This window comes from Saccopteryx leptura, chromosome 5 (genome assembly GCF_036850995.1).
Source record: "Saccopteryx leptura isolate mSacLep1 chromosome 5, mSacLep1_pri_phased_curated, whole genome shotgun sequence".
Classification (NCBI taxonomy): domain Eukaryota; kingdom Metazoa; phylum Chordata; class Mammalia; order Chiroptera; family Emballonuridae; genus Saccopteryx; species Saccopteryx leptura.
Genome location: NC_089507.1, coordinates 143526366 through 143814723, shown reverse-complemented (window position 1 = coordinate 143814723; position 288358 = coordinate 143526366). Strand labels below are relative to the sequence as shown.

At 44.3% G+C, this 288358-nt stretch overlaps 3 protein-coding genes and 1 non-coding gene across 13 annotated transcripts; 3 read left to right on the top strand and 1 right to left on the bottom strand.

The window, feature by feature from the left end:
• Nucleotides 1–63182: 63182 nt before the first annotated feature.
• Nucleotides 63183–63346, top strand: LOC136407180 (U1 spliceosomal RNA). Its single transcript, XR_010751789.1, has one exon. It is a non-coding gene; the product is annotated as a U1 spliceosomal RNA (small nuclear RNA).
• A 4131-nt stretch (nt 63347–67477) lies between these two features.
• Nucleotides 67478–127548, bottom strand: DYNC2I1 (dynein 2 intermediate chain 1). Of its 4 annotated transcripts, none has more exons than XM_066385765.1 (22): nt 127187–127548; nt 123943–123996; nt 122487–122916; nt 117731–117822; nt 116923–117231; nt 112165–112242; nt 105319–105535; nt 94419–94521; nt 90739–90868; nt 89530–89641; nt 88437–88525; nt 86862–86991; nt 85121–85293; nt 84208–84370; nt 81264–81374; nt 81103–81164; nt 80611–80662; nt 79074–79134; nt 75153–75252; nt 74834–74965; nt 70848–70930; nt 67478–67797 (listed from the first exon to the last, which is right to left on the bottom strand). In XM_066385765.1, exons 1-22 carry the CDS (start codon nt 127199–127201, stop codon nt 67623–67625), a joined length of 2871 nt encoding a protein of 956 aa, XP_066241862.1. In that variant the 5' UTR covers nt 127202–127548; the 3' UTR covers nt 67478–67622. The 4 variants fall into 4 exon arrangements, with proteins under 4 accessions (XP_066241862.1, XP_066241861.1, XP_066241863.1 ...); XM_066385764.1 differs by having other exon boundaries at nt 70848–71071; nt 127187–127547; XM_066385766.1 differs by lacking the exons at nt 86862–86991; nt 88437–88525 and having other exon boundaries at nt 70848–71071.
• An 18654-nt stretch (nt 127549–146202) lies between these two features.
• On the top strand, nt 146203–222353 carry ESYT2 (extended synaptotagmin 2). Of its 4 annotated transcripts, none has more exons than XM_066385719.1 (23): nt 146203–146929; nt 165974–166015; nt 166852–166986; nt 171171–171247; nt 175351–175423; nt 175640–175729; nt 185161–185216; nt 186807–186927; nt 188276–188452; nt 189405–189487; nt 191343–191391; nt 192908–192997; nt 193409–193504; nt 195813–195914; nt 203372–203446; nt 204910–204996; nt 209067–209216; nt 213404–213789; nt 214947–215045; nt 216817–216948; nt 218246–218351; nt 219492–219541; nt 219646–222353. In XM_066385719.1, exons 1-23 carry the CDS (start codon nt 146618–146620, stop codon nt 219689–219691), a joined length of 2634 nt encoding a protein of 877 aa, XP_066241816.1. In that variant the 5' UTR covers nt 146203–146617; the 3' UTR covers nt 219692–222353. The 4 variants fall into 4 exon arrangements, with proteins under 4 accessions (XP_066241816.1, XP_066241817.1, XP_066241819.1 ...); XM_066385720.1 differs by lacking the exon at nt 195813–195914 and adding an exon at nt 199960–200022 and having other exon boundaries at nt 146206–146929; XM_066385721.1 differs by lacking the exon at nt 195813–195914 and having other exon boundaries at nt 146213–146929.
• A 3486-nt stretch (nt 222354–225839) lies between these two features.
• On the top strand, nt 225840–286295 carry NCAPG2 (non-SMC condensin II complex subunit G2). 4 transcript variants are annotated; one of them, XM_066385688.1, is made up of 29 exons: nt 225840–226099; nt 227043–227292; nt 229134–229253; nt 233179–233367; nt 234114–234228; nt 236978–237132; nt 238570–238704; nt 241827–241921; nt 243495–243564; nt 247393–247479; nt 248694–248789; nt 249807–249932; nt 251902–252081; nt 255545–255697; nt 261285–261507; nt 261728–261831; nt 264325–264498; nt 265826–265896; nt 266885–267038; nt 267137–267310; nt 267998–268114; nt 268200–268340; nt 269443–269542; nt 273557–273744; nt 275036–275176; nt 279831–279934; nt 280887–280987; nt 282060–282159; nt 285951–286295. In XM_066385688.1, the coding sequence occupies exons 3-29, from the start codon at nt 229176–229178 to the stop codon at nt 286000–286002; spliced, it is 3423 nt and encodes a 1140-aa protein (XP_066241785.1). In that variant the 5' UTR covers nt 225840–226099; nt 227043–227292; nt 229134–229175; the 3' UTR covers nt 286003–286295. The 4 variants fall into 4 exon arrangements, with proteins under 4 accessions (XP_066241785.1, XP_066241787.1, XP_066241784.1 ...); XM_066385690.1 differs by having other exon boundaries at nt 227043–227296; nt 261728–261825; XM_066385687.1 differs by having other exon boundaries at nt 227043–227296.
• The last annotated feature ends 2063 nt before the right edge of the window (nt 286296–288358 follow it).

Genomic DNA, 288358 nt, shown 5'->3' with positions numbered 1-288358 from the left:
GTATAAAAAAGAATCAGTCGGAGATGACAAATACAATATCAGAAATAAAGACCACAATGGAAGGAATTAAAAACAGGATAGATAGAGCTGAGGATCGAATCAGCGAGTTAGAGTACAACTGGAATGAAGGCATGAAAGCAGAGAAGAAAAGAGAAAAGAGACTCAAAAAGTCAGAGGAAACTATTAGAGAGCTCTGTGACAACATGAAGAGAAATAACAACCGCATCATAGGGGTTCCTGAAGAAGAAGAAAAAGAACAAGGGATAGAGACTTTGTTCAATCATATCATAGCTGAAAACGTCCCTAAATTAATGCAAGAGAAACTCTCACAAATCCAAGAAGCACAGAGGACTCCATTAAAGAGAAACCCAAAGAAACCTACACCAAGACACATCATAATTAAAATACCAAAGCTAAGCAATAAAGAGAAAATATTAAAAGCTGCAAGAGAAAAAAAAGCTATCACCTACAAAGGAGCCCCCATAAGGATGACATCTGACTTCTCAACAGAAACACATGAGGCCAGAAGGGAATGGCAAGAAATATTCAAAGTAATGCAGAACAAGAACCTACAACCAAGACTACTTTATCCAGCAAGGCTATCGTTTAAAATCGAAGGAGAAATAAAAAGCTTCCCAGACAAAAAACAACTCAAGGAATTCTGCCGGGGTCCAGCCCCGGGGGGAAACCAGGGGTCCCACAGGAAGAGACGGTGTCGGCGCAAATCAAGTGAGAGAGCCGAATTCTTTTCTTTCTCTTTATTCTCTAGTTAGCATTTACTGCCAGGCATCTCTGCCAAATGCTAGTATAGCTCCTTTTTTATACACACACACTGAGTTACAATTACATGGTATTAATCATTGCTTCTGTTTCACTATGTGTACATGTTTCCGGATAGCAGTTAATTTATCTCTATAAATTACAAACCAGGTAGCAAATCATTCAAAGTACAAAATAACTTGAATAGCGATAACAATATCGGTAAAAGCTTTTAAAGTATTAGTACTAATAGTTAACTAACTTTACTGCTGTTGTGAGTCAAGGGGCAGAGAGAGATTAGCAGACGAAATCATTAAGGACTAACAATGGACCACCGCTTGCTCAGGTAAATGGCCTTGTGTTTATGCAGTGTCCTACTTTTTCTCACAAGATTCTACAAGGCTTGCCTATAAAGAAATTGACATAACATTAAGAATAGCTTTCACCCAAAAATACACAGAGTGCACTTGCAAGATAGCCTAGTAGCAACATAATTTTAGAAGACATTAACTGTTATTACTTCTATGGATTCCCCTACATTCCTCTCATTATCAAAAAATCTTGGAAAGTATATAAATCTCATGAGAACATCTCATTGAGAAAGCCTAGCAATTGCCTTTAGTCAAAAGACAATTCTCTTAGTAAAACATTCTTTTCTTGCCGACTGCGCTCTCATCCTAGGTCACACAATGGGCCATTCTACTATACCTTACCTAAGATACTATTGTCTAGTCAAATATTACTTTTTATTATATTTAAACACTAGTTAAGTTCTAACTCTATTCTTCTCAGAATATACCACTATTTGCAGATCAAATAAGCAAGAAGAAAGGAATGTTTCTCTACTCTATCACATGAAAAGGCTAGGGAGGAAAAATGTTGAATTAAGTGAAGGCCGAAAGGTGCTCTGTGCACAGCCACTGCCTCCTACCCATTCACAAGTCACAATCTATTCTTTCTAACATGATTAAGAAGAAATTCGCCCTGGCCGGTTGGCTCAGCGGTAGAGCGTCGGCCTAGCGTGCGGAGGACCCAGGTTCGATTCCCGGCCAGGGCACACAGGAGAAGCGCCCATTTGCTTCTCCACCCCTCTGCCACGCTTTCCTCTCTGTCTCTCTCTTCCCCTCCCACAGCCAAGGCTCCATTGGAGCAAAGATAGCCCGGGCGCTGGGGATGGCTCTGTGGCCTCTGCCTCAGGCGCTAGAGTGGCTCTGGTCGCAACATGGCGACGCCCAGGATGGGCAGAGCATCGCCCCCTGGTGGGCAGAGCGTCGCCCCTGGTGGGCGTGCCGGGTGGATCCCGGTTGGGCGCATGTGGGAGTCTATCTGACTATCTCTCCCTGTTTCCAGCTTCAGAAAAATGAAGAAAAAAAAAAGTAGAAGAAGAAATTCTCCTACAGACTTAACCCTTTACGAGGGATATGATAGCCAGCCTCTTATGTCTATGAGCCCAGCTCAAGGGGCTTACAGGCTTTTCTGTGGAACTCACACCCTCTGTCTCATTTCCAAAGAAATCACTACGAATCTACAGGGAAAGCACGGTACTATTATCTCTGTGCCATAAATAATAGCACACACCCAGAAAAGGGGGGATATAAGGCCAGATTAATTCAAAAAGTCAAAGGGTAAGTATCGTTGTGTCTCTCCTTTGGGTGACTTTGTCAACCCGCAGCCATTGGTCTTCTCTGCTGTGACTTTGTCAATCAGCAGTTTTTGATCTTCTTCTGCTGTGACCTTGTCAGCCAGCAGTTGTGGGTCTTCTTCTGCTGTGACCTTGTCAGCCAGCAGTTGTTGATTGGCTCACGACAGTATTCATTACAACCAAACCAATGCTGCAGGAAATGTTAAGGGGCCTGTTGTAAACAGATCAGAGTGGGAAAAGAATATAGCAAAATAAGGAATACACCTTTAAAGAAGAAAATGGCAATAAACAACTACATATCAATAATAACCTTAAATGTAAATGGATTAAATGATCCAATCAAAAGACATAGGGTAGATGCGTGGATAAGAAAATAGGACCCATACATATGTTGTCTACAAGAGACACACCTTAGAACAAAAGACACACATAGATTGAAGGTAAAAGGATGGAAAAAAACATTTCATGCAAATGGAAATGAAAAAAAAGCTGGGGTAGCAATACTTATGTCAGACAAATTGGACTTTAAAACAAAGGATATAGTAAGAGATAAAGAAGGCCACTACATAATGATAAAGGGAGTAATCCAACAGGAAGATATAACTATTATAAATATCTATGCACCTAATATAGGAGCACCCAAATATATAAAGCAGACTTTGATGGATTTAAAGGGCGAGATCAACAGCAATACTATAATAGTAGGGGATTTCAATGCCCCACTAACATCACTAGATAGATCCTCAAGAAAGAAAATTAACAAAGAAACAGAAGACTTATTGGAAACACTAGATCAACTCGATTTAATAGATATCTTCAGAACCTTTCACCCTAAAGCAGCAGAATATACATTCTTTTCAAGTGCTCATGGTACATTCTCTAGGATAGACCACATGTTAGGGCACAAAAGTGCTCTCAACAAATTTAAGAAGACTGAAATCATATCAAGCACTTTCTCCGATCACAACGGCATGAAACTAGAAATGAATCACAACAGAAAAGCTCAAAAATTCTCAAACACATGGAAACTAAATAGCAGGTTGTTAAATAATGAATGGATTAAGAATGAGATCACAGAAGAAATAAAAAAATTCCTAGAAACGAATGACAATGAGCATACAACAACTCAAAATTTATGGGACACAGCGAAAGCAGTGCTGAGAGGGAAGTTCATAGCACTACAGGCACACTTTCAGAAGCTAGAAAAAGCTCAAATAAACAACTTAACCCTGCATCTAAAAGAATTAGAAAAAGAACAGCAAGTAAAGCCCAAATGTAGTAGAAGGAAGGAAATAATAAAGATCAGAGCAGAAATAAATTACATAGAGGCTAAAGAAACAATACAGAGGATCAATGAAACTAGGAGCTGGTTCTTTGAAAAGGTAAACAAGATTGATGAACCTTTATCTAGACTCACCAAGAAAAAGAGAGAGAGGACTCAAATAAATAAAATTAGAAATGAGAGAGGAGAAATAACAACTGACACAACAGAAATACAAAATATTGTAAGAAAATACTATGAAGAATTGTATGCCAAAAAACTAGACAAACCTAGATGAAATGGACAAATTCCTTGAAACATACAATCTTCCAAAAATCAATCTGGAAGAATCAGAAAACCTAAACAGACCGATTACAACAAAGGAGATCGAAACAGTTATCAAAAAACTCCCAACAAAGAAAAGTCCGGTGCCTGACCAGGTGTTGGCACAGTGGATAGAGCGTCGGACTGGGATGCGGAAGGACCCAGGTTCGAGACCCCGAGATCACCAACTTGAGCGCGGGCTCATCTGGCTTGAGCAAAGAGCTCACCGGCTTGGACCCAAGGTCGCTGGCTCCAGCAGGGGGTTACTCGGTCTGCTGAAGGCCCATGGTCAAGGCACATGTGAGAAAGCAATCAATGAACAACTAAGAAGTCGCAAGGCACAACGAGAAACTGATGATTGATGCTTCTCATCTCTCTCCGTTCTTGTCTGTCTGTCCCTGTCTATCTCTGCCTCTGTAAAAAAAATAAATAAAAGAAAAGTCCGGGGCCCGATGGCTTCACAACTGAATTCTACCAAATATTCAAAGAAGAACTAACTCCTATCCTTCTCAAACTATTTCAAAAAATTCAAGAGGAAGGAAGACTTCCAAGCTCCTTTTATGAGGTGAGCATAATTCTGATTCCAAAACCAGGCAAAGACAACACAAAGAAAGAAAATTATAGGCCAATATCTCTGATGAATATAGATGCTAAAATCCTCAACAAAATATTAGCAAACTGGATCCAACAATATATGGAAAAAATCATACACCATTGATCAAGTGGGATTTATTCTGGGGAGGCAAGGATGGTACAATATTTGTAAATCAATCAATGTGATTCATCACATAAACAAAAAGAAGGAGAAAAACCATATGATAATTTCAATAGATGCAGAAAAAGCATTTGATAAAATCCAGCACCCATTCATGATCAAAACTCTCAACAAAGTGGGAATACAGGGAACATACTTCAACATGATAAAAGCCATCTATGAGAAACCCACAGCCAACATCATACTCAATGGGCAAAAATTAAAAGCAATCCCTTTAAGATCAGGAACAAGGCAGGGGTGCCCCCTTTCACCACTCTTATTTAACATGGTCCTGGAAGTCCTAGCCACAGCAATCAGACAAGAAGAAGAAATAAAAGGCATTCAAGTTGGAAAAGAAGAAGTAAAACTATCATTATTTGCAGATGATATGATATTGTATATAGAAAACCCTAAAGTCTCAGTCAAAAAACTACTGGACCTGATAAATGAATTCAGCAAAGTGGCAGGATATAAAATCAATACTCAGAAATCAGAGGCATTTTTATACACCAACAATGAACAGTCAGAAAGAGAAATTAAGGAAACAATCCCCTTCACAATTACAACCAAAAACATAAAGTACCTAGGAGTAAACTTAACCAAGGAGACTAAAGACTTGTACTCGGAAAATTACAAAGCATTGATAAAAGAAATCAAGGAAGATACAAACAAGTGGAAGCATATAACATGCTCATGGTTAGGAAGAATAAACATCATTAAAATGTCTATATTAACCAAAGCAATCTATAAATTCAATGCAATACCAATTAAAATACCAATGACATACTTCAAAGATATAGAACACATATTCCAAAAATTTATATGGAACCAAAAGAGAACATGAATAGCCTCAGCAATCTTAAAAAAGAAGAATAAAGCGGGAGGTATCACACTTCCTGATATCAAGTTATACTACAAGGCCATTGTACTCAAAACAGCCTGGTACTGGCATAAGAACAGGCATATAGATCAATGGAACAGAACAGAGAACCCAGAAATAAACCCACAGTTCTATGAACAACTGATATTTGACAAAGGAGGCAAGGAAATACAATGGAGTAAAGACAGCCTTTTTAACAAATGGTGTTGGGAAAATTGGACAGCTACCTGCAAAAAAATGAAACTAGACCACCAGCTTACACCACTCACAAAAATAAACTCAAAATGGATAAAAGACTTAAATGTAGGCCGTGAAACCATAAGCATCTTAGAAGAAAACATAGGCAATAACCTCTCCGACATCTCTTGGAGCAATATATTTGCTGATTTATCTCCACGGGGAAGTGAAATAAAAGACAGGATAAACAAATGGGACTATATCAAACTAAAAAGCTTTTGCACAGCTAAAGACAACAAGAACAGAATAAAAAGACAAACTACACAATGGGAGAACATATTTGACAATACGTCTGATAAGGGGTTAATAACCAAAATTTATAAAGAACTTGTAAAACTCAACACCAGGAAGACAAACAACCCAATCCAAAAATGGGCAAAAGAGATGAATAGACACTTCTCCAAAGAGGACATACAGATGACCAACAGGCATATGAAAAAATGCTCAACATCACTAATCATTAGAGAAATGCAAATTAAAACCACAATGAAATATCACCTCACACCAGCCAGAATGGCGCTCATCAACAAAACAACACAGAATAAGTGCTGGCAAGGATGTGGAGAAAAGGGAACCCTCCTGCACTGCTGGTGGGAATGCAGACTGGTGCAGCCTCTGTGGAAAACAGTATGGAGATTCCTCAAAAAACTGAAAATCGAACTGCCTTTTGACCCAGCTATCCCACTTTTAGGAATATACCCCAAGGACACCATAGAACGGCTCCAAAAGGAGAAATGCACACCATGTTTGTGGCAGCATTGTTCACAATAGCGAAGATCTGGAAACAGCCCAAGTGTCCGTCAGAGGACGAGTGGATTAAAAAGCTTTGGTACATATATACTATGGAATACTACTCAGCCATAAGAAATGATGACATCAGATCATTTACAATAACATGGATGGACCTTGATAACATTATATGGAGTGAAATAAGTAAATCAGAAAAAAAACTAAGAACTATATGAATCCATACATAGAAGGGACATAAAAATGAGACTCAGAGACATGAACAAGAATGTGATGGCAACAGGGGTGGGGGTGGGGCGAGGGGGGGATGGGGTGAAGAAGGAGAGAGGGGTTGGGGGAGGGGAGGGGCAAAAAGAAAACCAGACAGAAGGTGACAGAAGACAATTTAACTTTGGGGGAGGGGTATACAGCACAATCAAATGTCAAAATAATCTAGAGATGTTTTCTCTCAACATATGTACCCTGATTTATCAATGTCACTGCATTAAATTTAATAAATAAATTAAAAAAAAAAAAGACTAAGCGTTTGCCTGATCAGGCAGTGGCACAGTGGATAGAGTGTCGGACTGGGAAGTGGAAAACCCAGGTTCGAGACCCCAAGGTCTCCACCTTGAGCGTGGGCTCATCTGACTTGAGCAGAAAGCTCACCAGCTTGAACCCAAGGTCGCTGGCTCGAGCAAGGGGTTACTTGGTCTGCTGAAGGCCTGTAGTCAAGGCACATATGAGAAAGCAATCAATGAACAACTAAGGTGTCTCAACAAAAAACTGATGATTGATGCTTCTCATCTCTCTTCGTTCCTGTCTGTCTGTCCCTGTCTATCCCTCTCTCTGACTCTCTCTCTGTCCCTGTACAAAAAAAAAAAAAAAGACTAAGCCTTTCCCATGCTTTTTTTTTTTTAATTTTTATTTTATTTTTTTACAGAGACAGAGAGTCAGAGTGAGAGATAGACAGGGACAGACAGACAGGAACGGAGAGATGAGAAGCATCAATCATTAGTTTTTCATTGCGCGTTGCGACACCTTGGTTGTTCATTGATTGCTTTCTCATATGTGCATTGACCGTGGGCCTTCAGCAGACTGAGTAATCCCTTGCTTGAGCCAGCGACCTTGGGTCCAAGCTGGTGAATTTTTGATCAAACCAGATGAGCCCACGCTCAAGCTGGTGACCTCAAGGTCTTGAACCTGGGTCTTCCACATCCCAGTCCAATGCTCTATCCACTGCGCCACTGCCTGGTCAGGCTTTGCCATGCTTTTTGATGTGGGGTGGTGCACTGTCATGAGGAATCCCATTATGTCTCAGATAAATGACTTTGTATCAGAGACTTCCTTGTTTGTATATTGAATTAAAGGTTTTGATTTCTATACTATAAAGTGGGGCAGACCGGGAGCTTGCTCTCTATTTGTTCCTGAGATTAGCATTAGAGAGGAGAGCAGAGAAAGTCCACATGGAGGAGGCCAGGAGAAGCAGCCAAGCTGGCGGAGTGCTGTAGAAGAAGCCAGTTTGTGCAGAGAGAAGGCGATGGGGAACAGAGAGGAATAAGGCTAGTGAGCTAGAAGCCTTTGATTCTAGGAAACTCGGATAAGTCAGTAACTTTGTGAGCACTGAATGAGTGGGTTTTGGAGCTCAGTGTGTGTTTTTACTTGCCCGCCAGGTGCAAGCTAGGATTAAAGATGATGGCCCACCAGTTTTTGGCTGTTGTTTCATTACCGTCTGTCTGAATCTAATGCAAACCTGCACTGGCCAGGTAGCTGTGATGGTGGCTGTAAAGCCAGAAGCCACAGCCACTATCACAGCAGCCTGGCCCATGCAGGTTCGCATTGGATTTGGACAGTCGGTAAGGAAACAGCGGAGTCAAAAACTGGTGGGCCATAGTCTTTAATTCTATCTTGCACCCGGCGGGCAAGTAAAAATACACACTAGGCTCCAAAACCCACTCACATTCAGTGCTCACAAAGCTACTGACTTATCCGAGTTTCCTAGAATCAAAGGTTTCTAGCTCACCAGCCTTTTTCTCCTCAGTTTCCCATCTCCTTCCTTATCCCAGATACAAACACTACACAAATTGGCTTCTCACTCAGCACTCCGCCATCTTGGCTGCTTCTCCTGGCCACATGGCCTCTTTCTGCTCTCTGCTCTGCTCCCTCTGCTCTCTCATGCTAATCATCCCAGGAACCAAGAGAGCAAGCTCCCATTCTGCCCCCATTTTATAGTGTAGATTCAAAACCTTTAATCCAATATACAAAATAGGGAAGTCTCTAATACAAAGTCACTTCTCTGTGGCATGATTGGATCATGCCGCCCCACATCAAAAAGGGTGGGAAAGGCTTAATCCCAGGCTACAAGGATCCTGCCTGCCCCCAACACACATTAATATCACCTGGGCAACGGCCTCCAGGTGGGCAGCGTTATCTTTTACAAAGTGAGCATAATACATTTTATCTGCCCAACAGTGGCCACGGCTACTGGCCATACAATTGGCTTTACCAGTTTAGGTCTGTGCTGCTGCGCACAGTGACTCACCCTTTACCTCTGCTCCTGGACAAGTGTCCATCAGGACCTGGGTGCTTGCTGGGTTCCACTGCCCTTGGGCCAATCCTCCCCTCCTTGACTGTGGCCCATGGGGTTCCTCTTTGGCTGGAAGGGAGCTGCACAGCAGGCAGTGGATGGAAAGAGGGATAACTCCTGGTTAACTGCAGTAATAAATAATTTACTTCCTTTAGCTCCTTATCTACATTAAATTCATGTTGTGATAGGGCCCTAGTGTTGTGTATGAAACCTCAGTATTATGTATAGAGAATTGGATATAAAGAGGAACTTTAAATTGTTGTAAGGTACCAAAAATCTGCAAATTAATATTGATTAACTTCTAGGAGGAAAAGGTCAGGCATTCCTGTCCTTTCTTTGGAAAATGGAGGAAAAAGAATGTAAGAGTCTCCTGACTTACAAGGATGACTAAGGTCATTGGTTTAAAATGCTCTGAAAGGATTAAGGTTAACTGAGAAACTTCTCTTTCAATAGGAGGCAGAATTTACATACCACCTTGCATTGATTGTAGTTCCTCCCTTTCCTGGAATCTCGAGAGTAAAGTACCTCTAGGCTAGTGAGGGAAGAGGAAACCTGAAAGATTTGTAAACGTCTTTGATTGTGTTACCTTGAGAGTCTTAATGTTTCTGTATATCCCCTAGACAAATGTTATAATCTTGTTAATACTTGGGCCACAATGTCATGCTCTCCCCCGCCCGCTTGTGATCAAGGGTATATAAGCAGCCCTGAACTATTTTGGGGGCTGCATGATTTGGGCCTGATGCTCTGTGTCAGCTATAAGCGGCTGGCATATTAATAAATCTCCTCCTTTAGTTAAACTCTTCAAAATTTATCTGGACTGGGTGTCTCTAAGGCAGTGGTTCCCAAACTTTTTTGGGCCACGGACCTGTATTTTCAGAGATCGGCCTTTAGGGTGGGACGGATAAATGTATCATGTGACTGAGACAAGCGTCAAGAGTGAGTGTTAGACGGATGTAACAGAGGGAATCTGGTCATATATATATATATATTTTAAGATTTTATTTATTTATTTTAGAGAAGGGGGAGAGAGAGAAGGTGGGGAGGAGCAGGAAGCATCAACTCCTATATGTGCCTTGATCAAGCAAGCTCAGGGCTTGAATCAGCAACCTCAGCATGCCAGGTTGACGCCATATTCACTGCGCTACCACAGGTCAGGCTGATCATTTTTTAAAAAATAAAACATCATTCAGACTTAAATATAAATAAAACAGAAATAATATAAGTTATTTATTCTTTCTCTGCGGACCGGTACCAAATGGCCCACCGACCAGTACTGGTCCACAGCCCAGAGGTTGGGGACCACTGCTCTAAGGGACTTGATGAAGTGAGGTACACTGCCTTTCAGAATCAGGGGTGCAGCCTGACCAGGCTGTGGAGCAGTGGATAGAGCATCAGACTGGGATGCCGAGGACCCAGGTTGGAGACCTGGAGGTAACCAGCTTGAGCACAAGCTCATCTGGTTTGAGCAAAAGCTCACCAGCTTGGACCCAAGGTCGCTGGCTTGAGCAAGGGGTTACTCCATCTGCTGAAGGCCCACGGTCAAGGCACATATGAGAAAGCAATCAATGAACAACTAAGGTGTCGTAACAAAAAACTAATGATTGATGCTTCTCATCTCTTCGTTCCTGTCTGTCTGTCCCTGTCTATCCCTCTCTCTGATTCTGTAAAGGAAAAAAAAAAAAAAGAATCTGGGGTGCAGTACTTTATAACATTAGAGGGCTTGTCTGGGATCCGGTGTTTCATGTTACTGGATAGAGACACCCCGAATTGGACGGACTCTCCACTGAGCTGCCTGGCCCTGCTTGAATCTCAAGAAGAGGCACCCCTTGAGATGTTTTCAGGGCTCCCGGTTTTCCTATGGAGTCCAGACAGTTCTCCAGTAGGCACTCCCAGTTCCTAAATTCAACTATTTTGACAATTCGGCAGAAAAATCAAGGAAGTAGGTAAAGCAACTCTTTTTGCTTTACTGAATTCTTGGCTTTCCTCTAAACTCTTCTTTTCACTTTTCTGTTTCAGAGTAGAAGTGAGTAGGGTGTGGATTTGGGGGTTTTGCTGATTTGTAACTCCGGGGATGTGGAACCCCAGTGAGTAGGTAGGGTTTTCAAAACTACTTTACTGATTGTAACTAGTCTATAGTTTTGCTTTTGCTTTTCTGTTTAGAACTGGTATTGGTCTGAGACTAGCTGTCGGTAAAGTAAGCTTGTGATTTACTAATCTGTAATCCAGTGGTGATGTAAGGCAGATCTCCTGTTTTGCTGATTTGGAACACTGGTAGCCTGTAGGTAAGGTCAAGATGTATGGCCAATCTAGATCTGTGGTTTTACTAATGTTGGGCAGATAAAATATATTATGCTCACTTTGTTAAAGATGACATTGCCCATGTGAGGCCATCGCCCAGGTGATATTAATGTGTGTTGAGAATCCTTGTAGCCTGGGGCTTGGTTTTGGGATTAAGCCTTTCCTACCCTTTTTGATGTAGGGCGGTACAATCCAATCATGCCTCAGAGAAGTGACTTTGTATTAGAGACTTCCCTACTTTGTATATTGGATTAGAGGTTGTGAAGCTACAGTATAAAGTGGGGGCAAAACGGGAGTTTGGGCTCTTGGTTCCTGGGAGATTATCATTAGAAGAGACAGCTGAGGAGAGCAGAGAAAGGCCATGTGGAGGAGGCCAGGAGAAGCAGCCAAGATGGTGGAGTGCTGAGTGAGATGCCAGTTTGTGTAGAGTTTGTATCTGGGATAAGGAAGGAGATGGGGAACTGAGGAGAATAAGGCTGGTGAGCTAGAAACTTTTGATTCTAGGAAACTCGGATAAGTCAGTGGCTTTGTGAGCACTGAATGTGACTGGGTTTTGGAGCCCAGTGTGTATTTTTACTTGCCCGTCGGGTGCAAGCTAGAATTAAAGACTATGGCCCACCAGTTTGTGGCTCCGTTGTTTCTTTACCGACTGTCCAAATCCAATGCGAACCTGCATAGGCCGGGCTGCTGTGATAGTGGCTCTGGCCGTGGCTCCTGGCTTTACAACTAATCTGTAATTCCAGTCTGTAGGTAAAGTAAGTCTTTTGTTTTGCTGATCTATAACTCTGGTAGCCTGTAGGTAAAGCTAACCCTTTGCTTTACTAATGTGAAGCTCCAGAGCATGTAAGTGAAACAGAATTTCGGTTTTGCTGATTTGAAACTCTGGTGTAGGTAGAACAAGCTGCTTTGTTGATTCAAAACTAGTCTCCATGTTTGGCAGTGTTCTCAGAAGGAAACCTGAGTAGGGACTGAGCTGATACTGAGCTGATCAGTCCCATCTTGGAACTTTCAGAGACATCTCTGTGTTTGTTGAGATCTCATTCTTTGTTTTTATTGTTTCTGTTGAAAACCCCTGAGTAATTGGTGTGTGAATAGGGATCTCTGGTGCCTAAGCTGAGGTTCTGGGAATGTGGTTAGGAGAACACCTGATGTTGTAAAGTACTGTACCCCAGATTCTGAAAAGTACTATACCTCACTTAAATGGGTTCTTGTAGAGACACCAAGTCCAAAAATGAATTTTGAGGAGTTTTATTGATTAGGCCGGCAGCATACATGGGGGGATTCTTCAGACCCAAATCATGCAGCCTCAAGTATATTTCAGAGGTTGGTTATATAACTTTTGCTTACATATAGATAGCATGACATAATAATTTACAAGAATAACATTTGACAAGATTTACATCACATTAACAAGATTAACATTTGTCTAGGGGATTTACAGAAAACATTAAAACTTTCAAGGTAATACAATCAAAGACATCCACAAATCCTTTCAGTATCTATCTCTCCTCCTATGCCTAGAGGCACACGTTAATCTCAGGATTCCAGGAAGGAAGGGAGAGAGAGCTAAAATCAGTGTAGCGTGGTATGTAAATCTTGTCTCTTATTGAAAATGAAAGGGAGTTCTTCAGATAACCTTAATCCTTTCAGAGAACTTAAAATCAAATGACCAGTTGTCCTTGTAAGTCAGGAGATTTCCATATCCTTCTCCGTCCATTTTCCAAAGAAAGGACAGGAAAGAAAACCTGACTTTTCCTCTTTAAAATGGGGTTGCCAATACTAAATTTCACAGTTCTCTGGCACCTTACCACATTCCCCACTGGTTTTATATCCTAAGTCAAATCTTTGACTTAATTTACCAAAAAGCATGAGGCTGTTGTGTAGGGATATTAACTTATAACATGTAACAAATATTTAACAAATGGCATTATTAACAATACAGTGCACTAAAGAAACAAGTGTTACTGATGAATTTCTTATAAACTGTACAAACCTTTTGCAACTTACATAGAACTAATTGGCTTTTATAACAATTTACTTTTAGTCAGAACTCTTAATTTTAAAATCTTTAACTTTTAATGAAAATTAAGCTGGCTTTCATTTTACCCTAGTGTTGGGCAGATAAAATGTATTATGCTCACTTTGTTAAAAAATAGCGCTGCCCACGTGAGGCCATCTCCCAGGTGATATTAATGTGTGTTGAGAATCCTTGTAGCCTGGGGCTTGGTTTTGGGATTAAGCCTTTTCCACCCTTTTTGATGTGGGGTGGTACAATCCAATCATGCCTCAGAGAGGTGACTTTGTATTAGAGACTTCCCTATTTTGTATATTGGATTAAAGGTTGTGAAGCTACACTATAAAAATGGGGGCAGAACGGGACCTTGCGCTCTTGGTTCCTGGGATGACTAGCATGAGAGAGCAGAGGGAGCAGAGCAGAGAGCAGAAAGAGGCCATGTGGCCAGGAGAAGCAGCCAAGATGGCGGAGTGCTGAGTGAGATGCCAGTTTGTGCAGTTTGACGCTGGAGAAGGAAGGAGATGGGGAACTGAGGAGAATAAGGCTGGTGAGCTAGAAACCTTTGATTCTAGGAAACTTGGATAAGTCAGTGGCTTTATGAGCACTGAATGTGAGTGGGTTTTGGAGCCCAGTGTGTGTTTTTACTTGCCCGCCGGGTGCAAGCTAGAATTAAAGAAAATGGCCTATCAGCTTTTGGCTCCGTTGTTTCTTTACCGACTGTCCGAATCCAATGCGAACCTGCATGGGCTGGGCTGCTGTGTAGCCCTGGCCGTGGCTGCTGGCTTTACACCTAGTTTTTCTTCTCCCCAAAGTCTGGTTAAAAAGAAGTCCTTGTCTGACCAGGTGGTGGCGCAGTGGATAGAGCGTCGGACTGGGATGCTGAGGATCCAGGTTCAAAACCCCAAGGTCACCAGCTGGAGTGTGGGCTCATCTGGTTTAAGCAAAAGCTCACCAGCTTGGATCCACGGTCACTGGCTTGAGCGAAGGGTTACTTGGTCTGCTGAAGGCCCGCGGTCAAGGTAGATATGAGAAAGCAATCAATGAACAACTAAGGTGTTGCAATGCGCAATGAAAAACTAATGATTGATGCTTCTCATCTCTCTCCGTTCCTGTCTGTCTGTCCCTGTCTATCCTTCTCTCTGACTCACTCTCTGTCTCTGTAAAAAATAAATAAAAATTAAAAAAAAAAAAAGAAAGTAAGAGTCAGGTTGTAGAGGAATGGTAAAGAAGGCATTCTTGAGATCTAGAACCCTGAATTGAGTGGTGTTTGAGAAAATGTGTGACAGTAACTTATAGAGATTAGGGACTGCTGGATGGAGGGGAATTACCGCCTCATTGATTAGGTGTAAGGCTTGTACGAGGCAATAAGCCCCTGAAGGTTTTCAAACAGGAAGGGTGGAGGTATTGCAGGGAGAGTCCATGGGGATCAGTAAACCTGGTTTAAGAGGTGGGTAATTATTGGTTTAAGGCCTTAGAAACAGACACAGTTACACATTAAACAAAGACTTCAGATAGATACACATTATGAATTAAGGAATTTAAATGAGAGCACTTTACTTGTTCCAATTCAAATTATACTAGAGATATTTTCTGACAAAGAGACAAGACAGATTACTTACTCACATAGCTTAATATAATTCTGCTTTTTAAGTTTTTTGAGATGGCAGGGAGTTGCCAGCATAGAGGGGAAGAAGAGAGAAAGCAGCTGGATGGAAAGGAGGGTCTGAATCTGCAGGAGGAGGAGGAGGAGATTAAAGTATTGGTGTGGTGCCACGTAGTCAGAGGAGTCAAAAGGATTTAGAGTTCTGAGGAGAGGGGAGAGGACGAGGGGTATTGGAAGGCACAGTCAGTCTCTGAGGAGGGGTAAGGATGCGTTGAAGAAGAAAAAAAGACAGCCAAAGCCGGTGGGATGGGGGGATGGGTCAAAGAAGAAAAAGGGACAGAGCTGTCCAACTGCAAGGAGGGAGGAGGGGTTTAAGAACACTGTGGAGAAGGGAGGGGCCCCTAACCAGCAGGAGAGGAGAAAGAGAGTGTGGTATTGCAGTTGAATGAGGTGAGGTTTCTTTGGCCAAAAACAGCCTGCGTGTAGACCAGAAGGCACAGAAATTAAGGACAGGAGAGAAGGGAGAAGAAAGTCTGCATGTAAGGAATTTCTGATGCCCTCCCCGTCTGGTGGCAGAAATTGTCATGATCTCTTAGGATATTGTAATCAAATGTCCCATTTTCAGGCCAATGAGAGTCATTGTCTAGTCTGTACTGAGACCGTGCTGTGTTACAGAAGAAAATGAGGGGTTTTTTGGCTTAAGGGCAGAGAGGCCTAACTTAGTGAGGTTTTTTTTATGAGACATCCTAGAGGGGTCTGGTTGTAAGGCTTAGACCCTGAAGAGCCCATAGCAGAGACAGGTGAGCAAGAGGGGGCGTCCCTGCCTTTTGTCACTGTCCCAAGAGGAGAGAATCTCCGTGTGGGGGAGTCATCCCTGATAGAGGTCGTCACCACCTGTCAGGGAGCTCCAAGGACAAGAAGTCCAAGAGAGTGGAGAGGTGTGGCTAGGTGCCTAGTCTTCCGTGCAGTCCACTGAGACTCAAAGTCAAACCCCTCAAAATGTGAGGCGTGTCAGAGAAAACCATCTGACCAGAATGGGGTGTTTTTAGAGAGAAATTTGGAGGCCAACCAGGGAAGGAGAAGGGAGAAACTCCTTACCTTTCTGGTCCAGCAGGGGTTCAGGACAGGGTTAGACACTGCTGGCCAATCAACCTATAATTACACATCCAAACAGAATCAGGGAGTAACCCCAGAAGAGCTGCCACTGCCCATTGCTTCCCTGGTTATAAGTTTGGATGGCAAAGAGGGATCGTCCAGGCAGTTAGTCCCCTGTCCTGGGTTTCGGCACCAAATGTTGGAATCCATGGGAGTCCAAAAAGACCAGAGTAACAGGCTTTATTGAAAAGAAGGAAGAAAGGATCCCTGCCGGGCACTTCTCCTGGGGAGAAGAGCGCCGGTTACAGACTAGGGACGAGTTATATAGTGTTTGGGAGAGCCTGAGGGAATACTGAGGCAAAAGTCCTGGTATGTCTGGAATGCTCCTCCTTGGGGGCTTGAAGCATGTGGGTGTTGAATTAAAAGTCCTGGCTTGTCTGGAGCCCCTCCTTGGGGTGGCTTGTCAGCTTTTTGGAATTCCTCTGTCTCAGGGGCGATAGTCCAGTAAGAGTGAGGTCTGAAAGATAAGCGGAACATGAAGAGGGCAGTTTGGAATTTACATATCTATCAATTAATATGGTGTTCCCTTCCTACCAGCTTTGAGACTGTGGACATAAATGCAACTCCAACATTAGAATGGGCAAGCTAAATCTGGAAAGAATTCTATATAGCAATTTCCTAACAACTGTCACTGTGGCTCCACTTCTAGTAAAGAAAGCTTCTACCTATTTGTCAACTATTTTATTAAAGTCTATTTAAAATGTTTATCTGGGGAAACTCCTTTTCCCCTGTTTTTTTTCCTATAATTCCCTTATTTTGCATAGTATTCACTTGGACATAAACAAAACATTCAGATATTATGCCTTCTGTATAGATTCTAAGTCTGGCTTTTCTAATTATTTCTTTCCTGTTGGCAGAATCCTTTTATAATTGGTTTTGAATAAACCTTTTACAATAGGAGTTCCAAGATCCCACTGGATTTGGCTGGCATTTACTCATTTGATTTACTATGTTCCAATTTTGAGGCAAATTAGGAATATATATAATAAACAATAAAATTCAAACAGCTAATGTTAACAATATTATAATAGCCTGACCAGGCAGTGCCGCAGTGGATAGAGCATCGGACTGGGATGCAGAGGACCCAGGTTCGAGACCCTGTGGTTACCAGCTTGAGCGTGGGCTCATCTGGTTTGAGCAAAAGCCCACCAGCTTGAACCCAAGGTCGCTGGCTCCAGCAAGGGGTTACTCAGTCTGCTGAAGGCCCGCGGTCAAGGCACATATGAGAAAGCAATCAATGAACAACTAAGGTGTTGCAACACGCAATGAAAAACTAATGATTGATGCTTCTCATCTCTCTCCATCCCTGTCTATCCCTCTCTCTGACTCATTCTCTGTCTCTGAAAAAAAAAAAAATTATAATAAGTGTCCCAATACAATAAAGTGACCAAAGCCTACTAGATTATTAAACAAAGTTCTAACTGATACAACAGGATTCAAAACAAAATTCTTACAGTCTCAAATGTTCTTAACATGTCAACGCAATTTCACCAAGTCTATGTTGACACTGCTTTTTATTATTTACAAATACAACCCTATCTTACTTCAGTCTGAGAAATGTCTCAATGAGCAGGAGTCACACATATTTAGGAAAGACCCACAGTGCACTGGAGTTGTGGTCACATTCTACATTCTACAGCTAGAGTCCAAGTTCTAATGAGCACTGCTTCTAGCTGGCATTAGGAGCACTTTCCAGGCTAAAATAGGCATAAGAGCATTGAGACAAAAGGAATAAAGGCAACACTATACATTAAATAAAGCAACAGAAATAAGACTGTCAATACCCACAGTAGAGATCTTCGAGGGATAAATAAAACTCAAATATTCAGGCAAGGCACAGTAAATGGCCCTTGTGTTCACAAGAAATGAGATCAGTTTACCTGCTACTTGGAAGAAGTGCTCTAGGCTTGCTCATGGTGACATGAGATGGGGCCAACAGCCCTGGGCACCTTTTTAGCCCAGTGGCAAGTCCCAGCAGGCTGGGAAAGGTCAGGTCACAGGTAGCTGGATTAGGGCAGGAAGAGACTGAACTCTCCCTCTGTGGAGCAAGGGGAAAGCTTACCTTCTCATGTTCCATTTTCCCACAGCAAAGGCATGTCCCTGGTGGGGGTCAAGAAGCCTGCTAGGCTTTAGTTCAAGGACCTTTTTTCCCACTCTTGAAGCAGGGTCCTGATGGAATCCTATGAAGCCCTTTTGGGGTGCTGGAGCCTTTAAGGGCATGTGCCAAGAGCTGGTATTTTCCTGATCTCTTTTGGACTCTATTTTCCTTTTCTGTTCCTTTCTTGGTCATTATAGACCTTAAAAGCCATGCTCAGATCTCACTGAGGGGCTTGTGGGCCCTATTCTGTCTATATAAACTTTTGGAAAAAGACAAAAACAGCATTATTAGCTGGATCAAATAAAAGAGGGTAGAGGTTTGCAAGAGAAACAGGTTTGGTGTCTCCTTTAGGATTTCAGAGTCTCTTCACTGTTTAATAACTCAGTACATTAACATTCAAAAGAAATTTTTAACAATACTGTTTCAAAATGATAATAAACTAAACATTATCTAAAAATACATTATTAACAATTATTACATATTTTCCAAATATTCTGTTGGGCGGATAAAATGTATTATGCTCACTTTGTTAAAGATGTCATCGCCCAGGTGATATTAATGTGTGTTGGAGGCAGACAGGATCATTGTAGCCTGGGGCTTGGTTTTGGGATTAAGCCTCTCCCACCCGTCTTGATGTGGGGTGGTACAATCCAATCATGCCTCAGAGAAGTGACTTTGTATTAGAGACTTCCCTGTTATGTATATTGGATTAAGGGTTTGGATTTCTACACTATAAAATGGGGACAGAACGAGAGTTTGGGCTCTTGGTTCCTGAGATTAGCATGAGAGAGCAGAGAAAGTAGAGCCAGCAGCGGAAGGCAGCCACGTGGAGGAGGCCAGGAAAAGCAGCCAAGATGGTGGAGTGCTGAGTGAGATGCCAGTTTGTACAGAGTTTGTATCTGGGATAAGGCAGGAGATGGGGAACTGAGGAGAAGAAGGCTGGTGAGCTAGAAACCTTTGATTCTAGGAAACTCGGATAAGTCAGTGGCTTTGTGAGCACTGAGTGTGACTGGGTTTTGGAGCCCAGTGTATGTTTTTACTTGCCCGCCGGGTGCAAGGTAGGATTAAAGGCTATGGCCCACCAGTTTTTGGCTCCATGGTTTCTTTACCGACTGTCCGAATCAAATGCGAACCTGCATGGGCCGGGCTGCTGTGTTAGTGGCCCTGGCCACGGCTGCTGGCTTTACATATTCAAACCAAGATTTAACATCACAGAGCTATGAAATAGCAAATAAAAAGAAGAACTAAAAAGAGGCCTTTGAAATAACATACATTTCTGACATGGAATATACTTTTTACACAATAAGGGATCCTTTGTACAAACTACCCAGCTGGAAAAGAGATATTAACCTTCTTTTGACCCACAGTAATTTATACTATTAAGGCAATATGAGGGTTGTGTTGCCTAGGATTTTTGGTGACCAAGGGGGTACTATTATGGCTAAAGCAGTGGGTCTTACCCATGAATCCCATGCTTTCCACATCAGAAAACAACTATGCCATACGAAGAAACTGGGGAAGGGTAGGGGGAACTTGGTGGGGACCCAACACCTCCTTAATTCCCACGGGAGAGAGTCGAAATCCTTTTTTCTGTGCTAGTTTTGTTTGTTTTACACTTACTTATTTTCCCTTCTATAACTTCTTATACATCAGTAGAGGGCAATAAGCCATTAATCCCAACCCATGGAGGGCCCACACAACCCCTATGTCCTAGGGAGGGGACAGGGAGAGGCAGCTGGAGGGTCTGTTTCTGATAATCCCATTCCCTATAATCCTGTTACTCATGATCCCAGTACTCCTTCTGGAATGTCCTAACAATTCTATCTCCCATAATCTTATTACTCATGATCCTATCACTTATTCTGGAATTGCAGTTCATTTCAAAGAACTGATAACCAGCAAGTTCTACAACCGTGGTTTTTTAATTTCCAATTCCTTTTAACCAGGTCTTGTTTCCTTTTCTTTTTCTAAAATTCTTCTAAAGCAAGGTTCTAATCTTTAATGCTATTCCTACCCTGTATTTTTCTAATGAGTAAAACTTCTTTTGGTCTGTAGGTGGATATCTGAAACTAGTTTTTATTCTATATTTCCTTTAGTTACCTCACCCTTATTCTAGCACCTTTCCTCTTTCCCCCGTCGCTATGCACACAGCAGGCTGAATCCTAGCCTGACCATGCACCTGGAGGCGGTGAGGTGGTGGGGGGGGGGGGGGCTCAGCCTTCCGCTCAGGTGTGGTGTGATGGCTGAGACTGAAGAATGATGGTGTTGGTCAAATAAGTTTGTAAATATGATATATATATTTGCTCGCTTGTGACTTATATTGGGTGTGGGGGACAGGCTATAAGCAGGCCAGGTCATTGTAGCCTAAGGTTTGGTTTTAGGACTAAGCTTTTCCCCACACCCTTGACTGATTGTATGATCTGGGTGGTGCACTCTCATGAGGAATCCAATTATGCCTTGGATAAGTGACTTTGTATCAGAGACTTCCTTGTTTGTATATTGGATTAAGGGATTTTGGTTTTCTACACTATAAAGTGGGACAGACCAGGAGCTGGGGCACACAGTTCCTGCTATCACAATTGCAGGGGCTTCCCTGATCCCTTGCTCTTCATGGGAAAAGCTGGTTTTCTGCTTTTCCCTTGTCTTCTTTTGTGGTTTGCCTGTCTTGGTGAGACACCAATAAATAGGATGGCCCACCATCCTCCGACTCCGCCATTTCTTTTTTTTTTTTTTTTTTTTTATTATTATTTTTTTTATTTTATTTATTCATTTTAGAGAGGGAGAGAGAGAGAGAGAGAGAGAGAGAGAGAGAGACAGGGGGGAGGAGCTGGAAGCATCAACTCCCATATGTGCCTTGACCAGGCAAGCCCAGGGTTTTGAACTGGCGACCTCAGCATTTCCAGGTCGACGCTTTATCCACTGCGCCACCACAGGTCAGGCTCCGCCATTTCTTTATCGTCTGCCTGAATCCAATGGGAACCTGCATGTGAATGGCCACGATGGCGGTTCCTGGCCTTACAGATGGGGAGGGAAGGGAGCATGCGTAGGCTCACCTCTCCTCAGCCACAGTCCCTCCCCCTCACTCCTCACACCGTGTGTCCCTGCTTGGCCTTTTACTCTTTTATTTAAATCAATTGCTTGCTAGCCCCCTTTCCTAGATGTCAGAGAAACCCTTTCCTGGGTGCATTCCCTATTGCAATACGCACATTGATCTTTTCCTAACAGAGTTTTAGTTCTTTCTCTAGAATCCCTTTTCTGTCTTAGATATAAGTCTGGTGGACTAGGAAGACGTAGCACCCTTTCTGTATTGAACAAGATTTTAGCCATTGTGGTGGATCCATTGTTAAATTTAGCCATTGATCAATGTATAAAAACTGATCAGGGTGTCCTGGATCCTCAATTACAATATTCCAGACTTCCCTTACTAACCTGAGATTAAAAGTTTCTGTCGCTGGCCATCTTATTTCAAAAGTAGGCCATTCTGATTCACACAGAGAGAGCATAGCCTTTTCTTAGACCATTTAATTCCATATTCTTGGCTATTTCCATAAGCTTTTTAAACGTGCTTTAAAGGACACCCTAAAGAGGTCTTCTGTGAACTGGCCCCTCCTCCCATGTTTAATGGTTAAAGCTACTAATTACAAAATTAAAACTGCCTGACCAGGTGGTGGCACAGTGGAAAGAGCGTCAGACTGGGATCCGGAGGACCCAGGTTCAAGACCCCGAGGTCGCCAGCTTGAGCACGGGCTCATCTGGCTTGAGCAAAAAGCTCACCAGCTTGGACCGAAGATCACTGGCTCAAGCAAGGAGTTACTCGGTCTGCTGTAGCCACACGGTCAAGGCATATATGAGAATGCAATTAATAAACAACTAAGGTGTCACAACAAAAAACTAATGATTGATGCTTCTTATCTCTCTCCATTCCTGTCTGTCTGTCCCTATCTATCCCTCTCTCTGTAAAAAAAAAAAAAAAAAAATTAAAACTACTTCAGGAAAATTCAGATATTAGTGCACTAATAAAAAGAAAGCTAAGACAGACAATACCTAGCACCCGGAATGAAAGATAAGATAGACAATAGCCCTGGCTGGTTGGCTCAGTGGTAGAGTGTTGGCCTGGCGTGCAGGAGTCCTGGGTTCGATTCCCAGCCAGGGCACACAGGAGAAGAGCCCATCTGCTTCTCCACCCCTCCCCCTTTCCTTCCTCTCTGTCTCTCTCTTCCCCTCCCGCAGCCAAGGCTCCATTGGAGCAAAGTTGCCCAGGCGCTGAGGATGGCTCTATGGCCTCTGCCTCAGGCACTAGAATGGCTCTGGATGCAACAGAACAATGCCCCAGGTGGGCAGAGCATTACCCCTTGGTAGACGTGCCAGGTGGATCCTGTTGGGCACATCCGGGAGTCTGTCTGACTGCCTCCCCGTTTCCAACTTCAGAAAAATACAAAAAAAAAAAAAAAAAAAAAAAAAAAGATAAACAATAACTAGCACCCAGAATAAAGGGTGTTCGACTATAGAGGACACAAGACAAGAAGTAGGTTCCAACAGAAAAGAATAATTTCTTCAGGGGAGAAATTAGACAGAGTGCCCTGAAACTAAAGAAAGGTCTTAGATCCAAGAAAAGAGATTTTATATTTTGGGGGCTTGTTTGACCAATTCCCTTTTACTTTTGCCCAGAAATTTCTAATTTTGCATGCAAAAATTCAATTCAGGCCTTAGAATCAGACACAGTTACACATTAAACAAAAGACTTCACATACATAAATTATAAATCAAGAAATCTAAATGAGTGTGTTTTACTTGTTCCAATTAAAATTTCACTAGAGATATTTTCTGACAAAGAGACAAAACAGATTACTTACTCACACAGCTTAATAGACAAAGAAAGGAATTCCACTTTTAGGGGCTTCTCAGGTGTTCTCCTAGCCACATTCCCAGAACTTAGGCTTAGGCACCAGAGATCCCCACTCACACACCAATCACTCAGGGGTTTTAGTCAGAAACAATAAAAACAAAGAATGAGATCTCGACAAACACCAAGGTGTCTTTGGAAGTCTTGAGACAGGACTGATCAGCTCAGTATTAACTCAGTCTCAGCTCAGGTCTCTTCTTGAGAGCACCCCCAATGTGGCACCACCAAATGTCCCCACTTAGGTCTCTCTGAGAGCACAACTAGATGCCTCCAGAATTTCAAGGTCTCAACTCAGTCCCCACTAATTGTCTTCCTAGACAAATATACAAATGTGCAAACACAAATAGACACCTTGGAAGCCCGCTTTCCAGAGTACAACCAGATGTATCCCAGATAACCCCAAGGCAGGACCCAAAACTCTCCACCGATGTCTTGGTCTCGGATAGCCCAATGTGAGAGTATGACTGTGTCCAGTCCTCTACACACCAGTCCAAACTGACTAGTCACAAAACCAAACAGCAAAGAAAAATTTCCACTTCACCTATAAATCTTTGGAGTCCCAAATCAGCAATGCAAAGGATATGCCTTACCTGCAAATCTCCGAAGTCACAATTCAGTGGAACAAAATTTCACCCTGCCCAAAAACCCTGAATCCCAATTCAGCAAGGTAAAAGATTTTGCCTACCTACAAATCCTGGAGTCCCAAATCAAAAGATCTGCCTTACCTACTAATTTCTGAAGTCACAAATCAGTGAAGCAAAGGCTCCACTTCACCTACAAATCTTTGGAGTCCCAAATCAGCAAAGCAAACCTACATAACTCCAAGGTCACAAATCAGCAAATCAAAAATCGACCCTAGCCTGACCAGGTGGTTGCGCAGTGGATAGAGCATCGGACTGGGATGCAGAGGACCCAGGTTCAAGACCCCAAGGTCGCCAGCTTGAGCATGGGCTCATCTGGTTTGAGGAAAAGCCCACCAGCTTGAAGCCAAGGTCACTGGCTCCGGCAAGGGGTTTCTCGGTCTGCTGAAGGCCCACGGTCAAGGCACATATGAGAAAGCAATCAATGAACAACTAAGGTGTTGCAACCCGCAATGAAAAACTAATGATTGATGCTTCTCATCTCTCTCTGTTCCTGTCTGTCTGTCCCTGTCTATCCCTCTCTCTGACTCACTCTCTGTCTCTGTAAAAAAATAAATAAATAAAAATTAAAAAAAAAAATCGACCCTACCTACAAATCTCCAAGGTCCTGAAAGTCCTTGATCTCTTTGCCAAATTGTCGAATTTAAGAACCGGAGGTGTCTGCTGAGAGACTGTCTGAACCCACCGGAGAACCGGAGCCCTGAAATGTTTCAGGGTGCGCCCCGCCTAGTAAACCAGTGAGTTTACTAGGCAGTACCCCAGAGAGACCAGCGATTCAAGGTGTCTCTACCCGGTGACACAAAACACCGGATACCAGATGAACCCCCAAATGTTATAAAGTACCATACCCAGATTCTGAAAAGTACTGTGCCTCACTTAAGTGGGTTCTTGTAAAGACATGAAGTCCAAAAATGAATTTTGAGGAGTTTTATTGATTAAGCCAGCAGCATACACGGGGGATTCTTCAGACCCAAATCATGCAGCCTCAAGTATATTTCAGAGGCTGGTTATATACCTTTTGATTACATACAGGTTGGGGGGGGAGGGATGACAGCATGACATAATCATTTACAAGACTAATATCTAACAAGATTGACATTTGATAAGATTTACATTACATTAACAAGATTAACATTTGTCTAGGGGATTTACAGAAAATGTTAAAACTTTGAAGGTAATACAATTAAAGACATTCACAAATCCTTTCAGTATCTATCTCTCCTCCTATGCCTAGAGGTACACGTTAATCTCAGGATTACAGGAAGGAAGGGAGAGCTAAGATCAGTGTAGGGTGGTAAGTAAATTTTGTCTCTTATTGAAAGCGAAAGGGAGTTCTTCAGATATAAGTGAAGTCTTTTGTTTAGTGTGTAACTGTGTCTGTTTCTAAGGCCTGAATTGAATTTTTGCATGCAAAATTAGAAATTTCTGGGCAAACGCTAAAAGGAAATTCATAAAACAAGCTTGAAAAATATAAAATCTCTTTTCTTCGATCCAAAGACCTCCAGCTTCAGGGCACTGTGTCTGATTTCCCCTGAAGAAATTATTCTCTTCTGTTGGCTTCTTCCTCTTGTCTTGTGTGATTATTGACACCTCTAGAGTCAAACATTCTTTATTCTAAGTCAGGGGTCAAGAACCTATGGCTCATGAGCCAGATGTGGCTCTTTTGATGTTTGCATCTGTCTCACAGACAAATCTTTAATAAAAAAAATAATAACATTAAAAATATAAAACAGTCACATGTATTACATCCATTCATTTCTTACCGCTCATGTTCAATGTTGTGGGTGGCTGGAGCCTATAACAGCTGTCCTCCGGGACAACACCAAATTTTTATTGGATAATGCATAACGTACACAGGTCGTTGTGAGGTCAGGAAGTAAACTTCCCTCCTTTTAATCAAGTAGTCAGCTAGCTAATTGCAGGAACCCTTTTTTTTTTTATACTATTATTATTATTATTATTATTTTGCTTTTTTTTTCTTTTATTTTTTTTTATTGTATTTATTTTTAATGGGGTGACATCAGTAAATCAAGATACATATATTCAAATATAACATGTCCAGGTTATCTTAAAGTTCAATTATGTTGCATACCCATCACCCAAAGTCAGATTGTCCTGTCACCCTCTATCTAGTTCTCTTTGTGCCCCTCCCCCTCCCCCTTCCCTCTTCCTCTCCCCCCTCCTCCCGTAACCACCACAATCTTATCAATGTCTCTTGGTCTCACTTTTATGTCCCATCTACGTATGGAAAAATGCAGTTCCTGGTTTTTTCTGATTTACTTATTTCACTCCGTATAATGTCGTCAAGATCCCACCATTTTGCTATAAATGATCCAATGTCATCATTTCTTATGGCTGAGTAGTATTCCATAGTGTATATGTGCCACATCTTCTTTATCCAGTCATCTATTGATGGGCTTTTTGGTTGTTTCCATGTCCTGGCCACTGTGAACAATGCTGCAATGAACATGGGGCTGCATGTGTCTTTACAAGTCAATGTTTCTGAGTTTTTGGGGTATATACCCAGTAGAGGGATTGCTGGGTCATAAGGTAGTTCTATTTTCAGTTTTTTGAGGAACCACCATACTTTCTTCCATAATGGTTGTACTACTTTACATTCCCACCAACAGTGGATGAGGGTTCCTTTTTCTCCACAACCTCTCCAACATTTGCTATTACCTGTCTTGTTAATAATAGCTAATCTAACAGGTGTGAGGTGGTATCTCATTGCAGTTTTGATTTGCATTTCTCTAATAACTAAAGAAGATGAGCATCTTTTCATATATCTGTTGGCCATTTGTATTTCTTCCTGGGAGAAGTGTCTGTTCATATCCTCTTCCCATTTTTTTATTGGATTGTTTGTTTGTTTGTTGTTGAGTTTTATGAGTTCTTTGTATATTTTGGATATTAGGCCCTTATCTGAGCAGGTGTTTAAAAATATCATTTCCCAATTAGTTGGCTGTCTGTTTATCTTGTTATCAATTTCTCTTGCTGAAAAAAAACTTCTTAGTCTGATGTAGTCCCATTCATTAATTTTTGCTTTCACTTCTCTTGCCTGTGGAGTCAAATTCATAAAATGCTCTTTAAAGCCCAGGTCCATGAGTTTGGTACCTATGTCTTCTTCTATGTACTTTATTGTTTCAGGTCTTATGTTTAGATCTTTGATCCATTTTGAGTTAATTTTAGTACAGGGGGACAAACTGTAGTCCAGCTTCATTCTTTTGCATGTGGCTTTCCAGTTTTCCCAGCACCATTTGTTGAAGAGGCTTTCTTTTCTCCATTGTGTGTTGTTGGCCCCTTTATCAAAAATTATTTGACTATATATATGTGGGTTTTTTTCTGGGCTTTCTATTCTGTTCCATTGGTCTGAATGTCTATTTTTCTGCCAATACCATGTTGTTTTGATTGTCGTGGCCCTATAATAGAGTTTGAAGTCAGGTATTGTAATGCCCCCAGCTTCATTCCTTTTCTTTAGGATTGCTTTGGCTATTCGGGGCTTTTTATAGTTCCATATAAATCTGATTATTTTTTGCTCCATTTCTTTAAAAAATGTCATTGGAATTTTGATGGGAATTGCATTAAATTTGTATATAGTTTTGGGTAATATGGCCATCTTGATTATATTTATTCTACCTAACCAAGAACAAGGAATATTCTTCCATCTCATAATGTCTTTTTCGATTTCCCTTAACAATGGTTTATAGTTTTCATTGTATAAGTCCTTTACATTCTTTGTTATGTTTATTCCTAGGTATTTTATTTTTTTTGTTGCAATCGTGAAGGGGATTATTCTTTTGAGTTCATTCTCAAATGTTTCATTGTGGGCATATAGAAAGGCTATTGACTTCTGTATGTTAATTTTGTATCCTGTGACCTTACTGTATTGGCTTATTTTTTCTAGAAGTCTTTTTGTGGATTCTTTGGGGTTTTCGATGTATAGGATCATATCATCTGCAAAAAGTGATACCTTTACTTCTTCTTTTCCGATATGGATGCCTTTTATTTCTTTGTCTTGTCTGATTGCTGTGGCAAGAACCTCTAGTACCACATTAAATAAGAGTGGAGAGAGTGGACAACCCTGTCTTGTTTCTGATTTAAGGGGGAAAGCCTTCAGTTTTGTGCCATTTAGTATGATGTTAGCTGATGGTTTATCATATATGGCCTTTATCATGTTGAGATATTTTCCTTCTATACCCATTTTTTTGAGAGTCTTAAACATAAAATTGTGTTGTATTTTATCAAAAGCCTTTTCTGCATCTATTGATAATATCATGTGGTTCTTGTTCTTTGTTTTGTTGATATGGTGTATTATGTTGACCGTTTTACGTATGTTGAACCATCCTTGAGATTCTGGGATGAATCCCACTTGATCATGATGTATTATTTTTTTAATATGTTGTTGTATTCGATTTGCTAGTATTTTGTTTAGTATTTTAGCATCTGTATTCATTAGAGATATTGGTCTGTAGTTTTCTTTTTTTGTGCCATCCTTGCCTGGTTTTGGTATAAGGGTTATGTTTGCCTCATAAAATGTGTTTGGAAGTATTGCTTCTTCTTCAATTTTTTGGAAGACTTTCTGTAGAATAGGAACCAAGTCTTCTTTGAAGGTTTGATAAAATTCACTGGTATAGCCGTCTGGGCCTGGACTTTTATTTTTGGGGAGGTTTTTAATGGTTTTTTCTATTTCTTCTCTACTAATAGGTCTGTTTAGGCTTTCTGCTTCTTATTGACTCAGTCTAGGAAGGTTGTATTGTTCTAGGAATTTATCCATTTCTTCTAGGTTGTTGAATTTAGTGGCATAAAGTTTTTCATAGTATTCTACAATAATTCTTTGTATATCTATGATGTCCGTGGTGATTTCTCCTCTTTCATTTTGGATTTTGTTTATATGAGTTCTTTCTCTTTTTTCCTTGGTAAGTCTTGCCAAGGGTTTGTCAATTTTTTTTTATTTTTTCAAAGAACCAGCTCCTTGTTCTATTAATTTTTTCTATAGTTTTTCTGTTCTCTATTTCATTTATTTCTGCTCTGATTTTTATTATCTCCTTTCTTCAGCTGGTTTTGGGTTGTCTTTGTTCTTCATTTTCTAGTTCCTTAAGGTGTGAAGTTAAGTGGTTCACTTGGGCTCTCTCTTGTTTGTTCATATAGGCCTGAAGTGATATGAACTTCCCTCTTATCACTGCTTTTGCTGCATCCTATAGATTCTGATATGTCGTATTATCATTTTCATTTGTCTGTATATATCTTTTGATCTCTGCACTTATTTCTTCTTTGACCCATTCATTCTTTAAAAGTATGTTGTTTGGTTTCCACATTTTTGTGGGATTTTTTCCCTCTTTTTTGCTGTTGAATTCTATTTTCAAGGCTTTATGATCAGAAAATATGCTTGGTACAACTTCAATTTTTCTGAATTTGCTGATGTTGTTTTTGTGGCCCAACATATGGTCAATTCTTGAGAATGATCCATGTACACTGGAGAAAAATGTATACTCTGTCACTTTGGGATGAAATGTCCTGTAGATGTCTATCATATCCAGGTGCTCTAGTGTTTTGTTTAAGGCCACTATGTCTTTGTTGATTCTCTGTTTGGATGACCGATCTAGAGCCGTCAGCGGTGTATTGAGGTCTCCAAGTATGATTGTATTTTTGTCAGTTTTTGTTTTAAGGTCAATAAGTAGCTGTCTTATATATTTTGGTGCTCCTTGGTTTGGTGCATATATATTAAGAATTGTTATGTCTTCTTGATTCAGTGTCCCCTTAGCCATTATGAAATGGCCATTTTTGTCTCTGAGTACTCTTGTTGTCTTGTAGTCAGCATCATCAGATATGAGTATTGCTACGCCTGCTTTTTTGTGGATGTTATTTGCTTGGAGCATTGTTTTCCAGCCTTTCACTTTGAATTCGTTTTTATCCTTGTTACTTAGATGAGTTTCTTGTAGGCAGCATACAGTTGGATTTTCTTTTTTGATCCATTCGGCTACTCTGTGCCTTTTTATTGGTGAGTTTAATCCGTTAACATTTAGTGTAATTATTGACACTTGTGAGTTCCTCATTGCCATTTTATAGATTGCTTTCTGTTAGTTTTGTGCCTTGTTTGATTCTTCTCTTTTGTTTTTCTATCTTTTGTTTTTATTTGGTTGTGTTCCATACATCTTTCCTCTGTTGCTATCTTTTTTAAATCATGTGCTTCTGTAGTGGTTTTTTCAATGATGGTTACCATTAAGTAATGAAAAGGGTTCCTACCCTGTTCATTGTAGTGCACTATTTTGTGAGTACTTTTGCCCTCCATCGCCCTTTGCTACTGTTAATCTTCATCCTCTCCCCCCCTTTCTTATTGTTGTCACAGTTTAAAGTTGGTTTTGTTATGTTCTTCTTGGAGCTTTTACTTGTGGCTTTGTTGTTGTTGTTGTTTTATTCTTTGTATCTGATTGGAGAACCCCCTTTAGTATTTCCTGGAGTGGGGGTTTTCTGGTGATAAATTCTCTCATCTTTTCTGTATCTGTGAATGTTTTTATTTCTCCTTCATATTTGAAGGATAGCTTTGATGGGTATAGTATTCGTGGCTGAAAGTTCCTCTCTTTCAAGACTTTAAATATTGGGGTCCACTCTCTTCTAGCTTGTAGAGTTTCTGTTGAGAAATCTGATGATAATCTAATGGGCCTTCCTTTATATGTTGTATTCTTCTTTTCCCTGGCTGCCTTGAGAATTTTTTCTTTGCAGTTGGTTTGTGCCAATTTTATTATGATGTGCCTTGAAGTAGGTTTGTTGGGGTTAAGAAAACTTGGAGTTCTGTTTGCTTCTAGAATTTGAGGTTTTAGTTCTTTCCACAGGCTTGGGAAGTTCTCATCTATTATTTGTTTGAGTATGTTCTCCATTCCATTTTCTCTCTCTTTTCCCTCTGATATACCTATTATTCTTATGTTATTCTTTTTGATGGAGTCAGATAATTCCTGTAGGGCTATCTCATTTTTTTTAATTTTTGAATCTCTTTCTTCTTCTCTTTGTTGAGCCTCAAGTTGCTTGTCTTCTATTTCGCTAATCCTCTCTTCTATCTTCTATTAGCTAAGCTTGTTACCTCATTTTTCAGCTCATGAATTGAGTTTTTCATCTCTGATTGATTTGTTTTTATAGTTTCAATTTCCTTGGAGATATACTCTTTGTGTTCATCGAGTTGTTTTCTGAGCTCCCTAAATTGCCTTTCTGTGTTTTCTTGTATATCTCTGAGTATTTTTAGGATTTCTATTTTAAATTCTCTGTCGTTTAACTCCAAGGTTTCCAATATCTTAAATTTTTTCTTCATAGATTTTTCCTCATTTCTCTGTGTTACCTCTCTTTCTTTTGTATCCATGATATTCGATTTTCTCTTCTTTAATGGTATCTGAGGGTGGTTTTCTTGATAGTATTAATGAGATTTTATAAGGAATAAAAGGATAAAAAAATAAAAATAAAAAATTGCGTTTTTTTTTAAATTAATCATTAAATAAAGAAAAATAAAATAAGATAAAAATTTGAGGAAAAAAAAGGAATAATTCCTTCCCCTCCTTTTTTTCCTCTCCTCTCCTCTCCCCTCTTTTTTGAGAAAATCTTGTGATGAACTGTGAATTATAGTGTACTAAATAGAACAAACAATACCTGTAGCGGAGGGCCTGAATTGGGGAGAAGTGATATAGGGGTAAAGGAAAAAGAAAAAAAAGAAAAAAAAGAAAAGAAAAAATATTTATATATAAAAAAGGGCGGGGGGGAGCAGTATAGACCCACAAAAAGCAAATTAGGAAAAAATTTGGGTCAAGAATAAAATGATTTGCTTTTAGGTGTTGGCTGACTCAGAGTTATGATGAGAGGAATAAGAGGGAAACAGGAAAAAGGGGTGGAAAATTAAAAAATTACTATTGTATTTAGTGGAACAAGAACTAGATAAAATGGAGAGCCAGGGATGGGAGCACTGCTAATGTGTTAAAAAGGTGAAGTAAAAACCCTCCAAAATGCCACAAACTTAAGTTTGAGTCCCAGATAAGATAATTTGTTCGTTATTGAGGTTTGAATGAGAGAAGACGTAAAGGAGAGAGGAAGAGACTAATATAGAGGGAGAAAAGAGAGAGAGAGAGAGAGAGAGAGAGAGAAAAGATGGAACCACTTAAAGAAGAAAAAAGAAAAAGGAGGAGAGAGAAAGAGAGAGTTAGGGGTTTTGGATTGCAACCCTCATAGAGAGAAAGGAGGAGGAAAGAAAAGATAATGGGAGATGTAACACTTATGGGTAGTATAGTTCAAAGAGAGGAGAGAGTAAGCCTGAGAGAGAATTAAATGACCAAATTGGAGTAGAAAAAAAAAAATCAAGAATGAAGAAAAGAGACACAGACGAACAAATATAATAAAATGGGATAGGTTATAAAGTCTGCAGATTATTCTTGATTTTGAGAGGTTGTCGTCTTGCTTTTTCTTTTCTGTCTTTCTGGTCGGTGACTTTGTACCCCGGGTTCTGCCCCTGTGGCACGCTCTGGAAGAGGTTTGCAGTTGATAATTCTCTATGGCGATGTCATGTATTGGGCTTCAGTCTCGTTGGCAGTCGAGGCTCATTAGTGTTTATAGGCTCCAACAGTGAGAGGATCTCTCACTGTGAGAGTGTTCCTGGAGCCTCTCTCCTAGTCTTTCCTTCCACAATTAGAAGCCTGATAATCCAGCTATGGGGTTTCTGCTGCCTCTGCCTGGATAGTAAGAGTCTCAAAGAGCTGGCAACTCCCCACTCTATTCCCACTCAGCACAGGGCTCTGAGTAAGGCTCAGTCAGTCAGAGCTGCTAGCATAATCAGGCATGGCTTCCTCCCACTCAAAGACCTCTGGCTCTGCCCCTCTGTGGGATAACTCGAGTGCCCACTCCTGAGGCATTCGGAGGAATCTCTTGCCCACTCTCCGTGTGCACCCACCAGGATGTCAGACCAGACAGGTCACACTTCGAGTGAAATCCCTACCCACACGGAGAAAATCGAGCTTTGGAATTGGCTTTCGCTCTATCCCCGTGCGGCTTTCCCAAGGGGCTAGGGCTGCCTGAGATTCCGTTCCTGGCCTGCTCACAGACCTCTGACTCTGCTCCTCTGTGGGAAAACATGGGTGCCCACCCCTGAGGAGTTCGGAGGAATCTCCTGCACACTCTCCGTGCGTGCATGCTGACCAGATTATGAGGCTCAGGCGGGACGCCTCTCACTCCGAGAAAGCCCTCTGCCCACACGGAAAAGTTACTGGGTTGGAATTGGCTTTCGCTCTGTCCCCGTGCAGCTTTCCCAGGGCACTGGGGCTTCCGCTCCTGGCCCGCTCACAGGCCTCTGACTCTGCTCCTCTGAGGGAAAACACGGGCGCCCACCCCTGAGGAGTTCGGAGGAATCTCCTGCCCACTCTGCGTGCGTGGGCGCTGACCAGATTATGAGGCTCAGGCGGGACGCCTCTCACTCCGAGAAAGCCCTCCTCCCGCACAGAAAAGTTCCACCGTTGGAGTTGGCTCCAGCTCCCTCCCCGTGCCCGGTCCCCTCAGGGCGCTGGGGCTCCTAGGAGATGCTGCTTTTTGCCCACACAGAGACCTCTGACTCTGCTTCTCTGTGGGTTAGCACGGGCTGCGCCCACCCCTGAAGTGTTCGTAGGAATCTCTTGCCCACTAACCACGCGCGCGCCAACCAGGAGATGTGGAAAATGGCTGCCCCACTTGTCTTTCTTTGTCTGGGTTTGGCGCGCGTGTTAGCTTGAATTGCCCAGGTTTTTCCACGGCTTGGATCTCCGTGCCACAGCCTGGTTTGGCTGTTTGTACCGCGGCCTGGATCTATTCACTCCCTATGCCTGCCTTAGTTTCTATATTCTCAGTTCTCAGTGAAAGCCATCCTGTTTGGATTAGAGAGGAAGGCGGAGCATTTCTTACTCCTTATTTCCCCCGGGGTTTGACCATATATTTAGCCAATCTTTCGCTCGATCCTACCTTCGGGTGTGTTGTGAAGCATCTGAAGACTCCAAGGATAGGTTTTTCTGTTTCTGGTTGAAGAACTTGTTGAGTTTATGGGGAGATTTTCGGTATCGCTTCCTACCGCGCCATCACTGTGACGTCATCTCTGCAGGAACCCTTTTGACAAAGAAGACACCTAAAAGAAAAAAAAAGATGAAGAGCATTGTACTTTTCAGCCGGAACAGACAGAGGAATTTGCCTTTTAGGAGAGAGCAGGTTCTGCAGTGTGTCTAATATGCAATGATAAAATTGCATCGATGAAATGGTCAAATATAAAGCAGCACTTCGACACATGCCATACTACATTTGCATCAAAATATCCAGCGGGGGACAGTAGAAAGAAAGCATGTCAAGAGCTACTGTGCAGAGTGCAAGCTAGTCAGCAGCAACTCCATGCTTGGACCCAACAAGGTGACTGGAACTCGACTAGCTTTGCTGTTGCTTTAGCAATTGTGAGAAATGGAAAGCCATTCACAGATGGGGATTATGCCAGAACATTCATGATTGGTGTTACCAAAGAACTTTTTGATGACTTTTCGGATAAAGACAAGATAATCAAATGAATAAAAGACATGCCTCTGTAAGCAAGAACTGTTCACAATTGTACCATCATGATGGCAAATCAAATTGAGGCAACACAAGTGAAGGACATAAATGCAGCACCATTCCTTTCTCTCGCTTTGGATGAGTCAACAGATGTAAGCCATTTATCCCAGTTCAGCGTGATTGCAAGGTATGCTGTGGCCTGACCTGTGGTGGCGCAGTGGGATAAAGCGTCGACCTGGAACACTGAGGTCGCCGGTTCCAAACCTTGGGCTTGCCTGGTCAAGGCACATATGGGAGTTGATGCTTCCTGCTCCTCCCCCTTCTCTCTCTCTCTCTCTCTGTCTCTCTCTCTCTCTCACTCCTCTCTCTCTAAAAAAGCAAGGTATGCTGTTGGTGACACACTACGTGAGAAAAGTCTTGCTGTTTTGCCTATGAAAGAGACAACAAGAGGGGAATTTTTTCAAGTCTTTCACTGAGTTCGCTAAAGAAAAAAAATCTACTGATTGATAAGCTTATTTCGGTGTGTACTAATGGTGCTCTGTGCATGATGGGGAAAAACAGAGGATTCATAGCGCTTCTTCGTGAACATGAAAAGAGACCCATCCTAAGTTTTCACTGCATCCTACATCAGGAGGCGCTTTGTGCTCAGATGTGTGGCGAGCAGCTTGGTGAGGTGATGTCACCGGTCATTCAAGTGGTCAACTTTCTTGTTGCCCAAGCTTTAAATGATTGCCAGTTTAAAACACTGCTGGATGAAGTTGGGAATAATTATCCTGGTCTGCTTCTGCACAGTAATGTACATTGGTTGTCAAGAGGAAAGGTGCTCAGCTGTTTCACGGCTTGTCTGAGCGAAATCAGACTTTTCTTGAAACGAAAAACGTCGAGCATCCTGAGATAGCTAACACTGAATGGCTCCTGAAGTTCTACTATCTCATGGACGTGACTGATCATCTGAACCAGCTCAATGTGAAAATGCAAGGCATTGGAAATACGGTCTTATCCCTTCAACAAGCAGTGTTTGCATTTGAAAACAAGCTGGAACTCTTCATCACGGACATTGAAACAGGTCGTTTACTACACTTTGAAAAACTGGGAGAGTTTAAAGATGCATGCACAGCAAGTGACCCTGCTCAACATTTGATCTCCAGCAGCTAGCGGGCCTCACATCTAATCTCCTGCAGTCATTCAAAGTGCGCTTTCGAGAATTTCGTGAGCACACTCGTCTTTTTTTTTTTTTTTTTTTTTACAGAGACAGAGAGTAAGTCAGAGAGAGGGATAGACAGGGACAGACAGACAGGAATGGAGAGAGATGAGAAGCATCAATCATTAGTTTTTCATTGCATGTTGCAACACCTTAGTTGTTCATTGATTGCTTTCTCATATGTGCCTTGACTGTGGGCCTTCAGCAGACTGAGTAACCCCTTGCTTGAGCCAGCGACCTGGGGTCCAAGCTGGTGAGCTTTGCTCAAACCAGATGAGTCTGCACTCAAGCTGGCGACCTCAGGGTTTCGAACCTGGGTCCTTCCACATCCCAGTCCGACGCTCTATCCACTGCGCCACCTCCTGGTCAGGCGAGCACACTCGTCTTTTTAAGTCATCACCTATCCATACCAGTGTGCAGTGGACAGCGCCAACCTGAGTTACATCCCCTGTGTCTCCATCAGAGATTTTGAGCTACAAGCTGCTGACCTGAAGGCCTCAGACATGTGAATGAATAAGTTCAAGTCACTGAATGAATGAAGATTTGGAAAGATTTGCACGACAGCAAGCAGAGTTGGTGAGCAAACACAAGTGGGGAGAAATAAAAACACTTCAACCCGCGGACCAGCTGATTGTCAAAACTTGGAATGCGCTTCCCGTCACATACCACACACCACAGCGTGTGAGTATTGCTGTACTGACAGTGTTTGGCTCTACATATGCATGTGCGCAGTCTTTCTCACATTTAAAGAACGTTAAGACCAACCTACGATCACATTTAACGGATGGAAGTTTCAACACCTGCATGAAGCTTAACCTCACCACATATCCACCAGACTACAAAGCCATCAGCAAAACCATGCAGCACCAGAAGTTGCATTAATAGTAAGAAATACTTTGCTCATCATTGGTTAGCAACAGCATAAAGATGTTATTAAAAAGAATTCAGAGACTTATTGTACTTTAAAAGTGTTGATCTTACATAAAACGCATACATTTACTTGTATTTAGTGTTAAACATATTGTATGGCTCTCATGGAATTACATTTTAAAATATGTGGCGTTCATAGCTCTCTCAGCCAAAAAGATTCCTGACTCCTATTCTAAGTGCAAGTTATTGTCTGTCTTATCTTTCTTACTTTTTGTGTACTAATTCCTGCCTTCTCTCTGGACAGTTTGGAGTGTTTTCTCAGCCTCTGGGGCAAAGAGCTGACAAGTGAGTGGTTTGGGTGAGAGAAAAGCAGGACCAGGATGTGTTGTGGGTGAAGCAGTGGGGGAAGGGTGCTAGGGTAAATTGGCAGGGACAACTAAGGGTGAAGTGACTAGAGAAAGAATAGAATAGAAATTAGTCTTAGATATCTACCTACTGACCAAAAGAAGTTTTATCCATTTGGAAAATATAGGAATAGTATTAAAATTGGAACTTTGCTTTAGCAAAATCTTAGAAAAAGAAAAAAAACAGGGCCAGGTAAAAGGATTTAGAAATTAACAAACCATGGGTGTGGACCTTGCTAGTTATCAGTTCTTTGAAATGAATTGCAATTCCAGAATAAGTGATGGGATCATGAGTAATAGGATTATAGGAGATTGAGTTTCAGGACATTCCAGAAGGAGTACTGGTGTCAGGAGTAACAGGATTATAGAGAATGGGATTATCAGAGACAGGCCCTCCAGCTGCCTCCTCCTTTCCCCTCCCTAGGACATACTGGTCACATAGACCCTCCATGGGTTGGGATTAATGGCTTATTGCTCTCCACTGGTGTATAGGAAATTATAGAAGGGAAAATAAGTGTAAAATGTATAAAACTAGCACTGAGAGAAGGGTTCTGACTCTCTCTCTTACGGGATCAAAGCAGATATAGGGTCCCCACCAAGTTTCCCCTACCCTTCTCCAGTTCCTTTGTGTGGCATGGTTACTATCTGATGTGGGAGGCATGGAATTCATGGAGAGGACCCACTATTTTAGCTATAATAGTAAAAATTGTAAATAAATAAATAAATAAAGACTTTTCAGGGAATTGTGGGAAAAATTGGAAACCTCATATAGGCTAAAGCAACCCACTATTGGGAAAGTAATTTTGTGAAAATTGTATTTAGCTGCTCAATGCAAAGCAATTAGTTTGCAGGTGGCAGATTGATTCAAGTCCTGTTTGGGAACAGCCCCATTATCTTGCTAAGGAGCCTGGCTATAGGACAAACTGCAGGAAAAAAAAGAGTAAAAGCGGCAGACTCTGCTTTTAGTTCTTGGAGTCTGCTTCCCCTTCAGGCATCCATCTCACCCCTCACGATTGAGTTAATAGTGTAAATTACTGTAGGTCAAAAGCAAGTTAATATCTCTTTGCCAGCTGGGTAGTTTGTACCAAGAATCCCCTATTGTGTAGAAGTATTTTCAGTGTTAAAATGTATATGTTATGTCAAAGTCTTACATTAATTCTTCTTATTTACTGTTTCATGGCCCTATAATATTGAAAATCTGGGTTTAAATATTAGGAAATATGTAATAATTGTTAATAATGTCTTTTTATGTTATGTTTAGTTTATTATCATTTTGAAACAGTATTGTTAAAATTTCTCTTAAATGCTAATGTACTGAGTTATTCAGCAGCAAAAAGACTCAGGAATTCTAAAGGAGGGACCAAAAACCTGTTTTTCTTAATTTAATCCAGCTAATAACATTGCTTTTGTCTTTTTCCAAGAGTTTATATAGACAGAAAAGGGCTCTCAGACCCCTCAGCAAGATTCTCTGAGCATGTGTAGAGCCAGCAGCCAGGGCCACCATCACAGCCACCCGGTCCATGCAGGTTCGCATTGGATTCGGACAGTCGGTAAAGAAACAACAGAGCCACAAACTGGTGGGCCATAGTCTTTAATTCTAGCTTGCACCCGGCGGGCAAGTAAAAACACACACTGGGCTCCAAAACCCACTCACATTCAGTGCTCACAAAGCTACTGACTTATCGAGTTTCCTAGAATCAAAGGTTTCTAGCTCACCAGCCTTATTCTCCTCAGTTCCCCATCTCCTTCCTCATCCCAGATACAAACTCTACACAAACTGGCATCTCACTCAGCACTCTGCCATCTTGGCTGCTTTTCCTGGCCTACTCCACGTGGCCTCCTTCTGCTCTCTGCTCTGCTCTCTCCTCTAATGATAATCTCAGGAACCAAGAGCGCAAGCTCTCATTCTGCCCCCATTTTATAGTGTAGCTTCACAACCTCTAATCCAATATACAAAGTAGGGAAGTCCCTAATACAAAGTCACTTCTCTGAGGCATGATTGGATTGTACCACCCCACATCAAAAAGGGTGGGAAAGGCTTAATCCCAAAACCAAGTCCCAGGCTACAAGGATTCTCAACACACATTAATATCACCTGGGTGACGGCCTCACGTGGGCAGCGACATTTTTAACAAAGTCAGCATAATACATTTTATCTGCCCAACATCATGGCTTTTAAGGTCTATAATGACCAAAATAGAAACAGAAAAGGCAAATAAGGCCCAAAAGAGATCAGGAAAATACCAGCTTTTGGCATATACCCTTAAAAGGCTCCAGCGGCCTGACCGGGCGATGGTGCAGTGGATAGAGCATCAGACCAGGATGTGGAGGACCCAGGTTCGAGACCCCGAGGTTGCCAGTTTGAGCGTGGGTTCATCTGGTTTGAGCAAAGCTCACCAGTTTGGACCCAAGGTCACTGGCTTGAACAAGGGATCGCTCAGTCTGCTGTAGCCCCATGGTCAGGGCACATGCGAGAAAGCAATCAATGAACAACTAAGGTGTCACAACGAAAAACTGATGATTGATGCTTAAAAAAAAAAAAAAGGCTCCAGCGCCCCAAAGGAGCTTCATAGGATCCCATCAGGGCCCTGCTTCAAGATGGAAAGAAAGATCATTGAACTGAGGCCTGCCAGGCCTTTTGGCCCCACTTGGAAACATGTCTTTGCTGTGGAAAAAAGGGATATGAGAAAGTAATCTGCCCCCTTACTCCATAGAGGGAGGGTTCAGTCTCTTCCAGCCCTTTCTAGCTACCTGTGACCTGACTTTGCCCAGCTTGCTGGGCCTTGCCACTGAAGGTTAAAAGGTGCCTAAGGTCATTGTTCTCATCTCATGACACCGTTTATGAGCATAAGGTATTAATTCCAAGTAGCAGGTAAACTGATCTCATGTCTTGTAAACACGGGGGTCATTTACTATGCCTTGCCTAAATATTTGAGTTTTATTTATCCCTCGAAGATCTTTACTAGGGATAATGACAATCTGATTTTTGTTGCTTTATTTAATGTATAGTGTCTCCTTTATTCCTCTTGTCTCAATGCCCCATGCCTATTTTAGGCTGAGACATGCTCCTAATTCCAGCTTTGGTCATTAGGACTTGGACTTTAGCTGTAAAGTGTAGAATGTGACCACAACTCCAATGCCCCAATGCCTTGTGGACTTTTCCTGAATGTGTGTAACTCCTGCTCTTTAGGACATTTCTCAGACTAAAATAAAAATTAGGTTACATTTTGTAAATAATATAAAGCAGCAATAGTGTCAACATAGACTTAGTAAAATTACATTAACATGTTAAGGACATTTGTGACTGTAAGAATTTTATCCTGGATCCTGTTATAATAGTTAGAATTTTGTTTCATTTAATAATCTAATAGGCTTTAGTCATTTTATTGTATTAGGACACTTGTTATAATATTTGTTAACATTAGTTGTTTAAATTTTATTGTTTATTTTATATTTTTCCAGTCCACCTTAAAATTAGAACATATAATTCAAATGAATAGATGCCACCCAAAGCCAGTGGGGTTTTGGAGACCCTTATTGCCAAAGGTTTGTTCGAAGCCAATTAGAGAAAGATTTTGCAAACGGGAAAGAGATAATTAGAAAAGCCAAACTTAGAATCTATTGCAGACGGCATAATATCTGAGTGTTCAGTGTGTGTCCAAATGAATGCTGGGCAAAGTAAGGAAATTACTGTATGGAATTTGTTGGGCAGATAAAATGTATTATGCTCACTTTGTTAAAGAGACCGTTGCCCAGGTGATATTAATGTGTGTTGGGGTGGGCTAAAGGCAGGCAGAATCCTTGTAGCCTGGGGCTTGGTTTTGGGATTAAGCCTTTCCTACCCTTTTTGGTGTAAGGTGGTACAATCCTATCATGCCTCAGAGAAGTGACTTTGTATTAGAGACTTCTCTATTATGTATATTGGATTAAGGGTTTGGATTTCTACACTATAAAATGGGAACGGAGCGGGAGTTTGGCTCTTGGTTCCTGAGGTTAGCATGAGAGAGCGGAGAGAGTAGAGCCAGCAGCTAAAGGAGGCCACGTGGAGGAGGCCAGGAGAAGCAGCCAAGATGGCGGAGTGCTGAGTGAGATGCCAGTTTGTACAGAGTTTGTATCTGGGATAAGGAAGGAGATGGGGAACTGAGGGAAATAAGGCTGGTGAGCTAGAAACCTTTGATTCTAGGAAACTCGGATAAATCAGTAGCTTTGTGAGCACTGAATGTGACTGGGTTTTGGAGCCCAGTGTGTATTTTTACTTGCCCGCCGGGTGCAAGCTAGATTAAAGACTATGGCCCACCAGTTTTTGGCTCCGCTGTTTCTTTACCAACTGTCCGAATCCAATGCGAACCTGCATGTGAATGGCCACGATGGCGGCTCCTGCGTAGTCTGTGGCAGGATTCGATACAGATCGGCAAGGAGCCTTTGAGTGGTGGAGTAGAGGACTGGCTAGTGTTAGGGTTCCCCATGGCTGTCCTTTTGGGGATTGTAGGCTGGCTGACTTTTACAGCCATGTGTGAGGAAACTGAGAGCTCTGTGGAAGAGGCTGCCCAGGACCTGCAAACTGAGCAGCAGAAGGAGATGGAGCAAACGCAGGAGAAACCGATGCTGACCCTGGAGCTGGAGGAAATGCTGGAGGAGGAGGCCAACCAGGTGTTCGAGATTCGCCTGGAAATGGAGCAAACGCTGGAGGAGGATTCAGAGGTTCGTGAGTTGCAGATTGCCCTGGATGTTGCGGAGAGCCAGCAGCGGCAGGAGGCCAGGGCTGAGGCTGAGGCCGGGGCTGAGGCTGAAGCTGAGGCCGGGCCCGGAGCTGCAAGGTCTGCGGAGCAGAAGGCTGCGGCAGCCCGGGGCTCGAGACTGGCAGCGGGAGCTGGTGTTTTCAGTTCCTCTTTGGAGGATGAGGAGAATCGGACTGGAGTTGTGATCTGCAGTCTCCAGAAGATGGAAGCCCAGCTGGAAGGAGCACCTACTGCGGCCCTGGTAGGTCTGCGATTTTGGGACATAGGGCTGGACATGCTTTCCGGAGCATAGATGGAAATGCTGACTGCCATTGCCATGTGGCCCTCTTTGGGACAGTGTAAGACCTGCCAGGATGGCAGGGATGAGGGGGGTGGCTGACGCCCCATGTGCACGGACTGATTTCCTGGACTATGACCGGAGTGGGCATTGGCTCCTTTGTTGGATGGACTTTGGGATTACGGATTTTGGACAATGTAAAATACCCTGATGGGGGTGGGGGATGGCTTTGCTGGAAGCACTCCCCTACCCCGGGAAGCTTTTCCCGTGGTTAGAAAGAAGCCAAGGACATTTTGCGCTTTGGGCTAAGTGCTCAGAGACTGGTGAAGTGTACCTTTGTAATTGTTGAAACTGTATGATTTTTGCTGTTGTGATTTGTGTAATGTTCTAATTTCCTTGCACAGGGATGCAGGTGGTATAAATTGTGGGTAGTAAAGTGAGCATAGGGGTGGATTGTTGGGCAGATAAAATGTATTATGCTCACTTTGTTAAAGAGGCCGTTGCCCAGGTGATATTAATGTGTGTTGGGGTGGGCTAAAGGCAGGCAGAATCCTTGTAGCCTGGGGCTTGGTTTTGGGATTAAGCCTTTCCTACCCTTTTTGGTGTAAGGTGGTACAATCCTATCATGCCTCAGAGAAGTGACTTTGTATTAAGAGACTTCCCTATTATGTATATTGGATTAAGGGTTTGGATTTCTACACTATAAAATGGGAACGGAGCGGGAGTTTGGCTCTTGGTTCCTGAGGTTAGCATGAGAGAGCGGAGAGAGTAGAGCCAGCAGCTAAAGGAGGCCACGTGGAGGAGGCCAGGAGAAGCAGCCAAGATGGCGGAGTGCTGAGTGAGATGCCAGTTTGTACAGAGTTTGTATCTGGGATAAGGAAGGAGATGGGGAACTGAGGGAAATAAGGCTGGTGAGCTAGAAACCTTTGATTCTAGGAAACTCGGATAAATCAGTAGCTTTGTGAGCACTGAATGTGACTGGGTTTTGGAGCCCAGTGTGTATTTTTACTTGCCCGCCGGGTGCAAGCTAGATTAAAGACTATGGCCCACCAGTTTTTGGCTCCACTGTTTCTTTACCGACTGTCCGAATCCAATGCGAACCTGCATGGGCTGGGCTGCTGTGATAGTAGCCTTGGCCGTGGCTTCTGGCCTTACAGAATTCTTTCCAGGTTTAGCTTGCCCATTCTAAGTATTGGACCTGCATTTGTGTCACAGTCTCAATGCTAGTAGGGAAGGAACTCAATATTTATTAGAAACTAATTTGAAGTTACAGTGTGCCTACAGGCAACCCAAAAGGTCCAGGAAAGTAAAATGCATGAATCAAATAGTAAAAATAAATGTAACCAGCCCTTTCCTAAGTACTTGCAGTATTTACAGGTTACTTAGCAAACTGTTCAAAAGACTGTCCAAAAGGTGCTTCCAACATTACCAGGAGATCCAGTACATCACCCAAGGACTGACTCTCATGTGGATGGGTCCACACACCGTGATCCTGAAAACTCCCACTGCTGCTAAGATAGAAAATTGGCGTGCCTTACTCCAACCACAAACCGGAAGCTGGTTGGTTTACGTACAGCGAATGCATGAGGAAACTTACTAAGGACTCCCTTTTAATCTGACTTTGGAGAAAGGGAAAATTAGGGTAAAAAGAAAGCCAACTTAATTGTCACTAAAGGTTAAAAGTTTTAAAATTAAAAGATCTGACTAAAAGTTGTTATAAAGGCCAATTAGCTTTATATAAAGTGTAAAGGTTTGTATAGTTTACAGGAAATCAATCAGTAATATTTGTTTCTTTAGTGAACTGTATTGATATTAATGCTGTCTGTTAAATATCTATTACATGTTATAAGTTAATATCCCTACACCACAGCCTCATGCATTTTAGTAAATTAAGTCAAAGATTTGACTTGGGACATAAAGCCAGTGGGGAATGTTATAAGGTACCAAAAAGCTGCAAATTAATATTGCTATTCTAGGAGGAAAAGGTCAGGCATTCCTGTCCTTTCCTTGGAAAATGGAGGAAAAGAAATGTAAGAGTCTCCTGACTTACAAGGACACTAGGGTCATTGGTTTTAAATGCTCTGAAAGAATTAAGGTTAACTGAGAAACTTCTCTTTCAATAGGAGACAGAATTTATATACTACCTTGCATTGATTATAGTTCCTCCCTTTCCTGGAATCTTGAGAGTAAAGTACCTCTAGGCTAGTGAGGGAAGAGGAAACCTGAAAGATTTGTAAATGTCTTTGATTGTGTTACCTTGAGAGTCTTTTTTTTTTTATTCATTTTAGAAAGGAGGGGGGGAGAGAGAGGAGAGAGAGAAGGGGGGAGGAGCAGGAAGCATCAACTCCCATATGTGCCTTGACCAGGCAAGCTCAGGGTTTCAAACTGGTGACCTCAGCATTTCCAGGTCGACGCTTTATCCACTGCGCCACCACAGGTCAGGCCACCTTGAGAGTCTTAATGTTTCTGTATATCCCCTAGACAAATGTTATAATCTTGTTAATACTTGTGCCATAATGTCATGCTCTCCCCTGCCCGTGTGTGATCAAGAATATATAAGCAGTCCCTGAACTATTTTGGGGGCTGCATGATTTGGGCCTGATGCCCTGTGTCAGCCATATGCGGCTGGCATATTAATAAATCCCCTCCTTTAATAAAACTCTTCAAAATTTATCTGGACTGGGTTTTGTTAGATCCAGAAAGGGGTGCTGAGACTGCCAGAAGTAATTATTGAAGGAGCCAGAACAGGGAGGTGCTGATAGAGCCCCTCTGAGGCTGAGAACAAAGAAGATCAGCACAAAGGAGGAAAAACATTTGCATTCCGTTGGTCAGAGACCCTTATCAGAAGTTTATGTTTGAAATTCACCACTAAGCTAAACCCAGCCCCTGTTGCTATGCTGCGTGCAGACCCCTTAGCGAATAGTTAACTGCCACATCTGCTTCTGTATAATGCTTGCTTACTTAGGATATATAAGGACCTGGCTGTAAGCACCAGGGGCGACTTCCATTTGCATCTCCCTGTGAGTATGGTGTCTCAGGACACTGGGGAGTTCGCCCCTGCGCAGGTTAAACTTGGCCAATAAAGTACAATCTAAGCTCCTGAAAGTCTCCAACATTTGTTCTCGTACCCGGTGGATCTAATAGGTGTCTCTATGTGGACTTGATGAACTGAAGTACCGTGCCTTTCAGAATCTGGGGTGCAGTATTTTATAACAAAACTTGCTTTTTGTAGCTGCTTAGAGTAGAAAATCCCCAATAGTCTGTACAAGGAAGTTAAACATTATATGGAGCTTGCCTGTGGCAGTAACTTAGAGAGCAGTGGTCCCCAATCCCTGGGCCACAGACCGGTACCAGTCCGTGGGCCATTTGGTACCGGTCTGCAGAGAAAGAATAAATAGCTTACATTATTTCCATTTTATTTATATTTAAGTCTGAATGATGTTTTATTTTTAAAAAATGACCAGATTTCCTCTGTTATATCCGTCTAAGACTCACTCTTGATGCTTGTCTCGGTCACGTGATACATTTATCTGTCCCACCCTAAAGGCCGGTCCATGAAAATATTTTCTGACATTAAACCGGTCCGTGGCCCAAAAAAGGTTGGGGACCACTGGCTTAGAGTAAAAAATTTTTATTATTATTATTTTTTTTAGAGTGAATAATTTTTACAAGCCCAACTATTGATAGTTAGATATCTTGACTTAAATCGTGCCTACAGAAGCAGAATATAGTTTTATGCCTTAACCTTGCAGCAATTACAGGAAGAACTGTAATCAGCTTTAGAACAAAAATGCTTTCTACCAAAATGTCAAGAATGTTGTGCATAGCTGTAAAGCCAGTAGTCAAGGCCAGGGCCACCATCAGAGCAGCCCAGCCCATGCAGGTTCGCATTGGATTCGGACAGTTGGTAAAGAAAAGAAACAGCAGAGCCAAAAACTGATGGGCCATAGCCTTTAATCCTACCTTGCACCCGGCGGGCAAGTAAAAATACACACTGGGCTCCAAAACCCACTCATTCAGCGCTCACAAAGCCACTAACTTATCCGAGTTTCCTAGAATCAAAGGTTTCTAGCTCACCAGCCTTCTTCTCCTCAGTTCCCCATCTCCTTCCTTATCCCAGATACAAACTCTACACAAACTGGCATCTCACTCAGCACTCCGCCATCTTGGCTGCTTCTCCTGGCCTCCTCCACGTGGCCTCCTTTAGCTGCTGGCTCTACTCTCTCTGCTCTCTCATGCTAACCTCAAGAACCAAGAGCCCAAACTCTTGTTCCGTCCCCATTTTATAGTGTAGAAATCCAAACCCTTAATCCAATATACATAACAGGGAAGTCTCTAATACAAAGTCACTTCTCTGAGGCATGATAGGATTGTACCACCTCACACCAAAAAGGGTGGGACAGGCTTAATCCCAAAACCAAGGCTACAAGGATTCTGCTTGCCCCTAGCCCACCCCAACACACATTAATATCACCTGGGCGACTGCCTCCTCGTGTTATCTTTAACAAAGTGAGCATAATACATTTTATCCGTCCAACAATAGCTGTTGTAATAGCAATGACTTTGTGGTTTGTCCCCTTAAATACTGCTCTCTCCCTAGGCTCAGGGCTGTTAGCTGTTTCTCAGTTAGCAGTCGTAGGCTGGCTAATCAAGGCTCTTTAAATTTATAATCAATTTGGGTTCTGATCAATAATTATTCGCGTTCGGTCCATACATTTGGAGATCCCACCGAGATAAGCCAGGCCTTCCTGGCATTTGGGTCAGAGCCCAGAGGGACCCCCGCTACCCCACTCCTAGGGGCAGATCTCTGAGAAGACATTCCTCAGCCCCAGAAGACAAAGTAGCAGAAAGTTTCCAACTCAAAGTTCCTGCAATTTGACTTGGAGCCATTTGAATCTGTACTTACGGGTAAGATTTGTTTGGTTACTGGGGTGCCCTGTTGGGAGTCTTTGGAAGGCTGGATGCAGCATTACTTCCAAGACTCGATCCCGGACCATGACGGACGGTAGCCAGTGATTTCTGGTTTAGTTTGTAGTTGTTTTGTGTTCCAGAGTTGTCTTTTGTATGTTTGTCATTTCATGTTTAATCATTCAGAAACGTGTCAGTCATCGTGTTCGTCTTGTGCCCTATTAGAGTATTTTAAATTTTAGGTACTGTGTTGAAACACCAGACTGGGTGGTCTCTCTGGAGAGTTGCCTGACCCCATTGAATCTCTAGGATAGGTACCCCCTGAGACATTACAGGGCCCAGTTTTCCTGTGGGTCTTGGACAACTTCTCGGCAGACACCACCAAGCCCTAAAAGTCTGACAATTCGGCAGAGAATTCGGGGAATTCAAATTCTGACTTCCAGAGGTAAGTTGGGCCAATCTTTTGTTTTGCTGAATTATAGCTTTCTGTCTGTTCTGAAGTCTCTCTGTGTTCATCAGAGTAATGTCTCATGACATTTTCTGGTTTGAGCCACCTTTCTCAGACATGTTAGGTCTAATTTTTTGGATCCAAGACCTCTAGTTTCAGGGCTCTCAGTCCGACTTTTCCCCAGAGGAAATTGCTTTTTCTGTTAGCTCCTATCTCTCCTCTGTGTGAGGCACTTAGCCTTAAAGAGGAGATTTCAATTGGAAATTTCTGGCTTAAAACTAGAGGGCAAAGGTGAAGGGAAATTTATAAAAAAGCCCACAAATTATAAAAACTAACTAAAGACCTAAGAGAGTGCTGGAGGAAGTATAGTGTTGAAACTAGTTTCAGATATCCAGCTACTGACACAAAGAAGTTTTACCCATTTGGAAGATACAGGGTAGGAATAGTATTAAGAAGGAAAATATAAAAGCTTAGAAATTTTCTTTAGAAGAATCTTAGAGCAAGAAAAGAGAACAGGGCCAAATGGAAATGTTTGGAAAATAAACCATGGGTGTGGACACTGCTGGTTATCAGTTCCTTGAAATGAATTGCAGCTCCAGGAAGGAGAATGCGTGATGGGATCATGAGTGATAGGATTATGTGGGTGGGATTATCAGGGACAGACCCTCCGGCTATTTCTCCTCTTCCACTCCCTAAGACAGGAAATTCACATAGGCTTTCCATAGGTTAGGAGTAGTGACTTGTCACCCTCCACTGGTGTGTGAGAAGTTGTGGGAAAGAGAATGAGTGCAGAATGAACAAGACTGACACTAGGAGAGGGTTCTGACTCTCTCCCACAGGGCCAATTCCTTTGTGTGGCATAATTGTCATCTGATTGGGAGGCATGAGGTTCACAGGGGAAAGCCACTGCTTTAGCCATGATGGTCAAGAAAGGGCCTGACCAGGCAGTGGTGCAGTAGATAGAGCATCGGACTGGGACATAGAGGACCCAGGTTTGAGACCCCAAGGTCGCCAGCTTGAGCGTGGACTCACTTGGTTTGAACAAGGCTGTAAGGCCAGGAGCCATGGCTGTCACTATCAAAGCAGCCGCCTGACCCATGCAGGTCCCCATTGGATTTGGGCAGATGGTAAAGAAACGGCGGAGTTGGAGGATGGTGGGCCATCCTATTTATTGGTGTCTCACCAAGACAGGCAGACCACAAAAGAAGACAAGGGAAAAGCAGAAAACCAGCTCTTCCCATGAAGGGCAAGGGATCAGGGAAGCCCCTGCAATCGTGATAGCAGGAACTGTGTGCCCCAGCTCCTGGTCTGTCCCACTTTATAGTGTAGAAAACCAAAATCCCTTAATCCAATATACAAACAAGGAAGTCTCTGATACAAAGTCACTTATCCAAGGCATAATTGGATTCCTCATGAGAGTGCACCACCCAGATCATACAATCAGTCAAGGGTGTGGGGAAAAGCTTAGTCCTAAAACCAAACCTTAGGCTACAACGACCTGGCCTGCTTATAGCCTGTCCCCCACACCCAATATAAGTCACAAGCGAGCAAACATATATATCATATTTACAAACTTATTTGACGAACAAAGGCTCACCAGCTTGGACCCAAGGTCACTGGCTCAAGCAAATGGTCACTCGGTCTGCTATATCCCCCTGGTCAAGGCACATATGAGAAAACAATCAATGAACAACTAAGGTGCCACAATGAAGAACTGATGCTTCTCATCCCTCTCCCTTTCTGTCTGTCTGTCCCTCTCTCTGTCACAAAAAAAATAAAATTTCTAAAAAAAAAAAAAAAGAATTGTGGGCCTGACCTGTGGTGGTGCAGTGGATAAAGCGTCAACCTGAAACGCTGAGGTCGCTGGTTCAAAACCCTGGGCTTGCCTGAAGGCACATATGGGAGTTGATGCTTCCTGCTCCTCCCTCCCCCTTCTCTCTCTCTCTCTCTCTCTCACTCTCCCCTCTCTAAAAATTAATAAAAGAAAAATTAAAAAAAAAATAAGAGGGCGGGAGGAAACTTAAAAAAAAATTGTAAGAAAGGGCAGGATTACAGGGTTACTATGCCCCCCGGGAAATTGAGGGCCTTGTCTGAACTAGAATAACCCACTGTTGGGAAAATGAGTTTGTAAAATTTGTGTTTTTTAGTCTGCTACTTTTATTATTAGAAATAGCGCTGGGGCCTGACCTGTGGTGGCGCAGTGGATAAAGCGTCAACCTGGAAACGTTTAGGTTGCCAGTTCAAAACCTTGGGCTTGCCTGGTCAAGGCACATATGGGAGTTGATGCTTCTTGCTCCTCCCCCTTCTCTCTCTCTCTCTCTCCCCTCTCTATAATGAATAAATAAAATCTAAAATAAAAAGAAAAAAATTTAAAAAAAGAAATAGGGCTGGGCAGCCACTCAGAACAAGGCAGTTGATTGCAAGTGGCAGACTGTATTACATTACTGCTTGGAAGGGGCTATTGTTTTGCTAATGTCTGCTAGAGAAGAGGCAGAGAAGGAAGCCATATTTTCAAAAAGAAAAAAAAAAAGGGGTGGGGGATAGCTGCAACAGGGATAGTGCTGCCTCCATAGTGGTCAGGTCCCCGCTGCGCTCACTTATTCTCCAAGGAGCAGTGCCAAGTGGCGACTCCTTTTGTAGCTCCCAGCACAGCACCTGCTCCTCCTTAGACAACAGGAATCCCAGGCACCCTGACCCTTATATTGACTTAATAGTGTAAAGCACTGTGGGTCAAAAAGATGGTTAGCATCTCTTTGCCAGCTGGCTAATTACAAAATAGTGAGTGCATTTTTACCATTCCTTATTTTTTTGAGTAAATCAGTGGTTCATTGGGGGTAGTAGTTTACAATCCTCTTATTGTAAGTTGTACTAAATTTGTACTAATGATGAGGCATATAAAATTGTATAGTCTGCCAAATACAAAGACTTCCTTCTTGTACCAAGGATCCATTGTTGTGGAAAAAAATATTTTCTGTGTTAGAAATGTGTATGTTGTTTCAAGAATCTTTTGTTAATTCTTTTTATTTGCTATTTCATAGCCCTGTGATGTTGAAATCTTGGTTTAAATATTAGGGGATATGTAATGATTATTAATGTAATGATTCAATATTGTTCAATGTTAGGTCACCAAACCCAGAGTGACAAATATTACTATTGATTGGCTTAACAGTAGAATTCTCAACATAATAGGTGGAAAGGAGAAAATAGAAAATAGATAACTAATTGTAGTAACAGAAAACTGTAGGTAGAGCGCAGAGCGCATTCCTAGCAGCTATGGCTGACGCAATGCTGTGAGAACACTCCAGCACCTGAAACCCTCCTAGGCACACCCAGGAAGGAGCTCGCCCGCTGTAAGGAAGTGACTCAGCACCAACCAGGCAGCTCTCTGACCTTTTTAGCCATTGGCTTTGAAGAACACACTGTAAAACCCTATAGGCTGACCCTGTGTATATAAGCTAGCTTGCTTCCCGAATAAAGCAGATCTGTGTCACTGAACCTGGTCTCCGGAGTCAGGTCTCTGCATCTCTGTCATCCTCACCCCTGGTGGGCCTTGTCCACAACTGGTGCCCAGACAGGGACCCAACCAGCATCCAAGGGACAGGTGAGTGACACTCTGCAATGGGAAACCTTCTCCATGCCCTATCGCAGAGTAGGCGAGTTAAAGTTAGTAAAAAGAATTTTGTACCTATTAGGAAATCCTCTCAGTTTTCAACCCTTGGCTTCAGGATGCACCTCTTTGGGACCCTGAAACTTGGGCCCGAGCTCTCCGGCACACCTGTTCAGCGGAAGTACACAAAGGGCAAACCTTCCAACTTGGTCTCACTCCTGCCCTACTAGCCATCTCCCACCGAGGACACTCCCCCTGTTCCAAAAATATTACAGGCTACTCCTCTCCCTGAGGAGCCCCTACCTCCCTATTCACCCCCCTCCACTGAGGACGAAAATGGCTTAGCCTCTGAGTTTAACACACTCACGGCTGAGTGCACAAAAACAAAACCAACCAAATTGCGAACTGCGCCATCGGCTCCGCCAGCCGAAGAAGTGGAAGGTGCCACTCCCAAATCCCTTTAACGTTGGTACACTGGATGGACCCAACCACAAACAGTGGTGGGGTCCACACCCCCTTCTAACACAAGGGAGAGGTTATGCTTGTGTCTTTCCAGAAAACAGCCCTCAGCCAATTTGGATCCCAGGATGAAACATAAGGCTAGTCCTGGTGTTCCAAGATGACCCCTCCGACGAACCCCCTAACCCAAGAAATGGTGAGGCTCCAGAAGAAGGCCTTGTGGCCAACGTGTGCACCCCATCACCTGGGGGAATATGAAAGCTTTATCGGAGCAAGACCAGAGAATGGCCCCTGATGGGCCCCCAAGCCCTGGTACTCTAACCACTAACTCCCAGACGTGGGTGGATACCCACATCTGGGCTGCTTTTCCCCACCCTGGCATTATCCTGCCTGTAGAGACAATGAGAGCAAGCTGTCATTCATCAAGTCCAACTGGCCCTAATTAAAAGAGAAGAGGGAAATGTAGGTAGAGCACAGAGCACATTTCTAGCAGCTGTGGCTGATGCAATGCTGTGAGAACACTCCAGCACCTGAAACCCTCCTAGGCACACCCAGGAGGGAGCTCACCCGCTGTAAGGAAGTGACTCAGCACCAACCAGGCAGCTCTCTGACCTTTTTAGCCATTGGCTTTGAAGAACACACTGTAAAACCCTATAGGCTGAACCTGTGTATATAAACTAGCTTACTTCCTGAATAAAGCAGATCTGTGTCACTGAACCTGGTCTCCGGAGTTGGGTCTCTGTGTCTCCATCGTCCTCACCCCTGGTGGGCCTTGTCCACAGAAAACATTTAAGTTTTGTGCCCAGATTAAAAGGGCTAAAAGATGTGAACAGAAATCTGCTACTCTTGAGCTTTTAGACATTATCTGTTAGGGTGCATAAAATTACAGCATAAATAAGGTATGTTTTCTTATAATGTAAAATGGATTTATAATTAAGTAGAATATAAGATTTATTTTATGAAATATTGGTCATTTCAGTTGGTGCTTTTAACTAAATCTTTAGAATTTGAGGCATAGATGTAATAGGAAATAGTTTAAATCCTTTTTCCCAAGTGACCTATAGAATTAGAAGGCTCAGAATCTCCTTTCTCAGGGAAGTCTCAAGCCCTAACAGGACTGTTAGAATCTATACTGTACATACGCTGCCCCACTTAGGACAACCGAGACCACCTCAAGAAAATGTTTCTGGTTGCCTGGCCTAAGCAGGACCCTAGCACTCAAGCAAGTGAGGAAAGTTTGGACACTTCCCACCAGTTTCTGTTAGCCAGGATCAGGGAAGATACTAAGAAAAAGAACCATAAAGTTGTCTAAGGTGTCAGAAGTTATTCAGGATCCTCAGAAGACCCCTGCAACTTTCTTAGACTATAGAAAGCTTACAGAGTCTATGCACCTAGGAGCCAGAAGATACTAAGGCAGTCAATTAGCTTTTACATAGTATTCAGCTCTAGAAATTAGAAAGAAAATGTATTATAAGTTTTTTTAAAAAGGGTAGAAACATAAACTCCTAAAAAAAATAAGCATTTCGGAAGGGACATTGCTCCTCCCTCACTCACATAACTCTGTTTGGCCCCTAAGATGGCTGGTTAGCCAAAGATGGGTAAGATTCCTGAATGCAGGAACAATCTAAGACAGGCACAGTCAAAGAGGGGCCATCAGGAGAAGGCTTAGGAACTAACAAAGGTGAGGCTCAAACCCTCACCCCAACAATGCAGGAGACTGCTCCCCTGAAATAGTGGCCATCATCCACTGTCCAGAGCACCAAAAGAGGGGGACTCCCTAAAAACTCAAGAAAAACCAAGCAGCAGATGATACTACCAATAAGGTAGTCCTAACACCAGTGAGGTTTTTAAGAAATTTTAGTAACTTTACTAGAACCCTTTTTGCCAAAGGATTTTTGCGACCAATTAGAAAAAGATTTTGCCAGCAGGAAAGGGAGACTGAGAATAAGAAGAAATAATTAGAAAAGCCAGACTTAGAATCTACTACAGAAGGCATAATGTCTGCGTGTTTAGTCTGTGCCCAGATAAATACTAAGCAAAGTAAAGAAATTATGAAGAGCCTGACCAGGCAGTGGCACAGTGGATAGAGCATCAAACTGGGATGCAGAGGACCCAGGTTCGAGACCCTGAGGTCGCCAGCTTGAATGCGGGCTTGTCTGTTTTGAGCAATAGCTCCAGCAAGGGGTTACTCGGTTTGCTGAAGGCCTGTGGTCAAGACACATATGAGAAAGTGATCAATGAACAACTAAGGTGTCGCAATGCGCAACAAAAAACTAACGATTGATGCTTCTCATCTCTCCGTTCCTGTCTGTCTGTGTCTGTCTATCCCTCTTTCTGACTCTCTCTCTATCTCTATAAAAAAAAAAAAAGAAAGAAAAAGAAATTATAAAGAGAAACAGAAAGAGAGAAAGTTTCCCAGGTGAACATTTAGAAATAGATTTTACTAAAGTAATTGACACCTTTCTAGGATAGGTAGAAGCTTTTCCTACTAGAAATGTACCACAATAACAGTTGTTAAGAAATTGTTGTATGAAATTATTCCCAGATTTAGCTTGCCCATTAATATTGGGTCTAATGATAGACCTGCATTTGTATCCAAGATCTCACAGCTAGTAGGAAAGGAACTCAATATTAATTGGAAATTACATTGTGCCTATAGGCCCCTAAGTTCAGGGCAGGTAGAAGGCATGAATCGGATATTAAAGGAAACTTTAACCAAATTTGTTTTGAAACTGGTGAAAAGTGGCCCACCTTACTCCCCTTAGCCCTCCTTAGGGCAAGGTGCACCCCCTACAGGGAAGGATTCACTCCTTTTGAAATAATGTTGGGAGACCCCCTCCCTTACTACCAAAATTCAGAGAAGAAATAAAAGCTGACTTAAGTTACCACTCCTTCCTTAAGTACTTACAGGGTCTACAGATTACTCAGCAGGCTGTCCAAAAGACTGTCCGAGAGGTGATTCCAACACTGCCAGGAGATCTGGTACATCCCTTCCAGCCTGGGGACTCAGTCTGGGTAAAGAAGTACGCCATCCAAGGACTAACTCCCACATGGATAGGTCCACACATCGTGATCCTGACCACTCCCACTGCTGCCAAGGTAGAAGGCATACCTGCCTGGATCCACTACAGCTGGTTGAAGCCTGCAGTCCCAGTGGGGACACCCTCATGGACAGTGGAGACTGATCCCACCAACCCTTGTAAGTTGACCCTGAGAAGGATAGCATGCCCTGCTCCAGCCAGAAGCTGGAAGCTGGCTGGTCTATGCACAGCTAATGCCTGAGGAAACTCACTGAGGACCTCCTTTTAATTGGATTTTGGGGAGGGAGGGAAATTGAGGTAAAAGGAAAGTCAGAACAAGTTGTCTTAAGGGTTGGTGCATGTACTGCTTTGAGTCATACAGAAGGGAGATGTAAGTCCCTTTGCTAGAAGGAAAGCTACAAGATAAATGAAAAACATATATGTGCTAATACTTAACCTATGAATGCTAGCTACTTAGAGGGAGGACATTTCCAAAAGGAAGTACTCTTTAAAGAAAAATTACTTATTGCCAGCTTGGTTGTCACTAAAGGTTAAGATTTTTAAAATTAAGAGTTCTGACTAGAAAGGAATTGTATAGTTTTGATAATAAAAGGTAAAAGGTATGGAAATACTTTTGAAAGAAAAAGGAAAAAAGTAAGTTGTTATGAAAGCCAGTTATTTTTGAATAGATAAGAAAGTTCATAAAAATTAAGGGCTTATGTGCTTGACCAGGTGGTGGATAGAGTGTTGACTGGGATGACGAGGACCCAGGTTCGAGACCCCGAGGTCACCAGCTTGAGAGCGGGTTCATCTTATTTGAGCAAAAGCTCACCAGCTTGGGCCCAAGGTCGCTGGCAAAGGGTTACTTGGTCTGCTGAAGGCCCACGGTCAAGGCACATATGAGAAAGCAGTCAATGAACAACTAAGGTGTCACAATGCGCAAAGAAAAACTAATGATTGATGCTTCTCATCTCTTTCTGTTCCTGTCTGTCCCTGTCTATCCCTCTCTCTGACTCTCTCTGTCTCTGTAAAAAATAAATAAATAAAATAAAATAAAAATTAAGGGTTTATGTAAGTTGCAGGTTTGTACAGGTTGTAAGAAATTAATCAGTAACATTTGTTTCTTCAGTAGACTGTATTACTGTTAATGAAAATATCAAGTCTACCTGTTAAATATGAACAAAAGGCATCACCCTTTCTGTTGCATGTTTTAGAATGATGTTACTATTTACAGGATCTGCAGATCACTAATACTAGCCTTAACTTTAGGCCCCTTCCTACTCAACAGCCTCATGCACCTCGTTAAAATGAGTCAAGGATTTGACTCAGGATATAAAACCAGTGGGGAATGTGATAGGGGCCTAGTGTTGTATATGGGACCTCAGTATTGTGTATAGAGAGTTGGACATAAAGAGGAACTTTAAACTTACTTTTGGTAGCTGCTTAGAGTAGAAGATCCCCAATAGTCTGTACAAGGAAGTTAAACATTAAATGGAGCTTGCCTGTGGCAGTAGCATAGAGTGAAAAATTTTTACAAGCCCAACTAGTTATATATCTTGACTTAAATTGTGCCTACAGAAGCAGGATATAGTTTTATGCTTTAGCCTTGCAGCAATTACAGGAAGAACTGTAATCAGCTTTAGAACAAAGAATGCTTTCTACCAAAATGTCAAGAATGTTGTGCATAGTAGCAATGACTTTGTGGTTTATCCCCTTAAATACTGCTCTCTCCCTAGGCTCAGGGTTTTTAGCTGTTTCTCAGTTAGCAGTCATAGGCTGGCTAATCAAGGCTCTTTAAATTTATAATCAATTTGGGTTCTGATCAATAATTACTCACATTTAGTCCATAACAATGTAATGGTTTTTTTTGTTTTATTTTGTTTTGTTTTAATTTTATTTATTCATTTTAGAGAGGAGAGAGAAGGGAGAGAGAGAGGAGAGAGAGACAGAGAGAGAAGGTGGGGAGGAGCTGGAAGCATCAACTCCCTTATGTGCCTTATGTGCCTTGACCAGGCAAGCCCAGGGTTTCGAACCGGCGACCTCAGCATTTCCAGGTCGATGCTTTATCCACTGTGCCACCACAAGTCAGGCAACAATGTAATGTTTTACCCACATAGCTTTCTTGTTCTAAGGGAGCAGGGGTGTAAGTATATTAATTTTGTATACTTTCTTACAGTTAAATCTCCTTAGCCTAATTCGAACTGCCATCAATTGACTTTTCTGACACTCAGATAAAAAATACATGGGAAGTATACCTGGCAATGGTAAGTAAACTTCAATCACTCCTTTAAATTATATCTTGACTCTTTTTGTAATTAAAATAACTTGGAAAGCATTAAAACAATTTACAAAAAAGGCTAAAAAATCAAGCTGTTTTCAAGTTTCTCTCAAAAATATATCCGGACTTAAACCAGCCAAATTCTTCTTCCTGTGTGAAGGCAAGAAGAGATAGAAATATTCAGAAAACATAAAACTCGCCTGACAAGGCAGTGGCGCTGTGGATAGAGCTTCGGACTGGGATGCAGAGGACCCGGGTTCGGGACCCCGAGGTTGCCAGCTTGAGTGCGGGCTCATCTGGTTTGAGGAAAAAGCCCACCAGCTTAAACCCAAGGTCGCTGGCTCCAGCAAGGGGTTTCTCAGTCTGCTGAAGGCCCGTGGTCAAGGCACATATAAGAAAGCAATCAATGAACAACTAAGGTGCATTCAACACGCAATGAAAAACTAATGATTGATGCTTCTCATCTCTCTCCGTTCCTGTCTGTCTGTCCCTGTCTATCCCTCTCTCTGACTCACTCTCTGTCTCTAAAAAATAAAAAAAATAAAAAAAATAAAAACCCATAAAACTCTGATGTTGTTACCTAGGGACTCTAATTAATTTTTTTCAAGTGAAAATACAAGCCAACCACAAATGCAGAAAATGGAAAGTTTCAATAACATAAAGTTATTTTTTAAAACCCTGCCAGCAGCAAGTCTGAACTTCAGAGATCATCTAAAAAATAAATTTTTCTTTTAAAAATTAAATGCCAATGTAAAAAAATGATCTGGTTTGAGCAAAAGCTCACCAGCTTGGACCCAAGGTCGCTGGCTCAAGCAAGGGGTTACTTGGTCTGCTGAAGGCCTGCAGTCAAGGCACATATGAGAAAGCAGTCAATAAACAACTAAGGTATCGCAATGCGCAACGAAAAACTAATGATTGATGCTTCTCATCTCTCTTTGTTCCTGTCTGTCTGTCCCTGTCTATCCCTCTCTCTGTCTCTGTAAAAAAAAATAAAATAAAATAAAAATTAAGGGTTTATGTAAGTTGCAGGTTTGTACAGGTTGTAAGATATTAATCAGTAGCATTTGTTTCTTCAGTAGACTGTATTACTGTTAATGAAAATATCAAGTCTATTGATTTATGGAAGACTATATAAAATAATAATGATCATTTAAAATAGCAGCTATTCCTACAGACACTGAACAGGGATGTAAGGATGGGAATCTGACCACCTGGTACTCACCCAGGTGTCCCTTCCCTACCACATTGGTCCCAGTGAATTCTCTTGTTCTAGAACATGGAGGCCTTTCATAGATCTAGAGACAGGTAGACATGATCCATTCTGAGCCCCAAACCCTCGTGAAACACAAGCCTTGAGAAGCCCATAGTGGCAGTCTGGGAGCATGAAGAGCCTCCTGGATGTGGGTGGCCCATAGGGGGCTGTGTGGACACCAGGGACCCTCTCAGGGCCCACCAGTTCCTCTCATGGGAGGAATGTGCTTCCTTTGACTAGCATCTGGCTGTGGGCAGCCCTTAAATATTGGCTTGGCTATAAAAAAGAGGATTTATCACCCTGTGCTTCCATTTTACATCTTCTGCAAGAGGCTGTAAGAACTCACAAACATGTAAACTCTTGGAAATCCAGATTAGCAGTCCCCCAGTCAAGCCATGAGAGGATTTGGGGCACAGAGAAAACAGCATGGCAATCACATTACACACTTGGGTGACACATGCATTGGAACAGCTAACTTCCTTCCCAACAAAGGGCATCTTCCATGCATATTGTAAGCTTATTCAACCAACTCTTGTCCATTGCTGTAGCTTTGTAACATCCTTTTAAAAAAAATTTGACTGTTGCCTGACCAGGCAGTGGCGCAGTGGATACAACGTCGGACTGGGATGCAAGAGGACCCAGGTTCAAGACCCTGAGGTCACCAGCTTGATCGTGGGCTCATCTGGTTTGAGCAATAGCTCACGAGCTTGGACCCAAGGTCGCTGGCTCAAGCAAGGGGTTACTCAGTCTGCTGAAGGCCCACAGTCAAGGCACATGTGAGAAAGCAGTCAATGAACAAGTAAGGTGTTGCAATGCTCAATGAAAAACTAATGATTGATGCTTCTCATTTCTTCGTTCCTGTCTGTCTGTCCCTGTCTATCCCTCACTCTGACTCTCTCTCTCTGTCTCTGTAAAAAAAATAATAATAAGGCCCTGGCCGGTTGGCTCAGTGGTAGAGCGTCAGCCTGGCGTGCAGGAGTCCCGGGTTTGATTCCCGGCCAGGGCACACAGGAGAGGCACCCATCTGTTTCTCCACCCCTCCCCCTCTCCTTCCTCTCTCTCTCTCTTCCCCTCCCGCAGCCAAGGCTCCATTGGAGCAAAGTTTTCCCGGGCAATGAGGATGGCTCTGTGGCCTCTGCCTCAGGGGCTACAATGGCTCTGGATGTAACAGAGCGATGCCCCAGAGGGGCAGAGCATCGCCCCCTGGTGGGCATGCCGGGTGAATCCCGGTCGGGCGCATGCAGGAGTCTGTCTGACTGCCTCCCCGTTTCCAGCTTCGGAAAAATGAAAAAAAAAATAATAATAATAATAAATAAAATTAAATAAAATTAAAAAAAGAAAATTTTGATGCTTTTAGAGAGAGAAAAACATCTATTTGTAGTTCCTCTTTTTATGAATTCATTGGTTGATTCTTGTATGTGCCCTGACTGGGGATCAAACCCTCAATCTTGATGTAGAGGAACAACACTCTAATCACCTGAGCTACCCAGCAGGGCTGTAATAAAATCAAGACATGGAATGCCTCTAGCTTTGTCGTTTTTCTCCAGATCACTTAAGTCAGTTGGGGTCTTTTGTGGTTCCCATATGGCTTTTAGAATTGCTTCTCCTAATTTTATAAAAGTGCCATTGGGATTTTGATAGGGTTGCATGACTCTGTTGATGACTTTGGGCAGTGTGGACATTTTAATAAGTTTTTCAATCCATGAACATGGGATGTTGTTCTAGTTACTTGGATCTTTTTTTTTTTTTTTTTTTTTAGTTATTTATCCATTTTTTTTTTTTAATGTAGGGATAAATTTTCTTTTTTTTTAATTTTATCTATTTATTTTTAGAAAGGAGAGAGAGAGAGAGAGGAGAGAGAGAGAGGGAGAGAGGGAGAGAAGGGGGGAGGAGCAGGAAGCATCAACTCCCATATGTGCTTTGACCAGGCAAGCCCAGGGTTTTGAAACGGTGACCTCAATGTTCCAGGTCGACACTTTTATCCACTGTGCCACCACAGGTCAGGCACTTGATCTCTTTTAATTCATTAATGTTTTGTACTTTTCAGTGTACAGGTCTTTTACCTCTTTGTTTAAATTAATTCTTAAACATTTTATTGTTTTTGATGCTATTGTAAATGAGATTTTCTTAATTTCCTCTTCAAATGATTCATTGTTAGTATATGGAAGTGCAGCTGATTCTTGTTTTTTTAATCCTGCAACCTTACAGAATTTATTAGTTCTAACAATTTTTTTGTGGAGTCTTTGGTTTTTCTACATATAGGATCATGCCATCTGCAAACACAGATTACTTTTCTTTCTCTCCAATTAGGGAGCATTCTTTTGACAAACATCCCTGAAATTCTAACATCAATTCTTTTCCTGAATGTCTTTCCAATGTTTTTGCTGATTTTAGAGTAGCTTGTTCATTTTCTTACAGACCTGAAAGTACTCTTTATATTAAAAAAAAACCAAAACCTTTTATCTATTTTTAAATTTTTTTAGGTGAGAGGAGGGGAGATAGTGAGGAAGACTCCCACATGCACCCTGATTCACCCAGCAACCCCATCTAGGGCCAATGCTTGGGTACCAAGCTATTTTTAGTACCTGAGGCTGACTGAACTATCCTCAGTGCTGAGGGCTATGCTCACACCAACTGATCCACTGGCTGCAGAAGGGGTAGAGGGAGAGAAAGGGAGGAGGGAAAAGCAGATGATTGCTTCTCATGTGTGCCCTCACCGGGAATTGAACCCAGGACGTCCATACATCAGGCCAACACTCTATCCAGTGAGCCAACTTGCCAGGGCCACGTTTATCTTACATATAGCAAATATCTTCCATCTAATGCTTTGTATTTTTATTTTATTTGTGGCATTTTTGTTGTGTAGAGTTCTGTATTTTCATCAGTCAGTTTATTCAACTTCTATGAGCTTCAGAGTGTCTGCCATTCTTAAAAATGATTTTACCATATACAAAAAAATGCTTTCTTCTACTAATTATTTCTCTTTATACTTAGACATTTGGTCAACACTGAATTTATTTTGATGTAGTAGGGATGTAGGTCCAAGTTTAAATTCAAATCCCAAAACTCTTCAGGAGTACATGGGAAATTTCCTGTCTACATTGTGTCTATGCCAGCTGCATTTGGAACCGTTATCAAAGGCTCGGAGACAGCGAAACGCAAGCTTTCCGCTCCGGGTGCAGAATCGGGGATGATTGTGTACATGTGGGAGGGTGTGCAGGGACTGAATATGTGCCCCCAAACTGCATGTGCTGACACTGTAATCTCCAAAGTAATAAGTTTCTGAGGTGGGGCCTTTGGGAGGTGATAAGGTCAGGAGGGTGGTGGCCCCACAAATGGGATCAGTGCTCTGTGAAAGGAAACCCAGGGCCAACTGGCTCTTTCCACCATGTGGGGACACAGTAAGAAGTCTGCAGCCAGACCCTGACCAGGTGGCACCCTCATCTCCAGCCTCCAGAACTGTGAGCAGTAAATTACTAGTGGTTATAAGCCCACAGTCTATATTTTGTTAAAGCAGCCCAAGCAGACTGAGATGGGGGGAGCTCAGTGTTTAATTCCACGGTGGTTTCCACAGTGCAGAAACAATGCCCCCCAACATGTCAACAAGCACCTACATGGTGCATGGCCTTGATCCAGAGATGGAGTTAAAATTTTTACCTGGAAATGGATCACAAACTCCTGAAGGCAGACTTTGTACCTCACGATGCAATGCACACAGCACCATGCACAGACATATCAGGAGACCCAGGGTACTTCCACATAAGTGGTCAGATGCAGAGGGCAGCCTCCAAACCTGATCAGCTAGCCACCAGTCAGCTAACCTACTTGCTCTGGGGGCCAGGTCAAAGAATTTTTTTCTCATGTTTATATTGGGAAACAATCTCGGACTAGCAGGCAATAAGCACTTTTCTGACTGCGCTTTGAAATATCTGGGGAATTTGTCCTGTTATTAGCAGAAAGCAGAGTTTTAGGGCTTAAATTTTTCATCAGAACCAAGCAAAATGCAGGGAAAGAGTTTTTTTTTTGGTCACAAAGCCCCTGAGAACAGGGCCCCAGCGAGAGCTCATCAGGGTCACTGCTGATGGCAAGGCCAGGGACTGCACACCTCTTACAGACAACCTGCAAATGTGAGACATTATAAATGAGAGGTGAGGGGAAATGCTGGTCATCTGGATGAGTCTAAGAAAAACCTGCAGCCTCTGACACACTGTTCTCCCCGGGGCATCTTCCTGAGCACAGGGCCAGCCCTGTGGGGGGGGGAGGCATGACGGAAGGGGAGGAGTGGCAGCTCTCAGACTTGAGGTTTCCATTTGAATTCGGAGTCAAAGTTCTCATTCTTTGCTCTTACCAGGCTCACGAAGTGACCAAATCAGATTCATAGTCAGTTGTGTACCTTCTGAGTCACTTTTTATTCCCAAGGTGAGGTCTCCTTCCCAATCACGATGCAAACAATCCGTCAGAATATATCCAGCCGTCAGTTCTGACTGCCATCCAGAGTGTAAGCCTCATCACACCATGTCACAAAGACCATTGCTCAAGTATAATTCTATTTCTTTTTTTTTAAATTTATTTATTCATTTTAGAGAGGAGAGAGAGAAGAGGGGAGGAGCAGGAAGCATCAACTCCCATATATGCCTTGACCAGGCAGGTCCAGGGCCTCGAACTGGCGACCTCAGTGTTTCCAGGTCAACGCTTTTATCCACTGCGCCACCACAGGTCAGGCAAATTCTATTTCTTCTTGAGAAAACTCAACACATACTTGTTGAATATATAGGAAGGTGCCCTTTCTGAGGCACGGGAGCAGTGGGCTGGCAAATGAAAAAGCATCAGACGTGGCCCTGAACTCTGAGCAACCCACTTCCCGTCTCCCAGAGGGAAAGGCAGAGTGCACTGGGCCCCCAATCACCGCAAGAGCATTTCTAATGGCATGTTCATTATGAACCCTTAATTAAACCTGTAACATTAACTTTTAATTAGAGGAGCACACTGAGGTTCCAGCTGCCTGGGCATCCGTGTGAATACATTTTCTGAGTAATTAAAATCCAGGCTTCCTTTTCAAGGACATATGAATCTGAGTGCTGCCTAATGAACAGATGGGCCAGTACAGTCCTGACTGCATGCCAGCTTCCAGGGGACCAGGAACCTCCTGTGTCTTCAAGAGCTGCTTTGTGCCTTGGAGCCAGGAGCTGTTCTCAGTGGGGCTGGTCATTTGCAGTTTTCTAAACAAACTCACCTTCTGTCCGGGGCTGACTGTACTTGTGCCCCTCCCTGCAACATTTGCATCCTGAAGAAACTGTTAAAATTACCACCAAGATACTTACCTGGCAGGGGAGATACCATGATCACGAAGGTGGTTTTCCCAGGGCGAGGCTTATCCATTGCACTCCGGATGTGCTGACCCCTGCGATTTCCCTAAATGTGGGAAACTCGACTGCATAATTTGTGGTAGTGGGGGACTGCATTCGTGCTCAAATTAAAAAAAAAAAAAATTACCACCAAGGAGGGAAATACATCACAGAGGATGCCTGGGTGTCCAGGATAGGTGTGGATGAGAAATGCCATGGTGCTTACCAGTGAGCCCGTGTCTTCCTTGGCTGGGGGGGGGGGGGGGGGAATGCAGAGACGACAGCTGAAGGCACAGTGTATGTCTCTGTGCCCCTGCCAGGCCTGAACCTGACCCTGACTCACAGATGCCAGAGTGCTCTGGCCCGTTAGCTCACACTCACACGTGCTCCTTCTTTGCGCCCCTTTATGTCTTTGCTTTGTCTTTTCTCAGGTCTATGCTTTCTCTTAGAACTGGGATGAGGAGTGTACCAGTGCCAGAATGAAGCTCTTGGTGAAAAACTTACCATGCTTTGCATCTGCATGAACTTCTGCAGCATCAGCTGGGGACTAGTGAGTGAGAAGGCGACAGACAGTTGAACCAATTATAACTGCTCTTTCTGTTGTTTGGCACCCAGCTGCCCTTTTTAGAAAAACGAATGCAACGTTTGGTCTGAAAGCCACAGGGCTGCTCACAGGGACTGAGGTGGGCCCCCCAAGTGTCACCAGGGGAACCGGTGCTGGCTTCTGTTGGGTCTCTTCTGACAGAGGCAGGAAGGCAGCAGAGACGTGTGAGGCCCGGGTCACCCAGGGCAGCCACACAAAACTCATCCCAGAACCCCATCATCTGTGAACTTCCAGTTCTCTAGAACCAAACGAGGCCAATGGGCTGGTTCTGAGGCCCCCAGGTTCCTCTCCTCCCGGCGGTTGGGAGCCTGAGCAGGATGTGGATGCACATCTGCACCCGGACGGAGGAGAGGCAGAGGCAGTGGGGAGAATGGGTTCCCTGCTGCCCCTCTGGAGACTGACCATGTCTCGGGTAACCCCAAAGAACATAGTCCATGAGGCCAGTGTGACAGCAGAAGGGGCCAAGATATGATGGTGAAGGGGACCTTTACAGACACTCACCCCTCGCAATGTGGGAGACCCAGCGCAGGCGGCTTGCGGCCTTGGGGTTTCACGGACAGCTTGCCTGCTGCTTTCCTTGCCAGCCACTGTCCTGAGAGCAAGTCCAAACATTGCCCCTTTGCTGCGGACCTCCTGAGTAAATGGCTGCCACTGTGATGAACATCAGGCATCCTCATTGCTGTGGGGTTTTCCTGGCTTCCAGCAAATATTTACAGGACTGAATTAGATAACACAATGTTGCCATTTACGACACCATTATTCTGCCCTCACACAGGGACCAGCCTTCCAAAGCGGACCTCGGTACATCCAGGGTTTTCTCGGGGTTTTCACAGTTTACTCCAGAATAATGCTTGGCCCTGGAAACACAAAAGCCAGAGATTTCACTGAAGTTTTTTTATCCTTCTGTTATAAAAAGCAAAATAAATTTTCTGTCATTTTAAAAGATGAATTCAAGTTAATGAACTGAGAAATGTGGCTAAGCCATGAAATGGGGTATCTACCCTTGCTAGGGACTAGGACCAGCTCTTCAGTGCCGAGTGCTGTAAAGAATTATGGGACCATAAACATAAGCCTCAGTATTATATAAGGAACCCTCCACAACCCAGCAACAAAACCCAACAATCCAATTCAAAATGGATTTCCTAAGCTTCATGTTTTTTAGGTGCAAACACCTGTGTGCAGCCCTCGGGACTCCTGGGTGGGGACGTCCTGCAGGGTTCACAGACCCAACATACCTGTGCGACTCACAGGAAACTCACAGGGAAAGCCACAGAGTGGACACAGATGTGCCTTTGCAAGGAACCTCCCTGTGCTGGGTTTGGTGTCCTAATCTGTGAGAAATGTTGCACTTTTCCGTTTCCTATCTCACTAATTTCTGAAGACAGCCTGTCACCAACACTGCGGAGGAACAGGGCTCATGGCTGAAGGCCCTGTGGGTGGGGCCGAGCAGGGAGAGTGGGCTAACTATACAGGAACAATGCTCCTGGCTCAGGTCTACTTGGCAGTGTGTCACGAAATGCACTTGAAATTTTAGCACAAAGAAAGCTGTCACCTCAAAGGCAAGATTTGGGGAGCCATGTGGGCCGCTGGCCCTCCACAGGACTCCTCACTCACCACACCTTCCTGCTGCACACCTACCTGGCACCTCGGAAGAGAATGGTTGTAGCCCACCTGCATGTCACATGGGCCCCCATCTGTAACCAGAACCGAGGACACACTGGTGTCAGATGAGTCGCTGCAGGCAGTCTTGCTGTCACTGTGGCCTGGGCGTCGCTCAGGTGGCTTGCTAAGACTGAACACCTACATGTCTGAGCAGTTTCAGGGGCTGACGCCCAAGCAAATTCCCTCCCAGTAACAAATGAGCCTAATTGGAGGACACGCAGTGGACCCGTGGTGAACAATGCCTGAGACTTCACAGGCGTCACCCAGAGACATGCAAAGAAAAAGAGGGACAAATATAACCCCAACTTAACTATAGTGGAATCAGAAGTGAAACACCTACAACTAATGTCTACTTGAAAACATTCTAGATCTAGATCAATTATTGAGCTGGTGACAAGTGAGAGAAAAGAGCAAGGCTGACCCACAGGCTCACGGAGACAAGTGCACTCACTTCTCTCTCTCCCTTTTTTTTTTTTTTTTTTAGAGAGGAAAGAGAAGAAAGAGAAGGGGGGAGGAGCAGGAAGCATCAACTCATAATTGCTTCTTTTTTTTTTTTTCTTTTTGTATTTTTCCGAAGCTGGAAACGGGGAGAGACAGCCAGACTCCCGCACGCGCCCGACCGGGACCCACCCAGCACGCCCACCAGGGGGCAACGCCCTGCCCCTCCGGGGTGTCGCTCCGCCGCAACCAGAGCCACTCCAGCGCCTGGGGCAGAGGCCAAGGAGCCATCCCCAGCGCCCGGGCCATCCCTGCTCCCATGGAGCCTCGGCTACGGGAGGAGAAGAGAGAGACAGAGAGGAGGGGGGGGGGTGGAGAAGCAAATGGGCGCCTCTCCTGTGTGCCCTGGCCGGGAATCAAACCCAGGTCCCCCGCACACCAGGCCGATGCTCCACCGCTGAGCCAACCGGCCAGGGCCCTCACTTCTCTTTTGTGATGCGATCATGAACATTAATAAAGGTGCAGGATTAACATGAGCCAATTCAAGTCACTGTTTAACAAATACCAGTTGAGCATCTACTGTGTACCAGGCACTGCAGCAGGTGCTTGCGTTCAATGACCAACAGGCAGGTAAAAGCCTCTGTTCTAAATGAGTCGTGTCTGTATGTGATTTCAGGCATGACTAAGAGAGCGGTTCACTAAAATACATTTTCATGGTGTTTTTTTTTTTTTTTTACAGAGAAAGAGAGAGGGATAGATAGGGACAGACAGACAGGAACAGAGAGAGATGAGAAGCATCAATCATCAGTTTTTTGTTGCGACACCTTAGTTGTTCATTGATTGCTTTCTCATATGTACCTTGACCGTGGGCCTTCAGCAGACGGAGTAACCCCTTGCTCAAGCTAGCAACCCTGGGTCCAAGCTGGTGAGCTTTGCTCAAACCAGATGAACCTGTGCTCAAGCTGGCAACCTTGAGGTCTCGAACCTGGGTCCTCTGCATCCCAGTCCGACTCTCTATCCACTGCACCACCGCCTGGTCAGGCTTTAAAATCTAGTAATAAATAAATGGATAATATTTTAAAGCTGTTCTAAAAATAAGAAATATTCTCAGAAAAGAGTGCAGTGGATGTGATTGTATTTCCTTTGCAGTTCAGGATACACTAAAAATGTTATTTTGCCTGACCAGGCGGTGGCGCAGTGGATAGAGCATCAGACTGTGATGCAGAGGACCCAGGTTCGAGACCCCAAGGTCGCCAGCTTGAGCGCAGGCTCATCTGGTTTGAGCAAAGCTCACCAGCTTGGACCCAGGGTTGCTGGCTTGAGCAAGGGGTTACTCCGTCTGCTGAAGGCCCACGGTCAAGGCACATAGGAGAAATCAATCAATGAACAACTAAGGTGTCACAATGAAAAACTAATGATTGATGCTTCTCATCTCTCCGTTCCTGTCTGTCTGTCCCTATCTCTCTCTCTGACTCTCTGTCTCTGTTAAAAAATAAACAAACAAACAAATAAATAAAAATGTTGTTTTCATTCAAAAACAGTGATTTATTTACTGGGAATATTGACATGACACTGTAAAATAGAGTATGTACAGAATATATGTATCCTATCTACACAATACACATGCAAACGGTGTGCCAGCCCCATTCTGTGATGACATCCCTCACAGTGTGTCTTCCCCTCGACGCCCAGCTGTTTGTCCCCCTAAAGTGCTTCCTGCAGAAGCAGCTGCAGCCTCCTCTGCTCGTCTTCCACTGGGGTTGCCCACTCCTTCTTCAAGTACTGGATGTCCACACAGCCAGAGGCTCTGGCCAGTACCAGGACCAGGAAGCTGCCGCTGGTCTTCTCTGGTTCACCCACGACCATCATGGTCACCAGCCTGAAAGCGAGAAGGACATGCTGGCTGATGGTGAGACTCTCAAATGACCCACCTTCCATGGAACAAGTACTAAGTATATACATTATTCTACAATAATATTCATTTCAGGAAGTCAAGATGGAAGTCAGAATAGAAATAAATGCATAAAAATCTGTACAAACTGTTTTGAAACTCATTTCTGAATTAGAGGTCTGCTGGACTGACCGCTTGTGACTGTCTCTGATAAGGATGAAGGATGGGCTTCCCAGACAGGCCACTCACAGATTTGGATCTGCAGGCCAGCCCAGTGCCCTGAGTGCCACACCTGCCCCATGAGAAACCTGGAGCGCCACCTTACAGCCTGACTGTGCTGTGTCCCCTCACCGTTCCCATTTCCCTGTCCAGGCCCTGCTGAGGCAGTCTGGTCCTACAGCCTGGGCCCTGGCTGGGGGAACTCACAGCATTGTGGGGGAGGGGCAGGTGAGACTTCAGCCCTCCTGAGACCACAAATGAGCAAATCTTGAAAAGTTACAAGTTGTGAGAATTTTCACCAGGACCCAGGTACTTAACACTGCCATTCAGATACAGTGTAAATGCAGGTAGAGTCTGACTGCCACACTTCAGAAAGGGGAGGCAAGGGGATCGGGACTCACGCTTGGAGCACAAGGAGAACACATCCTGTCACTAAACTCTGTAGATGTAAAAAACCATCAAAACTGGTGCAGAAACACCAGTCAGTATTACCATGGCCAATTTAAAAGGTGCTTTGGATTTGTGAACTGAACAGGATCCAAGCAAAGCGTGTAGAAAACAGACAACATGGGGCTGGACACTGGTTTCCACCCTCTGCTCTGCTGCTGACCATCCAGGCCACAGCAAGTAGGCTTGTTATTATAATTTTAACTTAGCTCTGAAAGTGACAAATTCTTCCTCCTATCCAAACTCCTGCCTTTTGCACTCTATTAGTTTCTTGTTTCTCTTTACAGCTAAAGAAAAATAATTGAATACTTTTTGCTGACATTACTTCTTTAACTTAAGTGCTGCTGCTTACTGCTGAGGTTGGTGGTGTCTAGGAGAATGTTCTAGATCACTCTGCCTTTTCTCCCCCTCTGTGGAGCTGCTTCCTGCCATGGGGCTTCAGCCCAGCTGCCTCTGCTGGGATCCTGACAACATGAGCTTGACAACCCCCTAGCACAGTGACAGCACTGGAGGGCCTGCCTGTCCCTAAGACCCCATCTCCTAAGACCCTGCCCAAGCACCCCCTTCTCAACCAAACCTTCCTTCCTGGCCCAGGAAAGGTCCAGACTCCATCTGGGCCACACTTGGGACTTGGGATGCTGCCCCCTCCTTACTCCCCATCACACTGTGGACCCTGCCGATTTATTATATTTTGTAAACACCCATCTTACCCCATGAGGACGTGAGCCCCACTGACTGGTCCACTATGCACCCTGGTGCCTGGAGCCATGCCAAGCACAGCGTGGGTGGGTGCTCAATATTAGTTTTAGGAAATAACTGACAAACGTTTTAGAATAATCTGCATGTATATTATGTGTTCACAATCACAATATGGATTTTGAGGATATATATTTTTTAATTATTAGACTAATGTATATACCTAGTACTTATACTAAATAAATGTAATTCTCATTTTTTTCAGATCTTATCAGTATGTCCCTAACATTGTGTCAAATGATTTTGGTTTAATCACTTTCAGACACAATGGGTCAGGACAGAACCCTTCACAGAGAAAACTTTTATAAATCCTTCAAGTTTCAATTCCTAAAACAAGACAGGACTTGTTGACAGTGTGCTAGTGGCCACCCCCATGTCCTATCTTCACCCAAATCCACACAGACGCCACACAGATGGTGTGGCTGGGACCTCCTTCTGGGGCAGAGGAACACATGGATGTGAAATTATGTGAATTACAATTCCCAGGTAATGGCCTGTTTTAGAAATTAGAGAGAGTACTTTGTACTCCACCCAGGTGCACATTGAGGCTATGAGACCAGCCAGTGAACATAACTAAAAAGGTCACAAGTTTCTTCTTCTCTCTCTTTTTTTTTTACAGGGACAGAGAGAGAGTCAAAGAGAGGGAGAGCTAGGGACAGACAGACGGAACGGAGAGAGATGAGAAGCATCAATCATCAGTTTTTCGTGGCGACACCTTAGTTGTTCATTGATTGCTTTCTCATATGTGCCTTGACCGTGGGCCTTCAGCAGACCGAGTATCCCCTTGCTCGAGCCAGCGACCTTGGGTCCAAGCTGGTGAGCTTTTTGCTTAAGCCAAATGAGCACGTGCTCAAGGGTCTCGAACCTGGGTTTTTCCGCATCCCAGTCCGACACTATCCACTGCGCCACTGCCTGGTCAGGCTTCTTCTTTTCTTTTCTTTTTTTTTTTTTTTTTTTTTTTTCATTTTTCTGAAGCTGGAAACAGGGAGAGACAGTCAGACAGACTCCCGCATGCGCCCGACCGGGATCCACCCGGCACACCCACCAGGGGCAACGCTCTGCCCACCAGGGGGCGATGCTCTGCCCATCCTGGGCGTCGCCATGTTGCGACCAGAGCCACTCTAGCGCCTGAGGCAGAGGCCACAGAGCCATCCCCAGCGCCCGGGCCATCTTTGCTCCAATGGAGACTTGGCTGCGGGAGGGGAAGAGAGAAACAGAGAGGAAAGCGCGGCGGAGGGGTGGAGAAGCAAATGGGCACTTCTCCTGTGTGCCCTGGCCGGGAATCGAACCCGGGTCCTCCGCACGCTAGGTCGACGCTCTACCGCTGAGCCAACCGGCCAGGGCCTTCTTCTTTTCTTTATTGGAGGACAATGATGGGGAAATAGCACTGTGTGAATTCTTTAAATCGTAGACTATTCTGGACTATACTGAAATAGGCATACTTTAAAGTGGTTTTTAAAGTATTACTTAAATGTATAAATATAAAAATAATACTTAAATTGAAATGTAAGTAACCACATTTAAAGTAACAACCCTGTGCATAAATTAAAAGCCCAACAGCGGTGCTTCTGTGAGAACGACCTGTGACGGGTCATCACGGGTTTCACCAGACTTACTTGTCTGGAGAGATGAGTTGCTTGGCAACGGGACCAAGATCACTTTCCAGAAGGTCCCAGATGTAAATGCAGGAAGTGTCATCCTGGACAAAAAACACAGCAGGCCTTGTTGGGGACCACTGCAGGCCAGTGACAGTGTGGCCCTTGGTGCTATGTCCCCACTGCCGGAGAGGCCACTCGGATGTCAGCTGGTGAAGCCTGATGCTCCCGTCACAACAGCCAGCCTGGGGGGGGAGGGGGGAGATGGGACTGTGGATCATGGTTCTTTTTTACCCAATCTCAGCAGCCAGGAAAAATTTTCAGAGCATTAGCTTTTTTTAGTTTATACAGCAAAAAAATTTAATCTATTTTCTCTTTTCCAAGCATAAAATTCTAACATTAACTCCATCCTGACAAACTACAAAGGTGAGCATTCACCCTGGGCATACAGGTACTTCTGCACCCCTTCACCTTCCCAACACGGCTAAGTCAACGGATTCAGGGAATGCATGGATAGGTGTTTATTTTTAGCAAAGACAATCCTTGCTGATTCAAGCACAGGGCATTAACATTGGCTTCCTGAAAATAAATAAGCTACCTTTCCCCCCAAAATTACATATGTTTGCACCAATAATATAGTTATATATCTATCCTGCTGAGTTGAAATTTTCATAAAACAAAATTTAGCTGGTTTATTAAAAGACAAGATTTTTAGCTAAAAAGAGAAGCATTCACCTGCTTTTTACTTAAAATATTTAGTCTATCACATAAAGCAGGGGCACAAGCCCACAATCGCAAAAGGCTCTGTGTCTTGGAGAATGGACTAATGAACAAACATGTCAGGGGCGACAGAACAGGCTTCCTTGCTGGCCCTGAACCAAATGTGGGCCGAGTGCCAGCTGTGGTTGCTGTGTGTCCTGCATATCCGAGCCCTTCTCACTGCCCAGATCTTGGTCTCCACATGATTTTCCCTAACAGTGGCCAGGATTCTTTGGAGAAATGGTTGGTCCTGGGGTTTATTATACCAAAAGCAAAGAAGAGCTTACAGAATGATGTCAGAAGGAAACAAGAACCAGTTCCAAGGATGCCCCAGGACAATCTAAGCAGCAGAACAGAGGCAGGAAATGACTGTAAGCCACTGAGGACAGTAAGAAACCATGTGTCCACACTTACATAATACATACATGCCTCCAAATATGCCTAATACATACCTAATATATACACCTACATCCATTCCTACACAGGATAGCAGACAGTTAACTACTAAACATGGAATTAGCAATGGGATAGAAAGCCACCACCAACAATCACCCTGACAACAGATGCTGGCAAGGATCATGAATGAATGCAGGTGGGGATGAATACAAGCGAGGATGTGAAGATGCAGGTGAGGATGTGAAGATGCAGGTGAGGATGTGAGGATGCAGCTGAGGATGGAGGCACGTCAGGATGAATGCAGGTGAGAATGAATGCAAGCGAGGATGTGAGGATGCAGGTGAGGATGGAGGCAGGTAAGGATGTGAGGATGCAGATGAGGATGGAGGCAGGAGAGGATGTGAAGATGCAGGTGAGGATGGAGATAGGTGAGGATGTGAGGATGCAGGTGAGGATGTGAGGATGCAGATGAGGATGGAGGCAGGTGAGGATGGAGGCAGGAGAGGATGTGAAGATGCAGGTGAGGAAGTGAAGATGCAGGTGAGGATGTGAGGATGCAGGTGAGGATGGAGGCAGGTGAGGATGGAGGCAGGAGAGGATGTGAAGATGCAGGTGAGGACATGAGGATGTGAAGATGTAGGTGAGGATGTGAAGATGCAGGTGAGGATGGAGGCAGGTAAGGATGTGAGGATGCAGGTGAGGATGGAGGTAGGTGAGGATGGAGGCAGGTGAGGATGTGAGGATGCAGGTGAGGATAGAGGCAGGTGTGGATGGAGGCAGGTGAGGATGTGAGGATGCAGGTGAGGATGTGAGGATGCAGGTGAGGATGGAGGTAGGTGAGGATGGAGGTGGGTGAGGATGGAGGCAGGAGAGGATGTGAGGATGCAGGTAAGGTGGAGGTAAGTGAGGATGGAGGCAGGTGAGGATGTGAGGATGCAGGTCAGGATAGAGTCAGGTGAGGATGTGAGGATGCAGGTGAGGATGTGAGGATGCAGGTGAGGATGGAGGTAGGTGAGCATGGAGGCAGGTGAGGATGTGAGGATGCAGGTGAGGATGGAGGTAGGTGAGGATGGAGGCAGGTGAGGATGTGAGGATGCAGGTGAGGATAGAGGCGGGTGAGGATGTGAGGATGCAGGTGAGGATGTGAGGATGCAGGTGAGGATATGAGGATGTGAGGATGCAGGTGAGGATGGATGCAGGTGAGGATGGAGGCAGGTGAGGATGTGAAGATGCAGGTGAGGATGTGAAGATGCAGGTGAGGACAGAGGCAGGTGAGGATGGAGGCAGGTGAGGATGTGAAGATGCAGGTGAGAACAGAGGCAGGTGAGGATGGAGGCAGGTGAGAATGGAGGCAGGTGAGGATGTGAGGATGCAGGTAAGGATGGAGGCAGGTGAGGATGTGAGGATGCAGGTGAGGATGGAGGCAGGTGAAGACATGAGGATGCAGGTGAGGATGTGGGGTGGCAAGACCCTCACAAAGTGTCCACTTGTCTTCCTCCCCACAGGATGCTCATGAATCAGAAAGACGGTGGCCTCTCAGCACTGGTTTTCTACCTTATCCAGGGAACTGGCAGAAGGGTGAGGATACAACACCAGAACCTAACCATGAAGAAACATCACACAAACTCAGAGTGAGGAGCCCTCTATGCCCTTCAAATATGTCAAGGTCATGAGAGGAGATGCATGACCTGGGAGGTAATTTTGTTTATAAAGGACATTACTGGGATGACTGTGACATTTCACTCACATCTATAGCTCGGGTGATGGGATGCACCGGCACGAACTGCCTGACTACAGAGGGACTGTGGCTACAGGAGAAACCAGCACTGAACTACATAGGGATAGGAATTACATCTGCAATTTCTTTTTTTTTTTTTTTTTTTTTTTGTATTTTTCTGAAGCTGGAAACGGGGAGAGACAGTCAGACTCCCGCATGCGCCCAACCGGGATCCACCCGGCATGCCCACCAGGGGGCGACGCTCTGCCCACCAGGGGGCAATGCTCTGCCCATCCGGGGCATCGCTCTGCCGCGACCAGAGCCACTCTAGCGCCTGGGGCAGAGGCCAAGGAGCCATCCCCAGCGCCCGGGCCATCTTTGCTCCAATGGAGCCTTGGCTGCGGGAGGGGAAGAGAGAGACAGAGAGGAAGGAGGGGGGGGTGGAGAAGCAGATGGGCGCTTCTCCTATGTGCCCTGGTCGGGAATCGAACCCGGGTCCCCCGCACGCCAGGCCGATGTTCTACCGCTGAGCCAACCGGCCAGGGCCTACATCTGCAATTTCTGAGATGGCTGCAGGACATCAGTCCATACACAGAGGGAGAGGACAGAGCTGTGGTGGCAAGTGTATGACATGCAGGGCACCGATATGAAGGTTAGTCAGAGATCCTCTCTGCTGTTCTTGTAACTTCTCTATAAGACTGAAAAATACCAAAATAAAGCTTTAAGATCTACACTAGCCACATAATGACCCGCACAGATAGGACCTGCCGACAACCATATGGCAAGACGTGCACAGACCCCAAGGGACCGAGGCACTAGTAAATGATCAACTCTAAAGTCCAATCCATCACTGCAAGTGTTTTGCTGCCCAAATAAAACTGGTGCTTTAGGCCCTGACAGGGTGGCTCTGTAGATAAAGCATAGCCCCGGCGCGCTTGGTAGCAGGTTTGAGCCCCAGTTGGGGCACATACGAGAAGCAACCAATGAGAGCACAACTAAATGGAACAACTAAGTGGAATAACAAGTTGATACTTCTCTTGCTCTCTCAATCAATGGAAAAATTAAACAACAAAAAACACAACCCCACCCCACCCCCCAAAAAAAACCTGGTGTTTTAAAAAACAGATTTTCTTACCAAAAATATTGGTTCTCCAAATGGTGAAAAGTCAACCACATTCACCTTTACTGGTCTCATGCCATGCTGTGGAGGTCTGAAGAATTGGGGAGATGCTCTCAAATCCTGTCTGGTGCCATGACTTACAAGACCCTGGTAATAAAAAGACCACAGTGACTAAAGCAAAGAATTAGGTACAAGGTTGGACAAAGCTAGTATTCTTGAAACAATTTAAACAACATTGTAAAAGCAAACAGTAAATTCATCTTTAATGACGATGTTCATGCAGCAACTCCAGGAAAGAAGAATGAGCTCCAGAATGAATCAGAACACTCCTCACCACGTTGGTGCCAATAATAAAGTGATTAGGATCTGAAGGCAGAAATTTCACATTCAGTGTTTGCGTGGTCCCCCAAAGGTCATCACCTCTACAGGCAAGGCTGGAAAAAAGCAAAGATGAGGAGATGGAGCATTCTGAAACCAAAAGGGTGATGAGGACACAGCACACTCATCAAGTGTCATTAGGTATGTAACTGGCCATTTCACATTCCCTGTGATTCTTGACCACTGTTCTCTGTATCCACTTTTGTGCTTTGAATAATTCCTTCAGCTACATCTAATCTGATATTTAACATAGACTAACTTGAAATTTCATAAATAACAGCTTCACTTCTAGGACTATCTGTCCGTCAGATTGTCCCTCTTCTCATGTTATCAGCACACAACTCCCACACCCTGTGCTACGTGATGTCACCTCACACAAGCGGTTTCAGTTTCTGTCATTTCTCTTTGTCATTTCCCACTGCTTCGTGTGGGAGCCCTGGGAGCCCAGCATGGGGTGGGGGCACCGGTCTGGGACTGCAATGCCAACTTCTCAGCTTGCTGATCCTGAGATTGGGATTTTGTCTTCCCCTCTCCCCCATCTCCTGGGCTGGGAGTGGGGCTTTCTGGGTTTCTCTCTCACTGAAGGGACTACAAAACCCAGGCCCTGCATCAGGCAAGCCCCGTGCCTCACTGTCCTGTGTGGGCTGTAGCCTGCACTCACAAAAGCTGCCGCTGGCTTCAACCCCGCCCTTGACCTGATGCTAAGTTTCCCATCACCCATAACCCCTACTTTGCTTGCTGTTTTCACCTGACCCAGTGCACATATGTGCAAAGGAGAGGCCATGGGCTGAGTAGAACCAGGAACCGAGCCACTCCCAATTCTCACACCTACGCTCAGGACTGCAAATGTCACTTGTTAGCTCAGGACATCCTGCTGTCACCTCCAAAAGCACAGCTGAGCCTACTCCAGACTGTCTACATCCTTCCCTCCCACCCCTCATCTGTCTGTTGCACCTAGAAACTGAGATCGATGGCTGGGAGAGGGCAGGTCCTCCCTCTCGCAGTTCCTAGAACCACTTGGTCTACTCTACCCTTTAATTGAAAGGCACCCTCACACCCACAACAGCTACCCTGGTTCAAACCTGACCTTCCACATTACCCCTACAACAGTCTCTGCATGGTCTCCTGACTCCAGTGCCCTTCCTCTGCTTCTACTCTAAGTCCTGAATGGCTCCCTAATGCCATCAAGAGAACTGTCGAAACCCTCAGCACAGCAAACACTCCTAGGGTCTGGCTACTCACTCATCCCCTCTCTCGACTACAAACCTCCGGGCACTGTCCTAAATGTGCTGTTTCTTCATGCCTCTGGGTCTCCACGCACTGCACTCTCTGACCAGAGCCCTCTCCTGGTCTAACTCCCATTACAGGGGTCACTTCATCCCCTACCTGTCGTCCTTGAGCTCACACAAGCCGCGTGCACACCCCACAGAGTGATTCATGCGTGAGCCATACCCACAGTGGACGCGGAGACGTGCTACCACCCAGGGTCACACTCCCTGTTCAGACTCCCAGGGTCAGTGACTGATGGGCGAGGGCACTGGACCACAGGGATGTGGCCTGTGAGACAGTTACCTCCTCCTCACGGCCACATTTGTGCCTCTCCTCCTTTTAGGCACAGGTCCCAAGGGACCACTGTGAAGATTCCTCCCACTGAGCTCCACCCTCTGACACATGGGGAGCCCACCTGCAGTAGCTACTGTGACCACTGGTCTGTGTCCTTACAGGAGCCCTGGGGTTGCCAACTGCACGAAGGACAAGAGACTGTGACAAGCCCAGGGATCACCTGTGGTTGGATCTTAACACATGAGATAACTTTCTTCAACATAAGTAATGCCCTGTGTTAGTTGCACTTAAATCAGTCAAAGGTGATTTATTGACTGGATGCCTGTTCACTAACAGGGCCAGAGGCAGATTTAACAGCGGGGGCACTGGGCGCATGCTCTGGGCTCCGACTTCTGAAGGGCCCCACAAAACCCCAACTTTACATTTTTTTCTAATGACACTAAGTTTGGTTCCATATGTGTAATTTTAACACTAATAGTACATAATATTTTTTATTTATTTAAAAATACGGTTAATATGTATTTTTATTTTCCCTGTCTCTCTCTTTTATTTTTAAGGGCCCAGTATTTTCTTCTGTGCCCAGGGCCTCAACCGATCGTAATCCACCTCTGCACAGGGCCCACAGGTATTCTGTCTGATGACAAGGATTCAGGCTAATGTTGACATTTTTCAAGGGTGAATCGCATGCTGATAAGTGGTCCCTGACTGCAGTAAATGACAATAAAAGGTTTCTTCCAGAAATAAATTAACATGAACATAAACACCACAAACAGTATTTGTATGTTTGGTAAGGACTTTTACATCATATTAACTTAATGAGTAAAAGCAGAAATCTAAACTTCTGTATTAAACTTTCATGTCAATGTTTCTACTTTAGCTTCACAGTTGTATTAATACTAGATGAAAAACAGTCAAATAGTACCAATTTATAAGATAGAAATGATTTTAATAAAAGGAAAGCAGTTAGCTGTATATGTGGCAACTGCATTTTCACACTGACTCATTAATTATCAAGTATGCAGCCACCACCGGATGTCACCTCCATCTGTAGGACAGGCCTCTGTGATCTAGGGCAGTGTTTTTCAACCAGTGTGCCATGGCACACTAGTGTGCCGTGAGACATGGTCAGGTGTGCCGTGGGGAAATTAAACATGGGTCCCCAAACTGTGGCCCCCGTGCCGGATATGGCCCACGGAGGCTATTTATCCGGCCTGCCGCCAGCTGCCTGCATCCAAACATAAACATTCCCCTCACAATCCCTCCAGCTATCAGCGACAGGAAGAGTGGAGGCACAGGGAACGCTCACTGACCAATCACCTTCTAGGATTCATCCCGACCACTAGCGATGAACCAATAGCAGGCCGCCTCTCATCCACACCCAGGAAGGTCCCCACTCGGGCTGCCTCGCACTTGTCATTGTGTGGCCGCGGCGAGTAATTGAAGCTGCTACTCCTCCCCATGGTCCCAATTTCTAATCCTGGTCAGGACTGGAGGTAAATGTTGCCACCACTAGATGAAGCCTCAGCCTCAGCTGGTTATGTCTATCCTGATGATGTATATAGATATTTGACCTTTTTCTTTTTAAAAGAGGCCCCCGCAGAGGGTGATATACAATGCATCACAATGTTATCTATATTGTATATGGCCTCCTGAAGGGTCATCTTCTTAAAGAGCTCAAATCTCTATATACACCATCAAAACAGACAGAACCAAGGCCCCTGCACCCAGCTGACCATGGGATTTGAATCCACAACCTCAGGGAGAATTCTAGTATTTATCAGAATCCTTATCTAGAAAGCAAACTTTTCAATCTGACAGTAGAGATGCTCTGAGGACTTATGATGTTACACAAGTACCCAACATTTTCTAAAATTGATTTTGTCCAGTCTCTATATAGAGAGAGTATTTTCCAAATTGATTTGAACCCACAACCTTGATGAAAGCTCCAGTATCTATTAGCGGGACTGTATATATGAGGGGATACATGGGACTGTATATATGAGGGAATACATGAGACTGTATATATGAGGTTACATGGGACTATATATGAGGGGATGTTACGTGGGACTGTATTTATAAGGGGATGTTACATGGGACTATATATATGAGGGGGTTATCCTTTTTTATTTAACTTTTTTTTAATAAATGTAATTTATTTAAACTTTAAATAAACTCTAACAGAGTGTCATTTTGTGTCATTTTGGTAGGTGGTGTGCCCCAGGATTTTGTAAATGTAAAAAATGTGCCGCAGCACAATAAAGGTTGAAAATCACTGATCTAGGGGGATGCTTCCACTCGGGTGGCCCAGTCTTACCTGTTACTCAGCTGAATCACAGCACTGTGCACCAATTTTATCCTCCCTCCAGGTATTAACCCTAAAAAGAGAAATGAGGAATAAAAGCATCCCTAATACAAGCCGAGCCCAGTCCCACTACAGTCACCTGCAGTCACATCTCATGGCTCCAACACCTGTGTTAGGGAACAAATCAGAAGCAGATGTATGAGACCTCAGCACTGCTGCTGTCACAGGTGAGCAGCGGCCCCCCACTTCCTCAGCACGCTGCTCACCTGGAGGCCCAGACGTCCCCTCCCCTGAGATGCCACTCCTGACCCGGGCCCGTGCCCTTGACAAGCACCCCTTCTGACCTCGCAGTGACATGTGCCCTCAGACCACCCTCCCTGTCCACTCTCACTTGTTTCCTGACACCTGGGACAGGACCAGGTTGCTCAGAGAACATTCGTCAGTCAGCCTAGTTCTAACCACATTGAGTTCTCTGACCAGCTACTCGTCTAACGCACCCACCACGACAGTGCCTGGAACCCCCAGATGTCCCCAACATATAACTAAGGGGACACAGACACAGACAGGACTGACTAAACCCCTGAACACACTCAGCTGGAACATGACTTCACCACGGTGACGGAGGTGCTCGTTCAGTGGCCGTAAGGTTACAAAATACATTATTTATTTATTTTTTTTTTTCTGAAGCTGGAAACGGGGAGAGACAGTCAGACAGACTCCCGCATGTGCCCAACCGGGATCCACCCGGCACGCCCACCAGGGGGCGATGCTCTGCCCCTCCAGGGCATCGCTCTGTTGCGACCAGAGCCACTCTAGCGCCTGGGGCAGAGGCCAAGGAGCCATCCCAAGCACCCAGGCCTTCTTTGCTCCAATGGAGCCTCAGCTGCAGGAGGGGAAGAGAGAGACAAAGAGGAAGGAGAGGGGGGGAGGGTTGGAGAAGCACAGGAGCGCTTCTCCTGTGTGCCCTGGCCGGGAATCGAACCCGGGACTTCTGCATGCCAGGCCGATGCTCTACCACTGAGCCAACCGGCCAGGGCTCAAAATACATTATTTTAATGCTCACTTTTCAGGTAGCTATTTTTTTTTTTTTTCCTGAAGCTGGAAACGAGGAGAGACTGTCAGACAGACTCCCGCATGCACCCAACCGGGATCCACCAGGCACGCCCACCAGGGGGCGATGCTCTGCCCCTCTGGGGCGTCGTTCTGTTGCGACTAGAGCCACTCTAGCACCTGGGGCAGAGGCCAAGGAGCCATCCCCAGTGCCCGGGCCATCTTTGCCCCAATGGAGCCTCAGCTGCGGGAGGGGAAGAGCGAGACAGAGAGGAAGGAGAGGGGGAGGGGTGGAGAAGCAGATGGGTGCTTCTCCTGTGTGCCCTGGCCGGGAATCGAACCTGGGACTTCTGCACGCCAGGCCGACGCTCTACCACTGAGCCAACCGGCCAGGGCCAGGTAGCTATTTTTCAAAGCAGTTAATGGTATCTCTATGTCTATCTAGTCCATTCATTTCAGCAAACATTTACTGAAACTAGTTTTTTAACTTAATAGTTACCTAAATCACTTATTGAACCTGCAACATCTGCCTTTGGTAATTCAACAACCACCTAAAAACAGAATATTGAGAATGAATATTAATACATTTTATAATTATGAAACAATCTAAACACTCTAAGCAAAGCACAGGGCTAATCAAGGCCGCAATCTGTTAGGTGCCAACTGCTCCAGAAAACAGCGTGACCACGAACTCAGAACTAAGGTCTCAGCACTGAAAACCCCTCCTCTTTGCCCGCTGTCCCTCCCTGATTGTTGGTAGCCAGCACCTTGGGGCATCTGTGCGCCCTTGAGCCTCGCTCTCTGTCCAGCCCTATCACTGGTCCACCTTCACCCCCCCATCCTCAAGGACCCTGCTGGCTCCTTAGACACCCACCCTGCCTTAACATCCCTGTCACAACCCCTGCAAGCAGAGCAGTCTCCACTGGAAGGCCGCGCGCCCACCCCCAGAGCCCGTGAATGCAGAGGCGCTGTGCCTGCACATCCCACTCACCCATAAGTTCAAAACCCCACTCTCATCCAAGGACGCCATGTGGAAGGATAAACCCGGCATTTCTAACAACAGAAATGGGGAAGAAATGGCTGGTGAGTGAGGAACACATGGCTCACAACCTGAGTGAGCTACAGGGTTTACTGTGGAGCAGGGTCACCCACCTTCTTGAGTAGAAAAGGGGGAAAGGACAAAACTTTTTCTGTAGCTGGAAGCTGAGACAGGTTCAACAGCTTGCACAGGACTGCGGTGGTTCACAGCAGTGAGGACACCATCTGGGGAGAGGCACAGTCCCACCATGAGCAGCGTGTTACAGAAACACATCGATGCTACGCAGGGACAGCCACAGTGCTTCTAAGACACATGCTCCCCAGCATGGACCCAGTGAGAGCTGCTCGTGACCATCACTTCCCGCATCACCATGAATCAGAGACCACAGACCCAAACTGCCTAGGAGAAGGGAGAGAGGCCTCATGTCTGTGGGCTGGATGATGGGGGACACTGGGCCTCCCTGGAAAGGGGCGTCGTGAAGACAACTAGAAACCAGAAACATTCTAATTGCCAGGGAAGGACCTGGGAGGGCCCTCAGCAGTCACGATGGACGGGACTGGACAGAGACTCGGGACAGAAGAACAACCTGGAGCAGCGTTGCTTCTGCGGGGAAGGGGCTTGCAGAGGCAGGGGAGCGGCTTACAGGGCGGGGGACGGGCTTGCAGGGACAGGGGAGAGGATTGCAGGGACAGGGGAGGGGCTTGCAGAGGTGGAAGAGGGACTTGCAGGGGAGGGGCAGGGGCTGGCAGGGTGGGAGTCAGATACCCAACACCTGCACAGCAGACAACACGGCTCTGCTGACCTACAACCCTCTATGCAATGTCCAGGAGAGATAGCCAGACAGTCTAACAAGACTCCTGTATGGAGAAAACAGAAAATGCGAATCAAAGCATTTCAGCTGATGAAAACTCTTCCCTAAAAACAGGCATGAAACAGAAAACCAAACTTCCACTCTCCATCCTTCATCTCACCTCCTCAGAAAGCATGTGCAGGTGTATGTAATGCAAACACACACAGAGAAAGGCCTAGTATCAGAAACAAAGGCCAAAAAGAAAAAAGAAAAAACCCAGCAAGAAATAAAATGAGAGCTGGAGTCAAACTCAGGAAAGAAACTAAGAACAGGACTGTCTCAGGAGTCAGGCGTGACAGGCTTGGGAACTGTGGGGAGTGGGGGGTGGGGGGGCGGGAGGGGCAGAGACTGTGCTCAGGCTGTGACTTGTGCTTGTACCTACTAAAGTCCTGTGGCTCCCTCACTCCTGCGAGCTGACAAAACTCTGCAGGTTTCAGGGACATAACAGGGTAAAATGGGCAGCACATTTGTAAAAGGTGTCTTTTCCAACAGCATTAAGCCCATGAGATTCCTACAAACTCACATTGTCAATCGTGGCAATGTTGCTCCCAAAGAGGCAAAGTTGGTTGTTGGGAGACCAAAAAAATAAAAACAAAAACAAAACCCACTTGCTCTTTTTATGTGTAAAACACAGATACGCAGATAGTACATAAATTAGAGGACTGGTATTTAAATCACAAAAAAACCCTTTAAAACTTAACGATAAGAAAGCAAAGAATCAATTAAAAATGTGAAAAAGGCCTGAACAGACAAATCACCAAAGAAGACACTGAAGGTGCCCCACACCCATGTCTTCAGGGAACCATGGTGAGATGCCGCCACCCACCTGGCAGAACAGCTAAAACACTGGCGGGACCGTGTGCCACCCGGGGTGCAGACACCCAGAGCTCACGTCTTACAGGGAATGCAAAATAGTGTGAGCATGTGGACACAGACTCACAATTCAACCATTAACTAGATGTCCGTCATCTGGCAGATGAACAAACCACAGGGTGTTTTGGGATGGAAAGACCACTCAGCAGAGGGCATGAACTGCGACCACAGGTGAACCACAAATGTGCTACCTGATGAAAGAAGCCAGACTCAAAGGTCTACATTCCACTTGATTCCATGTACTGACTTCTGGAAAAAGTAAAACACAGACACTGAAAGCCAACCAGTCTGACTAGGCAGTGGCGCAGTGGATAGAGCATCAGACTGGGATGTGGATGACCCAGGTTCGAGACCCCGAGGTCACCAGCTTGAGCGTGGGCTCATCTGGTTTGAGCAAAGCTCATCAGCTTGAGCCCAAGGTCACTGGCTGGAGCAAGGGGTCACTCGGTCTGCTGAAGGCCCTTGGTCAAGGCACATATGAGAAATCAATCAATGAACAACTAAGGAGCCGCAACGAAGAATTGATGTTTCTCATCTCTCTCCCTTCCTGTCTGTCCCAATCTGTCCCTCTCCCTGACTCTGTCTCTTCCACCGGGGGGGGGGGGGGGGGGGGGGGGGGGGGAGCCAACCAGCGACGGTGGGAAAGGGGAGATGCAAAACCAAATGTAGGAGGGGGTTGGGGTCAGGGCTCCTGGGTGGGGACAGAGGGAGACAAAGTGAAGATCATTGGGAGAGGTCAGTGTGACTGGACAAGCTCCTCACACCCCTGAGCAGCTGGGATGCAGGGGGAGAAGGGCAGTACACAAAGGTCTTGGAAGCTGAGCCAAGCCCTAGAACATGAGCACCTATCAAGTGGAGGGGAGTGTGGCTACTGGAGTGACTGGCTGTCTGTGGTTGTGTGGTTGGCTGGTTGTTGGTGGTTGTGCCTGGCTGGTTGTGGTTGCAGCTATAGTCACCTGTCATGAAGTATTCATGCGGTTTACCCAACAATTCAGCAGGTCCACTTGTTTTGGTTCCTCTTGCCCTCCTTGGTGGAGTTAACTAAGCCATGAGCACACATACCAACATGCCTTAAGCTGATTTAAAACTAAACCATTATACTGAGGATTTGGAATCCACAAATTTAACAAGAAAGGACATTGTAATCTGCTGGCCACTGGCTGCCCATCACCTGGACACGTTTGTTTTTCTATTTGTCAAACACCTCTCTTTCTCAAAGGTCAGATCCCATTCCCTGAGGTAACCTTAGAAATAAATGCTAAGAAATGGAGGCATTTCTCGAATCTGTCACGGCTTGTCTTAAGATGCCTGAAGGACAGGCAGGTCTCACTGACCGGTGGAAAATGTGGCCGTTCTGAATGTCCAAAAGCAGTCGCTTAGTGTCACATAATGATGTATCCGAGAGTCTTCTCTGAGGTCCCACACGACGACCGAGCCATGAGCAGTGCCCGCAAACAGCAGGAAAGCCTTCACGGGGCTCAAGCAGCAACACGTGACCTAAGAAGACAGAAAGCTCTCTGTTCCCACGCTGTTCCTGTGACCCTCCCTGCCAGTAGCTGGGGACATGCTAAGCGGGTCAAGTGTTAGCTTCTTCAGTGGAAAGCAGTGATGAGCTGATGCTGTCACGCGCTGCCTTGGACGGCTGTTCATGGTGAACACCACAACCCTCACTCAGCCCATCAGCAAAGCCACCCTGTCTATTTACATCTCAAGTTACCAAAAGTTATTTTTAAGTCCCCAAAGGTGACACCCATAAAAGTTATTGTTCTCTATAGTTTTGGTGGAAACTGACTCTGAGGTCATTGAGGATCTAAATAGGGTGACCTGCATGGTCACCAGACTGTAGCCTATTAACCAGGCACCAGGAAACACATGAGACTATGGATTGAAATCTCAAGCAATTAAGAAACCTCTAGAACATCCAGGGCCCATGCAGTGAAAGCAAGAAGCAGCCTTCTGAACCCAGGGCCACATCTGGGGCCAGTGTTTTCACTGAGCCTGGAGCCATGTTGATACCCGAGAGGCTGTGCTAACTAACCAGGCTGTACAGTGTGAGTAGGTCCTTAGAATTAAGAATTTCTAGAGCCAAGACAGACAGGCTCGTGTGTCCTGTGACAGCTGCAGAGAGCCAAGGGAGGCCCAGAAAGAGAAAAAGGACCTTGTAAGCTCCCATCCTCTGAGCCCTGACATGTGCCCCATGCCACCTGCCCTTCCTTTAGGTAACCCCACAACTCTCCTGAGTCGTACCTGTGATTTACAGACCAGGACCTTCTGAGGTCCCGAGGGCTGCCAGATGTCCCACACGCACAGCACATATCTGCTGTCCAGCGAGGGGGCGAAGGCCTTTCCAGGCAGGCCATGAACAGAGACCACTATCTGCCTCTGAACCTGAGAGGCGTGCAAGCAAAAGACTTTTCGATCTGGGAAAAAAATAAGGAAAATATTTCTGCATTTTAGTGATCTGCCAGAACCCATGTTAAATTAACACACTTAAGAATATGTAAGTAAATTCGAGTGTAATAAAGAAACAGACACGGTCCTTGCAGAGCTCCACATGCCTAAAATCCGGGTTAACAAATGGCCACGGCTCTCCCAGAAAACTGTCCAAGCCACCTCGTGGTTTCCCTAAAAAGCGATCCTTCACCCTTGGTGCATGGTACATGGACACCTGGAGCCCGGCCACCTGAGCAGGCCCTTCCATTCCCTGAGGTTGTATGCCATGAAGCTTCTCCATCGGGATGGTGACCACCTGCCAGACTCTTCTCCCGGCCCCACTGTGCTTTTCTCCTGAGAACCTGCCCTGTTCATCCATTTAGCCAGTATGTTTGTCGCAGTGCCTGGGACACTGTGGACACGCACTGAATTCTGTCACGTGTGGGAACGAATGAGTGAACGTGGGATGAAGCAGGCTGCGCTTGTATGTCAGTATCTGTCCTTCCAAGGCCCTAGTTCACAGGAGGGACGAACGGCTCTGTCAGACACCTGCCATCCGCTCACTTCCTCCTGTCCTGTCAGAACTCGTTCACTAACCACAGATGCAAACAAACAAGGGACACCTCCCGTTCCTGGGTGGCTCCCACAGCTCCAACAGAGGCCAGTCTGGTCCCTCACGGGGCGGAGGATGTCTGTGCTGCCTGAGCCACCTGTGCAAGTGCCCCCAGGCTGCCCGGTGCTGTCACTGGGCCTCCCCGACAGAAGGGGGTGTGTGGCACAAGCACACCTGTGTTTGAATGCTACAGATACAGTGATTTCCTGTTTTCCTAACAGGAAAACTCTTTGTCTTCTAAAAATAAAACTGCTTCCAAAAAACATGGTGGTTTTTGTTTCTTCTAACAATGCCATTTTTGTTCACGCTAAATGCTGAGGGGTATGTGTGAAACTAAATCTCCAAACAGCGCTGGATAGACACCTCCAGGACAGGGGCTCACTGCGTCCTCCCTCACAGACCAGGACGAGGCTGCCACCCACCCCCTCACAGCTCCCGTGGGTGAAGCAGAGCACTGACCAGCCTGAGGAACAGGAACTGGGTCGTGCAAATGCAGTTTGTTTGAACTAATTTAAATGGTTACTTGTGACTACACACATCTGATGACACGGCACTGTGCTTGTGACTGCAGGCTGTGACCTAAGCAGAAGACCTTCGTGCTGTGCTGAGTGGCTGCTCAGGCCTGAGCTCAGTCCACAGCACGGGCTTCTCTCAACACCCTCATGCTGACCTCACTGTTTCTCAGAAGGAATCAAGTAACTGGACTGAGAAGGACACAGGGTTGGAGCAAACACACAATGCCTCCATCTCTATCACGGCAAGTCCCTCCCCCTCTGTCTCAGGCATGCACTGCCACGCCCGGCATGCACACTTGGGACAGCTGAGCTGCAGCATGAGCTTCACACAGGCGGAGCAGGGGGACAACCCATCTGGTGGACACTAGATCACGACTGCAGCGCCACGTTTGGGGTCACATTTAAGTACAATCAGGGCGGCTCTTACGCTGAAGGAAGGGCAGGCCGGTGTTCAGCTGAGAGGAGCTGTCACTGAGGGGCAGGGTGCTGCCCTGAGCCCTGGGGTCCCAGCTCCTTGCGGCTGCCACACGATCCTCTTCCAGCAACACTGCAACCACCTTTCAAAGACAGTGAGCAGCCCTTAATCAACACCCCAGAGTTCATTTCACAAGAAAAAACAGACACAAATCATTAGCTATTCACTTGATCTACATCTTAAAACAGCTGCTTAACTCCAAGACACCAGAGAAACCAGCAGAATGAAATTATATTGTCCTGTCTGCATAACAGGAGAAACCAGCACATGAACTTCCATTAAAACAAACTCCCCCAGCCTGACCAGGCGGTGGCACAGTGGATAGACTGAGCATCGGACTGGGACCCAGAGGACCCAGGTTTGAAACCCCAAGGTTGCCATCTTGAGTGCAGGCTCATCCAGCTTGAGTGCGGGCTCACCAGCTTGAGTGTGGGGTTGCTAGCTTGAGCATGGGATCATAGACATAACCCCAAGGTCGCTGGCTTGAAGCCTAAAGTCGCTGGCTTGAGCAAGGGGTCACTTGCTCTACTGGAGCCCCTGGTCAAGGCACATATGAGAAAGCAATCAATGAACAACTAAGGTGCCACAAGGAAGAATTAATGCTCTCATCTCTCTCCCTTCCTGTCTGTCTGTCCCTCTCTGTCTCTATTACAAAAAACAAAATTTTCCCACACATTATTTTTTATGGTAAAGACTTTACTAAAATTACAGGATGAGGAAATCAGCTGACTGCCAACTTTTGACAAAACTTCTCTTATAGCAGGTGTAAAGAAATGTCAAGCACAGGCCACCACTGTGGTTCTCATGGCTCTAACACGGCCCATGAGGAGGACGGGGATGAGAACACTGCAGACTCAAGGGTACAGGAGGTCAGGTCCTGCCCCTCACTTCCTCCCGCCCAGCATCTCCCTGCTCTACCCCTTACCCCCCAAGAACTGATACTAGGAAGTCACTCACTGAAATATGTGAAAGCAGATCAAACAGCGGCAAGAGAGGAAGGGACCCAGCGGCCAGAACAGAGACCGAGAAAGGTTTGTTCCAAACCCACAAGCCAGCCGCTTGACACCAAATCCTGAGCTTTTGCCCAGCAGGAGTCAACGGTGGGGGGGGTACAAGCACCTACTATATTACAAGTGTGAATCCTTTTCTCTAGAGATTCATGTGGAAGTGTCCATGGGGAACGATGGGGACTGTCACTTGTTTCACAGTAACTGAAGGGTAGGTGGAGGGTCAGTGGGGCTCAGAAGAGACAGCCGGCCACAAACTATAACTCTGGAAGCACAGGAAAGTCTCCAGAGTGTTTTTTTTTTATCTTGGTGTACAGTCTGATAATTTCCACGATTGGTTTTAAAAGTCCTAAGTTTATTAGGTTCAAATACCTAGATGCTGTTTGCCTTGTAAATTAATATGTGTTTTTCAGCCTATGTTCATTTTATAACATAAGCAATTAATATCAAGGTACAGAATTCAAAGTCACAGCAACACGGCTGGTGACATACGTGATGGGTCGCATCACAGTGTGCCTACCTGGCAGGCTGCCCGGAGGAAGCTGGACAGTCTCAGCGTGTCAACCTTTGGTGCAACCACAGCATCCCAGGGGTCTCTGCTCTCACTCCCTAAGAAAGGTCACAGAAAACCAACCTGGTGGCTCCAAAACAGCCACACAGTCCAGGGGCGTTACAATAAACACAAGGCACCTGGAAGGAGAACTCAGAAAATCCCACATTTATCTCTGGATCTAGCAGTGATTTTTTCATAAACAAGTGCATCCTGGCGTAAGGAAACAGACGTGGGGTGGTGAGTGCAGTGTTGTGTCACAACACTGCGAACCTGAAACTCACGTTCTCTTGTTGACCTGTGACCCCAATAAACGTAAAAACCAAATCGCATCCAGTGTTACGTAAAGTCTGCGAATGGAATCCTACTTAAAGACATTAAGGAAAACACAAGGGTGGGCTAAAGTAGGTTTATAAAGTTGGGTTATAGCTGTAACAGAAATAGTACAGTAACTAATAAGTAATACAAGAAGAAACTATCTTGCATACTAACAACTGTCCCCTTCCTCTGCCCACCCCTGCAGTTGACGGCTTCACTACTGTGAGAGTGCTGTGTTTCAGAGCATGAGCTCTTAGTGGGAGGCTTCCCTGTGGGCAGGGAGTAACAGAAGTAATTCCTCAGAATAAACGACAAACTAGGACGGTGATGTTCGGCAGGTAAATAACCCCAAGCATGCAGAACACTGTCCTGGGGACCTGCTGTCTACACTGATGCAACGCACGTGTCAACTGTACCTAACATAGGAAAATCCCTATCAATGAGATCAGACTATCCCCAAATTAAAAGCAGAGCGTGTTTCAGCAGCCCGTGTTAAAGCTGCTTGTTTAGAATGCGGACTCTTTCCTCATGTTGAGGAATAAGTATGATAACCCTCGTCCAGGCCCAGACCAGCCCCTAGCTTGGCGCTCAGGCCAGTGGTTTGCAAAGCTAGTTTGCTTGTTATTTCCACAGTGGGTACAAACAACCACCCCTGAAAGACAGAGCAATAAGTCTAATGAACACAACACCAAAAATAACATTAACAAAGTCAACTTGCAAAGGACAACAACAAAGAGCCATTTACCCCCAGACACTGCAGTGCTCTCCCCAGGGTGCTGGGTCCACACGTCCTTGGTCTCTGTGTCCTCCGTCTGAGCGTCCCGTTCAACACTGTCCTCATTACACTGAACATATGCCTTAAAAACAAAGGTGCTACAGTTAGCAGTGGGTCTCAACTTCTGAGCAATGTTTCATTACTGAAAAGAAAAATGAAAAATTTAAAGTTATTAACAGCAGTCTTCTTGCATCTGTCAAAAATAAGCATCATGGCACAAATGACCATCACACAGACTGTGTCTTAAACATTTGCTATATATGGCCTGATTTTCTAAAGTGTTTTTTAAAAAGTCACATTAAACAATTCAGCTTTGGTTTAAAAAACCACCACGTAGCCCACTGACATCTATTTTTTTTAGAACATACAACTTTGCAAACCAAAGGCAATACTTCATTTTATAAAGGCAGATAGATGCTTCAGTAAGAACCGTTTGGTTCCTCCCAGCTTCGAGATGAGGGAACCGAGCAGAGACGTTAGGTGACCTACTCGAGGTTAGAGTGGTCAGCAGGGTTAACTTCTTCAGTTCCATCCTGCAACCTCTCTTCTACTGAAAGAATATCACTGACCGGATGGACTCAGGAGCACGTCGCCTGATGGCGCTAACAGGGGCATAAGAAAAATGCAGGAGATGATCCCTGGTTTCAAACTCTGAGGAGGTGAACTACCACAAAATCAATGACTAGATGCACTGCAGGGGGGTCCAGAGCTGTGTGGGATGGACTGGGGAACCCTGGGATAAGAAAGTCCAGTGTCAGTCATCAAGGAAGGGCTCACCTCAAGCCTCAAAAACAGGCCCTGGACATTGAGAAATACACAGGTGATAGGAGGGCTGGGCACGATGACAGAGAACACACAGGCAAGAGACAGGTGGGCCTGGCACACAGGGTGAGGTGCCATGGAACAGAAACAACAGATAAGCTGACTGACATGAGGAAAGGTCAGGAATCACTGAGAGTACTGCACTCACAGACCCTGCATTGGGACAGTCACACCCTCACTGGGAACCCAAGACATCCTTTCCCCCATGCCGCTGCCCTGGGAGTGGCCCATGGCCTGTGGGCTGACTCAGCGGACACCTGCACACCCTGTCCAGGCTGCCGAGTGCCACGTGACAAGGGTCCCTTCTCCCTCACGCCACATCCTCCAGTTTGTCACGGTCAATACTCTTGTCCTAACCTGCTTGGTATTCTTCTTCCCAAAGTTTCTGATGTACATGTCATATTCATTTACTGGTGGCAGGTCCAGGAGGGAGAAGGTAAATGAAAAATCCAGGTCAATAAGCTGAAGAAGCTTTGTGCTGCGCATCCTTTGAAATAAAGTGGAAAGAAGACAAAGTTAAATTAAATAACGCACAGGGGAGCACAGGGGAGGGTAGGAACCTTGGGTCTGATGGAGGTTGCTGCCCAGGACCTCACTAGCTTGGTGTTTGTCTGAAGTATTTAGCAGTCGCATGCAGACCAACAATGGAGAGCGTCGTGGACCTCATTTCCAACTGTTCTACCTCAGCACTCCAGAGTTCACGCACAAAAAAGTCAGGATACATGTTCCTAGAACTTTCATGAAAAATAATTCACTTCACTTCAGGACTGCGCCTGGACCAGCATTACCTCTCTGTGACATTACCTGTGTTGTGGCTGCGTGTGTGTCAGGTGCGTGCTGTCACCATCCTGAAGGCGCAGAACTGTGTCCAATAGGACGTGACTGTGGCATCTGACAAGCAAACTGCCCTCCTCCCCACGAGGCTCCCAACACCCGCACACCCTTGGCTTTCCTCTGCTCACACACGTCCTATGCCACTGTGGGGCTGGTCTCCTTTCTTCAGACGTCCATCAGCTGGCATGCCGAGGCTCACTGTCACCTCCACTGCAATATAAGCTCTGCTTTCCACAGATGGTGCTCAGTCAACAGGTGTCCTTCCCACTCGCTCAGGGTCTTCACTGGAACTGCCACCTCCCATGACCTCACTCTGGCCACCACCCTGTCCTCCTGACCCACAGCTCCTCCAGTCTGCCACCTGCAGACGAACCCACCACTTAATTCATTCAAGTTTTCACGGACATGAGTTGGGCACAGCACCTTCTTCTACCTTTTCAGTGTTTGCAGGTCTGTGGTAACGTCCCCTTTTCATTCTTGCTATTATTTCTGTCTGGCTTTCCCTTTTTTTCCTTTGGCCAGACTTCAGGAGGTTATATATAAACTTCATGAATGTTTTCAAAGAATTCATTTTGGCTTTGTTGAACTTGACTGCTTTTGCTTTTATGGATTTCTGCCTTCTCTTCTATTATTTGGTTCCTTCTCATTTCTTACGATCCTTTCTCTGGCCTCTTGAAGCAGACATGTGGACCACTGGTTTGTAGCCTTTTCCTTTCCCAGTACATCACAGAAAGGTTGTAGCTGCATCACACAGATTTTAAAGGCTGGTTTTCTTTGCCACTGTAGAAAATAGTTTATAATTCCCAATTGGCTTCTTCTTTGACCCACAGTTTATTTTAAAAGTATACTACTTAGTTTTCAAACTTTTGGGTATTTCCTAATCACCTTTTTATTACAGCTTTGTAGCTTACTTCCACTGTGGTAGAAAACATCCTCTGTATCTTTTTTTTTTTTTTTACAGGGACAGAGAGTCAGAGAGAGGGATAGACAGGGACAGACAGACAGGAACAGAGAGATGAGAAGCATCAATCATCAGTTTTCGTTGTGAGACCTTAGTTGTTCATTGATTGCTTTCTCATATGTGCCTTGACCGTGAGCCTTCAGCAGACTGAGTAACCCCTTGCTTGAGCCAGCGACCTTGGGGGTCCAAGCTGATGAGCTTTTGCTCAAACCAGGTGAACCCGCGCTCAAGCTGGCGATCTCAGGGTCTCGAACCTGGGTCTTCCACATCCCAGTTCGACGCTCTATCCACTGCGCCACTGCCTGGTCAGGTACATCCTCTGTATCTTTTCAATCTGATGTCCAGAGCATACAATCTTTTTGAGAAATGTTCTCTGTATTCTTCAAAAGACTATAGATACTGCATTTGGGACAATTTTCAATGTACGTTAGGTGTAATTAACCACATTTTTCAAATTGTATACATTTCTACCAACTGTCAGCTACGGAAGAGACATGGTACAAACCCCACCTGTACCACACACTGAGGCCCGTCCCTCGCCCTTATTTCCTGGTGGAAAACATATTACAAGCAAGCTCTTCCTCTGCATTCCCATCAACACTTCCATATTATCAGTTTTTAAAACCTCACCTATTCCTAGAGAAAAACTCATCTTGCTATTGTTTGCATGTCCACTGCTCTGACTATGCAAAAGAAGCAACATATTTCCACACATTTACTGATAGCCTAACATTTTCTACTGTGTCCTCACCATCTTGGTGCCCTCTGACGGAGGCTGGGGAAAGGGGGTGAGGGAACGAGCACACTGTTTCCCCACCTGCTCTGGCATGGGCGGTTGCCCCGCCCTGCTCTGGTCCTGTCCTGTCCAGCGGTCCCACTCTCCCCTGCTTTAGTGACTCAGTTTTCCAGCACCTGTGCGGTCACCCCTGCATCATGCCCTTATTTTAATTCTCCTATATTTCTGTTTTTCTGCTTTGATCTCCAGCTTATATTGACCTCTACCCATTTTTTTTTTTAATTTTTCCCCCCAGGGACAGAGAGAGAGTCAGAGAGAAGGATAGATAAGGACAGACAGACAGAACGAAGAGAGATGAGAAGCATCAATCATCAGTTTTTCGTTGCAACACCTTAGTTGTTCATTGATTGCTTTCTCATATGTGTCTTGACCGCGGGCCTTCAGCAGACTGAGTAACCCCTTGCTCAAGCCAGCGACCTTGGGTCCAAGCTGGTGAGCTTTTGCTCAAGCCAGATGAGCCCACGCTCAAGCTGGCGACCTCGGGGTCTCGAACCTGGGTCCTTCCGCATCCCAGTCCGACGCTCTATCCACTGTGCCACCGCCTGGTCAGGCGACCTCTACCCATTTTTAACCACTGATATTTAGCTTTGCTTACTAAATTATAAAGCAGTTTATATATCAGAGATAGTAAACCTCTATCACTTTGCAAATGAATTTTCCCACTTGGTCAATCACCTTTATATTCTGTCCAGTTTAGGGATAATGTGCCACATCTGAGATGGATGATATGATGGATGTTAAATCCACTTTAAAAATATATTTAATTTTTACATTTACTCCTAAATCATATTGGTTTTAATGCTATAGAATCTTGATACTACCTACTCTGACTTTTGTAAATATCTACATTTCACAACCTTCTAGGTTGTCATTAAGAGCTTGGACTTTGACATCTGGGAGCCCTAAGCTCAAAACAAAGCTCCACCAGATGTGACCTTGAGCCTCTTCTGTCCATAGGACGAGGTGTGAGGACTGAATGAAATAACTCACCCGCAGGCACACAGCACTGGGGCTCTGAGCCCTGCAGCCTCCTGGTCTGCACACAGTGCACACAGGCACAGCCACCCCTGGCACCGGCACCACAGGGCCTTCCTCCCCTGTGCCGCAGGCGGGGGCAGCACTGCGAGGCAGGAGGCCCACTTCACTTGCTGCTGACGTGGTTCCTCGCCGCCAGCTCCGTGAGGGTGTGAGCAGGGTTCTGCTCAGCCAGACCAGGGAACCTCCTGGGGTAAGTCAGGCCAGCATCTAGCAGCCTTAGACGCTGGGCGTTGGGACTGCGCACACATCTACCCTAGCAACCGACAGCCGAATGCAGAGAAACAGAGCATAGATGGAAGGGTGTACAATCAGCACTGAAAACAACGTAAAGCTCCATTTGTAACAGCACGTTGAAGATAAATACTTTAAACTCCATAACACCATGTACAAACTTCCCAGGACACCTACTTCTGCTTAAGGGCCTGAGTCCGACTCTTCTGACGGTGTGAAGCACTTAAAAAATCTACAAAAATTCCGCAAACAGAGGGTCTGGAAGGGGAATTGTTTGCATCTGTACAGAAAACAAAAATAAAAACCTATTATTGTGAGGAATAAAATATTTCTTTTAAGCAAAAGAAAAAGTTAAGAGTAAAACAATCAGAAGCACATTTAACAATTATAACCCACAACTAATGATAAACTTATCCGTGTGCATTTACGAGGCTACCTCTGCTATTTTCATCTAAAACTTTTAGTCGCCTGACCAGGTGCTGGCGCAGTGGATAGAGCGTCAGACTGGGACGTAGAGGACCCAGATTTGAGACCCCAAGGTCGCCAGCTTGAGCGCGGGCTTACTTGGTTTGAACAAGGCTTACCAGCTTGAGCCCAAGGTCATTGGCTCCAGCAAGAGGTCACTCGGTCTGCTGTAGCCCCCTGGTCAAGGCACAGATGAGAAAGCAACTAATGAACAACTAAGGTGCCACAATGAAGAATTAATGCTTCTCATCCCTCTCCCTTCCTGTCTGTCTGTCCCTCTCTCTGTCACAAAAAAATAAATTTCTTTAAAACTTTTAGTCAACAGCCTGACCTGTGGTGGCGCAGTGGATAAAGCGTCGACCTGGAAATGCTGAGGTCACCGGTTCAAAATCCTGGGCTTGCCTGGTCAAGGCACATATGGGAGTTGATGCTTCCAGCTCCTCCCCCCTTCTCTCTCTCTGTCTCTCTCTCTCCTCTCTCTCCCTCTCTGTCTCTCTCTCCTCTCTAAAAATGAATAAATAAATAAATTAATTAAAAAAAAAAAAGATGCCTGAAACCCCAAACACCTAGGACATAAAAAAACACAAAAAACTTTTAGTCAACAAAGCAAATTTACTATGTATGTGCCAATCACACTATGGAGCGTTTTAGAGATATTTAAAAATTCAGACATGATGTAGTCACTCCCACCCCACTCGCACCAGCTAGTAAGAGAGCTGGGACATGAATACACAAATGGCTAAACACAGAAACAGATTCAGTTAATGCTGGTCCTTTACAGCCATGGGTTTTGTCAGTGCTCAGACTGAGGACCAGTGACTGGATGGGTTTAAGGGCTCCTGTCATGGTGAACAGCTCTGCCCACTGCTCTCTTATGCACAGGACAGTCCTCAGTTCGCCCCTGCCCTCCCAGGATTTCTGTGGTTTCCTGTGATTTGTTTGTTTGTATGTTTCTTTCAATTGTATCTCATGCCCTCTTGCCATTTTATCAAATCTGTGAGGCCATGGACAGAGAAATGTGCTGGACCCAGGCTCTGTGACTGAGCAAGTTGCTTGCCTCTGTTTTCTCATGGGTCAGTAACTCTCCCACACGGCAGCGTTGCATGCAGACGAGAGTAGTTGTGACAGCGGAGGTCTGCCAGCTGCGTGCACCACACAGACACTGACAGATATATAGTAATTGCTATTACTATTCCAGTCTTAACAGTGAGGAAACTGGGCCATGTTAAAAGTCATAGTGGTAAGACTCAAATGCAGACACCTCTATAGCATGGCTTGCAAATGCCAGGTACCATCACTCAGAAAATACTCACTGACCAAGTAAACAGTTTACCTTCTGGAGGTATATGAACCCTTTCAAAACCTGGGCATAGGTCGAGACCTGAAGATGGCAGTGGAGTAGGCGGACGCACAGACGCCCAGTTCTCACCACCAAACTGGAATACAAATCAATTTAGGAAAAATCAGCGTGAAAAACCAACTCTGGACTACAAGAACAGCTCTCAAAAACCAAGGAGCAAAGAAAAAGCCACAAAAAACCTGGTAGGGAGCGCCTGAATCTCCCCTGCTTACAGGAACGGGGTGGGGGGTGAGGCTGAGAGCCCAGAGCGGATCTCACTCCAGGGAAAAGAGCAGAAAATACTGCTCACAGCCACTTGCCTGGCGACCAGGGAGTGAGGTGTGTTGAAAAGACCAGCTTATCTCCCAAGTGGAAAGGAGAGAGAGAGAGGGACAGACTGTGAGGGGCTAAGAAATGCAGGAGACGACCTAAAAAAGCTGATTCATCCGTGCTGGAGGTGGTCATAGCTGGGGGAAGGACTGACCCTTCCACAAAACAGTACTGAATTGCTTCCGGATCAGAGATCTCCAGACATCTCTCCAGCTCCAATCAGCGCAACAAGACACAGCTGAAAACAAGAAGTGGGGAGGAGGGCAGTAACTCAGGTCTCAATGGAGATCTGAGATACACCTCCCCCTACTGAAGCTGAGAAAGCAACCCACCCCCAGAGAGATCAACTGGCAGAAGAGGACTTCAGAGCCTCAGGTTACACCCATCATATTCCTGGATACAGTTTCAAGGAAGCCCCCTGCTGAGATCAGTAAACAAGACTATCACCTGTTAAGAAAACAAACAAATCAAGACTTCAAAGCTGCCCAAATCTGAAAGTGGATTACAGATAATAGCTGATACCAACCCAAGAAGACCTAGAAATAACACAACTGAAAACTGGAGGCAGACAACACCAAGCCTAGACTCAACCAACTCTACAAACAAAACGCCAACAATGAGAAGACAAAAAAGTGCAATCCAAATGAAACCACAAGAGAATCCTTCAGGAGATGAACTGAGTGATATGGAAATAATCAAACTTCCAGATGCGGAGTTCAAAATAATCATTGTAAGGATGCTTAGGGATCTTAGAACAACAATGGATGGTCATTATGAACACCTAAATGAAGAAATAGCAAGTATAAAAAAGAATCAGTCGGAGATGAGAAATACAATATCAGAAATAAAGACCACAATGGAAGGAATTAAAAACAGGATAGAGCTGAGGATCGAATCAGTGAGTTGGAGGACAACTGGAATGAAGGCATGAAAGCAGAGAAGAAAAAAGAAAGGAGACTCAAAAAGTCAGAGGAAACTCTTAGAGAGAGCTCTGTGACAACATGAAGAGAAATAACATCCGCATCATAGGGGTTCCTGAAGAAGAAGAAAAAGAACAAGGGATAGAGACTTTGTTCAATCATATCATAGCTGAAAACTTCCCTAAATTAATGCAGGAGAAACTCTCACAAGTTCAAGAAGCACAGAGGACTCCATTAAAGAGAAACCCAAAGAAACCTACACCAAGACACATCATAATTAAAATACCAAAGCTAAGCGATAAAGAGAAAATATTAAAAGCTGCAAGAGAAAAAAAAGCTATCACCTACAAAGGAGCTCCCATAAGGATGACATCCGCCTTCTCAACAGAAACATTTGAGGCCAGAAGGGAATGGCAAGAAATATTCAAAGTAATGCAGAACAAGAACCTACAACCAAGACTATTTTATCCAGCAAGGCTATTGTTTAAAATCGAAGGAGAAGCCCTGGCCAATTGGCTCAGTGGTAGAGCGTCGGCCTGGCGTGCGGAAGTCCCGGGTTCAATTCCCGGCCAGGGCACACAGGAGAAGCACCCATCTGCTTCTCCACCCTTTCCCCTCTCCTCCCTCTCTGTCTCTCTCTTCCCTTCCCGCAGCCAAGGCTCCATTGGAGCAAAGATGGCCTGGGCGCTGGTGATGGCCCCATGGCCTGTGCCTCAGGCGCTACAGTGGCTCTGGTCGCAACAGAGCGACGCCGCGGATGGACAGAGCATCGTCCCCTGGTGGGCGTGCCAAGTGGATCCCGGTCGGAAGCATGTGGGAGTCTGTCTGACTGCCTCCCCGTTTCCAGCTTCAGGAAAAAAAAAAAAAAATCGAAGGAGAAATAAAAAGCTTCCCAGACAAAAAACAATTCAAGGAATTCATTACAACCAAACCAATGCTGCAGGAAATGTTAAGGGGCCTGTTGTAAACAGATCAAAGTGGGAAAAGAGGGCCTGACCTGTGGTGGCGCAGTGGATAAAGCATTGACCTGGAAATGCTGAGGTCGCCAGTTCAAAACCCTGGGCTTGCCCAGTCAAGGCACATATGGGAGTTGATGCTTCCAACTCCTCCCCCCTTCTCTCGCTCTGTCTCTCCTCTCACTCTCTCTCTCTCTCTCTCTCTCTCTCTCTGTCTCTCCCTCTCCTGTCTAAAATGAATAAATAAAAAAAAGTGGGAAAAGAATATAGCAAAAAAGGAATACAGCTTTAAAGAATAAAATGGCAATAAACAACTACATATCAATAATAACCATAAATGTAAATGGATTAAATGATCCAATCAAAAGATATAGGGTAGCTGTGTGGATAAGAAAACAGGACCCGTACATATGCTGTCTACAAGAGACACACTTTAGAACAAAAGATACACATAGATTGAAGGTAAAAGGATGGAAAAAAACATTTCATGCAAATGGAAATGAAAAGCTGGGGTAGCAATACTTATATCAGACAAATTGGACTTTAAAACAAAGGATATAGTAAGAAATAAAGAAAGCCACTACATAATGATAAAAGGAATAATCCAACAGGAAGATATAACTATTATAAATATCTATGCACCTAATATAGGAGCACCTAAATATATAAAGCAGACTTTGATGGATTTAAAGGGCGAGATCAACAGCAATACTATAAAAGTAGAGGATTTCAATACTTCACTAACATCACTAGATAGATCCTCAAGAAAGAAAATTAACAGGCCCTGGCCAGTTGGCTCAGTGGTAGAGCGTCGGCCTGGCATGCGGGGGACCCGGGTTCGATTCCCGGCCAGGGCACACAGGAGAAGTGCCCATTTGCTTCTCTACCCCCCCTCCTTCCTCTCTGTCTCTCTCTTCCCCTCCCGCAGCCAAGACTCCATTGGAGCAAAGATGGCCTGGGCGCTGGGGATGGCTCCTTGGCCTCTGCCCCAGGCGCTGGAGTGGCTCTGGTCACAGCGGAGTGACGCCCCGAAGGGGCAGAGCATTGCCCCCTGGTGGGCAGAGCGTCGCCCCTGGTGAGTGTGCCGGATGGATCCCGGTCGGGCGCATACGGGAGTCTGTCTGACTGTCTCTCCCCGTTTCCAGCTTCAGAAAAATACAAAAAAAAAAAAAAAAAAAAAAAAGAAAGAAGATTAACAAAGAAATAGCAGACTTATTGGACACACTAGACCAACTTGATTTAATAGATATTTTCAGAACCTTTCACCCTAAAGCAGCAGAATATACATTCTTTTCAAGTGCTCATGGTACATTCTCTAGGATAGACCACATGTTAGGGCACAAAAGTGCTCTCAACAAATTTAAGAAGATTGAAATTGGCCCTGGCCGGTTGGCTCAGCAGTAGAGTGCCGGCCTGGCGTGCGGGGGACCCGGGTTCGATTCCCAGCCAGGGCACAAAAGAGAAGCGCGCATTTGCTTCTCCACCCCTCACCTCCTTCCTCTCTGTCTTTCTCTTCCCCTCCCGCAGCCAAGGCTCCATTGGAGCAAAGATGGCCTGGGCGCTGGGGATGGCTCCTTGGCCTCTGCCCCAGGCGCTAGAGTGGCTCTGGTTGCGGCAGAGCGACGCCCCAGAGGGGCAGAGCATCGCCCCCTGCTGGGCAGAGCATCGCCCCTGGTGGGCGTGCCAGGTGGATCCCGGTCGGGCGCATGCGGGAGTCTGTCTGACTGTCTCTCCCCATTTCCAGCTTCAGAAAAATACAAAAAATAAAAATAAAAAAAATGAAGATTGAAATCATATCAAGCACTTTCTCCGATCACTACGGCATAAAACTAGAAATGAACCACAATAGAAAAGCTCAAAAATTCTCAAACACATGGAAACTAAATAGCAGGTTGTTAAATAATGAATGGATTAAGAATGAGATCAAAGAAGAATAAAAAAATTCCTAGAAACGAATGACAATGAGCATACAACAACTCAAAATTTATGGGACACAGCAAAAGCAGTACTGAGAGGGAAGTTCATAGCACTACAGGCACACTTTAAGAAGCTAGAAAAAGCTCAAATAAACAACTTAACTCTGCATCTAAAAGAACTAGAAAAAGAACAGCAAGTAAAGCCCAAATGTAGTAGAAGGAAGGAAATAATAAAGATCAGAGCAGAAATAAATGACATAGAGGCTAAAGAAACAATACAGAGGATCAATGAAACTAGGAGCTGGTTCTTTGAAAAGGTAAACAAGATTGATGAACCTTTAACTAGACTCACCAAGAAAAAGAGAGCGAGGACTCAAATAAATAAAGTTAGAAACGAGAGTGGAGAAATAACAACTGACACAACAGAAATACAAAATATTGTAAGAAAATACTATGAAGAACTGTATGCCAAAAAACTAGACAACCTAGATGAAATGGACAAATTCCTTGAAACATACAATCTTCCAAAAATCAATCTGGAAGAATCAGAAAACCTAAACTGACCGATTACACCAAATGAGATAGAAACAGTTATCAAAAAACTCCCATCAAAGAAAAGTCCGGGGCCTGATGGCTTCACAAGTGAATTCTACCAAATATTCAAAGAACTAACTCCTATCCTTCTCAAACTATTTCAAAAAATTCAAGAGGAAGAAAGACTTCCAAGCTCCTTTTATGAGGCGAGCATAATTCTGATTCCAAAACCAGGCAAAGATAACACAAAGAAAGAAAATTATAGGCCAATATCTCTGATGAATATAGATGCTAAAATCCTCAACAAAATATTAGCAAACCAGATCCAACAGTATGGAAAAAATCACACACCATGATCAAGTGGGATTTATTCTGGGGAGGCAAGGCTGGTACAATATTCGTAAATCTATCAATATGATTCATCACATAAACAAAAAGAAGGAGAAAAACCATATGATAATTTCAATAGATGCAGAAAAAGCATTTGATAAAATCCAGCACCCATTCATGATCAAAACTCTCAGCAAAGTGGGAATACAGGGAACATACTTCAACATGATAAAAGCCATCTATGAGAAACCCACAGCCAACATCATACTCAATGGGCAAAAATTAAAAGCAATCCCTTTAAGATCAGGAACAAGGCAGGGGTACCCCCTTTCACCACTCTTATTTAACATAGTCCTGGAAGTCCTAGCCACAGCAATCAGACAAGAAGAAGAAATAAAAGGCATTCAAGTTGGAAAAGAAGAAGTAAAACTATCATTATTTGCAGATGATATGATATTGTATATAGAAAACCCTAAAGTCTCAGTCAAAAAACTACTGGACCTGATAAATGAATTCAGCAAAGTGGCAGGATATAAAATCAATACTCAGAAATCAGAGGCATTTTTATACACCAACAATGAACAGTCAGAAAGAGAAATTAAGGAAACAATCCCCTTCACAATTACAACCAAAAACATAAAGTACCTAGGAGTAAACTTAACCAAGGAGACTAAAGACTTGTACTCGGAAAATTACAAAGCATTGATAAAAGAAATCAAGGAAGATACAAACAAGTGGAAGCATATAACATGCTCATGGTTAGGAAGAATAAACATCATTAAAATGTCTATATTAACCAAAGCAATCTATAAATTCAATGCAATACCAATTAAAATATCAATGACATACTTCAAAGATATAGAACACATATTCCAAAAATTTATATGGAACCAAAAGAGAACATGAATAGCCTCAGCAATCTTAAAAAAGAAGAATAAAGCGGGAGGTATCACACTTCCTGATATCAAGTTATACTACAAGGCCATTGTACTCAAAACAGCCTGGTACTGGCATAAGAACAGGCATATAGATCAATAGAACAGAACAGAGAACCCAGAAATAAACCCACAGTTCTATGGACAACTGATATTTGACAAAGGAGGCAAGGAAATACAATGGAGTAAAGACAGCCTCTTTAACAAATGGTGTTGGGAATATTGGACAGCTACCTGCAAAAAAATGAAACTAGATCACCAGCTTACACCACTCATAAAAATAAACTCTAAATGGATAAAAGACTTAAATGTAAGCTGTAAACCATAAGCATCTTAGAAGAAAACATAGGCAGGAACCTCTCCGACATCTCTCGGAGCAATATATTTGCTGATTTATCTCCATGGGGAAGTGAAATAAAAGACAGGATAAATAAATGGGACTATATCAAACTAAAAAGCTTTTGCACAGCTAAAGACAATAAGAACAGAATAAAAAGACAAACTACACAATGGGAGAACATATTTGACAATACGTCTGATAAGGGGTTAATAACCAAAATTTATAAAGAACTTGTAAATCTCAACAACAGGAAGACAAACAATCCAATCAAAAAATGGGAAAAAGAAATGAATAGACACTTCTCCAAAGAGGACATACAGATGGCCAATAGGCATATGAAAAAATGCTCAACATCACTAATCATTAGAGAAATGCAAATTAAAACCACAATGAGATATCACCTCACACCAGCCAGAATGGCGCTCATCAACAAAACAACACAGAATAAGTGCTGGCAAGGATGTGGAGAAAAGGGAACCCTCCTGCACTGCTGGTGGGAACGCAGACTGGTGCAGCCACTGTGGAAAACAGTATGGAGATTCCTCAAAAAACTGAAAATCGAACTGCCTTTTGACCCAACTATCCCACTTTTAGGCATATACCCCAAGAACACCATAGAATGGCTCCAAAAGGAGAAATGCACTCCCATGTTTATAGCAGCATTGTTCACAATAGCGAAGATCTGGAAACAGCCCAAGTGTCCCTCAGAGGATGAGTGGATTAAAAAGCTTTGGTACATATATACTATGGAATACTATCAGCCATAAGAAATGATGACATCGGATCATTTACAATAACATGGATGGATCTTGATAACATTATATGGAGTGAAATAAGTAAATCAGAAAAAACTAAGAACTATATGAATCCATACATAGATGGGACATAAAAATGAGACTCAGAGACATGGACAAGAATGTGATGGAGCCTGACCTGTGGTGGCGCAGTGGATAAAGCGTTGACCTGGAAATGCTGAGGTCACCAGTTCGAAACCCTGGGCTTGCCTGGTCAAGGCACATATGGGAGTTGATGCTTCCAGCTCCTCCCCCCCTCTGTCTCTCCTCTCCTCTCTGTCTCTTCCTCTCCTATCTAAAATGAATAAATAGAAATTAAAAAAAAAAGAATGTGATGGCAATGGGGGTGGGGGGACGGAGGAGGGGGGAGGGGCGAGGAAGGAGAGAGGGGGTGGGGGAGGGGAGGGGCACAAAGAAAACCAGATAGAAGGTGACAGAAGACAATTTGACTTTGGGGGAGGGGTATACAGCACAATCAAATGTCAAAATAATCTGGAGATGTTTTCTCTCAACATATGTACCCTGATTTATCAATGTCACTGCATTAAATTTAATTTAAAAGAAAAGAAAAGAATGTTGGTTTTCTAAAAAAAAAAAAAATCCTGGGCATAACCTACTAGCCTGGAAAAAGTTATTTATTACGTGCTTTCCTGTTGCCCTGAAAAAGGATCAGGTGTGCAGTTATAAGCAGATAGGACAGTCAGTACAGGAAGCAGCAGGGTGTTACATATAAGTCAGATCATGATGGCAGCAAGACAGAGACGAATACTCTCTCAGTTGCCAGGTGATGGCGACTCAACAGTACTAAGCTCACCATGTTCAGTATGCCCATACACTTTTAAACACTTTACATGTATTAGCTTATTTCATTCATCCTCGCAATAACCCTAAAGAATGCTTTGCCCTTATTTTACAGAAAGGAAACTGAAGCACAGATGGGCTAAGTGCCTGCTCAGGTCACACGGCCACAAGGGACAGAGCCAGTGCTATCCAGGCCAATCTGCTGCCTCCTACAGCAGGCACCCCATGCTTTGCTCAGCCGGCTGGCTCAGCATTAAATGGGGCCTGGCGGGCACTGCCAACTCTGTCCAGACAGTAGTGTAAGCAGAGTAAAAAAGTCTTTCAAATAAAAATAGAACAAAAAAAATTAACAAATTTAACGGGGCTCTGTATTCTTGTCGGTCAAGCCAGTAAAGGCTACGTGATGCCAGCACAATGTAGGTTTCAAAGATCTGCTCAGAAAACTAGGAACTTTAGAGTAAAATCTTGCAGACTTCCCAGCAACACCACGCCAGGCAGGCAGTGACCACGGTCACAAGTCCTCCTGGTCACAAGTCCTTCTCCATACCGGCACGCTGCTGCTCCTCAGTGAGAAGTCATGGAGGGGATCCGCTGGACACCACTGCCACCAGAAAAACTACTCCTGGCTTCAAAGACATATTTTGGCTATAAACTCAGAGAATATTCTAAAAACTGCATACCCAGCTCAGTTTTGCTACCCCTGCAACAGGCACAGATATGAGGGTAGTAACTGTTCTGCCTGATCTTCACTGAATTATTACATAGTATTAACTACTAATCATAATTAATTATATTAATTATAATTTATTTTACTAGATAAAGTAAAGTAGCATATTATCCAATAATAATTTTATATTGTCCTAGTTGACATTTTGTGCTATTTTCAGTGTTAATCTTTTAAATAAAAATGTTACAGGTTTTTTCCCTGTAAGTGATTTAAAAATATTTACTCCTATTCTTAAAAGTATCATTATCATAACCAGATGTCAAAAATTTCTGAGCAAAGCACATCTCTAATTTCATAAAGAAAATCCCTTGAAACACACTTGATGGGCCATGGCCTTGAACTTTACCCACAGAGCTGGCCCTGGGTTCTGCTGACGCTTCTGAGCCTCCTTTGTGGAAACTCAAGGACAGAAGCCTCCAGAACACAAGGGCACATGCTCAGTGGGCAGACGGGCAGGACAGGAAGACTCCAGGGCATGAGCCCCTGTGAGACCACCGCTCACACTCCCTCTGGCTGCAGCCCTGAGCGGGAGATCCGAACTCCTCATGCAGATAACGCTCAGCACGCTGGTCAGCTGTGTCCCAAGCGCCCAGCACAGACAAGAAATGCTGCCTGACTGTCGCCTGCGTGGAGTAACAGGGACTAGGGCCCGGCCTCCTGCATCCACGCACACACATGTCCCCCATGTACCTGTCCCCAGTTCTCTGCCATGCTCCTTTCGACCTGGCTTCTGAAACAGTTTCGATGACAACTTGCCAATCCTTTCATTTTCTGCGTTAATGGCATTCTGAATGTCCTGGATCTCCTTCCTTCTGGCCAAAGAAAGCCCTTCGACTCTTTCTCTTGATTCTGACCTAGCAGGGCTGTCATCGTCATCTCCAGAATCCTCAAAGTCATCTTCATAGTCCTACAAACAACAACATTTTCGGAAACTTGAAGACAACTGACTTTAAACACTTATGCAAAGCAAGACGTACAATTTATAATTTACAATACACAGTCGACATCAGCATCATGGTGGAGTAAGAAGACTCCTCTGTATCTACCCTTAAGTGTGTAAGTCGCACATCTGCAAGGCAAGCAAACACACCTGCAAGACCCAAGTATCAGGGCATCTGCAGGTGGGCATACTGGAATGTGCAGGGCAGGCAGGACAGGGAAACACAGAGAGAGTTCTGCAGACACCATTCAGTGACCGTTGTGGCCCCATCTAATGAGGCAACAGTGGAGGAGTAGGGGTTCGGCCTCCACACTGAAGCCAAGCAGAGGGTAAGAGAAGCAGAATCAGTGTCACTGCCCAAGAACCTGGCTCCCCCTGAATCCTGGTAACAGCAGTGGAGACATACCTGAGGCTTCCTGGCGACAGCACAGAGTTGCCAGCAGCCATATGGAACAAGGCACTGCAGATTCGCGAACCCAGCTACCCCCACCAAGCACGTCCCCTCACCACTGGTTGGTGCCCTGAGACCAAGACAACCTGGACATAGTGAGGATACCCACCACCCTGGTCATCCAGTTGTTAATTTTCATGAACACAGTGACCCCAAATCCCCAACCCACAGGTGCAAGTACCACAGGTAAGGGAAAACCAAAACTTGTACTACAGCACCATCTGCTGGAGAAAAACAGAAAGTCCTCTAATTACCAACCTGCTCAATTGTTAGGATCAAATGGAACCTGAACAAGAAAAGAGCTGACTTCAAATACACCAGGAGAGGAAGAACCCACTGAGCACAGGAACAACCAAGGTAACACAGTAACAAACAAAGATAATGACAAATCTCCAGAAACCAGACTCAAAGCCATGGAAGACTGATTTAAGTGACAGAGAATTCAAGATTGCTGTCATGAAGAAACACAATGAGATACAAAACTCAGAAAGGAAATTCTATGGGGTCAGGAATAAAAATTGATGAACAAAAGGAGTACTTTACCAAAGAGACTGAAACTATAAAAAAAAGAACCAAGGCCCTGGCCGGTTGGCTCAGCGGTAGAGCGTCGGCCCAGCGTGTGGAAGTCCCGGGTTCAATTCCTGGCCAGGGCACACAGGAGAAGCGCCCATCTGCTTCTCCACCCTTCCCCCTATCCTTTCTCTTTGTCTCTCTCTTCCCCTCCCACAGCCAAGGCTCCATGGGAGCAAAGTTGGTCCAGGCACTGAGGATGGCTCCGGTTGCAACAACAGAGCAACACTCCCTGGTGAGCATGCTGGGTGGATCCCAGTTGGGCGCATGTGGGAGTCTGTCTGTCTCCCTTCCCCCCACTTCTCACATTGAAAAATTACCAAAAAAAAAAAAAAAGAACCAAAATAATTCTGGAGCTGAAGACTCAATAAATGAGAGAAAGCATGCATCATAGAGCAGTGGAATAGAGCAGATGGGATGGGAGAGAAAAATATATGAGTTCAAAAACAGAAACCTAGAGAAGATTCAAGTGGAAGAAAACAGAACTAAAAGGTAAAAAAGTAAAAGAACTCTATCTGACCCCATTAGAAAGAGCAGCATCAGGATGATGAGTATCCCAGGAGAGAGGGAGGAGGGAATGGAGACTATTCAAAGGAATAGTTGATGAGCATTTCTAAAAACCAGGGAAGAAAATGGATATTAAAGTCTAAAAAGTTAACAGAACACCTAATTATCTCAATGCAAAATAGCTTCTCCAAGACACTCTGTATTAAAACTGTCAAAAGTTAATGATAAAGAATTCTCGGCCCTGGCCGGTTGGCTCAGTGGTAGAGTGTCGGCCTGGCGTGCAGAAGTCCCGGGTTCGATTCCCGGCCAGGGCACACAGGAGAAGCACCCATCTGCTTCTCCACCCCTCCCCCTCTCCTTCCTCTCTGTCTCTCTCTTCCCCTCCCGCAGCCAAGGCTCCATTGGAGCAAAGATGGCCCGGGCGCTGGGGATGGCTCCTTGGCCTCTGCCCCAGGCTCTAGAGTGGCTCTGGTCGCAACAGAGCGACGCCCCGGAGGGGCAGAGCATTGCCCCCTGATGGGGGTGCCGGGTGGATCCCGGTCGGGCACATGCGGGAGTCTGACTGTCTCTCCCCGTTTCCAGCTTCAGAAAAATACAAAAAAAAAAAAAAAAAAGAATTCTCAAGGCAGCCAGGGTGAAAAAAGACAGTAACCTACAAAGGGAACCACATCAGATTGCCATATTTCTCAGTATAAACCATACAGGCTAGAAGACAGTGAAATGATATACTAAAATATTGAAAGAAAGAAACCACCAGCCAAGAATTTGGATATGATGGAGAACTAAAGGCTGCCCTGACAAATGAAAGCTGAGGGAGTTCGTTCATCACCACAAGACTTGCATTGCAAGAAATATTTGAAAGAGCTCTTCCACCTGAAGGAAAAAGACAAAAGTACACAAAACTTTGAGTAAGACGAAAAATAGACAAAAGTAGAAAACTGTAACTCTACTTCAGAATAGGGTATTAAACAATTATAATATAAAAGTTAGAGGAAAAAGAGCATTAAAAATAACTGTTGCTACTACAATTTGGCAACAAAGGTACCAGAAAACATAAAAAGGGATAGTTTGTGACAACAAAACATAAAAAGGATGGAGGAAAAGAACTGAACTTGTCAATGAAGATGCTATCAAAAGAAAAAGGACTACTTTATGAGACATTTTATACAAACCACATGGTAACCACAAAGCAAAATCTAGAGCAGGGACAAAAACCTTAAAAAAAGAGAAAATGGCCTGACCTGTGGTGGCACAGTGGATAAAGCATTGACCTGAAACGCTGAGGTCGCTGGTTCAAAACCCTGGGCTTGCCTGGTCAAGACACATATGGGAGTTGATGCTTCCTGCTCCTCCCCCTATTCTCTCTATGTCTTTCCTCTCTCTCTCTCTCTCTCTCTCTCTCTCCTCTCTCTCTAATAAAAATGAATAAATAAAAAAAAATTTTTTTTTTTAAAAGAGAAAATGAAGAAAAACATGACAAAACTACCAACCAAAAATATCCGACACAAACAAATAAGAAACAATGGAGACGGAGTGACCAGAAAACAAAGCTACAACAGCTATAATAAGTCCTAATATATCAGTAATCACCCAAATGTAAATGACTGAACTCAAAGATTAAAATACAAGACCCCTTGCCTGACCAGGCAGTGGCACAGTGGAGAGAGTGTCAGACTGGGATGTGGAGAACAAAGGTTCAAAACCATGAGGTTGCCAGCTTGAATGCAAGCCCATCCAGCTTTAGTGCGGGCTCATCAGTTTGAGCATGGGGTCACTGGCTTGAGCGTGGGATCATAGACATGACCCATAGCTGCTGGCTTGAGCAAGGAGTCACTGGCTCTGCTGTGACCCCCGGGTCAAGGCACATATAAGAAAGTAATCAGTGAACAACTAAGGTGCCACAACAAAGAACTGATGCTTCTCATCTCTCTCCCTTCCTGTCTGTCTGTCCTTATCTGTCACGCTCTCTGACTCTCTCTCTGTCTCAGTCACAAGAAAAAAACACACACACATACAAAAAAACAAGACCCTTGCCATGGCTGGATAATTTGGTTGATTAGAGCATCATCCTGAAGCACAGGAGTTGCCGGTTTGATCCCTGGTCAGGATGCATACAGGAACAGATCAGTGTTCCTGTTTTTATCTCACTCTCTTCCTTCCTCTCTCTAAAAAACCAATAAAAAATTTAAACAAAATAATAAGACCGAACCAAATGCTGCCTTTAAGAGACACATCTCAGCTCCAAAGACAAACAAGCTCAAAGTGAAGGGGTGGACGATGACACTTCAAGCAAATCGTCTTCGGAGAGAAGCGGAAAGAGCCACACTTATGTCAGACAAAATAAATTTCAAATACAAAAGGTGCCCTGGCTGGTTGGCTCAGTGGTAGAGCGTCGGCCTGGCGTGCAGGAGTCCCGGGTTCGATTCCCGGCCAGGGCACACAGGAGAAGCGCACATTGCTTCTCCACCCCTCCCCCTCTCCTTCCTCTCTGTCTCTCTCTTCCCCTCCCGCAGCCAAGGCTCCATTGGAGCAAAGTTGGCCCCGGGCGCTGGGGATGGTTCTGTGGCCTCTTCCTCAGGCGCTAGAACGGCTCTGATTGCAGCAGAGCGATGCCCCAGATGGGCGGAGCATCGCCCCCTGGTGGGCATGCCTGGTGGATCCCGGTCGGGCGCATGCGGGAGTCTGTCTGACTGCCTCCCTGTTTCCAACTTCAGAAAAAAAAATACAAAAAAAACAAAAAAAAAACCCCACAAAAGGTAACAAAAGACAAAGATGGACATTTTATACTGATAAAGGGGATAATCCATCCAGAAGACATGACATTTATTAATATATATGCACCAAAGATATTTGCAAATGATACTTCCCATAAGGGATAAATATCTAAAACATAAAAAACTCATGTAGCCTGACCTGCGGTGGCGCAGTGGGTAAAAGCATTGACCTGGAACACTGGGGTCACTGGTTTGAAACCCTGGGCTTCCCTGGTCAAGGCACATATGGGAGTTGATGCTTTCTGCTCCTCCCTCCCTTCTTTCTCTCTCTTTGTCTCCTCTCTCTAAAATGAATAAATAAAATCTAAAAATAAATAAGTAAATAAATAATAATTTAAAAACTCATGTAACACAACAACAAAATATCTGATTTAAAAATGGGTAGAGGATCCGAACAGACATTTTTCCAAGGAAGACAGATGGCCAACAGTTATCTCAAAAGACGCTCAATGTTATCAGTCATCAGGGAAATGCAAATCAAAACCAAAATGAGCCTGACCAGACGGTGGTGCAGTGGATAGAGCATCGGACTGGGATGCGGAGGTCCCAGGTTCAAGACCCTGAGGTCGCCAGCTTGAGCGCAGGCTCATCTGGTTTGAGCAAGGCTCACCAGCTTGAACCTAAGGTCGCTGGCTCAAGCAAGGGGTTACTCGGTGTGCTGAAGGCCCGCGGTCAAGGCACATATGACAAAGCAATCAATGAATAACTAAGGTGTCACAACGAAAAATTGATGATTGATGCTTCTCATCTCTCTCCTTTCCTGTCTGTCCCTATCTATCCCTCTCTCTGACTCACTCTCTGTCCCTATAAAAAAAAAAAAATGAGATACCACTTCACACCTGTCAGAATGGCTGTCATCAAAAAGATACGAAATAACAAGTGCTGGTGAGAATGTGGAGAAAAGGGAACCCTTGCAAACTATTAGTGGAAATGCAGATTGGTGAAGCCACTATAGAAAACAGTATGGAGGCCCTGGCTGGATAGCTCAGTTGGTTAGAGAATCATCTCGAAGCAAAGAGGTTGCCAGTTTGATCCCTGGTCAGGGCACATGCAGGAACAGCTTAAAGTTCCTGTCTCTCTCTCCCTTCTTCTCTTGCTAAAATCAATAAATAAAAATTTTAGGCCCTGGCCGGTTGGCTCAGTGGTAAAGCGTCGGCCTGGCGTGCGGGGGACTCAGGTTCGATTCCCGGCCAGGGCATATAGGAGAAGCGCCCATTTGCTTCTCCACCCCCCACCCTCCTTCCTCTGTCTCTCTCTTCCCCTCCCGCAGCCAAGGCTCCATTGGAGCAAAGATGGCCTGGGCGCTGGGGATGGCTCCTTGGCCTCTGCCCAGGTGCTAGAGTGGCTCTGGTCGTGGCAGAGCGACGCCCCGGAGGGGCAGAGCATCGCCCCCTGGTGGGCAGAGCGTCACCCCTGGTGGGCGTGCCGGGTGGATCCCGGTCGGGCGCATGTGGGAGTCTGTCTGACTGTCTCTCCCCGTTTCCAGCTTCAGAAAAATACAAAAAAGAAAAAAAAAATTTTTTTTTAAATTTAATGTGAAAAAAACAATAAACTAGATAGTCCTTATTATGGCTAAGAAAGATTTTTATAGGTCATTGACTTCAGTATCATTAAATCATAAATCTGTATAAACTGTGCATTTGTTTTTTTATAAATGGACCACACTATATAGAACTATATAATAAATGCTCTTGTTAACAATAACATGCAACCATTTTGTGCTGAGAATATGAGGGTGTGTGTATTAGTCCATGCTCTATACACAAACAGATGTATACATGTGCATACATATGCACACATATATACACATACACATATATATGTATTGTACATATGTATACACATGTTTGAATGCAGTACACTTAACAATAGATTAAATTATAATATCATTTAATTACATCAGATTGGTAAGCATTGGTAGACATATGACAGATCTAAAGCAAACAGATATGAAATCTTAAGAGTAATAAAAAGAGAAAAATATCTGTAAGTTGCTATACCTAAGCTGATTTTTAAAAATTTTTTTTATTTATTCATTTTAGAGAGGAGAGGGAGAGACAGAGAGAGAGAGAGAGAGAGAGAGAGAAAGGAGACAGAGAGAGAGAAGGGGGGGAGGAGCTGGAAGCACCAATTCCCATATGTGCCTTGACCAGGCAAGCCCAGGGTTTTGAACCGGCGACCTCAGCATTTCCAGGTCGACGCTTTATCCACGGTGCCACAACAGGTCAGGCACCTAAGTTGATTTTAAGAACAAATTTCTTTAAGCCAAAAACATTTTTAATCTTTATACATACTTCAAAATTGTCTTCAAAATTGGCCATGTAGTCATCAGCTCCAATATTTTCTAAGTCGATGTCTTCCTTTTCAATTTCCTAGACATAAAATTCAAACATACAACAAAGAAATCCAATCATAAATTTGAATCTTGCAAAGAGGTTGAAAAAATACATGTTTTCTGAGGTTCATTTGAAGTTGCTAATATAAAAATATAAGTATTTAGAAAACTAACAACCTATCTTCAAATGCTTTAGGAATTTGCTGACTTGTAAGTATGACCAAAAAGAGAAAACATTTAATAAATATAGCCTTTTTGTGTCTTACCCATGAACACATCCTTTCATTCACATGGTCAGGGACATGGATGCACATGCACACAGCCTGTCCGAATTGTCACATACTCCAGGGACTGAGATACCAACGAGGTCTCAGGGTGTGGAGCTCTTAATCGACACATTCCCATCCTTTCCATGAGGGCAAGACAGGCTGTGCCTCAGTACAACTTCGTCACCTGCAACCTTGGGACAAATCTGGGTACTGTGGTGGGAGGTGCTCTGGAGGACTGGAAACGCTGCACACGTCACCTTAAGGTCACCTGGTCTAGGTAAGGGGTTGCCAGGGGCTGAGATATTATTTTCAGCAAACACTTTCTATGAAAAACTGCCCCATGAAAAGGTCCTCTTGGCATGCTGTCATATAGGGTCACTGCATTATAGTAATGATATACACTACATTTATTGCACAAAGGAGTAGGACACCTGCTGACTGGTAAGATGAAACGGAGCAAATGTTTTGCTGCAGTTTTTTTTGTTTTATTTATTTATTTATTTATTTATTTATTTATTTATTTATTTATTACAGAGACAGAGAGTGAGTCAGAGAGAGGGATAGATAGGGACAGACAGACAGGAATGGAGAGAGATGAGAAGCATCAATCATTAGTTTTTCATTGCGCATTGCAACACTTTAGTTGTTCATTGATTGCTTTCTCATATGTGCCTTGGCCACGGGCCTTCAGCAGACTGAGTAACCCCTTGCTGGAGCCAGTAACCTTGGGTTCAAGCTGGTGGGCTTTTGCTCAAACCAGATGAGTCCGCGCTCAAGCTGGCGACCTCGGGGTCTTGAACCTGGGTCCTCTGCATCCCAGTCTGACGCTCTATCCACTGTGCCACCGCCTGGTCAGGCATGCTGCAGTTTTAAACAAGTTACAACACCGCCCTGCTGACCCGTGTTTGAGGGGTGACCCCTGTGACCGCATGACATCCAACAGTCAGTCCTCTGGGCAAACACATACGACGCCCCACAACGTGCCAGGCTCTCCCTCAGGGAAGACAGGTGACACCTCACTTCTCTGCACTGCTAGAACCAGCTGGGGATGTTGATGCACGTGCGTCACGGAGAACTCAGCCACCCCTCCATGGTGGCCACGAGCAGAGCCTTTGCTTCCCCACTGGTTTTGGAAAGAACTCCTCATACAGCAACGGTCCTCTCTGATAACAGAATATGCCACTGCCTTGATCTCTGGAGTATCAAACATTTCAAGGAATGACCTGTGACTTGGACTCTCCAAAAATGGACTGCATCTCATCTTCTGTGATGTCTCTGTTCAGTTTCTTCAATTCTCCCCAAACTTCAGAATTTACAAGCAGAGCAAGGATGAGAAGGCTGGCTACTCATTCATCCTGAACCTTTTCCCTGCAAAACCCAGTGCAAAGCCTTCCCCCTCGTGCATGAGGGAGGTACTGGGCTTGGCAAGCCAGCCAGGCCCCAGCCATGACACCAAGACTGCCTGTTACAAGATGAGAGACTCTCAAACAAGTGTGAACACAAATGTTATGTTAGAACCTCTGCCTCTTCCTTCTCACGTTCTGTTGTCCAGAAGGAACACTAACCCCTAATGAAACGGCTCTGTGGGAGCGAGTGAACACAAGTGAGGCTTCCTCTCGTGTCTGCGTCACATGCTCCCCTTACCACAAAGACTTCACTTCCAGGCCTTGGAGCCAGCTTCCACGCAGAGAAGCCTTCATTGCGGCTATGCTGAGGGACAGAGCACAGCCAGGTCAGCAGCTGAGGGGGTCTCCAGAGCATCCACAGGCCCCCTTACTCTCCCATCCATGGAGAAGCTGCTCTCAGAGGGTAGGGACTCAGGTCCGGCTGAACTGTACCGATGGGGAGACTCTCTGTGTCTCAGTCTCTCCTCTTGGAAACGGGGAGATGATGGTACTTCGTGCCTAGTGCCAGTAAGAGGGGTGGGTACAATGACCCTGCATGGGATAGCTGACGACCAGCCCCTGCTGTGGTCACTGGTACAAGGAAGGCACAGCTTTGAGATACCACTGTGTCAAATTATTCAGTGTATAAAAGTGGGGACAGGCCCTGGCTGGTTGGCTCAGCGGTAGAGTGTCGGCCTGGCGTGCGGGGGACCCGGGTTTGATTCCCGGCCAGGGCACATATGAGAAGCGCCCTTTTGCTTCTCCACCCCTCCCCCTCTCCTTCCTCTCTGTCTCTCTCTTCCCTCCCGCAGCCAAGGCTCCATTGGAGCAAAGATGGCCCGGGCGCTGGGGATGTCTCCTTGGCCTCTGCCCCAGGTGCTAGAGTGGCTCTGGTCGAGGCAGAGCGACGCCCCGGAGGGGCAGAGCATCGCCCCTGGTGGGCGTGCCGGGTGGATCCCGGTCGGGCGCATGCGGGAGTCTTTCTGACTGTCTCTCCCCGTTTCCAGCTTCAGAAAAAAAAAAAAAAAGAAAGAAAAAAAAAAAACTTTTAAGAGCCTGACCTGTAGTGGCACAGTGGATAAAGCGTCGACCTGGAACACTGAGGTCGCCGGTTCAAAGCCCTGGGCTTGCCTGGTCAAAGCACATATGGAAATTGATGCTTCCTGCTCCTCCTCCCTTCTCTCTCTCTCTCTACCTCTCTCTCTCTCTCTCTCTCTCACTCTCTCTCTCCTTTCTCTCTAAAAATGAATTGAATTGAGCCTGACCTGTGGTGGCGCAGTGGATAAAGCGTCGACCTGGAAATACTGAGGTCGCCGGTTCAAAACCCTGGGCTTGCCTGGTCAAGGCACATATGGGAGTTGATGCTTCCAGCTCCTCCCCCCTGTCTCCCTCTCTCCTCTCTAAAATGAATAAATAAAAATAAAAATAAATTTAAAAAAATAAAAAAATGAATAAATAAAATCTAAAATAAAATTTAAAAAAGAAAGAAACAAACACTTATAATAATAACATTAATCAAGTGTTATGTGTTTCATCTTAAAAAAAAAAGAAAAAAAAAAAGTGGGGACAGCCTGACCGGGTGGTGGTGCAGTGGATAGAGCGTTGGACTGGGATGTGGAGGACCCAGGTTCAAGACCCCGAGGTCGCCAGCTTGAGTGCAGGCTCATCTGGTTTGAGCAAAAGCTCACCAGCTTGGACCCAAGGTCACTGGCTCGAGCAAGGGCTTACTCAGTCTGCTGAAGGCTCACGGTCAAGGCACATATGAGAAAGCAATCAATGAACTAAGGTGTCACAACGAAAACCTGATGATTGATGCTTCTCATCTCTCTCTGTTCCTGTCTGTCTGTCTCTATCTCTCCCTCTCTCTGACTCTCTCTCTCTGTAAAAAAAATAAATAAATAAAAAATAAAAGTAGGGACAGCACAGTGTGCCACCAAGAAGGAAATGAAGAGTTTTCCATAACACACATGGGAGGAAAACTAAACCTTCCTCACGCAATCAACAGTTTTGTGTATGTGTTGTTTTTCGTTTTGTTTGAAAACAGACTACCAATTATGGTTGAAACATTTTCTAAATTATTCACTTAAATTCCACTTTAAAAATATCAGCCTCTTCGCCTGATCAGGAGTGGTGCAGTGAACAGAGCATCAGACTGTGATGTGGAGGACCCAGGTTCCGGACCCCAAGGTCGCCAGCTTGAGTGCAGGCTCATCTGGTTTGAACAAAGCTAACCAGCTTGGACCCAAGGTCGCTGGCTCAAGCGGGGGGTCACTCGGTCTGCTGTAGCCCCCTGGTCAAGGCCCATATGAGAAAGCAATCAATGAACAACTAAGGAACTGCAACAAGGAATTGATGTTTCTCATCTCTCTCCCTTCCTGTCTGTCTGTCCCTCTCTCTGATTCTCTGTCTCTTCCACAAAAAGAAATCAGCCTCTTCTTCAATGTTAAATTTCAAAAATTTTATGACAGATTTCTGAACGTGTGTTTAAAGTGCATCCAGCCTTGGCCGGTTGGCTCAGTGGTAGAGTGTCGGCCTGGCGTGCAGTTGTCCCGGGTTCGATTCCAGGCCAGGGCACACAGGAGAAGCGCACATCTGCTTCTCCACCCCTCCCCCTCTCCTTCCTCTCTGTCTCTCTCTTCCCCTCCCACAGCATTGGAGCAAAGTTGGCCCAGGTGCTGAGGATGGCTCTACGGCCTCTGCCTCAGGCACTAGAATAGCTCTGGATGCAACAGAGCAACGGCCCAGATGGGCAGAGCATCGCCTCCTGGTGGGCATGCCGGGTGGATCCTAGTTGGGCGCATGCGGGAGTCTGTCTGACTGCCTTCCTGTTTCCAACTTCAGAAAAATACAAAAAAAAAAAAAAAAAAAGAAAAAAAAGAAAGTGCTTCCTATGTCCTAGGTCAGGGTCTCTATATACTGACCACACAACATGGATGTGAATCCCGTCCCACAAGGCAAGACTCTCAGCTACAGGCTCTCTGCCCGGCTGCACTTGGACGTGCCTCCAGCTCTAGGGATGCTGCTCAGGACAGCCACAAGGATAGGAAACACCAGGACACGTACCTTGGGCTCCCTTTCCCTATGCTCTTCTTTCAGTGACCTCTCTTTTCTGTCCATGCTGCCTCGGTGCCTCTCGTCATTAACACGAAAGCCTTCTCTGTGTCGTTTCTCCTTGTGTCTTTCTTCCCCTTCCTTTCCGAAGAGTGCACTGCTTTTTTCTTTTGAATATTTCTCTCTTTTTTCTCTTATGCTGCTTTTCTCTTGATGCTTCTTCCCTTGATCGGGCTCTTTGTGCTTCCTGTGTCTTCTTTCACTGTCCTCTTTATAAAGCCAGTACTCAAGGGGGTTGTCCTGGCTGTCACCATACTGCAACTATGATGGGACATAATGAAAAGTACATGAGCATATAAATGCACACGCTGTCTTTCGTGTATGTGACACAAAGGCAAGGAAGGCCAAAACCCTCACTGTCCACCAGTCTTCCATCCTGCTGCAGAGACTTTCTTACACACTCACTGTCACACATCAACACAGGACATACCCACCAGAAGCCTACCAATGCCACAAGCACCGGTCTCATGAGTCATGATGCCACCCAGGACACAGTTGCTAAGGACACAGGGATAGTACCTTGATAACATAAATAACTAAAGCCCTTATGTAAGGAGAATTGGGGACGTCTATATTTACTCTGATCCAGCAGGTTCATTTCCAGAAATGAGCATAAAAAAATAATTATGAATAAATACAGAGTTTACCTCCCGGATGTGTTTTCAGGCCTTCAAGTCAATGTTACAAAAATTCCCACAATGCCTCTAATAATAACATGTCATCTACCTTGCAGCATTTGGGGCCTAGTCCACGTACCTACCTTCCTTTCTCTGTATCTTCTCTCTCTCTCTTCATCTCTTCTTCCAGAGTCCTCATCTCTCCTCTTCTTCTCTTCAGTTCTTACTTTACTTACTACAAAAACAAACAAAAAAATGTACTTTAACATTCTCAAACTTCAGACATCAAAAAGGTCTTCTAACATCTTGCTGTAGCCTTTACTGTATATCTTGCATTACAGAATTATGTGATAACACACAAAAACATATTCTTCAATTATAACACATTCTACAATCTCAAGAATGGAAAGTTCTAGCCTGAACGGTGGTGATAATTTTGATAGAGCATTAACCTGGAACACTGAGGTCACTGGCTTGAGACCAAAGGTCACAGGCTTAAAGCCCAAGGTCCCTGGCATGAGCAAGGGGTCACTGGCTCAGCTGGAGCCCCTCAGTCAAGGCACGTATGAGAAACAGTCAATGAACAACTGAAGTACCGCAACAAGTTGATGCTTCTCATCTCTTTCCCTTCCTGCTAAAAAAAAAAAAAAAAAGGAACGGAAAGTTCTAGAATCTAAACAAAAAATGGAATAAAGGAGATGACAGTGGCAATTGTTAATGAGGCAACCTGGCAAATGTAAGACTATCTGCTGGAAACTCAGAGGTACTCTGTGCAACTGACAGAGGTGCTCAGCACCGTGCAGCTGGCCCAGAAAAACTGACCCTGTGGGGCAGATGTTTCCACCAAGTGCTCAGCTGAAAGAGAGTTAATGCCACCTTGGGAAGAGTGGGGTGACATCACTGCTGAGGGTGCTGCAGAGGCAGGACACCCTGTAATGAGGACGAAACCTGCAGCACCGTTGCTGCCACCGACCCCCACCCAAACTTGCAGGAGAGGCCACGGGGACCAGTACAGTCACATACAATCACTGCAACACACACAGCATTGTTCAATAGCAAAACCTAGACTTTAACTTTGAATCTGCACAAAAGTCATTAGGCTTAAAATAAAGAGATTCAATATTTTAAAAGATGAAGACAGGCCCTGGCTGTGTCGCTCAGTTGGTTCAACTGTCATCCCAACATGCCAAGGCTGCAGGTTCAATCCCTAGTAAGAACACATAAGGAGCAACCAATGAATGCACAGATAGGTGGAACAACAAATCAATGTTTCTCTCTCTCTCTCTCAAATTAAGAAATAAAAGATGAGGACTGCCTGACCAGGTGGTGGCACAGTGGATAGAGCATCGGACTGGGACGCAGAGGACCCAGGTTCAAAATCCAGAGGTTGCCAGCTTGAGCACAGGCTCACCAGTTTGAGCACGGGGTTGCTGGCTTGAAGCTCAAGGTCACTGGCTTGAGCCCAAGGTTGCTGACTTGAGCAAGGGATCACTCGCTCTACAGGCGCTCCCCTGTCAAGGCACATATGAGAAAGCAATCAATAAACAACTAAGGAGAAAAAGGAGCTACAACTAAGAATTGATGCGCCTGACTTGTGGTGGCGCAGTGGATAAAGTGTCAACCTGGAACGCTAAGGTCACCGGTTCGAACCCTGGGCTTGCCCAGTCAAGGCACATATGGAATTGATGCTTCCTGCTCCTTCCCTCCCTCTCTCCCCCCTTCTCTAAAATGAATAAATAAAATTTAAAAAAAATTTAAAAAAAAACAAAAACAAAGTGAACATAAAAAAAAAAATAAAAAAAAAGAATTGATGCTTCTCGCCCTGGCCAGTTAGCTCAGTTGGTTAGAACATCGTCCCGAAGCACAGAGGTTGCCAGTTCGGTCCCTGGTCTGGGCACATGCAGGAACAGATTGATGTTCCTCTCTCTCTCTCTCTCTCTCTCTCTCTCTCTTCCTTCCTCTCTCTCTAAAATCAATAAATAAACATTTTAAAAAAAAAAAAGAATTGATGCTTCTCAAAAAAAAAAAATTGATGCTTCTCATCTCTCTCCCTGTCTGTCCCTATCTGTGCCTCTCTCTGTTTCTCTCTGTCACAAAAACAAACAAACAAATAAATAAATAAAAAATAAAAGATGAAGACTGAATTAAACATTCAGAGATCATTGAAACAAGTTCATTAGTTCAAAACACATTTGCTGAGCACTGACCACTTGCCTAGTAGCCTGAGGTCCAAAATCTCAAAACAAGGGGTGGGGGGCCCTGGCCGGTTGGCTCAGTGGTAGACCGTCGGCCTGGCGTGCAGGAGTCCTGAGTTCGATTTCCAGCCAGGGCACAGAGGAGAGGCATCCATCTGCTTCTCCACCCCTCCTCCTCTCCTTCCTCTCTGTCTTTCTCTTCCCCTCCTGCAGCCGAGGCTCCTTTGGAGCAAAGTTGGCCCGGGCGCTGAAGATGGCTCTGTGGCCTCTGCCTCAGGCACTAGAATGGCTCTGGTTGCAACAGAACGATGCCCCAGATGGGCAGAGCATCGCCCCCTGGTGGGCATGCCGGGTGGATCCTGGTTGGGCGCATGTGGAAGTCTGTCTGACTGCCTCCCCGTTTCCAGCTTCAGAAAAATACAAAAAAACAAACAAACCCAAAAAACAAAAAAAAACAAGGGGTGGGGTTTCCCTGGAGTGCACACTATGGGGGAGGCCTGAGGGGAGGGTGAGAGGACTAGGTTCCTAAAGACTGGAGAAAAAACATGGGGGTGGGGTAAGCCCCAGGTGTTCTGGCCTGAGGACAAAAGAATGCAGGTGCCCCTGGGTCAGGCTGTGGGGAACATACATTGCAGGGTTGTCAGAAGTTCAGTTTGGGGAGCATGATGTTTGCCACATGTGTCAAACAACAGAGTACAAGAGGATACACAGGCCTGTTACTGAGGGATGAGGCCCAGGTGGGGACCACACTTGGAAATCAGGATCTGACAAATGGGATTTAAAATGATGAGACTGGGCCTGACCAGGCGGTGGCGCAGTGGATAGAGCGTTGGACTGGGATGTGGAGGACCCAGGTTCAAGACCCCGAGGTCAAGAGCTTGAGCAAAAAAGCTCACCAGCTTGGACCCAAGGTCACTGGCTCAAGCAAGGGGTTACTTGATCTGCTGAAGGCCCGCGGTCAAGGCACATATGAGAAAGCAATCAATGAATAACAAAGGTGTCAAAACAAAAAACTGATGATTGATGCTTCTCATCTCTCTCCATTCCTGTCTGTCTGTCCCTATCTATCCCTCTGACTCTATCTCTGTCCCTGTATAAAAAAAAAGAAATAAAATGATGAGACTGGATGATGTCACCTGGTTAACACAGCACCTACCCATAAGTTTTTTTTTGTTTTTTTTTGTATTTTTCTGAAGCTAGAAACGGGGAGAGGCAGTCAGACAGACTCCCGCATGCGCCCGACCGGGATCCACCCGGCACACCCACCAGGGGGCAACGCTCTGCCCACCAGGGGGCGATGCTCTGCCCCTCAGGGGCGTCGCTTTACCAGGACCAGAGCCACTCTAGCGCCTGGGGCAGAGGCCGAGGAGCCATCCCCAGCACCCGGGCCACCTTTGCTCCAATGGAGCCTCAGCTGCGGGTGGGGAAGAGAGAGACAGAGAGGAAGGAGAGGGGGAGGGGTGGAAAAGCAGATGGGCGCTTCTCTTGTGTGCCCTGGCTGGGAATCGAACCCGGGACTTCTGCACGCCAGGCTGACGCTCTACCACTGAGCCAACCAGCAGCCAGGGCCTTTTTTTCTTTTTTTTTTTTTTTCTTTTTTTTTTTTTTTGCCTACCCATAAGTTTAAGTGCACCACACATTCCTGGAACCTCACCTGAATGGGGCAGGTCTACAGGCAGCTGTAGGGCCTAGGCACAGCAGGTGGCTTATCTCCACAGCCAGGCCTTTGGACCTTCCAGGTGGTTTTAAGACAACTACACATATCTTCCTTTTTTGTTTACACTGATTAATTTGTGTTTTGTTTTTTTTTATAAGAAGTATGTAAAAAAAGAAAAGCATGTATTATGTGTATAATAACAAATAATAAAAATAAATCCAGTGCTGGCTAGTTGGCTCAGAGGTAGAGCATCAGCCCAGCATGTGGAAGTCCCAGGTTTGATTCCCGGTCAGGGCACGCAGGAGAAGCACCCATCTGCTTCTCTGTCCTTCCCCTTCTCCTTTCTCTGTCTCTCCCTTCCCCTCCCACAGCTGAGCCTTCCCCTCCCACAGCCGAGGCTCCATTGGAGCAAAGTTGGCTCAGGCACTGAGGACAGCTCCATGCCCTCTGCCTCAGGTGCTAGAATGGCTCCAGTCGCAGTGGAGCAACAGCCCAGGTGGGCAGAGCATCGCCCCCTGGTGGGCATGCCGGGTGGATCCAGGTCGGACACATGCGGGGAGTCTGTCTGCGCCCCACACCTCCCTCGCTTCTCACTTGGGGGAGGGGAACCAACTTCCATGATGGAGGGGGGAATGCACATTTATCTTAGAAATCCTAGGACTCCAAATATATAGTTAAATATTGCTTAAAATGATACCAATCCTTCTGAAGAATCTTTTATTAAAGAGCATACTTTTGTTTGTCTACAATGTGGATTGAGATTTCTTGAGATAATCTGAAATTAACCTGACACATGTTTCAATAGTAAAACTCTAGCAAACCATGAGAAAATTGTTACTTCTTTCATTCACTGAAATGAGTATTAAAATACTTAAAAGGAAACCACTGTGCAAAGCGCACAGTTCAGCAAGGGCACAACCAAATGCAAAACCGAGGCATCTAACAACGAAGGGAGAGAACGACATGAGGAGTGAGGCGAGCACTTCAAAGAAGCATGCCCCACAAGACAGGCCCTGGGATGGGAACCCCACAACCCAGGGCACGTACCTGACCGTATCCTGTGCTCCGACAGGCTTGCGGGCGATCGGTGTGCATCCAAACCCAGCAGGTTGTGGTGAGTGGCCCGTGGCCTGGGCTCCTCCCTCTGTACTCGGTGCTCTCGGTCCCTCTCCTGGTCTTTGCCTCGGCTCTGGTGCTTGTCCACGTCCTGCTCTCGGGCCTTGTTCCTCGGCTTCTCTCTATCCCGGTCCCGAGAGTCCCTTCTTCTCTCGTGCCGCTTCTCCCTGTCTCTGTCCCCACGAGGATGCTCCTTAGAGCTGTGCCCATCCCTGTCCACTGCCCTCTGTCTGTGCTTGGCATCCTCGTCTGGGTCCCTGAGCTTCTGCTCCTTGGATTCTAGGATGTTTGTTTCTGAGTCCTTATGTAGCTTCTTTTCCTTATGTTTCTTATCCTCCCTTGGACTACCTGACTGTGCAGCCTAAAACAAGAGAAAGGAAGGGGTTTCTGAATGTGATAGCTACACTCAGTGAAGGGCCTTAACAAACTCCAACTGGCCCTGTCTGGGTAGCTCAGTTGGTAAGAGCACTGTTCCATACACCAAGATTGTGGTTCTGATCCCAGGTCAGGGCACATACAGGAACCAACCAATGAATAAATACATAAACAAGTGGAGCATCAAATCGATGCTTCTCTTTCTCTCTCTCTCTCTCTCTCCTCTCTCTCCCTCTCCAAATCAATTAAAAAAACAAACAACAACAACAAAAAAAAAAACACCAGTTGCCACTGAGTCCCACACTCCCCAAGCAGGAAGGGCAGGAGAAATCTCCACACCCATGTAGGTGGAGTCATCGTTAGCATTTCTAAGACTGGATACCAGTGGCTACTTATAAGACACATTCACATTTGATGTGAAGTCAAATCTAAAACACTTCATGGATTAAAATAAAAAAGAACAAGATACTAAGGCTATGTCACAGTCTCTGGGACACAGTCCACCTGGGTCGCACCCAAAGAACAAGGACCCTCCAGGCCCTGACTGGTTTGCTGTGGTAGAGTGTAGGCTTGGCGTGTGGAAGTCCCGAGTTTGATTCCCAGCCAGGGCACACAGGAGATGCATCCATCTGCTTCTCCACCCTTCCCCCTTTCCTTTGTCTCTATCTCTCTCTTCCCTCTCTGTCTCTGTAAAAATAAATAAATAAATAAATAAATAATAAAAAAAAATAAAAAGAAAAGCCCCTGAAACGAGCTACATGGAAGCAAAGCTGTGCACAGCTGAGAATGAGGTAAAACTGTCCAATTGGACCCTGGCTCAAATCTTTGAAATACATTACCCAGGCCCTGACTGGTTAGTTCTATGGAGCGGTCAGGGCACACATGGGAAGCAACCAATGAGTGCACAACTGAGTAGAAAACAAATGAATGTCCCTCCCTCCTTCTCTCCCTTCCTCTCTCTGTCTAGAATCAATCAATAAATTAAAAAGAAAGAGAGAAAGAAAGACATTACCCAAAGGTGTTTTCTGAGGTCATCTGCTTTCCATGTATCATCTTTGGTTCTTCTCTATAAAGGAAAGTATAAAGTTAGAATTTTCCAAGTTTAAAATAACCAATTTTGAAAAAAAAAAAGAGAATGTGTTTGTTCCAGTTAAATTTCCCTAATGTCCCATAGGGAATCCTTGGCAAAGTTTTGGATCATTATTCAGTCTGCATTTTTGTTAAATGACCCTTTTCTCCGTTAAACTGAAAACCCTTGGTCTCACCATAGGTATATTTCATAGCCTAGATGTGGGAACTTGGCCAAATTATTTAAGTTCCCTACATCTCTGTTTCTGAAACATGGAGCCAATAATAGCACCTAACTCCTTATGGTTGTTTTTAGGAATAAATGTGATAATGTACGTAAAAAAATAAAATAAAATAAAATAAAAAATAAAATAACCAATTTTGCAAGCTCTAGTAAGCTGCTTTTCATTAGGCCATCTTAGTGACAACCCCTTTAAAAAAAGATTTTATTTATTCATTTTAGAGAAGAGAGAAAGAGAGAGGGGGGGGGAGGGGGGAGAGAGAGAGAGAGAGAGAGAAGGAGAACAGGGAGGAGCAGGAAGCATCAACTCCCATAGGTGCCTTGACTAGGCAAGCCTAGGATTTTGAACCAGTGACTTCAGAGTTCCAGGTCGATGCTTTACCCACTGTGCTTCCACAGGTCAGGCAGTGACAAACCTTAAATTGCAAGAAATTACTATTTAGGCCCTGGCTGATTGGCTCAGTGGTAGAGCGTCAGCCTGGCGTGCAGAAATCCCGGGTTCGATTCCAGGCCAGGGCACACAGGAGAAGCGCACATCTGCTTCTCCACCCCTTCCCCTCTCCTTCCTCTCTCTCTCTCTTCCCCTCCCGCAGCCAAGGCTCCGTTGGAGCAAAGTTGGCCCAGGTGCTGAGGATGGCTCCATGGCCTCTGCCTCAGGCACTAGAATGGCTCTGGTTGCAACAGAGCAACGCCCTAAATGGGCAGAGCATCGCCCCCTGGTGTGCATGCCGGGTGGATCCCGGTCGGCGCATGCGGGGGTCTGTCTGACTGCCTCCCCATTTCCAACTTCAGAAAAATACAAAAAAAAACACCAAACAACAAAAAAAAAGAAATTACTATTTATCTACTGGAATAAAAGGTAAGAGAAATAAAGATTTTAAAAAATTATTCACTAGTCTAAAATAACCTACAAATAATTACAGAATGTATTCCATTAACCACTTCATATAGTAAATGTCCATCTTGCTTCAAGGCTCAGGCTTAGCATAGGCAACACGCAGTCCTCACCACCCTTCCCTGACACTCAAAAAAACTTTAATTAATCCGATGCTTCATTTATAAATACGAAAAGTCAATCAGGCATTTGAGAAAATCATACATAAAAGAGAAAGGAATCAAGATAAATAGGGAAAATGACACTAAAAAATGACTCAAGAAAACAAAACAAAATAACAAAAATTAAAAAAAAAACTCAAGAAAATAAAATACTTTATTTAAAAAGGCATAAAAGTTTTATCTCAGAGAGATTTTAAAAATACAAGCACAGCCTGACCAGGCAGTGGCACAGTGGATACAGCGTCAGACTGGGATGAGGAAGGACCCAGGTTCAAGACCCTGAGGTCTCCAGCTTGAGCACGGACTCATCTGGTTTGAGCAAAGCTCACCAACTTGGACCCAAGGTCGCTGGCTCGAGCAAGGGGTTAATCGGTCTGCTGAAGGCCCGCAGTCAAGTCACATATGAGAAAGCAATCAATGAACAACTAAGGTGTCGCAACGAAAAACTGATGATTGATGCTTCTCATCTCTTTCCGTTCCTGTCTGTCTGTCCCTGTCTATCCCTCTCTCTGACTCGGTAAAACAAAAGAAATAGAAAAAAGAAAAAGAAATACAAGCACATATTAAAACATGTTACAAAAAGGAGGAATATGAGAACAAGAATTCTTAATATTAACAAAGTAAAATATTCAAATAGATAAGGCTAACGATCAAGTTGGAGGAATCTCCCAGAATACATACACATAAAAAAAAGACAAAGAAAAAAAAAAGACAAAGAGATGGAAAATATAAGCCACCATCCAGCATCTAACACGAGGCTAAATCAGAGTTCCAGAAAGAGACTGCAGAAAGTCGAAAGCGGGAGACACACACACACACACACACACACACACACACACACACACACACGAGGATGCCCTCACAGAGAAGGTAAACTCGAGTTTTCATTTTACAAGTGACGATCAAATGTCAACAATAACATTATCAGTCCAATCACAATGCTTAAGCCTGCAGTGAACACTGTTCACATGATCATACTACATTACAGTGTTTGGTTTTCAGTTTTTTTTTTTGTTTTTTTTAATTTTTTTTTTTAATTTTATTTATTCATTTTTAGAGAGGAGAGAGACAGAGGAGAGAGAGACAGAGAAAGAGAAGGGGGGAGGAGCTGGAAGCATCAACTCCCATATGTGCCTTGACCAGGCAAGCCCAGGGTTTCAAACCGGCGACCTCAGCATTTCCAGGTCGACGCTTTATTCACTGCGCCACCACAGGTCAGGCCGGTTTTCAGTTTTAAAAATTAACCTGCCGCCTGACCAGGCGGTGGCACAGTGGATAGAGCATAGCACTGGGATGCGAAGGACACAGGTTCGAAACTCCAAGGTCGCCCGCTTGAGCACGGGCTCATCCAGCTTGAGCCCAGGGGTCGCTGGCTTGAGTGTGGGATCATAGTATACATGACCCCATGGTTGCTGGCTTGAGCCCAAAGGTCGCTGGCTTGAGAAAGGGGTCATTCACTCTGCTGTAGCCGCCCAGTCAAGGCACATATGAACAACTAAGATGCTGATGCTGCAGTGAAGAATTAATGCTTCTCATCATGTCTCTCCCTCTCTCTGACTGTCTCTGTCTCTCATTTAACCTGCCAACAAATCACAGGAAACAGGCTAGTCGATAACTTAAGAAAACAGGAGGGAAATGGATAGAAGAACACAGAGGCCAGGGAGTTTGTGGACATCAAGGGTTAGGGTTGGAAGGAGGAGGCAGTCCACTGTGCATTGGCTCTGAAACCGCACACGCGGACGCCTGCCCAACGGAATTCCCGGAGCTCAGCAGTAACGGGAGGCTTTGACCTCCAACCCCGATGCTCACAAATAGGAGTTAACCAAGTTTCGCAAACTTCCCAGAGATTCCGTCCCGCAGGTGAGAAGACGCGCAGCCCGTGTGCACCCACCTTCCCGCGCTCCATTGCCGCTCACAGACCAGGGAAGTCGCGTCTCGCTCGGCGCCGCAAGCGCTGTCCGAGGGTGGGGTAAGAGGCCCGCGGCTTTGTACCTTCTGCCGGCTGGCGTCGCCTACTCCTAGCAACCGGCAGACTCAAGCAACGGAGAGTCGAGCTATCGCTGGCCCGGCATGCCTCGCGCCTTCCCCAACGCGCCTGCGTGTTCCTGACTCCTAGCAACCGGCAGGCACGAGCAGCGGAGGGCTGAGCGATCGCTTGCTTGACACTACCCAGGCCCCAAAGGGAGGGGGCCCCGGAAGGAGGCTGGCGAAGCCTGGGTCTCTCACCCTGTCCTGTGTCAGGCGGTGCAGCCGTGGGTGCGGGAAGGAAGCTGGGCTGACCCCATTGTGGGGCTGGCAGGAGCGAAGCTAAAAGAGGAAAATGAGGCCTGACCTGTGGTGGCGCAGTGGATAAAGCATTGATCTGGAATGCGTAGGTCACCGGTTCAAAACCCTGGGCTTGCCTGGTCAAGGCATATATGGGAGTTGATGCTTCCTGCTCCTCCCCCCTTCTCTCTCTCTCTCTCTCTCTCTCTCTTTCTCTCTCTCTCTCACACACACACACACACACACACACTCTAACTGTCCTCTCTAAAATGAATAAATAAATAAAATTTAAAAAATAAAGTAAAAAAGGAAAATGAGGCACAGTTGCAGCGTCAGCTGCCGCTTAACCGCCTCCACTTCGCCTGCTGGCACCTGGATCATCAGAGTCCCCGCCTGACCTGCCGCTTGGAAAGGTGGTATGTCCAGGCCCTGAGACAGTGTCAGACTTTGCAGATTTAGCGCCAGTGATGGAAAGGGCTTTTCATCTGTATACGGCTTTGCACTTCACTGATTATTTCCCCTTATGTTGTAATTTGATAAAACATACCATGTAAGCCTAACCAGGCGGTGGCGCAGTGGATAGAGCATCAGATTGGGATGCAGAGGACCCAGGACCGAGACCCCGAGGTCACCAGCTTGAGCGCGGGCTCATCTGGCTTGAGCAAAAAGCTCACCAGCTTGTACCCAAGGTCACTGGCTCGAGCAAGGGGTTACTCAGTCTGCTGAAGGCCCGCGGTCAAGACACATATGAGAAAGCAATCAATGAACAACTAAGGTGTCGCAACGAGAAACTGATGATTGATGCTTCTCATCTCAATCCATTCCTGTCTGTCTGTCTGTCTCTCTCTCTCTCTGTCCCTGGAAAAAAAAGAAAAGAAAACCATGTAAGAATGGTAGGAATCAATGTATTTGAAAAAGTGGTCTTGCCTCTGCCCACTTGGCTCTGTGGATGGAGCATTGGCCCAGTATATGGATGTCCAGGGTTCAATCCTTGGTCAGGGCACAACTGAGAAACCACTATATTCTTCTTTTCCCCTCCCACTTCCCGTTCTCTCCCTCTGGCAGCCAGTGGCGAGATTGGTTCAAGCATCCAGGCAATTAGGATAGCTGGATTGATTTGACCATCGGCCCCAATCTAGGGGGTGGATCCTGGTCTGGGTGCATGCAGGAGGCTTTCTAACCATCTCCCCTCTTCTCACTTAAAAAAAAAAAGTCTCTACTAGATGACTTTTTGCCTGGCCAGAAAGTGGCTCAGTTGATAGAGCATCGGACTGGGATGTGGAAGACCCAGGTTCGAGACCCCGAGGTCGCCAGCTTGAGTGTGGGCTCCTCTGGTTTGAGCAAAGCTCACCAGCTTGGAACCAGGGTCTCTGTCTCGAGCAAGGGGTTACTTGGTCTGCTGAAGGCCCATGGTCAAGACACATATGAGAAAACAATCAATGAACAACTAAGGTGTCACAACGAAAAACTAATGATTGATGCTTCTCAACTCTCTCCGTTCCTGTCTGTCTGTCCCTATCTATCCTTCTCTATGACTCTCTGTCTCTGTAAAAAAAAATTTAAAAAAAGGATGCCTGACCAGGTGGTGGCACAGTGCATAGAGCATCGGGCTGGGATGTGGAAGACCCAGGTTCGAGACCCCGAGGTCGCCAGCTTGAGTGTGGGTTCATGTGGTTTGAGCAAAGCTCACCAGCTTGGACCCAAGGTCGCTGGCTTAAGCAAGGGGTTACTCGGTCTGCTGTAGCCCCACAGTCAAGGCACATATGAGAAAGCAATCAATGAACAACTAAGGTGTCACAACGGAAAACTGATGATTGATGCTTCTCATCTCTCTCCGTTCCTTCCTGTCTGTCCCTATCTATCTATCTCTCTGTGTCTGTGAGGGGGGAAAAAGACAAAGACAAAACAACAACAAAAAAGGATGATTTTTTATACACAAGAGACAAGAGAGGAGTCATGAAGACAATGCTCTGCATTTAGGTGTATTTTATCACATGCAGGTTGGAGAGGTGCACGTCCCAGTGAGGCACCTTGTAATTCCCACTCAGCTGTTTCCAAAAACTGTTTTGCATTTGGTATGTATGCACATGATACTTAGAAAAGATTACATTTAAAGTTTTCATATACCCACCCAACCACCCACACAAAAGAGTAAACTCAGATCATGTGTTAAGCAATGCATCAGTGAGCATGTCACTGATAGTCTCTGTAGGTTTTGTTTTATTTAAAGACAGACAGACAGACAGGAAGGGTGAGAGATGAGAACCATCATCGTAGTTGTGGCACTTTGGTTGTTAATTGATTGCTTCCTCATATGTAACTTGACTGGGGGGCTCCAGCCACACCAGTGACCCCTTGCTCAAGCCAGTGACCTTGGGTTTAAGCCAGTGTCCATGGGGGCATGTCTATGATCCCACACTCGAGGTAGCAAGCCCACCCTCAAGCCGGCAACCTCTGGGTTTTGAACCTTGGTCCTCAGCATCCCAGGCTGATGCTCTATCCACTGCACCACCTCCTGGTCAGGCAATCTGCTTTTGATTTTTTTTTTCCTGTAGATATGAAACTTATGTTTCAGACACTGAATTTTTGAGTCACATACTATTAATGAACCAGTTTACAGTTTTATGGCTCCAACTATGTATTCCAGATATAAAGCACCTTTACTCAGATCCTTGTCTTGGATAAATTAACAGATCCAGTAGGCCTTTTATATTTGATTATACTCTCAGTTTCAACATATTACTCCTACTGTTTTCATTTCCACTTATCAACACTTAGGAAGAACATAAAAGGAAGGTAGGAAGGTGATATCAATGATAGCTGATTTATTTAGGGACTGCTCCAAAGGAAGTACTGAATGAAAACTCTTATTTGGTAATTCATTGGATTCTTACAGCTTCCCACATGAGGTAGGGATGTTAACAGTTTTTCAGATGAGGAGTCCAAAAAGGCTTTTTGCTGGTCTGGGTGCAAGCACCCAGAGGGCCAGGCCTTTTGCTTGCCTGAGGTCGCACAGCTAGGGTGGTGGATGATCTCATACCAAGTCATTCTCTTAACCATTGTTTCATTCTGTCAACTGAAAAAAACAGCTGATAATGTGGTAAGGTACCAGAGAACTGTAAAACTGAGTATTGGCAACGCCATTTGTTAAGCCAGTAGCTGCGGCCACCATCACAGCCACCCGGCCCATGCAGGTTGGCATTGGATTTGGACAGTAGGTAAAGAAACAACGAGGCCCTGGCCGGTTAGCTCAGTGGTAGAGCGTCGGCCTGGCATGCAGAAGTCCCATGTTCGATTCCCGGCCAGGGCACACAGGAGAAGCGCCCATCTGCTTCTCCACCCCACCCCCTCTCCTTCCTCTCTGTCTCTCTCTTCCCCTCCCGCAGCCAAGGCTCCATTGGAGCAAAGATGGCCCGAGTGCTGGGGATGGCTCCTTGGCCTCTGCCCCAGGCGCTAGAGTGGCTCTGGTCGCAACAGAGCGACGCCCCGGAGGGGCAGAGCATCGCCCCCTGGTGGGCAGAGCGTCGCCCCCTGGTGGGCGTGCTGGGTGGATCCCGGTCCGGCGCATGCGGGAGTCTGTCTGTCTCTTCCAGTTTCCAGCTTCAGAAAAATTAAAAAAAAAAAAAAAAGAAACAACGGAGCCAAAAACTGATGGGCCATCATCTTTAATCCTAGCTTGCACCCGGCAGGCAAGTAAAAATACACACTGGGCTCCAAAACCCACTCACACCAGTGCTCACAAAGCTACTGACTTATCCGAGTTTCCTAGAATCAAAGGTTTCTAGCTCACCAGACTTATTCACTTCTGTTCCCCATCTCCTTCCTTCTCCCTGCACAAACTGGCTTCTCACTCAACACTCCACCATCTTGGCTGCTTCTCCTGGCCTCCTCCACGTGGCCTTTTTCTGCTCTCCTCTCTGTTCTCTCCTCTAATGATAATCTCAGGAACCAAGAGAGCAAGCTCCCGTTCTGCCCCCATTTTAAAGTGTAGAAATCAAAACCTTTAATCCAATATACAAAATAGGGAAGTCTAATACAAAGTCACTTATCTGAGGCATAATGGGATTGTACCACCCCACATCAAAAAGGGTAGGAAAGGCCTGACCAGGCAGTGGAGCAGTGGATAGAGCATCAGACTGGGATGCGGAGGATCCAGGTTTGAGACCCCGAGGTCGCCAGCTTAAGCGCGGGCTCATCTGGTTTGGGCAAAGCTCACTAGCTTGGACCCAAGGTCGCTGGCTTAAGCAAAGGGTTACTCGGTCTGCTGAAGGCCCATGGTCAAGGCACATATGAGAAAGCAATCAATGAACAACTAAGGTGTCACAATGAAAAACGATGATTGATGCTTCTCATCTCTCTCCATTCCTGTCTGTCTGTCCCTATCTCTCTCTCTCTCTGTATCTCTAAAAAAATAAAATAAAATAAAAATAAATAAAAAAGATCTTAGTAAAAAGGGTGGGAAAGGCTTAGTCCTAAAACCAAGCCCCAGGCTACAAGGATCCTGCCTGCCCACAGCCCACCCCCAACACACATTAATATCACCTGGGCGACAGGCTTCCATGTGGGCAGCGCCATCTTTAACAAAGTGAGCATAATATATTTTATCTGCCCAACACCATTTTAAAAGGAAAAGTCAGGCTTTCTGTCCTGTCCTTTTTTTGGAAAATGGAGGGAGAAGGATATGAAAGTCCCCTGATTTACAAGGACAACTGGGTCATTTGGTTCTAGTTCTCTGAAAGGATTAAGTTTATCTGAAGAGCTTCCTTCCCCTTTCAATAAAAGACAAAATTTACAGGCCCTGGCCGGTTGGCTCAGCGGTAGAGCGTCGGCCTGGCATGTGGGGGACCCGGGTTTGATTCCCGGCCAGGGCACATAGGAGAAGCGCCCATTTGCTTCTCCACCCCCCACCCTTCCTCTCTGTCTCTCTCTTCCCCTCCCGCAGTGAGGCTCCATTGGAGCAAAGATGGCCCGGGCGCTGGGGATGGCTCCTTGGCCTCTGCCCCAGGCGCTGGAGTGGCTCTGGTCGTGGCAGAGTGACGCCCCGGAGGGGCAGAGCATTGCCCCCTGGTGGGCAGAGCTTCGCCCCTCAGGGGCGTGCCGGGTGGATCCCAGTCGGGTGCATGGGGGAGTCTGTCTGACTGTCTCTCCCTGTTTCCAGCTTCAAAACAAAAAAAAGAAAGAAAAAAAAAAAAAAAGACAAAATTTACATACCACCCTACACTGATTTTAGCTCACCTTCCCTTCCTGGAATCCTGAGATTAACATGTACCTCTAGGCAAAGGAGGATAGACACTAAAAGATTTGTGAATGTTTTTGATTGTATTACCTTGAAAGTTTATTTTTTTATTTTTTTAAATGTTTATTTTATTAATTTTAGAGAGAGGAAAGGAGAGAGAGAGAGGGAGAGACAGAAACATCAATCTATTCCTGTATGTGCCCTGACCAGGAATCCAACCAGCAACCAACCTCTGTGCTTCAGAATGAAGCTCCCATCAACCAAGCTATCTGGCCAGGGCTACCTTGAAAGTTTTATAAGGTATTTTCCCCATCAAGGAAGAAGAAAGGGCAAAGCCACAAAGTGTGGATAAGCAAAAGCTTTATTTAGTACAGCGCATCCCGCCCAAAGAGGTTCTCTGGTCTGGGGGACAGAGGCCAGAGAAATCGCATGGAGAAAACCAAGTGGGGGAAATTTAAAGGGTTGTTAGGGCGGTCGAGTTAATATGACATGGCAGAATTTCATTGGCTGACAAACAGTTGCACTTTTCCAAAGGACTTCTGGGAGGTCACTTTTGGCACGCATGGGTGTGGGCAGTTCAGCCAAAGTTCACTGGTCTGGTTCCTCACGTGGCCTTCCCCCATTGTCCACTGACCTTACATTCTGAACTTTTATGTTAGATAGGGGCGCCGCTATTCGTCTGGCTACTTCTTGCTGGTTAGGGGCTCCGTGGGGAGGGAAGGTCAGAAGGTGGTGGCTTTGAGGGGAGTCGCTGTTTGATCATGACTCAAGAAACTTTGTGGATGCGGTCCTGTAAGAATTTTAAAAAGAGTAGTAAATATGAGTATTATGCTGATAATTAGAAGAGGATTTAGGATAGGGGCAACCCAGGTGAGGATGGGTGGCTGCCACCAGGAGTTAAGCGGGTCGTTAAGGAGAGAGTCTTGCTCAGTTTCTCTCATAGACAGTTGAGGAGATTGAGGTTTTCTTCTGTCGGGCCACTCTCATGGAACAACATTGCTCCCTGCTTTAGCTCATTCTGGCGGCAAGTTCCCAGTGGGAGGGACTAGAGCAACAGGGGGATCTGCAGGGCCCAACCTTTTGGTTAGCTGGAGATGGGTAGGGTCCAGTGGTTCCAACTGCCAGCGGTCCTGCATGGGGGCAAGCTTGAGCCGAGAGACATGGTTAGAAATGAAGGTAGCATCTTTTTTTTAACTTTTTTTAAATTTTTTAATTTTTTTACAGAGACAGAGAGAGGGATAGATAGGGACAGACAGACAGGAACAGAGAGAGATGAGAAGCATCAATCATTAGTTTTTCATTGCAACATCTTAGTTGTTCATTGATTGCTTTCTCATATGTGCCTTGACTGTGGGCCTTCAGCAGACCGAGTAACCCCTTGCTTAAGCCAATGACCTTGGGTCCAAGCTGGTGAGCTTTGCTCAAACCAGAGGAGCCCGTGCTCAAGCTGGTGACCTCAGGGTCTCTCGAACCTGGGTCCTCTGCATCCCAGTCCGACCCTCTATCCACTGTGCCACTACCTGGTCAGGCAAGGTAGACTTGATTATAGGGTAGCCCTTGGTAGTGAGGAAGATGTTGTCAGCTGGATAGTGGCTCTGAGACTGTGTAGAATGTCCCGACCCAGGAGGGGTTCAGGGCATGATGGCATAACCAAGAAGGAGTGCGAAAAGGGGATTCCATCCAAACTGCATGTCAGGGGTGGCGTACGAAGGGTAAAAGAAAGGGTCCAATCCACTCCTATAACTGAGACCTGTGAGGGAACTGGAGGTCCAGAGTGTGATGGCAAAACAGAGAAGGTAGCCCCCATGTCCACCAGAAATGAGATGGACTTACCTGCTCTTGTAGCATTACCTGGGGCTTGGTGAGGGTGATGGGGGTCTTCAAGTCCGGGCTGTGTCAGTCGTCCATAAGACCAAGAAGTTTGAGCAATGGGCCCTCCGGACTGGCTTGTCCTCCTATTTGGATGGCTTGTCCTCCACATATAGGCGCTGAGGAAAAGCCTGTTGCCCAAAAGGGGCAATTGTTCTGACAGTGACTGGGCTCCTTACAGTGAGGGCAGGGCTCAGTGGGCAGCTGGGCAGGCAGGGGCACTGCTGGGCCCAGTGACCCTGCTTGCCACATTTATTTTTATTTATTTATTTATTTATTTATTTATTTATTTATTTATTTATTTATTTATTACAGAGTCAGAGAGAGGGATAGACAGGGACAGATAGACAGGAACAGAGAGAGATGAGAAGCATAAATCATCAGTTTTTCCTTGCGACACTTTAGTTGTTTATTGATTGCTTTCTCATATGTGCCTTGACTGTGGGCCTTCAGCAGACCAAGTAACCCCTTGCTTGAGCCAGCGACCTTGGGTCCAGGCTGGTGAGCTTTTTGCTCAAGCCAGATGAGCCCGCGCTCAAGCTGGTGACCTCGGGGTCTTGAACCTGGGTTCTCCACATCCCAGTCTGACACTCTATCCACTGTGCCACCACCTGGTCAGGCTGCTTGCCACATTTAAAGCAAGCTCCTGGTGGGGTTCCTCCTTGCGGCCTAGACCTGTGTCAGGCAACTCCTGTGCCTTGACCCTGTTTCTCTGCCGGCCTCAGGGCTGCCACAAGAGCCTGAGTTTGGAGAGTTACCTTCTGCTACATGCGGGCCTGGCCTTTTTCTACTAGCCATGACCATTAAAAACTTTAAATGCCATGTTCACAGGTTTCGAATAGGTTTGGGGTTTGGGGGTTGAGAATAAGAGGAGGGTGCTCCTGGGGAGCCCGGCACCCAGGTCCAGCTGTAAATGCTGGAGCTAGAGGCAGGAGAGGGCCAGGCCTTCCTACAAGAAGATCAGGGTTGGACGGTGGGGTCAGGAGCCCTGCAAACTGGCGTGAGAGCCAATGACCAGTGGAGGGTGGCCTGATGGAGGAGGGGCATAAAAGCACAGTAGAGAAGGAAGGGGCTCCTGGCCAGCAGGGGAAGAGAAAGAGGGACTGGTATTTGCAGGTGAATGAGAAACAGGATCCTGAGAAGGGAGAGCAGGGAGGCTCCTGGAGGGAAAAGACTCAAACGGAAGAGGTCCATAGAAGGACCAGAGAGGGGTCCCAAGAGAGGGGTGCCCCTGGGGGTCAGGCAGGAGGGGGAGAGAGTTGGGGGTTGGCCAAGGAGGAAAGATCAGAAGTGGAGTGTTTAGGTGAGGTTTCTCTGGCCAAAAAGGGCCTGCGCCATAGAACAGGAGAGCAAATACTAGAAACCCTGAATGTTAGGGATCTCCAACCAGTTCCTAGTTCTTTGGCGATAGTTAAATTGGTGAGGATGCTAAAACTGAAAGTCCCTTCAGGAGGCCACCTGGTCCAATTATCCAGTGGGTTTTGTGGCCTGGCCACAGTGGAGAAGAAGAACAGTTTCTTCTTCTTTAGGGAGGGAGAGATTTCGGATAAGGCATTCCAGGAGTGTTTTTGAGTCAGGTTTAGATTCCTGTGCCTCCCATGGCTGCCCTCAGTCCTCGGAGTAATCAGAGATGAGAATTGGCGTCCTGCAACTCAAGCTCTGGCCACTGGATGGTTAGGTAAAGTGGGTGTGACCGGGACATCTCCATGGGCACACATGCACTCAGAACGGAAAAGAGATCCCTGACGGCCTGACCAGGAGGTGGCGCAGTGGATAGAGCGTCAGACTGGGATGAGGAGGACCCAGGTTCGAGACCCCGAGGTCGCTGGCTTGACCACAGGCTCATCTGGTTTGAGCAAAAGCTCACCGGCTTGGACCCGGGGTCGCTGGCTCGAGCAAGCGGTTGCTTGGTCTGCTGAAGACCCATGGTCAGGCACATATGAGAGAGCAATCAATGAACAACTAAGGTGTTGCAATGCGCAATGAAAAACAAATGATTATTGCTTCTCATCTCTCTGTTCCTGTCTGTCTGTCCATGTCTATCCCTCTCTCTGACTCTCTGTCTTTGTAAAAAAAAAAAAAAAAAAAAAAGAAGAGGTCCCTGATGCAGCTGTGATTATGGAGAGGGAGTCTCAGCAGAAAGAACTGAGGGGAGGCTGGAGGAAGGGGACTTACCGCACTGTGTGCCGAAGTGGGCGGAAAGTCGGAGATTCTGGTTCTTCCTCAGAAGGGAAGGGGAGAGTGGCCCCAACGGGCTTCAACTATTCCTGAGTTTCGGCACCAAATGTAAGGTATTTTTCCCCGCCGAGGAAGAAGGAAGGGTGTAGCCATGAAGTGTGGATAAGCAAAAGCTTTATTTAGTACAGCGCATCCCGCCCAAAGAGGTTCTCTGGTCCAGGGGACAGCAGCCAGAGAAGTTGCATGGAGAAAACCAAGTGGGGGAAATTTATGTTTTTGTATTTTTCTGAAGTTGGAAATGGGGAAGCAGTCAGACAGACTCCCGCATGCGCCCAACTGGGATCCACCCGGCATGCCCACCAGGGGGCGATGCTCTGCCCATCTGGGGCATCACTCTGTTGCAACCAGTGCCATTCTAGCACCTGAGGCAGAGGCCATAGAGCCAGCCCCAGTGCCCGGGCCACTTTTGCTCCACTGGAGCCTCGGCTGCGAGAGGGGAAGAGAGAGACAGAGAGGAAGGAAAGGGGGAGGGGTAGAGAAGCAGATGTGCGCTTCTCCTATGTGCCCTGGCCAGGAATCCAACCCGGGACTCCTGCATGCCAGGCGCTCTACCACTGAGCCAACCAGCCAGGGCCCCAAGTGGGGGAAATTTAAAGGGTCGTTAGGGCGGTTGAGTTAATATGATATGGCGGAGTTTCATTGGCTGACAGACAGTCGCTCTTTTCCAAAGGACTTTTGGGAAGTTTCTTTTGGCACACATGGATATGGGCAGTTCCGCCAAAGTTCACTGGTCTGGTTCCTCACGTGACCTTCCCACATTGCCAAATGACCTTACAGATTTTTTTTTTTTGTTTGTTTGTTTTTAAAGGAGATCTGCTGATTTTATTTTTATTTTATTTTATTTTATTTTATTTTTTACAGAGACAGAGAGAGAGTCAGAGAGAGGGATAGATAGGGACAGACAGACAGGAACGGAGAGAGATGAGAAGCATCAACCATCAGTTTTTCGTTGTGACACCTTAGTTGTTCATTGATTGCTTTCTCATATGTGCCTTGACCCTGGGCCTTCAGCAGAACGAGTAACCGCTTGCTCGAGCCAGCGACCTTGGGTACATGCTGGTGAGCTTTTGCTCAAAGCAGATGAGCCTGCGCTCAAGCTGGAGACCTCGGTGTCTCGAACCTGGGTCTTCCACATCCCAGTCCGACGCTCTATCCACTGCGCACTGCCTGGTCAGGCTGACCTTACAGTTTTAACGTTTTTTAATTTTAATTTTATTTTTTTAAAGATTTTTATTTATTCATTTTTAGAGAGGAGAGAGAGAGAGAGAAGAGGGGAGGAGCAGGAAGCACCAACTCCCACATGTGCCCTGACCAGGCAAGCCCAGGGCTTTGAACCGGCAACCTCAGCATTTTTTTTTTTTTTTTTTTTACAGGGACAGAGAGAGTCAGAGAGAGGGATAGAAAGACAGGAACGGAGAGAGATGAGAAGCATCAATCATCAGTTTTTCGTTGCGACACCTTAGTTGTTCATTGATTGCTTTCTCATATGTGCCTTGACCATGGGCCTTCAGCAGACCGAGTAACCCCCTGTTTGAGCCAGCAACCTTGGGTCCAAGGTGGTGAGCCTTGCTCAAACCAGATGAGCCTGCACTCAAGCTGGCAGCCTTGGAGTCTCAAACCTGGGTCTCTCCACATCCCAGTCTGACGCTCTATCCACTGCGCCACCGCCTGGTCAGGCAACCTCAGTATTTGAGGTCAATGTGTTTATCCACTGTGCCACCACAGGTCAGGCTAAACGTTTTTTTTTTTTTAAATTCCTTAGACAAGTGTTATAATCTTGTTGATGATTGTGTCATGCTGTCATGTTCCCCCTAACTTGTATGTGGTCAAAGGGTATATAACCAGTGTAAAGCCAGTAGCCACGGCCACTACTACAGCTGCCTGGCCCATGCAGGTTCACATTTGATTCGGACAGACGGTAATGAAACAATGGAGCCAAGAACTGGTGGGCCATTAGCTTTAATCCTAGCTTACACCCAGCGGGCAAGAAATACCACATAGTGGGAAAACACTTCCCTTTCCATTCAGGGCTCCCAAAGCCACTGACATATCTGAGTTTCCTAGAATCAAAGATTTGTACCTCATGAGCCTTATTCACCTGTTTTCCATCTCTATCTCTCTGCACAAACTGGCTTCCCCCTCAGTACTCTACCATCTTGGCTGCTTCTCCTCTCCTCCATGTGGCCTTTCTCTGCTCTCCTCTCTAATGCTAATCTTAGGAACTGAGAGAGAGCAAGCTCCCAGTCTGCCTCACTTTATAGTGTAGAAATGAAAACCTTTAGCCTGACCGGGTGGTGGTGCAGTGGATAGAGCGTTGAACTGGGATGCGGAAGACCCAGGTCGAGACCCTGAGGTCGGCAGCTTTAGCGTGGGCTCATCTGGTTTGAGCAAAAGCTCACCAGCTTGGACCCAAGGTCGCTGGCTCGAGCAAGGGGTTACTCGGTCTGCTGAAGGCCCACAGTCAAGGCACATATGAGAAAGCAATCAATGAACAACTAAGGTGTCGCAATGAAAAACTGATTATTGATGCTTCTCATCTCTTTCCATTCCTGTCTGTCTGTCCCTATTTATCCCTCTCTCTGACAGTCACTCTGTCTCTGTAAAAAAAAAAAAAATCAAAACCTTTAATCCAATATGCAGACAAGGAAGTCTCTGATACAAAGTCACTTATCTGAGGCATAATGGGATTCCTCATGAGAGTGCATCACCCCAGGGTGGGAAAGGCTTAGTCTTAAAACTAAGCCTGGCCTGACCTGTGATGGTGCAGTGAATAAAGCGTCAACCTGGAACCCTGAGGTTGCCGGTTCAAAACCCTGGGCTTGCCCGGTCAAGGCACATATGGGAGTTAATGCTTTTTGCTCCTCTCCCTCCCCTTCTCTCTCTCTCTCTCTCTCTCTCTCTCTCTCTCTCTCTCCCCCCCCCCCCTCCCTCTCTAAAATGAATGAATAAAATCTTTTTAAAAAACCAACAACTGGCCTGACCTGTGGTGGCGCAGTGGATAAAGTGTCGACCTGGAAATGCTGAGGTCGCCAGTTCGAAACCCTGGGCTTGCCTGGTCAAGGCACATATGGGAGTTGATGCTTCCTGCTCCTCCCCCCTTCTCTCTCTGTCTCTCTCTCCTCTCTCTCCCTCTCTCTCTCTCCTCTCTAAAAATGAATAAAAACAACAACAACAACAAAAAAAAACCAACAACTAAGCCTTAGGCTATAACGACACTGCCTGCTTTTAGCGTGTCCCCCACACCCAATGCAAATTATAAGCAAGCAAACATATATATCATATTTACAAACTTATTTGACCAACAGCCAGCCTCTGAAATACATTTGAGGCTGCACGATTTGGGTCTGCTATGCCCCATGTCAGTCACATGTGGCCGGCATATTAATAAATCTCCTTTTAATAAAACCCTTCAAAATTCATCTGGACTTGGTGTCTTTACGTAAACCCGCAGAAGTGAGGTAGGGTACTTTACAAATTTGGTGGTATGGTACTTTACAACAATACAAAGTTACCTGCATACACACTGCATGAATGACTCTTCTCCCTTTTCTTCCAAGTGCAATCTCTAACTCCTACAAAGACAATTTTGCCTTGTCTATAGTTTTTCATTTCAGCACCTACCAATCTGTCTTGCATTGCAGCCAGTCATCTACCTAGCACATAAATCTTACGTCACTTCCTGCTTTTATCTCTTTCATCATCAAACAGACTAACTTTGAGTCACTCAAATGCAACATATTCATAGGCTTTGGAAATGCTATTTCCAATTTCTCACTATCTCCCCCACCCCCACCTTTATTTTCCAAATAAATGGCTATAGAGGAAGCCAAAACAATATTTCTCTCCTAAAACCTCTTAAGACAATTATTTTCTAAATTAGCTTGTTTTTTAGCGAGACAGGGACAGATAGAAAGGGAGAGAGATGAGAAGCATCAACTCATAGTTGCATCACTTTAGTTGTTTGATTGCTTTCTCATACATGCCTTGATGGGGGGGGGGGGGATCTAGCTGAGCCAGTGATCCATTGCTCAGGCCAGTGACCTTGGGCTCAAGCCATCAAGGTTAGGATCAAGCCAGCGACCATGGGGTCATGTCTATGACCCCACACTCAAGCCGGTGACCTCGAGGTTTCAAAACTGGGTCGACATTCTATCCAGTGTACCACCACCTGGTCAGGCCTAAATTAGTGTTTTTCAACTGCCAGTCCACAGACTAGTCTGCCAGAAATTTCTAGCTGGTCCACGAAAGAGTTAACCGCCCTGATGTTATATGAAGTTTATAAACCCAATGAGCATAGTTGAATTTGCCTATGCTCAGGGTGATTTCTGCCTTACCTGTCCCCAAAATAATTCTATTTTCACCAAGTGTAAAAAGGTTGAAAACCACTGCTCTAAATAACTCATTTGCCAATCAATTGCATTTTATCTTTGTAATATTCTATTATTGTTATTCAATAGATGACTTATTGAGTTCATTTGATGACATGGGAATTATAAAGTGCTGGATACATAGAAAAGTAAAACACAGTCTGGATCTCCAGTAGCTAGTAATTGTTAAGAGAGAATATGCAGCTATCAAATAATCTGAAGGAGAGGAAGAGTGGCTCCCATCTCTACAATGAAATCTCTGTAGAGGTGTTGGGAATGCAGATGGATCAGGGAGACGTGGAAGAGGTAGATGGGACAATTGATAAAGGCCCAGACCTGGGTAGGAGGGGATCTAAAACAAAGTGGAAAGTATTGAACTTAAACAGAAGGCAGCACTTTTCTATGCTAGGATGAGCGCAGAAGCTAAAACGTCACTTTTGTTCTAGAATGCACACAATGACGCTCTTCTTTCCTCTGACAAAGCAGAGCCTTTCATTGGAGAGCTCTTTGCACAGAAGGAAAGGAAAGAGGTAACATGAAGAATGAGCGGTATAAAAAATAAAATACTAGTGAGAACCTAAGAACCAGGCTGGGCCTGTTATTAGACTTGGTGCAGAAAGAGATGTGTTCTACCTTGTTGGTATGATCAAATACAGGGAAGTGGGCTCACGAAGGCAGCTGAGGCTGGGAGGCCAACTGGTGTACAACATGGGCACTTCTCTACAATCTATTTTACATAAAGTATTTGGCCCCCAGGTCAAATACTTTATCGCAGACATGCAGGACTTATTTTATTTTTAAAGATTTTTTTTTTTTTTTGTATTTTTCTGAAGCTGGAAACGGGGAGAGACCGTCAGACAGACTCCCGCATGCGCTGGACCGGGATCCACCCGGCACGCCCACCAGGGGCGACGCTCTGCCCACCAGGGGGCGATGCTCTGCCCCTCCGGGGCGTCGCTCTGTTGTGACCAGAGCCACTCTAGCGCCTGGGGCAGAGGCCAAGGAGACATCCCCAGTGCCCGGGTCATCTTTGCTCCAATGGAGCCTCGGCTGCGGGAGGGGAAGAGGGAGACAGAGAGGAAGGAGAGGGGGAGAGGTGGAGAAGCAGATGGGCGCTTCTCCTGTGTACCCTGGCCGGTAATCGAACCCGGGACTTCTGCACGCCAGGCCGACGCTCTACCACTGAGCCAACCGGCCAGGGCCTATTTTTAAAGATTTTATTTATTCATTTTATAAGGGGGAGAGAAAGAGCGAGAGAGAGAGAAGGGGGAGGAGCAGGAAACATCAACTGCTATATGTGCCTCGACCAGGCAAGCCCGGGGTTTTGAACCAGCGACTTCAGCATCCCAGGTCAATGCTTTACCCACTGCGCCACCACAGGTCAGGCCACATGCAGGACTTCTTATGTGGTTTGTGTTCACACAAACCTTTATCTACAGGATGGATTCTACAACTCTGTAGGGGAAAGGCTCATGCTTCTTCCTGTGATAACAAGACAATTATTTATGAGGTCGTGTAAAGCCAGTAGCCACGGCCACCATCACAGCTGCCTGACCAGTGCAGGTTCGCACTAGATTCGGACAGAGGGTAATGAAACAATGGAGCCAAAAACTGATGGGCCATTAGCTTTAATCCTAGCTTGCACCCGGCAGGCAAATAAAAACACACCCTGGGCTCCAAAACCCACTCATTCAGTGCTCACAAAGCTACTGACTTTTCCGAGTTTCCTAGAATCAAAGGTTTCTAGCTCACCAGCCTTATTCACCTCTGTTCCCCATCTCCTTCTCTCTGCACAAACTGGCTTCTCCTTCAGCACTCTGCCATCTTGGCTGCTGCTCCTCTCCTCCATGTGGCCTTTCTCTGCTCTCCTCTCTAATGCTAATCTCAGGAACCAAGAGAGAGCAAGCTCCCGGCCTGCCCCCATTTTATAGTGCAGAAATCAAAACCCTTAATCTAATATACAAACAAGGAAGTCTCCGATACAAAGTCACCTAACTGAGGCCCAATGAGATTCCCCAGGAGAGTGCACCACCCCACATCAAAAAGGTTGGGAAAGGCTTAGTCTTAAAACTAAGCTCCAGGCTACAAGAATCTTGCCAGTTTACAGCCTGTCCCCCCACATCCAATGCAAACTATAAGCGAGCAAACATATATACAGTGATACCTCGGTTCTCGAACATAATTCGTTCCGGGAGAACGGTCGAGAACCAAATTGTTCGAGAACCGAAACAATGAAACCCATAGGAAATAATGGAAACTGGATTAATTTGTTCCAAGCCCCAAAAATATGCCTATTTACTGGTGCTTTCTCACAAATAACGACTTCATTGATGCTGTCACCTGCTAACTCTTTTTCTTTAATGAAAATAAGAAGCAGCTTCTCCATTTCCTCCATTATCTGAGGCCTTTGCTTTGTTAACAATGTAACACCTTTGGCAACATTGGCAGCCTTTATAACAGCTTTATTCTTAAGGAAAGTTGAGATAGTAGATCTTGGCATGCCATACTCAGCAGACAGATCTGAAACACGTGTGCCCTGTTCATATTTGGCAATGATTTCTTTTTTCAGCTCAATCGTTGTTCTCACAGCTTTCCGCTTACCTTTGTCTGCATTACCACTTCTGGCTTTCTTTGGACCCATGTCTAAGGGTTAAATTCAGTGTACAAAGCGTGCACAAAGCGTGAGTCTCTCCACAAAGCGTGAGTCTCACCACAAAGCGTGACTCTCACCACAAAGCGTGACTCTCTCCACAAAAACGTGATTCTCTCTCTCCACAAAGCGTGACAAAGCGTGACTCACACTGATGACGCAGGCAAGGCGCGCTCGGCCGAATGAACGCCATTCGGCTCAACTCGGCTAATCTCGGACGTTCGAGTTCCAAATATTTGTTCGGATTCCAAGACAAAATTTTCTCGAATTTCCTGGTCGAATACCGATTTGGTCGAAAGTCAAGGCGTTCGAGAACCGAGGTATCACTGTATCATTATCTACAAACTTATTTGACCAACAGGTTGTAACTTTGTTATGGAGTGTGGCATTTGAGCGTTAAGCTATTGGATAGGTAGAGGGTTGAGAATCACCATTTTACATACAGCAGTGGGCAAAAGTAGGTTTACAGTTCATATGGCAAATACTTTAATTAATAAATAATACAAGAACTCTCATGTACTCACAACTGTAAACCTACTTTTGCCCACCTCCTGTATTTACAGCTTACATAATGTAATTTGGTGAAAAGCAAGAAAGGGAAAACTACTTCCTTTGAGATTTCAAGCTCTCCACTGAAGTTGTGTTCTAGAACCTAACACAATTTTTTTTAAATCTGTTTTTTTATTTTTTTATTTTCTTTTTTTACAGAAACAGAGAGAGAGGAATAGATAGGGACAGACAGACAGGAACGGAGAGAGATGAGAAGCATCAATTATCAGTTTTTCGTTGCGACACCTTAGTTGCTCATTAATTGCTTTCTCATATGTGCCTTGACCATGGGCCTTCAGCAGACTGAGTAACCCCTTGCTAAAGCCAGCAACCTTGGGCCCAAGCTTTGCTCAAACCAGATGAGCCTGTGCTCAAGCTGGTGACCTTGGGGTCTGGAACCTGGGACCTCCACATCCCAGTCCGACGCTCTATCTACTGCGCCACCGCCTGGTCAGGCTAGTTTTTATGAGATACAAATGTCTCCAAGGCAATATACACATATGTATAATTATCTACTCATTTCATACCTGCTGTGTCAGGCACTGTGCCGTCCTGAGTATATGCTGATAAATATAATAAATATGATTCTTGCCCTCAAGGAACTTAGAGCCTAGTGGAATTACTAATGAGACTTTGGCAAAGTTACCAAAACATGCAAATGATTCCTTCCACACCCAAGTCCATGTTAGTAAGTCTGATTCCTCCAGTCTAACAGGGCTGACTGCAGCTTAGCATTTAGTTGGCAGTCCTCTGCATCTCATACAGCAAAGTGGTCTGTGTGATATCTGTTTTGTCCTGAAGATGCCAGGGTTTGTCTCTGCAAGCAACTGCGTATTTATCAACATTTCGTTCCAGAATCCCTGCAATATGGCAGGTAAGATCACATGTCTATCAAGAACTTAGAAAACATGTAAGCATGCTTTATTTCTCTCCTTTAGTCCCAGCCATTCCTAAAGGTGTTCAAGGCTACCAGTAACAAGAGTTGAAGAATAAGAGAGGGGGGAAAAAACTAGCCCTATTAATATTAAAATTTCCTTGGAAGGTCATTGAATACCCTGAAAAAGTTAACTAGTAACTACTGGTTGGGTTTTCTGGGAAATAGTGATCAAGGGCTGTTGTGTTTCTTGGGAACCACAAGCAAGGTCTAAGGGAGCACTTTCAGCATTGAGTCGGCCAGGACGTGCACACATTTCAGAGAAGCTGAGCAGGACCCTGCCTAGCGCCAGTTCTACTTTTCCTGCTAGAGCAGCCTCAGACATATTCCTGGGCCGAAATCCCAGCCTTTTGCCTACAGGTCAAGGGGACCCATCCTGTCGTTTTTCTCATCTCTAAAACAGCTGCGATTTCCACAACGAAACACATCTTGACTCTGTGGCGTCCTCAGCACGACTAGAGTGATCAGGACTTTGCTTTAAGGCGCTGCACTATCAACCACGCAGGAGCGTGTTTTTCAGCACGTTCAAGGTCGATGCAACAGCCAACTTCCCCTTCCCAAACCCGAGAAGCGCATAAGGAACACGCAGGAGCGCTCACTTCTCGTTTCACACCAGCCTTTCGGGAGCCGCGCCCCGGTCCGGTTCCGCTCGTTGCCGGGACCGCTACAGGCAAGGCCTGTAACTGCCATCCGCACGACCGGAAGCGCTCCGTAGCCACGACCGAGCTGACAGCCACCACTCCGTCGGCCCTACCTGGCCTCAGAGGCACCGCCCACTCCCAGGGGCTGACCCACCCTGTGACAACGGAGCCAGCCAGCCCCGCCCACAGCCGCTCCTGGAGACCCCACCCCCCACCCCGCTAGGCGCGGGATCCGCGCGGGGATGGCGATGCCCTCACGTCAGCTCCGCCCACTCCTGACTCAGAGGGCGCCCACGCCAGGGCTACACACAGGCCACGCCTACCCCAAGGATTGACGTCCCAGCCCCAGGCCAAGCCACTGACATCGTACGCCGCCCGAGGGCGGAAGCACGGGCGGGATTTAAAGGCGGCACCGCCCCGCCCTCCCTGCGCGCTGACGTCGTACGCCGCTCGGGGGCAGAAGCGCGGGCGGGCTCTAGAGGCGGGGCCTTCCCCGCAGGGGCGCTGGCGCGCGGGCGGGAGCGCCAGGGCCGGGACTGGAGGTCCTCGCAGCGCGCGGCTGGGCGGCCGGCGATGAGCGACGCCAGGGTCCCGGGCCCGGAGGCCGGCGCGGGACGGGCCGAACCGGCCGGCACGGCGCTGAGCGTGGACGTGGCGGGGCTGCTGGCGCAGCTGGCGCGCAGCTTCGCGCTGCTACTGCCGGTGTACGCGCTCGGTTACCTGGGCCTGAGCTTCAGCTGGGTGCTGCTGGCGCTGGCGCTGCTCGCGTGGTGCCGGCGGAGCCGCGGCCTCAAGGCCACCCGCCTGTACCGGGCGCTGGCGCTGCTGGAGGACGAGGAGCGGACGGTGCGCCTTGGGGTGCGCGCCTGCGACCTGCCGGCCTGGGTGAGTGCGGGCCCCATCCCGGACCCCGCGTACCGACCGCGACCCTCCTTCCATGCCTGCACCGGATCCCGCTCCTACCCATCCCTGCCCGGATTAGGGGCGCTCGCCTGCGACCGGCCGGTCAGCGTGAGTTCGGACGTGGGCCCCGCCCCAGACGCAGATCCAGACCCCGCTTACCAGCCGGGTCTTGGGTGCGCACCGCCCTGCCCCCACCGTGCTTACCTATGCTGTCAGGTGTGCAACCCCGCCACGAACCCCACCCCGCCCTGCCCGGCCCAGGCGTCCGCACCGCCCTGTCCCTCTTTGCCTACCTGTCCAGGTTAGGTGTCTGCGCCACCGTCATCCCCACCCGCTCACTCTGGGGTGCCCTGACCACTGGCAGCTTCCCCCGGGTCCAGATTGCTGTCAGTGCGTCCCGCTTGTTTAAGCCAGTGTCCTCGCCTCTGTGGCGCGGGCCCTCTGGGGCCCTGTGTCCCCGCTGTCCCTGTCTGCGCTGGCTTTCCGCAGCCCCTGCAGAAGGCACCTTCCCGGGCTCCTTCCTCTTCTCCCACCACGTCGCAGGACCTCGGCTGCTCCCCTCGGCGTGGGGTAGAGAGGCCGCGGTCCCACCTCCGCTGCGGTCCTGGGAGCCACTCGGGAGGAAAAGGGAGTGGCCGCCGATAGCGCGGGAGAAGTCGACTTTTCTCCTCCCTCCACCCCAAGACTTTTCTTGGTTGTTTTTGACACAACTGAAGAGCAGTAAGGGATCCCCGAAAAGTTGCTGAGGTTAAGATAATCGGAAGTTTAATTATTTTGGCAGTGACATTGTAAGATGGAACTTTTTTTTTTTTTTTTTTTGTAATCAAAATAAAGTATTTATTGAACATCTGCTATGTGCTTGATACTGCCTTTTCTTTTTTTTTTTTTTTTTTTTTTTTTTAAATAAATTTTTATTAATGGTAATGGGATGACATTAATAAATCAGGGTACATATATTCAAAGAAAACATGTCTAGGTTATTTTGTCATTAAATTATGTTGCATACCCCTCGCCCAAAGTCAGATTGTCCTTCGCCACCCTCTATCTAGTTCTTTGTGCCCCTCCCCCTCCCCCTAACTCTCCCCCTGTCCTCCCTCCCCCCACCCCTGGTAACCACCACACTCTTGTCCATGTCGTAAGATGGAACTTTTATGTAGGGTGAACTGGATCGTTGTGATAGAAGCAGGAGGTTTTGGGACAGTTGCCCTAATGGAAAGGGTCAGGGGATTGATCGTTTTATTTTTACCCCAGGTGATTCTCTGAATAATTTATGCAGAATGGAAAGTAATGGGGTTGGCTTCTTCATCTTGTCCTCCTGCTCCCCAGTGCTTTTTATTTTTATGTTTTTTTTTTTAAAAATAGTTGCTTCCTTTATGTGCCTTCACTAGGCAAGCCCAGGGATTCAAAGCGGCAACCTCAGCATTCCAGATTGACACTTGATCCATTGAGCCAACACGGGTCAGGCTCCCCAGTGCTTTTTAACCATGAGTTAGTGTCACAGTTTCAGACTTACAGGAAATAGCATGATTTTAAGATAAGTGGTGCTCATCAGGCTTGGTGTAAACTTAGTGTGGAATGGCCAGCCAGTGAAGGGTCGTTTCCTCTTAGAGGAGAAAGGGGTTGGAAATATGCATGATTAAGTAAGGCTGGAGGAGTGAGCAAGAGGTAGAGAAAGGTCAGGAGGCAGTAGTGCCACTGGCCAGGGCCTAGAGGCACTGAATGGTGCTGCCTGGTGATGACAGACTGGAACTATAGGAAGAATCCAATAGTCACGGCCCATTGGGGTCTAAAACTCTTAGTACACAGTAGACATGTGGGACAGTATTTTGGGGAATTAAGTCAGTAGAAGCAGGGAGAAGGGAGGTGTAGAAAATGGGAAGACAGGAACCAGGGTGGGAAGAGCCGAGAGCACAGGTGTACTTTAGAAATGCAGAAGTACTTTCAGGTGGCATCTTGTGTCTGTGTCACACCAAGTTTAAATGATGCCAGAAAGTAGCTAAAACAAAGTCACCAAAATAACAGGCATGATCAGTGAGTGCTTAAGTTCACAGGAACTGATGGTGCTGACTTTTATAGCTATTTGGTTATTGAGCTGTTTAATATCAGTTTACTTGTAAAAATCCTTGTGATTTTTTTTCACATACTAAATTAACTAATACATTTGCTACTATGCTGAAGGTGAGACAAATTTATTTATTTTTTTCCCTAAGCAGAATAAAAGGCTGATTAGCCAAAGATTCTGTTCTTGGGTTTTTCCTCTACAATACTTAAACATAGAGTTATATTGTCTCCAAAAAAATTTTTTTTTTTTTTTTTTTACAGGGACAGAGAGAGAGTCAGAGAGAGGGATAGACGGGGACAAACAGGAACGGAGAGAGATGAGAAGCATCAATCATTAGTTTGTTTTTTTTTTGTATTTTTCTGAAGCTGGAAACAGGGAGAGACAGTCACATAGACTCTCACATGCGCCCGACCGGGATCCACCCGGCAGGCCCACCAGGGGCGAAGCTCTGCCCACCAGGGGGCGATGCTCTGCCCCTCCAGGGCGTCGCTCTGCCACCTGGGGCAGAGGCCAAGGAGCCATCCCCAGCGCCCAGGCCATCTTTGCTCCAATGGAGCCTTGGCTGCGGGAGGGGAAGAGAGAGACAGAGAGGAAGGAGGGGGGGGTGGTGGAGAAGCAAATGGGCGCTTCTCCTATGTGCCCTGGCCGGAAATCGAACCCGGGTCCCCTGCACGCCAGGCCGATGCTCTACCACTGAGCCAACCGGCCAGGGCCTTTGTTTTTTTTAATCATTAGTTTTTTTTTCTGGCCCCGTTGTGAGACCTTAGTTGTTCATTGATTGCTTTCTCATATGTGCCTTGACCGCAGGCCTTCAGCAGACTGAACAACCCCTTGCTCAAGCCAGCGACCCTGGGTCCAAGCTGGTGAGCTTTGCTCAAACCACATGAGCCCGCGCTCAAGCTGGCGACCTCAGGATCTCGAACCTGGGTCCTCTGCATCCCAATCCGACGCTCTATCCACTGTGCCACAGCCTGGTCAGGCTTGTCTCCAAAAATTTTCACGTGTTTTTGTTTTTTATATATTTTATTTATTTATTCATTTTTAGAGGGGAGAGAGAGAGAGAGAGAGAGAGAGAGAGAGAGAGAGAGAAGGGGGGAGGAGCAGGAAGCATCAACTCCCATATGTGCCTTGACTGGGCAGGCCCAGGGTTTTGAACCAGCAACCTCAGCATTCCAGGCCGACGCTTTATCCACTGCGCCACCACAGGTCAGGCAATTTTCACGTGTTTATTCCAAATTTATATTTGCACTCATGTCATGTATACATACTTGAAGATGCCTGCATTGCTTAGAAAACTTCTGGATGGATTTACATGCAACTTCATGGTTATAGCCAAGAAAAGCACTAGGAGTCTGGGGTTGGAGGAATTTTATTTATATACCTTTAACATTTTTTTTAGAAATTCATGTACAATTTTTATACTTTATTATAATGTCTACGTGTTATTTATTTATTTTTACAGAGACAGAGAGAGAATCAGAGAGGGATAGACAAGGACAGACAGATAGGAACAAAGAGAGATGAGAAACATCAATCATTAGTTTTTCATTGTGACACCTTAGTTGTTCATTGATTGCTTTCTCATATTTGCCTTGACCGTGGGCCTTCAGCAGATTGAGTAACCCCTTGCTCAAGCCAACGACCTTGGGTCCAAGCTGGTGAGCTTTGCTCAAACCAGATGGGCCTGTGCTCAAGCTGGTGACCTCGGGGTCTCGAACCTGGGTCCTCCAAATCCCAGTCCGATGCTCTATCCACTGCGCCACCGCCTGGTCAGGCAATCATTGACTTACACTTTGGATTTTTTTTTTTTTTGTATTTTTCTGAAGCCAGAAACAGGGAAGTAGACAGACTCCCGCATGCGCCCGGCTGGGATCCACCCGGCACACCCACCAGGGGGCGATGCTCTGCCCATCTGGGGTGTCGCTTTGTTGCAACCAGAGCCACTCTAGTGCCTGAGGCAGAGGCCACAGAGCCATCCTCAGCGCCCAGGCCAACTTTGCCCCGGGCCAACTTTGCTCCAGTGCAGCCTTGGCTGTGGGAGGGGAAAAGAGAGACAGAGAGGAAGGAGAGGGGGAGGGGTGGAGAAGCAGATGGGCGCCTCTCCTGTGTGCCCTGGCCGGGAATCGAACCGGGACTCTTGCACGCCAGGCCGACGCTCTACCACTGAGCCAACCGGCCAGGGCCCACCCTGGAAATTTGGTGAAGATGTGTAACAAAATAGTTGGTGTAGCTAAATCAGGAGCCACAGTTTAGCTATTTTAAACTGGGGTTGCTACTTTAGCACTTAGATTCTAGAGCAATTATGTACTTTGAGAAAACTTTAGAGGAGTCCTCATGGCTGTGAAGGGGATACCAATGCTCTTTGCCAGGGGTCCCCAAACTACGGCCCGCGGGCCACATGCGGCCCCCTGAGGCCATTTATCTGGCCCCCGCCACGCTTCTGGAAGGGCATCTCTTTCATTGGTGGTCAGTGAGAGGAGCATAGTTCCCATTGAAATATTGGTCAGTTTGTTGATTTAAATTTACTTGTTCTTTATTTTAAATATTGTATTTGTTCCTGTTTTGTTTTTTTACTTTAAAATAAGATATGTGCAGTGTGCATAGGGATTTGTTCATAGTTTTTTTTATAGTCTGGCCCTCCAATGGTCTGAGGGACAGTGAACTGGCCCCCTGTGTAAAAAGTTTGGGGACCCCTGCTCTTTGCATTTCTTGTTTATATGTACCCTACAGCTGTAGTTCAGAGAGGGAATGACTGTGAGCATTGTGTTGCTTGTCTTATTTGGTCTAAATGCTTCATTAAATTAGAAAAGATTGTGCCAAGGTTGCTAGACATAAAGCGCTAAATATCTTTTTTAGTTTAAAAAACAAAAAGGGCCTGACCAGGCGGTGGCACAGTGGGTAGAGCGTCGGATTGGGATGTGGAGGACCCAGGTTCGAGACCCCGAGGTTGCCAGTTTGAGCACGGGCTCATCTGGCTTGAGGAAAAAGCTCGCCAGCTTGGACCCAAGGTCGCTGGCTCAAGCACGGGGTTACTCGGTCTGCTGAAGGCCCGCGGTCAAGGCACATATGAGAAAGCAATCAATGAACAACTAAGGTGTTGCAACGAAAAACTAATGATTGATGCTTCTCATCTCTCTGTTCCTGTCTGTCTGTCCCTATCCATCCCTCTCTATGACTCTCTCTGTCCCTGGAAAAAAAAAAGGGGATTTAAATTTATAATGTATGTGCCCATCAGCTTGTGTGCTCTGGTTTTAGTAACACATACTTTTGTTTCATTTGAATATTAGGCTCACTTTATGTTTCAAGAAGGGAGAGTATAGAACTAGCACTGAAAAATAAATAATTTAAATAAATATGTGAATCAAAACTATATGTATGTAACATTGCCTGACCAGGCGGTGGCGCAGTGGATAGAGCGCCCGACTGGGATGCGGAAGACCCAGGTTCGAGACCCCGAGGTCGCCAGCTTGAGCGCAGGCTCATCTGGTTTGAACAAAACCTCACCAGCTTGAACCCAAGGTTGGTGGCTCGAACAAGGGGTTACTCGATCTGCTGAAGGCCCGCAGTCAAGGCACATATGAGAAAGCAATCAATGAACAACTAAGGTGTTGCAACCCGCAATGAAAAACTAAGGATTGATGCTTCTCATCTCTCCGTTCCTGTCTGTCTGTCCCTGTCTATCTCTCTCTCTGTAAAAAAACCAAACCAAAACAAACAAACAAACAAAAACTATATGTAACATTGCCTGACCAAGTGGAGGCACAGAGGTTAGAGCGTTGGCCTGGGATGCTGAGGACCTAGGTTTGAAACCTGGAGGCCACCAGCTTGAGCGCGGGCTCATCCTGTTTGAGCATGGGATTGCTGGCTTGAGCATGGGATCATAGACATGACCCCAGGGTCACTGGCTTGAGCCCAAAGGTCTCTGGTGTGAGCCCAAGGTCACTGGCTTGAGCAAGGGGTCATTCGCTCTGCTGTAGCACCCCCCTACCCCCCATCAAGGCACACATGAGAAAGCAATCAATGAACAACTAAGGTGGCTCAATGAAGAATTGGTGCTTCTCATCTGTCTGTCCCTCTCTCTCTGTCTCTTGCCAAAATACAGTGTGTCCGTAAAGTCATGGTGCACTTTTGACTGGTCACAGGAAAGCAACAAAAGACGATAGAAATGTGAAATCTGCACCAAATAAAAGGAAAACTCTCCCAGTTTCATACCTATTCAGTGTAGTTCGATGTGGGCTCACACATAGATTTTTAGGGCTCCTTAGATAGCTATCCCGTATAGCCTCTACAGACTCATCACTGACTGATGGCCTACCAGAATGGGGTTTCTCCACCAAACTGCCAGTTTCCTTCAACTGCTTATCCCACCGAATAATGTTATTCCTATGTGGTGGTGCTTTGTTATAAATGCGCCCGATATTCACGTTGCACTTTGGTCACAGATTCAAATTTAGTGAGCCACAAAACACACTGAGCTTTCCTCTGTACCGTCCACATCTCAGCTGGCAAGGCCGTGGGCTACTCCGCTGTATACACAGTGTTACGTCATCATCTGCACATGTGCACATGCTGCCACATCATCCTACAGAAACTGGGAGGGTTTTCCTTTTATTTGGTGCAGATTTCACATTTCTACTGTCTTTTGTTGCTTTCCTGTGACTGGTCAAAAGTGCACCATGACTTTACGGACATACTGTATATATAAATGTAACATTTAAATTAAATTATCACATTACATTAAATATATACTTATAAATTATAGATTCCAACTGATTAGTAATTTAATATTCCTCTTAGCTCTCGTGAACTTCCTCCTTTTCTGTAAGTTTTCATGATTTCTGCATTGGTTGCAGCATTTAATCTTGAATAATGCCACAGACATTGTGAATATACTAAAAATTATTTATTTGTGTACTTATATGAGTGAATTGTATGGTCTCTGAATTGTTAAAAATATTATAGACCTTATACCCTGGGAAGACAGATCAGTTGGTTAGAGCATTGTTCCTGTATGCCAAGATTGCAGATTTGATCCCTGGTCAGGGCACATACAAGAATCAGCCAAGGAGTACATAAGTGGAACAACAAATCATTGTTTCTCTCTCTCTTTCTCCCTCCCTCTCTCTCTAAAATCAATAAGTAAAAATATTATAGACATTATATTTGTTTTAAAAATAAAGAAGTGAAAGGGTGACCAGCTATAGTACAAAGTAAATTGTACCTTGCTTATAGAATTCCAGCTACAACAGTTATACCTTTTTTTATTTTCATTTTTTTTTAAAGAGAGAGAGAGACAGGAAGAGAGAGACATGAGATCACTTTGCCACCACTGGTCAGGGTAAAACTGTTATAACTTTTTTTTTAAAATTTTATTTATTTATTTATTTTTTACAGAGACTGAGAGTGAGTCAGAGAGAGGGATAGACAGGGACAGACAGACAGGAACAGATAGAGATGAGAAGCATCAATCATTAGTTTTTCGTTGCGCATTACAACACCTTAGTTGTTCATTGATTGCTTTCTCATATGTGCCTTGACTGCGGGCCTTCAGCAGACCGAGTAACCCCTTGCTGGAGCCAGCGACCTTGGGTCCAAGCTGGTGAGCTTTTGCTCAAACCAGATGAGCTTGCACTCAAGCTGGCGACCTCGGGGTCTTGAACCTGTTTCCTCTGCATCCCAGTCCGACGCTCTATCCATTGCGCCACCACCTGGTCAGGTGACCTTTACATTTTAAAGAATATAAATGAAAAAAGTAAATAAGTGTTTTTACCTTACACCTAATGTTACTATATTGATATTATATTGGCTAAGAAAATAAATTGTAATTCATTAACAAATGGTATCATGCTTCATAGCTTATAGATTGGTTTTATTTTAGATAAATTCTAATATAGCATAATTTTAGAATGTACTGTATGGTCTTGCATTTTATTATGTTTTGTTAAAGTATTATCTGTTTTAGTTTGCACAACTGCTATCTTAGATGAATTTTTTTCCTGCATTTAAAGATCTGAGGAAGTGTCAGAGGTCATCCTGCCCTCACATGTATACTCTCTTTCAGGTAGATAGAGGCAGGGTGTGATGCCCAGCTGCCCCGCCTGCTCCCCCTTCCCTGTGCCCTGGTGGATCAGAGAGAAGATGGGTAAGGGGTGTATAGAGACACATTGGGCACATTTAAAAATAGAAAGGCACAGTAGGAACAGCAAATAAAAGCTCAGGATTGAGAAATCAGGAATATGTCCCAGATAGAAGCATTGGAGCCCAACAGGGCAACCGTGTCCCATCTGGAGGGAGCTGTAAGGACAGTGATGGAAGGTGACATGAAGCTCGGGACTTACTCTGGACCCAGGGGTGAGGAGTAGACGTGTTCAGACTGGGGCCTGTGCTCTAAGGGTAGTGTTCCTAGTTCATAGGGAGCTCATCCTGGACATGAATACAAAAACTACTCTTTTTTTTTCTTCAAGAAACTAATCATGGCTTGTGGCAAGTTTGGGCATTGGAGGAAGGAGAGATAGTGACATATTCAGAACTAAGCTGTAAAGTCATAAAATGGAAACTCCTATGCAGTGTAGTAGGGTACTCATCTCGCTTCTATTGCCAAAAAATTTGCAGCCAAGGTAATTGCTGGATTGTTGTGCTCTGTACCATTGAGGTAGCTGGAAATACCATCCACCTTCCTGCCAATACACTGTTCTCTTTCACTCTTAATGATCTTACTGTGCCTTAAACACTGAGTCATCTCCTGTTTTGGAATTGGGTGGGGCATAGTTCTTACATAAACAGTGTTAGTAGTTATCTTTCTCATGGAACTATTTTTTTCCACTTAACATGTTTTATTTCCAATTTTCTCTTGGTCTTTCTCTCTTTCAGTGACTTTTATTCATTTATTTTTATTAACTGTTACAAAAATCCTGTAATTTAAAAAAATAAAACCATTTATCTTAGTGAATTTTTCCTAGAGTAAATCACATTTTAAGGAACTAGCCCAACTTATGTGTAAGGGTTAAAAATCAGCCTTTATTGATTCATCTACTATTAGACTCTTGCTGCATTACAGTTACCATATTGTGAGAGGTGCTAGAAACAACAAATTTGAATAAGACAAGGTATTAAACTCAAGAATCTACTAGCTGGTAGTAACACAAACATATGTATGATACTTGTTTTAGTTAGAGTATACATTGATACTTTTTAAAAATAAAAGTAATGCATCCTTTTTTACTTTTAATCCAAGAAAATAATTTGTTTAGGAACATATGGTTTAAGATTTAGAAGTTTTCTAGACTCATAACTACATATGGAACCAGGAAAAGTAGCCCTTTCTTTGGCCTTTCAGTTGATATAGTGGTTATATATATATTTAAAATATGACATTTAAAGCATTTTGAACGTTTGCAAAGGTGATAGCTCAAGTTTTTAAATTTATCTATTTATTTATTTTTTTAATAGTTTCTTCTTTTTTTCCAAATCAGAGGAGGGGAGATAAACTGACTCCTACATGCACCCTGACTAGAATCCAACCGGCAACCCCCCATCTGGAGCCAATGCTCTGCCCAACTGGGGCCATGCTTACAACTGAGCTATTTTTAGCACCTGAAGTGGTGGCTCCATGGAGCCATCCTCAGTGCCTGGGGCTAATGCCCTTAAACCATTGAGCCATGGCTGCAGAAGTAGAAGACAGAGAAAGAAGGGGGGAGGTTGAAGGGTAGAGAAGCAGATGGTCACTTCATCTGTGTGCTCTGGCCAGGAATCGAACCCCAGACATCCACACGCCAGGCTGACACTCTACCACTGAGCAAACCAGCCAGAGCTAAATCAGTCTATTTTAAAGCAAAGATTTTCTTAATAAGTGTTAAAACTACAGTGTGTCCATAACGTCATGGTGCACTTTTGACTGGTCACAGGAAAGCAACAAAAGACGATAGAAATGTGAAATCTGCACCAAATAAAAGGAAAACTCTCCCAGTTTCATACCTATTCAGTGCAGTTCGATGTGGGCTCACGCACAGATTTTTTAGGGCTCCTTAGGTAGCTATCCCGTATAGCCTCTACAGACTCATCACTGACTGATGGCCTACCAGAATGGGGTTTCTCCACCAAACTGCCGATTTCCTTCAACTGCTTATCCCACTGAGTAATGTTATTCCTATGTGGTGGTGCTTCGTTATAAACGCTTTGATATTCACGTTGCACTTTGGTCACAGATTTTAATTTAGCGAGCCACAGAATACACTGAACTTTCCTCTGTACCAGGGGTCCCCAAACTGTGGGCCGCATGCGGCCCCCTGAGACCATTTACCCGGCTCCCGCCACCGCACTTCCGGAAGGGGCACCTCTTTAATTGGTGGTCAGTGATGCATCCAACGATGCATCCATTCAGTGGCGGATGCATCCTGTGCTCCTGGAGTACTGAATGTGGCGGCACTGCAAAGCGCGGCATCACTCACGTACAGTACTACTTCCGGTGATGCGGGACTCACGCGTCACAGCTCCAGAAGTGCATTATATCACTTGTTAGGGCTAGCAGTGACAAATATGGAACCAGACATTGACCATCTCATTAGCCAAAAGCAGGCCCATAGTTCCCATTGAAATACTGGTCAGTTTGTTGATTTAAATTTACTTGTTCTTTATTTTAAATATTGTATTTGTTCCCGTTTTGTTTTGTTTTTTACTTTAAAATAAGGTATGTGCAGCCTGACCAGGCAGTGGCGCAGTGGATAGAGCATCTGACTGGGATGTCGAGGACCCAGGTTCGAGACCCTGAAGTCGTCAGCTTGAGCGCGGGCTCATCTGGTTTGAGCAAAGCGCACCAGCTTGGGCCCAAGGTCGCTGGCTCGAGCAAAGGGTTATTCAGTCTGCTGAAGGCCCACAGTCAAGGCACATATGAGAAAGCAATCAATGAACAACTAAGGTGTTGCAATGCGCAACGAAAAACTAATGATTGATGCTTCTCATCTCTCCGTTCCTGTCTATCCCTCTCTGACTCTGTCTCTGTAAAAAAAAAAATATGTGCAGTGTGCATAGGGATTTGTTCATAGTTTTTTTTTATAGTGGCCCTCCAATGGTCTGAGGGACAGTGAACTGACCCTCTGTGTAAAAAGTTTGGGGACCCATGCTCTGTACCATCCACACATCAACTGGCATGGCCGTGGGCTGTTCCGCTGTATACACGGTGTTAAACGTCATCATCTGTGCATACACACATGCTGCCACATCATCCTACAGAAACTGGGAGAGGGCCCTGGCCGGTTGGCTCAGCGGTAGAGCGTCGGCCTGGTGTGCGGGGACCCGGGTTCGATTCCCGGCCAGGGCACACAGGAGAAGCACCCATTTGCTTCTCCACCCCCGCCCCCCCCTCCTTCCTCTCTGTCTCTCTCTTCCCCTCCCACAGCCAAGGCTCCATTGGAGCAAAGATGGCCCGGGCGCTGGGGATGGCTCCTTGGCCTCTGCCCCAGGCGCTAGAGTGGCTCTGGTCTTGGCAGAGCGACGCCCCGGAGGGGCAGAGCGTTGCCCCCTGGTGGGCGTGCCGGGTGGATCCCGGTCAGGGGCAAGCGGGAGTCTATCTGACTGTCTCTCCCCGTTTCCAGCTTCAGAAAAAAAACAACAAAACAAAACAGAAACTGGGAGAGTTTTCCTTTCATTTGGTGCAGATTTACAGTTCTATTGTCTTTCTTTGCTTTCCTGTGACCTGTCAAAAGTGCACCATGGTCAAAAGTGCACCATGACTTTATGGACACTGTGTAGATGATAGAGGGAGGTGGGAGAGAGAGGTGAGAAATATATCATGGAGAGATGGATGGTGGTGGTCTTCTGGCTGTGATGCTGTGCCATAGTTAGGTAAGATGTAGCCATGGGTGGATGCCATGTCCATCTCCTGGCTGTGATATATTGTATCATCACAGTTAATGACAAACATAAAGGGGGATGGGCCAAAATCTTGGTCTCAAAATCCAGTAAAGAGAAATGATTCTATTCAAGAAAAAAGTCCAGATGTTTTCAAGTTCCTGATTACTATTCTTCATTGTGTACGATTAAGAGGAGAAACAAGTTGATTTAAAGTTGGCAAATTTCACTGACTTAATTTTTGTAAGTCTTGAGATATTTACTGTCTTTGTGAGGGAATAAATATTAAGTTCTTAGAAATATCATATAAACCTATTTTTTTGTGTGTGACAGAGACAGAGAAAGGGAGAGGGATAGATAGGGACAGAGAGACAGGAAGGGAGAGAGATGAGAAGCATCAATTCTTTGTTGCAGTTCCTTAGTTTCTCATTGATTGCTTTCTCATGTGCCTTGACCAGGGGGCTATAGCAGACTGAGTGACCCATTACTCAAGCCAGGGACCTTAGGCTCAAACCAGATGAGCCCACGCTCAAGCCAGCGACCTCGGGGTCTCGAACCTGGGTCCTTCATGTCCCAGTCTGATGCTCTATCCACTGCGCCACCACCTGGTCAGGCTAAACCTATTTCTTTCTTTCTTTCTTTTTTTTAAAATAAACAGTTTTAATTAATTAATTAATTAATTTTTTTACAGAGACAGAGAGAGAGTCAGAGGGATAGACAGGGACAGACAGCCAGGAATGGAGACAGATGAGAAGCATCAATCAGGTTTTCGTTGTGCGTTGCTACTTCTTAGTTGTTCATTGATTGCTTTCTCATATGTGCCTTGACTGCGGGCCTTCAGCAGACTGAGTAACCCCTTGCTGGAGCCAGTGACCCTGGGTCCAAGCTGGTGAGCTTTTGCTCAAGCCAGATGAGCCCGTGCTCAAGCTGGCGACCTTGGGGTCTTGAACCTGGGTCCTTCCACATCCCAGTCCAACGCTCTATCCACTGCGCCACCGCCTGGTCAGGCTAAACCTATTTCTTGAAAATGAAAAATTCGCGGCCCTGGCCGGTTGGCTCAGCGGTAGAGCGTCGGCCTGGTGTGCAGGGGACCCGGGTTCGATTTCTGGCCAGGACACATAGGAGAAGCGCCCATTTGCTTCTCCACCCCCCCCCCTTCCTCTCTGTCTCTCTCTTCCCCTCCCGCAGCCAAGGCTCCATTGGAGCAAAGATGGCCCGAGCGCTGGGGATGGCTCCTTGGCCTCTGCCCCAGGCGCTAGAGTGGCTCTGGTCGTGGCATAGCGACCCCCCGGAGGGGCAGAGTGTGGCCTCTGGTGGGCATGCCGGGTGGATCCCGGTTGGGCGCATGCGGGAGTCTGTCTGACTGTCTCTCCCTGTTTCCAGCTTTAGAAAAATACAAAAAAAAAAAAAAAAAGAAAAGAAAAATTCGCAGTAAAATTTTAAATTTCTGAATCCATGTAAGTATTTGGTATTCTTGTTGGTTCTGTTAATTCTAGGGGAAATATGCTTTAATTAGAAAATTTTAGTTCTGCATTAATTTGTTCCATTCTTTGTACTTCAGCTAAGTGTAACGGGAGACTTAAGAACCCTCTGGGTCAAGTTCACTTATTTCCCCTGTGACTTTGAACAGATTTGTTTCATTATCTGTTAGATAGATATTGTTCAAAGCGCTGTTGTGAAGATGAAACAAGATATTGTATGTAGACTTCCTGGCATACAGTTAATGTTCTGTCTTTGTATATTTAGTTTAAATTTTTTTTTAAACAAAACAACTTTGGTAATAGCAACACATTAGAATTTTAAATATGCCTTTGTTCTTTTCTTTATTTTTTGCTTTTGTTCTTTTTGAAGATATGATTAAAAAGATTTCTTGGGTAGTGTCAGCTCAAATATAATCAAAACTTGAGAATCAAAGAATAATCATTTCTAGTTTGTTGAGACAATATAAATAAATATGAAAACTTGTTTTATAATTGGACTTATAAAGGAGATCTAGTAGATTTTTTCTTAGTTGAAAGATAAAGATTTGAAACCAAATGATGAGTTCATGCATTCTTATATGATTTGGAAACTATTTTTCCTATATATCCCAGTTTTTCTCTGTGATGTTTCTGCTACTTTAAATTTTGTTTTGTGAAAAATAAGCAAGTGTTTATGAATATGTATTAGTGAGAAGCAGATTTCAACTTAGTGAACAGAATTAAAATTTGGTAACAGATTGACTTTCTTCAATTTTGGCATACTCTTTTTCTTGGCACTTTGAAATAATTAAATTAAAAATCACAGAACTATTGAATGCTTAGCATTCTACTACTGGGAGATGGCTTGACCTTCAAAGTTCATCTTATATAAAGTTTAACAATGTGAGCCAATTCACTTGTAATGAAATCTTATTTGTGGAAGTGGTTTCTCTGCCTCTTTTCTCTGTAGTTCCAGGAAGATCATTTCTTTACTGAGAACTGCAGTGTGGACCCATTGCCTGTAGCATAAAGGAACAGTCATCTGCATGGTACAGAAAGCATTTCAGGCTGGTCTTGACCTGATTTTTCAGCTTTAGCTCTTACCATTCTTCCAATCACCTAATCCAGCCAGAGTAAATTATATACACCATTATTTTTGCTTATAATATTCTTTTTTCTTTGTATGACAGACCCCAGCTAATTTTTTTCAGATTCATCTCACATACTGTGTTCTCCCTGTATGTCTTAGGAACCTGTTCCGTGCAGCATCAGACCCTCCCCTAACCCCCGTAGTTCTTCCCTTCCAGGCTGGTGGTCACCCCTCTCCATGCCAATGTACTCCACTCCACTTCACCTTCCACAAGCTTCCCAAGAACAGGAGCATGTCTAGTTCTGTGTCATGCCCCTAGCTCTCTGGGCACAGAGCCAGACCCATGTAACTGCTCAAAAAAATGTTCCCCAGCCTGTTGCTCAAGAAGAACAATAGACCCCCATAAATAGGTTGAGGGAACAGCACAGTGATGAAAGTGCGGTGACAAATCAAAATTCATACCAGTCTGTCTATGATGGTAAAGAGAGAAGCTTTATTATTACATAAGTTTACATTCTGGAGTACTTTTTTTTTTTTTGTATTTTTCTGAAACGGAGGCAGTCAGACTCCTGCATGCGCCTGACCGGGATCCACCTGGCATGCCCACCAGGGGGCGATGCTCTGCCCATCTGGGGCGTCGCTCTGCTGCAACCAGAGCCATTCTTGTGCCTGAGGCAGAGGCCACAGAGCTATCCTCAGTGCCCAGGCCAACTTTGCTCCAATGGAGCCTCTGCTGCAGGAGGGGAAGAGAGAGACAGAGGAAAGAGGAGGGGGAGGAGTGGAGAAGCAGATGGGCACTTCTCCTATGTGCCCTGGCCGGGAATCGAACCTGGGACTCCTGCATGCCAGGCCGACGCTCTACCACTGAGCCAACCTGCCAGGGCTAAGATGATTAATGGGACTGTTACAAGAGAGAAACAGCAGTTTTATGGCATTACTCTGACTTTAAGGATGAATAGGAATTTGCTAGCACACTGGCAGACCTTTGAGAAATATCCAGAGAACATATATAAATTAAATAATATTAGAGAAGGCAGATGTTTTAATTTTGGAGTTTTTTTTTCAGGAATTGTTTTATCATATTTAGTCAATGTGTTTGACTTAACAGAACAGTTATACTTTTCCTTTAAAACTTGATGTAGCAGAAAAATTCAAGTCAGATTTGGAGATTACTTATGTTGTAGGAATTTTATTATTTCTAAGTATCATTGTCTCTACTATGATTAAGATATAGTTAATTTAGCCTGACTAGGCAGTGGTGCAGTGGATAGAACGTCAGACTGGGATGTGGAGGACCCAGGTTTGAAACCCTGAGGTCGCTGGCTTGAACGTGGGCTCTTCTGGTTTGAGCATAGCTCATCAGCTTGAACCCAAGGTTGCTGACTTGAGCAAGGGGTCATTCACTCTGCTGTAGCTCCCGGGTCAAGGCACATATGAGAAAGCAATCAATGAACAACTAAGGTGCTGCAACAAAGAATTGATGCTTCTCGTCTCTCTCCCTTCCTGTCTGTCTGTCTCTAGCTTCTCTCTGACTCTGTCACATATATATGTGTGTGTGTGTATATATATATATATATATATATATATATGTATAGTTAATTTATACAAATTCTATTACCACTTAAATTTAGAGTTGTTTATTGTATAAAAAGAGTACTGTGTTAGAAAATTCTTAGTTTTATATTAAATTATAGTAGTACTAGTGAAGTAGTTTATGCTTCTCAAAGAAATTCAAACATATAGAATATAGAGGAAAAGGCATGTGCTCTGACCTGTATCCATTTGGCAACCCCTATCTGGGGCTGATGCTCGAATCAACCAAGCTATTTTTAGTGCCTGAGGCTTTTGCACTTGATTCTCAGCTGGGCCAGTGCTCAAACCAATCAAGTCACTGGCTGTGGGAAGAAAAAAGGGAAAGAAGGGGAAGACGGTTGGGGAGAGAAGCAGATGGTTGCTTCTCTTGTGTGCGTTGACCAGGGATTGAATCTGGGACGTCCATACACCAGGCTGATGCTCTATCCACTGAGCAAACTGGCCAGGGCCCTCTCCTTCTTATAGATATATATTCTTAAACTTTCTTCTGCATCTATAAACATGTATGACATATAAAAATGCTTATGTATACATATGCTTATTGCATTTTAAGAAGATATGGCCTTGCCTGTCAAGGCGGTGGCGCAGTGGATAGCGCATCAGACTGGGACGCAGATGACTCAGGTTCAAAACCTTGAGGCCGCTGACTGGAGCTCAGGCTCACCAGCTTGGGCGCAGACTCACCAGTTTGAGTGCAGGATCGCTGTCTTGAGGGTGAGATCATAGATAATGACTCCATGGTTGCTGTCTTGAGCCCAAATGATCCTGGCTTGAGCCCAAAGGTTATTGGCTTGAAGCCCAAGGTCGCTGGCTTGAGCAAGGGGTCACTCGCTCTGCTGTAGCCCTCCCCCCTCCCCCCCCCCCCAGTCAAGACACATATGAGAAAACAATCAATGAACAACTAAGGTGCTGCAACGAAGAATTGATGCTTCTTATCACTCTCTCTTCCTGCCTGTCTGTCCCTCTCTTTGTCTCTCTCTCTGTCTCTGTCACACACACACACACACACACACACACACACACACACACACACAGAATATATGACCTGAATAATTTTTTGTTGATTAGAAAATCTGGCAATATCTTAACAAGCAGTAATTACTTATAACTTACGAAGAATTTAATAGAAAATAGTTTATTGAATGGTATTTGCAAATATGATTTTACTGTCATGTACTGACTGAAAAATACAGGTACAACCCAGTTGGTGAATTAAGTCACTTGTTCTGTATAGATAGAAATTCTCTTATGCTAGAAAGACAGAAATGGGACCACTGAATTAACAGTACAATTTTGAGTTGGAGTTGTACTTGGCTGGTCTAGCAAGCCCTCACACTGTCTCCCCTAACCCCAAATGTCCCCAGTTGTTGGGGAACATGAGGGCTTTGTAGCATGGTGGCAGACCCTCAGACTCTTGGGATCGAAGTGACCTTGGCCAGCAGTCTCTTCCCGAATCTGCTGTCCTGAGTGTTGTCTTTCCCTGAGCAGCCTCTACGGCTTTTTTCTTAATTTTAGTAGGTTGCCATCTCTTCGGTGTTGTGCTTGGATGGTTCCAGCTAACTTAATTTAGAAAAATGTATTTCAGTTCACTCTAGCTTCCCCTTGTGGCTCGAGCATATTAAAGATTTGGTGTCCTGTAGAGCAGTGGTCCCCAACCTTTTTTAGGCCACGGACCGGTTTAATGTCAGAAAATATTTTCACGGACCGGCCTTTAGGGTGAGATGGATAAATGTATCATGTGACCGAGACAAACGTCAAGAGTGAGTCTTAGACAGATGTAACAGAGGGAAATCTGGTCATTTTAAAAAAAAACAAAAACGTTGTTCAGACTTAAATATAAATAAAACAGAAATAATGTAAGTTATTTATTCTTTCTCTGCAGACTGGTACCAAATGGCCCACGGACCGGTACCAGTCCGCGGACCGGGGGTTGGGGACCACTGCTGTGGGGTAAAGGTATAGGTCTGCTCAGGCCTGGGGCAGGACAGGGGAGCAGATGGAACCTGCTGTGGCCTCTCTCATGGAGCCATATGGCTGTGATGGATGTGATAACAGTGGTCTCTCCTTGATGAGGAACTAGCTGCTGCTGGGCTCCATGATTGGGAGAAGTGGGCTTGATTATCAGAGAACCATCTTGTTCGGGAACTGCCCACCATGATAATGTTCCCTGACCAGCTCCTCTCAGCCAAAGTGGGGTGAGGTTTGTCCTGCACTGGCTGCAGTAGTTCACTACTAGGAAAGTGTGGCAGAATGGTCACCAGTACAGAGCTGCCCGGGATCCCCTGTGTGTCTAAACCAGAAATGTGCTTTTCAGAACCGTGGTGGTGTGCCTGTCTGAGGGATGTGGGGGGGCACAGTTTCTCAGAGGAGAGCTCCCTATCCAAACAGCTTCAGGCTTCCTCTGCGAGGGCTTACATTTCCACAGCAAAGAAAACACTTTTCACCTCTTTTCTAAATAGGTTTCTTTCTACCTCTGCAAACACTTATCTTCTCTGGTATACAGTCCCGACTCATGGAGAACTCTAGTACAGTACTTGTTGAGGAGAGCGTGGAAGACGGAAAGGCATCTGTGGCTGGGTTGGGCCAAAGAGGAACACAGAAGGGAAGGTGGGATTTTTGAAGCTTTGTATCTAGCTCTGGAATACGTGACAGCACTAAGACACATGGAAAAGTGATTCTTTTAGAAAGGGATCCATTTGTAATACTTGTCAAGATGTTCCAGATACCAGCGCACATTCCTCTGGACAGCAGGGAGGTGGAGAAGAGCCTGGGGCGTTTGTTGATATCAGACTGTTGTGCTTCAAAGTATTCTGAGACTGTACAGCCAGTGTCATAGGTTCAGTTTCCCCTTCAGAGGCTATTTTCCAAGTTTCCAGTGTTTAAAGAAGCATTATATAAACAGTAGACCTGTGATGAGAACACCAATGGCCTACATGAAGGAGTCAATCAGTCACATGTGTGTATTTTCCTCTTAGGTTCACTTTCCAGACACTGAAAGAGCAGAATGGCTAAATAAGGTAAGGGAACAAATCCCAGATACCAGTGGGAATTAAGGGATGAGATGCCATCCTTCCATATTTGGGAGTTGGGATATCGACACTATGTGAACTCATTTGGACTTGACTTCTGCTCCCGAAGGAGCTCAGTCCTAAATGATATGTTACTTTTCTAGCCAGTGAAACTGTCTTTGATGTAAAAAAAATTAATAAGATAGTCATAGCTGTATCCTTGGCCTTCTGTCTTCTTTCCTGATCTGCTGCTACTCAGATCTATTTTATAATAATCATGAGCAAAAATTTTAAAAACACTATTATGAAGAGGGAAATAACTTCCAAGATTTCTAGTAATAGATAATTATCTATTTTTTATTTTTTAAAAAGGTTTTGTCTTTAGGTCAGTATTCTTGAAAGTCGATCTCTGTTATCTCCATATGTTCTATATCCTTAGAGCTGTGCAGTAAAACTCACATAGACAGTGATGATCTTACAGCACTGGAAGTTCTCCATCAGTAAAGAAAGCTCATTAATGTTAAGAATCTATACAGTTTTAGAAGGTTTTTAGTGATGAGTTGAAACCACAGGATTTTCTGATTTTATTTTTAGCAATCATTAAATATGCTGATATGCTTTAATAGATTAGTTAACCAGAATAACTAATTCCTGCATCATATTGGTTAATCAGTAGTGTATTGTTTAAAATTTAAAACTGTGTTGATTTTTGCCAAAGAAAAAGGCCCCTTGCCGTTAATTTTCAAAAATTCTGGTAAACGATAGGGGTGTAATTTTTCACTATGACTTCAGAGCACTGTGTATTATAATGTTTTGTTTTACACAAATCCTTTCTTTTTTTCCAGACTGTAAAACATATGTGGCCTTTTATTTGCCAATTTATAGAGAAGTTGTTTCGAGAAACCATAGAGCCAGCTGTGCGGGGAGCCAACACCCACCTTAGTACCTTTAATTTCACCAAAGTCGACATGGGTCAGCAGGTCAGTTTCTTCCTAAGTGTCCTTACCAGTGTGTGCTATAAGATTGCTGTGAAAACTGAAGAAGTATGTGAAACTACTCCATGTTATATTTCTAGAGAACGTTGCTACCTGGGAAGGTCAGGCGGGGTTTGTGCAGCTTCTCCATCCAGATTCTGTGCCTCATGGGATGCCCTTGCTTGGTCACTCAGGGGGTCATCATCTGTTCAGTTGGTCTTTCGGACAGTTCAGGTTTACTGTGGGGCATGGATTTCCCTTAGTTCCAACATGTCTTTCTACCCCCCACCCACACTCCTTTGTCAGAATTACCTTTGTACAGTTTTCTAGCAAACTGTTCTATTGGAAAGGGAGTTTGATAAATGAACTCACGTTGAAGGTTCAGTAATTGACCCCAAAAATAAGGTGTTTATTCTCAAGTTTTTTAAAACAAGTAAGGACTCCAGTGCTGGTCTTTATAGGCATTGCTTTAATCATAAAGATGAAGGGACAGGTAGATTTGTTACTGGAAAATATTACAGACATACCTCATTATATTGCTCTTGGCTTTATTGCACTTTCCTGCGAGTGTGAGTTTTTTTACAAATTGAAGGTTTGTGGCAACCCTGAATTGAGCAAGTCCATCTAACAGGCTCAAGTGAAAATTAGTATGTTTTTAAGCAATAAAGCAAAGTATTTTTTTTTTTTTTTTCTGAAGCTGGAAACAGGGAGAGACAGTCAGACAGACTCCCGCATGTGCCCAACTGGGATCCACCCAGCACGCCCACCAGGGGCGACGCTCTGCCCACCAGGGGGCGATGCTCTGCCCCTCCTGGGCGTCGCTCTGCCGAGACCAGAGCCACTCTAACGTGTGGGGCAGAGGCCAAGGAGCCATCCCCAGCGCCCGGGCCATCTTTGCTCCAATGGAGCCTTGGCTGCGGGAGGGGAAGAGAGAGACAGAGAGGAAGGAGGGGGGGGGTGGAGAAGCAAATGGGCGCTTCTCCTTTGTGCCCTGGCCGGGAATCGAACCCGGGTCCCCCGCACGCCAGGCCAACGATCTACCGCTGAGCCAACCGGCCAGGGCCAGCAAAGTATTTTTTTAATGAAGGTATGTACATTTTTTTTAGACATAATGCTATTGCACACTAAATAGATTACAATACAGTATAAACACAACTTTTATTTATTTATTTTGTATTTTTCTGAAGTTGGAAACGGGGAGGCAGTCAGACAGACTCCTGCATGCGCCCGACAGGGATCCACCCGGCACGCCCACCAGGGGGTGATGCTCTGCCCATCTGGGGCATCGCTCTGCTGTAACCAGAGCCATTCTAGCGCCTGAGGCAGAGGCCACAGAGCCATCCTCAGCGCCCGGGCCATCTTTGCTCCAATGGAGCCTTGGCTGTGGGAGAGGAAGAGAGACAGAGAGGAAGGAGAGTGGGAGGGGTGAAGAAGCAGATGGGCGCTTCTCCTGTGTGCCCTGGCCGGGAATCGAACCCGGGTCTCCCGCATGCCAGGCCAACGCTCTACTACTGAGCCAACCGGCCAGGGCCTATAAACACAACTTTTATATGCACTGGGAAACCAAAAAAAAATCACGTGGCTCACTTCATTGCGACAGTTGCCTTATTGTGGTGGTCTAGAACCAGACTGCAGTTACCTCCAGATGTATCTATATATACATAGAAAATTGGATATTTCATTTTTTAAAAAAACAATTTATTTATTGATTTCAGAGCAAGGGTTAGAGTGAGTGAGAGAAAGGCAGAGGAGAGGAGTGGGAAGCATCAGCTCATAGTTGCTTCTCAAATGTACCTTGACTGGGCAAGCCCAGGGTTTTGAACCAGGGATCTCAGCATTCCAAGTTGACGCTTTATCCACTGCACCACCCCAGGTCAGGCACCTAACTCCTAATAGTACTTCTAGTGAGTCTCAAGACTGCATCTAAAGTAGTTAATCATGGCAAGTTTCCTTTAATTTTTTAAGTCACTATTTGCAATAATTAGCAACAGTTTAAGATAACTCTTTTATTGATGTATAATTGACATTTAACATTATAGTAATTTCAAAGGTAACATTGTTTTATGTAATGTAGTAAATAAAATTCAGAATTCAATAGAACTTTAAAACATACCCACACACACAGTTGACACACATGCATTGCGTGTACAGCAGAGCCAGACAGCACATGTCACCATACGTTGTAGTTCAGAGGTCTTTGAGGCATATTCTTCTCTTATTCCCCCCCCCTTCTTTTACAGCCTTTAACAGTGTAAAAACCATTCTTAGCAAAAGGCCAACATTACTCTGCAGACTGTAGCTTGCTCTTCCCTGATGTAAGGTAAAGTAAACTGGTGTGTGGAGATTTAGAATTCTAACCCCGGTTGGGTCTGTTTTAGGAAGAATTATGTTCATGTTGTGAGGCCTGTAACTGAGTGAGATCATTGTGGAGAAGAGTAGGAAGGTTAAGAGCAGTGCTGACTCAATAAAGCTGGCATTGCCAATTCACTGGCATCTTACCAGTGAGGTGAGCTCAGCCATCTGATGAAGGCAGAGGAGAAGGACCTGCAGAGCCCAGGCAGGGTGCTTTATTTGCATTGGATGTCCGGGTTGCGTCCCTCAGTGCTTTTGGGTGTTTGTCCTTCCTTAGATAATTAATGCTCAGCCATTCGAGTGGGGTTGGCCTCCTTGCTTCTAATCTGTCATCTAAATGGAGGAAGGGCCTGACCTCTGGTGGCGCAGTGGATAAAGCGTCGACCTGGGAACACTGAGGTTGCCGGTTCAAAACCCTGCACTTGCCTGGTCAAGGCATATATGGGAGTTGATGCTTCCTGCTCCTCCCCCCCTTTCTCTCTCTCTCTCTCTCTTTCTTCCCCCCTTCTCTAAAATGAATAAATAAAAATAAATAAAAAAAATAAATGGAGGAAGGATGCATTATCTAAGGAAAACATTTAAACTAAAGGTACTAAGTCATAAGTCCATTTTCGCTTGTCCACACAGTGGGTTCACTTTCTGATTTGCCAGTCTGTATGTGTATCATCAGGGAAAAGCCCAGGAATCTGTGTTGTGGGGAATGTGGACTCTTAGTAAAGACTTAGAGCTTAATTCTAGAGTTCACTGAGGGGTAAGATCTCAGGACACCCACCAAATAAGCAGTGATACTCGAAAGGTAAGATTTCTTCAGCTTGAGTGTTTAGTGCTCAAATGTGATGTTGAACTTTTTTAGAGGGGATCTCAAATTGATGAATGATAAAAATTTTAAAATGACACTGTAACTGGCTCCTTGATATATAATATTTATTTTAATATGCCTTTTATTTTTATAGTCATTTGGTTTTGACCCCATATCATGTTTTAAGTGTTAAAATTATCTACAGCTAGTATTTTTTTTATTTTTTTAGTGAGAGGAGGGGAGGCAGAGAGATAGTCCCGCATGTACCCAACCACAATCCTCCCAGCATGCCCACTAGGGGGCGATGCTCTGCCCATCTGGAGCCCTTGCTCCATTGCAACCCAGAGCCATTGTTTAGTGCCTGAAGCGGAGGCCATGGAACTATTCTCAGTGTCTGGGACCAACTTGCTCTAATCGAGCCATGGCTGCAGGAGGAGAGGTTGGAGAAGGAGAGAGAGAGAGAGAAAGAGAGAGAGAAGCGAGAGGGGGAGGGGTGAAGAAGCAGATGGGTGCTTCTCCTATGTGCTCTGACTGGGAATTGAACCCAGGACATCCACATGCCGGGCCGATGCTCTACCACTGAGCCAACTGGCCAAGGCCTACAGCTAGTATTTTTGATTGACTCCAAAAGTCCCATTTTTTTGTGAAAATCTTAATAAATGAAATATTGTAAGACAAAAAAATTTCAGGAAGTTGTGTTTCAAACACTGTAGTCAGGATAGAGTAGAGGATAAGTACGTCGGAAGAGGCAGTGCTAGGGGCTTGGAAATGAGCAAAGCCCCATGACTGACGACCCCAGGCTGACAACAGTGTCTGTCACTACGCACTCCCTGTGTGCCCACAGTGTCCTCGTGTCCTGAGGGCTCACAGTGACCTCGTCTATGCTGTGCAGAGGTGCTTGTTCACTGTGAAAATAGAATTGTGATTCCTGCCTGCTGGTGCTGAAGCACGTCATTTTCATCTCTGTGCCATGTTGTGATGGTGGTGGTGGTGGTTTTTAGCATCCCTGCATTTTATAAAAAGCCACTTCTTGTTGCAGCCCCTCAGAATCAATGGTGTTAAGGTGTACACTGAAAATGTGGACAAAAGGCAAATTATTCTGGACCTTCAGATTAGGTAAGTTTTTATCTGTGTTCATAGTTAATGATGTGCAGAGTCACTTAGCTATACCATAGGTGGAAGATATAATGAACACACTTAGTTTGGTGGACTTTGACTAAATTCTTGATAAAGACCCAAATTTATTTACTTTCTAGGTCTTAAGTTCCTAGTAGCCTAGATAATTGTGATTCATAAAACCTGTTAAAGAAAAGAAATTAAAAGCATTACAGAAAAACTACAGATTGTATTTCTTGTGATCATTGATGCCAAAATTCTTAACAAAATACTAGCAAACTGAATTCAGCAACATATTAAAAGTATCACACCGAAGATCAGGTGGGACTACTGCTGGGTTGCAAGCATGGCTCCACATGGGGAAACTAGTCAGTTTGATGTACCACGTTAGCAGTATGAAGGAAGAAGGCCATGTGATCATCTCAGCTGATACAGAAAAAGCGTTTGACAAAGTTCAACACTGTTTCATGGCAAAAACACTCAACAACCTATGAAAGATGCAGTTTCTTCAGCATAATAAAAGGCATGTATGAGAAATAGCAAACATCATCCTCAGTGGTAAAAGACTGAAACCTTTTCCTCTAAGATCAGGAACAAGATGAGGATGCCCACTTTCATTACCACAATGTAGTGTAGTGCTGGAGGCAATTAGATAAGAAAGAAAAGAAGTAAAAGGCACTTGGAAAGAAAGAAGTGAAATTATTTTTTCACAGGTGATAAAATCTTCTATGTAGAAAACTCTTAAGATTCCACAGAAAAACCTCTTCAAACTAATAAACGAATTCAGCAAAGTAGCAAGGTAGAAAAATCAACACAAAAAAATTCAGTTACAGTCTATACACTGATAGTGAACAAATCCAAAAAGGAAAATTTTGTTTTTTGGATAGACATTGTTTATTTGGGTTAAAATGAATGCTTCTCAACATTTTCCTTGTTTTCCTATGTAATCAACTTTGGAGGTGACCAACCCTTTCTCATAGAAATTGTTTGAGCAACTTAATTAGTGTAGGCCAGGGTTTTTCAGCTTTGGCACTGTTGACATTTTGGTTAGAGGATTCTTTGTTGTGGGGGCTGTCGGGTACACTTCAGAATGTTCACCAGCATCAAAAAGGAAATTAAGAAAACAGTTTTATTTACAATAGAATTGAGAAGATGGAAATCCTTAAGAATCAATTTAACTAAGGAGGCAAAAGACTTGTACAATGTAAACTATAAAACATTGCTGTGAGAAATTAAAGGCGGCAAATGGAAGGACATGTCATGTTCATAGTATGGAAGACTTAATACTGTTAAGTGTCAACCCTAACAGCAATCTATAGAACCAGTGCAATCCACATAATCATATATCTGATAAAGGATTGATCTCCCGAGTATATAGAGAACTCCTACAACTCAACAGCAAAACAAATAACCTGATTCAAAAATGTCAAAGGACTCTCCAGAAGTGATACACAGAGGGACAATAGGCATATGAAAAGACACTCAACCTTATGAATAATCAGGGAAATGCAAATCAAAACTATAACAAAATACCACCTCACACACATTATGATGGCTACTATCATAAAACAAAACAAAAAAACTCCCCCAATAAAACAGAAAACAAGTTCCATGGGCTAAGGGAGTGAGGAGCGGGGAGTTAGTGCTTCATGGGGACAGTTTCAGATTTACAAGATAAAGAGCTTGGAGTGGATGTGGTGGTGGTTTCACAACAATGGGAACTTGCTTTATAATGAACTAACTGTTCACTTAGAAATGGTGAGTTGTTAGATTTTGTCGTGTATATTTTATCGCAATAAAAATACCTGGAAAATGGTAAATTGAGGGTCTGCCAGACCCTACTGCTGGAATAATAAAGGTGATTGTCTTCGGTTCTTGTCCTCCTTCATGAACTTGCCCATCGCTCCCTGCATCCCGTGGGAAGGCTAGTTAACACCGGGTGTAGATAGGGCGACTGCTGAAGTGTGGTGACTGGTGGACACAGCGCAGTTTTGTTTCCTTTTTCTCATCCTTGACTGAGGATCATTTTATTTTATAACATCATCTTTTGAGTTTCTAAAGTATATATATTAATTTAGTATATATATTAATATATTTATATATATTAATTTAGTGCTAATTACCTTAATTTTAGAAATGAACATAGAATATTTATAATGTTCTAATGTGGAGAAGTTTGCATCGTTAAAATAATATGGCACTACTGTGAACACTGCTGTCATCAGCGGCATAAAAGAGGAAACCCCACTATGTCTTCAGGTTGGCTGTCCCTGGAAGGGCTGCCCACTCTGCTGACGTGAGCTTCCTGAGGATGAAACCTATTCTTTCCAGCAGCAAGGCAGGGCTTCATGCGTGTGTGTTAAATGGATGTTTGAATGACTTAGTTCATGGATGCTCTTTTGAACATTACAATCTGACTTTCATGGTTTTAGTAGTCATGGCAACGTATGCAAATTATGCTTCTTAGATACTTATGTCTAAAACACCTGCATTCTGTCTTTTGTATGTTCCAGACAAGGATCTTAACTAAATTATTGGCAGTAGCCATGGGAAAAGAATGATTTAAAGATATTAGGAAATAAAATGATCAAGTTTTAGGGCAAAGAAGAGGAAAGCTTCAAGATGATCTTGTAGTAGAGTATTGGTGATTTTACTAACTTGATAAAGAATTCTGCTGAGTGAGCAGAATCTGTAGATACTATGTTTAACACCAGGAATATAAATGGGAAGGATTTTATCCCAGATGCCTCTGTTAACATTTTGCTCATGCCTGACCAAGCCGTGGCACAGTGGATAGAGCCTCAGGCTGGGATGCAGAGGACCCAGGTTTGAAACCCTGAGGTCGCTGGCTTGAGCCTGGGCTCACCAGCTTGAGTGTGGGGTCGCTGGCTTGAGCCCAAGGTCTCTGGCTTGAAGCCCAGGGTCGCTGGCTTGAGCAAGGGGTCACTTGGTCTGCTGTAGCCCTCCTAGTCAAGGCACATATGAGAAAGCAATCACTGAACAACTAATGTAACGCATTGAGAATTGATACTTCTCATCTCTCTCCCTTCCTGTCTGTCCCTAGCTGTCTCTCTCTCTGATTCTGTCTCTGTTAAAAAAAGATAAAAGAAGAGAGCACATTTTGCTCATGTGCTTAGACACTGTACCCAGTGTTATGCCCATAGATGTTCTCAGGAAGGAGCATGCCATCCTCTGCCTGGAGTTGAGGGTGGGGGTAGGTCACACAGATCCCACTAAAAGGTAGTTGGCATTTCATGTTTGTAGTATAAATAGATGCAAGCCTTATATTCAGCATTGCACTCATTTGTGTTAGTTTCCTATTAGTGATTGAAATGACTTAGTGAGTAAAATGATTCTCCAAACAGACACTTTTTTTTTTTTTTTTTAAACAGAGACAGAGAGAGGAATAGATAGGGACAGACAGACAGGAACAGAAAGAGATGAGAAGCATCAATCATTAGTTTTTCGTTGCGACACCTTAGTTGTTCATTGATTGCTTTCTCATATGTGTCTTGACTGCGGGGCCTCCAGCAGACTGAGTAACTCCTTGCTCCAGCCAGCGACCTTGGGTCCAAGCTGGTGAGCTTTGCTCAAACCAGATGAGCCCTCGCTCAAGCTGGTGACTTTGGGGTCTTGAGCCTGGGTCCTCCACATCCCAGTCGGACACTCTTATCCACTGCGCCACCGCCTAGTCAAGCTGAAACACTCACTTTTTAAAAGCTGGTGATCTCTTCTAGCTTTCTCAGGATTGGGGAGCATGGATGCCACTTTTACTTGTGGAGAAATGTAATCTAAACTTTATTGTTTCAAACAAGCTTAGTTGTTTATAAAACAAATGAAAACGACATTTCATCATGACACTGACTGCTGCATGGTTGAATTTTGGGAAGTAACATTTGTAACAAGACCCAAGTCTGCAGCAGGCCTAACTGTTGGGTAGAGCAACAGTGCAGCCCCAATAGTGAGACTGCCATGGGCCTCCAGTTACAGCTGTGGGTGCAGCCTGGTTTTGGTTGCTTTGCTGTTTTTTATTGTATTCAGATTGTATACCTTGCAGGTCTGTAGTGATGAAATGAATGTAATATAGAACTTTTCTTTGCTAGTTTTGTAGGAAATTGTGAGATTGATTTGGAGATCAAGAGGTATTTTTGTAGAGCTGGTGTGCAAAGTATACAGGTAAGATGCTTTTTCTTTTAATTTCAGTTTTCTAAAATTCTCTGTGTTCTATTTTAAAAGAAAATGGTGAAGTTTTTATTAATCCAGAAATTTTTTGAAGTTACTATTTTTCCTGTAGGTTCTACTTGTGGTATCTAGTCGTGCATTCTGTCTTCTGTCAGTAACTAGCTGTGTAACTGCGTGCTATCACATGTTTTGGTTTCCATTTGCTCTTAGATTCATGGCACAATGCGGGTGATCCTGGAACCACTGATTGGAGACATGCCCTTAGTGGGAGCCTTGTCTATCTTCTTCCTTAGGAAGCCAGTAAGTTGATGTTTATTTTGTTCATGTCTTCCTTCTCACTGACAAGAATGTGAGCATATTGAAGGGTACATAAAGTGGACACGCAGCCCTCTCCGTATCTCACTTTGTCCCTCTGACACGTGAACCCTGTAAGTTCATACCTTTTTATGCCCTAACGGAGGCTTCGTCTCTTCTGAAGGACTTTTCCTCACTATAATATGTTTATCACAGAAAATTTGAAAACAGGCTTTCTTTTTCAGTGTAGGTTTGTAATGAACACTCAGTGCCTGTCACTGAGTAAGATTTATAGAGAGTTGCTCACTGAATCCTCATGCTCTATAGTGAAATAACAAAATAGTTTCTTTTCTACTGACCAGGAACTGAGAGTGTAGTCTGTCCAAGTCAGAGAACCAGTAAATCTGGGAGCCTGCATCCGGCCCAGCCTCATTGGGCAGGACTGCTGTTCTCACCCTGTCCCCCCGCCCCACGGACAGAGCTAGAGCCGCCGTCTTTCCCACACACTGCCTGCTTTTCATGGCGTGTTTATGAACTGCAGTTTGTGTGCTAGGTTTTTTACTGATTCACATTCTAACACTTGGTTACACCATAATATATATTTCCCCTATAGATGGTTAGCTATGTATATTATTTCATTTTCTTGTTAGAAGAGGTCAATACTTATTAGCCATAAAAATGAGACAATAAAAATTTTATTTCTGTTGAGATTTCCCCTTACCTTGCTCTTCCCCTTCAGGGAGCTTTTTTTTTTTTTTTTGTATTTTTCCGAAGCTGGAAACGGGGAGAGACAGTCAGATTCCCGCATGCACCCGACTGGGATCCACCCGGCACGCCCACCAGGGGGCGACGCTCTGCCCCTCCGGGGCGATGCTCTGTTGTGACCAGAGCCACTCTAGCGCCTGGGGCAGAGGCCAAGGAGCCATCCCCAGCGCCCGGGCCATCCCTGCTCCAATGGAGCCTCGCTGCGGGAGGGGAAGAGAGAGACAGAGAGGAAGGAGAAGGGAAGGGGTGGAGAAGCAGATGGGCGCTTCTCCTGTGTGCCCTGGCCGGGAATCAAACCCGGGACCCCTTGCACGCCAGGCCGATGCTCTACCACTGAGCCAACCGGCCAGGGCCCCCTTCAGGGAGCTTTTACCCCTCTTCCAGGTGGCTCCTTACCTACATGGCCCCTCCTCACCAGACTCCTGCAGCCTTTGATTGGTGCCTTGGCTCTTTCTTCAGTAGTCTTCTTCCCAAGGTGCAAACTGACCCACCAGGTGTGGTCTCTCAATTGCAATTGTTCTCAATGGGGTCTCTGTCCCCAGCCTCACTTCCTGGTTCTATCCCATGGACATTTCAAATTCCACCCACAGAGAAGGGTTATAATCCAGGGGTAGTGCCAGCCCTGTCACCTTTTACCACCTCCTTCATCTTGTCCTTCTCCACAATGCTGTCTCTGGCCCTGTGTCATTCCTTCTCAGGTCACCACGTTTCCTTATTCCTCCCATGGTGCCCACATAGTGCTCCGCATTGTAGCGCACTCCTTGTTAACTCTTAGCACTGCTGTGAAAGTGTCTGGTGGATGAATCAATCTGTTTCCCAAATATCTTCACGAAATGCCATTTTGTTACCTTCAGTGAACCCTTTCTGGAGGTACCATTAATATCATATATAGTTTAAAATGGGAACCCTTACTGTATAATTTGATCCAAATAATACAAATTATTTTTGTTGGGTTTATCTATTTTAGACCAAACTATAAGTGGTACTTACTCTGTATAAAAGCACAAGAAGAATTAAATGTTCTCACTTTCTGTTTCCACTAACATTATTGTTCTCATTTGCCTTCCATTACTGAAATAATGGGCTCATTTTGAATGTATTTAATAACAGTAGTCCCCCCTTATTTATCCATGTTTTGTTTTCCATGGTTTCCTGTAGTTGACTGCGGTCTGAGAATATTAAATGAAAAATTACAGGAATAAGTCATATGTATTCAAATGTGTGCCATTCTGAGTAGCAATAGTCCCATGCTGTCCTGCTTTGTCCCACTGGAACATGAGTCACCGTTCGTCCAGGTCTCCAGGCTGCACAGGCTCCCACCTGTTAGTCACTTAGTAACCATCTCAGTTGTCAGATCAACTGTTGTAGTGCTTGCGTTCAAGTAACTCTTATTTTATAATTCTTCTGTTTTATATTAACTATTGTTGTTGACCTCTACTGTGCCTAATTTATAAATGAAACTTTATCATACATATTTATTTATAGGAAAAAACATAGTATATATAGGGTTTAATACTATCCATACTCTTAGGCATCCACCGGGGGTCTTGGAGCATATTATTGTATTCCCCTCAGGTTAGGGGGATTGCTTAACACAAAGCATGGTGAAATTCAAAAGCTGTTAATGTAACCTTTGTGTTAAATTTTAACTTATTGAAATTTTGAGAAATAAAGAGATCCATAAAGATTTCAAATCCATGTTTTTTTTCACATACAAGTTATATAAAAGCCAGTATGTTTAAGAAACTTCTTTCATTGGTAAGTAGAAAAAAACTAACCTTTAGCAAATTTTTGAGTATTTTTAATTTACAAGGAATTTTTAATGATTTAACAGAGGACCCTTTTTCTTTTCTTTTTTTTTTTTTTACAGAGACAGAGAGTCGGAGAGAGCGATAGATAGGGACAGACAGACAGGAACAGAGAGAGATGAGAAACATCCATCATCAGTTTTTCGTTGCAGCACCGTAGTTGCTCATTGATTGCTTTCTCATATGTGCCTTAACCATGGGCCTTCAGCATACTGAGTAACCCCTTGCTCGAGCCAGCAACCTTGGGTCCAAGCTGGTGAGCTTTGCTCAAACCAGATGAGCCTGTGCTCAAGCTGGCAACCTCAGAGTCTCGAACCTGGATCCTCTGCATCCCAGTCCAGTGCTCTATCCACTGCGCCACGCCTGGTCAGGCCAGAGGACCCTTTTTCAAAGTTCAGAATCCAAATCTTTAAATAGTCCTTAGAACTTAGTAATATTCTTCCTTAGTGTGGATCTTCTAGATTTATTTACATTAAAAATAACCTCATAATATTAACTTCAAAGTGAAGTTTTAGGGCTCAGAAAAGAAGGATGAGGCTGTGAAAAGTTCAGAATCATTTGTTTCCTTATATGGTGAGTAAAATCACCAACATGCTTTGGAGAGAAGGGAGTTTTTTCAGTTACTTTCAACTGGAAAATATGAGATCAGAATTCACTCCTGGCTGCCAAGTAATTCTTTTCACTCTAGTGAAAATTACAGCTACAATGATTTGGGGTTTTTTGATTATCTGGATGATTTGGAAGCAGAGTGCAGAGACCCTTATGGAACTTGTACACATTTTTCTACTGATTGATTTGTTTAGATCAGGGGTCGAGAACCTTTTTGGCTGAGAGAGCCATGAACGCCACATATTTTAAAATGTAATTCCATGAGAGCCGTACAACAACCCATGTACATTACACATTATCCAATAAAAATTTGGTGTTGTCCCGGAGGACAGCTGTGATTGGCTCCAGCCACCCGCAACCATGAACATGAGTGGTAGGAAATGGATTGTAATACATGAGAATGTTTTATATTTTTGTTATTATTTTTTTTATTAATGATTTGTCTGCGAGCCCGATGCAGCCATCAAAAGAGCCACATCTGGCTCGCAAGCCATAGGTTCCCGACCCCTGGTTTAGATTGTGTGTGTGTGTGTGTGTGTGTGTGTGTGTGTGTGTGTCAGAGACAGAGAGAGGGACAGACAGACAGGAAAGGAGAGAGATGAGAAGCATCAATTCTTTGTTGAGACACCTTAGTTGTTCATTGATTGCTTTCTCATATGTGCCTTGACTGGGGAGGAGGGGCTACAGCAGTGCAAGTGACCCCTTGCTTAAACCAGCGACCTTGGGGTTTTGAACCTGGGTCCTCTGTGTCTCAGTCTGATGCTTTATCCACTGCGCCACCTCCTCCTGGTCAGGCGTGTTTAAATTAGTTTTGATAATGTGCTACTTGTTCCAAAAAATCTAAGCAAAACTTGTAAAGTCTTGAACTTTTGGAGCCCAGTAGAAGGCAGTGTTGTGTGACAGTTAAGTGAGACTCGGTGTCATAGCATCTGGTTTTCCACTCCTGGTTCTTTCTCTTTCTACTTTGTGCTTTGAACAACTTAATTTCTCTAAGCCTCAGTTTTCCCATTTGTAACACAGGGATTGCAGTAATACTTACCTCACAAGATTAAATGTGAAGATTAAATAAATGTCAGTGGATGTAAAACACAATACAGTGCCTGGCATTTGCAAGTCATTGTATTTTAAAGAATTTAAATATCTTCTGCCTGACCTGTGGTGGCGCAGTGGATAAAGCGTCGACCTGAAAATGCTGAGGTCGCCGGTTCAAAACCTTGAGCTTGCCTGGTCAAGGCACATATGGGAGTTGATGCTTCCAGCTCCTCCCCCCCTTCTCTCTGTCTCTCCCTCTCCTCTCTAAAATGAATAAATAAAAAAATAAAATAAAATAAAAAATTTATAAATACCTTCTGACATATAGGTTGAGCATTCTGGTGGGTCCTGACACCAGAGGTAAGTACAAAAGCTTGGATAAAGGTTCTGGTTAGACCCAGAACAAGCCAGTGTCTATTCTTGGATGTGCCTGTGGAATTGATGGCCACTCACTCCTGCTAACTTGACGGTTGTTGGGGTTCCTCTGGCATACACTGCTAGGGGTGTTTTAGAATCCCCAGGTCTTTTTCAGATCTGTCCCAGGTGTACTGATTAGACTAGAGTGAATGCAGGAAGTTCTCTCCAGAACTTGTCCAGGACATGTTCAGGACTTGCTCTGAATGTGTTTATCCTCATGGGAGCCCCTAGCCAGCAGAGGACATGCCTCCCGAGTCTGAACCACAGGTTTGTTCATCTGTAAGATGAAAGTGACATCTTCCTTTTAGAGTGATTGTGAGAAGAAATTGAACCTATTAGCTAGGACAGCAGCAGTTGAGGTACCTTAAGCAAAGGAGAGGGAAAAGAAGGGGCTTTATTTTAAATTAAAGGCAGCTTCTGTTGGTGCCTCATGAAACCTATGCAGGCAAACGTTGCCTTGTGATGGTCTCCCCGGGCATGTTCCACCTTTGCTTTGTTCTCCTCACTGAGGCCAGATTCCTCTGGTCCTCCAGTCCACATATCAGAGTCATGGCTGCCAGTGCTCCCAAGAGGCTGCTTGTCTTCCCACCTTCCTCTGTCTTTCCTTCCCTGCTCTAGAGAGTCAGATATGGACCTAGACTGGTGGGAGTAGTAAGATTACAGTGTTGGAACCAGAAGCCGATTCTGCAACCCTGCGGAGGAGGGAAGAGTGAGGTGGAAAGGCAGGCTGGGCAGATAGGTTCATAGAGGAGTCCACCGGACCAGGAGGGTTTCACACTACTCCTCACACTAAGTCACCAGGGAAGTTAGGAGGTATTTATCCTGCCAGATGTTCTCTGAGGTTCTTGGATCTGTGGCTTGGTAGCTTTCATTAGTTTGGACTCTTGCCCCATCCCAGGGGTGGGGACAGGGGAGCTTCGTGTTATCATGGCCTGTGCTGGGTCTTGGGGCTGGTGTTCTTTTAGTGATACTGCCCCTCTTTGTGCCTGCCTCTTTGGTGGGTCTTGTGCAGGCTGGTTTGCATGTATGGATCCACCATGGGATCTCTGATGATCAGCGCTTGATTTTGTCTTACCTTCCCCAAAACATACAGACATCTTCTTTTCCTGTCCCCCAGCTGCAGTGGGCCTTTACCTGTGTGTCCCTTCCCCAGTGGCTTCTCTTCCTTACATTGGAAAGTGGATCTTGTATCTCCAGCTGTGGCTCTCCCCACCCCCCCCAGCTCACCCCTGCAGGAAGTGCTCTCATATGTCCCCAGGCTTTGCAGCAGCACACTGCGGGCCCACCAAGTGGGTTGTTCATGCCCTAAGTCTGTGGATTTCAGAAGGTTTACACTGTCTTGCCCATACTTCACGTTTAGCAGTGAGGAGCTGACTGGAATTGTCTCATCTGCCCTATGGGTCTGTGTCCTCCCCTCAGAGCTTCCTCTAAGGAAGGGTTTCAGGTTGGCTGGTGGTGCTGTCAACTCAGCTCTTCTGTAGATTCTTTTTATTTTTTTTTTAAATTTTTCCAAAGTTAGAAGTGGGGAGGCAGTCAGACTCCTGAATGCGCCCAACCAGGATCTGGGATCTACCCTGCATGCCCACCAGGGGGCAATGCTCTGCCCATCTGGAGCATTGCTCTGTTCCAACAGGAGCCATTCTAGTGCCTGAGGCGGAGGCCATGGACCATCCTCAGCATCTGGGCCAACTTTGTTCTTATGTAGCCTTGGCTGCGGGAGGGGAAGAGAGAGATCGAGAAGAAGAAGAGGAGGAAGGGTGGAGAAGCAGATAGACGCTTCTCCTGTGTGCTGTGACTGGGAATCGAACCCTGGACTTCCACATGCTGGGCTGACACTCTCCGGCTGAGCCAACAGGCCAGGGCCTCCTATGGATTCAAGAGTGATGCTCTTCCTAGTTTTCTGCATCCCAAGTGGAAGCTGGAAGTCTTGGGAGCTTTAAAACATAAGAAAACTAGGCCCTGGCCGGTTGGCTCAGCGGTAGAGCGTTGGCCTGGCGTGCAGGAGTCCCGGGTTCGATTCCCGGCCAGGGCACACAGGAGAAGTACACATCTCCTTCTCCACCCCTCCCCCTCTCCTTCCTCTCTGTCTCTCTCTTCCCCCCCCCTGCAGCGAGGCTCCATTGGAGCAAAGATGGCCCGGGCGCTGGGGATGGCTCTGTGGCCTCTGCCTCAGGCGCTAGAATGGCTCTGGACGCAACAGAGCGATGCCCCAGAGGGGCAGAGCATCGCCCCCTGGTGGGCATGCCGGCTGGATCCCGGTTGGGCGCCATGCGGGAGTCTATCTGACTGCCTCCCCGTTTCCAGCTTTGGAAAAATGAAAAAAATATATATATAAATAAATAAATAAAACATAAGAAAATTGTTCTCTGTTCCTGAGATTAGCATTAGAGAGAAGAGCAGAGGAAGGCCACGTGGAGGAGACCAGGAGAAGCAGCCAAGATGGTGGAGTCTTGAGTGAGAGGCCAATTTGTGCAGAGTTTGTGCAGGGAGAAGGAAGGAGATGGGGAACAGAGGTGAATAAGGCTGGTGAGCTAGAAACCTTTGATTCTAGGAAACTCAGATAAGTCAGTAGCTTTGTGAGCACTGAATGAATGGGTTTTGGAGCCCAGTGTGTGTTTTTACTTGCCCACCAGGTGCAAGCTAGGATTAAAGATGATGGCCCATTAAAAAAAAAAGAAAAAACATAAGAAAGTTATTCTTGATCTTTACCACCAGCCCAGATGGACTAACTGAGAAACACTGGAGAAGGGCAGACTTTTCTGGTGATTCATATCTGTACTGCAGAATTAATGCAGTCAGGATGTCCAGTGTGTAGTAAAGTGTTGTAATAAATTGTTGCTATTGTCAGACTATAAATTCTGCTTATGTCTGTCAGTATATTGTAGAAGAACAGAGAGGAGGTGGGCTTGTGTGTTTTCATGTAATGCATGGATACGGTGTTCCAGGTGAAATGTGACCTGCTTGCTACTTATTCTGTTTATCATAGAAGAGCCACAGCAGCCCAAGATGGTTTCCTGCCTTAGGAAACACGACTCCCTGGCTCTTCAGTTTCCCGAAACAGATCTGAGTCATACAGATGCAGGGGGGACAGGGCCACTAATTTTAGCTGCTTGTCCCTCCTCGTGGGTTCCTCCTTCTGTCCCTGTGTGGACTTTCCAGACTCAGCTTTCAAACCTCTCACACTCATTCAACATCCAATCATATGCTCACACTCATTTTCATCAACTCACGCTTGTTCTGACACACTCTCATCTACACTCACTGCTCCCTCCTTTATCCACTTTGGGTGTTTCCTGTACCCCAGCTTCCAATGTGTTCAGGGACATGTCAGTTCTCCTTTCAGGGCCTTGGACGTGGGGCCTTCTGTCCTGCATTCAGATCTCTTTTACTCACACCCAGCTTGAGGCTTGTTCTTTCCCAAATCTTGCACCTGCCTCCCTGGCATTTTGTTTCTCTGAACTTGGGTAGCATTCAAATAAGCAGATCTCATCATTTTGACAAGGGTCTTCTGAGTAGGTTCTTTGTTGCTGGACAAGTTTATAATCTCTGCTTATAATCCCTTCCAGGTGACCTGCCCTTTGATGGGACCTCTCATTAGTCTTGGTGTGTTTAAGTGTTCCGATTCTACAGGATGCTCCAGGCCTGAGATCTGCTACTTTTCCAAACTCTCTGGTTCCTCTTAGTGGAAAATGCATGTGGAGATGACAGCTAGGGTTGAGGAGATGGTGCCTCCTGGGCTGTCTCTGTTTCTAGGCGTGTTGTATCACAGGGAGGGGAAGCATGAGTCCATACTGCCACTAGCCATGCATGTCTCATCTTGTTTCTCTTTTGCTGAAAAATCTGTCTTTCAGGACTTTTAAAACTATTTGCTTTCAGTTTTGGTCTTTCTAAGAAAACCTGGACCCCTCTAGTTCATGCTTATTTATAAGCAACCACTTCCCACAGGGATTTGAGCTGGAATGTGTTCCTCCGGCTAGATGGGTAATAAGATAACACAACTTCACTTAGAATTTCTTCCACAAATATAAGCACAGGTAAGCTTATCATGTGTAATATCCATTTTGATAGGAAAAGCAGTGTTTCTAATCAATATTTTTTACCCATACACATCCACTTAATGGAACCATAGCCAACTATGTAGGAATTATTTTAAGATAAATACTAGAATGAACAAAAAGCCCCAAATGTTGAATGTATAGATGGAACATGTCCCACTAGTACCAGCGAAATGCAGATTGAAACAGTGGTAAAGTACCATTTTTTTAACTGCCAAATGGACTGCTTTTTAATCTCTTTTTGCTGAGGTTATAAAGAAGGGACATTTTCTTACACTTTTGGTAGGAATGTAAATCAGCACAGTATTTCTTCATGGTAATGAGGTAGCACTAGCACTATCTGTGTAAAAAAAAAGATCATGTATCTTGACCAGAACTTCTACTTTTTGAATGCCAGTTTGCATGCACATACCAGAACATGTAGTACATGAAAAGATTCACTGAATCTTAACTTAATAAAAGAGAAGTTATATATATTCTAAATGCCTATCAATAGGGGGATGGGTATATAAATTATTGTATGATTTTACCGGAGAAACTATGACATTATCAGAAAACAAAACACCGGGCAGCTCTCCATGTACCAATGAGGGGTGGTGACAGCCTTGATGTTTTACAAAGTGAAAAACAAGGTGCAGGACAGTGTTGGGTTAGTGAAGAAACAAACCTGTGTAATTTGGTTTGATAACTGGAAATAACTTAAATAATATTTTGTCCCCCTCCCCCCCCCCTTTTTTTTTTAATTAAACAGCTTTTAGAAATTAACTGGACAGGATTGACTAATCTTCTTGATATCCCTGGACTGAAGTGAGTATGCTGTCATGTGCTCTGGTAGCTTGTCGATGGTGTAATGTGCCTGTCTCTTCCAGGCCGACTCTGCCTTCACAACAGCTGGGTTCTGTTCCCATAACCATGTGGAGATAGCTGTGCCCTAATAAGCAGACGCAGAGTGGTTTCAGGACTTCAGGCTGAGTCACTCACCCTTCAGTGCACTTTTGTTCATCATAAAGCAGCTCTTCAGTTTAGGTGTTTCAGAACAGTGGCAGTCTTTTAATATCCTACAAATTAATTTTTAAATTTGGTTTTTATTGTTTTCCCATAAAAATAAAGAAAACTTTAAAAATGATTATGTGTTTCAAAACTAGCCCTTTCTGGGTTCTTTTCAAGCCGTAGCCATTCCTGCTTGGGTGGCAGATGTCAGTACTGAACCTGGGAGTCAAGGGGCGGGGTGAGAGGCCGGAAGTTCCTGCATCATTCCTTTGCCAGTCCAGCAATCCAGGGTCTGAACTGTAAGGGTTTCTACTTGAGCATGTTAGCTATCAATCTGACATCCCTCCTGGGAGAGAAGTGATGTCCTCCTGTCATGTCATGGTCTATACATTCTACATGGTGGAAGGTGGTTGCAGCAAACCTGTTAGCAAGCAAGTTCTGAGATTATGGCCTTTAAACCTGCTTTTGCTGGTTTTACTGCTGGGGGCACCATTTGAAGGTTAAAAAGTCATTACTTACTGGTTAAAGTTACATATGGTCCTAAGCAAGGTAAGATCTTATCCTTGCACTTGTACCCTGAGCTTGCAGTGAGTGTTTGTTATTACCACTGAGTGATGGCGACTTGCACTCTGTCCCAGTGGCTGTTCTTGTATATACAGTTACTTTACATCTGAGAAGTAACATCTTTTAAGAAGTATATTTAAAACTTAGCAGTTCCTAAGGTGTTCTGTAGCAATGAAACGTCAGTTATGTATTCTTTCTAAGATGCTCACATACATGTTACTTCTCACATACACCCAAAGAATAAGCAAGAAATATACTAAAAGTGTGTTTGTTTCTTTAGCCTCCACAATTTTATTCCTATTCCTGAGTTCTCCCTGAAGTGGTGTATACTATTTTAAAATTATTACAGTACTCAGTACCCAAATGCAGTGTGAATAAACCATAAATTCCTTTACTTCCCTGGTAGCTGTGCATATACTGTATAACAAGAGAGAAATTTAATGTAATAAACGTGGGATAAGTAAATGGATGTTATAGTATTCTCTGAATTTTTATGGGCATTTGAAATATTTTATGTTAAAAAAATAAAATGAAACATGTTCGTTATTTAGTATTAAATCAATGGTAAGGTTATATAGGAATGTAGGAAGTGTTATTTAGGATATTATGAAATGTTGCCAGAATGTTACCTTCTGCTCTCAGAATAAATCCTCCATAACAGGCTCTGTCAGCATCACAGCTGACCTACTAGCCTGCTGGTTTCAAACTTGTCTTGGACAAGAGACCCTCTGACTCTGGAAATGGGTTGTAGTACCATGTTTTTGTTGACTTTGCTGCTGAAGGTGATAATGAGAGTGTATGTGTTTGATAACTATATTGTTCTTTTTACCTCCCACCTAACAGTGGTTTATCAGATACTATCATTTTGGATATAATATCAAACTATCTGGTGCTTCCCAATCGAATCACTGTTCCTCTCGTCAGTGAAGTTCAAATAGCCCAGTTGCGGTTTCCAATTCCAAAGGTAAGCATGTCCTAGCCTCCGTTACCACTTAAACATAGACGTGGAGGGACAGTTCACGGTCCTGGGTGTTGTGACCTCATGTAACTTTCCATTTTTCTCCTAACAGCCCCTGCCACATGGATCATGGTGTAGTAGGTAGTTTGTCTACTACACTGCTTAGGAGATGGCTAGTGTGCATCTATACCCCACCGGGGAGCCTCAGGTCATGAAGGACAGCTGTGATAGCCTACTTATCAGCTCAGAAAGGCATACTATCTATACTTACAAATTGTAACAGCCTTGTCTCAGCAATGGGAAAAAAAGTTTCTCTTAGACTGAGAGTTTAATGAGTAACACGGTAGAATATAAAAATACATACCTTCTTATGCTGATTGGGTCAAGATATTACCCAGGAATTTTTTTAAAAAGGGTTTATGGGGGCCCTGGCTGGTTGGTTCAGTGGTAGAGCGTCGGCCTGGCGTGCAGGAGTCCCGGGTTCGATTCCCGGCCAGGGCACACAGGAGAAGTACACATCTCCTTCTCCACCCCTCCCCCTCTCCTTCCTCTCTGTCTCTCTCTTCCCCTCTCGCAGCCAAGGCTCCATTGGAGCAAAGTTTGCCCGGGCGCTGAGGATGGCTCTGTGGCCTCTGCCTCAGGGGCTAGAATGGCTCTGATTGCGGCAGAGCCACGCCCCAAGATGGGCAGAGCATCGCCCCCTGGTGGGCATGCCGGTTGGATCCAGGTCAGGCGCATGCGGGAGTCTGACTGCCTCCCCGTTTCCAGCTTCGGAAAAATACCAAAAAAAAAAAAAAGGGTTTATGGGGAGAATGCTACCCTACCAAAAGGTAATCTTACCGTCTTGGTTTGCCTTGAAAGAAATGAGTGAATATTTTTATTTTATAAATTAACCAACATTTTAGGAAAAGTGAACTATGTTTAAAGTCTGTGAGTAGTAGGTATTTCAGAGTTTGATGACAATATTTTGTAAAATTGTTCTAAATATCTAGCAAAGTAATCAGTGCATACCATGGGCTTGGTGACAGGTCTGACGACACATTTTGTGTGTTGGTGTCAGTTACTATAGAATCAAAGCTGGATTTCTCTGTGACCCGCAGGCCCCTGCCGTGCAGTGTCGCTTTGGGACCTCTGCCAGGAAACGTCTCCCGAGGAGTCAGTGACTCATACCCCCCATCTCCCGTCTCTGGCCTCCTGTCTAAACAGTCCCACTCAGACACTGCTTTGCTTTCCCTGAGCGCTTCACACATCTGTTCCCTCCACACCGTGTTTCTAGGATGGCCAGTCAGCACCCAGCCAGCGCTCCTGTCTGTCAGATGAACTGGTGAGCAGTCGGTGCTCTTGTCTTTTTCAGGGTGTTCTAAGGATACATTTTATTGAAGCTCAGGACCTGCAGGGGAAGGATACTTACCTGAAGGGACTTGTCAAGGGAAAGTCAGACCCCTATGGAGTTATTCGAGTTGGCAACCAGATCTTCCAAAGCAAGGTCATCAAAGAGAACCTGAGTCCAAAGTGGAGCGAGGTGTATGAGGTGAGGCACATTTCGGCTGTCACCTGGCTTTGTCCCCAAACCATGTTTGTTTCCACTTCTTTCACGCTGTGCTGTGGTTAATTTAGGTGGCAATTTAGATTCTTTTTTGCTTTAACTTCCTATCTTTAAAAAGTATGACACCTTTTGTCCCTACCTTACAACATTCTTGTCATGCGAACACATAATAAAATTTTAAACCTTAATTACATAAAGCTATCACAGTAAACAATTGGCAAAATTTCTTCATGTGAATGTTTTATGTTTATTAACCCACATAAATATATGCAAAATGAGATTATACACTGTGTTGTAAATTTTAATTTAACAAACCTGGACATGCGTGCATGTCAGTAAACATACATGGACCTGGTTTATAATGGCCATTCTACTATCATTTCTTTACGCAGAGAGATCTCAGCATTGGGTTCAGCATTCTAACTAACCAGTGCTGTGCAGGCGTGAGGTGAATATATGTTCTTGACATGGCTACCTTTTCCATAGATAAAGCTCTTCAAAGTGGACCAGTTGCACCAAAAGTTACATGTGTTTGAAAGCAGAACGTTCTCCAGAGTTAGTGCAAGTTACACTCCACCAGCTTCTCAGCCCCTCTGTCCTGGACTCTGTGATCTCTGAGTGGTGCTTATGGTGGTTGCTGATTCAAGGGTAGTGTCTAAGAGGAGCCTGCACCAGGCTGTGGGGCTCTCCTGTTCTGGAGCCATGACCTTGGCCCCCTGAAACGTAACCTCACCAGAAACAAATACAACAGACTGTTACTGTGTGGGCCTATGTTTTCAAATGAGAGGTGTGTGTGTTGGCCCTGAGAAGATGTAAGTTCTGTACAGGGACTTACTGCTGGAGAAAAATACGTGGTGATATTTGCTATACTCATCATACTCAGTAGATGACAATCTTAGTAAAAATGTAAAATAATCACCAATCATTAATTTTTTAGGCCTTGGTCTATGAACATCCTGGACAAGAATTAGAGATTGAGCTATTTGATGAAGATCCAGACAAGGACGACTTTCTAGGAAGGTAAATTCTTCGTGACTGAGTAGATTGTAGGATCTCTGTTTTTAATAATCTCTTAAAACTGTAACATAACTTCAAAAATAGGTTTGAGTACATGTTGTATATATTTTTACATGGCTGTTAGATATAACATTTGTTTTACCTTAGGCTTCCTAACACATATTTTATTCCTAGAAAGTTGTACATGTAAATAAGAGAAGGAAAGCTTCTAGATCTGTGTCCATTACAGCAGCCACTAGCCACAGGTACAACTGAAATCACTTTTATAATTCTGGTTGCCCCATTTTATGTGCCAATAGCCACATGTGGCTTGTGGCCCTGCAGGCCAGAGCAGCTCTCCAACCTACACACTATGCAGGCAGCTTTGCTCTAGATTGTAGAAATGGGTTTTAAACATTATCACTTCATTGGGGTTTTTCTGGGAAGGAATACTAATTTACTTGGAAAAAATTAATATTGATTTGTTTACTTCCACTGAACAGTCAGTACAACTGAAAAAAGATACAGGAATTGTTGATATTGGACAGGTTTGTCCTCCTCATTGCCTGGTTTGAGGTCCAGTACCTGAACCTCAAGTAGCACCTCAAACCCTGTGTGTGTCATGCTATGACTTCAAAATTCATTCATGAGACAAGGAGTGACTAGAAGATTTTAAGCAGCACAGTGAACAGATTCAGTTTGTATTTTTTTTTTGACAGACAGAAGGACAGATAGGGACAGACAGATAGGAAGGGAGAGAGATGAGAAGCAACAATTCTTCGTTGCAGCTCCTTAGTTGTTTATTGATTGCTTTCTCATATGTGCCTTGACTGGAGGGCTCCAGCCGAGCCAGTGACCCGTTGCTCAAGCCAGCAACCTTGGGCTTCAAGCCAGTGACTTTTGGGCTCAAGCCGGCCACCATGGGGTCATGTCTATGATCCCATGCTCAAGCCAGCGACCCTATGCTCAAGCTGGCGAGCCCGCACTCAAGCCAGCGACCTTGGGGATTCGAACCTGGGTCATCTGCATCCCAGTCTGATGCACTGTCCACTGCACCACCGCCTGCTTAGGCATCAGTTTGCATTTCAGTGAAAACACTATAGATGGGATAATCCTGACTGAGACTCGAGAGTGTCAGAGCACTGGGAGACTTGTACAAACTAGGAAGGAGATGTGGGGCCTCCCTTGTGACAGATCAGGGGAGGAGGGAGGCAGAGTATTGGGGGGCAGAGAGGAGGGCAGCTGCAGGAAACACAGAGTGGCATCATCTCGTCTTAGTCATGTTGGCCCCTGGGGGTGGTTGGTGCCAGTCTTTGCAGTGGAGCAGGGCTGTTTAGCACGGTTGTTTTCAACCATTTTACACTTGGGGACCAGTGAAAATAGAATTATTTCAGGGACTGCTAAGGCAGAAATCACACTGAGTGTAAGCAAATTTGACTAAGGTCATTGGATCTATAATCTTCATTCAACATCAAGGGGATTAACTCTCTTGTGGATTGGCATGAAATTTCTGGTGAACCGGTTCGTGGATTGGCGGTTGAAAAACACTGGTTTAGTGGACATGGAATGGGCTGTCTAGACGTGCTGAGTGAGGCTCTGTGTGGCTCCAGATACATGATGGTCCAGAGTGAGGAGTGAGGTGGGGAAGGTAGTCAAGGCCTGGTTTGAGGTCCAGTAACTAAACCTCAGGTAGCACCTCAAACTCCCTTTTTTCTCTGCATACTTGGCTGTCAGCTGGAGCTTTTGGAAGACGTCTGTTTCTTGATGAACTATATCATTTTGTTGCATCTCTGGAGTCCCTGTTCATAGACAAATGTGTAAGGTTATTGCAGCTGTAAGACGTGTGTTTCTATGTTCTAAAGTTGTGTGGTTTCTCTAGTCTCATGATCGATCTGACTGAAGTGGAAAAGGAGCGCCTTTTAGATGAAGTAAGTTTTTTGTGAGTCTTATTCTACTTAATGGGCATTGACTGAGTGTTTACTGTCCCATGCCCCCAGTGTCCTGAAAACTTAACACTTGCCTCTCAAATATTGGGAACTTAGGCCTTTTTCTAATAGAAAAGTGAAGTGTTTAAGAGCCAAATTATAGAGTATGTTTTGAGTACCTACCATATGCTAGACATATATATATATATTTTTTGTATTTTTCTGAAGCTAGAAACCGGGAGAGAGGGTCAGACTCCCACATGCGCCCGACCGGGATCCACCCGGTATGCCCACCAGGGGGCGACGCTCTGCCCACCAGGGGGCGATGCTCTGCCGCGACCAGAGCCACTCTAGCGCCTGGGGCAGAGGCCAAGGAGCCATCCCCAGCGCCCGGGCCATCTTTGCTACAATGGAGCCTCAGCTGCGGGAGGGGAAGAGAGAGACAGAGAGGAAGGAGAGGGGGAGGGGTGGAGAAGCAAATGGGCACCTCTCCTGTGTGCCCTGGCCGGGAATCGAACCCGGGACTTCTACACGCCAGGCCTACACTCTACCACTGAGCCAACTGGCCAGGGCCTGCTAGACATTTTTATAAAGGTACAACACAAGCCAACTTCATTTCAGGTGGGTGTGTGCTCTTCCTCAGGAGTCCAGGTTGCAGCCTGTGAGAAACTCTCTGTAATTAGCATTTTAAAGATGCTAGAGTTCATAGTAGAGGGGGCAATCATGCCATCGATGGGAAAAGGTCACATGAAAGGTGTTCTATAAATGCAGTGGGACTTGGCAGCAAGCAGACACCATTTCAAACTGGGTATTGCTATCGGAATGAAAGTATACAAAAGGGAAAGTTGTGGTGGCTTATAAAAGATGGGTAACATTTGGATAAGTAGAACACAACTAACCACGTTAGCGTTGCAGTCTGCTGCTTTCAGAGTAGCATGTGCTCCCCATGGCTGTCAGTGCTCACCAGGAGAATATGAGCATGTCTGTTGTCACAGCTGGCTCTTCCTAACACTAGGAGTGTGGGGACTGTCTTCAATTAATTGCTTTGTGGTATTTAAGCTGAAACAGCTGTACACTATTTTATTACTAGTATGTAGTGAGGAATAAAAACAAACTTGCTATAACTTGTTTGATGTTGGAATTTAGCATCTGGGCTCGATGTTATATTATCTTATAAATTTTAATCAAGTCCATATGTGGAAGCCAGTGGAGCTGGGAGATGTTTGAATCCTTACATATAAATTAGGGGTGAAGGTTACTCACCTCACAGAGCTTTGGTGGAGTTGACGAATCAGTGTTGTGAATCATTGTGATGGTCTTGGGCAGTAGGCAGGGATCTGCGAGTTTCATCATGTTCTCATTCAGAGAGCTCAGGGCCTGGGGCAGAGGGTCCCGTCCTCAGCATTAATGAGTGCCATGGGCGCCATAGGTAGCGAGCGGCTTGTAACATTGTGGAGACTGTTTAATTTGAATGTTGATTCAGGAGAACTTTTGCTGAACCTGCACATTTTGTCTTCAGTGGTTCACCCTAGACGAGGTTGCCAGAGGAAAGCTGCACCTGAAACTGGAGTGGCTCACACTGATGCCACATGCTGTCCACTTGGACCAGGTGGGTGATGTGTTCCCGGCAGCTGAGATCAGTTCCTTCAAATTGTGTTGCACTGTGGTTCCAAAAACTACAGCAGTATTTGGATTATTGTGTTATAAGTCACTGCAGTAGCCTCAGAGATATATGAAAGATAATAAATTTTTTAAAAAGAGATTCGCAGGACATTTACACTTGTTTTACAAGATCTTCAAATCTGGTGCATGATATAGAGCAGGGGTTTGGTCAGCCACAGATCACTACGTGCTTCCTTTGACTTGGGGAGAATCTTTCCTGTTTCCCCTTTCTGCTTGCACGTATTGGGTGGTTTATTTTCCCATTTTGCTATTTTCTTGAGCGTTACAGACATAATCGGGTAGCGAGAGTCTAAAACTGTGCGGAAACGTGCCTGCTGAGCCTCTTTTCCTCTCATAGGTGCTGACAGACATCAGAGCCGACAAAGACCAAGCCAACGATGGTCTTTCCTCTTCTTTGCTGATCTTGTATTTGGATTCAGCAAGGAACCTTCCGGTGGGTAGCACTGTGGAAACTCGCTGGGGTGCCGATCTCCACACGGTCGCCTTTTCTTACTGCCGTGTTTTCTCATCACTTCTGCCCAAGAGCAGCAGTGGAGAGGAGGGGTGGTGTAACTTCATGTTTATATGTCTTTTTGATCGGTCAGGATGTTCAGTTATTTTTACTCTGACATGTTTTGTAAAGGAATCTCCAATACAGAGGAGATTCATATAATTTCCTAGTAGTTAGGGAAGAAGATACTTTATAGAAAAATCACTAATATTAGAATTTAGTTGTCTAAAGGGTCTGCTCGGCATGAGAATAACACAGAGCACCCCTGATGACTAACTGGAGTTCACCCTGACCTCACGGCTGGTGGTGGTGGGGGCTGAGTGGGGGGTCGGAGCTGGGGGCACGGTGCAGTGCAGACAGGCTCACGCTGCCACATACATGACCGCTGCGGCCCAGGGTGGGTGCACCTCATTTGCATCAGAATTGTTTTGCTCTTAGAAGGATCCATAAAGTACAGATTTTATACGTAATGCTTATAACTTAGGGAAGAAAAATCATACATTTTCAGTTGGTGAGGCTTGCTGTGGTCTTTCACCGCCATACTTGAACCCCCCAGTTTATTATAAATGTTACCTTGTTTTGGTAATTTTTTGAGTGCCATTCTCTTGTTCAGTAGATGGTCATTCTTGATTTATTTCATTGTGTCAAAGGCCAGTTTTGTTGAAGGCAAAACGGCTGCTCCCAGATGTAGCGGTTTTCTCCCAGGATGATGTTACATGCTCAATCACCCAGGTTATGTGTGCTTGTCCCAGAACCCTTTCTCCCTGTGGAGACACACAGGTCAGAGTGAACCTTGGCCCTTTGTGCCACCACAGTGTCTCCCCTGAGCCTCAGTCTGGTTTCTCTTTACTGTGTCTAGATGGTGTCTCCTTATTTCGTGAAATACACACCTCACTTCACTTTGGCACTTTTCAGGGTTTCAAATTGTGCATCACTTGGGCTTTGCTCAACACATAGTAAATGTACTTTGTATATTGTTACTCTTTATTTAAAATTTTTAAAATTAAAATCTGATCGAGCATTTATTTTTTTTTAATGCTGAGAACATGTAATTGAACTCTTTGTATGTAATTGTATGTATAGTTGACCCTTAAACAACGTGGGGGTTAGGGTTGCCAACCCCAAGTCAAAAATCCACATAACTTAAATCAGCCCTCTGCTTCTGAGGATTCTCAGCCCCAGAAGGAAACACAAATGACCCCAAACAACATGGGTTTGAGCTTTGTGGTTCCACTTGAACACATGTTGTTCAAGGGTCAGCTGCAATTACTCTTTTTTTATTATTATTTTTTTTATTTTTCTGAGGTTGGAAACGGGGAGGCAGTCAGACAGACTCTCGCATGCACCTGACCGGAATCCACCTGGCATGCCCACCAGGGGGCGATGCTCTGCCCATCTGGGGTGTCACTCTGCCACAATCAGAGCCATTCTAGCACCTGAGGCAGAGGCCACAGAGCCATCCTCAGCGCCCGGGCCAACTTTGCTCCAATGGAGCCTTGGCTGCGGGAGGGGAAGAGAGAGACAGAGAGGAAGGAGAGGGGGAGGGGTGGAGAAGGAGATGTGTGCTTCTCCTGTGTGCCCTGGCTGGGAATCGAACCCGGGACTCCCGCACGCCAGGCCGACGCTCTACCACTGATCCAACTGGCCAGGGCCTGCAGTTACTCTTTAATGACAGTTTCTTTACTTGACTTTAACTTATTTCTTTTAAAGTATTACCTTAACCGTTTAGCCTGTCTTCCAATCTGAAGTCTGTGGCTTTATCTGTTATAATTTCAATTTGAGGGAAGTTATTACTTAACCTTTGTACAGAATTACTTAGGTGGTAGAACTTTTTGTTTTTAACCACATCATATTTGTTATTAAGTGTTTTTATCCTGTTTGTTGGAAGTGAATCTGTGGTATATTCGTGAATAGACAAGAAGGGACTAGGTTGCCTTTCACAACTGTGTTTTATCAGATTAAATTGAAATTTGAATAACATCACGTAAGCAAAAAACCCAAGTGTGAATTTATTAACGTTCTGTTAAAGGGCGCTTTGTGTATCAGTGTGCTTAGGCTTCCAGACATAAAGGATTTTCGAAGCACTGCTGCCCTGCTGGGTGTTTAATTTACACGGAGGCTGTGCTGACCGGCTCTCCGACCTGTGGGTTCTTTGACTACATTTTGTACTCCTGTTTACTGGGGCTTCTGTGTCTGCATTGACCACAATCCACCATTCTTTGCTTTCTCCTCCCATTTCCACTTTCCTAAGAGTATCTACGAGGGAAACTTTGGGTGTGGCTACTTAAAAGAGAGGCGAGCCTCGGGACTAGTATTTTGTGAAAATACTACCTCCATCTATAGAGCACTATTTGTGAGTTCTCTGGTGTTTTCTTCCTTGTGTTTTAATGGAGACTGCGAGAATGTGGACTGGAACCTCTAATACCTTCTCACTGGTGGAATGGTGTGGCATGCTCTTTACTTTTCTTGCACAATTTCCATTACTCTGTGTGCTTGTTTTGTAAAATGTAACGCTACTGTAACTAACATTGGTCACTACATCTTATGATGAGATGAACAAACCTGCTGAGTCATAAGGAAGCCCACAGAAAAATAAAAATAAAAATTCTTTCATGGAAAAAATGAAGCCATAGGATTCATTGGCTTTTCTGTGGTTCATCTCAGTGTGAGATGTAAATATTTCTTCGCAAACTTTCAAAAACTCCCATAAATCTGCTTTCTCCTCCTGGCTAAATAGACGTGTTAGAACTTGGCTTTCCTTAAAAGTACTGGCTGTGCCCATGGGCATGGTCAGTGAAGACAGAAATTCACCTGTTACCCTGAAAACTTACTTGCCTTCTCCCTCACTGTTTAATCAGAGTTCCTGAGGGAGAAAAAAATTATAGAGTTTATGATTCAGCTTCTTTAAGGAACTTAAAGAATTTCCTGGAGTGGATAATAGTGCATTTCTGACCTTGCTCCAGAAGCTAATTTGATCTTGTTATATCTTTTTCCCAGGGTCTGGCTGTGGCACCTTGATTCCTGGCACTGTTTTTGGTGCCTTTAGCAAACAGTTATTTTTACTTGCTTTGGGGTGAAAGGTGGCCACTGTTGGCCTAGTTAATAGCCTAGAACAGTGGTAGTCAACCTGGTCCCTACTAGTGGGTGTGCCAGCTTTCGTGGTGGGCGGTAGCGGAGCAACCAAAGTATAAATAAAAAGATAGATTTAACTATAATAAGTTGTTTTATAAAGATTTATTCTGCCAAACTTAGCGAAAATCTGACATAAAGTACTTGGTAAGTAATTATTATATGTTTTAACTTGCTGTAACTCTGCTTTATAAATTTTATAAAGTAAAGTTACTTCCCCTACTTTATAAATCACCATTACTGTGGAAGCGGTGGGCGGTTAGAAAATTTTACTACTAACAGAGATACAAAAGTGGGCGGTAGGTATAAAAAGGTTGACAACCCCTGGTCTAGAGAGTTACCCGTTCTTGATTATTCACTGACTTAATTCAAAAACTAGTTAGATTCTTCAAGTCCATTTTGTCCTTGAATCTAAATAGTGGTAGGTCTTTGCATTTGTGAAGAGTTCTCATTCCTGTTTTCAAATGAAGAAGGGGTGTGAGCAAAATGTGAAGAATGGAAATACTGTCCCAGTTTGTAGAGGAAAGTCAGGACACTGAGGGTTGGGAGAGCTGTCAGTCACCACGACAGTAAATGGATTCCCCGCTCCTCTCCTGCACCTGTGTGAACCCCAGTGGTGCATGTTGGCATCTATTTTGTACCACTTATCATTAAAATGATTCTCTGTTGCGGTGTTTCTGGAGGACAGTTGTACGCAAGCTACTGTGACAGCATCATCCTTCGCCAGTGGCCTCGTATTTACTTCTTCCCATTTTGTAAATACTTCTGACCTGTGTCAGGGCTCTGTCATTGCTTTGTCCATGTCCCACTGTAACATTGCTTGGTTATCAAAACTGCGTTTTCTACTACATTGTCAAAATCACATGCTCTGCTCTATAATGCAAATATTAGCATCCACAGAATGCTTTATAAACTAAATCTGAACAAAGTGATTGCTTTCTTTGTATTTTTCTGAAGTTGGAAAAGGGGAGGCAGTCAGACAGACTCCCGCATGCGCCCGACTGGGATCCACCTGGCACGCCCACCAGGGGGCGATGCTCTGCCCATCTGGGGCATCGCTCTGTTGCAACCAGAGCCATTCTAGCGCCTGAGGCAAAGGCCATGGAGCCATCCTCAGCGCCCGGGCCAACTTTGCTCCAATGGAGCCTCGGCTGCGGGAGGGGAAGAGAGAGACAGAGAGGAAGGAGAGGGGGAGGGGTGGAGAAGCAGATGGGCACCTCTCCTGTGTGCCCTGGCCAGGAATCGAACCCAGGACTCCTGCATGCCAGGCCGATGCTCTACCACTGAGCCAACTGGCCAGGGCCTGATTGCTTTCTTTAAACCCATTGGTTTTCACTATGAACTCAGAGCTGTGCCTTTTCAATTTCCCCCCAAGGCTGAGCCCTTTCTTATTGCTAGGAAAGGTTTTAGGCAGTGCCAGCCAGGTGCAGTCCTACCTTCTACCTGCTCAAAACACTTCTTTTTTTCAACTGGAAGTTATTACCACCAATGATTCCCATTTGGGAACTTGTAGCACAACAGGACTTGATCCTGAACTGGAAATGACCATTTTACAGTGCCGACTTGGCATTTTGCTGCAGTTGTTTTTTGACACTTGGGGGCCAGATTTAGACCTTCAGTTTCCATTATAACTTGTATTTGTGGAACACATTCCATGGGTTTTATATGTACAGGTCACTTAGACTCAGGCTGTCTTGATCACTTCTCAGATAAAGGCAACATGGAGCACAGGGGACTGAGATTAGAGACCGAGGGTCACGGCTGCTGAGTAGTGGAGCTGGGTTTGAACTCAGCACATGGCCCAGAGTTCACATTCTTGACCCTCACTGTCTGTTCCATCCCAGTATGAAGTGAATCTACTACTGTAAGTTTAAGATGCCATGGATGGGTTTTATGTGAGAGGGATGGTGTTCACACTCACATTCACTTCATATGTAAGTGCTAGCTGTGTACCATGGAGATGTTGGGTGTGGTGATGCTAGTGCTTTCTCACTAAAAGTACAGGGGCATTGCTGCCCCACATACGGTGCATGACCCAGGTGGAAGGTGCAGTAATGAATGGAGGCCTCACACTGGGCCCTGCCTAGTACGCTGGGTGATCTGGGTTGTGTTGCCCCCAGGCCTGTGCAGTTTCCGTGACCTCACACAGCTCCCCTGCACTCCCCACCCCAGCCCACAGCCTTTCTCCACGCTTTGCTGTCATTGATGCATGTTAGAATGACAACGTACATTTAGCACATGGGCCACCTATCCAGAGAGGGCTTCAGAAAGGTTGTTGTCAGCACGCACACCTCAGGGAGGGCAGCGGTTCCCAACCTTACTTGTGCAAGCTCCCTCCAGAGATGCACCTGGTGGGTCCAGTGCTCTAAAGCTGAGTGGGGCGGCTGCAGCAACAGCCTGGCTGAGCTGGCTTTCACATGGCACCGTTCTTCCTCTGCGGCCTGCCAGTCGTGGGAGTCTGGAGGCAAATGGTCCTTTTTCTCCACTACAAAATCTGTGTATAAAAAAATAATAATAAAATTAAATTTGTCATTTGATGTTAATTACAACTAAAATGATAAAATTTTTCATCTTACATGTTAGTTTTTGAGCAAGCTTTCAAAAACAACTCAGTGTTGCATTTTTGAGGGCCAGAAAGTAATGAATTTAGAGATTCAATAAAAGTAGGACATATAACATGATAATAGAACTTTAAAGGCAGGAGAAACTCTGGGTGATCTAATCAGCCTCAACATTTTATGCTTGGAAAGAATAGGAGATGAAGTAGAGAAGGCCCCTCTCTGCTGTGATTTTGCATGAAGAGAGTAAATTTCAGAAGGAGGAAAGTTGCATCTGCTGTTATAGGATTTAATTTGGCTTGAGAGCCATTTGAGTACCTATGTCCTCCTGTTCATGGTAAGTGCTAAAATCTTTAGTGTAATGGTAGTTATTTTAGGGGTTTAATCAAGCAAAGGATAGTGAATAACGCCCACTATTGGATTTTTCAAATCCTGAAGATAAGAGGAATAGTGACCACAGAGAAGAAGGACATGTGTGTTGTTGCTATTTATAGATTAAAGGTTTGTCCTAAGATAAAATCTTGAGCATAAAGAAAAATTTTACAAGTGATTTTTACTGTGTTTTTTTTTAATATGTAATTCTTGTTGGTGGTTTTTGTTTAAAAAATTTTTTTGTTTATATAAATTTTCATGTCATTAAGCTTATTACATAAACTCCTCATTTCATGTTTTATTAACCCTTGGTATATTCATTTTCTTCTGACTTGAAAGAGTAACCCATTAGAATTTAACCCCGATGTCTTGAAGAAGGCTGCAGTTCAGAAAGCTTTAAAGGTAAACTAATGGTTTTCCTTTCGAAAAGTTCATTAAGACATATTGAAAGAGATGATGCTGCAACCCTCATGGGTTTATTGCTAATTAGTGATTAGTTGACTAGTCTGAGAGAGCCTAATTTTGTTACCCAACAATTAGTATTTAGAAGAAGTTAACTTTGAAGATTTTTTAAAGTTTCAATACGATAACTTAAGATATCTGTCCTGTTAGCCTTAGGCAGCAATATCTAAGGTGGTTTTAAATCATCTGTATTTTAATTAGATTTGAATTTGTGTGGTGAGCTAGAAGTTCTACTTAAAATCTTAACCAGTTTTTGATTCTGGTTGGAAGGTACAGGTTTTGCACTGTAACTGTCTATTTAAACATCACCTCTTCCAATATGCTGAGCCAGGCCATCTCTGACCTGGGGACCTCAGAGCTTCTGGTGCTGCTCTGCTGGGTGTGGGTGCCAGGTCTCTTGAGAAGCTTTACATTCCATTCGGTGAGGTATATTGAAACTAAGCTCCACTCTGTAAAACTCCATTAACATGTATTTTCTGGCTAAATTATTAAAAGTTTTCTATGACTTGGCAATGTTTTATTATTTTTTTCTTTAAACATTTTAGGCTTAGCTATTTGGAGGGGAGGGATTAGATATAATTGTTTTAGGAAAATTCCATAGAAAGGAATCAGGAATGTTTTTAAATCAGTTTCATCTAGAAGGATAAGTTAAATTTCAAAAATTAGGAAGACTAAGAAAGCCTCCTTTGATGTAGCATTTATTAAACCCTTCCTACACCCTGTACCTAGGAGGTGAGGTGTGGCTTAGCTGTAGTTGCCATAACTGTTCCCACTAAAACACTGGGAGTTGTATCAACAGTAGATAAGGCTAGGAAGTGAGACTGCCTGGTTAGAGTCCCAGCATGGCCAGTCCTCAGTGTGGCTTGTGGCTAAAGGCTTAATCCTCTTAGTTATTTATAGAATGGAAGTAATAGTATCTTATTTACTGGAGCCTTGAGTAAATTAAATAAGATCATTCATGGAAAGTGCTCCATGCAGCTAGTATAATATGTTTATTTTAATTGTTATTACACCCCCCCCCCCTTTAAACCTAACAACTAGGTTATAGAAATGGTATCATACCCATTTTTATAGACTAGAAAACTGAGGTTCAACTCGAAATATGGGTCTCCGTAATCAAGTGGTAAAGAACTGAGATGTAAGTTCAGGACAGTCATCACTTATTTTCATGATACCTTGTGTCTCTGACTTGTGCTAATGCATTATAAATATGGCATCACAGAAGAAAACTTAGTGATTTAGAATCTAAAACATCATCTATTTTTTTTTTCTTTTTTTTTTTTTTTCCTTTTCTGAAGCTGGAAACGGGGAGAGACAGTCAGACAGACTCCCGCATGCGCCGACCGGGATCCCCGGGATCCACCCGACATGCCCACCAGGGGGCGACGCTCCGCCCACCAGGGGGCGATGCTCTACCCCTCCGGGGCGTCGCTCTGCCGAGACCAGAGCCACTCTAGTGCCTGGGGCAGAGGCCAAGGAGCCATCCCCAGCGCCCGGGCCATCCTTGCTCCAATGGAGCCTCAGCTGCGGGAGGGGAAGAGAGAGACAGAGAGGAAGGAGAGGGGGAGGGGTGGAGAAGCAGACGGGCGCTTCTCCTGTGTGCCCTGGCCGGGAATCGAACCCAGGACTTCTGCACGCCAGGCCGACGCTCCACCACTGAGCCAACCGGCCAGGGCCAACATCATCTATTTTAAGATAAACCATTATTTTATGTGCCACAAAGAAAGAAAGAAAATGTGTCAGTTAAGGTTTGGGAGTTACTGAAAGACCTTTTAGACTTGGGATAAACAGAGATTGTGTCGCTCACATGGGCACACAGAAGGAAGGTAAGAACAAAGTAAGTGGGATAAGGAAGTAGCAACAACCTCCCTACTGCGATCTTCCCAAAAGCAGATATAAGAAGGTAGCAACTGTGAGTTTTATTGTTTTCAGAGATATTAGAAAGTTTTTTTAAAAAGATGTTTTAAAATTGACAGTATAGTAAGTCTCTGGAAATGAATGGCTACTTTTTCAGGGATGAAGTGAGTATATTAGTTAAGAAATACACTTAACTCCTGAATCAGATTCAGTAGTCGCTTCAGCAAGAGAGAACTTAACTCCCTCCAGTATCACGGAATTTGGCTGGTGGTTCTGTCCTGCCAAGAGGGGGACGCCTCTCCTTTCAGGCTGTACATGGTGGTTCTGTCCTGCCAAGAGGGGGACGCCTCTCCTTTCAGGCTGTACAGTTACCTGGACACACCTAACTGCAAAGGAGGTTTAGAAAGAGAATCTTTACCTGCACAGGACTTGTGCACAGTGAACACACCAGGGTTCTGATGTTCAAGGAAGAAGTAGAAGATGGATTCAGGGGAAAAAGTAGTATTCTCTGCCACAGTAGTCTGTAGCCTTTGAATTTTTTTAACAATGTTTATTTCATTTTGCAGAATTCACTCACATCAAAAAGATGAACCAGAAAATAGATTAATGCAGTAGGTTTGGGCAGTAATATTTTATCCCAGTAATCATGAATTTGATGCTTATTTCTTTCATTGCTGCTGTGTTGAGGATTGACTCTAAAATTTTTTAACTAAAAAATATTTTTGTGACCTCTTGATTGATTTCTACTAACAGATATTTAACTGCATCTTCTTTGGGGCTAAGTTATAAATAAACCTCATGTCCTATATATGTTATGTTTTACTATATTTTCTTCTATCAGCTTTCTGTGCTAAAGAATGCTTCTTACAATTTTTAAATTATACGTGTTTCTAATTTAATGCGATTCTAGATTGACATTTATTCTTCCCCTCAAAATTACTTAGCTGCTGGTCAGTGAGATTTGGTATCTGATAGCTACATGTTTCTGACACTTTGTGGTATTTTTATTATTCCATTCAGAGGATTATTCTGAATTATATACTCTTATATTTGTCTTTGCTCGTGTTTTTCTGCTTATTCAGTGTACTTTATTTATGTTCTTACCCTGTTAAACTAAGTTTTGTGAGCTGGAATTAAAATTAAACATACTTGGATTTCATTTTTCCAAAGTAGCTTGCTCTAAAAATAAATGACCTTAACACTTAAAAATTCTGTGTAAATAGAAGTTTTCCTAGTGTATTTTATGGTTAACACAATTATGGTTTGAGGTGTGCTTAGCAGTCCTTTTGCAATTAAATTGTCCCTAGGTAGTCCCTGTAGCTGAAGTCTCAGAAGTAAATAGAAATGACTGTTAATAGAAGCCAGTAGTTTTGTTTTTAACAAGCCTGTTTCAGAGTGGTTGTTTATTATGTCTGTTTTTGTTTTTGGATAGTCAGGGAAGAAAATAAACAGCAACCCAAACCCTCTTGTGCAGATGTCAGTTGGTCACAAGGCCCAGGAGAGCAAGGTAAGGCTTTGGCATGCTGACCAGTGTCCTGTGATGTCAGCTGGGAACTGTTTGTTGGGTGATGGTGCAGGTGTCCAGACCACTGATTTCCATATCTTTCTTTTGTTTCTTCAAATCAGTCATTTCATAGATTACCAGCTACTTAATTTGGTAATAAATATATTGTTTATTTTTAAAAATAACATGAGTATGCTTTTGGTTGATTTCATGGGTAGATGAAAGTTTCTTTTGAATGCTTTATAAATACTTTGTTTAAAAGATAACCAATGGTGCTTAAAACTCAACAAATGCAATTCTGGGGGTGTGGAGGGAAGGGGAAGAGGGTAAAGGGAGGATAAATGGTGATGGAAGGAGAGGCAGCTTGGGCTGGTGAGCACAGTACAGTGTACAGATAATGTATGATAGAATTGTGCCCTTGAAACCTGTGTAATTTTATTAACCGGTGTCACCCCAATAAATTCAATTAGAAAACAAATGCAGTTCTATCAGGAACTGAGAGGGCACTGCCACTATTGCAGCATGTCTTACTTTCCTATTGGAGAGAGCATTTTAAGAATTGTTTAAAGTGGCCCTGGCCGGTTGGCTCAGTGGTAGAGCGTCGGCCTGGCGTGCAGAAGTCCCGGGTTCGATTCCCGGCCAGGGCACACAGGAGAGGCGCCCATTTGCTTCTCCACCCCACCCCCTCTCCTTCCTCTCTGTCTCTCTCTTCTACTCCCGCAACCAAGGCTCCATTGGAGCAAAGATGGCCCGGGCGCTGGGGATGGCTCTGTGGCCTCTGCCTCAGGTGCTAGAGTGGCTCTGGTCGCAACATAGCGACGCCCAGGATGGGCAGAGCATCGCCCCTGGTGGGCGTGCTGGGTGGATCCGGGTCGGGCGCATGTGGGAGTCTGTCTGACTGTCTCTTCCCATTTCCAGCTTCAGAAAAATACAAAAAAAAAAAAGAATTGTTTAAAGTTACAGGCTTTTGCTCACTTTCAACTGTTCATGGTTAGTTTGAGAAGCTTTCTGGCTGCAGTGCTGTGTAGCCCACAGGGAGGTACAGAGGAGGCCAAGCCAAGCAGGTGACACCTTGTCATTGGGACAGACAACCAGGTTGGGGTTTCATAACTTGCCTGGCAAAGTTTGCCCGGGCGCTGAGGATGGCTCTGTGGCCTCTGCCTCAGGCGCTAGAATGGCTCTGATTGTGGCAGAGCGATGCCCCCTGGTGGGCATGCTGGGTGGATCTCGGTCGGGCACATGCGGGAGTCTCTGACTGCCTTCCCATTTCCAACTTCAGAAAAATACAAAAAATAAAAATAAATAAAAACTTTGGACTCTTGTCTTTTGAACATTTTGCACAATTAATATATAATAGTACATGCTCAGTAATAACGTCTTGGAATTGAAATCATTCCGACCTTCCAAACACAGTGAATGAATAAATAGAAAATATCAGAGAGCTGATTCTTGGGTGTTTCTTTCAGATTCGGTACAAAACCAATGAACCTGTGTGGGAGGAACACTTCACTTTCTTCATTCACAATCCCAAGCGCCAGGACCTTGAAGTTGAGGTATTTTATTTGAGTTCTTAATAGATTTATTGAAATATAATCAACATACAGTGAACTGCACATATTTAAAGTGTCCCATCACAATAATCAGTATATCTTCATCAAACTTATCCTTAGGTATTTCAGACTCTATGATACTGTATATTTTTATTTTTATAATTTTAATCTTTTGATTGTTACTAGTCTCTATAAGTACAGTTCATTTTGTGTGCTGGCATCATAGTGCTAATCCTGCTGAATTTATCAGTTCAGGATGCTTGTTTTGTGGGTACTTCAGGATTGTCTTCTTCACTGGTATTGTCTGCTAATAATAAGGAAACTTCAGCTTATGTGTCTCCAACCTGGTGCCTCTGACTTCCTTGCCTTGCCTTGTTGTCTTGCTTGGCCTCAGGCTTCTTTGTGAGTGGACGCTTGTGCTGCCCCTGGGTCTCAGGGGAAAGCCTTAGAGCTTCCCCAATAAGCCTGAAGCTTGAGGACATTTCTTGCTATTAGTTTGCTGAGAGTTTTGTTATGAATGGATATTGAATTTTGTCAGAGGCTTTTCTGCAACTGTTGAGATGATCATCTGGTTTTCTGAAGTTTGTAAATATAGTGAGATACATTCTTGGTTTTCACATGTTAAACCTTGCAAACCTTTATTTGGTTTTCAAGATTTAATATTAGAGAACCTGCCTAGCCTGTGGTGATACAGTGGGTAGAGCGTGGACCTTGGAATGTTGAGATTGCCAGTTCAAAACCTTGGGCTTGCCCAGTAAAGGTATTATATCAAGCACCAAGCAAGCAGTGGACAACTAAAGTGAAGTACCTGTGAGTTGATACTTTTTGCTCCCTGCCCCTCTCTCTTTAAAATCAGTAGATAAAATCTTTAAAAAAATTAAACATTAGAAAACCTTATAAGCAAACTTTTATTAGGGGATAAGCTCACTTGGTTATTATGTTATACACTTATGTAATCAATTCAATTTGCTAAAACTTTGTTAGGAGTTTTTGCATGTGAATCCCTAAGGACACTGATCTATAACTTTCTCTAGTTTTTCTATCAGCATGATGCTGGCCTTGTAGAATGAATTGGGAAGTGTTCTCTCCTCTTTGTTTTTCTAGGAGTCTGTGTAGAATTGTAATGCTTGTCCACCTGACAAGTTGATCCCTTAACAGTCTCTGCAGGGCCAGTCTGCTGGTGATGAATTCTTCTAGCTCTTGTATGTCTGTATGTTTCACTTTCATGTTTGAAAGATTTTCACTAGATATAAAATTCTTGGCTCAGATATTTTCCTTCCACTGTCTTCCTTCTTGCATTGTTCCTGATGAGAAGTCTGCTATACCGAGTTAGAAAATTTTTTGATTATTACTTCCTCCACTTTTTTCTTAACTCAAGTGTCTAATCTGCTGTTAGTCCCACCTGTGTATTTTTCATCTTGGATGTTATTTTCATTTTAGAGATTGGATCTTTTGTCTTCCTTGTCTTTCCTCTGCCTTCCCGTGTGTGTGTAGCATGTATGTGGTAGCTTTCTCTGCTGTGTCACTATTTCTGTTGTTTCTGTAGTTGCTGCATCTGTGTCTACCAGTAATTTTTATCCTGGTGATTTTCCATTGTGAATTTTACAATTTTGAGTGCTGGGTTTTGTGTCTCTTGAAATATTTTAGAGCTTGCTCTTATTTGGAGTTGAGTTACTTGGAAATACTTTGAGCCTTTTGGAGCTTGATTTAAGCTTTGTTAGGCAGCCCAACAACCTCTAGTCTTGGGATCATGTGGCCTTGGTCTGATGCTGCATGCCTTATCAGATTTTTCCTCTGTTTGGAAATGATACTGTCTGCCATCCTTTGTGCTCTGAGAATGGCCCCCTTCTCCTCCTGGGCATGGGTCCTCATATGGTTTGCTTCCTCACATGTGCCAATCAGCTGAAGGTGCAGGGTTCATCCTCTCTGGCAGCTCCTGCTCCCTGATTTCTTCCCCCTGTGTTCTCAATACAGGGGACCACTGTGTCCTCAATACAGGGGACCACTGGCTTCTGTCTGGGATCCTTGTCCTGGTACCGTGGCCTGGACACACCAGGTAGTGACCAGGTCAGCTATCGGGCTCACCTTACTTGTTTTAACCTAAGGCGGGATGTTAAATTTGGTTTCCATTAATCCATTATGGCCAAAAGCAGAAGTCCTGTCTTTGCATGTTTTGAAATATGTGCTATATGTAAATTACATACTCAAACGGTGGAGGGTGCTTCTTGGATGTAGGCTGGCTGTCCCAATGGTTGGATGTTCTGTCCTCTCATGTTATCGTAGCTGAAAGGATGGTGCTATTCTAAATGGATCATACAGCTTTTGTTGTCATCCCAGCGGTGGGCATACTAAACAGGCCAGTCTGAACTACTCTGGTTTCTGTATTTTTTGCATGGCCTTATTTTTTTTATTTTTATTTTTATTTTTTTTAAATTTTTTTTTTTTTTAGTGGCATGGCCTTATTTTTAACACTCAAACTGTGAGAAGTTTCAGGGCCTCTACTTTCCTCTTCAGCTTGTATGGCTCTAACTCGGTTCCTCAGCCCCTAAGGTCCCAGTTCATGAGGGGATGTCCTGCCGTTGAGGTCTCGTGTCCCCTCGATGAGGCACCAGTCAGTATTGGGCATGCCAGCCTGGTCCTTTATTCTCTGCTTGTTGTTTTATATTTTCACATTTTGTTTTATACAAAATGTATCTGTCTAGCTGATTTTGTTGAATTTTTCCTTCATAAGTTGCTCTGTTCTTAAAATAATCTATACTTCCATGCCTGACCTGTGGTGACACAGTGGATAAAGCGTCGACCCGGAAATGCTGAGGTCACCAGTTCGAAACCCTGGGCTTGCCTGGTCAAGGCACATATGGGAGTTGATGCTTCCAGCTCCTCCCCCCCTTCTCTCTCTCTGTCTCTCCTCTCTCTCTCTCTCTGTTTCTCCCTCTCCTCTCTAAAATGAATAAATTAAAAAAAATAATAATCTATACTTCCTGGATCTTAAATTTAAAAAAAATAGTTTTCAGAGTTCAGTAAACATTGTCATGGTTATTTCTTTTAAAAATGCTTTTGGATTACAATTTAAAAAGAAATCAGCAGTCAGGCTTTTAGGTTTTCATGTGCAGTTAACTTCTCTGACCACTTTGATACAGCCTGTGAGAGTTCTTACTTCATTTGCCACTGCGCCACCACAGGCCAGGCTTACAGCAATCTAGCAGGAGTGATTCCTATTATAGAGGTAGTGCTGCAGCGCATTTCGGAAGACAGGAATTGCCATGCACGTAAACCAGGTACTTTAAAAACAACCATGTACTGACTTGTGGTGGCGCAGCGGATAAAGCATAAACCTGGAACGCTCAGGTCACCAAGGTCGCCGGTTCAAAACCCTGCACTTCTCTGGTCTAGGGCATATATGGGAGTTGAGGTTTCCTGCTCCTCCTCTCTCTCTCTCTCTACTCTCTAAAATGAATAAATTAAAAAAAATTAGCTTGACCTGTGGTGGCACAGTGGATAAAGCGTCGACCTGGAATGCTGAGGTTGCCGGTTCAAAACCCTGGGCCTGCCTGGTCAAGGCACATATGGAAGTTAATGCTTCCTGCTCCCCCCCCTTCTTTCTCTCTCTCTCTCTCTTCTCTAAAATGAATAAATAAAAATTAAAAAAAAATTAAAAACAATCATGTAGCTTTTGAATAGGGAAGGCTTAAAAGACACTTAGAAATGTTTCTCTATAACCAGGTGTTACCAGAAGAAACGTGACATGTGACTATGAGTGTGCATTGTCACCATTTTCACGGGTTTTAAGACCTTTATACTCATCAGGTTTGTGTAGACCTCTGCCTCTTAATTCGGGGTTCTCCTAATGGATTCTTTTCTGTGCTCATAATTATGTGATGAGGAAGTGACAGGTACATGTAATATGGACACATTGTAGTTTCACTCATATCTTCCCAAAGAGGTTTACTGATCATTTAGGGAAACAGTGCCTGGAAGGAGAGATTCAAGTATGTTTTTAAAGAGCAGATTGGACCTTTCTGTGCATTTTGTTTGTCCTTGGAGCTCAGTTTGTTCCGTGCTGTGTTTCGCAGGTCAAAGATGAACAGCATCAGTGTTCCCTGGGGAATCTGAAGATCCCTCTGAGCCGGCTGCTCTCCAGCAATGACATGACCTTGAACGAGCGATTCCAACTCAGTAATTCAGGCCCAAACAGCACTCTGAAGATGAAGATTGCCCTCAGGGTACTGAAGTCTTCCATGGGCGGATGAGGATGGGCTACAGTGGCAATGCTTGTCAGCACTGCTCATAGGGTAGAGCAGTGGTCCCCAACCCCCGGGCCGTGGTCCAGTACCGGTCCGTGGGCCACTTGGCACCGGCCCGCAGAGAAAGATAAATAACTTACATTATTTCCGTTTTATTTATATTTAAGTCTGAACGATGTTTTATTTTTAAAAAATGACCAAATTCCCTCTATTACATCCGTCTAAGACTCACTCTTGACGCTTATCTCGGTCACATGATACATTTATCCATCCCACCCTAAAGGCCGGTCCATGAAAATATTTTCTGACATTAAACCAGTCCGTGGCCCAAAAAAGGTTGGAGACCAGTGGGGTAGAGGACAGGGACACAGTGACAGTGATCATGGTGACAGCCATGGGGCACAGGACAGGGGTGGACAGTGGTGCTGGTGCAGGTGCAGGGCCAGGGCTGACAGGAAGGCACTTGTTTTGGGAGCGAAGATACTACAGCATGTGTGAGGGTTCAAGGGGGAGATGACAGAGCTGGGACTCAGATGTCTGACAGAAGTGGAGTTGCGGGTTGTTGAGCAGTCCAGGGAACTCTTGACACCTTCATGTGAATGCAGTTGGCCATCTTTTTTTTTTTTCTTTTCTTTTCTCTTATTTTCTTTTCTTTTATTTTATTTCAGGGACAGAGAGAGAGTCAGAGAGAGGCATAGACAGGGACAGACAGACTGGAACGGAGAGATGAGAAACATCAATCATTAGTTTTTCGTTGCGCGTTGCAACACCTTAGTTGTTTATTGATTGCTTTTTCATATGTGCCTTGACCACAGGCCTTTAGCAGACCAAGTGACCCCTTGCTTAAGCTGGCGACCTTGGGTCTAAGCTGGTGAGCTTTGCTCAAACCAAATGAGCCTGAGCTCAAGCTGGCGACCTTGGGGTCTCGAATTTGGGTCCTCGGCATCCCAGTCCGATGCTCTATCCTCTGCACCACTGCCTGGTCGGGCGCAGTTGGCCATCTTTATCTTTTGGCCAGAAAGTATTTCTGTCTGGATTAACAAAGTTGTCTTCTAGGATTGAATCTTTAATAGTCATTCATAAGAGAGAAGGTAATCAAACTCCAATACAAGATGGTAGAAATTATAGAATTTTTTTTTTTTGTCCAGCATAGACAATAATTCATTTGTAAGCACCAAAGGAAATGTTAAAAATAAAACTGGCAACCATATGAAAGAATACTGAAACTCACTAGTTAAAAAAAAAACTTTTAAAGATAATTCATATAATATTCAGGGGAACACTTGTAACTATGTAAACACAACTAATTAAAATCAGTTAAAGAAAGATAATTAATATAAATTTAATTTGTGGATAGTGCAGCAGAAATAGTCTCCTTGCTCCTGGTCAGGATCCTGGGTATGCACAGCCTTTCTAGAAAGGACTGCAGTGTCTCCAGGCTGTAAGTTATAGAGGCCCTGGAGCCCCGAGCCCTTTCTCTGGAAATCTGATTTTTTGTTAAAATGCACAAAGTGGGGAGGCTGTGAACATGAAGCTGTTTGGTGCAGCTTTACTTTGTAACAGTAGGCAAAAAAAACCTTTCAGCCATTACAATAACCCTAGAGTGCAGGGGTTTACGGAATATGATCTCTGCTTGGTGGAATATTGTGTACGTGAAAAGTAAATATTAAAAACTAGCCAAGTGATGCCTGACCAGGCAGTAGTGCAGTGGATAGAGCGTTGGACTGGGATGCAGAGGACCCAGATTCAAGACCCCAAGATCGTCAGCTTGAGCGTGGACTCATCTGGCTTGAGCAAAGCTTACCAGCTTGGACCCAAGGTCGCTGACTCAAGCAAGGGGTCACTTGGTCTGCTGAAGGCCTGTGGTCAAGGCACATATGAGAAAATAATCAATGAACAACTAAGGTGTCACAACAAAAAACTAATGATTGATGCTTCTCATCTCTCTTCGTTCCTTGTCTGTCTGTCTCTATCTATCCCTCTCTCTGACTCTCTCTCTGTCTCTGTAAAAAGGAAAAAAAAAAAACTAGCCAAGTGAGCCTGACCAGGTGGTGGCACAGTGGATAGAGCATCAGACTGGGATGTGTGAGGACCCAGGTTTGAGACCCCGAGGTCGCCAGCTTGAGCGCCGGCTCATCTGGTTTGAGCAAAGCTCACCAACTTGGACCCAATGTTGCTGGCTTGAGCAAAGAGGTTACTCGGTCTCCTGTAGCCCCACGGTCAAGGCAAATAAGAGAAAGCAATCACTAAACAACTAAGGCATTGCAACGAAAAAGTAATGATTGATGTTTCTCATCTCTGTCCATTCCTATCTGTCCCTATCTATCCCTCTCTCTGACCCTCTCTCTGTCTCTGTATAAAAAACAAAAACAAAAAAACTAGCCAAGTGAACAATTTATGTGCTCTACAAGCTGAGGGCACGGGCTGCCCCCACATCATTGCTGGGTATTTGAGGCAACATCACTGGCTAGAGGTCCTTGACCATCATCCTTTCATGGGGTTGCTGGTGGAGGAGACTACTGGTGTGGGATGAAGGACTAGACTGTCTATGTGGGATAAGGGATAGGGCTGTGCAGGGACTCAACGCAGGCTCTTCCAGTAATAATGTAACATTACCTACGGCTGTGCAGAAATTCGTGCAAATATAGAAGAGGTTGAAGAGAATACAGGGAAATGAAGTTCACTTAAACTTTCCTTTTTGTTGTTTTTTTTTGTTTGTTTTTGTTTTGTATTTTTCTGAAGTTGGAAACGGGGAGGCAGACAGACTCCCGCATGCGCCCGACCGGGATCCACCTGGCATGCCCACCAGGGGACGATGCTCTGCCCATCGGGGCATTGCTCTGTTGCAACTAGAGCCATTCTAGCGCCTGAGGCAGAGGCCATGGAGCCATCCTCAGCGCCTGGGCCAACTTTGCTCTAATGGAGCCTTGGTTGTGGGAGGGGAAGAGAGAGACAAAAAGGAAGGAGAGGGGGAGGGGTGAAGAAGGAGATGGGCGCTTCTCCTGTGTGCCCTGGCCGGGAATCGAACCCCGGACTCCTGCATGCCAGGCCGATGCTCTACCACTGAGCCATCTGGCCAGGGCCTTTTTGTTGTTTTCTTTTTGTTTTTTGTATTTTTTCTGAAGTTAGAAGAGGGGAAGCAGAGAGACAGACTCCCGGATGCACCCGACTGGGATCCACCTGGCATGCCCACCAGGGGGCGATGCTCTGCCCTTCTGGAGCCATTCTAGCGCCTGAGGTGGAGGCCATGGAGCCGTCCTCAGTGCCTGGGCCAACTTTGCTTCAATGGAGCCCTGGCTGTGGAAGGGGAAGAGAGAGACAGAGAGGAAGTAGAGGGGGAGGGATGGAGAAGCAGATGGGCACTTCTCCTGTGTGCCCTGGCTAGGAATCGAACCCAGGACTTCCACATGCTGGGCTGACCCTGTACCGCTGAGCTAGCTGGCCAGGGCTTAAACTTTCCTATTTAAAAGTTTTTATGCCCTGGCCGGATGGCTCAGTTGGTTAGAGCATTGTCCCAAAGCATAGAGGTTGCTGGTTCAATCCCCAGTCAGGACACATATAAGAACAAATCAGTGTTTCTTCCCCGCCCCCCTCTCTATCTCTCTCCTCTTACTAAAATCAATAAATAAAAATAGCCTGACCAGGCGGTGGCACAGTGGATAGAGCATCGGACTGGGATGCGAAGTACCCAGGTTCGAGACCCTGACGTCGGCAGCTTGAGCGTGGGCTCATCTGGTTTGAGCAAAGCTCAGCAGCTTGGCCCCAAAGTCGCTGGCTTGAGCAAGGGGTTACTCGGTCTGCTGAAGGCCCATGGTTAAGGCACATACATATGAGAAAGCAATCAATGAACAACTAAGGTGTCGCAATGCTCACCGAAAAACTAATGATTGATGCTTCTCATTTCTCTCCGTTCCTGTCTGTCTGTCCCTATCTATCTCTCTCTCTGACTATCTCTCTGTCTCTGTAAATAAATAAATAAAAATAAACCCTTCCTATAACGTTTTACATTAATAATAGAATAGTTGAACAGATAGACCAGATTATTTATAATGTTTTAGTACCAAGTTTTAAAGAAACATTTGCAAATGAATAGATCTAAAGCTGTTCATGTATCAGACTGTTACCAGTGTCACTGGTTTTAATTTTGTGTTTATTTCTATCTATAGGTACTCCACCTCGAAAAGCAAGAAAGGTCTTCACACTACCAACACTCAGCTCAAGTGAAGCGAGCCTCAGTTTCCAAAGAAGGGAGAAAAATATCTGTCAAGTCTCAGATGTCCATGTCAACAGGGGCTGGTGACAGCAGCCCTGCCTCATCCACACCAGTCATCGGGAGTAGTGTGAAACCTGGCATGGAGGAGAGAGCCCCACCTGTGGAGGCAAGCCCCCAGGGGCCACAAGACCTGGGCAGAAGCTCCTCCAGCCTCCAGGTCGGCGCTGCCTGCTCCCCCAGCCACATCTCTGTCAAGGAGCCCACCCCCAGCATAGCATCGGACATATCGCTGCCCATCGCAACGCAGGAGCTTCGGCAGAGGCTGCGGCAGCTTGAGAAGTAACTAAACGTGTCCTTTGCTCTTGCTGAATCAGCGCACCCACCACATGCTGTAGCTAAAGGAGCTCAGTGGCAGCACCCTTTCAAAGTGAAGCCTGCTGTTTTCCAAGACCTAGCATTTGGCTCACTTAAGGATTAGAATGTGATGGGGTAATGGGTCCCATGAACAGCAGAGGCTCTGATGCTCCTATGAGTCAGCCTTCAGATCAGGAGGCAGACGCTGGAGTTGACCAGCTGCACTTGACTAGTGACTGGTGTTTGCTGTGTAGGGTCAAGTCTGGTCTTTCATGTCTGTGCAGCACCCTACTGCTGGTCCCCAGTCACTTTTTGTCCTTGGATATTTGTGTTGATTTCTCATTTAAGCCCCATGATTCCCAGATAAGGAGGAAAAAACAGTCTTCAGGTACCCAAGCTTCAGATGTTAACCTTTCCCTCTCAACAGAAGGAAAAAAGTTAACCTTTGAGACAGTGCTTCCTCTTGGTTGTTCTAAGAGGTGTGTGAGTAATAACAGGTGGGCAGAGGTGAAACGTGCTATGCTGTTGCGATGCAGGCACATGTGTGACCTTTCCGTGCTGTGAACACACCCAGTGCACTTGTCTCCTTTGCACCTTCTCACGTGCACTATTTTGGAAAAGAGAAATCAGTCCCTCTCCCTCTCTTGCTCTGGAAGGAAAGAGAATTTTAAATAAGAAACCTCTTTTTCACAGGAGCTAACTTTGGAGAGCAGCCAGGATGGTCTTGGGGGGTCACTGAGCCAGGCAGTACTTGGTTGTCTTAGAACCTGTGCTTTGACCTTGAGAGAGAGAAATTGAGAGGGTTGTTGTGATATGATCAGATGTCCTGTCAGTAAACAGCAGTAGATTTGGGCAGGCTTAACAACCACAGAATTAATGTTTGTAATTAGAACTGGGTATCTTGTTTTACTTTGGGCCCTAAAGGAAAAAGCTGTCAGTTTTGAATAATTAGGTTATATTAACCTCAATTGAAATAGGCATTTGACTGGTTATGTTATACTCAGAGGTTTGATTGTGTCCAAGTTCCTGAGTTATTTGGTTCCTTCTTGTCTACATGAACTTGATTTTACCTTGTTATGGCAGTGACGTGGGACCTTTGTAAGGTCTGGGGAGAGCTCTGACTTTCTGCTTTGTTTTCCCAGTGGGACGACGCTGGGACAGTCTCCCCTGGGGCAGATCCAGCTGACAATCCGGCACAGCTCGCAGAGAAACAAGCTGGTAGTGGTTGTGCATGCCTGCAGGTGAGCTGGTACCTGGCCTCACTTGCTGTGAAATTTGTGGCTCTTGCTCCCCCAGACAGGTCACTCAGTTTCATTTTTAAAGAACAAAGCAATTAGATCTACTGTAATCCTAGTATTAAGTTTTTACTCCTTCTTTGTTCTCAGCATTGTTTGTAAACATTCACAACCATTTGGTTGCTTTGCAATACTCCCTTGAACTATGGTTCATGTACCATTCTCTGTTGTGGATGTTCAGATGGCCTGTCACATGTAACTCAGTAATGAGCGTATTTTCCTTTATTGAAGTGATTTTGGGGGATTAAATTTCTAGGGGTAAATTTATATAAATTCAGAATATCCAAAGAGTTAATGGGTCATGACAGGTATTGCTGTAATCTTTCAAGGAAGTGAGCATCCAGTCGACATCAGTACCCAGGGGGCCGGGTTTGCCTTTCTCCAGTTGGGAAGGGTCTGTTTTAACTTGTCGACATCCTGATTCAGTAAGTGTGAAAGTGACAGTGTTCTTCCATTGTGTGTGATTAAGGATGATGGTCTGGAGCTATTTTTCTTTTATGTGACTTGTCTGTTTCCACAGTAGTTGTGATATAAGTGTGTTTATATAAATATTTGGACTTTATAGAAAACTGTTGGAAACAAAAATAAAATCAGTGACATTTAGAAATAGGACTGTATAAATGTAGAGTTTGGTTCAGTATATATGGATTGAGCACCTTATATGTTCTTGCTATTGAGGTAATCACTATAGGAGATACAGGAACAGAAGGCTATTGTAGAGGACTCCAGCTAAACAATCCACTAACTAGATTTTCAGGTTGATTAGTAAGGGACTAACTGGAAGTGGTTGCATATAATTGATATAAACAACAGGTAAGTTTATATGGCATATTTCTGCTCTTATAAATATTACCAAACTCCTAAACAAAGACCAACACACTTCTAATATTTTTGTTTGTTTGTTTGTTTTTACAGAGACAAAGAGAGAGTCAGAGAGAGGGACAGAAAGGGACAGACAGGAATGGAGAGAGATGAGAAGCATCAATCATCAGTTTTTCATTGCGACACACACCTTAGTTGTTCATTGATTGCTTTCTCATATGTGCCTTGACTGTGGGCCTTCTGCAGACCGGGTAACCCCTTGCTCAAGCCAGCGACCTTGGGTCCAAGCTGGTGAACTTTGCTCAAAGCAGATGAGCCCGCGCTCAAGCTGGCAACCTCGGGGTCTCGAACCTGGGTCCTCCGCATCCCAGTTCAACGTTCTATCCACTGCGCCACCGCCTGGTCAGGCCACACTTCTAATATTAAACACTGAAATAAATGTGAGCTCTAGATGCATTTAAGAAAGATGGGTAAAAACAAATAAGATCATTAATTTTCCAACTCACTGATTCCAGTTCTGGGTTACAAGCGAGCAGTCTTTCCCAGCAGCTCAGGGCAGAATGTGGGAACCAGGGTACCCGCCCTGGACAGGATACCCTTCCATCTGGGGGCCACCCTCACTTACACCTACACTCCTGGGACAATTCAGACATGCCCTTCGCCTCATGTGTATGTCTTCGGGATGTGAGAGGAAACCAGAGTGCCCAGAGAAGACCCATAAAACACGGGTGAATGTGAAAACTCCACACAGACAGTCCTCTTCAGAGATTTTTTTCTCATGAACATTAACACAAAATGGCATTACTCGAGGATCTGCTATAGAAAATTAGAATATGATGGTAATTGTCATTCTTGTGGATTCTAATGTCTGCTATTCTCTGGTTTGTGTTACAAGAAATCTCATTGCCTTCTCTGAAGATGGCTCTGACCCCTACATCCGCATGTATTTGTTACCAGACAAGAGGAGGTCAGGAAGGAGAAAAACACATGTGTCAAAGAAAACTCTGAACCCCGTGTTTGATCAGAGGTATGGAGTTGACTCAGCTGGGCAGATTGTTGGATTAAATGAGGAAGGCCCGATCAGAACCTTCCAGTGACTAAAAGCATGGAAGTCAACACAGTGCTAAAAAGGGAAGTGAAAAAACTCCAAATTATCAGATATGAACTTAAGTTGTAAACATGGATGGAGAGACTAGTGATTAAAGAGCAAATGATTGATGACCCTAAAGAACTGAGTTATAAATCAAAACAGAATATTAAAATATATATGTAAAAATAATAAACCTATATAACATCTTAAGTTGTAGCATTCTTATGAAAAGCAACTCGTTTTCAAAATAGTTTTACACATTAGTGAAAAGAATGGTGTAATTGCTTTAGATTTTTACAAATTCTTTAATGGTTTGGCTTAATAGAGGATAGTATCTGTTTCTGTGGTTAGTCTAATGTGACCTCCTTAGGGGGTCTTCAGGCTCCACTTAGAGAGCCTCTGTCTTTGCAGATATGGTGTCTTTATAGTCCTCTAGCTAAAAAACCACCAGCATCTTAGGAAATAATAAAATTGAGTGGTATTGATATATACTAATTCACTTTATACTTCATCTTTAAAGAGACTTGTCATTTATCATGCATTGATAGGCATGCACCAAACCCTGATGTGGGAACCTTGTACTTGCTAGCATTCTTACTTAGCAGCAGCACTGACAAATTTGAGACCCCATGTGTATGTTTGGGTCTCTAGTTGTGGTAGCTTGATGGGAAGAAGGGCCATGTCCCAGCCATGTCCCTTTGAGGCCACACGCCCTCAGCCCTCTGATTTTGCCAGAAGCCCTGCCGCACACGGGCCACACACCAGCCGGCTTCGAGGACTTGCTTCCCCAAAGGCATTTTAGTTTGTAGCATCTGATCTCAACCACTACTAGTGCGGCGCAGAACTTTTCCCTTCTGTGAAGCCAGATCACAGAATACTTTTTATCAGTTCACTCAGCCAGGCTTTGCAATTACTTTCTTTTAGGTCTTTGGGGTGAGGGAGCCAGTCTGGACTTTCCTGTTGAGTCATATCTAACATCCACAGTCCCACGTTCTAGTAACCCCATCCCGTACATGGGGAACCACATGCCAGAGTCGTCTTTTATGTTTGAAAACTATAAAAAATACTTGGACTTTGCATCTTCATGTGATGGACCCAAATATCTAGCATGAGAACCCCGTTTCATAATAACAACATAACATTTGGAGTGGTCTCATAAGTAGGAACATCATATTTAGTTATGATAAACTACAATAAGGTGATGGAGAAATTTAATGAAGATCCTCTCTTTCAGCTTTGACTTCAGCGTTTCCTTACCAGAAGTGCAGAGGAGAACGCTGGACGTTGCCGTGAAGAATAGCGGCGGCTTCCTGTCCAAAGACAAAGGGCTTCTTGGCAAAGTATGTTTTAAAAAGTCCTTGATGGGTTCCTGTACTTTGTAAAAATTCAAAACCTACCCAAAGTGCATTTTTTAGTCTGTACTTATGTTAGTAGAAAGGGATGGACTTACTCTGATTAATGCTTATTTATAAAATACATAGTTTGCCACGAAAGACTGTATCAGTTAAGACATCAGTACTTTCTGATGATATTTATTGCTTTTATATATTCATGTTATTGATATATTAATCATACTAATACTATGAACTTATAGTTGAAGAAAGGGTTATTTTTTATTTATTTTTTGTGGCAGAGAGAGGGACAGATAGGGACAGACAGGAAGGGAGAGAGATGAGAAACATCAATTCTTCTCCTCAGTTGTTTATTGATTTCTCATATGTGCCTTGACCGGGGGGCTACAGCAGACCGAGTGACCCCTTGCTTGAGCCAGCGACCTTGGGCTTAAGCTGGTGAGACTTGCTCAAACCAGTTGAGCCCGCGCTCAAGCTGACGACCTCAGAGTCTCGAACCTGTGTCCTCCGCATCCCAGTCCGATGCTCTATCCACTGCGCCACCGCCTGGTCAGGTGAAGGGGTTATTTTTTAAATAAAATTTTTTTTCTAGCATCACAATGCAAGAAAGCCCAAAGGGGGACATATTCTCTTACAATTCTACCTCAACTAACCAGCTGGGTTTTTTTTACTAACAAATTATTGGCTTTATTTCTCTGAATTTTTTTAGTCTTTGTCTATATCCACATTTAACTCTTGCATAAGATTGTTTATCCTTTAATAATGTACATAGAAATTAAATTAGGGAAGTGAGATTTTGAATTATAGATGCCATGTACAGATAATCCACATCAAATATGCTGCCATTAATGGCCCATGAGCCACTATTTCTATAAAATACCTCTGTTGATATTTCATAATAACATAATTTTAAGACTGATGGATACAGGAAGGACCTCTTGGATAGAATCAATCATATAGTTCATAGGTGGATTCTAGGTTAGAACATTAAAAAATGAGAGACTCAAAATAACGGAGAGCTCCATATTGTAGACTGAAATAGGAGGAGGGGATTGAAAAGATTGGGAGAAGTGGTAAAGGTCTGAGGGAATTCCTTCAGCCCACTCTTACGTGTGACTTAATCCACAGGTGCTGGTTGCTCTGTCATCTGAAGAACTGGCCAAAGGCTGGACCCAGTGGTGAGTGTCCTACCATAGATGACCAACCATAGACAGAGAACCCTGAGTGTATTAACACTGTCCACACTGACCACCTATCTGCTGTCATCTCCCTGTGCTGTCAGGTATGATCTCACAGAAGATGGGACGAGACCACACATGGTGACATAGGCCGCGCTGGGCCTGAGGAGCTCCCTGATGTATCTATCTGCCTGACTCCACGTGCTTGGGAGGTGCCCTCCCCCCATGCACTGATGCTATTTTTATACTTCATGTTCTTTGCTAGACATACCTTGACCGTTTTATAAAACGTGGACATTTTAGGTAGGCATATATGGCCAATGTTATTGTTAAATTTTGTATGTTTGCCTTCTTTTAGCTATTACAGTGTACAGTAGGATAGTGGTCATTGTTGTGCTGTGTTAAGCTGTATGTCTAGGAGGCAGATATGTGTATATGCTTCATTGATGCCTTGTTTTGTATATCACTGAGGCACACTGTGCCATGTAAATACTCTATTTTTTATAATCTCTACATGTTGATTTGAATTCAGAAGAAAATGGTTTAATGAAATATATATTTTTTCTTCTAAAACTTATTAAATTCTTATGACAAATAATCATTTTTGTCTTTGCCAGAAAATGTTCTCAGTGACTTATTTTGCGTTTTTTTTTTAAAATGGAAGCTGAAAGATTATTAAATATTAGTATATTTCTGCCCATGTTATCAATGAAAGAAAATATTCAAAATATTAACACTTTTATAACTATAAAGATATATTATTGAGAAGTTGAAGTGCTTATAAGGAAAAATGTTTATACCTAAGTTGCATAGAATATTAGAATCATAGTGTACTAATCTGAAATTTCTTATATAAAATGAAAATGTCTTAAGTTTTTTAAAATTGCTTATAACTTATTCATGAAATAGTACACATATATACAATTATCTTTTTCTAAAATATAATACAGATTTTTAGTGTTAGCAGTCAGCTTTGTTAATTCTCTGTGTTTTCCCAGGCTATATAGAAAGAAAAGCTCACAGTGTCATGATAAAGATTATGAACTAAATTGGAGAAAGTAGATAGCAAATTGTGTTAAAAAACCATAGCTAATGCATTCATTAGTCAGTGTGACAGCAGGCACAGAACAGGTGGCCTGAGCTGGTACTCAGTTCCATTCTGCTCTTAATGCATAGGCTGCCACAGGGCTCAGGGTGTTGGAATGACGGCGTTTGGATGTGACTCACCATTTCCTGGGTTTCCTTCATGCCACAGCTGACCTCAGTATTGAAATATTGTTGCACAGTTTTTATTTTGGAATATATTTTTCTGCTTAGGTTATTAAAAGCATGTTTTATATTCCTGAGAGTGTCCTGTGGCAGAGTCATGAGCTGTGTGTGCCTGCAAACAGAGGATGCACACATGCAGAGAGAATGTTAAAGATGTGTGCTATATGAAGCAAGTGACTTTGTTAGCTGCAGAACTTTCTATAATTAAATCTAAATGTATTGGGGAAAGAGAACTTTGTGATTGAAATGGGAGCTCTCACCATGAATCATTTCATGGGCTCTGGACTGCTCATGTGACCAAATACACCAAAGTGCCTGTGGTGGACGCTGATTGTCACTTCTGCACAGTTCTGCCTTTCAGCAGATTTTAACTTGTTTTACTTTGGTTTTATTTATAATGAAGTTTATAGCTTCACAAACACTCTTCATGTAATCATAAAGACTAGTCTGATTTCACTTTCCTATTTAATGTACAGGAAGAATTTTATGAATATATTGATAAACATGTGAACATATATGCACTCAGAGCTCTTAACTGTTATTTTAGTAGCATGAGAAAGACAGGAAATTACTAAATCTAGTTTCCTGCCTAGGATACCAGACTTACTGAAAATGTTTTAAAAATTTGGTCTGTTGAAGGGTTTCTGGCATAGTCTATAACAGAAAAGAAACACTCAAATTTAGCATACCAATAATTTTCTGCCAACATCTTAAGTTTTTGGCTTTTGCAACCATGTGCTTCATGAAGTCAATATGTATTTTACTTGATGGAATGCTTATTTTAAGCAGTTAGGCAAAGCAGGTTGAAATCAAAAAGGCCATACAAAGCCTGTTGGCCACACAATGTCTCACCTTCTGATACAGTGACCCACCTGCAGGCTCCCAGGCTCCTCACAGAGGGAAGAAAGAGAGGAAGGGATGGTTCTAAGGTTACTGAAACATCTCCCCGCTGTGATTCTGACTTACTATGGCAATGTGAACATTCAAAAGGGATCTCTCTTATTCTGTGGGAAAGCATAAGACTCGCCATTGAGGCCAGACTCGGCACTCCTGGCAATGGAGGACACTCCTCGTCCTCAGCATGTTCATTTGTAATTCTTCATGATCGATTCATCTAGGAAAAGGGGACTTGAACTTTTCTACACTGATCCAAACCAGTGTTGGGAAATTCACTTAACTGAATTTGAATGATTAGTAAGTACATGTTGGTTGCTTGTCCTTTGCCTTAAAATAACAGATGTATAGAGGTGTTGTTTTCAAACTTGAGATGAAAACAAAAACGTTGTAGAATTGATATTCTGTACTCTAAGAATTCCATCTATGGATACTCTTCATCCAGAGTTCAGCCTTGCTTTTTCAAGAACATAAGCCAAATGCAAATATGTGTCTGTGCATTTAATCTGTGGTGTCCCTCTGACCCCACTTCTAGTGGTCACTACTGCAAATGGAAAACTACAGAAGGGTGTTTACTAGAGACAGTCCTTTGTGTTCAGCTAATTTTACATGATGTTGCATGTATTTATTCAATAAAACTTTTATGTTAGCTCCCTTGTGATTTGTTTTTCCTTTGTCTTTTGAAATGAAAATTCTAGTGTGGCACCAGATAATGTGAAAAGTAAATATAGGATGCTGTTTATATTTGTTCTTTGTGAATTCTTCCATTTTCAAAAGCACTGCATTTGATAGTGTATTACTCCTCTTTTTCCATGTTATTTGGGCCCTCATCTGCCCACCTCAGACCATGGGTTTCAAAAACCACCCTTCTGAAAGATAATTATGAGTAGAAAACACAGTTCTCACATGTGCTTTGTAACCTGAGCACTGATAAGTAATGAAATGGGGGCTGTTTTGAACAGTGGAGGGGAAACACTGGAGTGTTCAGTGCTGAAGTTGGAGTGACTGACACTTTTGTCCATCCAGCACTTGGCAGAGCTATCACTGAGCATCGAGAACTGCAGTGGAGGAATTCAAGTTGCTTCATTACAGGTGTCACGCAAGGAAAACAGGAGCCATTGCCTAAAAACCCAAACACCTCAGTGGCTTATAATTGGGGGTTTTAAAGGCAAAAAACCACAAATGGTCATGAGTAAGGGGCTTGGAGTTCTGGGCTCTGCTGATAAGTTACTCCTTGTCAAGCTTCAGCAACTCTCTGACTTATTAAGCCAGAGAAGTCTGGGGGTCTCATAACTGGCCATGTGATCTTTCTGCTTACAGAATTTTGCAAGACATTTTGGCATTGTAAGTGCTGTTATCTTAAAGGGATAAAACAGCTATACATCTTATGCTTAACAGCCTACATTCTTTTATTATCTTAAGTAAAGTGTATCTTTACAGACTTCCCTGGAACTTGCTTTATACAGACAGGCGACAGGCTCCAGAACATGACTGCATTCCAATGTAGCAAAGAAGGTCTAATTTAATAATTTTAACTAAAAGCTAAATTCTAGTATACCTAGTCTGTCAGGATTTGCTGTTGGTTTCAGCTGAGTGGGTACTGCAGCCCTGCCCTGGGCCCCCTTCCCCACCATCCATGATAAAATGTGTCAGAGCCTTGTTCCTTTTCATGGCTCAGTAGTACTCCAGGGTATGGATGGACTCCCATCTTGGTTGTCCATCTGTCTATTGGTGGACATTGGGTTATATCCACCTTTGGAAGGACTTTGAGCATGTCCTATGCTGGGCGTCTGGCTCAGAAGCATCCTGACTAGGCAGGCATCTTACCCCACAGTCCAGTGTTCTGTTACTGGGTTCAGCATAACCTTGGACATTAGCATGTTTGACTTCACACTTGTGCCACTAAGTCTTCTCAATCTTTTCTGAGATGGACTTCTAACCTTTACATTAGGACCATGTGGGGGCCCTAATACTAATTTAAAAATACTAATGCCCAGCTATATCCCTCAGTCATCTGACCTAATTGGTCTGGAGAAGGTCTAGGCTTCATACTATTATAAGCTGCTCAAGAAATTATTAATGGACCATGGCTGAGAATGCTTTGCCCCATACCATCTGTCTCCTTGAGTTACCCTGCTTTGTGGTGGTATCCCCAAGAGGTGCTGCTCCTCCCCACCAACCCAGGAGGAAGGCGGATAGCTCACATTTCCCCTTCAACCTTCCCAAGGTCATCATTCCCAGAAGGTACATGCACACAGATTCCTGTAAGGAAAGTCTCCCAATGGTGTTAAGGAATTGCAACCCCGGAGAGAGAAGGATAAACTCCCAAGGGGCTCTGCTCTGTGCACTCAGCTCACCTGTCTCACTTCACCCTCCGTTGTGTCTCCATTCACCTGGGAAGGGGGTGACAAAACAATGTGCATCTACCGTGGATGCCCAGCCTTCATTGTCCCACACTCTTCTCTGGTGTTTCCCTGAAGGGATCACTCATTCGAGGGCACTGCAGGTGTCCCGCAGAGCCTACTGGACCTGTTCCCAGGGAAGGGGACAGGTGTGGGCTTCAAGCTTCTGAGTACTTTTCCTTTAATTGTTGCTCAAATATATGCACATTTCCGAAGTTCAAACTTTTAGAGACAGTACAGTGTAAAACCACAAAAGGAAGGAAATGTCTTTGCAGCTGCCTCCTGATTAGCCAGGAGCCCTCCCCCTTTCTCAGAATCTGTGACTCAAGTTGTGGGTTAGTGTCCTGTTTAGCTCTTGGTGATCAGGACAGCCCATCCCTTCCTTAACTCTGCTCCACCCTGTGGATTTGCCCAGAGTATCTGAGAAATGCTTTTTTATCAGCCCTGTATTAGTTTTTAAGTTCCTAACCAGTAACCATGTATCATAGCTCCTTTTCCCAGTTAAAATCATGACTAGATTACTACACATTATGTATTTTTTTTATGAGGCAGAAAATATTTCTAGATGGATATTCAGGAAACGGTTAACAGTGGTTTCTTTATTTGAGCCATGTGACTTATTTTCCCAATAAAAAGTAAGCTAAGTTTTTAAAAATGAACTTTTTACACTTGGTCCTTATTTTAGCCAAGTATTATTATACCCTTTTGTCTATATGTTGCAGCCTTAGTTTATGTTGCCTTGCCATGGGATCCAATTTTAACTCTATAGACCTTTTCTCATTACTACATTTTAAGGTTTAAGAGATGATCTCATCTCATACTTCGTTCGTTCATTCAGAAAACATTTTCTTCAAGCTGCTGAAATGTGCCAAACTTAGACTGAAGACATGGGACTGACTGAGGCCAAGGGGCTGGAAATGCTCCTGGGAGGGTGGAGTTGAGCAGGGCTTTGGAGGAAGCTGGCATTTGTTCTGTTGGGTCAAGACAGGTGCATTCCGGGACTGGCAAGCATGCCTCCAAGCTTTAAGTTTGAGGAAAATGAAGCTCTGAGTCCTTGAGTGTCCTGTCCAAGGTCACAGGGTAGCTGGATCTCCCAGGCAGTATGGCTTCAGAACTCACCCTGTTTTATCAACTTCTTAATCAGGAGCAGAGACTGCAGGAAGAGATAGCTAAGTAAAGTGGGTTAGAAAGAGTGAAGGGGCGTAATTAAGCAGACGGGAGGGGCAACTGAGGTCCCAATTTTTGCTGCATGTGTCCACAGCCCGTGCAGCGAGCTGTGGGAACGCCTGAGCTCAGAAGTGTGCACGTGGAATCGTTGGTTCAAAGGTGGGAGTGGACACCCCCGATGGGCGACAGCTGTCAAGAAAGTCCAGAGTGAAAAGTGGGCCAGACCTGAGGGCGTCCGTATTCAGGAATGAAAAGGGGGGGGAGGGGTGCTGCGCAGAAAGGGAGTAGGTGGTCCCCGTGTCCACTGGTGAGAGGATTCAGATTTCATTCTTTATAATTATCCGTTTAAGCCAAAGATAAAACTAATTTTGATGTCAGATTAAAATTGCCAGGATACGAGCTCGAGTGGAAAAGGCGGGGCCGCAGGGTGCGGAAGTGACTGGAGCTTGCGGGGCCCTGGAGGTGGGCGGGGCTCTAGCGTAGGTCGCGGAGGGCGTGTGGGCGGGGCCTGAGCGCTCACGGGAGGGTTCTCGCGAGAGCAGCGCGTAGTGACGCGCCGGCAGGCGGAGACCGTGGCGGGCGCGGGCGGGTGGTTTTGAATCTGGTCCGAGCGCGGGAAACGGCGGTCCTGAGGACGAGGTGAGGGCCAGGGTCGCTGGACGGGAGACGTTCTGGAAAAGGGTCCGGAAAACGGCGGGGGTTGAGTGGGTCGTGCCACCCAGGACCGCAGCCTCTGCACGGGCCGCGCCCGAACCCGCGGCCCGGCGTCTGAGGACCGCGTCCCGGCTGTGCGATGCCCGTGCCTTCCCTCCGGGCTGACCCGCGGGTAAGGACTCCCGACCCGGGCCCAGACCCGGGACCGACCCCGCAGGAGCACCCCAGCCTGGGCCGCGCGGCCGGCGCGGGGAGGAGGTGCCTGGGCTTGTGCGCCCCGGGGAACCCGCTGTCGAGCCTCTTTCTCTGTGGGGAGGTGACGGGTCGCGTCCGCGGGAGGGCTGGAGGGTGAGCGTAGGTGAGCGGGTCCCGCACAGCCTCGCTGCGCTGGGCGGTGGGTGAGGGTGCGGCCGGTAGCCGGGAACGGACTGGGAGCCGACGCGCACCTGGACCGGCCTCACCGCGCAGGGTTCCGGCGTCGGGGCGGAGCGCGCGCTTCTCTGCCGGGCCGCGGGCGCTGGACGGAGTCCTGGCTTCGTGAAAGCGGCGAGTCGATGCTGTCCATTCCTAGTCGCCCAGCCGCGGCTCAGCCCCATGTGGGGGAAGAGTGGCCTGACTTCGCCGGGACTGATGTCGGAAGTTCCTTTCCACTTTCGTTTGGTGTAATTCAGATTTGGGGGTTTATGCTGAACGAGGCTCTTGGTCCCCGTGATTATTTTCCGTAGTGCTCGTATAACGGTGCAGATTTTCATTGTTTTTTTTTTTTTTTTGCTTTTGTTTTTTTGTTTTGTTTGTTTGAGGCCTCTATCAGTCTTTTTTTTTTATGATTTTAATTTTAATTATGTTTACATAGATTCAAGTGTCCCACCGAATATATCTCCCCCCACTCCCTTATTCCCCCTCGACTTCCCCTTATGCCCCTCTCCCCAATGCCTTTCCTCCTTCCTTCCAGGATTTGCTGTCCTGTTCTCTATAATACTGTTATGTATAATTTCATTAATCTCTTTCCCTTCCTGATCCCATTTTCTGGTTTCCACCTGCCAGCTTTCCCTCTGGTCCCTTTGATCCCGCCTCTGCGTTTTCATTGTTTAATTTCTTTTTTATTTAAATTTTAGCAAGAGAGAGACAGGAACACTGATCAGCTCCTGTAAGTGCCCAGACTGGGAGTGGAACTGCTGTCCCAGGAGAACCCAAATTCTACGTTGATCAGGTGTCCCTGATTGGACTTCCTGGCATAGTGGGACAACTGCTGCTTATCAGCAGGGCTGGCACCCTCTTCAATACTACTGTTGAGGCGGCTATGAGGATTCTACTCATCAGTGCCAACACCGACTGCCACCGGAGGAAAGACACGACCATACATAAGTGAGTTGCAAGAATCACACAGGCAGTTTATTGCTCACAAATCCTTTTGGCGTGCCTAGGTACAGCTTAAGGGGATCTCGTTGGTGTGTGCTCCTCTCGGCTGTCCTTGGTCAGAGTGGCATGGAAACAGTTCAGGTCAACACTGGAGTCTGGGCCACTACTGCAGCAGGGAGGCCCTTAGCTTTAATACCTTTTCTGACCAGTGCCTTCGAACAGGTGTCAATCTACAGGATTATCACCCACCTTTTTGGGAGTTTCTCATAGGGATCCCTTTTTATCTTCATCTACTGAAATGTCACATCAAGCCACTAAGGTGTTCCTAGGGAAGCTTCTTGTTTATGTTAACTTACAGAGTTATGACATAAAGATATTTCTTATCTATGTATAACTTCACACACACACTAACTGGGCCCTGCTCAAAAGTCAGAGTCTGTTTATCATATTTGTACACACTATATTAATTCCTATCCAGACGGCATAACTTTAGTTTCCTTAGTTGACTTTAATATTATATCTTAATTACTTTTTTATATCTTCCATGTTTTTCTATATTTTTCTTTTTTTTTTTTTTTTCTTTTTCTGAAGCTGGAAACGGGGAGAGACAGTCAGACAGACTCCCACATGCGCCCGACTGGGATCCACCCAGCGGGCGAAGCTCTGCCCACCAGGGGGCGATACTCTGCCCCTCCGGGGCATCGCTCTGCCGCTACCAGAGCCGCTCTAGGGGCAGAGGCCAAGGAGCCATCCCCAATGCGCTGCGGGAGGGGAAGAGAGAGACAGAGAGGAAGGAGGGGGGGGGGGTGGAGAAGCAAATGGGCGCTTCTCCTATGTGCCCTGGCCGGGAATCGAACCCGGGTCCCCCGCACACCAGGCCGACGCTCTACCGCTGAGCCAACTGGCCAGAGCCTATTTTTCTATATTTACTTACTATAACATTATATTACTACAACAATTGGCAACCTCTGAGCTTTGGAAGGAAGGGTGTTCTAACAAACCGAGCTATCTGGCCATGGCTGGTTTTTATTTTTAAAGTGAGGGGTCCTGCTGCATGTACGGGGTGGGCAAAAGTAGGTTTACTGTGCTATTGTGAGGGTTTTTTTTTGTTTTTTAGTAAATAAACCTATTGTAAAATAATTGTAATCTACCTGTCTCTTTCCGTATGAACAACTGTAAACCTACTTTTGCCCACCCCTCTGTATTCCATCATTTGTCTGCCTTCCTCTCTGGGTTGGTGTCTTTCTCATAGGGCATATCTAGTTAAAGTAATGACAGTGGAAAACAGGATTTACTGAGGGACACAGGCTAGGAAGGAGATGGCACAGTTCCAACCCCTGAGCTCTGGTTCCCACATGGGTAGGTGGCAGTGTGCTGGGCTTGGGCACACCTGATGCTCACACTAATGAGCTCCCAGGTGACCCTGTGCCACACTGAAAAACAAGCAGCTGTGACTGGCATTTTCCTGAGGCCCTTTGGAAAGGGAGAGTCTTGACAATTTAGCAGTAAGGATCAGTCTGTTTGCTGAGCTGATGCAGACCTGCCTCAGCACCTTGTAGGGGTACTAAGGTGTGCCTCCTGGGGCCATGTGGGTTTCTCTTTCCTTAGTTGACAATTTCATTAACAACCAATAATAACATAATGTTAATGTTGATACTATCCTTAGTAATGAAAATAGCAAATTATCTTAGATAGAAGTCAATTTGTGTCTGAATATTGTTAGAAACTATCTGCCATATGTGGTACGGGGATTTCCTTGCAGTTTCGGGTTTTAGTACCAAATTACATCTCGTAGAAGAAGATATGTTTGCAATTGCAAATTTTCATGTGCTTGTGTTTTCCACTAGGGTTACAGAGTAAATGCCATATAAGACGCAGCTTCATCTGTCATGGAAAAACGTGAAATATTTGTTCAAGCAGTGTCTAAGGAGCTGATTGGAGAATTTTTACAGTTTATTCAACTTGATGTAAGTTTTATGTTTAGCTTTATTATGGTTTTAACTGTTAATGTAAAACAATTTTCTAAAATTATGTCCATAAATGAAATATAGTCATCTCAGCGAATCCTTAGGGACCAAGTTTTATTTAAAAAATAAGACAGAAACTGTACTAATACAAACCTGCTGGTGGACAGCTACTCACAAATTGTGTTTCCTGCTTTCTTTTAAGAGAGATGCTGTGAGGATGCTAGGCTAGGTGAGATAATGCACAGTGTTTCTCTTAACAAATATTTATTCATTTATTTATTTATTTTGTGAGGGAGGGAGAAGAGACAGGAAGTAAGAGAGATGAGGAGCATCAACTCGTAGTTGCGGTTGCAGAACTTCAGTTGTTCACTGTTTGCTTCTCATATGTGCCTTGACCTGGGGCAGGGCTCTTGCCGAGCCAGTGACCCTTGGCTCAAGCCAGCAACTGTGGGATCCTGTCAATGATTCTATGCTCAAGCTGCCAACTCTGAGCTCAAGCCAGATGAGTCCACGCTCAAACTGGTGACCTCAGGGTTTTGAATCTGGAACCTCAGTGTCCCAGGTTGACACTATCCACTGCTCCACCACCTGTCAGGCTATTGTTTTTTACTACATGAATGGTGGCACTATGAAGAAATAGGAAGACAAGATAGTTCTTTGTCCTCAGGTTATTCACAGTGTTGTGGATCCAGGTGTGTACCCACAACAGAGTAAGGGGCAAGGATAGGGGAGTGTGAGAGATCCAGCCCTGGACTGCTTTTATAGCAGAAAAGCTATGGAAGCTAAGCTCTGGAAAGTACGTTAAAACTTAGCCAGTCTAAAGTACATTGTGTTTGACCTTGAAGGTTCAGTAGGGGTAGTGTATAGAAATGTAGGGTGAGGAGGAGGCAAGAGCTGAGCCCTGGCTTTTTTTACCATGTGATGTAGTTGAGACTATCCTGAAAGGCATGGGGACTTTTAGCTGACAGTGACCTGCGTGTGAGAGAACAAAAGGGAGAGAAAACTAGTGGGGCAGAAGAGATAGACAGAAAAATCGGAGCTACCTTTTGGACATACTCCTTTAGCTGCACGTGGAAAATAGATTGAAGAGAGGTACACAAGAGGCAGGGAGCAGTGAAGAGGCTGTGCCCTTCATAATGGTGGTTGAATTAGGACATGGGTGTTTGGGGTATGTATGTTTTGCATGATTTTATGGCTCTACTCAGCAGGTACAATTTTCTGAATTCACCTGGTGACAAAATCCCACATGAGAAAACCAGAAATACATCTTTTGCTCAAATTGTCTCTTCACAAATCAATTGTGTTGGAATAAATTTACTTTTTAAAATAAGTGCGTTGGAGCAGAACTTATTCAGGGTAGGGAGTAGGAGGACTCAGGAGAGTTTAATATGTCTTGAGAGCCCTCTGTATGACAGGCTGTCCTCTGGAGTCTGGAGTACAGTGCACACAAAGCAAAGTTTCTGTTCAAATGGAGTTTACATTCTAGGTTAGAGGGAGAGAAACAAGACAGGTGTGTACTGTAGTGATGCAAGGTAGAGAGGGTGAGATGACAGGTTTGGCCAGGGATCTGAGAGGGCCCTGAGATTGGGGGGCATGCAAAGACCTGAGGCCAGTGCAGCTGGGCAGGTGAGGTGTGGACTCATTGAGAGGAGGGTATTTGAGTTACGGTGGAGAAGATACTCTGTAGGGCAGGGGTCCCCAAACTTTTTACACAGGGGGCCAGTTCACTGTCCCTCAGACCGTTGGAGGGCCGGACTATTAAAAAAAACTGAACAAATCCCTATGCACACTGCGCATATCTTATTTTAAAGTAAAAAAACAAAACTGGAACAAATACAATATTTAAAATAAAGAACAAGTAAATTTAAAATCAACAAACTGACCAGTATTTCAATGGGAACTATGGGCCTGCTTTTGGCTAATAAGATGGTCAATGTCCGGTTCCATATTTTTCACTGCTAGCCGTAACAAGTGATATGACGCGCTTCCGGAGCCGTGATGTATGCGTCCTGCATCACTGGAAGTAGTACTGTAACTGAGCGATGCCGCCACATACAGGACTCCAGGAGCACAGGATGCAGATGACCACTAATGAAAGAGGTGCCCCTTCCGGAAGTGCGGCGGGGGCCAGATAAATGGCCTCAGGGGGCCACATGCGGGCCGTAGTTTGGGGACCCCTGCTGTAGGGGTTAAATAATGGCATAGTTAAGGGGAAGCTGAGGACTATGCATAGGATTTCTGCATGCCTGATACTCAGCTTGGTCACATTTTTCTGTCATTCTTTGTATTGACCAGATCCTGAATTATTAAAGCCAGTTGTCAGCACTGTTCCTCATTATCCCTAAATATTTCCATGTGCCTCTTTCTACAGCATAGTTATTCTCATATATAATCACAATGAAACCCTCAAAGTCAGGAAATTGACAGTGGTGCAATGACTATTACCTACAATACATACTCAGTATTGCACATTGCATGCAGTTGTCATCACCTATTGGTATTTTTTAACCCAGAGAGTTTCTCAGCCTTACTTTATTTCTCATAACTTGACAGTTTTGAAGAGTATCCTTCAGTTTGTATTTGTTTGATGATATGATTAAATTCATTGTATGTGTTTTGGCAGGAATATACCATGGAGGAACACGTGGTGTCAGTGCCCCATTGTTGGTGCTGTAATTCTGATTGTTGCTTAGGGTTGGTGTCCACCATATCTCTCTACCGAAGCTTCATAATTAATACATAACCTGTGGGGAAGTAAGTTGAGACTAGGTAACCACCCTGTTTCTCCTCATCATACTTGAACACACGGGGTTTAGCATTCACTGATGATTCTTGCATGAATCAGTTATTACCATAATGTCTCTAAAGCTGTGATTTTCTGGTCCTGGCCGGTTGGCTCAGTGTATGGAGCATCGGTCCAGCATGTGGACGTCCCAGGTTTGATCCCTGGTCGGGGCACACACGAGAAGTGATCATCTGCTTCTCTTCCCCCTCTTTGCTCCTTTTCTCTCTCTCTTCCCCTTTCCCAGCTAGTAGCTTGGTTGATCTGAGTGTCAGCCATTGAGGATAGCTCAGTTGATTTGAGCACTGGCCTCAGCCAGGTTGCTGGGTGGATCCCAGTCGGGATGCATGTGGGAGCCTGTCTGTCTCCCTAATCTCACTTTTAAAAAAACAAAGAAAAAAGTGATTTTTCCAATCCCATATTTCTTGTATTTATCCATTGGCATTCTAGAGTGTGCTGGTGCTACTAGTTATTTGTATGTGTGTATGCATGTGTGTATTATTAGTATGGCCCCATTGATTCTTAGTCTATTCATGGGCTATAACTCACAACCATCACTATTTTGGTACTCAGATTGTCTACTGGGAGTCATTCTAAGCTGGATTCACTGCTCTTTGATAGTGGTTCCTGTTTCCCATGTCAAAGAGTAGATGAGATTATCTGCTCAAAGTAAGAGGAAGTGGTGATGGGCTCAGTGGTTTTAGGGATAGCTGAGGAGTTCTGAAAGTCTCATTGGCTAATGGCAGAGAATGATGTTTACAGATGGCTAGAAGGTAGATGTTGAGCTCAAGCTGGGCTGGAGATGAGAAATTTAAAGTACAATCAGTTGGCCTGGCTGCACTATTATTTTAGCACTAGCACACTCTGTAACCTAATTATAGGCCTAGAAATGGTGAACATTGGTTTTAGGGAGGATTTTGCCAAGTGGGTGAAATTTAAAACTTCAAAGGTTAGGATACTGGAGCTGAGTAGGTGGAGGAGAAATCTGCTGCTTTACCTTGTAGAAATGGATTTTGAAAAGTATAACCAAAGTCTTGAACTTGTAACTAAGTTAGCAGTTAAACTTTTCCTTTGACACCATTGCGAAAAGGATTGAACTAATATTTTGTGTTTGAAATGTAACACTTACTATTTATTTTATAGGAAGATGCCTCTGACCCTTTCAACCTAAATGAATTACTAGATGAACTATCAAGGAAACAGAAGGAAGAGCTATGGCAGAGGCTGAAGAAGTTATTAACAGATGTGTTGTTAGAAAGCCCAGTGGAGGAGTGGCAGACTGGGGAAGCCCAGGGTGAAGACAATATGGAAACAGACCACAGTTCAAAAATGGTAGTATTGGTCTTTCAAAATATTTTCTTTCCTTTGTTAAAAGAGTGTTTTTTATTGTGTATAGTTGAATTTTAAGTTAAGAAAAATTTAAAGTTTGAAGTCAAGAGTAGTAGAAGTTTATTCATTATAGGTTTAAACTTTTATAATTCTACCATTATTTATCCAGTAGTCAATAATGCTGTGCTTCTTGGACAACTGACTTGCTTGTATTCAATTTTAATTCACTTTTTAGAATAAGCTAGAAGTGTGGCCTGATTTTTATAAGTTTAGTAAGTTTTATATTTTAAAATTTGAATTTTTTTTAATTTAATTTTATTTTTTGTATTTTTCTGAAGTTGGAAACGGGGAGGCAGTCAGACAGACTCCCGCATGCGCCTGACCGGGATCCACCCTGCACGCCCACCAGGGGGCGATGTTCCGCCCATCTTGGGGCGTCTCTCTGCCGCAATTAGAGCCATTCTAGCGCCTGAGGCAGAGGCCACAGAGCTATCCCCAGTGCCCAGGCAAACCCTGCTCCATTGGAGCCCTGGCTGCGGGAGGAGAAGAGAGAGACAGAGAGGAAGGAGAGGGGGAGGGGTGGAGAAGCAGATGGGCGCTTCTCCTATGTGCCCTGGCCGGGAATCGAACCCGGGACTCCTGCACGCCAGGCCGACGCTCTACCACTGAGCCAACTGGCCAGGGCCTAAAAGTTGAATTTTACATTGATTTTAATTCACTTGTACTTTGAATTTTTTTGTTTGTTATAGAAAAAAACTCTAGAAATACTGCATGCAATTACATCTGTGATTCTTGCTTCTGTGTCTGTAATAAATGAAAGTGAGAACTATGAGCCCTTACTGGAGTGTGCTGTTATATTAAATGGTAAGTAGACTGTTCAAGTGGGGTGTCTATACCACACTTTGTATAAGAAAGCCAGGGTGATGTTGAAGCCAAGGAATGTTAAGGCACAATGTGCAGTCAAGCTCTTTTACTTCTGAGTGTTCTTTCAAAGGTTGTCCTGAGTAATTGAAGCCACATATAGATGTTTCAGATGTACAGATATGCATTACTGAGCGACTGACTGTTATGTGTGCAGGGTTTTCAGGTATGTCTCACTTGACCTACAGGACCAATGATAAAAGCTTATTATGGGAAAATGGCCTGATTCTAAATTTCTCAGCTGGTGATTACTGCCAGTAGTTTAAATTCAACCAAACATTTAGACATTGAACTTTCTCTTTAAAAATGTTATGACTATGACCTTAGGAGAAATTGTTGACTTAGGGAAGTTTTTATATACTAAAATTTATATCAAGATACTTTTCAAGTTTTAACTTAACTGTAAAACTATAGTTATTAATTTAGGAGGAACAGTAAAATGAACTAAGAGATGTGATTATAAAATGGTATATAAAATTATTTTATAGGTATAAAAGTAATTTTTTTTTTTTTTTGTATTTTTCTGAAGCTGGAAACGGGGAGGCAGTCAGACAGACTCCCGCATGCGCCCGACCGGTATCCACCCGGCACGCCCACCAGAGGGCGATGCTTTGCCCATCCGGGGCGTCGCTCTGTCACGACCAGAGCCACTCTAGCGCCTGGGGCAGAGGCCAAGGAGCCATCCCCAGCACCCGGGCCATCCTTTGCTCCAATGGAGCCTCGGCTGCAGGAGGGGAAGAGAGAGACAGAGAGGAAGGAGAGGGGGAGGGGTGGAGAAGCAGATGGGCGCCTCTCCTAGGTGCCCTGGCCGGGAATCGAACCTGGACTCCTGCACGCCAGGCCGATGCTCTACCACTGAGCCAACCGGCCAGGGCCTAAAAGTAATTTTAAGTAATGATTTTTAAGAGAGCGCTCTCATGTACCCTCACCCCCACTATGTAAACATGAGTAGCTCCATGAATTACATTCTCAGCAAGCTCATCATTCTTTTTTTTTTTATTATTATTCATTTTTAGAGAGGAGAGAGAGAGAGAGGGAGAGAGAGAGACAGAGAGGGAGAGAGAGGAGAGAGAGACAGAGAAAGAAGAGGGGGAGGAGCAGGAAGCATCAACTCCCATATGTGCCTTGACCAGGCAAGCCCAGGGTATTGAACCAGCGACCTCAGCATTTCCAGGTCGACGCTTTATCCACTGCGCCACCACAGGTCAGGCAAGCTCATCATTTTTATTGTCCCTTAGTTCATGTATCTGTAGTACCCTGTTTTATTCTTGCATTAAAATTGTGTCTTATTAAGAAGTCATTCCTAATCAATATAAAATTAACCCCCAGTGAATGTTACCACCAGTTTGCTTATTTGCACCATCTTCAAATAACCATTTCATAAAATAATACTGTTGATATTGTAGTTCCCAACTTTGCATAAATTCAGGAATTTTACATTGATATAATGGCATTCATATATCTATGAATTATAATTATAGGCACATATTATTAGTATTTTAATTCTTGAGCTTTTCTGTTAATAAAAGCACTGTAGTTTTTGTTCTCATTATAATAGTTGCTTTTACTATTTTTCACCAATGAGCCAGAACTTGAGGCCACCTCACTGAGGGATGGTTGTAGTGCATCGTGATCAGCAGACCTGACCTGGCTCTGTTGTTAATTGCTACATGGTGTCATTGCACTTACATTTGGATAGCCTCAATGTCTGCCTCTGAAGTTAGGAGTTTGGGCAACATGCCCTCTTTGAGGCTTTCCATTCTAAAGTTCTCTATTTTACTGGGTCTGCTTTTATAACTAATTAAACAACTTTTTAATTAATATCATTTATATTCTATAAATAATGTATAAAAATCTTTGGGAAGTGAAACATAAGCTAGTTGCTTAGCAAACCTTTATAAGGTATAGTAGAACTCTATACCAGCAGTTTTCAACTGATATGCCATGGCACACTGGTGTCCTGCAAGAATTTTTTTTTTTTCCCCTGTATTTTTCTGAAGCTGGAAACGGGGAGAGACAGTCAGACAGACTCCCACATGTGTCCGACCAGGATCCACTCGGTACGCCCACCAGGGAGCGATGCTCTACCCAGCAGGGGGCGATGCTCTGCCCCTCCGGGGCGTCGCTCTGTTGCGACCAGAGCCACTCTAGCGCCTGGGGCAGAGGCCGAGGAGCCATCCCCAGCGCCCGGGCCATCTTTGCTCCAGTGGAGCCGCGGCTGTGGGAGGGGAAGAGAGAGACAGAGAGGAAGGAGAGGAGGAGGGGTGGAGAAGCAGATGGGCGCCTCTCCTGTGTGCCCTGGCCGGGAATCGAACCCGGGACTTCTGCACGCCAGGCCGACGCTCTACCACTGAGCCAACCGGCCAGGGCCCTGCAAGAATTTTTAAAACATGCAACCTAACTTTTTAGTCAGTGGTACTGACCTCTTTTTCCCTTAGATTTTCAAATAAAAAAATGACAACAGCCAACACAATAATAGCCATTCTGTATGAATGAATCAAAATTATACCTACTTTTTTGGTCAGACTGGCAAAATATATAATACAATATTTTTGGTGTACCACAGAACTTTAGTAATAAGTTTATGTGTGTCATGAGATGAAAAAGGTTCAAAATTGTTACTTTATACTATTGAATCTGAACCAATATTGATTTATTTCACCATTGGGACAGTTACTGGGCTCTCTTTTAGGTATTTTATATGCACTACCCGACTCTGAACGAAAACTGCAGCACTCCATCCAGGGTCTGTGTGTAACATGGTGGGAGAAAGGCCTGCCTGCCAAAGAAGACATGGGGAAGACTGCTTTCATCTTGCTACTCAGGAAGACTCTCCAGAGGAAAGCAGTATGTTTGCTTGTAAAATATGTACTTTACTTAAAAAGTGAGCATGTTTATGCCAGTTAGGAACTGTGTTTGCTTGTGAGTGGGCTGACCACAGTGGCTACTCCATCTGCTTCATATGTGTGCTCCTATCCTCCCTCATGTCGTTTCATGGCTGCAAGGTGACTACTCCACTTCCACCTTCCCATGTGAGCTCAGGCTGAAAAAGAGGCAGGGAGCAGCAGTCCTGAGTCAGGAGTATGGGGTAGCTGCTTGTGTTCATGTGGTCCTAAGGCAGACCCCATGCCAGACTGGAATAGATGAGATGTGCATGAAGGAGGACAGAGTGGGGCAGGAGTAGTCAGCCAGAGCCTTCGGACCCAGTTGCAGTGCCACACTCTGGCGATGGGCAGGAAGGTGGGTGGAGAGGGGTTGTTTCAGACTGTAGCCCAGGCCTGAGGACCAACAGACAGCGTGTTTGAAGGTCGAGTATAACTTGGCTGTTTCTCATCCTTTAATCTTTGGTATACAGTTCAGAAATCCAGAAAAATAACATCTCCCCCACCCCCCATTTAAGACTGCAACAGATACTTATGTTCATCTTTGAAAATTGGGCAAATGAAGAAAAGTAAAAATGAGGAAGATAAAAATCATCCACAATTCCATCACCCAAGGGGATCATTGTTGTTTTAGGGATATTTAGGAATTTCTCTGACATTTCCCACCTCATGTTTCTTTCCTTTTGGCAGATTTTTAGAAATGAAATTTCGTATGTCAGGTGGGTTTGAACTTGGAGCTCTTAATGCACACTGCCAATAGCTCAGGCCCACTCATGTTCCTACGTCAATATGAGTCTCACTGTGACCTCCAAGGAGCCGTCATTTTTATCATAGGACCCTCAGCTAGCTATCTAGCTTTTCCTGCTGGCCCTAGGAGTGATTGAAGAGCCCCTGTACATGTCAGAATTTATCCTTAAGGCATTATTATTTTTTTTAAGTCTGTTTATGGCCATTTTTGTTTAGCTTTTAAATCATATCTTCCTAATATTCGACATCTCTGCTGTTCACTGCAGTAGCCAGTAGCCACATGGGGCTATTTAAATATAAATTTAATTTAAAATGAAGAAGACAAAGTTTGATTCCTCGGTTGCACCAGTCTTGTTTCAGTTGCTTCGTAGCCTGGTGGGCTGACAGTAGTCGCACTGGACAGTGCAGACTTGGTTGCTGAAAACTGCTGGACAGCAGTTTTCCTGGGCATCAGTGTCTCTGCTTTCACCTGTTTTAAAAGTATACTCTAGAGTTGCAAGTGACATTTGCAACTTTTTAAGTCTGTTTTCTCTTGTCATTCTTCTTTTTTGAAAATTATTTAGAATTGTAACCATGATACAGAATATTCATATAGTTAATTGAAATGTGACCTTACTGTTTATTAAAAACTCTGTTTTTCTCTTGTCATTCCTAGGGTGCAGACATAAGTCGGCTTTGGCATATTCATCAAGCTTTATATTGCTTTGATTATGATTTGGAGGAAAGTAGGGAAATTAAAAATATGCTACTTGAGTGCTTCATAAGTGTTAATTTTATTAAGAAAGAAGAGGTAAATAGATTTTTCTTTTTGGGTTATTTGTGAACTGATTTTTAATAGATGTTTTCTCTAAGTTTATGTGGTTGCTGTTAGTACTGTGTTCGTGTTTTAATGAAAGAATCATCTTAGCTATCAAGAGCTATTCTATTTATTGCACTATATTTTTATTAATGGCAGTACTAAGCAAATGTTTTATAAGTCATTGTTTACTTCATCATTAAATCATGGTAACGGGGCTGTGTGAATCCTACAGGAACCATGATTGCATTTTAAATTAAGAATGATTAAAAATAAGGTTGAGAAAGTACTTAACCATGAAGTAGGTCTGACCCTCTGCCCTAATTTCAGGTTAATTGGCTTATACTTAAAACTGTGATCACACAGTATTCTCGTCTTTTTTTTCTACTTATTCAGTAAATCCGAAGAGAGGTTCTGATCCTCTGCTACACTATCCATTCTGGTGTTCATCCCCATGTGTAGCTACTGAGCCCACGAAATGTGGCTAAACTGTGGCTTTAAGTGTAAAATACAGACAGATTCAAACTTAGTGTGAATTATATCTACAGATGGCCAATCTCTGCATTGGCTTACATAAATGTTAATTAACATTAATTTATTCTTTATTATGTTTATTAAAATGGCCATTAGAAAATTAAAAATTGCAGAGTGGTGTGCATAGTTCTGTGGGCAGTGCTGATGTGCGTTTAAGGGTATTTCCGTGGTTGTTTATTGAGCACTAACTGTATTCCCGTGCTAGGGTTGCAAAGAAGACTTGCTTGTACTTAGAATTCAGCCTTTGTGCTTGATTGCTTGTAGCCTGGGAGACACATTTGAAGCAAAGGAGGAAGTTGTCACTCCTACCTGAGTGAGGTGGGGACAGACTTCTCCAGTTTAGAAGCTCCTACATAGAGAATCTGCCAGTCAAGGGTAGAGATAGGGTTTGACCTGGTCTGACCCTCACTGAAGAGCACCCTCCCAGCCAGCCAGTTGTAAGGGTCGTGTGTGATTGCTGACTGTACTGACCAAGACCTTGAGCTTCTGGTGTCAGAGAGTCTGTGCTCAGATCTCTGTTTGTGCACTTCATGGGGGTTGGCCTTGATGACACCACTTTAAGCCTCAGAATTTCTTTCTGTAAAGTAGGAACAGCAGCTAAAAGGAGCACAGGAGGTACTATGTATAGAAACTTGAGCACAGCACCTGGCAGGTACCAAGCTCACAGGAGGTGTTCTGATTATGCTTATTCCTGTTATCACACACTATTGTTGAAAAACGCTAGGCGTTAAAAAATGGTAGGCAGGTGGCCTGTGCCTTAACCTTCAGAATTGTTAGGAAATCTAGGAGAGAGTCAAGATGTTAAGTGAGTTCCAACACAAACTTTGTTTTCATGGGTTCATAAGTAGCAACTGATGAATTGTGTTTGTCTAACAAGGATGTGTGCATAGTATATGGCATAGATGTACAACACACAGCTAAGTGTGTGACATAGACAAGCAAATACCTGTGGGTGTTACCACTTCTGTTTTCTAACTGACGTTTTCTTTTGAATTTTAGATATCTAAACTTAGTGTCCTAATAAGTTGTTAATTTGGTTAGGTCAGTTTTCAGTCATTCTGGATAAACAAAAAATATCTTACACTCTACTGACTAGTAACTTTCAGTAAATACTTTAAAAAAAATAAAAAAGTAGCCTGTTACTTGCATGGTTTCCCTGCCATTTGTGAGGTGTGTTGCGTTTCTGTAGTATTCCATAGACAGTGTGCTGGGGACAGGTGAAGTGGTACTGTTTCTTTTGTTTGTTTGTTTTGTATTTTTCTGAAGTGAGAAGCAGAGAGGCAGACAGACAGACTTCTGCATGTGCCCGACCAGGATCCACCTGGTAAGCCCACCAGGGGGTGATGCTCTGCCCATCTGGGGCGTTGCTTCATTGTAACCAGAGCCATTCTAGCGCCTGAGGTGGAGGCCATAGAGCCATCCTCAGCTCCCGGGCCAGCTTTGCTCCAATGGAGCCATGGCTGCGGGAGGGGAAGAGAGAGATAGAGAGAAAGGAGAGGGGGAAGGGTAGAGAAGCAGGTGGACGCTTCTCCTGTGTGCCCTGGCCGGGAATCGAACCTGGAACTTCCACATGCCGGGCTGATGCTCTACCACTGAGCCAGCTGGCCAGGGCACAGTACTGTTTCTGAGGGAAATTCTTGGTAGGTGTATTCTTTGTACTCCACAGAGAGTAAATAGTCTTACTCTAGGTTCGTATGTGTGGTCTGGTAGCATGGTTTGTGTATGTATGCCAGTTGTAACTTGGGGGACTGTATGTATTTTAAAATTCTGGCTTCACAACTACTTAGCCTCTTAAATTTACAAGTCCTCAGTTTTCTCATTATTAAAGATGAAATGAACTGTTGTTTAATTCCATTCCCACCCCAAAATGTGAGATCCAGCATTCTTTTTTCTTATTTTATTTTTTTAAGCGAGAGACAGAGAGAGAGACAGATAGGGACAGACAGACAGGAAGGGAGAGAGGTAAGAAGCATCGATTCTACATTGTGGCACCTTAGTTGTTCATTAGTTGCTTTCTCAACTGTGCCTTAACGGGGTGGGGGTGGGCTCCAGCAAAGCCAGTGACCCCTTGCTCAAGCCAGTGACCATGTCTATGATTCCATGCTCAAGCCAGCAACCTCATGCTCAAGCTGGTGACCTCGGGATTTTGAACCTGGATCCTCAGGTGTCTCAGGCTGATTCTCTATCCACTGTGGTCAGTCTCAGGCATTTTTTATTTAAGTTCTGTAGTCATCAGTGACAGCCAGGTGAAATGTTTATGGACTCTTCAGCTGATCTGCGGGTCAGTGTGTTTTCTGTCTGTGTAATCCTGTGGATGAGCAAGAAAGGAGCTCAGTGGTGTCTGCTGCCCACCCCTTGAGGGGGGAGCCTTCCTGCCCTTGTCCTGCTGACCCGCTCTGTCATTGAGGGTCCCTCTGTTATCCCCCAACAACAGTACCTGCTTCCCCCAGCACAGCTTCAATCTGTAGAGTCTCAATTATAATTATATGTGTTTTCTGTGTTATTAAACATTCAAATAATTACTTTTTACTTACTGGGATCTTTTGGTTTCAATTTTGTCATTCTATTATTTTAATTTATAGGGAAGAAGATTTCTTAGTTCTCTCTTCAATTGGAATGTAAATTTTATTAAAATGATCCACGGGACTGTTAAAAACCAGTTACAGGGATTACAGAAGTAAGTATTAAAGATAGTATTTTGTGCTGTCTCAATCTGGTTTTGAAAGATTCTATTTAACTCTACTTTTAAAAGTTAAATTTTTGGAAGCTTCAGAAATGATCTCATGTTATTTATTATTGTCTGTTTGGTAAGTGGATATTTTACCCCCTCTATTGGAAATCATTCTTTTTTAGTAATGACATTAAAAAGTAAGATGTTAATTTGTGGTAGTTCTTTATTATTATTTTTTAAAATTTTTAAAAAAAAACTCTTGTCCTGCATTCTGTATTTTTTTAAATATTTTATTTATTGATTTTTAGAGAGAGAGGAGTGAGAGAGAGCGAGAGAGAGAGAAGGGGGAGGAGCAGGAAGCATCAACTCCCATATGTGCCTTGACCAGGCAAGCCAAGGTCTCGAACCGGCAACCTCAGTGTTCCAGGTTGATGCTTTATGCCACTGTGGTAGTTCTTTAAATAGTCAAATTATTCACTAGTTAAATCTCCGCTTCAGTCACAGTAAAGCCTGTCTCTCTAGCACAGGGATCCCCAAACTATGGCCCGCGGGCTGCATGCGGCCCCCTGAGGCCATTTATCCGGCCCCCGCCGCACTTCCACTTCCGGAAGGGGCAGCTCTTTCATTGGTGGTCAGTGAGAGGAGCATAGTTCCCATTGAAATACTGGTCAGTTTGTTGATTTAAATTTACTTGTTCTTTATTTTAAATATTGTATTGGTTTCCATTTTGTTTTTTTACTTTAAAATAAGATATGTGCAGTGTGCATAGGGATTTGTTCATAGTTTTTTTTATAGTCCGGCCCTCCAATGGTCTGAGGGACAGTGAACTGGCCCCCTGTGTAAAAAGTTTGGGGACCCCTGCTCTAGCACATCTACTGTCTTTTGAACATCATGTCTGCTCCCATTTACTGTGCAGGAAGAGCCCTGCAGGGGAGAGTGCAGAGATGCATACCCAACCCCGGGACTGAGCGTTTGCTCTCTGCAGGCTGCTTGGCTAGTGCTACGTCTGCTCTGTGGCTGGGCACTTAGTCTGTGTTTTAAAATCCAATCCTCAGACTCTTGAGGCCCATGGCCTGTTGCTGAATTTCCCTCTGCTGGGCAGTCATGTAAGTGCTGCAATGGGATTTGTCCTGAATCTCTAGTGCAAAGGTCCTACTGTTCACTAGCTTTCTATTTTATCATTTGCAGCATACTTGGGTTGGAACCAGTAGAGTCCCAACTATGATTCTGAAGTCAGCTCTGATATTTTAGAGTTAATAGCCTGCAAAGTTTTGAACATTTTTTATTTAAATGTTTTTTATTTAAAGAGTTTGGTTCTAGGCTTATGCCCTCTTAGTTTCACAAAAAATAGTAAAGTTCTGGGGAAGCCTTGACTGAGAAGAAAGAAAATAATTTGATACTTCAGTTCACCTTCTTAAAACTTCCTCCTTTTGCTGCTTACTGCTGTAGATAGCTAACAAATCTCTGCAGTTACTTTGCAAAGCACTACTCGGGTTCTTCCGTAGGATAGGAGAGTACCTGAAATGCTACATGTTAAAAGTATAGTTCTTTGTATTAAACTTTATTATTTTTTGAATAGATCTTTGATGGTACACATTGCAGAAGTTTATTTCAGAGCTTGGAGAAAGGCTTCTGGAAAAATATTAGAGGTATTTTCATTTTATTAAATGTTAACAGTTTTATTCTCCTTAGTGGTTATGGAAGGGTGATTAAAAACATGGGCTAAGGGTCTCTGTCAGTATTGAAAGTGTTTTGGATATATTGAATTAAAGAAAATGTATTAGTAAAATAATTTTACCTGTGACCACTTGACAACTTAAAATCACATTTGTGGTTCACCTCTTCTCTGTTGGACAATGCTGCTTGGAAATCTCAGACCACTTCTTTTGGTTACATTAATTTCAAGAATTTCAAGACATTTGTTTTGAATATGGCTAATCTTTAATGACTGTGTAATAATCTATATTATAAAGAAATGGCTATATAATTTACAATCATAATGAAATATTCAAAGGCCCTTTTGGAAAAAATCAAATGAATATGTCTTTATCTGATATCCCTCTCATTTTTCTCATACTAGTTTTTCAATTGTGTTTTCCTCTGAGTAAAATTTTTATTTTAGGTCAAAAGGGTCTTTTGGGAAGAGGGTCCCCCTGGATTGGGTGTGGGGTGGTTTGCAGGGAGTGTGGGGGCTGATGTGTAGAGTGGATTTCTGTTCACTTTGTTCTCTTACCTGCTTAAGCTCAGTTTCTGTTACTAGGGTTTATCACTGGCTTCTACTTTTGGAAAACACAAGATTATCAACTTCTAGAATAGAAAGAACAAAGCCAAGGCATTGTTACGCATTTCTTTTGCATTGTTTTATTATTGCATGAATTTTGTTATGGAAGTATTTGTCCCCCTTTGCTCCAATAGTGGTTTAAAAAATAGAAATTTATAATTAAAGTCCTTTTTTTCTTCTTCAATTTTTATCTATTTATTTATTTCAGAAACAGAGCAAGAGTCAGAGAGAGTGATTGATAGGGACAGACAGACAGGAACGGAGAGAGATGAGAAGCATCAATCATCAGTTTTTTGTTGCGATACCTTAGTTGTTCATTGATTGCTTTCTCATTTGTGCCTTGACCATGGGCCTTCAGCAGACCGAGTAACCCCTTGCTCAAGCCAGCGACCTTGGGTCCCAGGTGGTGAGCTTTGCTCAAACCAGATGAGCCTGCACTCAAGCTGGTGACCTCGGGGGTCTCAAACCTGGGTCCTCCGCATCCCAGTCTGATGCTCTATCCACTGCACCACCGCCTGGTCAGTCTATAATTAAAGTCTTAATTGGTCTGACCAGGCAGTGGTGCAGTGGATAGAGTGTCAGACTGGATCATGGAGGACCCAGGTTTAAAATCCTGAGGTTACCAGCTTGAGCACGGGCTCATCCAGCTTGAGCATAGGCTCACCCAGTTTAAGTGCGGGGTTGCTGGCTTGAACAAGGGATCATATTATAGACGTAACTCCATGGTTGCTGCCTGAGCCCAAAGGTCACTGGCTTGAAGTACAACGTTGCTGGCTTGAGCCCAAGGCCTCTGGCTTGAGCAAGGGGTCACTCGCTCTGCTGTAGGCCCCCCCCCCCCCCATTAAGGCACATATGAGAAAGTAGTCAATGAACAACTAAGGTGCCACAATGAAGAATTGATGCTTCTCATCTCTCTCCCTTCCTGTCTATCTGTCCCTCTGTCTGTGTCACACACATACACACACAAAAAGACTTGTTTGACTAGATTTGTTTCAAGTCAGTACCAGCAATTGTAGTTCTCAATTTCCTTCCTTTTCTCTTTCCAAGTTTTTTTTTTATTATTTATTTATTTATTTATTTTGTGACAGAGAGAGGGACAGACAGGAAAGGAGAGAGAGAAGCATAAATTCTTTGTTGTGGCACCTTAGTTGTTCACTGATTGCTTTCTCATATGTGTTTTGACCGGGGGACTACAGCAGACTGAGTGACCCTTTGCTCCAGCCAGTGACCTTGGGTCCAAGCTGGTGAGCTTTGCTCAAACCAGATGAGCCTGCGCTCAAGCTGGTGACCTCGGGGTCTCGAACCTGGGTCCTCCCCATCCCAGTTTGATGCTCTATCCGCTGCGCCACCGCCCGGTCAGGCTCCCTCCAAGTTTTTTTTTTTTTTTTGTATTTTTTTGTATTTTTTTTTTGTATTTTTCTGAAGCTGGAAACGGGGAGAGACAGTCAGACAGACTCCCACATGCGCCCGACCGGGATCCACCCGGCACGCCCACCAGGGGCAACGCTCTGCCCACCAGGGGGTGATGCTCTGCCCCTCCGGGGCGTCGCTCTGCCGAGACCAGAGCCACTCTAGCGCCTGGGGCAGAGGCCAAGGAGCCATCCCCAGTGCCCGGGCTATCTTTGCTCCAATGGAGCCTTGGCTGTGGGAGGGGAAGAGAGAGACAGAGAGGAAGGAGGGGGTGGGAGTGGAGAAGCAAATGGGCGCTTCTCCTGTGTGCCCTGGCCGGGAATCGAACCCGGGTCCCCCGCACGCCAGGCCGACGCTCTACCGCTGAGCCAACTGGCCAGGGCCTCCCTCCAAGTTTTTAAAGCAAATATCAGACATGCCATTTAATGTCTATGTTCTCAGTATGCATCTCTAGATATAGTTATTTGGTGCCATTATCATATGTAACAAAATTAACAGTTCTGAGTATTTTAAAAAATAATTAAGCCAGCCTGACCAGTGGTGGCGCAGCGGATAGAGTGTTGATCTGGAATATTGAGATACCAGGCTCAAAACCCTGAGATCACCGACTTTGAGAACAGGATCATTGACATGATCCCAAGGTCGCTCGCTGGCTTGAGCCCAAAGTTGCTGGCTTGAGCAAGGGGTCATTGGCTTGGCTTGAGTCCCCTGGTCAAAGTACATACCAGAAGCAATCAATGAACAACTAAAGTGATTCAACTACGAGTTAATGCTTCTCATCTTCTCTCTCCCTTCCTCTCTCTCAAAAAAAGTTATATTTAAATTTCTCAGCTTTGTTTCAAAAATGTCTTTTTACCGTTTTTTTTGGAATCTGGACCCAGCAAGTCTCCCAATAGCATTTACTTGTTATGTCATTTCAATCTCTGAGAGCATTTGTCCCTTCTTCCTGCCATTGGTATAGTACAGAAACCAGAGCATTTATCCAGTAGTGTCCATATTCTGGTTGTTGGCTCTAAAGGCTCAACTTGTGGTACAAATACTTAATTGGTAGTGCTGTGAATCTCATATTTCATCACAAGCCTTGCAGTGTGTAGTTCCCCGCATGTGGTGGTGGTGAGATTTGGTAGTGCTTGAGGTGAGGAAATATTTTCCAAAGGAATGGAGAAGAGGTTGATATTGGTAGGAAGCTTTTCTTACATTCTTTCTAAAGCCATGGCATCTGGGTATATAGATCAGATAGTCCCTTGTTGACCTGGGCTGCTCCTGGCGGCTGGTCCTGCCTCAGTTGCCTTACTGGAGGACTTTAGAGCCCCTGGCTAACCCTGGAGCTTCTGATACCCTGCCTCACCCCTCCCTGCCCTTCTCTGTGGCAGCCCTGAAAGACTTTGTTTCAGTCATTTTGGACCCTTGGCCCCTACCTTAGACAAGTTCAGTGGGGTTCTGGGAAGGCCCTTGGAAAAGATCCAGCAACCCTCTGAGGTTATCGAGACAACTCAGACAAAGGGCTTCCAGCCTTACTTACGCTCTCAGACCTGCTGGCTTGAACTACCATTTATTAGAAATTAGTATCTCTTGAAATAAGATAGAGGAAGCTGGCTGTTCTCTTTGGTGAAAATTAAAGAAATGTGTTCATGTAAAACACAGAAGCTCTGATGGATTGAGCCAGTTTTCTTCCTCTCGAGATAGAAGATGAACAGATGAGAATCCTGTGTGCTCATGCTGCCGCTCTGCCGTCTGTCAGAATGCACACACCCCAAGTGTTATTCCATCACACTTGTTATTACAGACAATCGAAAGTGATTGCATCCAGGACTTCATGTACCATGGGATCCATCTTCCACGGAGGTCTCCAGTGCACACCAAAGTGCGTGAGGTAAGCCAGGCCCTCACAACATTCATGTGCCTCCTTAACATCATGCCTCATCCTTTTCGTTTTTGTTAAACTTAAAAATGAAGTTAAGCCTTTGTAGGCATCAGTTCTCAGGTTTTCTCAGAATCTTTTATTGGTGTCTGGCAATTGTATCCTGTTCTGATTAGGGAAGCAAAGGAATACTGTTATGACATCAAAACTTAATTTAAGCAACCTTAGTTAATTCTTTGACATAAAAATTGTCCTGAATCATCACTTTCTAATTGTTACTACTGCTTTTTTCAAAAAGTGATGGTTGAGATTATTTTAATTTACTTTCATACATTAAATTTCCATTTGTTATTCTGTAAAGCAAATGGAATAATGTTTTGTTAGTTTCTCTTGGTAAGATTTTATTTTTAAAAAGTCATCTCAGAATTTAGATACAAATTTTATCCTTATATTATAAATAGTCTGACTAAATAAGGCTCTCTTGACACTGCCCTTAGCACACTGGTTAAGTGTCGGTGGTGATCATAAGGACTGGCTACAGGGCTGGGAAGTCCCCTCTGTTACATTGACCAGCTGTTACTTTTGGCAGCTGGGTGTCAAGAAACTGAGTGGACAAAGCCACCTCTTTACTATTTAGAATAGTGAAATTGTAATTATTTGTAGAGTGTAAAATAAATTACTTATTACATATAAAGTTTGAATGGGTAAGAAGCATGTCTTTACATTATTGATGATTTAGTTTGAGTTATCTAAAGATGAAGAGTCAGACTGCTTGGAAAGCACTTAGTATCTCAGTTAAGCTCATACTGTGAAGGACCACTAAGCAGTGACACTCATTTTGAGATATGGTGTGTATCTGTTTTGGATGTCCGTTATAGGCTCTTAGACCCAAACAGAGGTCTAGCCAGTCATTTTAGAACCAGAATGGGCTGTGGAAACCAGCCCTATAGAAACCACTTAACTCCTTTTCCATTCACCCTGAAGGTGATGAGATTACATGGCTGTTGGTAGGGTGTTGATCTTTACTTATGCCATAGGTCCCCTTCATGTACCTAGCGGTGTTTGGGTATCTACATTGTTGAACTCAGGGAAGAGTTGTCAGATTTGTGAAGCTTAGGTGCCTGTCCTGGTGGAGAGAGCCTGCACACTCTGCTGGTTTTTCCAAATAGGATCTTAGGTGTTTGTTTACAAAACAGTACCTTTGTTTTCTTTTTTTCTTGCTCTAGGTGCTGAGTTATTTTCACCATCAAAAGGGAGCTCGGCAGGGAGTGGAAGAGATGCTTTACAAATTGTACAAGCCCATTCTTTGGAGAGGATTAAAGGTACAGATGCTAAATAGTCTTATCATGTTTAGACATAGTTATTACACTTTTGAATTTAGCATACTCTAATTCAGAATTGTAATAAGGCAGTAAAAATAGGACTGGAAGCTGGGAACTTTGAAATTTTTGGACGTATGTTTTATTTTATTGATAGCATTTCCCAGGCCCATCAGACTGAGGGTCTGAGTTGGTTTAGTGCTGACTACACAGTTGGAAGGGGAATAGTTGCACTCAGTAAACCAGCATAGATGGTTGGGTCTGCAGAGCTTGGGTCGGTGCCCTGGTTCCTCAAGACCACCTGCAGTGACTGGGCATCAGGGTGACAACACTGAAGAGTGTTCAAGTGAACACAAGAGTATTGCTCTTTTTTTTTTTTTTTTTTTTTTTTGTATTTTTCTTAAGTTAGAAACGGGGAGGCAGTCAGATATACTCCCGCATGCGCCTGACCGGGATCCACCTGGCATGCCCATCAGGGGGCGATGCTCTGTTGCATCCAGAGACATTCTAGTGCCTGAGGCAGAGGCCATAGAGCCATCCTCAGCGCCCGGGCCAACTTTGCTCCAGTGGAGCCTTGGCTGCGGGAGGGGAAGAGAGAGACAGAGGAAGGAGAGGGGGAGGGGTGGAGAAGCAGATGGACGCTTCTCCTGTGTGCCCTGGCCGGGAATTGAACCCGGGACTCCTGCACGCCAGGCCGATGCTCTACCTCTGAGCCAACTGGCCAGGGCCTGAACACAAGAGTATTTCAGAACCAACGACTGGGTGTTAGGGTTGGGAAGTGATTGTCACTGTCTTTATTACACAATGTGGGTTGTGAGCAAGGAAACAGTCTTTATATCTGTTGACACCTTTGGCTTAAGGTAAGGTCTCACAGTGTGGTCTATTTAAAGGTTGCCATTGTCTTTAACTTATAAATAAGTTTACATTGAGATACTAGGATTTTTTCTCCAGGAACTCTACACTGATGCCTTCAAATGTTATCTCTTTGGATCCTGAAACACTCTCCCTTTATTATTACAGGCCAGAAACTCTGAAGTCCGCTCAAATGCTGCACTGTTGTTTATTGAGGCATTTCCGATTAGGGATCCAAACTTCAATGCTATTGAAATGGATAGTGAAATTCAGAAACAATTTGATGAACTCTACGTACGTATTCATGTGGTTCAGCTCCTTATGATTTCACCGTAGTCTGGGCTCGTCTGTGTCCTGGCCGTTCCCCTGTATCTGCCTGTGCCCTGTCCCCCCAGATGGCAGGCTGTCCCGATCTTGACATTCTTTTCTTTTCTTTTTTTTTTTTTTAATTTTATTTATTTATTTATTTATTTTTTACAGAGACAGAGAGTGAGTCAGAGAGAGGGATAGACAGGGACAGACAGACAGGAATGGAGAGAGATGAGAAGCATCAATTATTAGTTTTTCATTGCGCGTTGCAACACCTTAATTGTTCATTGATTGCTTTCTCATATGTGCCTTGACCGTGGGCCTTCAGCAGACCGAGAAACCCCTTGCTAGAGCCAGCGACCTTAGGTCCAAGCTGGTGAGCCTTGCTCAAACCAGATGAGCCCGCACTCAAGCTGGCGACCTCGAGGTCTCGAACCTGGGTCCTTCCGCATCCCAGTCCAATGCTCTATCCACTGTGCCACTGCCTGGTCAGGTGCAATCTTGACATTCTTCAAGGAAATCTATTCTCTCCCTGGTGCCTTCTGTGACAGCATATGCCTATAGTGCTCTTTTCCTCATCCTCTCCTTTGGAACATCTATTTATTACTTTATATAGTTTTAAATGTTTTGTTCTTGTCTCCCCAGCAGAGGCAGTATAACATAGGGGTTAAAGTACCCCCAGGTTTGACTCTACCTCAATAGCTGTGTAACTTTGGGCAAGTCACTTTTCTGTCTCTTCACCTAATAGTTGAGGATGGTGATACTGCCTACTGTGAAGATGTGGGTCATATGAATGAACAAACACTGGGTTTGTTTAAGGCAGGCCTACAGATAATACCTGTTGCAGTTGTTTTTTCAGGTGACTGAGTTTTCAAATGAGATATTAGAACATTAGGGTGCAGCATTTATTTCCTGGGGTATTATAGGTCTTTCTCATCTTGCTGGAGAGTGCTGCCCTCTGCTTGTTTCTCTATGTTGCCTCACATTTTCAGGTTTCATAACACAAGCTAAAAATATTTATTTCCCAAATTAGGAGAAAATTGTAGGAAGAGATAGAAAAAACTGCCATGATAATGATGGTTACCCATGACACAACTAAAATACATTTTGTTTGTTTTGAGTGACTATGAAAAATCTCAGACATGCAGAAAGTTGAAATTATACTACAATGTCCCTGTCCTGCAGTTTCTCTTCTCTTTCTCTTTTCTTTCTTGATATATCTTTTTTGCAAATTATTTTGTTTCCCACAGTCTAGGTTTTTACAAACCTATCATATGGTATCATTGATGTTTCTCTGCCCTTTGTCTTTCCTATAAAGTGGTTATTATGGTAAATACAGAGTTGATGGGAGTTGTGTTTGGGGGGGGGGGTTGTTTGTTGTGTTAATTCCATCAGGGTACATGATGTCTTGTCTCTGTTTATTAGCAACCACCAATGACCATTATCTGGATTGAGTCATTACAAGTAGAATTACTTTATTTTGGGCTCAGTACATTTTAGCACTTTGGGAATTCAGGAGTGGTTTGGGTAGGCAGTGTCTAATAGGATGGACTGACATTTCTGCACACTCCCAAACAGCCAAGCTGGCCTTGGAGGCCCTGTGTCTGCCAAGTCCTGTGGGCAGGATAGGCAAATAAGGCACCTCATGGGTCTGGATATATTCTTTCAATGCTCAGTTGTAGAAATGGTATATAATCAGAGATACATGAGTCTGTGCATGACTCATATTTCTGTAACTTGAAATATCAGTTTCATTGTGAATACCCAAAGTACTAATGTGTAAAGCAAATGTTGATATAAAGCAGCAGTTCTCAACCTGTGGGTCGCGACCCCAGCGGGGGTCGAACGACCAAAACACAGGGGTCGCCTGGGTCGCGACCCACAGGTTGAGAACCGCTGATATAAAGGGAACTGATTTAAGATTTTTAAGCCTTTCCCCCCTCTTATTTTATAGAGCCTTTTAGAAGATCCTTGTCCTATGGTCCGTTCTGCAGGGATACTTGGTGTTTGTAAAATAACTTCCAAATACTGGGAAATGATGCCTCCAACCATTCTTGTTGATCTGCTCAAGAATGTAACTGGGAAACTAGCGTTCGATACAAGCTCGGCCGATGTACGCTGTTCTGTCTTTAAGGTAAGATTTTTAAGTTATTTAAACAATATTCATTTATTATAGAATAGTTAGATAATACAGAGAAAGAACAACTTAAATATTACCTATAATCCTACATAAATAAAGCACTATTGACATTTTTGTTGTACATCCAAAGTAAGGGGATTTATTTATCTATCTATTTATTTATTTATTTATTTTAGCGAGAGGGACAGATAGGGACAGACAGGCAGGATGTGAGAGAGATGAGAAGCATCAATTCGTTGCAATACCTTAGGTCATTGATTGCTTTAGGTTACACTGGGGAACAAAATTTTTGTTGCATCCATAAAAACACTTGTTCTTACCTAATTCGAGTATGCTGATCTCAAATCTGACATTAGTTTTTCTCTGTATGCTACAGTTTTTTTGCAATTCAAGATTAGGTTTTTATCTTACTGTAAATTTTTCAACATTTAGTTTAACATAATGAAGTAGAATGTCTTCTTGGGCATCATCTTTGTGAAAATATAATAATTTATATAATGCAGTAAATACACTAATACACTAAAAAGATATGATTGCATCAGAATTTGTCTACAATTTCAAAATAGAATATATTAAAACACTTATTTTAATCATAAAATTTGTGCAAAACTTATTTAAATTTTATTCAGGCAAAAATTTGCGTTTGTAGCTCTTGCATTTGTGTACTTGTTGAGGACAATCTCGTTTGATGCTCCGCAGTAGTCTGCTCATCACTAACAGCTCCAAGATTTTTGGGAAACTTATCAAGGTGACTATTCAGGAAGTGAATCTTAACACTTATGTTACATCCAATGTCACAGAAAGCCAACAGCATCCTTTGAACCAGAAGTTCATAGTTTTCTGCTTTTTTGTTGCCAAGGAAGTTCTTTGTAACTGCCACAAAAGACTACCATGCTGCTTTCTCCTCCTTATTCATCTTCCTGGCAAATTCTTCATCACATATGAGGGTTCGATTTTGAGGTCCATTGAATATACCTGCTTTTATCTTCTCGAAAGACAAGTCAGGAAAAGCAGAAATATGTTGAAAGCATTCACTCTCTATTCAAAGCCTGAACAGACTGCTTCATTAAGCCAAGTTTGATGTGAAGTGGGGGAAAAATGATCCTGTCTTGATTAACTACAGGTTCATTCACAATATTTTACACCCCTACTTCCAGAGCTTCACGTTTTGGCCACTCCTGTGTCCAGTGTTTCTCCTGAGCTCGGCTCTCCCATAAACACAGAAAGCAAGTATACTTTGTGAAACCTCTCTGTTGTCCTAGCAGAAAATTTACCATCTTAAGATCCACACAAATGATCCAGTTATGCTCCTCATACTTCAGAAAGTCGACAATTTTTATGTCATTCTTACTAAGTCATTCAATTTGGGTTGGCTAAACTGCTGAGGGGTTAATGACTGGTTGGCATCAGAAGAAGACCCTTCAGATTCTACAACCATTTTCTCATGATCTTATCAAAATACACTTGATCACCATGTTCACTTTCTTCATCCTGAGAAGAAATAAAACCATTGATAACTGGAACCAGGAGTGTCTCAGAGTGTGGGATAGTCGTATTGCTGAAGGAATATTAGGATTTGCAATCATATGCCGTTTTTTATTGCTGATGCCCTTTGTATGGATCAGACAGAAATAATAAGTCACTGCTGTGGTCCTTAGGTTCACGCCAAACCATGGGAATACCAAAACGCATTCCTTTGTGTTTTCCTTTTGTCCAGTCACGAAGCATTTCCTCACAATTATGACACACAATATGAGGAGCCCAATTCTTGTCTTGATCGTCAAGGGGAACTTGAAAATAGGCAATATATTCACGTGTCACAAATGATGAAATATTGCGCCATTGACGTTGAACTGTGTAACAGCCACATATATAACAGAAGGTGTCAGGACTATTCTTACATTTATGCCTACTCGAAGAAGCCATGATTCAATCTTAAAACCAAATAAGAGGGTGTTTTTATTAGATAATAATTTTTTACATTTAAAAACAATTACAATTATGTAAAAGTGATGTTTGTAAAACATTAATTGCCTTGTGGTTATGTTCAATCCAAGAGTCGCCCTTTAACTCCAATTTAAAGACCAATGCATGCCATTAACTGTAACAAAAAGAAATTAAAATTGCATAAAAACTAGAGCATGTACCAAAAAACAGGTTTCAGATTTGGAATCAGTGATGCAGAAATATATAGAAACTGTTCTAAAACCTCATGCAACAGAAAATGAAAAAAAATTGTTCCCCAGTGTTATTATTCATTTAAATTCACTTTTTTTTATATACCTATATGTACTTTTTTTTTTTTTTCCAAATGAGAAGAGGGAAGATAGACTCCCATGTACACCTGGACCGGCATCTACCTCGCACCCCCCATCTGTGGCCAGTGTTCTGCCTGCCCATCTTGGGTCATGCTCACAACTGAGCTATTTTTAGCACCCTAGGCAGAGGCTTCATGGAGCCATTCTCAGTGCCTGGGACTTATGTGTTTGAACCAGTAGAGCATGGCTACAGGGTGAGTGAAAGAGATAGAGTAGGGGAGGGAGTGGATGGAGAAGAAGATGGTTACCTCTCCTGTGTACCTTGTCTGTCCTCCGGGGCAACACCAAATTTTTATTGGATAATGCGTAATGTACATGGTTCGTTGTATGGCTCTCACGGAATTACATTTTAAAATATGTGGCATTCATGGCTCTCTCAGCCAAAAAGGTTCCCAACCCCTGGCCTACTATATACTTTTCCTGCAAAGCTACAAAAATACTCTTCAACTCATTATCCAGTTTCAGTGGTTATCAGGGCATCTTCAATCTTGTTTCATCTGTAGCCCCAGCCATTGTCTCCCACAAATCCCAGAGGTTGTATCGTCTCATCTCTAAATATATTCACATATGATCTTTAAAATATAGATGTCTTTTAAATTGAAAAAAAAACCTTTTATCTAATAACTGGAAAGAGAAGGTGGTCCAGTTATCAATCTTCCAACAAGTTGATGCCTGGGCTGAGCTTGGACAGGTCACTCAGCTGTTGACCTGAGGAGTGCAGGTACAGCCATGAGGGATACAAATCTCACAGATGGAACCTGTTCTCTGGTTTTAATGCAGGATGAGTCAGAAAATGCTGAGAGCGTGTGGGCTGTTGCAATAGAGAAAAGACTCTAGGGCCTTAGCTTTACACACAACTGGCTTTAAACCCACTCCACCAGTAGTGGTTCTATATTTCTTTCCACTCTAAGACTTAATAGCTGCTCTAACCTTGTTTGAGTGAAACACTGAACGGACAGTTGTCTGTCATTGAAACCATACTAATTAATTAAAAGTGTTTTTATATGAAACCATTTTAAAAATGTTATTTTCTACAGGTATGTTTTAATTTATTTTACCAGCAGTTTTAGTAAGATGGAACTAGATGTTTAATTTATGTTCCAATATTGAAGCGTTGTTACCTTTCTCTTTTCTTGCAGTGTCTGCCGATACTTCTGGATAACAAATTAAGTCACCCGTTACTAGAGCAGCTTTTGCCAGCACTGAAATACAGTCTTCATGACAATTCAGAGAAAGTGAGAGTGGCTTTCGCAGAAATGCTGTTGAAAGTTAAGGCCGTGAGGGCTGCTAAGGTGAGGTAAAGAGGGTTTTCTTAACACATGAAATAAATAAGTACATTTGTTTTCATCTACAAAAAGACAAAGCAGTTTTAATTCTAAAGATTTAGTAATCATAGTAATCACATTTTAAACTAATCAATGTCTGGTATAGTCACCAGTTTTGTTTTGTTTTGTTTTTGGTGATAGAGACAGAGAGAGGGACAGGCAGGAAGGGAGAGAGATGAGAAGCATCAGTTCTTCATTGTGGTACCTTAGTTGCTCATTGATTGCTTTCTCATAATGTGCCTTGATGGGGGGGGCCTACAGCAGATGGAGTGACCACTTGCCCAAGTCAGTGACCTTGGGCTCAAGCTGGTGACCTTGGGAGTATTTTTGTTTTTTGTTTATTTTTCCTTTATAGGGACAGAGAGAGAGTCAGAGAGAGGGATAGATAGGGACAGACAGACAGGAACAGAGAGAGATGAGAGGCATCAATCATCAGTTTTTTGTTGCGACACCTTAGTTGTTCATTGATTGCTTTCTCATATGTGCCTTGACCGTGGGCCTACAGCAGACCAAGTAACCCCTTGCTCGAGCCAGCGACCTTGGGTCTAAGCTGGTGAGCATTTTTTTTTATTTTGCTCAAGCCAGATGAGCTCGCGCTCAAGCTGGCAACCTCGGGGTCTCGAACCTGGGTCCTCGGCATCCCAGTCCAATGCTCTATTCACTGCGCCACTGCCTGGTCAGGTGACCTTGGGAGTTTTGAACCTGGGTCCTCCACGTCCCAGTCTGATGCTCTGTGCTGCGCCACTGCCTGGTCAGGCATCAGTTAATCTCATAAAATTTTGTTTTGTGATTTCTACTGAAGTTTCTGAAATATCATGTATGTTTTCTCTTTGAAAAACATTAAGCAGCCCCTATCTTAAGTTATATTTTTATCATATACATGAAAGTTTTTATTGAAATATTTAAATACTTGGTACAGAGGAAGCACTTAAATATTACTTGGGAAGATGCTAAGTATGAGATTACCCTTCCACATTTTACAGGGAAAGCAAGGAGACACTGGTTTTATTATAATGTACATGGCATTCATTGTTATTCTACTAGTGCTATTCAGCTTTTGGCTAAATGTTAGTTATAAGGTTGTTTTTTTTATTCAGTGCGAGAAAGGGAGGCAGAGAGACAGACTCTTGCATGCACCTCGACTGGGATGCACCTGGCATGCCCACTAGGGGGTGATGCTGTGCCCATCTAGATCGTTGATTCGTTGCTTAGCAACCGAGCTTTCCTTAGCGCCTGAGACTGAGGCCATGGAGCCATCCTCAGTGCATGGAGCCAACTTGTTCCAGTCGAACCATGGCTGCAGGAGGGGAAGAGAGAGAGAAAAGTGAGAGGGGGAGGGGCACAGAAGCAGATGGGCACTTCTCCTGTGTGCCCTGACCAGGAATAGAACCTGGGACATCCACATGCCAGGCTGACCACTGAGCCAACCTGCCAGGGCCTATAAGATTCTTAACTTCATTATTATTTGGTATTATCTGTGAGGGTTTTTTCTCTACACCAGTGGTAGTCAACCTGGTCCCTACCGTCCACTAGTGGGCGTCCCAGCTTTTCATAGTGTCTGGTAGCAGAGCAACCAAAGTATAAATAAAAAGATTTAACTATAGTAAGTTGTTTTATAAAGATTTATTCTGCCAAACTTAGTGAAAATCCAACATAAAGTACTTGGTAAGTAATTACTATTATATGCTTTAACTTGCTGTAACTCTGCATAATAAATTTTATAAAGTAAAGTTACTTCCCTACTTTATTTATTTATTTATCTTAAAATTTTTACAGAGACAGAGAGTAAGAGAGAGGGATAGATAGGGACAGACAGGAACAGAGAGAGATGAGAAGCATCAATCATCAGTTTTTTGTTGCAACACCTTAGTTATTCATTGATTGCTTTCTCATTTGTGCCTTGACTGCGGGTCTTCAGCAGACTGAGTAACCCCTTGCTCGAGCCAGTGACCTTGTGTTTAAGCTGGTGAGCTTTTGCTCAAACCAGATGAGCCTGCACTCAAGCTGGCAACCTCGCGGTCTTGGACCTGGGTCTTCCTCATCCCAGTCCGACGCTCTATCCACTGCGCCACTGCCTGGTCAGGCACTTCCCTATTGTATAAATCACCATTACTGTGGAACCGGTGGGCGGGTAGAAAATTTTACTACTAACAGAGGTACAAAAGTGGGTGGTAGGTATAAAAAGGTTGACTACCCCTGCTCTATACAATGGTTTTCTAAAGATTATATATTTACTTATTTTTAAGATTTTATTTATTCATTTTAGAAGAGTGAAAGAGAGAGGAAGGGGCAGAGAGAAGGGGGGCAGGAGCAGGAAGCATCAACTTTCATGTGTGTCTTGACCAGGCCAGCCCAAGGTTTTGAATCAGTGACTTGTGTTCTAGGTCGACGCTTTATCCACTGCATCACCACAGGTCAGGCTAAAATTTATTTTTAAAAAGGCTGTTTTGCCTGACTGTGGTAGCACAGTGGATAAAGCATCGACCTGGGATGCTGAGGTCCCAGATTTGAAACCCCTAGGTTGCTGAATTAAGCACAGGCTCATCTGGCTTGAGCGCAGTCTCACCAGCTTCAATGCAGAGTTGCCAGCTTGAGCGTAGGATCACAGACATGATCCCAAGGTCACTAGCTTGAGGAGGGGGTCACTGGCTCGGCTGGAACCCCTAGTTAAGGCACCTGGGAGAAGCAATCAGTGAACAACTAAGGTGCTGCAACTGTAAGTTGATGCTTCTCATCTCATCTCTCTCTCTCTCTCTCTCTCTCTCTCTCTCTCTCTCTCAAAAGAAAAGAAAAAAAAAGTAATAAAAGGCTGTTTTGTCATGGCACAAGATTTGGGAACAAGTTCGTGTGTCCATCAGTATAGGGTCAGCTACACAGACCTATAGTGTGTTCATGCAGTAAAAATAACGCATTGTGACTGAAAAGGAACGGACTTAACGTGGAAACACCTCAGCGATCAAAGGCTAGAAGCAGGTGTAAGTACCAGCTGCATGAAACAGGAGCAGAATGCATTTGTTCAGATACTCATAAAACATCCCTGGAAGAAATCAGGAAATTAGTGACAGTTGCCTGAGTGCAGGGATCAGTTGTCTAGGGATGGGGTTCTGGGGAGGCCTGATTACCACCGCATAGGGTATGTATTATTTTATGCTTTTTGTGAGTTTCAAACTGAATATTTTTATGTTTAAAAAAAGGATATTTTGTGTCACCTACATAGTAAGAATACCCATCCCCATTCTCACTACCATGGTACTTTTGCTGCAGATCATTATTAGACAATGTCTGCTTCTGGACCATTGTAGGCCAGGGCCACTTGCCCTGGGTCTGCAGCTCCTGGAGTCTGTGTGTCTATCCCCAGCCTCTTCTTTTCAGAGTGCTTTGGCAGCTTCAGTCCTTTGCATTTCCATATAAATTTTAGAATCAACATGTCAGTTTCAAGAACAAAGCTGGCTACAATTTTGATAGAATTTGTTCTAACAGCTTATTAAGATTATAATTCTGAATCTGAAAAGGAAGTGTTAGGCTTGGGTGGTGTTTGAACTGTTTGCAAAAGATTATGGAAGTGATGGCTGGTGAGGAAATGTAGAGCCATTGTTATTGCTTTATTAATGGGTCTCCCCAGGAGAACAGGAGAGACCAGAAAGACAGACCAAAAGCCTGTGACCCAGATTTTGGGTTGTGTCTTAACGAGGCACTTTTGTCTTGATGTTAGCTCTGCAGAAACAAGATAGCAGTTTAGTGGTGAGGGCTCTGCAAAAGTTTGTGATGGGTACACACGCTGGAACTTGAAAGTCAAGGCCAGAGGTTGATGGACCTGTGGAGAGGCAACTAACAGGGAAAGGAGGTTGATTGTCCCCCAGGTCGGAATGACGGGCAGCATGGTGCTGTCTGATACCAACTGTGCTTGTAGTATTTGTGGACAAGTTGGCATAGTTGTGGGTCTCCTGAATCCAGCATTGGAGTAATGAGTTACCCTTCTCTTTACTTGCTTTGTGAGCCATATAGAGCTGAGCTAAGAGGTGCTGGAGCCTTGTCTTATTCTGCAAGGCCCTGGGCAGGACTGATCCATGGTAGATAATAAAAGGTCCAGGAGTGGAGGTGGGGCCTAGAGTGAGGCAGAGAATACAGAGTGTTTTTGAAAATTCTGAAAAGGGAGTGATCATTAGAGCCAGGTCCTTACAAAACGGACATATCAGTGATAGCATCCCCAGTATGCAGATGGGAAACTGCTCCAAGTGTAAATGTTTGCACAGTACTACCAGCTGATAAGTGTCAGAGATAGGGTTTAACCATTTCACCATTAAAATCTATTTTCTATTTATTATTCTGTGATAGTTCCCTCTTGTCTTGAATTTCTTGCTACAAGTTGGGCACTTCTCTGTGTTGTAGTGGAATTTTTTTTTTTTTACAGAGACAGTCAGAGAAGAGGGATAGACAGGGACAGACAGACAGGAACGGAGAGAGATGAGAAGCATCAATCATTAGTTTTTTGTTGCTCATTGCGACACCTTAGTTGTTCATGGATTGCCTTCTCATATGTGCCTTGACCGCAGGCCTTCAGCAGACTGAGTAATCCCTTGCTTGAGCCAGTGAACTTGGGTCCAAGCTGGTGAGCTTTGCTCAAACCAGATGAGCCCGCACTCAAGCTGGAGCCTTCAGGGTCTCGAACCTGGGTCCTCTGCATCCTATTCCGACGTTCTATCCACTGCGCCACTGCCTGGTCAGGCTGATTAGTGGAAAATTTTAATGCTTATGTACAGAGGACAGTAGGTCACTTCTGATCTCTGCAGTTACTTGGCAGGCAGCAGCTGGTAGAGAGCAATGCTGGAGGAGGCCAAAGTGGCCCCCTGGGCAAGGTAGTGCTGAGGTGAGAGGGGGTGCCATGTGAGAGGGGCCTCCACAGACCCATGTCAAAGGTCGGGGAGCCCTGGGTGTGTCTCTGAGGTAGGAAATGGAGTGTCCACTTAAGCTTTTTATGTCAAAACTATTGTAAAATTTTTAATTCAGTTTTTACATTAATGGGCCAAAAAGTTACGGTGTTTTAGGAAATTTAAAAATGATTATATTGATAATCACAGCTATTATTTGGTGCTAATTAATTATGATGAACCTCTGGCACCTTACACATCAGTGCTTTTTAAATATGTATTTATCAATTGACTTTCTCCCAAGAAGTGTCAGATTCTATAGTCATTTGAAATGAATTTTTATTTTTTAAGATTATACAGCTCAATTAAGAAAAATTTTAATTACACTTGACTTATAGTATTATAGTAGTTCAGAGGTACAGCATAGTGGTTAGACATTCATATAACTCACAAAGTGCTCACCCTGATAAGTCTAGTACCACCTGGCACCATGCATAGTCATTACAACATTATTGACTATATTCCCTGTACTTTACATCCCCTATATTATTTTGAAATTGCCAAATGAATTTTCTTGAATATAAAAGTTCATTTTTGATTATGCTATGGAGACTTTGCTTAAAATATTTTTAAGATTACAGGAACAATTGATGGATTCCTTCTGTGCATACATGCTTTCTACACAGTTTTGGAAAATCTGCCCGATGGAGCAGATTTTGGTTCATCTGGAATCAGATTCCCGACCTGTGTGTCGGCGCCTGGTTAGCCTCGTCTTTAACTCTTTCCTGCCTGTGAATCAGCCGGAGGAAGTGTGGTGTGAGCGCTGTGTCACGCTACTCCAGATGAATCATGCCGCTGCCAGGAGGTTCTACCAGTACGCCTACGAGCACACTGCATGCACCAACATAGGTACTGAACTCTGCACCTCTCAGTTGTGTGTTCTGCATGAGGCGTCTATGGCTCCTAGTGCATGTGCTTAGTGTTGGTCATTTTAAAGCTTCATGCTTTAATGCATTGCTTAATGGTTTCCTTTTAATAACACTTGTAATTATTTGGGATTATGATTTTATTTTTAAAAGGTAATTTTGTGGAAGAAACATGTAAATTATTGATTATCTTAACATTTTAGCAAAGCTGATTCATGTGATTCGCCACTGCTTAAATGCCTGCATCCAGAAGGAAATGCGAGAGTACCAGGAGGATGATGAGGAGAGAGAGAAGGAGAACGTGAGTGTAAGTAGGACACATGACCATTAGCCGTAGCCCCAGGCTGTGATGTGGGTGTCAGTGCCCATGTCAGTCTATCCCAAAAGATCCCACAGTGGTTAGAGTTAAGGGATCTAAGACCGAAAGCCTTCTAACCACTTACTCCTTTACCAAGTTACCCTCCAAGACCAAACTTTGTTTTTCGCTAATTAAACTCAAGTCTTTCCTGTGAGTTCTTCATAAATTTGTTTCTTTGTCCAAAAAGTATAAAAGCCACCTGCTTTGTCATTTGAGAGACTCATTTGTGCACACGTATTGTGTTTCTCCTCTTAGTTACCTGGTTTTAGATCAATTTATTATTAGTCCAGCCTTAAGAACTCAAGAAAGAAAGTGTGGGAATTCTCCCCATCCTTAACATTAGAAATGTTTTTTTTTCTGTTTATTTCTCTAGTGTTGACATTTCAGGTAATTATTTTGGAGGCTCATAAATAATGTTTTTAAAAGAATTGTTGTGTATCCTTTGTATTTCATTGTGGAGTTTGGATAGGATTTAATACAAAGAAATTTATTGGTAACACCCTGTCCCAAATTTTTTTTGCCTTAAGCTTTTCTGTGTATTTTAATATTACCCAGGGGTGACATACCTGGATTGGATTCTAGACATTACTGTCTTTTAGTTTGATGGTGGTGGAGCTCTTACCCACTGCCATGATACTCTACTAGAAACATCTTGGGGTTGAATTTCTAGGACTGAGTTTTAATTAAAATTCTCTTTAAGAAAGTATTTTATCAAAAGTAATTTACCAGCCTGACCAGGTGGTGGCACAGTGGATAGAGCGTCAGCCTGGGACGCTGAGGACCCAGATTTGAAACCCCGAGGTCATCTGCTTGAGCATGGGCTCACTAGCTTGAGCACAGGTTCACTGGCTTGATCAAGAGGTCACTGGCTTGGCTGGAGTGCTCCTGGTAAAGGCACATATGAGAAAGCAATCAATGAACAACTAAGGTGCTACAACTATGAGTTGATGCTTCTTATCTCTCTCCCCTCCTGTCTGTCTGTCTCGCTCTTGCTCGCTAAAAAGAAAAAAAGTAATTTATCAAAGGGGTTTTTTTGGCTGCTATTTCAGAATCCAAAGTGACCAGTCAGTTCATAAGAAGAGAATGTTTAAGGCTTGGACACACTACTTATGAGCACTGTCTTAAGCTTGTAATTAAATTCGTGTGTTCATGTACATCAAAGTAAAGTCTAGAGGTAGTTTGTGGTGTACTGGCCTTGAGAAGAAAAGCACCAAACACAGTTTACACTCTTGTTGAAACACAGTCCTGCATTTTGGCCCCAAATGAGCGCTGGCATTGATCCTTCCTCCCTAGTTCCTGCCCTGTGCCACCACCTCTGACAGAGGCTGACAGGGCTGTGACACAGGCTCAGGGCTCAAGTATGGCTTTGCCTGTTCATTAGCACATTTTTGTAAGAAATGGTTGCTGCTATGCTAAACTCAGAGCAGTAAAAATTTTTTTTTCTCTGAAGCGAGAAGGGGGGAGGCAGAGAGACAGACTCCTGCATATGCTGGACCAGGAGTCACCTGGCATGGCCACCAGGGAACAATGCTCTGCCCATCTGGGGCATTTCTCAGTTGCAACCCGAGCCATTCTAGTACCTGAGGTGGAGGCCATGGAGCTGTCTTCAGAGCCCAGGCCAACTTTGCTCCAGTGGAGCCTTGGATGGGAGAATGGAAGAGAGAAATAGAGAGAAAGGAGAGAGGGAAGGGTGGATAAGCAGATGGACACTTCTCCTGTGTACCCAGCCGGAAATCGAACCCAGGACTTCCACACACCGGGCCGTGGCTCTACCACTGAACCAACTGGCTAGGGCCAAGGCAGACTTTTTACTAATGTGTTTTGTCCGTAGATGATGGCAATAGTTTATGCATTTTGATTTTTAGAGGATTTTTAATTCATGTAAATTATTTATTGAAGGGACATTAGGGTCCCTGGCCGGTTGGCTCAGTGGATAGAATGTGCAGCTGTCCTGGATTCGATCCTTGATCAGGGTACACATGAGAAGTGATTGTCTGTTTCTCTCCCTTCCCTCTCCCATTCTCTCTCTCTTCTCCTCTCACAGCCAGTGACTTGATTGGTTTGAGCATCAGTCTTGGTCACTGAGGATAGCCTGGTTGGTCCGAGTGTTAGCCTCAGATCAGCCCCAGAATGGGGTTTCCGAGTGGATCCTGGTCGGGGTACATGAGGGAGTCTGTCTATCTCCCCTCCCCTCACTTTAAAAAAAAAAGAAGAAAGAAGGTATATAGGGTTAATTCAGAATGTATCATTTCTTGGTTGGGCTTAAAAACAGCTTTACTGCTTCGAGAGTCTCAAATACAGAATAAACTCCTGACATGAAAACAGACTTGATATTCTTTACATTTCTGCATTGGGTCTAGAATTCTGAGAAGTGCTTTTAAAGGTAATGTCATTTTAATTGTTACGATTTGATCTTTCACAGTAAAATTATTTGTATCTTAGGTTCTGGATAAAACCTTGTCAGTTAGCGATGTTGCATCCATGGCAGGTTTGTTAGAGATCATCGTGATTCTCTGGAAGAGCATTCACAAGAGTTTGGAGAAAAACAAAGAGGCCAGACTCTACACTATTGACAAGTTTGCCTCTGTGCTCCCTGAGTACCTCAGAGTATTTCAGGTAAGATTGCACACTTGTCAACAGATGTATTGAGATGACATTGGAGCAGAATTAGAAGTGCCCAACATGTCACCTCATTCTGGCATCTTGTCCATAAAAGGAGGGGCTGAGCCAGCTATTACCTGGTTTAGAGGTTGATGTCTCGCCCTTCTTGAGGGTGGAGGTCACGTGCCTTTTAGCTTCACATCCCCAGCACCCAGGGAAATGTCAAGGCTCAATACTTGGTTTTTCTGTCTCTGATGGTCTGTGACACTATGTGAGAATCCAGTTTGCTTTGCTGGGAATTGAGAAAAAAAGAGTTTGTGAACATTAAGATACAGTAGCACCTAAACTTTGGGCAGGTTTTTTTTTTGTTTTGTTTTTTACAGAGAGAGAGGGATAGATAGGGACAGACAGACAGGAATGGAGACAGATGAGAAGCATCAATCATCAGTTTTTCGTTGAGACACCTTATTTGTTCATTGATTGCTTTCTCATATGTGCCTTGACCATGGGGCTATAGCAGACTGAGTAACCATTGCTCAAGCCAGCGACTTTGGGTCCAAGCTGGTGAGCTTTTGCTCAAACCAGATGAGCCCGTGCTCAAGCTGGCGACCTTGGGGTCTCGAACCTGGGTCTCCGCATACCATTCTGACGCTCTATCCACTGCGCCACCGCCTGGTCAGGCCTTTGGGCAGTTTTTGACATTTGACGCCACACTATAGCAGTAGATTTCTGAAGTATTCCAGTGTGTCTGTTCCTGGGGCAAGAAGGGACTACAAGTGTAATAACTTCTGTGTGGATGAAGGAAGTCTTCTTATTTCTTGACTTTTTATTTTTACTTCTGAAGGAAGTTCATAGTTCAAAAATAAATGAAAATAAGACTAATAGTTTAAAATGCAAATTATTCCCAATTATAAAGAAAACATGGTCTAAATGAGGAAAGATCATAGGTTTTAGGAATCAACTTCTCTTGAAAAATGTACTCTCAGCTCTTCTACAGCTCCTTATGTGAGTTGTGTTTCTGTGATTGACAACATGCCTCTGAGCTGCGTTCTGCCTCTGAAATGCAAACTGTCCTGTCCATGAAAGTAAATACTCTGTTGTCAAAGTTACTAGTATATTTAAAAGCCAAATAATTACATTGGACTGAGAAGCCAGTATTATCTCAATCTCATGTGATAAACACAGATGCCCATTAGATATTAAGTTTTCCCATTGAATATGGCCAGGGTTACTTACTGTAGCTCCTGCTGGACCACCTTAAAATTTGAAGTTAGATGGGGGAGGCTTTCAGAACGTGATAGTGTTTAAATACCCTTTTCTGTCTTCCTTTTTATGGCTTTAGGATGATCGCTGCAAGATCCCTTTATTTATGCTGATGTCCTTCATGCCACCTTCTGCTGTTCCTGCGTTCAGGTACTCTGTTCAGGACAGCAGTGAAGTGGGAGCCCTGCGTGATTGTGCTTAGTTATCACTGACACTCAGCAGGCTATCAACTTTAGCTTGAAGTTCTTGGCTGCTGCTTCCTGCACACCTCCCTCTCTTTTGCTGTGCAGGGGCTAGCAGGGTGCAGTTTCCTGAGGGCTCTGGAGTTGCCCAGGAGTCAGGTGGAGGCAGCATGAGCTAGAGCTTTCTAAGCCTTAAGTCAGGTTGTCAAGCTTGACATGCTGAGTTGCTAGAGCTGAGCTGTTCTCCAGCATGGTGTGTTGGCCAGCATGGCTGTCACACTTGGACCACAGCTGCTGTGAGTGCAGAATGCACATGGACTCGGAGACTTGGTGTAAAAAAAAAATGTAGCACATCTCATCAGTAGTTTCGTTTATTGATTACATCTGAAAATGATATTGTGGGTAGATTGGATTAAATAAGATACGTTACTGAAATTAATTTTATCTCTTTTTTTTAAATGTGGTGACCAAAAAAATTTGAAATGACGTAGGGGCCTGTTTTTGTGGCTTGCATTATGTTTTTTATTTGGCAGTGTTTCTCTAGAGTATTGGTTATTAGCTTAGTAAAAATTACTTATTTTTATTTATATTTATGGTAAAATTAATGTTTTGATGCTAAAGAAAAATTATTGCCCCCAAATTACGAATCTTTGCTCTGGAGTCTGGCAGATAACACGAAATGGAAAGCGGGGTTTATGTGACTTTTATTATTGATGACTTAACACTTAGATCTGTGCTGCATTAACGTTCATGTTCCTAAAGCTGATTTTAAATTCAATATTTTGTATTGGAACTTAGCCTGTGGTGTGGAGACAGTGTATTTCTTCCTGCAAGGAGAATGTCCTATTGGTAGGAAGGGCTAGTGTGCCCTCAGCTCTTAGCTTCTTTGTCTTCCTCACCTTTTAGAAAAGCAAGAAAACGCTATTGAAGTGTCTTTTTATATTTGACATTTTCAGCTGCAGTGTGATTTCCACATTAAGAAACCAAGAGGAAGGAGCTGTGGACAGGAGCTTCTGCACTCTGTTAGACTGTCTTTGCTCCTGGGGACAAGTAGGACACATTTTGGAACTCGTCTGTGACTGGCTGCCAGAAGAGCCATGCCAAAGAAAGGTGTGCTGGCATCACGTTTCTCTAAATCTGCTAGGTAGGGTGACTGTCAGATACCTTTCTGGGACACGTGTGTCAGTTTGTTGCTCTTCTTCTCTCAGACTAACTCTGCATCTAAGCGGAAGGTGCGAATCCATGACCCACGGCCCGTGAAGCCCGACTTGGCATTAGTTTACATAGAGTATTTGCTGACCCATCCGAAGAACCAAGAGTCCCTGCTCTCTGCTCCCCAGAAGAAACTGAATCACCTTTTGAAAGCACTTGAAACATCAAAGGTAACTTTGTGCAGAACAGGTATAGACACTATGGGAATCAGCGACATCATGTAAGGTCTAAAATTTTTATATTTATCCTGAAAATTTTTCCAGCTAGAAAGGAATAGAAAGCTATCTTGTCCCTTCCCTCAGTTGGCAGACAAGAACACAAACTCAGGTGACTAACTGGTGTAGAAAGTAGGGCTGCCTATGAGTTCAAGGAAAAGGAGGGGAGTGTACCCTGGCACCAGTGGTGTTGCCTCCTGTGACATCCTGGAGGGGTGTCTCTCCCTCTGCATTGCTACCAGACAGGGCACTGCTCCTGTTAGGTGTGCGGTCAGGGAGTCCCGGCTGGAGGCCCACCCTGCCCTGTGGATAGAGAATGGTTCCTGGGAAACTACCTTTCTGTCTCTTTTCTGTGTTGTTTGCTGTGTCTTGCCAGGGCTGTCTTTACTCTTCACTGAGGGCAGGTCAGAATTGATTCCAGGGGCAAAGGTTTTACATGCTTATCACTTAGTGGGGAGAATCTGCAGAGGGCAGAGGAAGGAAAGCTTTGCTGTTATGGAATCACCTCAGCTGCTTGGGCCACTTCTCCTAGTGGAGCTGGGTGTCAGGTGTTTCCCCCTGTCCTTGCCATTCATCCTGGCCACACACACTGTGTGGGCAACTTGTCAGTGGGCACGTGGCCGCAGGTGTTTTCTTTTACAGGTCGATCTGGAATTAATTCTGCAGTTGCCTGGTGGGAAAGCTGAGTTCTTTAGTGAAGCAGCTGCCCTGCGAGCCTTCAACCTGCACTGTCGGCTGAGCGTCCATCTTCAGTACAAGGTGCGTCCGTCTCACCTGGTGCCAGAGCAAAAAGCATGTCACCAAGGCCGTTCTGTTGCTAAGTTGTCTCTCTGTTGTTGGACAGTTCTGTTCAGAAGGAGAAGTTTACCTGTCCATTTTGGAAGACACCGGGTTTTGGTTGGAAAGCAAAGTTTTATCTTTTATTCAAGATAAAGAGGAAGACTATCTGAAGCGCCGTAGGGTTGTTTATCAGCAGATTATCCAGGTTAGAATTCTTAACACAAAGATCTTCTTCAGGCGGGGTTTGTCAATTGCTTCAAGACTTTATTTTATGTTTCAGAGTTGTAATTTTAGACAGTAATGCTGCTCTTCTTAATACTTACAGTGCCATTTGAGTATCTAGAGCAGGGGTCTCAAACTCAACTCAGCATGTGGGCCGCAGAGCAAGATCACAGCCGTTCGGCGGGCCGCACTAGGTCTACAAAAGGCAACTGTTACGCAACACTTTTCTCACTGCAGTTGAAAACAAAAAAAAATCAGTACAACAAGCACAATTGTACATGCAGTTTACTCAGTGTCACAAAACGACCAGAAACTGTAGTTCGCATCACAACTGCTGTTAACTAAGCTAATATCTAGCTAGGATGCTAGAGAAATGAAAAATACAAGTAGGCCCCTAGGCTTACTTAATTTTATCCAAAATATTTTGAACTTCGTGGATTAGTCTGCGGGCTGCACAAAATTGTTCGGCGGGCCGCGAGTTTGAGACCCCTGATCTAGAGTTTATTCTTTTAAAAGCATAAACTGCATAGTTTTAATGTAATTTTACACATTGCATGTGATAGGTGTTCAGTAATGTTTCTGGAATGACATAAAATGAATTAGTGTGTTTTTTTTTTAAGAGTGAGAGAGAGGGACAGACAGGAAGGGAGAGAGATGAGAAGCATCAGTTCATAGTTGCGGCACCTCAGTTGTTCATTGATTGCTTTTTTATATGTGCCCTGATCAGGGGGCTCCAGCTGAGCCAGTGACCTTTGGGCTCAAGCTAGTGACCCTTCACTCAAACCAGATGAGCCCACGCTCAAGCTGGCAACCTCAGCGTTTCGAATCTGGGTCCTCAGCATCCCAGGCAGACACTCTAGCCACTATGCCACCACCTGGTCAGGCTGTAATTAGGTTTCTTTTGGAAACAAAATAATTGATATCTATCTTTATGAAAATTTCTTTACAAAGCATCTTTGTAAATATCTGCTTTGAGCTAACTAGTAGTCCATCAGCTTTTAGAAACTTTACAGGCTAGATTTATTACCTCTTTTCTTTCTCTGTTCTTTGTGGGTGAGTCACATCTGCATATCTGTCTCTTACAGACCTACCTTGCTGTGGGCAAAGATGTTGTTATGGTCGGCCTGGCCACTTGCAAGTTTCAGATACAGCTTTTGCATTGGAGTCTTAGAATCATGCACACAGGTATGCATCATAACTTACAGGACTGGTTAGGACAATTAACAGTCTAAACCAGTCCCCCTTTCTCTCCCTCACTATGCTGGTTATGACTCTCGCTTTAAAATGGCAGGCATATAACGCAAACTAACTTATACCAAGAAAGGAGTTTATAGGTTGATGCAGTCAGGAAGTTCTAAAGTATTACTAACATGAGATGTTAGAAAGTTTAGAGTTTGTGATGAGGCCTGGGGGAAGGTCTCCTCTCTGTATTTGTTGATTGTCGGTTGACTGTATCATGTGTGGGCTCATGTACTTGCCACCATGCCATCTCTTCCTCCTTGCGCTCATAAAGCAAAGATCACAAAAGAGTGCTTGTTGTCTGTCTGGCCACATAGGGCTGTGAGTCAGGTTAATGCCCCTCAGGACCACTGGGAGATTGTCATTACCCCAAGGACAAGGTCACCCCTGGGAACTAATATCCTGGTGCCAGACTGGCTGAGCACTCAGAACTAAGTGAAGTGTGTTCAGTGAGTGAGTGAAAGACCAGCTGCCTGAATCCCAGCCATTGATGGTCTGACTTATCCATCTGGGGTTCCCAGGGCCGCATTCTCGCAGCCCTGTCACTTGATGGCAGGAGTGGAGCTCTAGTTACAGTCAGGTTCAGAAGAGTGCTGCTGTGACCCCCCGATCCCCACCCTGCTGGGTAGCCAAGTCCTGTGTGGAACTGGCTCTGCATTGTTCTCACTGTGCATCCTGATGCTGCACTTGCTTCCTTCTGAGGTCTGCAGAAACTTGAGTTTGGTTGCCTAAGTTTCTTTAGGCCTAGATATTTGCTAGAAGAGATTGAAAATGAGATCATTATGTAGCAAATTCAACATTGTGTTTTGATTTAGATTCACTGAGTCTGTAGCTCAGTTGACATCAGCCGTGTGCAGTCTTGTTCCTGTTACGCAGTCCTGGAGGGTCTTTCTACCCGTCCTGCAGGGTCTTTGTCTTCGTGCCTCTACTGCGGAGATTGGCACTTGGACTGCCATGGCCATCCTTAAGTCAACCTGTAACTAAAGATTATACATTATTTGTTTAAAATATCCACAGTTAAAGACTAAATATTAAATAGAACAAGTATTATTGGTTTTAATTTGTGAAAACAGCCTTTTAAACTTAAGTGTAATCACTAAAACACTAAAAATGATTTGCATTTTTTAAAATTGATTTTTGAGGAGGAGAGAGTAAGAAGCATCAACTTGTAGTTGCTTCACTTTAGTTGTTCATTGATTACTTCTTGTATGTGTCTTGACAGGGGGTGGGGTGCTCAAGCCAGCTACTTTTGGGCTCAAGCTGGCAATGTCAGGGTTTTGAACCTGGGACCTCAACATTCCAGGTCGACACTGTCCACTGTACGAACAATGATGAGGCAATTTGTATTTTTTTAAACTTCATTTTTCACTTAGGAATTATTTTCCCCAAAGACTAAATCTATTGTTTGTATTTATAAAATATTCCTTTCTGAGGAGCTAACTAGAATTTTAGATCTTGACCGTTGCCAGTTTCATCACAAAGAGGTAACAGAGGTATCTCTTCCCCCGCAGGTAAGCTATTGACGTGACCTTGAACCAAACTGAAATGATTTGTATTTGTACAAAGGTTTGTGTATATCAGGATTTCTCAGGAAAGAATCAACTATATGGTCATTCTGAATAGTTCAGCGAGATAGATCTAACATTTGCTCTTCACTGAACTAATAAAACATTTTAATTAAAAAACCAGACACCCATGTAGTACTAATAATTAAGCATGGCTCTCTCTAGGCTAAAGTGCGTATTCCAGAAGAGATATCCTTATATACACATAACCCATACTTACACATAACCTGAGCTTACAGAATTGCAGGACTTTCTGCTATAACACAATATATGTGTTTCAAAAACAATATGCACACTGCAAAGTCAGGCACCGACGGTGATGGGCCATGGGAAGCGACTTGGGATGCCTGTTTGATGGACTGTATAACAGCACCAAGGAACAACAGTCCTTGCAAAAGTAGCACAGGTGCTTTTAAAGGAAGGTTACTTTTCTAATAGAAGTTAGAGCAAATACCTGTATAGGACTTTGTCTTAAATGGAACGGTAAAGGCAGATTGATGGCAACCGTGGCCCCTGCGTGGAGCTGGCAGAGGAGCGCACACCCAGCTGAGCTGGAGGACCAGCTGTGCCTGAGCTCTTCACCCCTGGGAACCGAGGAGCCAGTGCTCAGTGTCAGACTGATGGATGCCCTGCCTAGCAGTTTGCCTGAGAGCCAATTTGCTCCAGAGAAGCAGAAACGTTGTCTTCTGTTTTCCGCAGTTGTGAATTCTGACATTTCTCAGGAATCTGTCATAAGTTACTACACCATACATTTTTTAACTGCCAGTCTGCAGACTAGTGCTAGTCCACCAGAAATTTTGTGTGAGTCCGCGAAAGAGTTAACTAGCCTGACATTTGAGGATTGTAGACCCAGTGATCTTTGTCGAATTTGCTTATACTCAGAGTGATTTCTACCTTAGTGGTCCCTGAAATAATTCTCCTATTTTCACTCGTCCCCAGGTGTGTAAAGGTTGAAAACCACTGGTCTATATGCATTTGATTCTAAGACACATTCTGCTTGAATATAATGAAATCAGTTTGAATTAAAATTTTCAGATTTTTGTCAGTAATTGAAGGTACAAGTTAAGTTTGTGGTTGTCCCCCATGCCTGCGATAGCTATAAGGATAAATCCTCCTATTTTCAGGGTCTTGTAATCTCGCACATTGCCGCCTCTAAGCTGTTTATACTTTATTTCAAGGGCTCAGTGTTCCCTTCCTGCCTGTTCTATTGAAATGACTTACATATGTGGAAAGTGTGTGTCCTTTGCCTTCTTTTAAATAAAAGAGATTAATTTCTTTAAAGTTCCTACTATGTTTTCAAAGATTTTAGAAACTTTGTTGATTTTGGTAGTGCCAGAGACTTCTTGAAGGGTAAACATGACTGGAACACAACTGTCTATTTTATTTACTTTAGCAGCTAAACTTGGGTTTGAGGTTAGCTTATCTGTCTCAAGTAGAGCTTACAATATCTAAAACAGAGGTGAATTCTAGGTCTGTAGGCTGAGTTGTAGGATTAAGTTCACGCATGCAGAACATTTTACCAAAACAGTGCCATGAAGGTGATGATTTGGAAGAGAGACAACCAATGCACTACAGAGTTAGAAATTTAAACAGAGGTGGCTGGTGAGATTGTTAAGTCATTCTTTGAAAGCTCTTGGGCTATCATCTCAGCTTTGTGCAATAGAGCTGGTATTGGTATTGATTTAATGTCACTATTACGTGAGAAAACATATTCTCTAATCTGGGTATCCAAGGAACCACACCATTCACATGTACAGAGAGCATGGTTTTCAGTGCCTCAGTTAAAGACACTATTATTGGCCCTGGCTGGTTGGCTCGTGGTAGAGCATTGGCCTGGCGTGCAGGAGTCCCAGGTTCGAATCCCGGCCAGGGCACACAGAAGAAGCGCCCATCTGCTTCTCCACCCCTCCCCCTCTCCTTCTTCTCTGTCTATCTCTTCCCCTCCTGCAGCCGAGGCTCCATTGAAGCAAAGCTGGCCTGGGCACTGAGGATGGCTTCATGGCCTCCACCTCAGGTGCTAGAATGGCTCTGGTCGCAACAGAGCAACGCCCCAGATGGGCAGAGCATCGCCCCCTGGTGGGCATGCCAGGTGGATCCTGTTCGGGCACATGCGGGAGTCTGTCTGACTGCCTCCCTGTTTCCAACTTCAGAAAAATACAAAAAAAATAAATAAATTAAAAAAAAAAAAGACGCTATTATTGAAGGTATTAGTTTTTATATTTAAAGGAACAAGTTGTATTTATGTTAAAATTTAGATTAATCTGCTCAACTTGCTATTGGCTTACCAGTAATAACTTCTATAAAGTTACTATAATACACGTTTTAAGTGAAAATGTATAGTAATTTCTACTAAATTATGTGATTAGATAACTGATTTTTCCTATTTTCTTTCTAGTGAAGGGATCCTTTTATGTTTCATTACTTCTTGGCATTCTGAAAGAGGTAACTGGAAGTTCCTCAAAGCAGAAAATAGATTCAGACGAAGAAGTTGCAATGCTGTTTGGTATGGTCCAGAAAGTTTTTCAGAAAATGTTGGAGTGTATGGCCTGGAATTTTAAGAAACAACCGGAAGAAGGCCTGCGGGTACTCATCTCTTCACAGGATGGGGTCGTTAGACATCAGATGAACAAACTCAGCTGACGGACTGGGGTGCATGAAGTGTGTCTGCTTACATACAGGCTGGTAGTACACTTGCTTGTGTCTTTGGGCTTTTGCGTTAGGTACAGTGCAGTGCAGGAGATAATTGGTAGCTCCATCCTTCAGGTGTGCTTGCTAACCTTCATAGCGTGGCACACACTGGTGTGTGAGATGGTAATATCTATTCCTGGGTGAGAGGTGAGGGTGGGCCTGGAGCCTGGGATTGACTGTCACCCTTGGGACAGGTGTTCATACATTGAGGTCCCAGGCCAGCAGGGAGAGCTCACTTACCAAACAGTATAGTAGGTAAAGAACTAATCGCAATAGGCTACTGAGTACTCAGTTGCTATTTCACAGAATTTTGCAGATAAAATATATTTTGAGAATGCTAATTTTGATTATCTGTAGATGACAAGACTTTCCCTGATGAAATGCTAATTTCCATCTTAGCTTAACCGTGACCCTCCCTCCACATACTAAGCTCCTTGGGTTGGATGTTGAGGCACAGAGCTGACAGGATCCATGCTTCCCTTTGCGGATTGGATGTTAAGTGACCCAGGTGCCAGATTTGCTTTACTCCTAGAATCATGTCATCGGAGGGGGCCATTGTTTTTCTAACTAATGATTAAAACCACGATTGAGCTATATTTTAATGAAGATTTTAAAAATGCTTGTATATGGGAGGATGTTTATGAAATGTTGAAAACTTTCAGTTTTATTCTGTTTGGGGCTGATAGGGTAATTGAAGGTTGGTGGCCTTATTTTCCTTAGCCTAGTTTATATTTGAGTTAATTGGAGATGTTTCTGTTTTTGATGAGTGGGTTCGAGTGTCTGGTCTGTTTATATGATGTACTTTCGTATTCACCAAGTCTTACCATCGTCAGAGTAGCTTCGTCAGAATGTGTAGCTGATGTCTGCTTTCACTGTCAATGATGCTTCTTCACCTTTTCTCTTTTTCCTTCTTTCTTTATTGATCCTTTTGTTCATGGAGGGTTTTTTTCTCATTTGGGGAAACAATGTTGGGCAGGTAATAGTGAGTGTGCTTCTGCCCTATCTGTCATCTTCCGGCCGGAAGACGTGGTGCTAAAAGATTTTGAGTCTATAGCAGGAAGGAGAGGTGGGTGTGATAAAGGGCAGACAGAACGAGTGACTCCTGCAGCTGGGGGAGGACGCAGGAATGCTCACTGTGAAGTGACTTTTTACTGACCACTGCAACTGCTGCTGTGCTTTCTCGTAGCTCCTGTACTCTGTCCAGACCCCTCTGCATGAGTTTATAATGGCAGTGCAGTCTTGGCATGAGGACACACCCGTTCACCATGGTGTGCTTTCTACTCTGTTGGCGGCCTCTGTTGTTGAGATAAGTCACCAACTGCGAAAGGTGAAGTCTATGATCCCGAAACTTCTGTTTTTCTTGTTGACTATCTCAGGTGTTCTTTCCTGCCATCAGTGTATCTTATGTTTTAACAGGTATTTTTAAGAACTCACAGTTTAGTGGGGGGTGGGGGGGGTCTGCTTCTCCAGCTGCTGAAACTCACAGTAGCCTGATTTTAGAGTCATGTGACTATGGGAAATAGGTGAAGAATGTTATTCTTTCTTTTTTTTTATTATTTTTTTATTTTTTTATTTTTTTTATTATTTTTATTTATTTTATTTTTTTATTTTTTTTAAGAATGTTATTCTTGATTAAACCAAACTAGCCCTTCCTTTGTGGACATTTCTGGCTATATTTTAGAATTTAAGTGAGTTGATATATTTCTTAAGATTCTTCTCTGCTAATGAGGTGAAAGTAATGGTTGGTGTGAGCTCACCTGACATGGCTCACCTGACTCCTATACACATTGTTGGAATCGTGAGGTCGTGCCTGCATTGCCGTGGCATACGTCTGACTTTTTTTTTTTTTTTGTATTTTTCTTAAGTTGGAAACGGGAGGCAGTCAGACAGACTCCCACATGTGCCTGACCGGGATCCACCCGGCATGCCCACCAGGGGGCGATGCTCTGCCCATCTGGGGCATCGCTCTGCCGCAATCAGAGCCATTCTAGCGCCTGAGGCAGAGTCTACAGAGCCATCCTCAGTGCCCGGGCAAACTTTGCTCCAATGGAGCCTTGGCTGCGGGAGGGGAAGAGAGAGACAGAGAGGAAGGAGAGGAGGGAGGGATGTGGAGAAGCAGATGGGCGCTTCTCCTGTGTGCCCTGGCTGGGAATCGAACCCAGACTCCTGCACGCCAGGCCGACGCTCTACCACTGAGCCAACCAGCCAGGGCTAATTTTTTTTTTTTTTTTTTTTTTTTTTTCCCTGAAGCTGGAAACGGGGAGAGACAGTCAGACAGACTCCCGCATGCACCCGACCGGGATCCACCCGGCACGCCCACCAGGAGCAATGCTCTGCCCACCAGGGGGCGATGCTCTGCCCCTCCGGGGCGTCGCTCTGCCGCAACCAGAGCCACTCTAGCGCCTGGAGCAGAGGCCAAGGAGCCATTCCCATTGCCCGGGCCATCTTTGCTCCAATGGAGCCTCGGCTGCGGGAGGGGAAGAGAGAGACAGAGAGGAAGGATGGGGGGGGGGTGGAGAAGCAAATGGGCGCTTCTCCTATGTGCCCTGGCTGGGAATCGAACCCGGGTTCCCCGCATGCCAGGCCGACGCTCTTACTGCTGAGCCTACCGGCCAGGGCCAATTTTTTTTTTTTTTATGAAGATTTTATTTACTCATTATAGAGAGGGGAGAGAGAGAGAGAGAGAGAGAGAGAGAGAGAAGGGGGAAGGAGCAGAAAGCATCAACTCCTATATGTGCCTTGACCAGGCAAGCCCAGGGTTTTGAACTGGCAACCTCAGCATTTCCAGGTTGATGCTTTATCCACTGCGCCACCACAGGTCAGTCGTCTGACTTCTTTCCTAAGCACAGGAAATATGAGCTCTCATCGTAGCTTGAACAGATATTCCTACTCCAGAAAACTGGCTACTTTTCTCTCAACAGCCTGTTTTGTGATTAGCCCACATGCTGAAAGATCAATATAATCAGGGTCATAATTTAACTCAAAACAAAAAGTACTGTTTTTCCACATGAACTCCGTGGTGTATTGAGGGAGGGCCTGAAACAGGGATTGTCTCAGCAAGAGAAGATAGAATCTGACTGGGAATATCACTGAAGTATATAAATGTAGATACATGTTATAGAAACTTTGTATTGTAAGAAAAATTAACTAAATTTTAAAACATTAATAGAATTTAAGACCCTCCTTAAAAGTTGAAGGGAGGTTTTTTGTTTTTTTTGTTGTTGTTGTTGTTTTGTATTTTTCTGAAGCTGGAAACGGGGAGGCAGTCAGACAGACTCCCGCATGCGCCCGACCGGGATCCACCCGGCACTCCCACCAGGGGGCGATGCTCTGCCCATCTTGAGGCGTCACTCTGCCACAATCAGAGCCATTCTAGCGCCTGAGGCAGAGGCTACAGAGCCATCCCCAGCGCCTGGGCCAACTTTGCTCCAGTGGAGCCTTGGCTGCAGGAGGGGAAGAGAGAGACAGAGAGGAAGGAGAGGAGGGAGGGGTGGAGAGGCAGATGGGCGCTTCTCCTATGTGCCCTGGCCGGGAATCGAACCCGGGACTCCCGCACGCCAGGCCGACGCTCTACCACTGAGCCCACCAGCCAGGGCCTGGAGGTTTTTGGTTTAACAAAATTACTGCCTGACCGGGCGGTGGTGCAGTGGATAGAGTGTTGGACTAGGATGCGAGGACCCAGGTTCGAAACCTTTAGGTTGCAGGCTTGAGCACAGGTTCATTGGTTTGAGCAGAGGCTTACCAGCTTGAATGAGAGGTCGCTGGCTTGAGCAAGGGGTCACTCACTCTGCTGTAGCCCCCCGGGTCAAGGCACATATGAGAAAGCAATCATTGAATAACCAAGGAGCTGCAACAAAAAAATTGATGCTTCTTATCTCTGTCCCTTCCTGCCTGTCTGTTCCTATCTGTCCTCTCTGACTCTTGCTGTCTCTGTCAAAAAAATAATTACTAGATTATATATAGAAAAAAAGCTAGAACTTATTCCTTCAGCTAATTGTTAGCTTCCTAAATAGCTAACAATGATAAATTGGTAAATAGCCTGTGAGCCAAACCTGTTTCCCCTCTGCTTTTGTAAATAAAGTTTTTTTGGAAAACAACCACCCTATTTTACATATTTTCTGTGGCTGCTTTTGCTACAAGGCAGAGGTGAGTAGGTGCAAAGATCGTTTTGTTCACAAAACTGAAAGTATTTTCTATTTGCCTATTTAGAAAAGTTTGTGGACCTCTGACCTGTGTTCTCAGTGCAAGTCAGCACTGTGGATTTTTCTCTCCATGTACCTGGGAGCTTTTTTATGAGGTGCATGCACCCTAGGGCTCATGTCTGTTTGAGGGATTCTTTTCTGTCTGTGCAACGCGGCCATCACGCAGTCTACTTGCTTTGGTTCTTTTCATTCTGCAGAACAGACTCCACATGTGGGTCTTTTTTTTCTATCCAGTTTTATAATCTTATAATCTCTGCCTTTAAGTTGGGGTGCTAAATTCATTAATTTTAATGGAGTTATTGCTCTACTTGTGTTTAAGTTGACCATTTTGATATTTGTTTTTTGTAGTCCCCCTACTTTTCCTCCTTTCCTGCTATTTTTCGATGAATCAGTATTTCTACTATTCTCTCTTCTGTGTTGACTTTACATTATCGTTAGCGTAATTTTTCGTGGTTTCTCTAGATTTTAGTGTACTAGTTTAGCTCATCAGTCTCCCTGCAGAGGGTGCTGCTTCTGCACCTACTCAGTGTTCTCTAGTCTGCACTGGTCATACCTGTAGTTCACATGTGCTCCCAATTTCCAGACATTTTTATGTTAACCAGTCAGGAGTCATTTGTTTCACTGTATCAGAAATGCATTTACAACATTTAAGATGTAGGGCACTTAATGAGAATAGTGCTATTTCATATGTACTCATTGACTTTAATGTCTGTACCAGTCCCCGCAGAGAAACATGGAAGGTTTACTTATCAGGAGTGCTGTCTGGTCATGCCTGGGTGAAATTCCCTAAGGCAGCCACAGAATAGGCAGAAGATAGTGGTGAGCAACAATAGGATGGGTGGGCATGTTCACTCCAGAACCCTTCGGGCAGAGGTCCCAGCAGGGCCCCTTTGTGGGTCCAGACCATTGGCCATGTCTGCACCATTTTCATTTTTACAGCTGGGGAAGGAGGTGAGGGTGGAGGACAGGGAATACTGCTCAGGCAGCGCACCGGGTGCCCCTACAACTAGGAATTTTCCAGTCTAAAATGTCAATTTTGAAATGGCAAAAACTGGATCTAGACTAACAAGAACATGAGTTAAATTTGCTTAGCCTAAAACAATATTTACAGAGGATGTGATATCATATTAAAGGTTATCTGACAAAAGGCTTGTTGAGTGGCATTTTCCTTTGCTCATACTAAATATCATACATAACCTGTAAACATAAGAATAGATTGATCAGAGTTATTGTAGAACTTTTAACATTTAAAATAATTCTTTTGAGTTTCTGGAAAGCCTTTCTCATTTGTTAAAACCCAAAACAGAGTAAAAAAAAGTTGTAAGTGGCCCTGGCCGGTTGGCTCAGTGGTAGAGCGTCGGCCTGGCGTGCAGAAGTCCCGGGTTCAATTCCCGGCCAGGGCACACAGGAGAAGTGCCCATCTGCTTCTCCACCCCTCCCCCTCTCCTTCCTCTCTGTCTCTCTCTTCCCCTCCCGCAGCCGAGGCTCCATTGGAGCAAAGATGGCCCGAGCGCTGGAGATAGCTCCTTGGCCTCTGACCCAGGCGCTAGGGTGGCTCTGGTCTCGGCAGAGCGATGCCCCGGAGGGGCAGAGCATCGCCCCCTGGTGGGCAGAGCGTCGCCCCCTGGTGGGCGTGCCGGGTGGATCCCCGTCGTGCGCATGCAGGAGTCTGTCTGACTGTCTCTCCCTGTTTCTAGCTTCTGAAAAATACAAAAAAAAAAAAAAAAGTTGTAAGTTTCAGTCTCATTGATAAATTTCTGATTGGAAACTTTTTTTTAGATTTCTGATGTAGAAGACCTTGCACCTCCAGAGTGTCTTTCAGACCTGCCCCCGTTTTCAAGGTGTTTAATAGGAATAATCATAAAATCTCCGAATGTGGTGAGGTAATCATTTCTATTGTCCTAATATTCTTATTGTGGCTGCAAGCACTCCGTAGATTTTGCTCTATTCCTTTTACTCTCAGAATTTCTCACAGATGCGTTTTTTCCTGTGACAAAACCATTTCACAGAATTTTCTCTCATCAGTGATTAAAAATATTTACATTGTACTATATCTTATGAGGTAAAATATCTACTTTATACTTATGATATTTGTATTAATACTTAAATATTTACATTATACAGTATATTTATATAGTATATTTATACAATGTATACTTTTACATTGTAAATATTATATTTAATATTAACATACTTATAGAGCCTTTATCGGGTTGTATAAGTATATATGAAGTAGAATTTCTTTAAATTTCTATAAAATATATTCACCTAGATAGTTTCTGTTTATGCTTATCATAACTAAAATTTAATTAGAGGGAAACATTTAAAATGTTCACGTAGTAAAATACTTGTTACTGTATGTACTCCTAGAACTTGACTAGGTCAGACACCAGTGTGACTTTGATTTGGCACACAGCTCTTACACACTTCTCCAGTCCATATGGCCTTCGTCTAAAACCCTGGGCTTATTGCACATACGGGGCTGATGGATTAAAGAAAGATTGGTTTTGTAGATGCCTAATATCTGTGGAACTTTAATAGCAGATAAATTCAATGGAAAGTTTAAAAAGCATTGTTTTCAGCAGCTGTGAATTGCCTTTCACTGACATACCAACTTTTTGTTGTGTGTATTGTGGGCATATAGTTGCTTCCTTCATTGTACCAGAAGGTCCCATTCTGATTTGAATGTCTCACCAGTGTGATTTGGCATACTTACAGTAAAATGTATAGGAACTAGAATTCACAGTGGTTGAAGAGTCTTATCTATATTTGTCTTTCTGTAAAGTATTAGGTTGTATACTATTGAGTAATTTCAGATGTTTCTTTTTTTTGCAGGTCATTTTTAGATGAGTTAAAGGCATGTGTTACTTCTGATGATATTGAAGGAATTGTGTGTCTCACTGCTATTATGCACATTATTTTGGTTATTAATAAAGGTTGGTTAAATCTCTCTTATATTGTCTCATTATTTCTCTTACACTATTATGGAACATCTGGGAACTCAACTCCTGTGTTCGATGATCCCCTGCTGACACTTGTCTGCTTGACTCCCTCTACACAGCTGAACCTGCACTGGCTGGTAACCTGCGAGCCTACGCTTCTTAATACAGTTCCTGTTCCCACCCCTTTTCCCCACTAGACCCATTACACAGCTCTCCTGTGCCTCAGAATTGAATTTCTATGGATTTATCATGTATTACTTATGTTTAAAAATCTGAATATATGGTTGAGAATGATGGTATGTTTTGGTGTTAATATTTAATATATCTGCTGATTTTATGCCTTAACCTTGACTTTTGTGGATATCCCAGTCAGTTGAAATATCAGTAGTACTGGAAAAATACCTGGAGATGCCTATAAAATGCTCTCCTCAGACAGTAGAGTAGTGTCCTACAGATGGATTACCGTTAGTTTTTTGTTTTTGTTCAGTTTTAATAATACTGAATTTATTTGCTAAAATAATATGTTTTACATAGAGCCTACTCCTATTGAAACAAGCTTTCCCCATAAGCCTGAATGCATATACATCTGCAGTTTTATGATAATACTTTGTAATTGGTTTGTCCCAACTCAGGCATCAGAAAAGACTCCCCTAAGGGACTGTGCCATGTTGAAATCTGCAGGACGAAGGGACCTCCACATGGAGGGTGTGAAAATGGAGGTTGGGTTGCTAATGAGCACCTAGTACTTAATAGGTACTTAAATATTTGCCAAATAGGTTGTGACTCTTAAATGTGGTGCTTGCCATTCTGATGGAGGCCCAGGTGAGCATGCACTCTCTGATGGACAGGCTCATGGGTCACGTTCATCAGAGCTCTGACTCAGAGTTATGAGGAGCTTTATCCATGTTTGATCCTCACTTCCTTGTCCATGGTCAATAAATGGATTAGCTCTAAAGGAATGGTGTAGAGGCTCAAACCTATTGAAACTGTGCCTGCATCAATGCCAAAGATGTTTGCCTTGGGTAGTTGTGTTAAAATCTTTCTTCTGTCTTTAATACACTTACAGCTAAACATAAAAGTTCAAAAGTGAAAGATGTTGCAGCCACTGTTCACAGAAAGCTGAAGATGTTCATGGAGATTACTTTGGAAGAGGACAGCATGGAAAGGTAAAGCACTGGTTATACCTCAGGTGTGATTATCTGAAAAGAACTAGTTGGTCTTGAAATGTATTTTATATCACATCCTCACTTTGGCTACTTACAGCCAGGTAGTTAGGAAACTGAGGGTCGTAAGGATTGAAACATTTTGTTGGCAAAACATCTTGACCATATGTTTAATTTACTTCTATGTCTTCAAAAACAGAACTTTCTTTTTTTTGTTGTTTTTGTTTTAAGTGAGAGGAGAGTAAGATAGACAAACTCCCACATGTGCCTGGACTAGGATTCCCCCCCCCCCCCCCCCGCGCAACTCCCGTCTTGGGCGGATGCTCAAACCAGCCGAGCTATCCTCAGCACCTGAGGCTGACACTCAGACCAACTGAGCTATCCTTAGTGCGTGCCAAGAGTTTAATTTATCTGAGGTTTGCCACTGTCCCTTTCACCTTTAAAATTCTGTGCTTCATTTTGTCTTTTAATAATTCTTACTTCTTTGGTCTACATAGTGTATTCAGCCCTTTCCCAAGGTACTAGGAGTGTGAATAAATATAAAATATAGCTGAATGTTTTTAGTCTGAAGCCCTTAGGATAGTCAAAAGATAGACAGCTTGATTCAAACCCCAAATCTGCTCTTATCAGTGGTTTGGGCAAGTTGTCCTCGAGTACCTTGCTTATGAAAGGATCAGGTAGGTGCAATGCCCAGGGGCCCCTGTGTGCTGGCTCAATGCTCGGTGTAGAGTTAACAATAAATAATCATGTCTTTGTTAATCTAGAGTTAGGTCAGCTTGATTGGCTGTTTGCTTTAGAGCTAATGCGCACTTTTGCCAAGGTAACCTATGTTTTTCTCAAGTATTTTTAAGTCATGCTCACTTAAGGAGACAATAATTTTGAGTAATTAAAAAATAAGTTTAAGATCCTGGGTGTTGGTGACTCAATGTGCCCTGTGCCCCTATCTCAGTTCTTGGGTGTGATAGAAGGTCTTTTCCTCTCTCTGGCCACCAGGGAGCTTACTTTCCCTTGCGACTGTCCTGGTCTCTCTAGCCACTAAAGAGCTGACCCCAGGTGGACGATGTCTTCTATCACTGAGGCTGGGGGACCTGCAGAGCTTTAGAAGTGTTGTGAGTGTTCTGGTGTTTCTTTAGGGTGCAGAGGCCCTGCTTGCTGCTGTGTTGGCAGTTTCTACAAGCCTTGTGCCTCTCACTGCCACTCTGCTTCCACCTACGTGTGCATGGGGCACAGACAAGAATAACCACTCATGCTAGGGTGGCCCAGCAGTTAGAGAGAAATTATCAGAACTATTAATAAAGGAATAGTGGAAGCCAGACAATTGATAGAGTCTTTAAAGAAGAAATCACTTGTAGCCCCAAAAGTATGATCTAGAACTAAACCCCTTGAATAAAAATGTCACTGCTGCACAGAGGAGATGTCACTGTTGAGAACTAAATTCTAGATTGTCTGAGGGATCAAGTCAGAGGAATATCAGAACAGATACTGATGAAGAGAAATTATGGGGACAATATAGATCAGGAAAATAGACCTGAAATAGGCAGTAACTTTGATAGAAGAAAATTTCCCAAAGTTGAAGAAATGTGTAATTTTATTTAAAATTTTTTTATTGATTTTAGAGAGGAAGGAAGGAGAGAGAGAAATGTTGATTTGTTTATTTCACTTATTTATACATTCATTCATTGGTTGGCTCTTGTATGGGGATCAAACCTGCAACCTTGGTGTATCGTGGATGACACTTGAACCAGTTGAGCTACCCCCCAGCCAGGGCAAAATGTGTGATTTTAAATATTGAATGGGGTTGATAGGGGAAATATCAGACCTAAGTTAGTCAATAAAGTTCTTGAATTCCAGGGATTCCTAGAAAAAACTTTAAAAATATTTCTAGGTTTGTGCTGTCACTACATTGGCTGCTCGTCAGTTGTGGAAACTGAGAACAGGAAATATGGGTCTGAACTGAGCTGTGGCCAAAGCATTGAGTACAGACCAGGTTCTAGAGATAGTGTGGAAAAAGATAGTAAAATTTGTCAGCAGTATTTTTATACTAATTACAGGTTGGTATATTGGTCTAAATAAAAATAGTAAAATGAATTTCACTTGATTCTTTTGATTTCTTTTAATGTAGCTACTAGAAAATTCAGTTATACATGTGCTTGTTTGATAGGAGATAAGACTGGGCTGTGTGGTGGGTCGTCTCTATGGGGAGAAGACTCAGGGTGTGCTTGCTGAGGAGGCCTTATTTAGGATAAAGATTGGTATTTGTATCTAGGTAGTAATTGAAAGGTTAGCTGGTCCAGTTACCCCTGAGGGGAGTGCTGGGGACCCTTACAGAGTTATCGGATGATAAGAAGGGCAGGAGTAGGGTGGATCTAATAAGTATCTAAATATAGCGGTCCCTCGTCTATGGTGGGGATTAGTTTCCAGATCCCTGCCCCTGCATGACAGGAAAAATCTATGAAGTAGCGACCTTCTATTTATTTTATTTATATCTATTTTAAGGCTTTATAGCCTGACCAGGCGGTGGCACAGTGGATAGAGCGTCAGACTGGGATGCAGAGGACCTGGGTTCAAGACCCTGAGGTTGCCAGCTTGAGCGCAGGCTCATCTGGTTTGAACAAAGCTCACTAGCTTGGACCCAAGGTCGCTGGCTCGAGCAAGGGGTTACAATAAGAGGTCTGCTGAAGGCCCACAGTCAAGGCATATATGAGAAAGCAATCAATGAACAACTAAGGTGTCGCAACGAAAAACTAATGATTGATGCTTCTCATCTCTCTCGCCGTTCCTGTCTGTCCCTATCTATCCCTCTCTCTGACTCACTCCCTGTCTCTGTAAAAAATAAAACAATAAATAAAAAGGCTTTATAAACCCTCCCCACACTGTTATTAACCTTTCCCACACTTATTTTACCACAATAATAATTAAAATAATAAATATATAAAAATGCCTATATACTGCAAAATCCCATGATATAGCAAAAAATATGCAATACACAATTAGAAATATATAATTTAAAAATCCACAAAATGGCAAGGGACTGTATATGTATTTAAATCTAATACATATAGAGTATAAGAGGCAGATGACAGTGGCCTGTGTGAGCTATCCAGTGAGGGCTCTTGACATAGAGTACACCCCTGCAAGTGAGTTAGGATCAAGTCCTAGAAAGGAAAACTCAGTGGGCTCAGCACACACCTGACTTGAGGAGCAGGCAGGGAAGGGGTGTGTCACCTGGGGGGACAGGTATGCAGTGGAAAGTATGGCATGTCTGAAGGTCTCAGGTGATGGAGCCAGTGGGTGAGTGTCATGGTAATAGAGCATCCTCCTGCTCATGTTCCTGTGTCTGAAGGAAAAGCTCACAATGTGAGTGCTGGAGAAGGAAGTACACACGTCATGGTTGAGTCAGTGGTGTACCCAAGTCAGGATTTGGGAGCCTCATGAACAAGAGCACTGCCGAGTAAGAAACCCCACCTGCAGAACCCATGGCCAGTGAGCACGTCCTGTTGAGTAGCAGTGTTTCACTTGTGCAGAGGTTTCCTTGAGGACCTCTGAGCTGCTGGCTGTGGTGACAGTGATGATTGCTCTGTTTACTGAGGGCTGCTGTGTATCCATTAAGACAATGTGGTAGCCTCTTTCTACAATTACAGACAGGGACCAATTAGACTGACTGATTGTTTCAGCTTTTTTTTTTTTTAGTGTATTCAGTTGTAAACCATTTTTAGATTTAGTCTGTGAAAATGTACATTTGGATAATTTGGTCACTTATTTCTGTAGCTAATTCTTTCTTTCCTTGTTTTCAGATTTCTCTATGAAGCATCATCAAGAACATTGGGAGCATTTTTGAATTCTTAAAAGTAGGGAAAGGGGAATTGCAGAAAATGAAATAGATGTTTATTTTTCTACTGTTTTTAATATTAATCATATAATAGAGAAGGGGTGGGATTTATTTGGGGAAGGCATGAGTAGGGCACTTAAAGATTCTTAAATGTTTGCCCGGTGCCTACAAAATCATGTTCAGTGTGAAGGACTCCAGAAACCCATGGTGCAAAGAAAAAAGAAAAAACACCTTTCCAGAAAACCTGGTTATTTTAAAAATGATATTATATATATATAATATTGCTTGCAAACTGTAATAAAGCAATGACAACACGTATCTCTATACTTTAAAAATACTAGTCTTTAAGTTCTTCCCACTTAGGGACATGGGTTGAATTCTGGGGAAGCCCACCTTCTACCGGAGTAGAGGGTGCTGCACTGGGGCCATGCCATGCAAGGGGAGGAAGCCTTGCTGCTCCCTCCCTGTGGCTGAGATGGGCCCTGTGGCTGTAAATGTGAGCCATTCAATCTGCCTGAAGTACCATTATTTTATCATTTATTGCTGGGAACTATCACAGTGCCCACAGACGGCTGGGTCCCTTCTTCCTGGCTGCGTCTTCCGTGACCCAGTTGTACTCAATAGGGTTACCAGGAAGTGTCCACGTTTATTCCTGATCCCTGTTGACTGCTGGTCCGAAATTGTGGCTAGCAGCACCTTGGAGCCTAGGAGGCCACCTAGTGACAGGAGAAGTGAGTTCCTCACTCATGTTCATTCTGCCCTCAGCCCCCAAGCAAAAGAGTAAAGAAATGCTTAGTTTTCCAGGCCTCTGTTTCTCTAAGAAATGTAGAAATGGACTGCTCACTGCATTGATGATCTTTAGGGCCAGACTTGACCCGGGGACACCTGAGAAATGAGGTGGGGCCTTATTTTAGGTAGTTGTGAGCATGTGACTGCCATGTTCTGCATTATGGATGTAATATTTTCTTTTGTGTGAATCAGTTTCATGAATATCTGAGCCTCCTGTGATGGACTAAGGAGCATCTGTCTCCCAATTCCTGGAAGTTTGTGTGAGATCAGAAGTAGTTCCTTGAGTTAGTTGTAGCACTCACCTCCAAAACTCTGAGTTGGGTGTTTTCTTTTTCTTTTTTTAAATTTATGCATTTTTTTTTTGCCCGCATCCTCCACAAAAAAAAAAAAAAATTATGCATTTTTAGAGTAGTCAGGTTTTTTTGTGTCAGTCTTGAAAGGTGAAATAATGCAATTTGTGGAAAAATGTAATTTTATTCTTATTGGGCCAAATAGTTTATAAAATCCTTTTGTAGCTCACTCCTGACAGAACCACACTTTCTGAAAACGAAAGACATTTCTGAAAAAGGATAAGTTTCAGCAGATGTGTATAAACTCTGCTACCAACATGTTAGGTTCTCTGGCCCTTCTGTCTGCAGCCTCTTGTGTGTGGTTTTTGTTCAGGAAGGGGACATTTCCTGATTTACATATCCATTCCTGGCACCAGCATCTGACAGGGATCCCTGTATATCTTGGGGATGTCCCTTCAACCTGTCACATATGACACCCAGCTGCTCCCATGTGTGTGACACTGCACATTGGCTTGTGTGAATGAGTTTAAGAAGCTTATACAGATCATTTCTCTTCACACTTCTCTTGGAGGACCTCGGCATAAGGAAGCAGGAAGGTGCCGGAGGAGGGTGGACATCATCAGGCTCCAGTCCTTGCACAAAGATCAGCTCCCACCACGAGTTCTCCAGCTTCAGCAAGACGGATGAGTCTCTACTCTGCTCCACAGTCACCCCCACAGCCTGCCAACCCCTGTGTCCTCATCTGTGTACTGCCAGAAGGGAACTCAGTAGCTGTCCTAGGCTTTTTACTCAGATGAGTAGACTGAGGTGCACAGGTGACAAGTTTCCCAATGTTTGCCGGACGGGGCTCTGGTCCTGTCAGCTGCAGGGTGGCTGATCATAGACCAAACAGCAGCTCATGCAGATCACCTTCCCATTAGACTCACACTTGTGAGTAGTAACTGGTCAGGCTTTCCTTGTGGAAGAAAATGAGTTTCAGGGATAATAGTTCACATTCAGATCATTGAGGCCTGGTCAATGCGTGGCAAAGTTAGAAATTCCTCACATTGTTCACCACTGATGACTTTTAGTTATAAGGAATCTGAGGCTAGGTGACCTACACCTGCCAGTAAGCCTGCCAGTTGAGCCTTCGAGAGGTATTCAACAGCTGGGGCAAAGCAAAGGGCTGCATGCAAGGCAGGAAGTTGCAGGTGCAGGTGAGGAGCAGCCTCAGGAATTAGTCGCAATCCTCTGCTCCCACCATAGCAGCGCATGTCACTGCTATGACCAGCATTCTAGGACAGAACGTCTGCCT

Bases quoted from the DNA above. Each gene is read 5' to 3' on its own strand.
- DYNC2I1 (XM_066385764.1), bottom strand. The intron at 86,992-88,436 runs GTAGGCACACTG...TGTCTTTGAAAG, and splicing joins TCCTCCGGGCAGCCTGCCAG to GTGGTTGCAGTGTTGCTGGA. The intron at 67,798-70,847 runs GTAAGTCTGGTG...TCTCGCTTTCAG, and splicing joins CAACTCATCTCTCCAGACAA to GCTGGTGACCATGATGGTCG.
- ESYT2 (XM_066385719.1), top strand. From the start codon at position 146,618: ATGAGCGACGCCAGGGTCCCGGGCCCGGAGGCCGGCGCGGGACGGGCC. The intron at 171,248-175,350 runs GTAAGTTTTTAT...TTTCTTTGCTAG, and splicing joins ATTCTGGACCTTCAGATTAG to TTTTGTAGGAAATTGTGAGA. The intron at 215,046-216,816 runs GTGAGCTGGTAC...TTGTGTTACAAG, and splicing joins GTGGTTGTGCATGCCTGCAG to AAATCTCATTGCCTTCTCTG.
- NCAPG2 (XM_066385688.1), top strand. From the start codon at position 229,176: ATGGAAAAACGTGAAATATTTGTTCAAGCAGTGTCTAAGGAGCTGATT. The intron at 237,133-238,569 runs GTATGTTTGCTT...TGTCATTCCTAG, and splicing joins AGACTCTCCAGAGGAAAGCA to GGTGCAGACATAAGTCGGCT. The intron at 268,341-269,442 runs GTTAGAATTCTT...TGTCTCTTACAG, and splicing joins TTTATCAGCAGATTATCCAG to ACCTACCTTGCTGTGGGCAA.